At 44.8% G+C, this 204,696-nt stretch overlaps 1 protein-coding gene across 1 annotated transcript; it reads right to left on the bottom strand.

Annotated features, from left to right (window-relative positions):
• Nucleotides 1–24,533: 24,533 nt before the first annotated feature.
• TIPARP (TCDD inducible poly(ADP-ribose) polymerase) lies at nucleotides 24,534–118,225 on the bottom strand. The gene is made up of 6 exons (XM_033958188.1): nucleotides 117,979–118,225; nucleotides 114,867–115,662; nucleotides 53,154–53,322; nucleotides 48,327–48,508; nucleotides 32,563–32,829; nucleotides 24,534–25,242 (listed from the first exon to the last, which is right to left on the bottom strand). Exons 2-6 carry the CDS (start codon nucleotides 115,649–115,651, stop codon nucleotides 24,795–24,797), a joined length of 1,851 nt encoding a protein of 616 aa, XP_033814079.1. The 5' UTR covers nucleotides 115,652–115,662; nucleotides 117,979–118,225; the 3' UTR covers nucleotides 24,534–24,794.
• Nucleotides 118,226–204,696: the final 86,471 nt, after the last annotated feature.

Genomic DNA, 204,696 nt, shown 5'->3' with positions numbered 1-204,696 from the left:
CTCTTACCAGTTTCGTTGCTCTTCTTTGGACTCTCTCAAGTACTGCCATGTCCTTCTTGAGGTACGGCGACCAATATTGAACGCAGTATTCCAGATGTGGACGCACCATCGCTCGATACAATGGCATGATGACTTCCCGCGTCCTGGTTGTTATGCCCCTCTTTATGATGCCCAGCATCCTGTTGGCTTTTTTCGAGGCTGCTGCGCACTGCGCAGATGGCTTCATTGATGCATCCACCAGCACACCCAAGTCTCTCTCTAGACTGCTGTCTCCCAGCAATCTCCCCCCCAATTTGTAGTTGAACAACGGGTTCTTTTTCCCTATATGCATGACCTTGCATTTTTCCACGTTAAAGCGCATTTGCCATTTGTTTGCCCAGTCTTCCAGCTTGTCCAGGTCCCTTTGCAGGTCCTCACACTCCTCCCTGGATCTAACTCTGCCGCACAGTTTGGTATCGTCTGCAAATTTTATAACCTCGCACTTTGCCTCCTTTTCCAGGTCATTGATAAATATGTTGAAGAGTAACGGCCCCAGCACCGATCCCTGTGGCACACCGCTCGTGACTCCCCACCAGTCAGAGTATTGTCCCTTTACTCCGACCCTCTGCAGTCTACCCGACAACCAGTGCTCGATCCATCTGTGCACATCCCCTCCCACCCCGTGGTTCCACAGCTTCCTAAGCAGCCTTTCATGTGGCACCTTGTCGAAAGCCTTTTGAAAATCGAGGTAAATGATGTCTATGGGTTCCCCATTGTCCACCCGACTGCTTATTCCCTCAAAGAAGTACAAAAGGTTCGTTAAGCATGACCTTCCCTTACAGAATCCGTGCTGGCTTGTTCTCAGTAGGCCATTTCTCTCGATGTGCTCGCAAATACCATCCTTGATCATAGCTTCCACCATCTTCCCTATAATTGAAGTCAGGCTCACCGGCCTGTAGTTTCCGGGGTCACCCCTCAATCCCTTCTTGAAGATAGGTGTGACATTCGCCAGTTTCCAGTCCTCTGGTACCTCACCAGTTTTGAAGGATAAGTTGCAAACATGCTGGATTGTGCCCGCTATTTCTTGTTTTAGTTCCTTCAGAACCCTTGGGTGGATCCCGTCCGGGCCCGGCGATTTGCCGCATTTTAACCTGTCTATCTGTTTGAGGACATCCTCCTTACTTACCTTTATGTGTTTCAATTTTTCAGCCTGTTCCCCACTTATGAGCTCCTCTGAATCCGGTATGTTAGATGTGTCTTCTCTCGTGAAAACCGACGAGAAGAACGTGTTCAACCTCTCAGCTACCTCTTTATCCTCCTTAATCACTCCCTTCCTATCCCCATCGTCCAACGGCCCCACCTCCTCTCTCGCTGGTCGTTTCCCCTTTACTTAACTGAAGAATGCCTTGAAGTTCTTCGCCTGGTATTCAATGGTATTCAATGCTGATGAATCAGAGAAACTGAAATAAATCTCTGTAACACTGGAAGATGTAATGGGGCAATTTTTTTTTTTTTTTAATCTTTATTAATTTCAAAACTAATACAAGTGCCATAAATTCTACAAACATTAATAATCAACATAAGCACTTAAATTTCATCAATAATAATACAAATAAAAATATCCCATCCCACCCTTTCAACAGTACAGTCAAAATAAACCAACAAAATATCCCCCCACCCATCCACCCCACCTGGATATATATATAAATAGACAAAATGTAATGGGGCAATTTGACAAATTGAACAGTAGCAAATTGCCTGGACCTGATGGCATATATCCCAGAGTACTGATAGAATTTTAAAAAATGAACTTGCAAAGCTATTGTTAGTCATTTGCAATTTATCTTTAAAATCAAGTATTTTACCAGAAGACTTGATGGTGACCAACGTAATGCCAATTTTTTAAAAAGGGTTTGTGAAAATAGAAAGCAGAGAATTTATACAGTGAGCTCTTCACTGTAATTATGCAAAGCTCTACTGTTTGGAAAACATGCACTTTAAATTCTGTGAATGTTAGGTGAATGGCCTCCAAGTCCTTTTCTTCCCACAGAGAAAAATCATTTCTATTGCCAGAAATAATTTTTAAAAATACTCTTGCTAAATTGAACAGTGCTTTTATAAAGCTATTAATTTGCTACCCTTTCGTGAATAATTTCCCGTTAGCTGTTACAGTAAAATATACCATGTGCTTACCAGGTCCTATAGGTTTTCAGCTATATAAGTGATAAATAATAGTATATACCGTATATACTCAAGTATAAACCGGGATTTTTGGGCACAAAAATTGGCCCAGAAATGCGGGTTCCAGTTTATATTCAGGCCAGGGCCCACCTGCTCCCCTCCCAGACTTATTGCAGGCCTCCGCTGGGCCGCCAGGATCTTTACTCTGTCCCCCTCCCTGCCTTGTCCATCGTACCTCCTCTGCCTCTGGAATCCCTGGTGGTCCAAAGGTGGTGTGGGCAGGATTGAGCTTTCCACATTCCAGTCCCACTACTAACCCGATCGGTTGCTGCCGCAAGTTCTGGCTTCAGCCACTGAGCAGTACCAAGCAGGAGCACGCTTTGGCGCTCAGCGGCTTCCTGAATGGCTCCCGCAAATTCTCATGATCAGAAAATCTACATAAAGATAAACAAATCTTTGCACACTCCCTATCCTGCTGAATATTGTGTGTATTTATTATGGATACAGAATCTAACATTATTAATTTACTAAAGTGTGGTATTGCATTAGAGTGTGCTAAAACTGTTAACTTGTTTTTAGTAAATAGGTTCCATTGCATAAAATGGGGCTTGCATTAATGTTTGTTAGCCTGAATAACACAGTAGCACTTTCCCTTTTGGGAAAAGTGGAGAATAAATAAAATCAATTTTTAAAAAGTCACCTTGTAAAGGTTATAACAATTCTTTAAGAATTTTATTCACATAATTAATTTGGGAGGTTCAGATGCTTATGTAACGCATCCTTCCTTATATATCTTTAAGTTCAGTTCTTTATTTTAATCCAACCCGCAATTGAGAATTTACAATAAAATCTTTATGAGTCAGACTTGGAATAAGTACTATTAGTATAACTGTGAAGGTAAGTAATTATAGATCAATTTGTTGTGAGGAAAGCCATAGGAATTATTTTTAAAATCTGAAATGACAGCATTCTTGCAGCCTTGTGATTAAGGGTAACCCTAGCCACAGAAAAGGAGGAAAATGGCATCCACATGAAGGGAAAGATAGTTAAAAATAACCACCATGACTTCAGGAAAAAAGCCAATTTCATGCCTTGTTTACTGTGCTTGGAATTCTTTGAATACTATAATGGCAGTGTGGATAAAGGCATATACAACTGGAAGATTGTTTTTAGAAACTAGTCCATTTAATTCTGTACTGGAGGTTAAAGATTAAATTGCAGTACTAAAATTGCAAAGGCCATTTTTTTATTTTTTTTTTTTTACATGGCACTTAGGACTAGCCCAACGGTAACTGACAACCGTACATTACCGCAAGGATGTGCTGAGACTGGAATCGGTCCAGAGAATGGCCACCAGGATGGACTCGGGACTCAAGGAGCTCCCGTACGAGGAGCGGTTGGGGAAATTACAGCTCTACTCACTCGAGGAACGTCGAGAGAGGGGAGATATGATTGAGACATTCAAATATCTCACGGGCCGCATCAAGGTGGAAGAAGACTTCTTCTTCTTCAAGGTCCCGCGGCAACAAGGGGGCATTCGTGGAAAATCAGGGGCGGGAAACTGCACAGTGACACTAGGAAGTTCTTCTTCACTGAAAGGGTGGTTGATCGCTGGAATAGTCTTCCACTTCAGGTTATTGAGGCCAGCAGTGTGCCGGATTTTAAGGCCAGATGGGATAGACATGTGGGATCTATCTGCAAAGATAGATAGGGAGGGTCACTGGAGTGGGCAGACTTGATGGGCCGTGGCCCTTATCTGCCGTCTATTTCTATGTTTCTAACCTAGGCAAACCTTCAGCCATGTGCCTTTCTAAACACAGCTCAAGGCCCTTTGTCCCCCATGTCCAGCATCTTCCCCTTCCCTACTCTTCCCTATCAGTCCCCTCAGGAATTCAGCCCAGCATAGATTAGCGGCAGGCTCTTTCGGCACTGGCACTGGCACGTCCTGTCGGTTGATGCTGTTTGCTGGTGTCCGCTCGAGGTAAGGATTTTGGGGGTGGGCGAATCCGGTTCCTGGGGGTGGGCGAGGCAATGCTGGTTCCCGGGGGTGGGGTGAGGTGGAAACACACCAGTGGCCTCAGAGGGGGTGGGGGTTCTTTTTGAGATGTGGAATGAATCATCTGAGTTTCCCTTATTTTCTATGGGTAAACTCGCTTTGATATACGAGCACTTTGGTTTACGAGCATGCTTCTGGAACGAATTATGCTTACAAACCAAGGTTCCACTGTATTTAGACTTTATCACACTCTAAAACACTATGCCATAAAGCTTATTCTGCATACAGAGGTTTACGTTGGCCACCCACCCAGCAAGCCACTTAGTAACCATCTCAGCTTAGCAATCTCTCTTCTTTTCCCAGGGCTCTGATTCAGTACTTCTTACTACTAGGGAAGTCCTTCCATTCTAAAGCCCCTCTGCTTCACTCATCTTCAGGAAGCCCTTCTTCTGGGGGACCTCTCCCAGACTCTCAGGGACTCTCCTTCTCTAGCAAGGACCTCTGCACACTGTCCCCACATGGCTGCCGAGGGATTTAGTGCACCACCCAGTGCCTTGCAACCCAGAAACCAACTCCCACCCTCTGGGAACTTATCTGGGTTTCCTCCAAGGTATACAGGCCCAGGGTCTTCTCTTCATTAGGCTCCCTGGCCTTTCCATTCTCCAGTCCTTTCACCGCATGCAACTCAGCCCATACTTTGGGGTCCTCCTTGACCAGAGTTGGATAGCTCGTTTACTCCTGCTGGCTGATTCTCTCGCTAGGTGGGGTTCCTCTCTCCATCCTCCCCTCTCTCCTTGTTGTTTCCTTTCTGTCAGCAGGGAAGTCTTTTTTAACTTGCCTCCCTCTGACCTTTTGCAATGGTGATGATTAGCACCAGCTGGGGAGAACTGCTGTTTACTCAGCTCCTCCCCATGACTACCTGAGCCCTGAGCTGTAGGGCCCAGTGCCTGCTGATACATGTGGTTCAATACAACCAAACTTCAATTTCTTTTCTTTTAAACTGCCTGTTTTAATATGTCATAATATTTAATAATTTCTGCTGGAGCAACAAGCAACTTGTCACAAAATATATAAAATATTCACTATTTTGAGGATAGATATATCCTCAAAATAGTGAATGGTATGAGAGAAGGAGAAGGGGAAAGGAGTACAAAGGAAAGTAAAAGGTCTATGGATGAGTGAACCTTATCCTAGCTAGATCCCCACCTCTGGCACAACATAACATAACATTGTGCTTATTGTCCGCGTAACCAGAAGTTCAACGCGTTTTACAAAAAGTTATAAAAGTAAACATGTTACATGAAATAAGATGATTCGTTAAACAGTCAAATATTTAGAAAAAAGATAGGTCTTCAATTGTTTTCTAAAATGGCCATAGGAATGGGTAGTAAGCAACAATATTTGGAATTTGTTGTCATGAAGAGTTGCCTGAGATGCCAAAGTATGATTCAGAAATTTCTTACTCCTGCAACCCTGGACAGATGGAAAATTAAACAAAGGATGAGTTCTTCTACTCTGTCTGTATGATGCTAAAGAAAATCTATTGACTAAGTAAGAAGGAGCTGTACCATAAACAGCCTTGTAACAGAAACAGCCTAGTTTAAATAATTCCCGGGCCTCCATTGGCAGCCAATGCAATTTGTGATAAAAGGGTATAACATGATCAAATTTCAGGCCATAAATCATTCTGACCGCTGTATTCTGTATTATTGTAAGTCTTGCTAATTCTTTCTTGGTGACTGTCAGATAGATAATATTACAATAATCGAGAAGACTCAGTAGTTACGATTGAACCAGTAATCTAAAAGCAGTAAATTCAAAATAAGATCTAATTGTTCGCAATTTCCATAATGTGAAGTGGCATTTACTCACTACAACATCCATCTGAGCATGCATTGTAAGCTGCTGGTCTAAAATAACTCCCAAAATTTTAATCATTGGATGAATTATATACTGAGTTGAATTTATACTAATAGAAGGTTCAGAAGAAATATTACTAGCAGTCGCCATGAAAAACTTTGTTTTGCTAGAGTTTAGTTTGAGTTTAAATGTTTGCATCCAGGAATCCATCTGTTTCATTGCAATTTCAACTTTAGTGGTAATCTGGGATAGGGCTGAAGTAAAAGGTATGACAATAGTAATGTCATCAACGTAACTAAACAGTTCTACATTCAGGTTGCTCAAACATGAGCCCAATGATGAAAGATAAACATTGAATAGTGTAGGTGAAAGCACAACCCTTGACTCTTAAAACTCTTGGCCAGAAGCATGTGACCTGGAGGTCAGATGTTCACCCAGACAGATAATGAGTTCCACTCTTCCTGAAGTACCTCTTGCAGGAGACTTGGATGAAGGAGTATGAAAGACTCCTTGTTGCCCACGGCTCTTCTTTTATGCTGAGGCATTCTGCCTTTTAGGACACCATCTGACACTTCCAATAGCACTTACGCTGATTAAATTCTTGGCTGACACACTGCAGGAAGCAGCCTGTTGTTGCATGCTTCTCATATGTTGTCACATTTCCTGCATGCTTATGAAATGTTTATCACGTGCTTATGAAATGTTTATCCTCATGTCTGTCAAAAAGAGCTCACACATATGATGTGCGGATGCAGCAGTAAACTCATGGTTAGAACAGTTTTGGCAGCTAGAAAAGAAAGTAGCAGTGTGCCTGTTGGCTTGTTAAAATGGAAACATTTCTCACATTAAGAGCAGATGCCTCCACAGATCAATAGACACAAAAAAGAGCAGTGACAACTAGGAGAGAGACACTGGAACAGAAATTTCATAATAAGCACTTTATTTAAAAATGTCGGTGCAGAAATACAGCTGTGTCAGGTCAACGATCTCGGACACAGTATTATTTGGCACTGAATAAAGTGTTTATTGTGGAATTCCTGTATCAATATCACTCTCCTGGTTGTCTAATTAGTACACATCTCACATTTATTCACTGAAAAAAGGAAAAAAGCCTCAGATTGCTCAAGGAGCATGTCCAAGTGTACAGTGGAGTAAGCAAAATAGCAGCTCTACTCTAAACCATCCATCATCAGCACAAAAAAACCATTAGTAATATTCTTATAAATAGGTTACCGTATATACTTGAATATAAACCGAGGTAACCTTTTAAATCCCTGGTGGTCCAGCGGTGGGCTGGTACAGGAGGGATTCCTTCCATCTCCTGTCCCGGCCGACTTTAAACAACTTTTATCTCCCTCCTGCCCCATCTGCATTCCTCTTAAGTTCCTGGTGGTCCAGCGGTGAACTGTGGGTAGAGCGACCTTCCTTCACTCCTGCCCATGCAAAGCCACTAACTAATTGGCTGCTGTGAGTTCTCGTGGGACCACAAGAACTATCTGCAGCCAATCGGCTAGCGGCTCTGCACGGGCAGGAGTGACCTGCTGAGAGTTCTCCTGGTCCTCCTGGCAAGAACTCGCAGTAGCCAAATAGCTAGCAGCTCTGCATGGGCATGAGCGAAGGAAGGTTGCTCCTGCCGCGGTTCACTGCTGGACCACCAAGGATTTAAAAAGGTACGGGGGAGGGGAGGTAGCAGGAGGGAGATAAAAATGGTTAAAGTTGGCTGGGGCAGGAGGTGGGAGGGATCGCTCCTGTCCCGGCCTACTGCAGGACCACCAGGTCTTACTGCAGGCCTGCATCAGGTTTGGAAGGGGGACAGGTCAGAGCAGACCCGAATATAAACTGAGACTCCCATTTTTGTGCCATTTTTTGGCCCTAAAATCTTGGTTTATATTGGAGTATATAGTAATACTGTGTGCACAACACCAATATATGACTTATCTGAGCAATAAACCAATGGGGCAGTAAACCATCTTTTCTGTCCCCCGTTGCTTGTCTAAATAGATAAAAACAATGTAATGGAACAGTTTTAAGATCCCCCGACAGTGACCATTGTTTCGTGGCAAAACCGCCACTGCTTCAGTGCACAGGATCAGAAAACATGAAAACAGCTCTCAGCACAGCACAATGAGTGCCTCAACTGATTGTCAACATTTCTCATATCTCTAGTTGAGATTCTGTCCAAGCCATCTGTATTTATTCCGGTCTTCTCACAACATGGCAAATAACAAGCAGTATCTAAGAGCATTTAAATACTAAGGTTAAAATTAATGACCTCTCTGATTATAAACAGAGGGGCATAATCAAAAGAAATGTCTTAAATCCGATTTGGACGTATGGTGCTAGATGTCCAAAGTCAGCAGTGGTAAAACATCCACTCAAAATATACGTCTAGAATATTTTTTTTTCCAAAAATCGCTATCTGGAAGTCCAGGCCATTGATCGACCAGACCGCCAGTACGTCTGTCTTTATACCACATTTTCGACCAAAAATTCATAAGTCGCAAATGCCTAGACCAAGACCATTTGGACTGGCCACCCAGACATGGCAACAGAGCAGTGGGGCACCTTACAGGGCACTGCTGTAAACGTCACAAAAAGGATGCCACGTAAACATCTCACCAGAACTCCCTTATAGGATATAGTGATGCCTCCAAAACACCCCTAAAACCCATTATACCCACCTATCTACAACCCCAATAGCTCTTATGGCTGCAAGTGGCACCTATATGGCAGTACAATAGGGTTTGGGGGATTTTTGGTGGGCTCACATTTTCCACTAGTGTTTAAAGTAGCTTATGGGCCTAGGTCCTCCTCTCTATGGTTCACTAGCCCACCCCCCAGGCTACTTAAGACACTTGTATGCAGCTCTACTAGGCTTTCCTATACAGGAGCTGATGTTCTGGAGACAGGTATGTTATGTTTTTATTCTGATATTTGTGGCAGTGTGAGAAAGTCAGTGATCACTGGGGGAGTGTGTGGGGGATATTTACATTGTCTCTGCAGTGGTTATCTGGTCATTTTGGATATCTTTTTGGAACTTATACCTGCTTTTACATCGTCTAACTCGCAACATATAAGTTTTGTCCAGGAAGTCTCGTCTAACCTTCAATTATCCCTGTAGGACAACTAAGTCTAAGTCGGCCCACAACCTGCCCAAATACTACCTTAACCACTCCTCCAGATAGGCCCCTTTTAGCTCTGGGCGCACAGTGGCATTCAGAGGTCTAAAAAGTCTCTGGTTGTAAGTTGTACAGGAGATAAGGACTGTAGAGCAGATAAGAAGAATAGCCATTTCTTCATCAACCTCACTGATGCCTTTGATACCTTATTTATTTGTGTTGCACCTACATCGGGTTCATAGTCTTGTACATTAATGAGCTTTGGTGGACATACAAAATAGTGCACACAAGTCTCGTGCCCAGGGCAGGATTAATTCTTTGGTGGCCCCTAGGCATCCAAGTACAATGAGCCTTCTGGATCTACCCATCTATGGCCCTGCCCCCTCCCCACCATGTTCCCCCTCCTGCATGAGTGTACCTTCAGAAGTCTAAGTAGCACCTTCTCCTTCCTTCTTCATTATTCAGTGCAGCCAAATTCACAGTCTTCAAAAGGTCAAGGGCTGTGGTTCCTACATGCTTCCCATGGTTGACCCAGAAGCCTTCCCTCTGACTCAAAAACCCAGCGTCAAATATAAAATGATTGAATAGTCATAATATTTGTATTATAATGTTGTATTGTTACAATGTTTGAATCTACATTTGAAAACTAATAAAAAATAAATAAATATAAAATCCCAGCGTCAAGAGGAAAGGCTTCCAGGTCAGTCATGGCCAGTGAGTAGGAACCATTGTCCATGGCATTTTGAGGACTGAGTTTGGCTGCACTGAATAATGTAAGCAGGTGGAGGCAGTGGACATCTGGAGTTGGGCCTGGAGGCAGGTACACTGATGTCATTGGAGCAGGCAGCGTTCTGGGCCCCCCTGAATTCTCTGGGCCCAAGGCATGTGCCTACTTGGCCTACCCTTTAATCCTGCCCTGCTCATGCCCTCTGCTCAATTAGAAAATTAGCTTTAATCCAGTGTCATGTGTATTACTTACTTTGAATTTCTTGCTATTTGAAATACTTTCCTCCAGGATTGTAGCTACTTGGACAGTGATGAAGGACATGTTGTGCAGGAAGTGGAACAAAAAACAGAGTAGGGGTAGACCAAAGAATTTCTAGAATGCAGAGATGAAAACCTCTTTAGAATGATGAGGAATTAATTTAAATTGATGATGTACCAACTCAATTTATTAATAAAACATAAACCTTAAAAAGAGGTCAAGTTTTAATAGAGCAGGCAGACTGGATTATCCTGGCAGAATTAAGCTGCCGAGGATAAAACAGGAGAAGCAAAACCACAACCTCAAAAGCACAGGACAAAGGTGGAATTGTCCCAATCAGAATGGTGCTCAAAAAAGTGTCTTTCAACTCATCTGATAAATCCAAATGCCTTTATTCTTCCAAAATTCATAAAATGACTCTACGACTCGACATGCGCATGTTTCGGCACAAACGGCCTGCCTCAGGAGTCTTATGAGTCTTGAACTGTATGAAAAGTGCACAATTTCACTAAATGCTGCTTTGAAGAAACGTATCGCGTTACCAAACGCTGCGACGTAGCTGCAAAAGAAAGTAGGAAAGCAAAGAACGAGTCGTCGAAATTCAAAGTAGGTAGTACACATGACACTGGATTAAAGCTAATTTTCTAATTGAGCAGAGGGCACGAGCAGGGCCTTCAGTTTTTCGGTTCAATAATAGTGGAATGCAACATTAACAAAGACTGTCTTTCATCTGGAGTAGTGGATGCGGGAAGACCAGAAAGAAGAAAATTAAAGTTTAGATAGAGGTCTGTTTAGCATAAACAAAGATTGCTGTGCTAGAGAAAGGGAAAAATTACCATTAGGAATAGCAGTGCAAACGGGCATAAAAACGTGAAATATAAATCAATCTACAACTAGAAAGAAAAATATGCAAAGGGCATACCAGCCCCAAACAATCACACTCACAAGGGAAGATAAGTGGTTTTTCCATTCACAGATAAAAAGCCTCTGTCCAAACAGGAAAGGAAAGGGTCTTCTGGAGGGAGAATTTACTTGCCGGTAAAGCCTTGCAAAGCCAGGAGGAACAGCCAAAGGGAACTGATGGATTTAAACACTTAAACTCAGAAGAGGACTTTCACGTTTAAAAGGTTCAAGCAAGCTTCGCCTACATTTTATTTTGTCTTAATTTCAGTTCTTCCAGTCCAGGGAATTTATCAGAGAACAATAAAGCCCTTTCTTTTTTGAGACTGAACTTGTGCCATATTACCCTCAGTGCTACAAGATGTTGAAGGGGGACTGTCAACACATTATGGCATCCTAATTTATGGCAATCCTATATAATAAAACTCTAGCCGCGCATGCGCACTCCTACTTGCATGCTTCCATTTTCCCTGATCTGTGAGATGTAAGTCTGTGGCTGCAGGAGTGCGCATGCGCGCCTAGGGTTCTTTTCAGTTTGTCGTCGTCTTCGCCCCCCCCCACACACCTGAACTCCTGTTGACTCTCCCACCACGGTCTGACCCTCCCATCCAACTTTCCCTTCTCGCGGTCTGGCCTGCTCCCTTAGTCCCTTGCCGCCGCCGCCACCCCCTTCCCTTCCCGCGGTCGACAAACCTCCTGGCTCCAGCAGCGGCCGCAGCACTGTAAACATGCTGCTTTGCGGCCTCTACTGCCCTGATTTGCTCTTCTGTGTCCCTGATGACATCATCAGAGACGCGGCAGAGCAAATCAGGGCAGTAGAGGCCGCGAAGCAGCGTGTTTACAGTGCTGCGGCCGCTGCTGGAGTCAGGAGGTTTGTCGACCGCGGGAAGGGAAGGGGGTGGCGGTGGCGGCAAGGGTCTAAGGGAGCAGGCCAGACCGCGAGAAGGGAAAGTTGGATGGGAGGGTCAGACCGTGGTGGGAGAGTCAACGGGAGTTCAGGTGTGTGTGTGTGGGGGGGGCGAAGACGACGACAAACTGAAAAGAACCCTAGGCGCGCATGCGCACTCCTGCGGCCACAGACTTACATCTCACAGATCAGGGAAAATGGAAGCATGCAAGTAGGAGTGCGCATGCACGGCTAGAGTTTTATTATATAGGATAAAACAAAACATAAAGAAAATAAGGTAAAGGGGATGGGACTTGCTAGACGAGTAACTTGACTTCTACCTTACAATCAAAGTGGTTTCCATATTTTAGACAAGTACTTATTTTGTAACTGCGGCAATGAAGTAGTAAGTGACTTGCCCAGAGTCACAAGGTGCTGCAGTGGGAATGGCACTCAACCTCAAGGTGCTGAGGCTGCCATTCTAACCACTAGGCCACTCCTGCGCTCACCTTTTTTACGGCTGGGGGGGGAGGGGGACTAAATGCATTTTTTGATTAGCTATCAAAGGTGACCATTTTTATTCACGATTCTGCATAGGGTAGGAGAATAGGAAGATCACTCCTGCCCCGCTTCACCGCTAGACCACCAGGCTTTAACAGTAAGGTGTGGAGAGGTCCAGGAGGTGGGAGGGAGGTGGGTGGTTTAGAGACTCGCAAATAACCAAATTCACGAATCCTAAACCTGTGAATATGGAGGGAACAGTGTATATCTTTTTAAAACTGAGGTCTCCAGAACTGTACACAATATTCTAAATGAAGTCTCACCAGAGTCTTATACAGGGGCATCAGTACCTCCTTTTTCCTACTGGCCATTTCTCTCCCTATGCACCAAAGCATCCTTCTAGCTTTTGCTGTCACCTTCTCAACCTGTTTGACCATCTTAAGATCATCCCATACTATCACATCCAAGTTCCGCTCCTCTCTCGTGCACAAAATTTCTTCACCCCCCTAAATTGTACCGTTCCCTTGGATTTTTGCAGATGAAATGAATGACCTTGCATTTCATAGCATTAAATCTTAGCTGCCAAATTTCAGACCATTCCTCAACCTTCACTAGGTCCTTCCTTATGTTTTCCACACCATCTGGGCGGTCTACTCTAGTGCAGGTTTTGGTATCATAGCCAAAGAGGCAAATCTTACCAGTAGTCCAGATTGGGGCATATATTCTTCTTCCTACCCCTCTGACACAGCAAGGCTGGCCTTACTTCCTTACTGTGGCTCAGTTCAAAGCTGCAGAGCATACGGTAATCTGGGACATGTCGTTCCCTAATCTTTGGGCTAGTGCCCCCTTCTGCACAATGGTATAACTGTAACCTTTGTGAGGGAGAACTGGTGACAGGTCAAAAGCGCGCGCCGACAACCCATAGCAGACAATTGAGCGCAAGGTGGAAGCGCGCCAAAGAAAAACAGTATTTTAAGGGGCTCCGACGGGGGGTGTTGGTGGGGAACCCCCCGCCCACTTTATTTAATAGAGATCGCGCCGGCGTTGGGGGGGTTTGGGGGGTTGTTGTAACCTCCCTCATTTACTGGAAACGTAACTTTTTCCCTCTTTTTTAGGGAAAAAGTGAAGTTTTCAGTATAATGTGGGGGGTTACAAACCCCCCACAATGCCGGCGCGATCTCTATTAAGTAAAGTGGGGGGGTTCCCCACCAACACCCCCCATCGGAGCCCCTTAAAATACTGTTTTTCTTTGGCACGCTTCCGCCTTGCGCTCAGTTGTTTGTGCTGGGTTGTCGTCGCGCGCTTTTGTCTATGAACCGGGAGAACCCCTTACTCCTTCACAAATAAGTAAATCACTTATAACCACAGAAAGGCAGTATGTCAAATCAAATCCCCTTTCCCTAGGCCAGTGTATCGAAAAATGTGTGCTGCGGCATACCGGGGAGGAGGAGTGGTGCTGGCCGATCGCCTATAGGACGTGCCTCTCGCAGCGAGAGGCAATCAGTCAGCACCTCTCCGGCCGTCTTCCCTGCTGGCACCCTCCACTGGCATCTGGGTCCATCTGGAGGGCTTTCGCACATGCGTGGACATGATGATATCACATATGCACGTGACATCAAGGCGACATCTGTGCACTTCCAGCTGCCTCGAGCCACGGCCACTACATTGTGTGCCGCAGCTTGAGAAAGTTCGCAGGACACTGCCCTAGGCTAATAGCTGTAATAAGTGGGAAACAATTTACAAAAATAGGGGAAATCCCCTCCCCCCCACCCCTAGGGTTGCATATCAAGACTTATGGCGTTGTAGCCCAATATAAAGTAGAAACCAAAAGGAGCAGGAAAACTGTGCCAGCTGCTCTCCCTTCCCCATTCCCAATAACAGATTTTTCACATGATTACACTATACAGTGGAAGCTTTCAAGAGGAAAATTAAATTACATTTCTTAGCTAAGAATAGGCAATGTCTAAGTATGTAGGGAAGGTCACAGAACTTCCACAAAAACATGAATCACTCATTTTGTGCACTTGTGTCTGAGCTTGCAAATCCTTAAAATGATACTCGGTAAGGACATTGTGAATATGACTATACAGCTTTACATCTTATTCACTAATGACTTCTCTTTTATAAGACAAGAAGCATACGATTGAATGGAGCTGTGAAACGTAGGGATAAAGAAAATAGCATAGTCTTTGGCAAGGCAAGTGGAGTGCAGAAACCAGACTCTCATGTCTGAACAATAAGTGAGTTTGGGCATATGTAACCAATAATTAGTTGCAATTCAAGCAAGATTTACCCCCCTCTTCTACAAAACCGCGCTAGCATTTTTTAGCACAGAGAGCCATGCTGAATGGCCCGCGCAGCTCCCAATGCTCATTGAGTTCCTATGAGCAACGCGGGCCATTCAGCGCGGCTCTCTGCGCTAAAAACCGCTAGCGTGGTTTTGTAGAAGAGGGGGGTTAGAGACATAGGGGTGTTGAGTTTTTCTATATCGGTAACCATTCATCAGACTAGAGGTAACCGTCTATCTTACTGAGATGGTAGGTCAGCCAAACATCTTCAAAAGAACTTGGGGATTAAGATCATGCTGTTGACTAAAATATGCCATGTTTGGAATTAACCATGTCTACCACCTCTAACAAAGTTTCAAAATAATTTGCAATTGTTTAAATATTAAGTATGAAATTTGAAAATACATTAGCATAAATGCTTCTTTTTTTTTTATAGTTTATTCATAATTTGTGTTCAAAGTGTCCTCCTTCAACCTTGATACAAGTCTTTGACACCACTGAGCTGTTGGCTCAATTAATTCTGGGGTTTCATTAATTAAGCGCTTGACTGCTTTGCAACCTCGATATGCTGGAGCTCCATCCTTTTGGAAAATAAATTGCAGCTGAATATTTTTTTTTCTTGAATACTGACTTTTCTAAAAGGCAATTTTTAGCTGTTGTTTGTTAAGTTTTCAAACGCTTAAATTTTTTTGATATACCCGATGTGTTTAAATTAACAGAGAAACATAATGCTCAATATTCAAAACAATTTAATCAGGCAGGAGCAGCAATCTACCCAAGTATGCTTGATTTTATTTTTTAAACTATACACAGTAAAACCTTGGTTTGTGAGCATAATTCATTCCAAAAACATGCTTGTAATCCAAAACACTTGTATATCAAAGCGAATTTCCACATAAGACATAATGGAAACTCCACAACCCAAAAACTTTAATACAAAATACTGTATGTACTCTTGTATTGCAAGACCTTGCTTGTATATCAAGTTAAAATTTAATAAAACATTTTGCTTGTCTTGCAAAACACTTGCATATCAAGTTACTTGCAATCCAAGGTTTTACTGTATAAGCAACAAAAGAGACGGGTAAGTTGAGATTTTTAAAACCGGGCCTGCAGCTCCCAATATAGTTGAAAATATTTCTATATCTTTCTGCCACATTATCTTGGTCTTTGACTCCATTTTTTGGTATTTGAGGGCCTTCTTCCTTTCCACAGCATAATCACTTGGAGCCAACACTCCAGTGCCATTATTGTGGTTTTCTTCTATACAATGTCTGGTTTTCTTGCATCCAGCTTTTAATTGATTGTAATGTGAATATCTCAGGTTGATTGGAATGTGACTATGTCAGGTGATCATAACCTCTTCATTCTCCATAATTGTGCTAGGGTCATGATCAGTGCTTTTCTGGTACAGTGTTGTAATGTTTACAAAGTTTCCACTGGATGAGACATGCCACCTTGTGCCTTTCCATACAGTTTTCCACCATTAGTACTTTGCAGCCAGCTATGAGTAACCATTTCCAGTCTTTTCTTACAGAATCTACAGATGTCTGTTGTACCAGTTTTTTTTATGCTTGCTGTGAACCATCTCATCCATAATCTGCTGTCCTGGGCTGCAACTATCAATCTCTTATCCTTAGGTTTCAGTTCTCCACTCTAATCATCCATGTGTCCAGCACTTTATATTTCCCACTATTTCTGTGCATTTGTTGCTGCTTCTTGTTTGCTGATCTACTTATTTAAGTAAGTTTTTCTCCTACTTTGCATAGTGGCATACCAAGGGCAGGGTGGTCGGGGATGATCTGCCCTGGGTCAGATCATATGGGTTGCTCTGGTCCCTTCCCCATATGCAGCCTTAAATCTTCAGGCCACCAGCAGTGTCAGTGAGCTAATCTTTCCCTCTGAAGCATGGGGAAGGAACCAGAGCACCCCCTTAAGATCTGTATTGACTGATGCTGCTGGCAGCCAACAGATGGCAAGTGGCAATCTGCAGGGAGGACAGAGAGATAGAGGTACCATCGGTGTTGGGGGGGGGGGGGGATAGAAATTCCACACTTGTTCAGGAGGAAGGAGAGGTAAGGGAGAAAGCTGCCAAATTGGGGAGGCATGAGGGAGAAGACCACTGAAGAAAAGGAGAGGTAGAAGAGAAAATGATGCCAGGCCATGGGAGAAGGAGGGAGGGAGAGGATAGAGATGACAGAGCTTGGATGGGAAGAGGGAGGGATGGAAGGGAAGGAGACAAAAGAAGAGAGATGTCGGAGCATGGGGGGGGGGAAGGGAGGGAGACAGATACCAGATCTGGGAGGAGGAAAGGAGAGTAGAAAAATGCCAAATCACAAGGGGAGGGGATGAAGAAGGGAAGAATGGAAGGAAAGGAGATAAGAGATGCCAGACCTTGGGGGGAGGGGGAGAAAGGAGAGGAGAGAAATGCCAAACCACAAGGAGAGAGGAATGGGGAAGAAGGGAGGGAGAGATGGAAAGAAAGGAAACAGAGATGGCAGACCAAGGGGAGGGAAGGGAAAGAGGATTGTGGAGGGGTAGGAATGAAAGGGAGATGCCAGAGCATGGGGAAGTGAATAAAGACAGAAAGAAGAGTGATAAAAATGGAGAGGCGGCACAAGCTGGATGAAGGGGGGAGAGGGAAGACAGTTTATGTAAGGGGCATAGAAAGTGGGCAGATGGAAGGTATAAGGTGAAGGAAGAATGACAAGTGGAATCAAGCTCTCTCTCATTTCCAAGTCTTCTGACTCAATGTTTGTTAAAAAAAGTTAAGAGTACTGGGCTTTGGGCTCAGTGCAGTGTTCTACACTTTCTGGAAGCTGTCTGTACCTTTGCTTAGTTGCACTTTGATCCAGATCAAATAGATATTGGAATATATAAGCTGTACCAAAAAAACATTTTATGAACCAGGTGCAATGTGGCTGGCCTACCTTATTGCTATTGTAAAATGATTTAAAAAAAAACAAAACACATCATAAAGATTTCAGATCTCCCTAGTCTTTTACTGCTTCTGAGCGACAGCTGGTGCTGTGACAAGTACTGTTCCCCCTCCATTTGATCTCTCCCCACCATTCTGTTCCCCTCATCTCCCATCTGCAATTTCTACCTTCAGATCATTCTAACCCACCTTCCTTCCATCATTGGTCTGTTACATTTTTTCATCTCAAGTTCTTTCTATTTTGGGCAATAGGATTACACCACTGCAACAACAGGATCACCTTTATCCTGTTATCTTAACCCAACTGCTCTGCTCATGCATAGGATACTTTTTGCAAACACATGCATAAGCATTTATCCTGAGCTTTATGTTGAAAAGGATTAGGTCCCAATTCCTGCCCCATACTTTCTCTGTCTCTGTCATTTGGAAGTCAGGTGCACCTGGGGACATATCTTAAAGACCAGAAATCATCTTCCAAAACATGTCCAATTTATTTCATATGTTTTCTAAGCGACCAATTCAAATGGGCACTTAGGAGATAATTCTAGATCTGGGGACCTTTACACAAGCACCCAGAGAGCTGGCCGAAAGGGCCTGTTCTTTAAAGCAATACATGCTAGCATACTATACAAGAAATTAAAATACCTAAGACTTAACGGCAGTTTTGGAAAGCTCATATTCTGATATTAAAGGGAGAGCTACATCGATTGTTAGTTTTATATTTGAGCAGGATCTTAACTCTATAATGAGATTATTTTTCAAAAGCTCTGTTTCACAATTTTGTGATAAAAAAATTTGGTTATATCATGATGTAATAAAATTAACCCAAGAAAGGCGGAAGTTATTTCTTGCAACGAGAGATGAGGCAAAGAAATTGGGTGCTATCTTTTTGTTAACCTACCCCTGCAAGTGTATTATTAAATATATGGGTTTGAAATATATATTTCATGTGCTCGATCAGCTAAGATCCTTTTTGGATCTCAAGGGGTTTATCAGAGATGGAGTGTCTGGTTCAAATAATTTGTAACTGGGGGGGGGGGGGGGGGGTTTGATGTTCATAGGGATTAAGTGGGCTACGAGTAAGTTCAAAGCAGGTAACAATACCAAGAAACTGACTGCAACATCAGGAATTACAACTTCTACTTATTTAAAAGAAATTCAGTGAATAAATCAGGATTTTAAAGCTTTCTGAAAACAGATATAATAAAGTTCAATCAAACAATCTGCGGCAAAACGTTCCAACATTTTACAGAGTAATACTAGTGGGGAAAAATGGTCATGAACAGATTTAAGGTGTAATTCCTTTACAGATGGAAATACTAATAATATTAGGCGGTCCTTGTTCCGACTGCATTTAATCATACTAACCAACTGAGCAACGAGAAAAATTCTCAAGAGAATAACCAGACACGGTTTTATGAATTAAACAAACCTCAAAAACAACTTTGGCTCTTACAGGCAGCCACTTCAGCTGCATCAAAGGTGACACGTGATCAGATCTAAATTTTCCATGTTTCAACCTAGCCACTGTATTCTGAATTAACTGCAATTTGCTCATCAGTTTAGATGAAACTCATAGATACAAAGAGTTACAATAGTCCAGCTGTGAGAGTCGACAGCCAAAATGCTTGGTTAAAAAAAAAAAACAAAACCAAGAATGGACTAAGCGCAATTGTCTAAACTTAAAACAATTTTTTTTGGTTAAGCGAGTCCAGCAGCATCCCTAAAACATGCCTACCTATAAAATATGGAGCTTTGTAGGATACACAAACACAGAATAGCACTTAGTTTGAATTTTGTCATTGACATGTGTTTGTGTACACACACGGTTTATTGAGCTGGATATTCCACTTTTTTTGAGATAAAACAAAGTGGTTTATAAACAAATTGATAGAAATGAATGCACTAAAGAAAAGTACAGAGGGAGCGGGCAAGGAAGGAGGGACATGCCGAAAGCCTGAAGTCATAATGCCGTTGTACAGGTGAGACCTCATCTGGAGTACTATGTGCAGTTCTGGAGGCCACATTAGAGTAAAGATGTGTGCAGAATTGAATCGGTTCAGCGGACGGCCACCAGGATGATCTCGGGGCTCAAGGGTCTCTCGTACGAAGAGAGACTGAACAAATTGCAGCTCTACACTCTCGAGAACGTAGGGAGAGGGGAGACATGATCGAAACATTTAAGTACCTCACCGGACGTGTCGAAGTGGAAGATGATATTTTCTTTCTCAAGGGACCCTCGGCCACAAGAGGGCACCCGTTCAAACTCAGGGGCGGAAAATTTCATGGCGACACCAGAAAGTATTTCTTCACAGAGAGAGTGGCTGATCATTGGAACAAGCTTCCAGTGCAGGTGATCGAGGCAGACAGCGTGCCAGACTTTAAGAATAAATGGGATACCCATGTGGGATCCCTACGAGGGTCAAGATAAGGAAATTAGGGCATAGACAGGGAGTGGGTAAGCAGAGTGGGCAGACTTGATGGGCTGTAGCCCTTTTCTGCCATCATGTTTCTATAATCAGAAAGTTCTATGACATCACAATGCAGGTGTAAAGAGCCTTAGCCTATAGGAAGAGGAGATGCAAATGTTAAGAGCCTTAGCCAATAGGGAGAGGAGGAGAGAGTGGTTGCTGCAGACACCAGAAAGTATTTCTTCACAGAGAGAGTGGCTGATCATTGGAACAAGCTTCCAGTGCAGGTGATCGAGGCAGACAGCGTGCCAGACTTTAAGAATAAATGGGATACCCATGTGGGATCCCTACGAGGGTCAAGATAAAAAAATTTGGGTCATTAGGGCATAGACAGGGGGTGGGTAGGCAGAGTGGACAGACTTGATGGGCTGTAGCCCTTTTCTGCCGTCATCTTCTATGTTTCTTCATCTTCTTCTATGTCTATGCAGAGAGCATCCTATGTGTGCCCTTGCTCCCAGGCTAGGAAGGCCAAAGGTCAGGGTGAAAAAAAGATGAGTTTTCAAAGCTGCTTTGAATTTGATGTATGCCATTATTCTAGCTGCACACTACATGCAATCGGCAAGCAACAGTGCCCTTTATAGAATTACCATCTTGGCACACAAAGAACAGTGGAAATGATCAGAGTTTGCCAACTGATGGAACATTTGTTTTGCTCACATTCAAAAAGAAAGCCAAATGCTTTGAAGACTATCCCTGCCAGATAGCACCCTGCAATTATACTTCTTGATTTCCTTGTTGATTACAACATATAAAAGGCAGCTGAGAACCACAGGACTGCTAGTCACTGCTCACATTGCATATGTTGGTCTTGCAAAGGCAATCTATAATGTTATATAACAACCATAGCCCAATAGGAAGTTGTTAATTTGATCCCTGTTTGCACTGTCCTTACAAAATCACATTAAAAACACGATGTCAAACTAGAGCTGCAGGAACTTGATTGCACAGAGGAATTTGCACCGAACAGGACAAATTATACACAGGAAGTCTAACGTGCACAACAGGAAGGCGAGAGTGGATAACTTAACACGATTGCATTAAAAGATATATTTTTAAACAAAAGAACCACAATTTTATAAATCTGTTAAAAAATAAAGGGGTCTTTTTGCAAAGCCGTGGTAGAGGTTTCCATGAGCGTCAGAGCATTTACACCGCCGGCCCACGATAGAAACCTCTACCACAGCTTTATAAAAGCCAGCGAAAATGAAGTAAATATTGTAAGGACACCTAGGCTACTCAACCAGTGGAAGTGTCAGGGTCCAGTATAAATCAGAGGACATAATTTGAGGTTGAGGGGTGGTAGATTCAGGGGCAATGTTAGGAAATTCTACTTTACGGAGAGGGTGGTGGATGCCTGGAATGCGCTCCCGAGAGAGGTGGTGGAGAGTAAAACTGTGACTGAGTTCAAAGAAGCGTGGGATGAACACAGAAGATTTAGAATCAGAAAATAATATTAAATATTGAACTAGGCCAGTTACTGGGCAGACTTGCACGGTCTGTGTCTGTATATGGCCGTTTGGTGGAGGATGGGCTGGGGAGGGCTTCAATGGCTGGGAGGGTGTAGATGGGCTGGAGTAAGTCTTAACAGAGATTTTGGCAGTTGGAACTCAAGCACAGTACCGGGTAAAGCTTTGGATTCTCGCCCAGAAATAGCTAAGAAGAAAAAAAAAAAAAAAATTTAAATTGAATCAGGTTGGGCAGACTGGATGGACCATTCGGGTCTTTATCTGCCGTCATCTACTATGTTACTAGCTTGCTCTGGAAATGAACCGATTGCTTGGCATAGATTTGTGAAGCAATAGTTTGCAGTAACTGGCCCTCTCTGGATTCTTGCATAAAAGTACAGAGGTGCACACATGAGACTTTGTGGAAGCTGGTAGAACTGGATCTCTAATAATATGTGTCTAAGTAATGACTTGGTACATAATTACAGATAACTGATGCTGCGTTCATGGGAATGAAGGAAAGGGAAGCTTATGGTGTTGCAGGAATAGAACCAGATTTAGGGAAAGAAGTTGTCAATGTGGGCTACCACTGAGACATGTTAATTTACGATTAACCCCATTTATTAGTAACTAGGTTCTCATTGCATACAATGGGACCTGTGCTAAAACAGCATGAGTTATCATGAAAATAACCTCTTAAATGGTAGCCCACATTGGTAACTAAGATTCTTGGTCTGTATGTGTTCTTAGTAAATAAGTGGACAACAAATCAAAAAGATTGCCTAAAATAAATATTACTTGTCGCAGATCATCTAAAATGCAGTACAAAGTGTCCACAACCTGCATCCTTATAGGTGAATTAATAAGGGGCACTTGCAGGGGCGTGTTTGGGGCAGGAAAGTGACACCCTAGCCTAGTTGAACCTTCAGCTGCGTGTCCCTTCCTACAGAAGGATGGCCCACAACCCTTTCCAGCAAGCACCCTTGAATTTCCTAGTCCTCTCCCCTGGTGTCCAGCATTTCCCCCTCCCCATATTGTTCACCATCTCTTCTCTTCCCTTCCCTAACCCCATGTTAGTGTGTATTGTGAATTTATTATTCCGCCTACTCCAACAAGCGGTCTTGGTGGTTTGCAATTCTAAAAAGAAAATGTAAATCAGTATGAGAAAAGAAATCCATTTGAGAACAGGAATGGATGACAATTTTCATACAGAGATACAACTGCCATTCAAACAAGTCTACCCAAAAAAAAAAATCATACTAACCAACTGCCCCTGTCTCGCCCACCCTCCAAAGCCAGGTTAAAAATGCGAGCTTTAAGAATCCTTTTAAAGTTGGTAAAGGATTGTTCAAGGTGAATATATGGGGACAGCTTTGGAGCAAGAGAGTAGTCGTCTTTTTGTATTTAATTTTTGCCTTATTTCCATACACATCCAGGGTGGGATTACTTTTCTATTTTAAATAAGGGAAGGTTATTGAAAGAAATATGCATTTGTGTTTTTATTGATCAATCAATGGGAGGGTGGGTGGGATAAAAGGGTTGCTTATGTATATATGTAATATGATTGTGCTTTTCTTGATTTATTATGTTTATTGCACTGTTAATATATAGAAAATCAATAAAGATAAAAAAAGAGTAAAAGGTGGATTTCCTAGTGCATTCATAATGTGCAGATGTAGGTGATGAGCATCTAGTGACCTATTGGGGGTAGGAGGGATAACAAATAAACCAGATATGGAGGTGCTTTGAATGGTGAACTGTGTTTTAAACAGGGGATTTTAAATAAAATGTGATAGCGTACCAGCAACCAATGCATTTTAATGAATAAAGGAATAATATGCTCACATTTTTTGGCTTGGCAGAGTAACCATAAAGCAGCACTTAAATTTGAACAGTTTGCAATCGTTTTTCTTGGGCGATGGGAAGGCCTGCATATATCACATTGCAGTAGTCCAGGCAAGAAACTAAAATGCGTGGGTCAGTGTATGAAATGAAGAGAGGTTGTGTGCACTATGCAAACCATGAAGTTTGCAAAGGGCCGAGAATCCTTTTCTTTCTTTCTCTTTTATTTATTTATTTTACAACAGAAGAGATTTGAATTGGGACATTAAGATTAGTGTCCAGCATAATGCCAAGTTAACAGAAGGAAGAAACAGGGCTAAATTGGTAAACCAAAGAGAACTAGGTATTTCCCTGCCTCCTCCTCCCCCCCCCCCCCCCCCCGTGTCTCGCATCTCTTTCCTGCCTCCTCTCTCCTAGTATCTAGCATGCCTCTTCCTCCCCCCCCCCATATATTCACCAGCTTCCATTCCCCTCCTTTCCCTAACACAGGTGTTCCATCTCATGTTGCCTCCCCAGCACAGAGATGTTCAGTGGTTTCCTTTCCTCCCTTACCCTCCCCAGCACGCCTGTAGAAAACTAATTACAGAGAGCACAGGGTCTTGAGTATACACACATGCTAAAGGCCTGCTGGGTCATGCTCCCTCCATACTTCCTGCTTTGAAGGGTGTAGAAGCTGGGCAGGCCTTGACAGGATGCTCGAGGCCCTGTGTTAGGTACAGTGAGTCACTGGTAGACACTGCAATTGCTGCCCTCAAAATTGTGCCCCCTTAGGTAGATGCCTAGTCTGCTAGCTTCACGAGACCCATGAGTACAAAGCTACCCATGAGCTCAGTACTTCAGTGGACTGCTGAAAATTACTCCACCTTTACAAAGGTGTTCTAGGCCAGCGTTTCCCAAGTCAGTCCTGGAGTAACCCCTTGCCAGTCAGCTTTTCAGGATATCCACAATGAATATGTGAAGTTGATTTGCATATGTTGGAGGTACCGTAAGCAAATCAATGTCATGCATATTCATTGTGGTTATCCTGAAAACCTGACTGAACAAGGGTGAAACACTGTTCTAGGTGACCAATCTCAACATCCCATGCCATTAGCAAAACAAATAATCTGTACGTAATATAATTGCTTTATAAAACATGAATATTTACTAACATAAATAAACAGTGTTTTATTAACAAAAGGCACAAATTTTTAACTATAAACAATGGAAAAAATATATATACAATTTGCACATATTCAAACAAATACACTATTGATCTTTTTTTGTTCCAGAAAAAGATTTTGTTTTCATTTCTACCTAACTTCTAAGGTTCACCGACTTCTGTACTTTGAAAATAAAACCATGTTTTTTTGCAAAATGCAAAGACCAGTTCGTAGTGCAGAGCTCAGCAGCAGCAAAGGTTGTCAAATGGGAACCGTATTACTGACTTCTTCATACTGGACGACAAAATAAGGGTAGCTCTGGTCATCATTAAAAATAACAAAAATTTGAGGTTCAAAGTAATTGTCCACACAAGAGTCATAGAGGTCACTGGTCATGATTCCTGGATTTAAAGGGGGAGGTCTCCTCATGGTATGGTTCCCAACTGTGTATCTTCCTGTAAGTACTTTAGCCAGAAACATGTAATGGACCCCTTTGGATGACTGTTTGGAAAAGTTGTGGGAGTAACTTGCCTTCCTGGCAAAGTAACTGCCTTGTCCATACATAGTGGCATGTTTCCCACAGACCCGTGGATCAAAGTTGTGTTTGCAGATCCCATCTACTACATCCTGCGAGGTCCCGTGAAACAAATGCCTTTCATTCATGATCTTATCCAGTCCCATCATTTTTTTAGACATGAATTCTTTTTTTCTAAAAGAGAAAGTAAATATTAGTTTCCAGATCACAAGACGTTCCCAAAATGTGCCAGTTGGTTTATTGTGTTCTGTTTGTACTGGGCCTTTTGAGGAGATATGATACAGAGATAAACTCAACCATGAATTTAAACAAGAGTCACTTTTTAACATCATCATCATACCTATTCTCCTCAATATTCAGCCTGCATTGGTTGGTGCTTTGTAAACTGCCGACAGCCATGGGCTGAATTAGACATGTATAATTTAATGCTGGACCTAATCTAGGCACCTGCATTCAATATCCAAGTCACAGAGCATTGCGACCGATATTCAGACCAGACATCCTTTTACGAAGGGTGTTAAGCGATAATAATACATATTTTGTGGCAGTTTTCCTATCAGCCACACCTACTTTCTAATTAAGTGCAAGTCACATCCTTACAAGGTGCTAATTGTTAATTATCGGGCTGATAAAGCCTTTTGAGTAATTAAGTTAGGCAGCTAAGGGCTAGATTCACAAAGCAAACCGATCATGTACCATTCGGTATGCGAGCCCTTTGCGACCTGATTTCCCTCGGACCTGATTCACTAACCTGTGTAGCGATCCGATCCTGATCTGTGCATGCAAATGAGGGGAATCGGCATGCAAAGCAGGAAGGACGCGATTCACCACCCTTTTTCTCTGACACACCGACTGGCTGGCCGATCAAGAACAAGCAACTGGTGAGGACCAATCGCTTGTGTAAAAACCTCCACTCTGAGTACTGCCTGCCCCGACTCTCCTGCTCTCTGCTGCCCTTCCCCGCAGTGTGAGCCCGTGGTTTTAAAGCGGGGCTGCACTGCAGGGAAGGGCGGCAAAGAGCAGGAGAGTCAAAGATTGCCCACCCCCCGGCCCGGCCCACTCAGACACCCCCCTGTACCTAAAAGTTAGGAGCAGGAGGGGTGCTCAGTCCCTCCTCTCCGTAGGCCTCCAGCAGTGGGAACAGGAGGAACCGCAAAGTTCTCCTGCTCCTTCTCCTCCGCCCTGCCCAACACAATGACGGCCTTAGGCCCTGCCCCATTGCATCATGTGATGTACAGGGAGGTGCCCAAGACCCTGGTTGGCTCAGGCGCCTTGGGCTCCTCCTCCTTTTAGGTACAGGGGGTGTCGGGATGGGGGGGGTGCGGCACAGGGAAGGCTTTTTTTTGTTTGTTTGTTATAGGCCTGATATTTTTTGGCCTATTAAAACAAATGAAGAAAAAAAAAAAGACGGCAGAGCCCTGACAGCAGTGACAGGAGGCTGCTTCTCCTGTCAGGGCTCTCCCCAACTCAATCTGATCCGTGCAGTCGGTTGGGGGCGTGCCATTTGAAAGAAGATGGTTGGCGAATCGGCAGTCTGCCTCCAATCGTACACGGATCGGAAGATTAGTGAATCTAGCCCTAGGTGCTTAACTTTAGGCATCATTTATAGAATCTGGGCCTTAGTGCCTCCCAATTAGGAGGAGGTAAGAGTTCTTGTGTTAACTTTTTCCAAATAATATGCACTAAAGTGAAATTTAGTGCACGATCTGAAAAAAAAACAAAACAAAAAAAGGAACTCCACCCCCTATAATACTGCTGCATTAGAAATAGGCTTAGTGCATGAGAAAACCCCATATGCTAACACAGCTTAGTAAAATGGCCCATACATGAGTAAAGTAAGACCTGGCTGTTTGCTAAAGGTAACAGAGTGAAAATTGCCACCAACTAGTTAAGTCCTTGCTCTGCCCCCAGACTGCCCTGGCACTAACTGGATATGCCACAGCAGACATCCAGTGGCAGAGCAGATCAAAGTGATTTAACCAAGGAGGAGCCTCTCCTGCTCAGTTAAATTGTTTACAAAGTTTAAAGTATTACTGGACTGAATTTTTAAAGCAGGAACTGTACAGTTGTGCTCCTGGCCACAGAGCTTAAAATCTAAGTGGGGTACCCAAGTTAGAGATAAATGACTAGTCCAAGGTCATTAAAAAAAAAAAAAAAAAAATCTGCGACATAAGCAGAATTTGAACCCTGGCTTTCCTCTATTTCAGTCCATTATTCTAACCACGAGGCCACTTCTTAAAAGGATTTTTAGTGTTGGTTGAGAGAGATCACACAAAATTAGACTTTATTTTAATCTTTCAAACAAGATTATCAAAGGCGGAAGAGAATAGGCTCAGAAAATACTGAAAAGAACTGTAATCAAGCCACTGCAGGAAGCTGCAAGATAATCTAAGGGAATGTGGGTGAAAGTGTAATTGCTCTCTCAGGGCTGCAGGAGATAGCAGTAACCTTGGTAGAAATTGTGCCAGAAAGCTGGGCCAGCAGTGGCAACCTGCATGCGTGGGGAACAGCCTGAGAATGACTCTTCCCTTGCGACAGAAAAAGGAACTCTGAACTGGAGACCCACAGAGCGAGTTCTTTTCAGAGGCTGTCAGCCTTGTGTGCACTACAAACATAGCTTAAACAGATTTCAACAGCTTGCCCTGCTCTCAAGGGAATGAATGTAAGTTGGGAGGGTAAACTAACCTTGCTGTTCTCCCAAAGGCACACGTTTTATGGCATACAGGGCTGGATTCAACACCTAGGGCTCCTTTTACAAAGCCGCGCTAGGGCCTTAACACGCGGAATAGCGTGCGCTAATCCGGCGCGTGCGTTAAAAACGCTAGCGCATCTTCGTAAAAAGGAGCCCCTAGTATTCAAAATTCAGTGCTGTACAGTATTCTGCAACAGGTATTTCGGAACTGGTGCCCTTTTGAGATCCGTGCTCAACTTTGGGGCACCAGAGCTAAGCCAACTAAAACCGGATGCAAACCACGGAGTGCAAATTGAGTATAGATCCGCATTATTCTATAACACTGTATGCGTGGAGAAATGCAAAGTGACACAATAAAACAGGGGAAGCAATTCCACAAAAATCAAACAGGCAAGAGCAAAGTGGAAATGTCCAATCAGATTGGTGCACAAAAAAGTGTCTTTCAACTCATCTGATAAATCCAATGGTCTTTATTAATCCAAAATAGCTCATACATCCAAAGCAACTCAATGACTCAACATTATCATGTTTCGGCCACCCGGCCTGCATCAGGAGTCTTAGGAGTCTTTGGGTATCAAATAGTCTCAAATGGTCTAAAGCAAAACGAACAAACCGTTGCTCCGAATCTGTAACACCACACAATAACACAGCCTTGCAAGGCTGTGTTATTGTGTGGTGTTACAGATTTGTGATATTGTGTGGTGTTACAGATTTGCTTTAGACCATTTGAGACTATTTGATACCCAAAGACTCCTAAGACTCCTGATGCAGGCCAGGTGGCCGAAACATGATCATGTCAAGTCATTGAGTTGCTTTGGATGTATGAGCTATTTTGGATTAATAAAGACCATTGGATTTATCAGATGAGTTGAAAGACACTTTTTTGTGCACCAATCTGATTGGACATTTCCACTTTGCTCTTGCCGAAATGCAAAGTGATGCATTTAGGCAGTAAGAATAAGGAACACGAGTATAGAATGTCAGGTGCAACTCTAGGTAAGAGCGAACAAGAAAAGGACCTGGGTGTACCGATAGATAGGACCCTGAAACCATCAGCACGATGTGCGGCGGCGGCAAAGAAAGCAAATAGAATGTTAGGCATGATAAAGAAGGGAATCACGAGTAGATCGGAGAAGGTCATAATGCCGCTTTATAGATCAATGGTGAGACCCCACTTGGAATACTGTGTCCAACATTGGTCTCCCAACCTAAAGAAGGATATAAAACTGCTGGAGAGGGTGCAGAGACGAGCAACAAAACTAGTAAAAGGTATGGAGAAAATGGAATACGAGGACCGACTTAAGAGACTGGGATTGTTCTCCCTTGAGAAAAGGAGACTGCGAGGGGATATGATCGAGATCTTCAAAATACTGAAAGAAATTGACAAAATAGAGCAGAAAAAACTATTTACACTGTCCAATTTGACACGGACAAGAGGACACGAAATGAAGCTAAGGGGGGACAAGTTCAGGACTAATATCAAGAAGTTCTGCTTCACTCAGAGAGTGGTTGACACCTAGAATGCTCTCCCAGAGGAGATTATTGCGGAATCAACCGTCCTAGGATTCAAAAGCAAACTAGATGCACAACTCCTTACGAGAGGCATAGAAGGATATGGGTGACTATAAATTACTAGTATATATTATATTCCCATATATATGTAAGAAAAAGTGTATCACTTTTTACTGGAGAATATGTGTAAGAAGAGGCCTCAGTAACGGAGCCCACGCACAGTCATATTCACAGACTGAGGTATTCGGCGTGGTTGTGCTGCTCCTTAACTCCAATCATTGGCCATCTTCTAAGTTTTTCTTTTATGTACTCTACCAGTATTTAGTTAATAAATCTTAAATGAAAATTGAATATTCTAGTTAATATCATGTACAATAAATATTTCCTTAACACTATCTCATTTTATCTCATTAGCATTTTTCTAACATTAGTGTCTTGTTTTCGTGTATCTACACAGTGTCTTTTTTTCTATATATACACTCTTTCATAGAATTGAGACTAGACTGACAAAAACTTTTTTTAATTATAACCAATACGGTTTTACTCAATTAAGACTCAGCTAGCACCAAGTTCCTAGCAAGTCTGGATTAGCTGTCGCCAAATATTCTAGTAGTTGAAAAACCACTTAGCTTTTAACAGTGCTTGTGTATCGGAGAAACCAACGTGGCCAGCGTTTCGTGGACTTCAACTTTTGTCCACTGCTTCAGGGCCATTTATTACACGTACCAAGCCATTTTCTGCAACAAACTAACAGCAGTCTCTGCTATAAATTACGCCAGGTGTACACCTGACAGGGCCTCCGCCTGTGCGGATCACCGGACTTGATGGACCGAAGGTCTGATCCGGGTATGGCGCTTCTTATGTTCTTATGCATTTTACAGAACACCGCTGACTCCCCACCACCCGGTGGAAATACACGTCCATTTATAAAATAGCACTTAAGTAAATATATTTTTTCTTGGATCTGCCATTTTTGCTCCATTTCAGTGCCTTGCGTCTGTTAGAATGCTTTTCCATACCAAAGTGGAAGTAGTGCCTATATATAGAACTTTCCCCATACTATATGGGCTTTGAGCAATCTGGGGAAAAGGTTTGCTGGAATTCATTGTGTGATCTGTGAATTGTAGGCTTCCTAAAAGCCATTCCTTAGGCAGTGGTTATCAATCTAGTCCTTGGAGCATATCCAGTCAGCTTTTCAGGGTATCCCCAGTGAATATGTATGAAACACAGGAATGCATGCAGATCTGGATATCCTAAAAAGATGACTGGTTGGGTGTGTCCCAGAAACTGGGTTGAGTGCTCCCGCCTTAGGCTAATAAATTATGGAAAAAAAGTTTTTGGGTTCTCCCCCCCCCCCCCCAGCATAACCACAGTGCAATGAATTAAATGTTACATTTAAATATTCTCAGTAAACCTTTGGCTATAAATCAGGGGTGTCCAACCTGCGGCCCGAGGTCTGCATGCGGCCTGTGAAGTATTTTGTGCGGCCCCGGTCGAGGGCGATGCAGTGTTTTCCTCTGCTGCCCCTTGGGTGTTTGCGGTCTTGCCGGCTCCCTCCTCTGTCTTGCTGCAGCGTTTGTGCATTTGTGTGACCCCAGAAACATTTTTTTGGGCCAATGCGGCCCAGGGAAGCCATAAGGTTGGACACCCCTGCTATAAATGAACCCAATTACCCAATGCTAAAAATTAGTGTCTTGCAGCAATGTTGCACTTGCAAAACCTTTTTGGTTAGGAAAATGTTATGGAAACACCTTTGCCTACATCCCCTGTGCCCTGTACCTAAAAAGAAATATTGGATAAATTCCATATGCTCCGAATATGTCTTCAAAAAAAGAGTACTAAATCAAATAAGGAAATTAAATAGCAGATGTCTTAGCACTCTACATACGAAACAGCAGAGGGGTAATACAACCACAAGTATGAGTCTTCCTGGTGTCATCCTGAAACTGTGTAGTTTCTTCCATCCTTTTTTAGCACTCACATGGAGCGGAGGAGTAACCTAAGGGTTAGTGCAGTGGGCTGAGAACCTGGGTTCAATTCCCACTGTGGTTCCTTCTGATCTTGCAAGCCACCTACTGTACTGTATATACTCAAACATAAACCAAAATTTTGGGGCCAAAAAAAAAAAAAAAGCCCAAAAATGGGGGTCTTGATTTATATTCAGGGCAGTGCTGACCCCCCCCCCCACACCTGAACCTGTTTGCAGGCCTCTGCTGGGCCTGCCATGAGAGCTGGTGCTCTAGCAGTGGCTAGGACAGAAGGGATCCCTACCGCCTCCTGTCCCAGCAAGTTTCTAATTATTTTTATCTGCCTCCCCAGCATACCTTATATATCCCTGGTGATCCAGCAGTGAACTGTGGCAGGAGTGATATTCCTTCACTCCTGCCCGTGTAGAGCCACTAGCTAATTGGCTGCTGCTGGATCACCAGGGATACTTAAAAAGGTACACGAGGAAGGGGGGAGGGAGATAAAAATAATTAGAATTGGCTGGGACAGGAGTATGCTGAACTAACAGGTCTCACGGCAGGCCCAGTGGAGGCATTGGGAGGGAGGGAAGGAGGAAAGGGTACAAAACCTGGCAGGGAGGGAGGGGGAATAGGGTGCAGAGCCTGGCAAGGCTAGGCACAGCACTTTAATACTAACACACACACACCCCGGTTTATATTCAAGTCAACCTTTTTTCATTCTTTTTTTTTGGGGGGGAGGGTTACCTCGGTTTATATTCAGGTCAGTTTATATTCGAGTATACACGGTAACCCTCCATCGCCCCAGGTAGAAAATTTAGACTGTGAGCCTACTAGGGACAGAATGTACCTGCATATAATAGATAAACCGCTTTGGCTGTACCACAGAAAGGCAGTATATCAAATGAAAGACCATTTACCCTTGCTGCTTTAAATAAGACTTTCAAAATGTCTTATTTTATGCTTAAATTCATTTAATTTAGTTTTTTAAATTTTTTTTTAAGGAAAGGAACATTTTAAACCGTGATGGCGGTTATTAGTGCAGGGAACCGCGCTGAATGCTTTGCGCTGCTCCTGACGCTCATAGAGTTCTTATGAGCATTGGGAGCAGCGCGGAGCATTCAGCGCGTCTCCCTGCATTAATAACCACTATCGTGGTTTAATTTAAAAAAAGGGGGGGGTGTTAAATGTTTATAAGTAAATAATCAGACAGAAAATGGAAAAAAAGGGAAAGTCTGCTTCCATCTATAAAGCAGCTATAGAAGCCGAATAGTTCATGACCCTAGCCATGTACACTGACACATTTGCCTAAGCCCTGGGCCTTACCTTTTGTATTTCTCCCAGAGGAATAAGTTCTGCACCCGCAGTATTTTCAAGATTCTGAACTTGGTCTCGGGTACTGACTTGTGAAACAAGTTATAAACGGTCCTGTAACTTTTGTCGTCCTTGGGGACAGGCACTTGAATGAACTCCTGAGAGGGATCCATGGGAATCCACGTTTCCGGATAAAAGCCGAGAGAGGTAGTGGCAGTGGGAGATGACACTTGGGAAGAGGCAGCTTCAACTGCTGAGGCAGGAAAACCTCCAAGCGTCCTAGTTTGGTAAAGAGGAAAAGGGTTCATCGTCAGAACATCTGTACACACACCATTCCAAATCAATTATTCGGTGAAGCATAGGATAACTGAGAAACCAGTATCAGCAGCAGGCCAAGAATCCTTAGTAACATTTATAGCTATAGGACTTTCCGCTAAATAAGAGCACTCAGTGAATTCAAAGTTCATATTTTATATAACAGAAAGTGCACTGCAGCAATAAACCTTGTTCCAATGCACTTTAAGGGATTCTAGTTCCTTTTAATTCAGATAGTTTAGAAAGCAAAACACCCACTGCTCTGTAATCTTTTTTGGCTTGGCTTGGATATGAAATCTTGTTCTTTCTTGCTTCTAGTTCAATTAGAACTTACCCTTCCAGGGCTTTCCTCCCACATTTGGGACTCTTTTCTACCCAACCTTAATCACTGTAGTGCTCGCCTTTTTGGCCAGAAGCCCAATGACTGCAACTCTATCCAGAGCCCGGAATGTGTACATCCGAGTCCAATTGTTACTTGTCAGCACTATGCAATAGTCGGACTTCCTCCCTTGCCCTAGGGCTGTTACTGTTTTTTTTTTCCCATTTGGTAATGTGTGCAGGCAGAAGCTCTAGGACAGATTCATACTTGATCTAGGCTCTTCCCTTCATTGTACTTTTTGCTCAAAATACTGATATTATAATTTCTCGAGAAGCCTTATTGTGCATATATCAGGGCATTAACCTAGAAAATATTTCAGAATGTAAAAACTGCATAGTTTATTAGTAAGAATAATGTAAATCCAGTTTCATATATTATCTATGCGGAAAGCCTCTGACTAATTACCAATCTACGTGGTTAATGAGGCCGCAATAAGAAACAATATTATCATTTTGTAATTACTGCTATTATCTTACTGGTCCCTTTGCTTATAAAAGCGAAAAACAGAAAATGTGGCATTACAGAGAACGATTTCACACTTTGTGGGCAATTTTATAAATAATTTTTCACATTCACAATTTGGATATATATCCAGTCTTCCTAAAATCACAATTTAAACATGTTACATGATATACATTTTGAAATACCAGTTTACACATGTGCACATTGTGAATAGGGCTGCCAAGTAACTATCACTTCATCTTAACTCCATCCCTGAAATATCTGAATACTGCTGAGATGGTTAGAAGAATTTTCACTGGTACTATCCAGACAGTGCAACTGAAAATCCCAAGCACAGTAAGTAAATATTAGTCCATCTGACTATCAGATCCATGGTTGTTAACGGGCCATCACAATCTCCCTTAGGCTTCAGAGTAGAGAATGACACGGGGACAGATTTTGCCCTGTCCCAGTAGGAATTCATTTTCCCATTCCGGTGAGTTCTTTTCCTGTCCCTGCCCCATTCCTGCAAGCCTCAAACACTTTAAAATCATAAGTAGCAACATTCTAGAGCTCAGATTGTGATGCCATAATGCCTCATTCCACCAATGCCTAAGCTCCGTCCTCAGGGAGGGTGTGGCGCAGCATCCTGAGGTTGTGGGTTCAAACCCACGCTGCTCCTTGTGACCCTAGGCAAGTCACTTAATCCCCCCATTGCCCCAGGTACGTTAGACAGATTGTGAGCCCACCGGGACAGAGAGGGAAAACTGCTTTGAGTACCTGAATAAATGCATGTAAACTGTTCTGAGCTCCCCTGGAAGAATGGTATAAAAATAAAATAAAAAAAAAAAAAAAAAAATCTGCACAAGATTCAAACACTTTAAAATCATAAGTGTTCGAGGCTTGTGCAGTTAAGGCAGAGCTTACAGGAATGGGACAGGGACGGGACAGGGAAATTGAGTTCCTGTGGGTACAGGGACAAATTTGTCCCCCGTGTCATTCTCTACTTCAGAGCCAGCTCATAGATGATTCAATCTGTTACACAGCTAGAACGGAGCCTGATTAGGAAGCAGTTGTCCAGGCATAAACAAGATGCAATGCTGTGTTTCCCAAGTTACAGCTCTTGCTGTGACAATTCCCCAAGAGTTTTTGAGCCATTCCTTTTATGCCACTATTTCACTGTCTTTGAACTGGGCTGGGAAAATATATGTGTCAGCACTGAACAACACAATGCAACACGATTTTTGTTTCTGGGCAGTAAATATAATTTCCTAATTGCTTATGCCTAAAAAGTATAGAAAATGTCTGTTATTTCCTTAACACTTTGTTTTTGTGACCAGGATAGTCAAATTTTGCCTATTTAAAATGTGAAAATGTTAAGTTTTCATCTTTTCATTCTTATAAAAATCATAAGCAACATATGAATCACAATTAACATATATTTATATTGAAGTTATACAAAGATGACCACAGAAGGATTTAGAAACGAGTAGTTTTTCAAGATTTGCGATTATATTGTAAGTCACTTTCATGAATCAGCCCCCAGATGTTGTCTCCCATCGTGTTCTCATTATATTGTCCTTGGTAGTAGCTTTTCAAGTTCAGTATATCCTGGTGGAAGTGCTTACCTTACGCCTTTGAGTATGCTCCCATGTTCTCCTTGAATGTTTCAAGATGAGCATCAAGGAAATAGACTTTGAGAGATATCCTACAGCCCATTTTACTGTCATTTTCACCAGATTCTTAACCAATTCCATATGGTTTTCGGCCTCATGATTGCCCAGGAAGCACCAAACCACTGCGTCAAAGCTCTTCCAAGCCGCTTTCTCCTTCCTAGTTAACATCTTGGGAAATTCTTTGCACTCCAGGAACTTCTTATCTGTGGTCCGACAAAGACACCAGCTTTGTCCTTTGCCTTGGACAGATTAGGGAAGATTTCTTGAAGTTACTTGAAGGCTGCCGACTCCTTAGCTAGAGCTCTAAGAAATTGTTTCATCAGGCCCAATTTGATATGCAGTGGTGGCATCGGCACCTTCTGGGGGTCCACCAGTGGTTCCCATTTGATGTTGTTTCTTCCCACAGAGAACTTGGTCCGCTGTAGACTGTCCTGTCTTTGGTAGTATGCCTTTCTCCAAAAGGCAGATATAGTAGGGAAACAGTAAAATCACATTGGAGATCCATTAGGAATGCCACCAATCTGAAGTCTCCAATGACCTTCCAGCAATACTTATCATACTTTCAAGGTGTCTACAAAGGTTTTGATGCTGTTGTAATCCTCTTGTGAGGTGCACTGAGTGAGCCACAGGAAGAAATTGGTACTTGTTTCCGTTATGAAGCACCACAGCTTTGATGCTCCAGGAAGAGCTGCCAATGAAGAAATCCCACTCTTTCATGTTGCAGGTGATTGCAATTGCTTCAGACTAGTCATATTGTAGCAGAAGCAGAGCCCATCTTGATGGGGGAAGAAGGTAGTAAAAGCTTGTTGACGCTTCCTCTGATCTGTGACTTGCACACTTTCATCCAACAGTTCCACTGTTCGAGCCCAGGCGTCAAAACCTCAGCACTGGACTTGGTGAGACCAAGATCTGTGATCAAATCGTTGAAGTCTTTTTAGTTTGGATAGTATGGATTTCTCTTATCAGCTGCACCACTGATATTGTCCCTCACTCTGACTTGCTGCTCTCTTCTGAAGACATCTGCTTTCTCTGGGGGGAGTGGGCAAAAGGGCCCCTAAGTTTTCTTAGCTTGGAATCAATCTGGAATGTTCTGCAAAAAAGGTAAATTTCAAAATATCAATGTCCTGGTCACAAAAGCAAAGTTTGTGGGAAAAGATAGCAATTTTCTATAGTTTTGTGGCATAGGCAATTAAGAAAGAACACTTATTACCCAGGAACAAAAAAAAAATAAATAAAAATTGTTACATAGTGTAAGAGTCATTACTGGTCCACATACATAAGTAGCCTATGAAATGCTGTCGGAGCATCATCTCATTTGCATGTATGCTTTGGAAACTCTTGCTGTCAGTGTTTTCCAACAAATGAGCAGACTCATCTGTCAGAGGACTGGAACTCAAGCATGTGCTGAAACCAGGGGAAACAAGGAATGTCTATGTAAGGTCTTCCAAACCAGCACAGTGAGTCAGATTTCAAGACTTCCACAGTGAAAATGCATACGCTCAATTTGCACACACTGGAAATACTCTAAAAAACCGAATGGCTGAGGGATCCGAAAGATGGTTCCTACTCTGAATTCCTGTAATGTTTAGAAAGATATGAAAACAATAGAACTAGAAATGATTCTCTAGAACAGTGGTTCCCAACCCTGGAGGACCACCAGCCAATTGGGTTTTTGGAATAGCCCTAATGAATATGCATGAAAGAGATTTGTATGTAACAGAGGTGACAGGCATGCAAATCTACCCATGGATATCCATTAGGGCTATCCTAAAATCCTGACTGGATGGTAGTCCTTCAGGACCGGGAACCACTGCTCTAGAATGGAGTCCCTTTTAACCTGCTTTCCTTGCTGTACTCTTAAAATACCAAAGAGAGGTGTCATGATCGCTAGTTGTAAATGGCTCCCTCTGGTTATGTGGCTTAGGCTGCAAATGTTTTCTGAAAAAGAGTCTCGCCATGTAGGGATTACAAAAACCCCTCACACTCTGAGTTTCTATTTTACAAGCATCTATGTCAATCTGTATTACAAAGAAATACAAATCATAGTATCCAATGTTCTTTCTTAGGTCAAAATTAAATTATCTCTCAATCAGTAAGAGCCTAAATCCCTCTGGAGATCACTGTTAATGCAGAGTGCTTTATTGCATTATAAATCCCAGGCAAATCTATTTCTGATTATAACATAGCTTGGTATGTAAAGCACTTGTATTACTCAAGGGCAATATTTATTTGCTTTTCCGACCATCAAACCTTCTTGTTGCAAGAGATTTTTCGAGAATTGCTCGGTTTTCAGACAGGTAAAATGGACCAATGGCTAAAGTACTATTATTTCCCAGGCCCATCATAAATGTTCTTTAGGAAATTACTAAAAACTGATTTATTTGATAAATTTGTAAACTGATGTTCCAGAATATTGACAGGCAAATTTCAAATTTATCTTACTGCAAGAACATTCTTGAGGATTTTTATTGTATTTTAGTAAATCGTATTTTATTCTTTTACTGTATAATTTTAGTACTATTTAGAGCATTGTATTTTTATTGAGCGATTGTATAATTTTAGTAATGTATGTGAACCGCCTAGAACTATATGGTAGGGTGGTATATAAAAATAAAATTATTATTATATCTTCTCTCCACTTTGAGGGTAGATTTTAGGTCATGTTTCAAAGTATGCATAGGGGGTGGAGTTTGAGCACAGCCTGGGTGGAGCTCCAATGTAGATGCATATTTTAGAAAAAGCACCTGCAAACACTTAGCCTGTTTTTCAACAGGCAGAACTCCGTGCCCTGAAGGCAGCTACTGTTGCTGCTTAATATGTGCTTATATTTAATGTCTTTATAAAGTAGCACCAAAATACTACTTCTACTATTTGTAGAGCACTATGAGACACATGCAGCGCTGTACAGGTGCCTTCCTCCTCACTTCATCTAGACACTTTGTTGTATAGTGAATTTCTTTGTGCCTAGGGCAGGGGTAGGTAATTCTGGTCCTCAAGAGCCGGAGCCAGGTCAGGTTTTCAGGATATCCACAATAAATATGCATGAGATGGATTTGCATCTCAAGAAGGCAGTGCATGTAAATCCATCTTGTACATATTCACTGTGGATATCCTGAAAACCTGACCAGGCTCACAATTTTTTCTTCTTCTCCTCAGGAAACTCTTAATTAGAACAGATCTAAGATCAATCTCTGTAAACACATATTTGAACTGAATGATAAGCACCCCTTACAGTCTTAATGGAACTAGGACTAAAGCTGTCTCATCAACCAAGTTCTTGGGGAATATACCCAGTTGTTCAGGATATTCATGATGATTATCTATAATGTACCAGAACTGACAATTAAGTTTGTGAACTCATCCTAGAAAAAGTGCTGAATATCACTATGGTCACCTTCGAAGTACTCCCCTTGGGAAGCTATACGCCGACGCCAGCACCTACTCCACTCTTTTTCTGGCATGACCATCAGAACGGTTATCGTATTACCCTTGATGTCCTGAATGTCAACAAAATGTCTTCCTTTAGCAATGAGCTGTTGGCAAAACAAATAGGTCGTTTTCACCTAAATTTTTCACGCAGCCTTTCCAGTACAGGCTTCCAAATAGTAAACTTGGTTAACTGTCTGTCCAATTGGTACAAGTGCATAATGAACACTCTCCGATATCCAAAAAAGGTGAGCAACATCATTTTGACTTGATTTGGACTGGCGGAACTTTTTTGATCGTGGAGAATTGGCCTTCCATTGTGCACTTTGACGCTTTGTTTCAGAGTCGTATTGGTACACCCTTGTTTCATCACCACGGCCCAAAACATCGTTTTGCCTCTCCTAAAGATCTTGGCAAACTTTGATGACTCTCCTTTGCTTTTGTTCATTGGTGAGCTCTTTCAGGAGCTTTTTTGCACCTACCTTTCCAATGCCAAGATTGTCAGTTGAGATTTTCCCCGTTTCTCTATCGATGCTTACTTGGTATGCTATGCTTCTCGCAGCCGACAATTTTGAAGCACAATTTGATGAATTTTCGCAATGTTTTCATTAGTTCTGCTCGTTACTGGCCACCCTGACCTTTCATCTGCGACACTTTCTCTCCCCTCAGAAAAACGTTTAATCCATTTGTACATTGCCGTTTTCTTCAAACTTTGGACTAATATGTCCCCGATTTCACTTCCACTCTTGCCAAGTTCGCTGCTCTAATTCAAGCTTCAACATTCTTGCGACAGCTCAGAAAACCCCACAACAATAATGAATGCCACTCAGCAAGACTCAGCTGCCACATATCGACACGAACACAGCTGCGAGGCGCCGATATACCAAAGTGATGAAACCGTACCAAGTTGTTTGTACAGTGCTGCCAACATAAGCACACGGAGGCAAGTTTGCGAACTTCGTTGCTAGACCGCGTGTATCTGCATACTGAGAAAGCAGTGCACCCCTTAGCAGATGCTTATTTATGTATTCAGTTTTCAATACGGTTCTCCCCAAGGAGCTCAGAACGGTTTACATGAATTTATTCAGGTACTCAAGAATTTTTCTTGAAAAGGAATAAACTGCCCCCAGTTGGCAATTACAAAATGATTAGTAACGCTATGGTCTAGAAGCAGCTGCAGTGCTAATGGAAGCGAGTTTGTCTGTATCTGCTTCTTTTTTCTGGCTCCCTGTGGCATCATTCCTTCACTCTCATATCCAAAAACAATCTTATAGCAAGTTTTCTGAACATGTGACTTGATCCAGATGGCCAATTTTGCAGCACTGGAATACTTTAAACTTGAATCTTTGAGAATGTGCTCTGGGCCCTCCTCAGTTTATAATTGGGTTGTTCGTTTAGTATAGAGAATGACACGGGGAAAAAATCTGTCCTTGTCACTGCCCCATCCTCGGCTACCATCCCCTTCACCGCCCTGTCACCGCCATTCCCTTCACCGCCCTGTCACTGTCACTGCCATCCCATTCACCGCAGCATCCATATAAGCCTCAGTACTGCAATATTTAGCTTATTCCTTCCTTATAAATCAAAATTCTGGCTGCTGAACTAGAGAAAGAGATGTTCAGCTGGCGGGACTTTGTTTATAAATTTTTATCAACACAACTAATATACTACTTTATCCTAAAGCAGGGGTGTCCAATGTCGGTCCTCGAGGGCCGCAATCCAGTCGGGTTTTCAGGATTTCCCCAATGAATATGCATGAGATCTATTAGCATTCAATGAAAGCAGTGCATGCAAATAGACCTCATGTATATTCATTGGGGAAATCCTGAAAATCCGACTGAACTGCGGACCGACATTGGACACCCCTGTCCTAAAGCAAAAAAAAAAAAAAAAAAAAGAAAATAAAGAATTTTTTTTTTCTACCTTTGTTGTCTGGTTTCTGCTTTCCTCATCTTCTCATTCAATTCCTTCCATCCACTGTGTGTCTTCTTTCTGCGTCTTCCATTTGCTCTGTTACTGTGCCTCTCCCTTCACCCCCCCCCTCCAATTGGTCTGGCACCCATCTTCTTCCCTCCGCTCCCCCCCCCCCACTCTGTCTTCCACATTTCCCTTCAGGGTCTGTTCCTCTCCACCCTCCTTCAATGTCTGTTCTTTTCCTTTCCACCACCACCACCCTTCCCTCCCTCCTTCATCATCTGTTCCTTTCTACCACCCTTCAGCTCCTCTCGCACGGCCTGCTTGCCTACCTACATCCCTCCCTCTTACTTTCGTGGCACGTTACAATGTAATTTGTGCAAGCCGCTGGAGCCTGCGAGCTCGGTCCCCAAAACAATCTCACTTCTGTGTTCCTATTTTCCCCATTTCTAATATCTCCCCTATGTATCTGGCATTGCCCCCCCCCCCGTGTCCATATACCATCCCCATGTCTCTGTCCCTATGCCCCCATGCACATAATTTCCCCTTCGTTTCTGTTACCTTCCTGTGTCCAGATTTCCCCTCTCTTCCTCACCAATGTGTCTCTTCTCTTCAACCCCATCTAGCTTCTTTCCCTCTTTCTTCCCCCCCTGCTTCCAGCATCAGGCTCACCATCCTCCCCTTTCTTGCCTGCTGTGGGTTTCTTTCTCTCCCTCTTCATCCCCTTGGCCCAGAATCTCTTTCCCTTTCACTCCCTCCTTCCTAGTGTGAGCCGGGAACACGCGCGATCACGTGGTCCAGCAGCCCCCTTCCACCCGAATGCAGCATTCCATCAGCTCCCTCCCTCCTTCTCACCTTAGATGTCGAGTTTGCCGGCTTTTTTTTTCACCCAGCTGCACGCATGGCTGCTCAGTAGAAATATAGAAAAATGACGGCAGAAAAGGGCCTCGGCCCATCCAGTCTGCCCACACTAATAACCCACTCCCTAACTACCTCCATGAAGAGATCCTACATGCCAATCCCATCTTTTCTTAAAATCTGGTACGCTGCTCGCCTCAATTACCTGTTGTGGAAGATTATTCCAGCGATCAACCACCCTTTCGGTGAAGAAATATTTTCTGATGTCGCCATGAAATTTCCCACCCCTGATTTTCAACGGATGCCCTCTTGTTGCCGTGGGTCCTTTAAGAAAAAAAAGAGATCTTCTTCCACCTCGATACGGCAGTGACATATTTGAACGTCTCGATCATGTCTCACCTCTCTCTGCGTTCCTCGAGTGAGTATAGCTCCAACTTACCCAGTCGTTCCTCAATCTTCTCCTCCGACGCAACCGGAAACAGGAAGTTGCAGCAGAGGAGAACACTGAACAACTCGAGCAGCCACACGTGCGCGGCTTTTTGAAAGCGTGCAGCTGGGCAAAAAAGAAAGCCGGCAAACTCCGCATCTAAGGTGAGGTGGAGGGAAGGAGATAGCAGAACGCTGCGATCGGGCGGGAGGGGGCTGCTGGACCGTGCGATCCTCGATTGCCTCACTGCGGAGACAAGACCATTCACCGCTCCACGGGGCGATGAATGGCCTCGTCCTGTCCCCGCAGCGACCACTATTTTTTCTGTCCCCGTTTCGGCAGATTACCCGTGGCTACTCGTGAGTAACAACCACCGTGTCATTCTCTAGTTTAGTGTCTTTAATGGGTCTCTTTTTTGGTAGGGTCCATACTGCGTAGTGTGGAGTCTCGTATACAGGGTCGTTTGTACATTGCTACTTATGTTTGGGTATAAAGGATAGGTTTGCCAGGCATTCATGGAAATCTGTTTGACTGAGCTCAAGGGGCGGTTTAGTTTTGTCCTGCTTCTATTGATTTGGGTAGTAAATGGGATGGGGGAGGGGGTTATAGGCTCTGTTTTGAAAATGGGGTACCTGGACTTTGAAATTGTTTATATTTGTTGCGGTTCCGGCGTGTGAGACCTGGTTGTCTGTATTGTGTTTCACTTGTTCAGTTGATCCAATAAAAAATTGTTTAACCATAAACTTGGATCTTGGAATGCAATCTTTTGTACCCGACGGTGAACTTTCCTTTGAAGGTTATATTTCATAGAGACTAGCCATAGCGAGGGCGGACAGCTTGAACAGGATATGATGCTGATTTGGTTCTTTTGCTAAAGACATTCTAGTAAACCTTTTGTAGTTCTTTTCATTAGCTAAAATGTTTTACTGCTAACAAAGAGGTCTTCGTACTACGCTGCAGAAAAAGTGGCCTTAGTGCACCTATATAAACTAAATTCTATATATTATGTCTAATAAATTGGCGCAGAAAGACCTCACTTAGTGCAATTCTATAAACGGTTATAAGTTAGGAGTGTTTATACAATAATGCTTACACCCCATGAGCAAATTTAGGTGCGACTATTTACACCAACTAAAAACATGGTATAATTCCTTTACACCTAAATGAGGTGCAGATCACCCTTATTCTATAACTGCGCGTGTAAATTTGAATTTGAAAAACATCCCTGATTTGTCCTTGACTCTCCCCTGGCAGTGCTCCCTTTTTGGAGCTGTGCCTAGATTTCTGTGCATAAATTTCAACTAAATCCAATTAATGCTAGCAATTGTTCATTAAGATGCCAACTAACGATAATTGGTTAATTATGCAATTAAGTTGCATGCACCAATTGGACACATGTCCAAATTTGTGTGTGCAATGCAAAGCACCATATATAAAATCCAGGGGTATGCAGATTTTTCACCACCCACCAAGGCCATTTTTACTGCAGCCAGAAAAAACAGCCATTTTGTATTTCTTGTATTAATGATCATGCACTGAAGTTGCCGTTAGCATAAAGCCATTAATTTTTTTTTTTTCTTACCACCTATTTTGTAGGTATCCGTACATTAACCTGCTAGCATGTGGTAATGTAGTTGCACTGATTAGAACAGGAATGCCAATTAACCTCCCCTTGATCTACCCCTCAAAATTCTTTGGGTGCATTCTAATTTGGCAGTTACTACAGGACATTTGAGTGCAGCTCACGGTATGACATTTTTAAGCTGTGATAGGCAAAAGTTAATGTCTAATGCAGCTTAATGAAAGAGCCCTAAAATATGTAGTCTGTTAGTGAATACATGCAGCTAAGATTTAATGATAATAATAATAACTATGTTTCTATACCGCCAACACCCAAAAAGTTCTAGGTGGTTCACAAAATAAAAAGGACTGAACATTTCAGTGATGATACAAAGCACACAAAAAGGCAGTACAATATTTCAAAAATGAAAAATACACTATGAAACTATGATATAGTCATCAATCAAGTAACAAATTTTTTGAACAAATAGGTCTTAACCAGTTTTCTAAAGATGCAATAAGACGCAGATTGTTGAATCAGACCATCTAACCATACTTGAACTTTACCTACTTGATAAGCCAAAGATCGATAAAAATACTTTTTATAACGGCAATTTTTGGGATTAGGAAAAGTGGATAAACCAGTGCGTCAAGTAGACCTAGTCTAACAGTACAATTCAAAATAAGAGAAGAGATAACACGGAGCTACTCCAAATAACATCTTATAGCAAATGCAAGCAAATTTAAAAAGTACTCTTGCTTCCATTGGCAACCAGTGCAGCTGATGGTAGTAAGGGCTGACATAAGAACATAAGAATTGCTGCTGCTGGGTCAGACCAGTGGTCCATCATGCCCAGCAGTCTGCTCACGCAGCGGCCTTCTGGTCAAAGACCAGCACCCTGGCTGAGACTATCCCTATCAGGGTACGTCCTTGTTCAGCAGAATTTGTCTAACTTCGTCTTGAATCCCTGGAAGGTGTTTTCACCTAAGACAGACTCCGGAAGAGTGTTCCAGTTTTCCACCACTCTCTGGGTGAAGAACTTCCTTATGTTTACAGAATCTATCCCCTTTCAACTTTAGAGAGTGCCCTCTCATTCTCCCCACCTTGGAGAGAGTGAACAACCTGTTTTTATCTACTAAGTCTATCCCCTTCAGTACCTTGAATGTTTCAATTATATCCCCTCTCAAATCTCCTCTGTTCGAGGGAGAAGAGGCCCAATTTCTCTAATCTTTCGCTGTACAGCAGCTCCTCCAACCCCTTAGCCATCTTAGTCGCTCTTCTCTGGACCCTTTTGAGTAGTACCGTATCCTTCTTCATGTACGGCGATCAGTGCTGTATGCAGTACTCCAGGTGAGATCCCCTTCTTTATCATTCCTAGCATTCTGTTCACCCTTTTCGTCGCCGCCGCTGCACATTGCATGGACGGCTTCATCGACTTGTCGATCAGAACTCCCAAGTCCCTTTCATGGGAGGTCTCTCCAAGTACCGTCCCGGACATCCTGTATTCGTGCATGAGATTTTTGTTACTTTACACTTGTCCACATTGAACCTCATCTGCCATGTCGATGCCCATTCCTCGATCCTGATTATATCACGTTGCAGATCTTGACAATCCCCCTGCGTCTTCACTACTCTGAATAACTTTATATCGTCTGCAAATTTAATCACCTCGCTCGTCGTACCTATGTCCAGATCGTTTATAAAGATGTTGAAGAGCGCAGGTCCAAGCACCGAGCCCTGTAGCACCCCACTGGTGACACTTTTCCAGTCCGAGTATTGTCCATTTATTCCCACTCCGTTTCCTATGCTCCAGCCAGTTTTTAATCCACATGAGTATTTCACTCTCGATTCCATGGCTCGCAATTTTCCAAAGTAGTCGTTCATGCAGAACCTTGTCGAACGCCTTCTGAAAGTCCAGATATACAATGTCGACTGGGTTGCCCTTGTCTATCTGCCTGTTCACTCCCTCGAAGAAGTGCAACAAGTTTGTCAAACAAGATCTGAAAATAAAATGGACCGCTGTATTTTGGATTAGCCTTAATCTTCCTAAGATGGTTTGATAAGCTCCCAAATAGATTATATTGCGGTAGTCAAGAACAGATAAAATTAATGCTTGAACTAATAATCTAAAAGTATGGTCAAAGTATTTTTTAATGGAACGCAATTTCCATAATGCAAAGAAACATTTCTTAACAAGCATATCAGTATGTTCCCCCAGGGTTAAATGGCGATCAAATATAACTCCTAAAATTTTAAGAGACGAGACTGTTGGATATTCTTGTCCTCTTAAATAAAGAGTTTTATCCGTAATTTTATTGTTAGGACTAGCCAGGAAAAATCTGTTTTTTTTTCAGTGTTTAATTTCAACTTAAATTCAATAGTCCATTGTTCAATCTGATTTAGGATAAAAGTGATCTGGTTTTTTATTTCAGTAGTAAAAGAAATAACTGGTATCAGTATTGTGATGTCATCTGCACAAATGTAAAAAATTATGTTTAAGCTTTGTAAAAGATTGGCCAAGGAAGTAACATAAATGTTAAACAAAGTAGGTGATAATGGTGAACCTTGAGGTACCCCACAAGTGTTACTCCAAGAATTGGAATACTGACCATTGCTACCAGAAATTCCCATAGCATCCAAACAACCCAATAGAATCTCATGGTCCACCAAGTCAAAGGCGCTACCAAGATCAAATTGAAGTATTAGTGCGCTAGTGCCTTGGCTGAATAAGGAATGAATATGATCAATCAAGGAGGCTACAACCGTTTCTGTACTGAAACCTTATCTAAAACCAGATTGGTGAACATGAAGAATATGAAACTGTTCTAGATGTTTGACTAATTCTAAGTTGACCAGACCTTCCATTATTTTACAGAAGGGTATACTTGCGATAGGTCTATAATTTGTTTTGGTAGATATAGTTTTTTTATGATTCTTTATAATAGGAGTAACCAAAATATGACCCAACTCATTCGGAAATAGCCCATTTATCAAAGAATAACTAATCCATTTAAACAGATCTGCCTCAAAGGTAATTGGGGCCTTCTTCATAATTGTCAGAGAACCCGTATCTAATAAACAGCTTGACTTAGCATATTTGTTGTACAACTGAATAGATTGTTGCCAGTCTGGGATATCAAATTCATTCTAGAACATGTCAGCCCTTACACCTTCTCTCAGCTGCACTTGTTGAAAATGGGGAAGATCATGCATTTGGGCTGCAAAAACCTGAGGGAATGATAAAGTTTAGGGGGTAAAGAACTTTTGTGCAAGAAAGAGAAGCAGGACTTGGGTTTGAAGTAAAGTGATGATCTTAAGATGGCCAAACAAGTTGAAAAGATGATAGCAAAAGCTAGAAGGATGCTAGGGTGCATAGGAAGAGGAATGGCCCATAGGTAAAAGAAGAAATTGATGCCCCTGTATCTCCGGTGAGGCCTCATTTAGCATATTTGGTCTCCCAAACTAAAGAGGGATATAAAACTGCTGGAGAGGGTGCAGAGACGAGCAACGAAGCTAATAAGAGGTATGGAGAACTTGGAATATGAGGAACGACTCAAGAAACTAGGACTGTTCTCCCTTGAGAAGAGGAGGCTGCGAGGGGACATGATAGAGACGTTCAAAATACTGAAAGACATCGATAAAATAGAGCAGAAAAACAAATTATTTACACTGTCCAACGTGACACGGACAAGAGGACATGGTTTAAAGCTAAGGGGGGACAAGTCCAGGACAAATGTCAGGAGGTTCTGCTTTACGCAGCGAGTGGTGAACGCCTGGAATGCTCTTCCACAGGAGGTTATTAAGGAATCCACTGTGCTAGGATTCAAAGGCAAATTAGATGCACATCTCCTTATGAGAGGCATAGAGGGATATGGGTGGTAAAACTACATCAGGTGTATACCTGACTGGGCCTCCGCGTGTGCGGATCGCCGGACTCGATGGACCATGGGTCTGATCCGGAGATGGCAGTTCTTATGTTCTTATGTTATATTATGTACTATTCTGGAGACAGCACCTTCAAAAAGATATAAACAGGATGGAATCAATCTAGAGCAGGGGTCTCAAAGTCCCGCCTTGAATGCCGCAATCCAGTCGGGTTTTCAGGATTTCCCCAATGAATATGCATGAGATCTATGTGCATGCACTGCTTTCAATGCATATTCATTGGGGAAATCCTGAAAACCTGACTGGATTGCGGCCCTCAAAGAGGGACTTTGAGATCCCTGATCTAGAAGGCTACTAAAATGGTCAGTGGTTTACGTCATAAGGTGTACGTGGACAGACTCAAAGATTTCAATCTGTATACTTTGGAGGAGAGGTGGAATAGGGGAGATGTGATAAGACATTTAAATACCTAAGTGATGTAAATGTGCATGAGTAGAGTCTCTTCCATTTGAAAGGAAGCTCTGGAATGAGAGGGCATAGGATGAAGTTTAGAGGTGATAAGCTCAGGAGTAATCTTAAGGAAATACATTTTTACAGAAAGGGTGATAGATGCGTGGAACAGTCTCCCGGAAGAGGTGGTGGAGACAAAGACTGTGGCTAAATTCAATAAAGTATGAGATAGGCATGTGTGATCTCTTAGGAAGAGGAGGAGATAGTGGATGCTGCAGATGGACAGACTGGATAGGCCTTTTGGCCTTTATCTGCCATCATGTTTCTATTAATCCATAATACCAATTCTGCTTCCCACATCTCCTGCATCTGAAAGAAATGTGCAGAGGAAGAAAGAAACCTCAAATTTTGTGCCGTTTCCCTTCCTTCTGCCTTGATACTTACTGTAAGTGGGGTGCCAGCATCACCAAAGAGCGGAACAGAGGTCTCTTTTTGATTTCTCTTCTGAAACATGCATTCTGCTGGAAGCCATCTTTGATATTTAAGATGTACTGGTTGTGCCAGGTAACAAAACGAACCTCTTTCACACCTCGACAGTTGGCTTCTTCAATCAATCTGACAACAGGCTGTTAACACAGAAAAGAAATGAGAGGATCACTTTATAAACCAGAAAGTGATTCTATTTCAGCACAATTTCTCTTTCTTCTTTAGGTTCTTGTTGACTGTCTGAGAAGCATCTACTTATGTTGCTATCACCTCCATAACCATCTTTCCTTAGAAATGCATAAACTAAAGGCTCTATTGAAAAGCTTCTCATAATCATCAAATATATATTTATTCTCAAACTCAAATTTTTAAATGGTAGGATTATGCTCGGAGATCTAGAGGGACTCAAAGGGGAAAACCCCTAACCACCTCACCACCCAATCATTGCATGATCCTTCATATTTTTAATTATACATATTTTAAACTAAAAACAAAAAAAACAGAGAGATAGAAATCTTGACTTCTTAAATAAGCTTTGAAAAGAAAAAAAGCACTTATCTATTAGATGGTTTCGACGAGACACGTTTTGTTCACTGCTTCAGGAAACCATAAGCCATTTTCATTCAAAAAGGTTATCAATCAGCATGGAAGGATGAGATTTCTGGTAAGTGAAAACCTTTCATTTCTTTCAAGAGACTCAAAAGTGCTTTTGTTTAATTCGTTTCTTTAAATTCACTGTATTGCACTGTTAAATAATTGAAAACTAATAAAGATTTACAAAAAAAAAAAAAAAGACTCAAAAGCACTGCTTAACGGAGGGGTTTTCTCCCTTGAGCCCCTCCAGGTCTCTGAGCAAATCCTACCATTTAAAAATTTGAGTTTGAGAATAAATATATATTTGATGATTATGGGAAGCTTTTTTTTTTGATGTTATAAGATTTTTTTCAGCTTCCTTTATCGATACCTTTTGGTATTTTTCCCTGTGTGAGTTTTGACCAAGTCTGTTATATAATAAGCAGTTGTTGGCTGGCTTTTTACATTTGGATACATTTTGCTGAATCAGCCTTGTGAACCTTCTGTGCCCAGAGTGTAATTTTAGAAGGGCTTACTCAACAGAAGTCTAATTCCTGCAAGTATTTTGTTTTTCATCACTGTGAACATATTGCCAAATGAACAATGTCAGGAAAAAAAAAATGCAAAACATTTATGACGCAAGACATAAGAATTGCCGTACTGGGTCAGACCAACAGTGGCCAGTCCAGGTCATGACTATAAGCATATTTCATTGTATATGTGTGGTTGCTCTCCGCTCTGGACAAGGGCGGGTTACAAATAATAAACTATATATACCTGGCACGATCTCAAAAAGTAGCAAGATTCCATGTTGCTTCAAAGGACTATAAAGTAAACTGCCCTTAACACTGCATTTAGCAGAGTCAGAGATCCCACTGCTGGCAGCACATGCCAAAACCACCAACCACTTTTCCAATGCGTTAGAGATGTAGGAAAACTCTAAGGGGCCCTTTTACAAAGCCATGCTATCCACAGCTTAAAATGGCACACTGCAGGACACACTGAGGCATCCCACAGTAATTTTTTTTAAAATGTATATGTGTGCATCGTATACTAAAACTTAAAAAAAAAAAAAATTTTTGCCACAGAGAGATATCCGAGGGGTGGAGATTACATAGCAATTAGCACTGTTGCGAAATAAACCTGCGCTAGTGTCTCTGCCAACTACAAAATAGGTGGCGTTAGGGGCTTGCGCGGCTAATGGGAAAATTAGCACGGCCATTAACAGGAAAACAGGAAATTCGGCCATTTTACCTCTATGTAAAAAATTGTCTCAGCATGTGGAGGAAGAGTGTGGCGCAGTGGTTAAAGCTACAGCCTCAGCACCCCGAGGTTGTGGGTTCAAACCCATGCTGCTCCTTGTGACCCTGGGCAAATCACTTAATCCCTCTATTGCCCCAGGTACATTATATAAATTGTGAGTCTGCTAGGACAGGGAAAAATGCTTGACCTGAATAAATTTATGTAAACTGGGAAAACAGTATAGAAAATTTAATAAATAAATAATGGAAAAACTAGCATGTAGCCATTAATAGGAAATTTGGCCATGTTACCTCTATGGAAAAAAATGGTCTTAACGTATGGGAATGACCCCTGTAAACATGTGCTAACGCCACTTTTTACTGTGGTTTGGTAAAAGAACCCCTTTCAAAATTACTTTTGTTCAATGCTCCGTTTATAACTTGTGTGTTCTAATTCACAGCTAAGAGAGTTACGACAGCCATCATCATTTCACAGTTATATATCAAAACCAGCCTTTAATTCTCTCAAACCACAGTGCAATCAAAGCTGTCCAGTGCATCGTAGTGGCCCATTACAGCGGTGATTTTGACCTTTGATCATACACATCCAGAAGATACTTTTAATTTGAGTGCATTTGTTGGCTATGTAGAAAGGGGGGATTGATATATGTATGTGTCATAAATATAATTTGATAGAATTTAAGTGCTGTGCACTTATTTTTGGTTTTAAAATTACATTACATTAGTGATTTCTATTCCGCCATTACCTTGCGGTTCAAGGCGGATTACATCCAAACTAAAACAAGAATTACATTCAAAATTTGAAGGAATAGAATAAGCGATGACATAAAATTTTTAAGGTAATAAAAACGTTGGGTAAAGAGTTACTTTAGGAGATAAGAATAGGGTGAATTATGGGGTTTTAGATAACTTTTGGTAAATAGAAGAATATTAGAGAGTACTAAGGGTATAGAGAGTGCTGGATAGGTTTTATGTGTTTTTTGAAGAGTATGGTTTTAATATTTCTCTTGAAGGTTTTGTAGCTGAATAAAGATATTAAAAAAAAAAATCTTAGTACTGTTTTGTTTGTTCCCAGGGTTGTGCTGAACAGTAATTAAAAAAAAAACAACAAAAAACAACAACTTAAGAGCAATACAACTTTCCTGTGGTTTATCTTAGACCAAGTTTTGTTTTCCTACTTGCAACTACTTGGCAGGGAGTTCTCCGATTTTAGACACATACCAACTTGCTTTACTAATAAAACAGTGAGACTGCTGTGAAACTCAGCAGTCAATTTAATAGGAAGGGTGACCCTGATATCCATGGAGGTGAAGGATGTAGTTTAAAAAGGGGGACCTTTTGTGACAGCCACCCAAACAGCACTTATCACTCTTTTTATGGTTGTGATCCCATTTGCACAGCCACAGAAAGTGCGTGACCTCCCACCCCCCCTATGGGTCAATGACCTCTTATGTAGGTCTTGCCCAGGTCACAACCCCAAATGCAGGTCATGACACACAATTTGGGAAGTCCTGAATTAGAGGCTCAGTAACAGCCCAGGAAGCCAGCCCAAGTACACCTCATGTACTACACAGATAGACAGGGTAGATAAGTAAAACAGAAAACACAGAGGGCCACCACATGAAAAGAATAAGGCCATTAGAAAGATAATTAAATCTACTTCCTTCCAGTTGCAACTGTCGAATTGCTTAAAATAGATGTCGTTGATATGATTTCCGGATCATGGTACAGATGATAGTCCAGTTTTGATAAAACTATTTAGGGATTTAAACACTTCCCCCTCCGTATTCGCGGGGGTTCGGGGCAGAGCCGGCCCGTGAATATGAAAAAAACGTGAATAATATTCGGGCCGGTTCTGCCCCTAACCCCCGCCTATTTTAAGTCCTGAAAGCCCCCCCGCCATTAAGCCTTACCTGGTGGTCTAGCAGGTTTTCAGGCAGGAGCGATCTTCCCACACTCCTTCCCCGTGCAGATCGCTCACAGGAAATGGCTGCCTTGAGCTCCCGTAGTCTTTTGAGCCATTTCCTGTGAGCGATCTGCACCGGGCAGGAGCATGGGAAGATTGCTCCTGCCCCAAAAACCCGCTAGACCACCAGGTAAGGCTGGGGGGAGGGGGCTTACAGGGCTTAAAATAGCCCAAAAAATGAAAGTGATTTTTTTTGTTGTTGTTTAAAACCGCGAATAAGCGAATCCATAGATACGGAATTCGCAAATACGGAGGGAGAAGTGTACAGTGTAAAGCATTACAAATGATCCAAAAATGCTGCCACAAGGTTAATTTGTGGGGTTAGAAAATTTGAACACAACACCTTGGCTGAAGAAACTGCACTGGCTACCTATGCGATCACATTATTTTCAAGACATTAACTTTGGGTTTGTAAATCATTTTTATTGAAGTCAAACAGAGGAACAAAGGGCATACAAATAAAAATGATTTACAAAAAAAACAACAACTTTGGTTTACAGTCATTTACCATGAGATTCTCCTTGCTATCTATCACAAATTATGGCTATCTACCGACCACTCAGAGCTTTGTGATCCGAGGGCACAATACAATTGTCACTGATGGACTTCTCAAAAATACATTACGAGAATACAATACGAGAGCTTCTGCTATTTCCATCACAGGAGTAACGCTGTGGAACAAATTAGCTGAACTGCAAAGGGCTCTATCTGATATTCAGAAGTTTACAAAAATGCTTGAAACTACACTTTTTATAGAAGCATTCTAATAAAAGATGTTTTGCTCAATGCTGGTTTTAGGATGAGTATAATGTGAGGATTTGTGAACCCACTGTTTACATGGAATGATCTGTAATTTGAGATGTTTGTATAAGTCTTGTTTGTTCCGTTCTGTGAATGTTACTTTTGTAATGCCACCTAGGAATAGGCGGTCGATAAATGTTTTAATAAAAAATAAATAAATAAATAATGGAAACATTTAAATACCTCAGAATATTCCCTCCAGCCAAAGTGGTCCCTGCAGAAGTATTTCCAGACTGTGTGGTAGTTGGAGTTGGAGCTGGTACAGGAAACAGTAGACAACCTCCGAATTTGGTCAAACTCAGCACTTTCGTATATGCTCATAAAGTTCAAATCCACCAGAAACTCTCGCCCCCTGTGGAATAAAATTAAGATTTTTTTTTTTTTTTTTTTTAAATTAGGAGTTATGGTCCTTCCAAAACCGTGTGCAAAACAAAATCATAGTAGGTCTTATCTACCTCCAAACCCAAGCATCACAGAAGGGAGAAATCACTTTCCAGTTAAGAGGGCTAATTTCTCACACTTCTTGTAGTTTTGGGTAACAGCTATCAAAAGATAAAAAGGAAAAAGGGAGAGGAAATACTTTTTTTTTTTTTTAAAAGGACAGGCTCCATTTAATACCACCCTGCAAGAAAAAAAGTCCCAGCCAGCGATGTCTTTTTTTTTTTTTTTAAATAACCCAGGTTCCCACGAGTTGCTCTTATTAACAATGCCAAGATTAATTTACTCACGCAGTGCATGTGAGTTAGAAAACCCTTGAAAGCTCAGTTTGATCTCACAAAGCAAAAGGTCTACTGTCACGAAAGAGAAGATCTAGATATCTCCAGATGAGCGAACATCTGCTGCTAAGCTGTCTCTGAGCCGATGTACCTTTCAACACAGATGCTTGTGCAGCAAAAACAGTTTGGCATCATATGAAAGAACAGACTTCCCTTTTGTGACGTTCAATAACCACAGAAATATTGTTTTGTTCTGCAGGCTCTTGTTCTTTTATGGAATCAGCTCTTCAGTGTGCAACGTGTTTTTTAAACATGTGGAAGGATGGGAGGAAGTTTAACACTGTAGTGAAAAAAAAAAAAAAATAAGGGAGTTTGATATTTAACCAGCTGGAAATGTTCAGGGCCATCTGCTGATATTCACCGGCATTTAAGCAGTTAATTTCACGGAATATTATCACAGACTGCAAAACTCAAAGCTGGTTATTTCGTGAGTGGTCTGGGGTGGTGTCGACGCCTATGCTGTTAAGTGTCAATATTTATCACTTAATATATGCCCCCACCCTTTTTACAAAATTGTAGTATGGTTTTTAGCACTGGCTGAGGCGGTAACAGCTCCAATGCTCAGAGGAAGTCTATGAGCGTCACAGCTGTTACCGCTACAGTTTTGTGAAAAAAAGGGGGTGGGAGGGGGTTAACTACCTAAGTTTAGCAGTTACACTGGATCACATGAAACTCAGTCCTATCTTTTTGCAGTGTCTCTTATGTGGTTAAGTGAGGAATATTGTGGTTAACGGCATAAGACATAGAAACATAGAAAGATGACGGCAGATAAGGGCTATAGCCCATCAAGTCTGCCCACACTATTGACCCACCCTTTTAAGTCTACTGACCCCCTTAAGTATAATTGTAATTATACTGCCACTCTACTGACCCGCTCTTTCAAGTCTATACCCTAGTGACCCTATTCCTTGGCATGACCCTCGTAGGGATCCCACATAGGTATCCCATTTATTCTTGAAGTCTGGGATGCTGCGTGCCTCGATCACCTGCACTGGAAGCTTGTTCCAATGCTCAATCACTCTCTCCGTGAAGAAGTACTTCCTGGCGTCTCCACGAAACTTCCCTCCCCCGAGTTTGAGCGGATGTCCTCTTGTGGTCGAGGGTCCCTTGAGAAGAAAGATATCATCTTCCACCTCGACCCATCCCATGATGTACTTAAATGTCTCAATCATGTCTCCCCTCTCCCTACACTCTTCGAGAGTGTAGAGCTGCAATTTGTTCAGTCTTTCTTCGTACAAGAGACCCTTTTGCCGAGACCATCCTGGTGGCCATCCGCTGAACTGATTCAATTCTGAGCACATCTTTACGGTAATGTGGCCTCCAGAATTGCACAGTATTCCAGATGAGGTCTCACCATGGCTCTGTACAATGGCATCATGACTTCAGGCTTCCTGTTGACGAAGCTTCTCTTGATACAACCTATCATCTGCCATGCCATAAAAACCCAGATAGTATCGAGGCCCTAGACATGGCTTGGCATTAAATATCTAGGAATAACGCTGGCAGAGAGTAAAAACAAGACAACCTGCCGTGGCCGACTATCAACTCCAAAGAATTTTAAAGAGCTCTTGATTGACACTGAAGAACTTTCTTTGCATCCTAGCTATCAAGGTTCATAACCACTGGTGCCTGGGGGGTGGGATGGGGGAGAAGAGGTCAAATGGAGTGTGGAGTACTGCTGCCCAATTCAGGGAAAACTTTCAATTCGATTTGGCCTATTGAATGATTTTTTGATTCAATTCACTTTTCCCGCCCAATAGGCTGGGTTTGTTTTGGGTTTTTTTCCAAAATGTCCTGGAGAGTTTATTTTGTAGCCTCTTCACCCATCCCAGCCCCCTTTGCCCTCTCCAGCCCTATGCTGATGCCGTAGTGTAAACAAAATAAACTTTTCCTCTCTGTTAGGTCCTAGCTCACTCTCGCTGTCTAGCACCAGCTCTAGCAAGATACACATTTCAAATCCAGAAATAATTCTTTTTTGTACCTTTTATTGTCTGGTCATTTTATTATTCAAATTATGTTGGTCCCAGGCTCTGGTTTCTGTTTGTCTTCTGTCAACTTGCTCGCCAGGGTCTCCTGCCCATTTGACATTTTCTTCTTTCTCCTTGCTCACCATCTTTCGTCTCTGTACCTTCTCTTCCATTGCCATATTCAACATTTCTGTTTCTTTCCCACTGTCTACCATCTCTCTCACTCCCTGCCCTCTACCCTGGATCCAACCACTCTATTCCCCTCCATGCAGCATCTCTCCCTTCCTCTCCTCCATTATCATGTGCACCATTTCTTTCTCCCCTTGTACCATGTCTCTCTGCTCTCTACCCCATGTCCAACATTTCTCCCTCTTTCTTCAAGCATGTCTCCTTCTCCTCCATCATATGCAGGATATCTCCCTCTCACCCTTTTCTACTTCTGTTGCATCTCTCCTCCATCCCATCTCCACCAATGTTACTTCTCTTTTCTCCTCCCTCCCCCCACCATGTGCAGAAGCTTCCCATCCCTCCTAACCCCCTCTGCAGCAGCTTTTCATCCCTCCCATCCCACTGTAAAGCACTTCCCGACCGACCTTCCACTCTCCTTCGGGCCTCCTAAAGTAGCAGCAATGGTGGCGGTGACTGGCTTGGCTGAGGCAGCGTGGTGAACAGACTTCTCAAAGCCTGCCCACCAGGGCTGCCCTTTGCCGCCTCATCAGTAGCATCATCAGTGGCGCGGCAGAGGGAAGGCCCCGACAGGGCAGAGCAGAAGCTGTTCACCAGGCTGCCTCTGCCTCGCTGGTCACCGTCTCCGCTGCTGCTACTTTAAGACAGTGTTTCTCAGGGTCGGTCCTGGAGTAACCCCTTGCCAGGATATCCACAATGAATATGCATAAACTTAATTTGCATACACTGCCTCCATTATATGCAAACTTTCATGCATATTCATTGTGGATATCCTGAAAACCTGACTGGCAAGGGGGTACTCCAGGACCGACTTTAGAAATACTGCTTTAGGAGGCCCACAGGTATGTCAGGCGTCAGGACTTACTGAATCGGTAAGTTCGATTTTTTTTTTTTTTTTTAGAAATGAATCAAGTTTGGACAGAGTGAAGAGAGTTCTTGGTAGTATAACTGTGTACTACTTAGGGTGGATTTGATTTAAATTACAAATCACTAGTCAGAAAGACTTGATTTAAATCATACCCATGACATTATGGATAGATGAATTGAATTCACTAACCAAAAAATTTAAACATTGCATGAATATACAGCCTCACACTACATAAGTAAAAACTAATCCTTATTTCATGATGAATAAATTTTGGATTATAATGTATCTTAAACAGAACGCTAATTTTAGATAGATTTTTCCTTTAAAAAAAATCCAATTAAAATTTTTTTTAAATCACCGATTTTTATCCACCCTATTACTACTGCAGTTTTAGCATTTAGTGACCTATTAGCAACAAACAGTAACATATATAGCTGTCAGTAGTCACTAGTGAACACTTGGTTTAGGTAAGGGCTGCAAGCATTTCATTGACCAGTTATATTTGGTTCCCAAACCCTTTTAATTAAAAACTCCTGCTACATATAGTATCGTGAACACTATAAATCAAAAAGTCAACCCCCACTCTCTCCCAAACACATTTTTTTGATAGCAGTAATTGCTGGTCAGAAAGAAGCCTCTGGCTCTCACAGTTTGCCTACTGTGCCACTCGGTCTCTGGCCATCACCATTGCTCTCCAAATCCATCCCAAGCATGTTTGAGTTCCGTCACTACTGGTAAAATCACAACATGTAGTGGCGCAGTAAGGGGTGAGGGCGATCCGCCCTGGGCACCATCATGGTGAGGGCGCAGGCACCTGTGCTGCTCTCTGCCCCCTCCGCTTCCCTTCCCCCGTACCTCTGTAACATTCCTGGCTTGAGCAGCAACCCCCAACCTCCTGTCGCACCAGTGGGGCTCTTCCTCTGATGTCACTTCCTGAACCCATGCCTAGGAAGTGACGTCAAAGGAAGAGCCAATGCTGGCTTGGCAGCAACTTGGAGGGTTGCTGTTCACACCAGGAACTTTAGAGGTACAGGGGAAGGGAAGTGGCACATGCGGCAGGAGTGACGCCACCGCCCTGGGCACCTCTCACCATGCCACTGACAGCATGTATCCAGTGCTTTTTTGGGTGCCTCTGATCCTCCTGCCTCCCAATCTCATATCAAGACTCTTACCTCTGAGCTGCCTTTTATTGACCCTTCCCATTAGAGTCAATTATAATAATTAACAGGGGTAATAAGTAACAGGGCTTAGGAGCCTATGTTACCTTCCGCACATAGATCCTGGTTCTATAAAAGATGCCTACAGTTAGGTACTTAGATCGGCGTGCCTAACCGCTCTAGCTGCTTAATTTTTTAATTAGCTTAATTCAGTGTTGATAATTGAAAGCACCATTAAAAATCAATTAAAAATTATTTAATTTAATGGTAGGCATCTACCACCTCAATGTAGGCGTCTATACCAGTGGTTCCCAACACTGTCCTGGAGGACCACCAGGCCAATCGGGTTTTCAGGCCAGCCCTAATGAATTTGCATATAATGGAAGCGAGAGGCATGCAAATCTGCTCCATGCATCTTCATTAGGGCAATCCTGAAAACCCGATTGGCCTGGTGGTCCTCCAGGACAGGGTTGGGGACCACTGACAATATGTTTAAAGTAATGTAGGGCAGTGGTTCCCAACCCTGTCCTGGAGGACCACCAGGCCAATCGGGTTTTCAGGCTAGCCCTAATGAATTTGCATATAATGGATGCGAGAGGCATGCAAATCTGCTCCATGCATCCATGTATCCTGAAAACCCGATTGGCCTAGTGGTCCTTCAGGAAAGAGTTGGGAACCACTGGTCTATACCAAAGGCCCATTTTTTTTTGTACTTTTAGCTAAATTCTAGTTTGCTTTGGATTTGAGATTTAATTATATACCTTTCCAAATCCGAGCTTGATGAGCCGGCCCAGTGGCTAACATTGTGCTTAACATGTGTCAGGTCCTTAGTTCAATTCTTGGATCAGGTCTACTGAATCCTAGGTCAGCCAGGGTTAGGAATGCCCTAGAGGCAGCGTTCACAGTCCTTGGCAGGATGGGGGGGGAGGGGGGTGTTGTGATTTGCAATCTTTTGGAGCCCTGTGCCCGGACTCCCAGCATGGGAGCCTCTATGCAAATGACCAGTGGGAGGGTAAATCTATTACAGTAGTGGGAAAAAAATCCAGGTAGATGCGATTGAAGACTTTTGGTTAAGCTGGAATGAAAAGGAGAACTAGACGGCTGCTGGGTCAAACCTTCTCCCAACTCCACACAACTAGCTTGCTCTATCACATTTATTTATTGTATAGTTGTGAAAGAATACTTTGAAGGCCAGTGCTTTTTTTTTTTTTATCACATGTTTATGTGAAATCTTTTTTTTATTGAAAAGGCAATAAACAGTCAAGGAATCACCACATTGGCCCAGTTGCTTTTCTGTCTAAACATTAACTAGCGCTACTAACTTTTTTATATTTATGGCAGATCTTGGCATTGAAAAACCGAAGTAAACAACTGACAAACAGTACAAGTACTCCCTTTCTGAAGAACAAACCAAACCGATTCACCTCTCAGAGAAATGACCCATGTCTGATACAAAAACCCAGTGGGCTAGAAGATCTTGACAGTCAACCTACCAGGCTCTTATGACCCCCAAACCTCTCACTTTATCAAAGAATCTAATTGTTGCAATTCAAAGAAAAAAATAGTTCTACTAAATCTCAATCCTGATTAAGTACAAGGCAGCTGTGTGCTCTGCACTGCTTAGAATGGACCCTCTGTAATAGAGAATGACATGGTGACAAAATTCATCACTGTTCCCGTCCCCGCGGATAACCGCGGGAAACCATCTTCATGTCATTCTTTAAAGAGAGAGGGAAGAATCAGAGTATAATTGTGCACAACCAGTGACCCGCAAGCTTTGCTTTGAAGAATGCTGGTGTAGAAGGACTGAGGTTGAGAATGACAGTCTCTGGTATCCAGAGCAGATATTGTGATGTCATAATGCCTCATTCCACCAGTGCCTAAGAACCAATCACATCAGTGATATCACAATGGCTTCATTATCCTTGGTTCACATAAGAATCAGAGTATGAATGGCCACAACCACTGACCCACAAGCTTTGCTTTGAAGAATGCTGGTGTAGAAGGACTGAGGTTGAAATAGACACTAGAAAATGACATGGGATTATTTCCCGCGGTTATCTGCAGGGACGTGAATGGTGATGAATTTTGTCACCGTGTCATTCTCTATTCTGTAACAATGTCTCTCTCGATATCAGGCCTAGCACCCTGGGCCCCACATCTCAAACAGCATGGAGATAATTCTATAAGGAGCTGTCTGGATTTACAAAACAAGAATGCTCATAAATGCCGGTATTCTAGTCCTTTATAAGCATATGTGACTAGATATGTGGCTTTCGGCTGCGCTATTCTGTAAGTATGCACCAGGGGCAAAGTCAGCAGTCCATTTGGAGGGGGCATGCATTTCATTTCTGCCCCTCCCCATGCAGGTCCAGCATCTATCTCTGCTGCAACTTGCTGGTGCCCCCCCCCCTATGTGCGCCTGGCATCTCTCTGCTCATCCCCGATTGGTTCTCCAGCCTTGATATATGACTGGCAGAGGCAGTGAAACAGACTGCTGCTGGGACCTTTCTTCAGTCACGTCCTGCCTCCTGTGATGTAACTTCCTGTGGACAGATACAACAGAGGAAAGGCCTCAGCAGGACTGGCCACAGTTTGTTTCACTGCCTCTGCCAGTCATATGCTAGAACTGGAGGACCAACTGCTGGGGGGAGGGGGGGAGCAAACAGCTGCAGAGATCGATACTGGGCCTGCAAAGTAGGTAAGTGAAAGAGTTGCTATTTTGGAGGGGGTAGAGCCCCTAATAGAGGGCCCAGGTTCCCCACTCCTATGGCTACATCACTGAACCAATAAATTACTTGAACTTTGCAGGTGTGCATAGATTATAAAAATGCTATAACCCAGTGGTTCTTAAACCTGTTCTGGAGGACCCCTAGCCAATTGGGTTTTTAATATATCCTTAATGAATATGCATGAGACAAATTTGTATATAACCAAGGTAACAGGCATGCAGATCTGCCTCATGTATATTCAATAGGGATATCTTAAAAACCTGACTGACTGGGGGGTCTCCCAGGATAGCTTTAAGAACCACAGGCTTTCACGATCTAGACGTGAGTCTTCATGACAGGTGTACTGCTCATGCCTAAAATATAGGCACATATTTGGTTTATTGACACTAATATTCTATAAAGAAAGGTAGGTGCATACTTATGGCACAAGCTTCAAATAGGCGCATTCTTTGCACTTAGAAATAGGTGCCCCTTTATAGAATTACCCTGCATATGCTCGATTTATTGAATTTAAGCACAGAATAGGAGACAGCCCATAATAATTCTGGGTTATAGGAACACTAGCTCTTTAAGCCCGTTACATTAACGGGTGCTAGAGACGCTTCCTCCCTTTCCCCTTGCATTTCCCTTTGCACGGTCTCCCTCGTGATCAGGACGGGGTGGAGGGGGCTGCCGGCCGGGGCCGGCGGAGAGGAGCTAGGTGGCTGGAGGAGTAGCAGCAGTCACTGCCGATCGCAGCCTCCGTCCTACCTGGATTTGCTTTTTTTTCTGCATCGGGAAGGTGGAGAGCGGCCTGCGAGGTTCGCTACAGCGGCTGGCGAACCTCAGCAGGCCGCTTTGAAGAGCAGCGGGAGGGAGGAGTCTCTGGAACACGCCCCTCCAGCTAGCGCAGGCGCCGTGAGGTGTGACACAGAAGCACACCTCACGCCACCAGAAATCACGATCTTTGAAAAGCACATGCGTGCTTAGCCTTTTATTATTATGGATAATGCATGACAGAAAGAAATCCAATCTGCCTTGCAAGATGTTCAGGAAAGAATAATTACAACCCTACAGATTAACCCCTCAATCCCCATGCTTTCTGTTTAGGGTCCAAGAGCTTCTGGAAGGAAACGTCACAACCTATACGATTCTTTCGACATACAAGTTTGAAAATAGCTCATGAAAGAAGGTACTGAAAACTGTCACATTTGCTGGGATTTTGCTAACTGCCTTTTCATGAAGAAATTCATCCAACGTGGTGTACTAATACATTGAATAATGACCAGGTATGCTTAAGTATTTTCCCTACTTCTCAAGTTTTCGTTTTTTAAAAATTTGATTTAATCACCTATCAAATTTCTAGGCAATATCCAAACAATTAAAAATAGGTACAATTTAAAACGTACAAGCACATTGATTACAGCAATGGTCCCCAGCCTTGTCCTGGAGGACCACCAGCCAGTTGAGTTTTTAGGATAGCCCTAATGAATATGCATGAGAAAGATTTGCATATAATGGAGGTATCAGGCACGCAAATCTGTCCCAAGCACATTAAGGTTATCCCCAAAACCCGACTGGCTGGTGGTCCTCCAGGACAGGGTTGGGGACCACTGGATTACAAAAGACAGACTAGGCTAACACACTGACAGACAGGGAAGAAGGGAGAATTACCTTCATTGTTCTTCTATCATGTTACAACTAAATACAAAAGGTTAGGGAAAGATATGGAGGATGAAGTTTGCCTAAAGATCGAAGGCATCCTCAGATAAGAAGCTTTTGAGTTTGCTTTTGAACTGGTTTAGATATTTTTCCTCTCTAATATGGGACGGTGAGGCATTCCAAAGTTGTGGCACTGTGACAGAGAAAATGTCATTGCACTTTGTGTTAACTGAGTGAAGGGATACTTAATATGTGTTGGTCAACGGATCTTGGCAAGCAGGAAGGTGCATATGGAATAAGGAGTTTATTTATAAATAACGGTGCTTTGGACATTAATGTTTTGAATAGCACTATTATCTTACCATTCATTCTGAAAATCAATAAAAACCCACTTATTTGACAAATTTATCTGATCCTTCAATTCCGCTCATCTCTTACCTCTTCTAATATGCTCATTCTTCCTACCCTATCACTCCGTTCATTCAACTGTCTTCCACACCTTTCCAAATCTAACTGATGTAACCTCGTTATCCTTACAGCATCTCTTCTTGTTCTCGTTGTATACCGTCTTGAACTGAAAAGGTATGACGGGATATAAATAAAGCTATTATTATTTATATGTTATAATGTGTGCAATAGGGAGCCAATGAGCATTTTCTAAGCGTGGTGTCGTAGTCAATTTTTTTTGCCTTTGCGATTAATTTTATGGCTGTGTTCTCCTGGCGGGCTCACATCTAAGTGCGATACCTGGGGCGATGGAGGGTTTAAGAGACTTGCCCAGGGTTACAGAGAGTAGGCTGGGATTGAACTCATGACCTTGTGGTACTAAGACAGCAGCTCTAAGCACTGGACAAGAACATTTTGAAAGATGGTTGATTACTATAGATGACAAAGGCCATCTCTTGTCTATGGACCCAGTAGCCAATTCTAGCTGATCTTTACTTCTGCATTGCTGATGTAAGACCTGATTAATGGTCAGACAATGGATAGTTCTAGAAGAGAACTCAGCACAAATCAACTTTCAGAACCCTTTAGCTCCAACAGGAAGAATCCAGTTTTTTTTTAATGACATAGGCAATTACAAAAAAATTCCTCTATGGTAAAACATTCTATGATCCTATTAAAAAGGACAGATGGTGATATACAGACTCGAACTGTGATTGGTTATTTCCTATTACACGCCAAGATGCATTTTTATGAGATCATAAAACCATATAGTTTAGAGTATGTAAATGTTACATATGTGATTTTTCCTGCTGGCCTCGGTTTCTCACTCTCCTTATGTGCTGCAACAGAAGGCAATCACTGAAAGACCACACTAGCATAAAGTGAGAAAAATAGACAAATCATGGTATGACTACAAAATGTATCGAGTTGATTCTAAACCAAGGGCTCCAAAAACCAGCCTTGAAAAATCCTCACCAGGTCTTGATTCTCCGGCTAATGACAACCATGAAAGTTAATCTGGTTATTAGAGAACTATATGCCACACACCAACAGATCTCGGTGAACATTCACTGGGCATATTTCGAAACTCTACTGGAGGTTCTCAAGAACCTGATTTGAGAAGAGAAAGAGAAAAAGAGAGAGAGAAAAAGAGAGAGAGAGAGAGAGAGAAAGAGAGAGAGAGAAAAAGAGAGAGAGAAAAAGAGAGAGAGAAAAAGAGAGAGAGAAAGAAAGAGAGAGAGAGAAAGAGAGAGAGAGAAGAAAGAGAGAAAGAGAAAGAGAGAAAAAAGTGTGTGACTTCTAAGTTGGCTTTGTCAGTACATCAGCCAAAACAACCAGCAATTGAGGATAGGGGGAGAGTTGGTTCTGAAAGGGTCTTTTCAGCACATATCCAGTTTGTTTACTTCCTGTACTGCATTGTGATCTGAAATCAAACTTTCCACCTAGTGATTTCTAAGCTTCCCCTGCACCGCATATGTAATAGCTATGCGACTTGAAACTAGCCTCCTGGTTTAAAAAAACCCAAAACAAAACAAACCCCCCCCCCCACACACACACACACACATTTGCTATATTTGATGTTCCAAAATGAATCACCCGTGCAAGCTCCATTGTGCAACCAGCCTATCAATGCCTAGGTTACATTGCTTTTCAAGAAACGTAGCGACGCTCATTTTTATGGGAATTTTTGTTTCCAGTTTGAGTCAAAACATGTGGACTTTATTTTCAGAAAGGGCAGTGCTGGATGCTGCTCCTTTCAGTATAGCACAAAATAAGGAGGTATAATGTTTGTGTTCCATTTTTGTACAGGACATAGAACAGGGGGGAACTGCGATTAGTGGTTGGTACAACAGCTCCTGGAACTGCTGAATTCAAATTTTACTCTTCCGTGGTCTGCACAATCATGAACAGGCTATTTTTAGGTCAGTCTTCAGTAAGTGATATAATAGTATAAACTTGATTTTGCATACATTATCGAGGGAAGAAAACAGACAACCAGGTCAGAATGTTCAAAGTTTAAAGCAGTGTATCTCTAACTGTGTGCCTCCTTAGATTTCAGGTGTCACGGCACACTGGGGAGAAGGAGAGGCACCAGGACCGGCACTCATGGCGAGAGGCACATCCTGTAGGCAATCAGCCGGCACCTCTCTGGCCTTCTTCCCTGCTGGCACCCCCCCTGGCGTCTTGGGGCCCATCTGAAGGGCCTTCGCACATACGTGGGATGTCAACATGATGCCACACATACGTGAGACATCATCACGGCTATGCCCGCGCACTTCGGGTGCTTCGAGCTGCAGTCACTACCTTTAGAGTGCTGCAGCTTGAGAAAATTTGCGGGACACTGGTTTTAAAGTGTACTTTATCAAGGACTTTACAGAGTTTTTTTGTAAAATACCTACAAGGATGCAGGAAAAATGTATTGGACAGTACATAGAGTGTGAAGAGACATTTTATAAAAATACATGATGAAAAGAAGGATGGCATCACATGGGGCTTGGAACGTGTAAGTAGTGACAATTATACAAGTGTCTGGTTTTGTAACTTGTGTCGTCACTTAAACACGTGTGACAAATTTCACAAAATGTGGCCATTCAAAGGGAACCAGCGATTGGCAGCACACCCTTTGTAAATTGACCCATCAAGGCGATGCACATTTCTACTGATCGAATGTTATGCGCTCTAGAGGTGTATACTAACTTTTTTTTCTTTCATTTTGTAATATGCCAATAATTCAAATTGTGCTGGCCTCCAGTCAACTAGGGCCATTTTAAAACACCGAACTGGAGGGGTACAGGAGCAACTGGGCTTAACTCTTATCCTCAAAGACCTATAGATGAGCTAAGGGATGGGGTGGGGGTGGCCTAGAGGGATTTTTCTTTTTTCATTTAGGCAATAGGGGTTTTTTCTCCCCCTGTACATGGAATGGGGCTGGCTCCTATATTGGGCCAAATTCCTATAAACAACGCCTAACTCAGTAGACACCTCGAAAAACAGCACCTACTGCATATCCATCAAAGTTAGGCGCCATTTGTAGAATCATGCCTAGCAGCGCATTCACTTAAACACTGGTAGGCGCATATACCGGTATAGTAAAAGCCAGGGTTTTCTTGGCCTAAAAATACCGGCGTCTAACTCAATCCATACCCAAACTCTGTCCCAAATCCAACCCTAACCATACCTACTTCCTGGTGGGTGCCAATAGGCGCCTTGGTTTAAGATGCCTACATCAAAGTGGTAGGTGCCCAACTGGAAAATTAAAATTTTTAAAAATGTTTAATGGCACTTTCAATTATTGGTGCAAATTAAAAAATTTAACTTAGGCTCCCTGATCTAAGTGCTTAACTGTAGGAGTCTTTTATAGAAAATGCTACTTTCAACAGCATCCTAAGTCCCAACCAACCGAGGGTGCAGGCGACACTCATTAAATCACGAGCTTAAGAATACAAAATTTTACAACCCAGGAATAAAGTAGGAACCTTTATGCATGAAAGTACACAGGACTTTCACCCAGCTGGAAAGCACTCAGCTAATGTGTAAAAATAGCAAACGTTCACAGCTATGGAAAATAAAATACCCTCGTGTTCAGGTATTGGAAACATTTTCTTTAAAATTAACTCATCTGGATACCCCTGAAAGACAAAATTTCCAAAGATTTATTTGGCCAAATTCCAGAACAGCACAGTTGAGTTGTATTATTTCTGTACTCTTAAGCTTGTGATTATTGAGCATCCCTTAACAAAGTAGCATTTCTTTTACATGCTTTACTAATGCCAAGAATATTCCAGGAATCCTGGCAAAAATAACTGTGCACGTTAACAAGCACACCTATATTCTTCCAGGTGAGTTGTTTGATCATATGCCTGTTTCCACCCACTGGAAACTTGAGACACTAATTAAGTTGGACTTTATACTGCTTATTTCAATCAAAGCAACATTCACGAACACCCACACAGATTCCCAGGCATATCCCACAAATTGCTCTTATTCCACATCCATGCATGAAATGAACATGTCAAGGATGTAGGAACACATGGGAGTGGGGGAGGAAGCAAAATGGCAGGACAATTATACATAACACTGGTTGAAAGTTCCCGAGGGCACTGATCTAAATAACACTAGAACCCGAGTGAAACAATGACCTAGCTCTTGAGACACAAAAGAAAATCTTTTCACACGACTTGAATTTTCTAGATCTAGCTGGGGAACGATCTAGGGTATTCAGGTTTCTTTTGTAAAAAGAAGACAGGATGCCTGTCTAATGCATTACCTGTTCCCTTTTGTGATGTCTATTAGGGGCTTGAAGGAGAAAAAAAAAAAAAAAAAAATTCCAGTTTGTTTAGTTTTCTATTATGTACAGCAGTGGTTCCCAATCCTGTCCTGGAGGACCACCAGGCCAGTCGGGTTTTCAGGATAGCCCTAATGAATATGCATGATGCAGATTTGCATGCCTGTCACTTACATTATATGCAAATCTCTTTCATGCATATTCATTGGGGCTAGCCTGAAAACTCGATTGACCTGGTGGTCCTCCAGGACAAGGTTGGGAACCACTGCTGTACAGGACTTTTTATTCAGGGATTTTTAATTTTTGTTTTGTTGGTAATGTCATAAACCCCCCAAATTATAAGTCATCCAAATTTAGTGGCATGCAATTTTGGGTATGGAAAGCAAATATGAACATAAAACAACTGGCTAAATTGGTGGCAATTAGCCTTAACAAGCGCTAATTGGCACCAATTACTACTCACATGTGCATCTGCTCTGTGCCGCTATTCCATGACCTGTGCACCTAATTCATCTTGGGCACAACTCCAAAAAGGGCCATGAGAGGGTTGACGTTCTAAAAATATTTCCAAACCAGACAGTAGTTTGTGAGAGCATTTATACCAGCCTTTAGGGGGGGTTGGGGGGGAAGTGTGGAGCAGTGGTTGAAACTATAGCCTCAGCACCCTGAGGTTGTGGGTTCAAACCCACACTGCTCCTTGTGACCCTGGGCAAGTCACTTAATTCCCCCCCCCCCCCACCCATATTGCCCAAGGTAGATTGAGTTCACCAGGACAGGCAGCAAAAATACATGGTGCGCCCTCACCTGGAGTACTGCGTACAGCACTGGTCGCCGTACATGAAGGACACAGTACTACTCGAAAGGGTCTTGAGAAGAGCGACTTAAGATGGCTAAAGGGTCGGAGGAGCTGCTGTACAGCAAAAGATTAGAGAAACTGGGCCTCTTCTCCCTCGAACGGAGGAGATTGAGAGGGGACATGATCGAAACATTCAAGGTACTGAAAGGGATAGACTTAGTAGATAAGGGCAGGTTGTTCACCCTCTCCAAGATAGGGAGAATGAGGGGGCACTCTCTAAAATGGAAAGGGATAGATTCCGTATGAACGTAAGGAAGTTCTTCTTCATCCAGAGAGTGGTAGAAAACTGGAATGCTCTTCCGGAGTCTGTCGTAGGGGAAAACACCCTCCAGGGATTCAAGACAAAGTTAGACAAGTTCCTGCTGAACCAGAACGAACGCAGGTAGGGCTAGTCTCAGTTAGGGCGCTGATCTTTGACCAAACGGCTGCCGTGTGAGTGGACTGCTGGGCATGATGGTCCACTGGTCTGACCCAGCAGTGGCATTTCTTATGTTCTTAAATCCATGTAAACCATTCTCCCAGGGGAGCTCAGAATGGTATACAAAATTGAATAAATAGTGTGAAAAGCTTCAACCTCTGATAACCAGAGCTGGTATTGTGACATCATAATGCCTCATTCCACCAATGCCTAAGAGCCAACCTCTTCAGTGATGTCACAATGGCTTGATTGTCCTATACTTGGCTCACTTTTTTTACTACACTCTGATTTCTAGAGTGGCACAGTGGTTAAAAGTTCAAACCCCCGGCTGTTCCTTGTGACCCTGGACAAGTCACTTAATTCCCCCATTGCCCCAGGTAGATTGTTAGTCCACCAGGACAGACAGTAAAAAAAGGCTATTCTGAGTTCCCCTGGGAGACCACTGTAGAAAATTGAATAAATAAATAAATAAATGATGCTCATGTAAGTGGGGATAATAGCAAACAAGCACCTAAAACTGGAAAAAATACAGCGCATGAGAGCCTGTTAAAATTATTATACATACTCTACAAAGCACGATTTAGTCAATTCTGTGAAATTCTAGAAAGAATAATAATGTCTGAATACACACTGTAAATACTTCGGGTCAGTAAGGCACTCATTTGCCATACTGTAAAATAAATCACAACTACAGTATACACACACACTAATCAGAGAGATGTATTTTGTCCTGAGCCTCTTTAGTTCAGGTGAGCTGTACTTCACCTGTTGGCGGAGCATTATACCCCTATCTCAAATAGACTTTGCACTCAAAGCAGAAATAACATGGGCCAAGCAAAACTGGTTTTGTCAACGCCACACATAATAAAGTGGCCTGTACATGAAGAAGGCGAGTCCAGACGAAAACCAACTGCGATTGTGTTTATCTTCCGACGAAAGATCAGGCACTACATCCTGCTTCAGGTCCTGTCCTACTCTTCTGCCAAAGTTGAGAGAGAGAGAGAGAGAGACAGAGAAGTATTGATCTGGCCACATACCAGATGGGAAGGAAAGGATATAGCTAATAATGGTATTGCTGTTTCATGTCTCGCGAGACATGAAACTGTGAGACCAACCCAAACTTCCAACACTACATGGCTCAAGCTTGCAGAGAGCTGTATTGTGGTGGGGGGGGGGGGGAATCAGGAATCCTGCTGTAAATGCCACAAGACTTACCAAGCTTCTGAGGGCCAGGAAAAAGCTCTGGGTGGGCTGGAGTCTGGAAGAACGCTGGGGAAATACATGAGAGAAAGAGCGAGATAGGATGAGGGCTGGGGAAGGGACCCTTGTATTTTGTCACTATTTGACAAACCATGCGAGAAAATACGACAGCGTGGGTTTTGGTCCTCCGAACATTACAAAATGCAACGTGGGGCCCCCAAACGAAAAACAGCTAGACAACCCTGTCCTAGAGAAATTTGCTTACTGGCGAAGATTACACTGCGATAAAGAGCGGATGTGTGAAACATGAGAATCAGGTAAGTCCGTTTCTTTTCCGACCGGTTGGCTATTTTTTCTTGTTTTTTGTAAGCTGAATTCTCATGTGCTCAGCTCAAGGGTGGGGCAGCAATTCCTCTTTAATGCGGCCGTGCTTGATTATATAGTTCCTACTTCTTTTTTTTTCCCTTTTTGTTACAACTTGAATTATTGCTTCTTTGTTTATATAAAATCATTAGAATAAAATTTAAGAAAGAACCAGGTAAGTCGGGTAGAAAACCTGAGCCATTACCGTATTTTCACGCATATAACGTGCGCGTTATACACGATTTTACAAACCGTGCATGACCTTGGGCGTTATACGCACGAGCACGTTTTACAACTTTTTTTTTTACATAGTTCCCCCCACCCGACGTCCAATTCACCCCCCCCCCCCCCCCGCAGGACCACTCGCACGCACCTGCACCCTCACCCTGAAGGACCGCTCGCACCCCCACAGCCTCCCGACCCCCCCCCCCATCATGTAGAAGCTCCTACCGGTGTCCTGCTGCTTCCTCTTGGCGGTCCCGGCCCTTCTGTGAGTCCTGCGCCTGCGCTGCTTCCTCTTCCGGCGGTCCCGCCCTTTCTCTGTGCGTGTTTTCTACGTGAAAATATGGTAAGTTCCATTCCAAATGTAGAAAACTTTCTATTTTATTAGTCTTTCTGATGTGCAAATCAAAAGCCAATAGCGACACCACACTTCTAATATGATACTGAATGGGTTTCCTCCCATCCACAACATGCATAACTGAAATGCTTTCTCAAATAAATCTTGCATGAGCACAGCTGGAATAGTTCTACCAGAAAGTTTTGGACCCAGACGAGTGAAACATTTTCCTCAAACACGAAAGAAAGAAATCCTTTAGAAGGTGAGCTACTGTGTCTAATTCTGACTAAGCTGCTACAGCAGTCTTCATGCCAATAAACAAATTTTTACAGGCTGGAAATGCAAGTCTCATCAGGATCCAGAATAAAGGGAGGTCTCTGCGGTTGGTCTCCTTCCCTCCCTGGGGCACACCACCTCCATCAGTGCCTTCTTGAGACCAAAGAGAGTGACCCACACAAGCCGGGGCTTCTAATAAAATGCAGTTGCCTTTCCGATGGCCACAGGCTTTGCACATGCTTTGGAGAACTTGGTAAGTAAGGGTACTGTTAATGCCATCAAAGCAGTTTCACTTGGACACAAAACACAGCTGGCTCCTGGTGGGTTGCTTTGCTGTTTCATATTAAATGGCTTAGATGTGCTGAAATATCTGGGGCTCGACATACACAGCAAAGTATGGAACAAGGTGGTGAGAATGCAAGAGGTGGCATACAATATCGTAACATAGTAAATGATGGCAGATAAAGACCCGAATGGTCCATCCAGTCTGCCCAACCATACATGCTCCATAAATCAATCATTTAATTTAAATGGCCCTTTTTCTTAAGACATTTTCCGTAAAGAAAAATTTACTAACATTATTCTTGAGTCTGCCACCCAGCACCTGAAATTATGTCCTCTGGTTTTTTACCATTTTCCTTTATCTGGAAAATATTTTTTTCTACGTTAATACCTTTCAAGTATTTGAATGTCTGAATCATATCTCCCCTGTCCCTGTTTTCCTCTAGGGCAGGGGTGTCCAATGTCGGTCCTCGAGGGCCACAGTCCAGTCGGGTTTTCAGGATTTCCTCAATGAATATGCATGAGATCTATTTGCATGCACTGCTTTCAATGCATATTCATTGGGGAAATCCTGAAAACCCGACTGGACTGTGGCCCTCGAGGACCGACATTGGACACCCCTGCTCTAGGGTATACATATTCAGGGCTTCCAGTCTCCCCTCATACGTCTTCTGGCACAAACCTCCTACCATTTTCGTCGCCTTCCTCTGGACCACTTCCAGTCTTCTTATGTCCTTTGCCAGATACGGTCTCCAAAAGTGAACACAATAGTCCAAGTGGGGCCTCACAATCGACCTGTACAGGGGCATCAACACCTTCTTTCGTCTACTGATTATGCCTTTCTCTATACAGCCTAGCATCCTTCTGGCAACAGCCACTGCCACGTCACACTGTTTCTTTGTCTTTAGATCTTCAGACACTATCACCCTCTCCCCATCCGTGCATATCAGCCTCTCACCTCCCAGCACATATGGCTCCTTCCTATTTCTAATCCCCAAATGCATTGCTCTGAACTGAATTTTAGTTGCCAGATAGACCATTCCTCTAACTTTTGCAGATCCTTTTTCATGTTTTTCAATCCTTCCTCGGTGTCTACTCTGTTACAAATCTTGGTATCATCTGCAAAAAGGCAAGCTTTTCCTTCTAACCCTTCGGCAATGTCGCTCACAAACACATTGAACAAGATCAGCCTAGGGAAAAAAAAAAGAGAACAGATCGGCCTCAGCACCGATCCCTGAGGGACTCCACTACTTACCTTTCCCTCCCCCAAATGAATTCCATTAACTTCCACCCTCTGGCGTCTGTCCGTCAACCAGTTTCTAATCCAGTTCACCACTTTGGGTCTTAACTTCAGCCCTTCAAGTTTGTTCAACAGCCTTCTATGAGGACCCATGTCAAAGGCTTTACTGAAATCAAAGTAAATTACATCTAGCATATGCTCTTGATCCAATTCTCTGGTCACCCAATCAAAAAATTCAATCAGATTTGTTTGGCACGATTTACCTTTAGTAAAGCCATGTTGCCTCGGATCCTGTAACCCATTTGTTTCTAGGAATTTCACTATCCTTTCTTTCAGCAACGCTTCCGTTATTTTTCCAATAACCAAAGTGAGACTTACCGGCATGTAGTTTCCCACTTAATCTCTGCGACCACTTTTGTTAATAGGGACCACATCCGCTCTTCTCCAATCCCCTGGAACCACTCCCGTCTCCAAAGATTTGTTGAACAAATCTTTAATAGGACCTACCAGAACCTCTTTGAGCTCCCTCAATATCCTGGGATTGATCCCATCCGGACCCACTGCTTTGCCCATCTTCAATTTTTTTCAAGTTGTTCATACACACTTTCTTCTGTAAATGGCAAGGTATCTACTCCGTTCATGTAACTTTGCCAGACAATCTCGGTCCTTCTCCAGGATCTTCTTCCATAAACACAGAACAGAAGTATTTGTTTAACATGTTTGCTTTTTCCTCATCACTCTCTACATATCGATACATATCATCTTTTAGCAGGTGTAAACCTATCCTTGGGCTGATATATTAAATCTTTGTGCCCTGATTATAGCAAGCTCTCCTGGCTGCTTCTCAGCTTGTAACTCTCTAAAATCATTCACAGTTTAATTTTTCTCTTCTGCCTTAAAATGAGCATTTTCTCTAAAAGAAAAAAAAAAAAAAAAAGTTTGTGTTTGATGTTCTACATCAACTAAACCCCCCCCCCTCTTTTTTTTTTTTTTTTTTTTTTTTTTACTAAGCCTGACAGTGTAGGCTTGTGCACTAAGTGCTCCGATATCCATAGATATCAGAGCATCTGTCGTATGGCACCGGGCTACATGACTTAGCAAAAGGACCCGTAAATTCTGTTTGTTGTACGACATCTTTCAGCACTGTGAAAGAATATTAGCACCCTCCCACCCCTGCAAATCAAAGAAGTAAAAACTCAAATAGGTGTCAATTATAGGGAAAAAGAAAGGATACCAGAGTAGGCTGGCTGTGACCTGGAAATGAGGGTGGCAGTATATGCAGTATACAGAGCAGGCTGTACCTGGCAAGATTAAAGACCTCACAAATCACTTAAAGACATATTGACAGAGGAGTTTAAGCCAGAGCCCTTCCAAATGATGCTGCTGAGCAGGATTTGAAAGCAGAACTGTGTTTTCAAATGAGTTTTATAACCTATAAAAAGAACTGAAATTGGATCAAAACTGCTGGTATGGCGGAAGATTTTGCAAGAAAGGTCCATTCGATAAGACTGAGCCCGCCAGGACAGACAGGGAAAAATGCTCGAGTACCTGAATAAATTCATGTATATAACGCGCATCCATGTAAAACGCGCACACGGGTATAATGCGCGCGCGCGGGGGAAAACATTTATTTAAATAAATTGACATATAGCGCGCACATGCGTATACCGCGCATGCTGCTTGCCGCCCCGACTCTCTTCTCGCCGCCCTGTCCCCCCTTTGAAGGCCCGCCCCACCCTGAAAGCCTGATGCCCCACCCCAAAGGACTGCTGCCCCCCCCCACCCTGAAGGACCGCTCACACCCCCCCCCGACGTCCGATTCATCCCCCAGCCCCCCTGCACCATTTGCGGTGGAGAAGCAGCCTACTGTGGGTTCGCGATGCCAGTGAGCCCTGCGCTGCTTCCTCTGCCGCGGTCCCGCCCCTTCTCCGACGTCAGAGAAGGGGCGGGACCGCGGCAGAGGAAGCAGCGCAGAGAAGGGGCGGGACCGCAGCAGAGGAAGCAGCGCAGGGGGATGAATCGGACGTCGGGGGGGGAACCAGCAATGTAAAAAACAAATTGTAAAATGCGCTCACGCATGTAACGCGCATGGTTATGCTCAGTTTGTAAAATCGTGTATAGCGCGCGCGTTATATGCGTGAAAATACGGTACTCTTCAGTCTCTGACATCTTATTGAGGTTTTCAGAATTAGTTGATAACCTTTTCATGTAGCGAGAATTTTTGACTGATGTATGTATTTCAAACATGTGTGATCTTCCAATTATAATTATTGTATTTTATTTCTTGTTCCATCCTCTTATTTGTGCTTTGGACCCATGTAGGGAGTTGGAAGAATATATATGCACAGATTATGTTGTATTGTACATATTGACCTCTTTAGATTTTCTTTCCTTTCCAGGTACGTCTATTTGAGTAACTTAAGTTGCTTTACTGGCAGAGAGCTGGAGAGGAAAAATCCTCCAAGTATAAACACGGTCTGCCTACTTAGTCAGTGGGGCGCTTGCAGTCTTTTCTTCCCTCTCCCAAGAACCATCACATTCATCAAGGTCACCTTTAGATTAGAGCAGTGGTTCTGGAGGCAGGTTTTCAGGATACCCACAATGAATATTCTTGAAAGAGATTTTGTGACCCGTCAAATACGCGCACGACAATCGCGCCCCGTCAATCGCACTCCATACAGTAGATACTATTTTGCCTTTTTGAGGGTTATAAAGTAACCCTCTTTTTGAATGGGGTGGGGGAACCCCCTCCAAACACTTAGGATAGGGACACAAATAATCAAGGCCACCCACCCACACATACACCCACAGTCTGAAAAAAAGAAGACACAGAAAAAAAAAATGGAGAAAAAGCCTCAGTTAAGCTTCATATGGCTAAAAAAACTGCACTTATGTGTCTTCATTATATCAAAAACAGTGGTGAAAAAAACGAGGCACAGTAGCAGCCCCCCAAAAACACCTCACATCCAGCACGCCAAAATCTCACATACAAACATTGTGTGAAAAAAGATTGCAGTCCAGAGGCACAGTCAGAAATATTGCAACTTTAGCAAGGAAAAAAGAAAAAAAACTTAGCTGTCCACGAAGTCCCAGCTGTCTCCAATCAGGCTTATTTGCAAACCCTACTACCCAGGCCTCGGGGATAACCCCCCGCCCCCACCAACTACACTTAAAATATTCATTTGGTTATCTAGTGTTAATGTATGGTTTAGGGTTCCCATAATCCTCATCAAAACCTTACCCTAACACTAGCGCAATTGACGGGGCACCATTGTCCTGCACGCACTTGTCGGTGCCCGCATTTTGACGGGGCACAATTGTCCTGCACGCATTTGTCGGTGTACCAAGAGATTTACACGCAGTGGAGGTAGTGTATACAAATCTCTCATATGAATATTCTGAAAACCTAACTGGCTGGGGTGCCTCAAGGACCAGGTTTGGGAGCCACTTATTTAGAGCAAGGCTTTTTTTTCCATAGATTCCATAGTGACCAGCAGCCTGCTGCCACCATGAACAGTTCACAGTTGCACCCACAATTGGCCCCAGCAGCTTCCCCCTCTTTTGGGAATTTGCTGGTGCATGGAAGAATGTGGGTCTCTCCTCCTGCTGTCAGCCCATGCTAGAGGGGTCTTTAGACCATTACACACTAGCTGCAGGGGTTGGTGCACTCAGGGCTGGCCCAACTGTTAGGCAGTTGCCTAAGGTGGCAACTTGAGGGTGGCAGCAAAGAGCAGTCAAAGCAAAATAGGTTCTCACAACTACACAAAGTAAAGAAAACAATGGGAGACACTATTACCAGCAGGAAGGATGAGCAGTTTTCAACCTGTCCACTTACTCAAAATTACAGTGGAATCTTGGTTTACGAGCATAATTCGTTCCAGAAGCATGCTTGTAAACCAAATTGCTCGTACAGTATATCAAAGCAAGTTTCACCATAGGAAGTAAGGGAAACTGCTTTGATTGATTCCACCATCTCCCCCCCCCCCACGAGGCTACCGGCGCTGCTGCATTCTCCTCTCCCCTTGAGGAATCCGAGGCTGTTCCAAACCACCCCCCCGCAATCCGGCATCCCCCCCAGCGACCCCCCCCCCCCCGCTAGCGTTGCCCCCCTCCATCGCGATCCTACTTCCCCCCCCCCCCGAGCAGTCAATGACACCCTTTACCCGACTTGGCACCAGTGCTGGTGCCCGAAGATCCTCCCTCTTCTGGCGCGGCTGGGCGGTGCGTCAGAGATCCTCCTTCTGGGCTGGGCTGGACTGGCTTTGAGCATTTGCATATGCTCAAAGCCTTCTGGTCTCGCTCTCAATCTCGGAGAGAGTGAGACCAGAAGGCTTTGAGCATGCGTAAATGCTCAAAGCCAGTCCAGCCCAGCCCAGCCCAGAAGAAGGAGGATCTCTGACGCACTGCCCAGCCCAGGCTGCGCCAGAAGAGGGAGGATCTTCAGGCACCGGCACTGGTGCCAAGTCGGGTAAAGGGTGTCATTGACTGCTCGGGGGGGGGAAGTAGGATAGCGGTGGAGGGGGGCAACGCGAGCGGGGGGGGATGCCGGATCGCGGGGGGGGGGGGGGCGCTCGTACAGCGAGGCAAGCTCGGTTTACGAGGCACAAGTTTGCAAATGTTTTGCTCGTCTTGCAAAACACTCGCAAACTGGTGCACTCGTAAACCGAGGTACCACTGTATTTGGGAGGGGTGGTGCAAGGCTAAACTTTGGCACAGGGCATTTAATCACCTTGACTGGCCCTCGGTGGGGGGCATATGGCTGAAGGTTTGCTTAGGGTGTTGATTATCCTTGGGTCAGTCCTGGGTGCTGTTATACCTTTTATACCGACCTACAGATGTCCCCGACCTCCATGGTGTGCTCAAGCCTCACCAATATCCAGGGCTGGTTTGGCCATCAAGCAGACTAGGCAGTTGCTTAAGGTAGGGAGGTAGAGATCAGTTGCAGTAGAGGTAAAACAATAGCTCCCAACCTTTACGTAAACTCAAAGAACCATGAGCACTTACTTTTAGCTGCAAGGGGGGGGGGGGGGGGGGGGAAGGAGCAGTTTTTAAATAGGGTAAATCAGGGGCATCAAGTTACCAAGTTCTAGGCTGGAGATTTGAGGACATCCTGGATGTCTGACCTCCACATCCAGGTGTATTAGTAACATAGTAAATGACAGCAGACAAAGACCTGAACGGTCCATCCAGTCTGCCCATTAGTGATACTCACTTAAAACAATACATGCTTTGATTAACTTCTGGGTCGTAGACTGTAAAGTCTGGTATTGTCCTAGGTTCCAAATGCTGAAGTTGCCGTCCAAGCTCACTTCGGCCTATCCCGTTGTTTGCAGGATATCTACCGTAAAATCTGGCCAGCAACATTATGGGATTGGCTGCACTGATTTCAACGGCAGGATCAGTCACTACAAATCCCATACTGATTGGGATGTAAATTTAAACTCATGACGTGCCAAAAATCTCTAGTCTGGAACTGGATAACTTGGTATCTATGGGTAAATGCATTTTAGAAACTGGCTTTATGTATTTATCTAGAAAGCAAAGTTTAGGGAGATGTCCAATTATGTGTTTTGACAATATTGCTCCATAGAGGGTGCTGTTGGGTGGGGGTGATGGATCATGATAGACTCTCAGCTATCCGGCACCCAAGGGGATTGGTGGATGCCAGATAACTGCAGTTTCTGGTTGCTTGGGAGTTACTATAAAAATAGTTTTGTCTCCCTTCCCAGCTCACTCTATCAACTCCCACCCCCACTTGAAGGCTCAGCAGATATCTGTTCTTCCCTTCATTCTTGGCCATTTTCTCTCCCCCCTTCTCCCCTCCCTCCCCCAAAGCAGCAAAGGTAGCCCTGACAACACTCCCCCCTCCATTCCCGAAGCAACAGAGCCGGTCCTGATAACCCCCTTCCTCCTTTCCTCCCTGAAGCAGCAGAACCGGTCCTGACAACCCCCCCCCCTCTCCCTCCCCTGAAGCAGCAGCAGCTGGCAAGAAGAGGAAGTGCCGGTAAACAGGCAGCTTCTGGCCAGCCCCAGCACAGGGCCTTTCCTCTGCTGCTGATGCCTCTGGGGCTGGAGGGATGGAGGGGGGTGTTGGGTCAGGAGCTCGACTTTGGCTGTTGTCTGAAAAATGTGCGAGAGAATTTTTTTTATTATTATTATTATTTTGCCTACAATTTTTTTTTCTGGTTGGTTGCGAGTGCTGGTTAACCGAGAGTCTTCTGTCTTAAAATCTCAATGGGGAGACTTGCCCGATACTCTTCTACCTATCCTGCCATTGAACAGAGGGTCCCCAGTGCTGAAAAGTGCTACAGAGCAAGTCTCTGTGCTGGTCCCTGTTCGCCTTGATTTTTCATTTCAAGTAATGAACCCTATCCACTGCTGTCCCAAGTTTAATGTCAGTTTTGAATTCATATAATGAGACATTAAGGACTCCTTTTACTAAACGGCACTAGAGGTTTCTAGTGTAGGCCGGCGAGGTAAATGCTCCGATGCTCACAGAACTCCTACGAGCAACAGAGTACTAAAAACCTCTAGCGCCGTTTAGTAAAACTCAGCACAAATAATGCGCTAAAGTCATCTAAAGCAACTGAAGGGAATAAGAAAATTTCTTTCTATGCCCCCAGCAAATACAAGGGTCGCTCTCCAGATATTAAAATTAGCTTGTATATCCTTCCCCTCTCTCTTCCTATTTTTTATCTTTACGCTTTGTAAACCGTGTCGAGCTCCACTTCCGTGGAGATGATGCGGTATATAAACCTAAGGCTTAGTTTAGTTTAGGACTACACTTCATATTGGCATTCTGCTGAAAGCAAATTTGAAGGGAAAAAAAAGATTTTAGAAGATGGCGTTTTAAAAACCTTTTCTTTGTGTCTGAGCCAAAAAAAATAAAAGGAGTCGACTCCCAGATGAAATGACACGTAGTGAGCCAGAGGGAGCCGTGCTAATCAGCAGAGTGATGCACAGGAAATGAAACTCGGCTCTCTTCTGAACAGCTGCTAGATGAAGCAAGAATAAGTTTCACGTATGGCATGCATCACGCCAACCACCATCTGATCCCAGAGAACAAGTATGGAAAATGCCAGGCACTCCCTCTCGGATCTCTCCATGTGAATGAGAGCCCTGAAACGGCCTTTTCTGGAGCTGGCATCTGAACAGCAGGGAACGCCGCTAGCGTATGTTTTATCTCTTGCCCCGAATTGCAAACTCTCATCCTATAAAGTGCTAAGATTCCCCGCCTGCTCCGCTGGGAAGGAGAAGCAGGGTTGCTTAGTGGAATGTTTTGAAATAGGAATTTAAAAATTAAAAAAAATCAGCAATGTTTGAATATGCTGGAGTTTGGACAGGAGAGCAGGGAGAATTGGAGAGAGAATGGCAATGAAAAATGGAATGATGACTTTGAGTTTTGTTCAAATAAGAATCCTTCCTCCTACAGAAGAGGCTCTGGTGACTACAGGACAACTCTCTGAAGATGAAGACCTGCAATGTCTCTTCATAAATCCAACTGAATAAATAGAATACTGTGACTAAGATGGCTTTTGGGAGGTTCCAGGTGGAAGAAAGTGACTCCCTTTCCAATTAAGCTTCACTGACCTCTAATTCATGCCAGAACTCAGTTTTGGAGTTTGAACTGGTTAGATCTTGCATGATTTGATCCCTTCCTATGTGGGTAATATGCTGAAACTAAAAGTGGCAATGGGTAAAACAAACAAACAAAAAAAAAAAACACCCTCCCAAAAAACCATATCCTACAGATACCATACCTTCCATGTTAAAAAATGCTGGGGGATCTGTCTTCTAGAAATCGAGAAGATCCAGCTTTTCATTATTGGTTCCTCTGGGATACAGCTGAACTGCAGGTGGGGTGGGGGTGGTTACAGCACTTGCTCTTAAACCCAGAAGCAGATCCACAGAATGAAATCTCCAGATCCTTCACATCTGCTTTTACTTCAAGGAAGATGCTTAATAGAGAAGGATACGGAACAAATTTATCCCCTTTCCCGTCACAGCGAGTTTCGTCACTGTCCTAATCCTGTAAGCTCTGCCTTAACCACACAAGCCTTGAACACTTATGATTTTAAAGAGTTTGAAGCTTGTGCACATGAGGATAGAGCTTAGGCATTGGGGGAATGAGGCATTATGACATCACAATCTGAGCTCTAGAATGTTGCCACTTAGGATTTTAAAGTGCTTGAGGCTTGTGCAGATGAGGACAGAGCTTGCAGGAATGGGGCAGGAACAGGAAAATAACTCGCCGGGATGGGAAAATGAGTTCCCACGGGGTTGGGAAAAAAATTGTCCCCGTGTCACTCTCTAATGCTTCCAGATCTGCTTCTAGGTTTAAAAGGCAAGCATTGCAACCAGCCCATGGCTGAGAAAATCCATGGCAATGCATTCGAACTGCACCCCCCTCCCCCCTTAGGCTGCATCTGGACGAACAAATAAGTAAAAGCAAGATCCACCAGCATTTTTCAGGTGGAAAGCATGGGATCCGTTTTTTACTTATGTCAGCTAAATATTCCTACTCAGCTTCTTTGTGGAGTAATTATGATGAAACTTCCCTTGACTGAAGCCATTTTCTGCAATAGCCAGATGCTATTATACAGCTCCATCATTTTGCAATTGGCTGCTAACTAAGGGCTCTTTTTATAAAGCCGTAGTAGGATGTTTCCACTGCAGGCCAGCGAGATAAATGCTCTGACGCTCTCTCCATGTGCGTGCCGGCTTCCCTTCTCTTCCCTTCAAAACCGGAAGGGGGGGGGGGGGGAGAGAAGAGAAGGGAAGCTGGCACACACATGTTAGAGCCCTGGAGAGAAACTTACAACTTGCTGCTTTTACTTGCTTTAGGCCTTCCTCGCTTCCGAGTCCCGCCTACTTTCTGTTTCCGCGAAGGCAGGACCCAGCAACGAGGAAGGCCTGAAGCAAGCAAGAGCAGCAAGTTGTAAGCTTCCCTCTGTCGCTGACCTATGGAAGATAGGTCAGCAATGGAGGGAAGCTTACAACTTGCCTAGCGACTCTGCTGACGGGTGTGTGAGATGGGAAGGATGGGAAAAGATGCTGCTGCTGCACCCTATTGGAGGGAGGGGGAAGATAAATACTGCTGCAGCACCCAATTGGGGAGGGGAAGAAAATTGCTGCTGCACCCAATTGGGGAGAAGGAAGACCAGGAAGGGAGAGGAGAGGAAAGAGATGCCAAGACCATGGGAGGGAGGGAAAGGAAAGGAGCTACCAGACCATGGAGGTGGGGGAGATGGATGAAGAGAGATGCAAGGGCATGATGCCAGGGCATGGGGGATAGAGAAGGGAAAGAGATAGAGATGCCAGACCATGGGGTGGAGTGGGAAGGAAGGAAAGAATAGAGATGCCAGAGCATAGGGAAGGAGGTAGAGACAAAAAAAATGGAGAGGGGGGTGAAGCTGAAATGAATCATGTACCAAAGGAGAGAAAGGGCACAGGCTATAGAGTTTATTGAAGGGACATAGAAAGAGGGAAGATGCCATATGGAACAGAGAGAGGGCGGACAGTAGATGCGAGAGAGAGAAAGAGAAGAGGCTGGGTGGAAGGGGCAAAGAGAGAGGACAAACGCTGACTAGAAAGAAGAGAGTGAAGAGATGATTAAGGCAAAAACGGCAAAAGGTAGAAAAACTTTTGTTGCTTTACGTAGAATTAAATAGTATTGCAACTGTACTGATTAAAGTTTATAAATAGGAAAGGGAAATAAGGCAATTTTTGAGGGGGGGGGGAAATAAACCCCTTTCCTCAGGTCAGGACAGGTTACCATAACAGCAGTATACTGTACTGTCTTGAAGAAAGATTTGACCTCTGAAAGCTAATTGAAAAATGGATTTTCTTATTTCTCATTATTTGTTTTATTTCTATTTGTTAATTTGTAAAGTGGTGATTGTTATGCAGCAGTTTTTTTCAAATTTACATCTACTGTCTTTATATTTTGCACAGTATTAGGGGACGTGTCACTGTTTCTGTGGTGTTGCATTGTATGCAGAGTCTGGTTTCTTGGTTCAGTTTAACTTTTGTCTACATATTTCTATTTTTAGTTTGCGATTATTCCATATTGAGCGAGGGTGTATCTGTGTTCTGTGTGTATGAAAAGGACATGGCTTTCTGTTAGCATCGACTGAACAGGATCGACTGTGCAGAATCTGACTTGTTTAGTTTTACAATGTGTATGTTGGTGTTCTAGTGCTTACTGCAGTATTTAAGATGCTGCCTTTTCCTAGGTGCACCCTTGTTGTGTTACTCATGGATTATTACTAAAAGCATCTTTTTCTATATAGAGGAAGGGAATGTTAAAAAATGATAAGCACTGGCTGTCATATATACTAGGTATGCCACTGGATTTAATGACCCTATTTTAACTTTACTGTTGACGTAAGTGTTGTCCCCCACACATACACTATCAAGAATTAAATTAAAGTTGTATTAACATCAAGCAACTTACAAATGACATTAAGCACAGTTACTTACCGTAACAGGTGTTATCCAGGGACAGCAGGCATATATTCTCACATGTGGGTGACGTCATCTACGGAGCCCCGGCGCGGACAGCTTTTCAAGCAAACTTGAATGAAGTTTCAAGTTTGCACACTGCACCACGCATGTGCGTGCCTTCTCGCCCACTAGAGGGCGCATCCCACCTCGTGGTCCTCAGTTCCATAACTAGCAAGGAAGCCATCCCCGGGGAGGCGGGCGGGTTGTGAGAATATATGCCTGCTGTCCCTGGATAACACCTGTTACGGTAAGTAACTGTGCTTTATCCCAGGACAAGCAGGCATGATATTCTCACATGTGGGTGACCTCCAAGCTAACCAAAACAGGGCAGGTGGGAGGATGGCAATTTAGGAAAACAGATTTTGCAAAACTGACTGGCCAAACCGGCCGTCACTCCTGGATAGAGTGTCCAGACAGTAATGAGAGGTGAATGTATGAACCGAAGACCAAGTGGCAGCCTTACATATGTCCTCCATCGGAGTGGATCGGAGAAAGGCTATCGAAGCTGCCATTGCTCGGACCTTGTGCCCCGTGACTCGACCCGGGGGAGGAAGGCCAGCCTGAGCGTAGCAAAAAGAAATGCAAGCGGCCAACCAGTTAGACAGAGTGCGCTTGGAAACTGGGTGCCCTAATCGATTGGGATCGAAGGACAAAAACAATTGAGGAGCCTTCCGATGAGACCTGGTGCGTTGAAGATAATATGCCAACGCCCTCTTACAGTCAAGCGTGTGAAGCGCCGTCTCGCCAGGATGGGAGTGGGGCTTCGGGAAGAACACAGGAAGGACAATGGACTGATTGAGGTGGAAGTCAGAAACAACTTTAGGTAAAAACTTAGGATGGGTGCGGAGAACCACCTTGTCGTGATGAAAGACAGTGAAAGGAGGGTCCGCAACCAAGGCTTGCAACTCCCCGATCCGCCTGGCGGAGGTGAGGGCGATCAGAAACACCACCTTCCAAGTCAGAAATTTCAAGAGGGACTTGTTGAGTGGCTCAAAAGGGGGTTTCATCAGTTGAGCCAGGACCACATTCAAATTCCACACGACAGACGGAGGCTTCAGAGGGGGACAAACCCTGAGTAACCCTTTCATGAAGCGTGTCACCAAGGGATGGAGTGACAGAGGGCGTCCATCCAGAGGTTGGTGGAAAGCAGAAATCGCACTGAGATGAACCCGCACCGAAGTAGTTTTCAAGCCAGAGCGCGACAAATGAAATAAATAGTCCAAAACCGAGGATACCGGAACTGATACCGGATCCAGGTGAAAAGACGAACACCAGGTGGAAAACCTGGTCCATTTCTGCGCATAGCAAAGCCTCGTCGAGATCTTGCGGGAGGCTTCCAACACTTCCCTCACCGATTGAGACAGGTCCGGAGGAGTCAGGGAACAAGAAACCAAGCTGTCAGGTGCAATGACTGCAGATTGGGATGTAACATGGATCCTTGACTCTGAGACAGCAGAGAAGGAGAGACAGGCAGGGGAAGAGGCTCCCTGGCACTGAGCTGGAGCAGCAGGGAGAACCAGTGCTGACGCGGCCACCGAGGTGCTATGAGAATCATCGTGGCCGTGGACGATTTTAGGTGTACCAACGTTCGCATGATCAGAGGGAACGGAGGGAATGCATACAGGAACCTCCCTTCCCAGTCGAGTAGGAAGGCATCCGCTTCCAGACGGTCCCGCGAGTACATCCGAGAACAATATAGTGGTAGTTTGTGTGTCTCCGGAGAGGCAAACAGATCCACCTGTGGCGTTCCCCAGCGAGCGAAAACCTCGCGCAGAACTGCTGAGTGTAGGCTCCACTCGTGCGGTTGCAGAAGTCGACTGAGTTTGTCCGCCAGGCAATTCCGTTCTCCTTGGATGTAGACCGCCCGGAGGAAGATGTTCCGGGAGGCCGCCCACTCCCAAAGGCGAAGAGCCTCGGAACAGAGGGGCCAAGACCCCGTTCCCCCCTGCTTGTTCACATAGTACATTGCCACCTGATTGTCCGTGCGGACGAGGACCACCTGGTCCTGCAATATGTGAACGAAGGCTCGAAGTGCTAGGAAGATGGCCCGCAGCTCCAGCACGTTGATATGACACCGACGGTCTTCTGCCGACCACAGGCCCTGCGTGCGAAGACCGTCGAGATGGGCTCCCCACGCGTACTCCGAGGAGTCCGTGGTCAGGACCTTGCGAAAAGGCGGAGTGCGGAACAGTAGCCCCATGGACAGATTTGAAGAGTCTGTCCACCAACGCAGCGATTTCCGCAAAAGCGGAGTCACCGAAATGAGGCGAGACACCGGGTCGCACTCCTGACGCCACTGGGACGCGAGGGTCCACTGAGGGATCCTCAGATGTAGCCTCGCAAACGGCGTGACATGTACCGTCGAGGCCATATGGCCCAGCAGCATCATCATGTGCTTGGCCGACACCCTCGATAGTTGAGAGACCTGGCGGCTCATCCGTACCAAGGCTTCCAACCGCTGGGTCGGCAGGTAGGAGCGCAGGCGCACCGTGTCCAGCACCGCACCTATGAATTGAAGAGACTGAGACGGCCTCAACTGAGACTTTGGAAAGTTTATCTCGAACCCGAGAGTTTGCAGGAAGGCAATAGACTGTCGGGTCGCTGAGATAACCCCCTCCCTGGTCGGGGCTTTGATGAGCCAATCGTCCAGGTAAGGGAACACATGGAGTCCACGTGACCTCAGGGCTGCCGCAACCACCACCATGCACTTCGTGAATACTCGTGGGGACGCGGCCAGGCCGAAGGGCAGTACCCTGTACTGGAGGTGGAGGTCCCCCACCTGGAATCGTAAGAATCTTCGGCAGGCGGGGTGCACCGGAACATGGGTGTATGCTTCCTTCAGGTCGAGGGAGCACATCCAGTCCCCTTCCTCCAAGAGAGGATACAAAACCGGGAGAGATAGCATTCGAAACTTCTCCCGGGCCAGGAATTTGTTGAGCTTCCTGAGGTCCAGTATGGGGCGCAGGTCCCCGGTCTTTTTTGGAACCAAAAAGTAGCGGGAGTAAAACCCCGTACCCCACTGGTCCTTGGGGACCGGCTCGACCGCCCGAAGCTTCAAGAGGGCTTTGGCTTCGGTTATAAGGGTCGGTAGCTGCGAACGGTTGCAGGGGACTAAACTTGGGGGACTGTCCGGTGGCGAGGACACAAAGTTGAGCGAGTAGCCCTCGGAGACGATCCGGAGCACCCAAGCGTCTGAGGTAATCCCGGTCCATGCCTCCCGGAAGGACCGAAGACGGCCCCCGATAGGAAGGGGTTCCTGTGAAAGTGCGGAGGGGAACCCGCCCCGTCCGCTCAGCCCGTCAAAAGGAAGGCGCGGGCTTAGAAGGGCCCTGCGCCGGGGCTTGGGTTTGTCCCCCTCTGCCTCGCTGAGACGGACGTCTCGGAGGCGGTCTCGAGAAAGCCGGGGTCGATTTCTGAGGGTATCGGCACGGCGGAGGTCGAAAGGGTTTCTGCGGCGGGGGCCTAGGTTTGGGGCGGACCAGGGATGCTAGAGAGCGCTCCTGCTCCGACAAGCGCTTGGTCGCCGCATCCAATGACTCGTCAAATAACTCGGACCCCACACAAGGCAAGTCCGCAAGGCGTTCCTGCAGGTTTGGGTCCATGTCGAGGGTGCGAAGCCAGGCCAAGCGGCGCATGGCCACTGCGAGGGCCGACACCCTCGAAACCAGCTCAAAGGCGTCGTACACTGCATGGAATAGGTACAACCGCAATTGGGACAGGTTGGACATAAACTTATCGAATCCTGCTCTTTGGGAGTCCGGTAACGAGTTTCGATATTGAGGAAGGTCCTTCACCATACCACGCAAATAGGAGGAAAAGGTGAAGGCGTAATTTAGAACCCTGGTGGCCATCAGGGAATTTGAATAGAGGCGACGGCCAAACTTGTCCAGGGTCCGCCCCTCCCTGCCTGGTGGAACCGCCGCAGAAACCCGTGAGGGCTGTGATTTTTTAAGAGCAGACTCCACCAGAAGAGACTGGTGTGAGAGCTGCGCCTTATCGAACCCTTTAGGAGGAATCGTCCTATACTTCGATTCCATTTTTGAAGGTACAGACGTGACTGTAAGAGGGTTTGACAAGTTCTTCAGCCAGGTCTGCAGAAGGACACTGTTGAGAGGGAGTCTAGGTACCTCTCTAGGAGGAGTGGGGAGGTCCTGTTCCTCCAAAAATTCTTTGGAATACCGAGAACTTACCATCAGGTCAATCCCCAGGGCTTGGGCCATGTCCTGAACGAAGGATGAAAACGAGGACGGCCTAGCCTGGGGAGACGGGGTTCTCGACCGCCCCACCGAGGAGAGGGGGGAGGCCTCATGGGAATAATGAGGATCCCTAACAGATCCCGAATCCCAGGATCCCCTCTCGAGGGCCCTCGAGGGGGAAGGGGAAGTAGTCCTCCTCGCAGAACCCTTGGGTGAGGACCCCGGGGTTCGTGGGACACTCTCCCGTTTCCTCGGCGAGGCGGCCCGGGAAGACTTCCCACGAGGTGAGCGGAGGAGCCTCGGGTTGTCGAGGCGCAACTCCGACACCTGCAGCGCCTCGCCACCAGAACGACGAGGAACGGTCGCGCCGAGGCGAGCCTCGGGGCCGCTTAGACTTCCTCGATCGACGCCCCGTCCGAGGTCGCGTCGAGGGCGAGGCGTGCCTGGAAGACCCGGAGGAAGAGGAGGAAAGACGGCGCACTCTGCGCAACTTTTCTTTGGGCCTTACACTCCGCTCAGGGGGTTCCCCCGAGGTCGAGGTCCGGGGCGGGGCCGAGACCGAGGTGAACGGGGCCACAGTACCCGAGACCGAGGTCGCCGAGGCCGGGGCTCCCGTGGTCGAGGGAGCCGAGGCCGGGGCCTCCGAGACCGAAGGCGCCCCGGCCGAGGTCGAGGCCGCCGGAACCGCAACACGTTGCAACACTTCCAGGGCTCCCGACAGCTCCGATGAGATCAGAGCTCGGAGGAGATCCTGGAAGGCCGGAATCCCCACGAAGGTGGGGAGTTCCGAGTCCGGGGCACACTCCCTGGAGGGCGACCTCGGTCTCGAGTATTCCCTCGGGGTGTGCGGAGTCGAGGTCCGATGCGGGGCCGGGGTCGACCCACCCGCCTTGGCCTGACTCGAGGATGGCTTCTTTGCTGAAGGGGATGGAACAGAGGACTTACCCGAAGCTTGCTTCACGGACGACGCCTTCGAGGAGGAGGGCCGAGGCGAGGCCGAGGCCCCCGAGGACGCCGAGGCCGAGGTCAAGGCCGGGGCCGAAGCCGAGGCCGACGTCGAGGCCTTAGGTGGCGCGTCGACGGCGAACAATTCCGCCATTCTGGCCTTGCGGCGACGGAGGGCCCTGTTTTGGAAGGTAGCACAGCGATCACACGACTCTGTCGGATGTTCGGGCCCAAGACAGACAATGCACCACCGGTGAGGGTCAGTGATGGAAAGCAACCTCTCACACCGGCTGCACTTTTTGAATCCCGTAACAGGACGGGACATCCACGAAGAAAAAGAAGAAGGCCGGGAACGTACCGACGTCCCGCGGCCACGGCTTCCGGGAGCCCCCGGAGCCAGACGAAAAACGAAATACTTTTTTTTTTTTTTTTTTTGAAAAGAACCGAAAAGAAAAACAGCACCGCGAACTAATTCGATGGGAAAATAAACTAAACGCGGCAGCTAGAAGGCAAAAACACTGGAGCTCAGATCCACAGGGCTTTCTTGCTCCGCGGAAAAAATTGAACTGAGGACCACGAGGTGGGATGCGCCCTCTAGTGGGCGAGAAGGCACGCACATGCGTGGTGCAGTGTGCAAACTTGAAACTTCATTCAAGTTTGCTTGAAAAGCTGTCCGCGCCGGGGCTCCGTAGATGACGTCACCCACATGTGAGAATATCATGCCTGCTTGTCCTGGGATAATAAGCAAATAAAAATAAACTATTTTTAATACATTGCTAATTATTACCTGCATCTTTACCTAAAGTGTTTTGCCCTAGCTCTCACTTTGATCTTTATTTGCTACTTTTTTATTTTGCTGTAGTGCAATTACACAGGTCTCCTTCAAGGCTCAGTAACACCTCTCCATAAATTATGTAGAAAAGGTCTGGAAGGGGATCGCAGCTATTTCATATCCTCAGTGAGACCTCAGGAAGGAACCTAGTGATCAAAACATTATTAGAGGTGCTGTAGAGCCATTTCTTATATGACTGGATGAGCTATATTTATCTTTTTTTTTTAGTTTTTTTAATTAATGCAGAAATAAATGGCTAGATTGAACCTAATGAATTCATTAATGCATTTCCCTTTTTTAAAACCTCTATACCATTTGAAAGAGGGTGCATATCTAATTATTCACTTCTAGAATTGGCTATTTATTAAATTTAGTAAAAATATTCTGGCACAAGTGTCAAACCTTAAAAAGGAAGTCATATTGACCATTGGAAAATAATAATAATTAACTAATAAAAATAGTACACATTTAATTTTCCCCACCACCAAATTTCCCCGTCCCGCCCCACCTGGCTACTTTTTCATGCCACCCGGCTAGAAAAAATTTCTGGGGAGAACACTGACATTATTTAGTTATTCAATTTTGTATACTGTTCTCCCAGGGAAGCTCAGAACAGTTTACATGAATTTATTCAGGTACTGAAGCATTTTCCCCTATCTATCCTGGTGGGCTCACAATCTATGTAATATACCTTGGGCAATGGGAGGGATTAAGTGACTTGACCAGGGCCACAAGGACTTTAGGGGGAGAGTGTGATGCAGTGGTTAAAGCTACAGCCTCAGCACACTGAGGTTGTGGGTTCAAACCCAGGCTAGTCCTTGTGGCCCTGGTCAAGTCACTTTATTTATATTTATATTTTCTTCACTATACAGTATTATATTGTGTCTGCTGGTAGGTGGAGCTGGTCCAGGATAATCTACGAGCATCACTCCATTCTTACTGCCAGGACACATTTTACATGTACTAATCCCACTCAGTTCTCATGCATTTTCTTACCCTGTCCATTTTATTAAGACGGTTCTGGTTTTTTTTTCCTTTTCACATAGTGTACTGTACTCTCATTAAGGTGTTAAAGTGTAGTGCAATTAGACAGGACAGGGTGTGCCATGCTGTGCTCTTCTTACCAGAACACTGGATACTTTGTGGACATAAGAAAGAAGGCCTAGTACCTTCCTTCAGTCACCTTCATATTTGCTAAAGAAGAGATACAGGTTCAGAGTGCTCTAATTATTTTTAATCTTCATAATAGCTTTATATTGGTCAGGCACCGATACTTTCCGAGTTAGATTATTGCAGTTGTATATACTTTAGATCTTTGATTAGAAAACTGCAGGTTAATCAGAATACTGCAGTCAACCTCACCCCCTCTTTTACGAATGCATATTGCAGGTTTTAGCAGTGGCAGTAAGGCTCTGACGTTCATAGAATTCCTATGAGCAGTACCGCCACTGCAGACACTGAAACCCGTGCTATGAGTTCGTAAAAGAGGAATCTTTTTTTTTTCTTATGGAAAATATTGTGCAACACCATGCTACCAGTGAAGGGCCAAGTTAGATCTTAAACATTAAAACTCACAGTTTAAATCCAGCATAGTTGGGCTCCTCAGTACATTAGAAAATTTGGTTTTGCCTTTTTTTACAGCAAGGGTGCCCAATAGGTCGATCGCGATCGACCGGTAGATCGCCGAGACAAAGTGAGTCAATCGCGGAGCCCATCCCGGGCTCCATGATAGACTCACTTTGCCTCAGCGATCTACCGGGCCGATCAGCCTTCCTCTCCCCGATGTCAATTCTGCCGTCGGAGAGTAAGATCGGGCCAGCCAATCGCTGCCTGGCTGGGCCAGAACTTCCTCTCTGACAGCAGAATTAACATCGGGGAGAGGAATGCTGGTCAGCCCGACGCAGGGAGAGCTTGGGGCAGTGGCGGCTTTGAAGCCTGTTTCCCGATGGCAGCGGCAGTGGCTTGGGGGAAGGGCAGGGAGAAAGAAAGAAAGGGGGCATGAAGAGAGAAGAAAGAAAGGGCAGGGAGAGAGTGGAAAAAAAAGTTGGAGGAGGGAATAAGGTCTGGAGGAGAGGAAGCATACAGGCTGAAAGAAGGGAAGAAAGATTGGATGCACAGTCAGAAGAAGAAAGTGCAACCAGAGACACATGAAATCACCAGACAACAAGATAGGAAATGATTTTATTTTAAATTTAGTGATCAAAATGTGTCTGAATTTATATCTGCTGTCTATATTTTGCACTATGGCCTCTTTTTACTAAACTGCAATAGCGGTTTTTAGCGCAGGAAGCCTATGAGTGTCGAGAGCAGCGCTGGGTATTCAACGCAGCTCCCTGCGCTAAAAACTGCTATCGTGGTTTAGTAAAAAGGGAGGGGGGGTTTGTCTATTTTTGTATGGCAATGCATAGTCATCTGCTTTGACCTCTTTGAAAAAAACCCCGGAATAGGAATAATTAACATTTTCTTTGTGTACATTGTGCTTTGTGGTTTTTAAAAAATTTTATTGTTGGTAGATCATTTTGACTTGGTCATTTTAAAAGTAGCTCGCAAGCCCAAAAAGTGTGAGCACCCCTGTTTTACAGCATTAGGTTATAATTTTAGGAGTTATGACGTTGAACTATCCACTGTGAAATATATATATATATATATAAAATTTTTAGGAATTATGGGCTCCTTTTACGAAGCTACGTTAGCGGCTTCAGCGTGCGACTTTTCATCACGCGCTAACCCCCACGCTAGCTGAAAAGCTACCGCCTGCTCAAGAGGAGGCGGTAGCAGCTAGTGCGGCTGGCTGTTTAGCGTGCGCTATTACACGTGTTAAACCGCTATCACGGCTTCGTAAAAGGAGCCCTATATGACATTGAACTATCCACTGTTTAAAGGCGTGAAATATATATAAATAAAAAGTTGGCTTCTTTTTTCCTATATCAAATCAGTTGCAGCTTGGAACAATCTTCAACTAGAGGCGAGGCAGATTTCTAATTACTTTGGGCTCCTTTTACTAAACGGCGCTAAAGGATTTTAGCGAAGGCTGGAGAGGTAAATGCTCAGACGCTCATAGAAGTCCTCTAGCGCCGTTTAGTAAAACCCAGCGTTTTATCTTCAGAAAGATGACTAAATCTGTTCTTTTTGAAAAATATTTTATGTTAAGGATTTTGATAGAAGGATACGATTGGTTTCTGAATTGGGCCAATTGTAATTGCTAGGTAATAATCCTGTTTTTTTTCCAGTCTCTTAAAATTTGTGATCCGTATTGAAGAGCCCAAGAGTGGGTCTCAGTGGGCAGCCATAACAATGGGCTTGGTGGCCCGAGTTGATCACTCGTGGAGTCCTTCTCGTAGGCTTTTTGGGAGAGGTAGCCCAGGTAAGGGGGCAGCAGGCAAGGTGAAACTCAGCTTACCACTGGCAGGTTTTGAATTGATTGGGCTGCGAGAGAGAAGCAAGGAATAATAGGAAGGGGAGTATAAAAGACCTCGCTACCGAGGCATTGGGTTATTCCCTGTGCCTTGGAGGTGACTTCCCTCCCACCTGCCCTTTGTACTACTCGAAAGGGTCCAGAGAAGAGCGACTAAGATGGTTAAGGGGCTGGAGGAGTTGCCGTACAGTGAGAGATTAGCCTCTTCTCCCTTGAAAAGAGGAGATTGAGAGGGGAATAGACTTAATAAAGTCAGGTTGTTCACCCTTTCCAAGGTAGAGAGAACGAGAGGGCACTCTCTAAAGTTAAAAGGGGATAGAGTCCGTACAAACGTAAGGAAGTTCTTCTTCACCCAGAGAGTGGTAGAAATCTGGAACGCTCTTCCAGAGGCTATTATAGGGGAAAACACCCTCCAGGGATTCAAGACAAAGTTAGACAAGTTCCTCCTGAACCAGAACATACGCAGGTAAGGCTAGACTCAATTAGGGCACTGGTCTTTGACCTAAGGGCCGCCGCAGGAGCGGACTGCTAGGCACGATGGACCACTGGTCTGACCCAGCAACGTCAATTCTTATGTTAATTACTACTACTATTTATCATTTCTATAGCGCTGAAAGGCATATGCAGCGCTGTGCATTTAACACAGTCCCTGTTCAGAAGAGCTTATCATCTAATTTGGACAGACAGGGCATAAAGGTGATGGGGAATTTCTAGCAGAGAAAACGATAGGATGGGTATATGTATTTTACAGTGAGTGAGAATTAGGAGTTTAAAGCAGCCTCAAAAAAAAAAAAAAAGTGGGCTTTTAGCATGGATTTGAATACTGCTAGAGACAGAGCCTGACGTACTGATTCAGGCAGTCTGTTCCAGGCATACGGCGCAGTGAGATAGAAGGGACGGAGTCTGGAGTTGGCAGTGGAGGAGAATGGAATGGATAAGAAGAACTTACCCGATGACTGGAGCTCACAGGGAGGAGCACAGGAGGAGATAAGTGAGGAGAGAGGCTGCAAAGTGAATGCACTTGTAAGTCAGTAAGAGGAATTTGAATTGTATTCAGAAATGGATGGGGGAGCCAATGAATCAACTTTAGGGGAGGGGCAAGTATGGTGTCTCTCGTGAAATACGAGTCGTGCAGCAGAATTGTGAACAGGCTGAAGGACAGGGACAGTTGAGTGAAGACCCGAGAGAAGGAAATTGTAGTATTCCAAATGAGAGGTAATGAGAGCGTGGATAAGGGTTTTGGTGTTGTGCTCGGAAAGGAGAGGTCAGATTTTGGTAATATTAAGGAAGAGGAGACAGGCTTTAGCGGTTTGTTGGTTCTGAGCAGAGGAGAGAGAGAGGAGCTGAAGATGACCCAGAGGTTGTGAGCTTGCTTAACACTTTCTTTTAGTTATGGGAAATGTCTATTGTATTTCAAACTATGACCTCTCGTTTATATGGGAAAGCACATCATTTCCCTGTAGTGCCCTGGTGCTGGTACAAAAAGCCTAGTGCTGTAGCTGAAATATAAAGGGTGGTGTGTCAGGAACTGGAAAGTGGATTTAAAAAAAAAAAAGCCTTAGTCAAGCGTTCTGCCACTGGGTCAGGTGAATATGACTTTTCTAGTCTTCGGCAGGCCCATTCATTACACGAGAATGCTATAGTCATTCCTTCCTGCAACTGAATAAAAAGCAGAGGAGGGCACCTTGCCCTCAGCCTGTTCGATCTCATATGCTGCATCGCTCAGCACAGTGACTCTGCATGAGGTCATCGGCACTGGGAAGCTAAATTGTTACCAGCAACCAAAGAGAACAAAGCAATCTGAGACTGGGAAGGCAGAATCCTGCCTAGCTGCTGTTAGGGAGGAAGCAAACAGAGTCCTTAGTGAACTCCCCGGTAGGGATGAGTTTTTATACCCTAGCAACAGTAACTATATACTTTGCCCAAATAAGCAAGAGTTTTGCTATGGTAAGATCAGTAAAGGTTACACCAGCCTTATGCACTTACCTCTCCTCATCCTGGGCCTCTATTGACCCTTTTATGCCTTTTCAAGTATCCCATCAGACTGCAAAAGTACATATTTAAGAAGGCTTCCTCACCACCCCACTCAAAAGCAAATATTCTATTTAGCACGCTAACCCTCAAATTCTGTATATCATGCCTAAAGCACATAGCCGATGTACATGCACAACTTAATTAATTGGTCCAATAGATACAGATAATTAGCACTTAACCTCATAATGCTAATTGCAAAGCACGATTCTGTAAAAAGTATGTGCCCGTTGCAGTGTGTAAATTTTAAAAAAGGGGCATGGCCAGGGGGTGGATCGAGGGCATTCCTAAATGTTAGGTGCATTGTTCTAGAATATGCATGCACAAACTTAGGCGCAGGCATTTAGGCCTGGTTTTAGCTTTCCCGATTCTGCATAGGATGCCCAGTCTCAGTAGCCATCTAAGCCAAAGCCAAAACATGAACCGAGCTTCTAAAAACAAGCACAATAGTGTTCTATAAGTTGTGCACATATACTGATGACACACCCATGCCCCTCCCATACGCCACCCACATGGACATCCCTTTGCAGTTATGTGCCATGGCACTTCATGTTATCTTATAGAATAGTATGCAATACACATGCATATGTGATGTTTTTCTGCACATTTGGCACATTACATTAAAATACATTTCTAGACCGCAATACCTTCCAGATCGATGCGGTTTACATCATCAAGAGACACATCACAGTGAAATACATTAGAACATAAGAAGTAAGAACATAAGAAGTTGCCCCCGCTGAGTCAGACCAGAGGTCCATCTTGCCCAGCGGTCCGCTCCCGCAGCGGCCCATCAGGCCTAGTGCCTGAACAGTGGTCCCTGATTAATTTTGTAAATTTACCTCTAATCCCATCCCTATAATCTACCTCTACTCTTATCTGTCCCCCTCAATCCCTTTGTCTTCCAAGTACCTATCCAAAGCTTCTTTGAAATATCATCTTCCTTACTTTCCTAAGAATTTTACGTCTTTAATAGTTTTCGGAAATGCATATATGGAATCGAAGAAGCAAAACAAAATATGCAGCTCCGAATCTCAACTAGCAGCCTGATATACAATTTTTCGATGCAAAAAAATTTCTTGTAAAGACATCTTCGTACTAGAGCAGGGGTCTCAAAGTCTCTCCTTGAGGGCCGTAATCCAGTCGGGTTTTCAGGATTTCCCCAATGAATATGCATGAGATCTATGTGCATGCACTGCTTTCAATACATATTCATTGAGGAAATCCTGAAAAGCCGACTGGATTATGGCCCTCGAGGAGGGACTTTTGAGATCCCTGTACTAGAGGGAACACAAGCAACTGCACACATCCAGGTTTAGAATTGCCCTTAAGTTTGCTTTCATTCCCCCCCCCCCAGTATAAGGAGAGAAGGGTAGAGAAAACACCTCTAGGGGCACCTGGATGACTCATTCCTCCCCCCCAGTATAAGGAGAGAAGGGTAGAGAAAACACCTCTAGGGGCACCTGGATGACTCATTCTCCCCCCCCCCAGTATAAGGAGAGAAGGGTAGAGAAAACACCTCTAGGGGCACCTGGATGACTCATTCTCCCCCCCCCCCCCAGTATAAGGAGAGAAGGGTAGAGAAAACACCTCTAGGGGCACCTGGATGACTCATTCCCCCCCCCCGTATAAGGAGAGAAGGGTAGAGAAAACACCTCTAGGGGCACCCTGATGACTCATTCCTCCTCCCCAGTATAAGGAGAGAAGGGTAGAGAAAACACCTCTAGGGGCACCTGGATGACTCAGCCTTACAAATGCTGAATGTTCATGATTGCTTTAACAAAGTATGGAAGATTGGGCTTTAAACTTGCTGTGAAGCTAGTGAAAGTCAAACTTCACTTAACAAGGCCAAAGAGAAATTAAGTTTATACAAAACTGTGAATTGGGCATTGTACATCTTTACAAAAAAAAAAAAAAAAAAAAGATGATGGTCTAGAAAGCTTATAGAACGTAACATCAGTTGTTTTGTCCACAGCGTTATCCTCGGGCATCAAAGAGAAAGAAGTGGCAGGAGTAGTGGTGATAAAAGGAACGCTGATGGGGCTCATTGCCTATATTCATCAACTAAGAATCATCTCTAACAATTCTTTGTTTCAAGACGGGGCTGTTTGATTTTGAAGCAATAATGGTTTTACCACTGCAAAGGAAAGAATGTGGTCAAAAAACCTGAAGCCAGGTGCCAGCTGTTCCGAAAACACTAATCTGCTAATTCACAGGAAACCAAAAAAAAAAAAAAGAGAGAGAATAAATGAGCGACTGCTGAATCCCCACAACGGCTCTGAAAAGGCCTTATAACTTCTTTGGATTTGTATTGAAGAAACCAATTAGTTTTATTTCATATGTAAATAGCAGCAGCGAGATGTACAAATAAGAATTCAGGGCAGATCTTTCTCTTAAAAACTCCTGGCACAAGCTCTAAAAGTCACTTCACATACTTGTTTTGCTCACCGTGTGCATCTCCTTCATCCCCCCAGTAAACCCTGGGATTTGTTTTTAATAATTCAAATACAGCTGTGTATATTTAAGAAATACCAGGCAAACTGAGGTACAGCTGTTCTTTTTATTTCCGTTGGTACGAATCACAAACCAGTTGCTTCATCTGTATAACCCAACTGCGGAGATGATTTGTTTAATCTGAGTATTTAAAACAAACACAGCTACTGAGGCAACTCCTTAAAAAATTGCTTTCATCGCGCTACACATAGCAGAGAATTATTTGGTATCCATCGCGGCACTAGATGTTTACCTATAAAACAGTATTACTAGTAGGAAAAGATAAGCGATGACCTTAACGTATGCAATTTTATCGTGGGAAAGCAAAAAACCTTCTTTGCGTGGTCTCCACAAGTTTCACAACTTTCTGCAATGATCCGGGCCCAGCCTCCACCACTGATGAATTCTGAAACCAAATGGTATTCCCTAGCACAGAGAACAAGCCCTGGAAAGGGTTTACAATTAGGGAGGTGAAAAACCAAACCAGGGATTCCAAAAGCATGCAATTTGTATTCCCATGTCCCCTGCTGGCTGGTTATGCTTTCCAAGAAAAGTGGAAAAGATCAAAGCTTTTGATCCTATGACTTCAGAAGCACAAGACTGGCTTACAATTTAAGAGGCATTTGTTTTATTAAAAAAATAAATAAAATATGGAAGTAAATCTGAAAGGCGTAGCCTAGTGGTTAGAACAGCAGACCGTCTCAATAATCACCCCTCCCCCTTCTCTCGCCGTTGCAAACTCAAAGTAATCGTTTCAGTTCAAAACACAGAAAATCCTTTCCCCTCTAAACAGCCACCATTTAGCGGGAAATTTCAATATAAAGGATGCACCAAGGGCCAAAACCCTTGATCTATAAGAAAGGAAATTTTTCTCTCTTTGTGTCTCTTTGGAAATGTCTGGAAACATTCTTATTGTTGAATCCAAGAAACTGTCTTTCATATGCCTAAAATAAATTCGCTAGCGCACCTTCGTAAAAGGAGCCCAATATTTTTTAAAATTTATATGGTTTTTTTTTTCTCTCTCAAGTATTTCTTTACAATCTTTCAATATAGTCTCCCTGCTTTGCAATGACTGAGTCCCAACAACTGGGAAGCTTCATTATTCCAGCCAAGACACCTTTTTTGTTCAGTTGCCGAATGGCTCGGGTACCGGCGGAAAAAAGCTTTTCCAGAGATGCAAAATAATGTCCACGCATAGGTTGTTTCAACTTTGGAAACAGGTCAAAATCTGGTGGGCTCATGTCTGGACTGTAGGGAGCAGCTCCCAGCCGTATTCGCGTAGTTTTTCCAATGACATTCCTTATGTACAGTCGAGCGTCGTCACGAAGAAAGAGTGGCCCAGCCAAGAGCAACTGAGGATGGGTTTTGTGCACTTTTCTGCGCATTTTTTTTGCAAAACAAATCACGATAATACACCGCTGTGACACTTCTTCCACATGGAACTTTGTAATGATGATCATAAGCAAAAATCATCATTTGTTTGACTTTTGATTGAGCTCGTAGAAATTTTTTTTGGCCATGGGGAAGCTGGAGCTCTCCACTTGTCATTGAAAAACTACACAAATACGGCTGGGAGGCGTTACCTCCTACTCCCTACAGTCTAGACACGAGTCCACCAGACTTCAACCTTTTTCCAAAGTTGACACAACCTATATGCGTGGACATTGTTTTGTATCTCTGAAAGATATTTTTTCCACCGGTACCAGAGCCATTCGGCAAATGAACAAAAAAGGTGTCTCGGATGGAATAATGAAGCTTCCCGGACGTTGGGACTCAGTCATTGCAAAGCAGGGAGACTATATTGAAGGATTGTAAAGAAATACTTGAAAAAATAATAGAAATAATAAATAAAACATGTAAATTAAAAAAAATATATATAGTGTGCATTATTTATGAAATGACCTTCGTATTATATATTTTTCTTCTTGCAATAAAGCCCCTGTGTGCTTAGCTTTCATATCTTGTACTTCTCTACATCTGAGATTTCAATGTGCTGGGTGCAGTCTACCCGAGGTTTTGCACACAGTAAGCTCATGCACAAAACTCCTTTCTATATAGAGGACGTACAAAATTGTAAGCAAAAGCTGGGTTAACTTCTGTGCAAAAGCATGGAGATACTTGAGAGAGTCCAAAGGAGAGCAACGAAACTGGTAAGAGGGCTGGAACACTACCCATATGCCGAGAGGTTGGATAGGCTGGGGCTCTTCTCTCTGGAAAAAAGGAGGCTCAGGGGTGATATGATAGAGACCTTCAAAATCATGAGGGGCATAGAGAGGGTGGATAGGGACAGATTCTTCAGGCTGAAGGGGACAACAGGCACGAGGGGGCATTCGGAGAAACTGAAGGGAGATAGGTTCAAAACGAATGCAAGGAAGTTTTTTTTCACCCAGAGGGTCGTGGACACTTGGAATGCGCTGCCGGAGGAGGTGATCAGGCAGAGTACGGTACAGGGATTCAAACAGAGACTGGATGGATTCCTGAGGGATAAAGGGATCGTGGGATACTGAAAAAGCTAACCAGAAAATAAATGTAGAAACCCAACCAGGTCGTGCAGATGCAAGACCGGAGGGCTAGGACTTTGATAGGAAGATAGGACTCAATTAGGAAACCAAGGAGGCATGGGGGCCCCTTCTGGTTATTCAGACAGGTCGTGACCTGTTTGGGCCGCCGCAAGAGCGGACTGCTGGGCAGGATGGACCTATGGTCTGACCCGGCGGAGGCACTGCTTATGTTCTTATGTTCTTAAAGCCCAGCACACTTCATCACTACATTGGCCCCTTAGACTGCAAAGCACTTTCGGAGCAGGGAAATATTTACTTCAACCTGAGTGTAAGTTGTACTGGCCTACGGCCGAAAAAGGTGCGAGTTAAAACAAAGAGTGCATTCAGAGACTTGGGTCCTCTTCTATCAAACAGCGACAGCAGTTTTTAGCACGGGGAGCCGCGCTGAATGGCCTGCGCTGCTCCCGACGCTCACTGAGTTACTAAGAGCATCGGAAGCAGCGCGGGCTATCCAGCGCGGCTCCCCGTGCTAAAAACTACTATCGCAGTTTGATAGAAGAGGGCCCAAGTCTTCTTCCTTTACAGAGACTTTTAAAAGGGCTCCTCTCACCTTGTTTCCAGAAAAGGGAACGGGATTAGGACTTGTATACCACCTTTTTGTAGTTTTGCAACCACACTCAAAGTGAATTACATACTGGTACTTCAAGCATTGTCCCTGTCTATCCCGTTGGACTCACAATCTATCTAATGTACCCGTGGCAGTGGAAGATTAGGTAACTTGCCCAGGGTCATAGAGAACAGCACGGAGTTTGAACCCACAACCTCACACTCCAAAAAGCTGCTGAGTTCCCTGGTTCCAAGAGGAATACTTTTGACACTTATATCTTCATTCCTGGTCCCATAATGCATCAGGACAGAGTTATCAGAAAGCCAGGACTGGCCTCCAAGTCTCCCTCCTGGAAATGGGTAACTTATCAGCTCTGTGGAAGGAATGCTTTATCTAAAAAAGCAACATATTCAAACAGAGAGAGGCTCAGATAAAGAATTTTCTAAATAATCTACCTAGAAAAGATAATGCTGGAATTCAAAATGCCAATTCCTGAGTGGGTCAGTGACCTAGAACTTTGAACTCCTATGCTCTTGAAAAAAAACAAACAAACGAAACACTCTGCCTACTGAAGATACCAGAGTGTTTAAGAATGAGCGACTGTGCCATGTCAAAAGAAGGGGTAAAAACAAACAAATGTCACCCGCTGGTTACTATGAATGCAGATTCTTGCTTAGCCTTTCCTGATCAAGCAAAATGCTGAGCAGGCAATTTCCTTGTAAGTAATCTGCACAGATAGGCCTGTAGAGCCAGTCTGACCACAAGAGATTAATAGCTTTAGCCAAATAATGCGGTAACCATGAGAACCATGTGCAGCTCCAGTTTGTTTTCGAGCCTCTCAGCAAGGCTTGACATGCCGTTATCTGCACCGTGTTGCTGGGAAACACAACATCGCTTTGGAATACAAGGAAGCCGGGGTTGCAGTGACCACGAGGAAACTTCGATGAAGACTCAACGTTGACGCCCAACAAGCGAACTCCAAAGTTTGAGAACTTCCCCACCTTGAAGAACCATTGCCACAGATAGCATTTAGCTTCTTTTCAAGAAAAGCTTCCAAAGCGCCTAAAGTGGACCTAGGCGCAAATATACGAGACTTATCTGTATTTGAGGGATCTCAAAAAAGATCTGGTCTGAACTGAGATTAATGCGATTTATTTTTTTTTACACTGACCCTCCTATGTTATGTGTAGGGAGCGAACATATACATTTTTGAAATTTATAAACTGAAAAGAGTGCTCAGATCTGAAAATGGAATGAAATTAAGTTTGGAGGGAAGAATGTCAATTATGCATGTCAAGATCGGAGCATCAATGATATCCATGGCTGGTGTAGAATTATGGAATGCCCTGCCTGGTATTTTGCGATTCTGTATTGAGAGGATGAACTTTAAGAAAATGCAATTATTTGCCAATGCCTTCTTATGCTAATACTTATTCCTCTGACAATGTCCTTTTTAGACTTCCCTATCAGTAATGTATGACATAAAGCATGTTTGTATTTCTGAATTGATGGTATTAGACTTGCTTTGCATGCTAACGTGAATAGGTGTGGCTATCTACTTTAGAGTTGATCATTTGATTTGATGTGAATGTGGTTTTGCCTTGATTTTTTGATAATTTTATATTGGTGGGGGGTGTCTATGATATTGTTCAGATATGTCTACGTTATATGTGGAAATCATAGGGAAACAAGATTTTATGTATGTTTCAAGTTTTATTTATATTTGATTAATCGCTTAATTAAAATTGTTTCAAAGCGAATTACAATATATAAAAGTAACATATAATTAAACATAATATTAAAATAAGAAATAACATATAAGATATTATAAAACTAGCAATTTATACAATGAATACAATTAAAAAAAGAAAGAAAGAGGATTTACATAATGGGCTAATAAATTTATACAATGATGAAAAAGATATAAACATAAAAAAAGGAAGAATTAGGAAAAAAGCGTGGAAAAGAAGAAGGAAGGGAAAGAGTAAGTTTAACGGCAGTATTTTGTATAATTTGTAAGCGTTTCTTTTCTTATGTGACTTGGAAACCGCATAGTTATATGCGGTATATAAATTTTTAAATAAATAAAAATTTTATTAGACCTATTACTAGGATTTAACTTGCAATCTCATTTTTCTATTGTTATGCTGTTAACAAAATTTTAAGTTTTCTGTCAAGCTATATCTGCTGTAAACCGCCTTGGGTGAGTTTTTATAAAATGCGGATAAACTGTAAAATAACACATTTCGATAGACTACAGTGGATTTCTGGCACATGTGAATCCATGTATCCACACTTCCTGAGACATATGAAGTTGCAAATAGCAAAGTATTCAGTGATACAGACTGGCCAAAACCGGGATTTTTGGTTTTGGCTGAAACTGAACCGGCCACAATTGGCCACTTTGTGCGAGACTGCCGTTCTAGGTCCTGGAAGCCATTGTGATGCAGGAGCCAGCATGGGCAGGAATGAGTGGGGATCGCTGCTGCCTCCAATAGCCACTAACAACAGGGTAGGACCTGAAGTGGGGAAAGAGGGGGGGGGGTGCTACACAGTTTCAACCGGAAATACACTTGCATTATCATCTCAAACCCACCAGTTTCGGCACCAAAGCTGAAATTCGGTCAGCTTCTATTCAGTGGACGAGTCTCAAAAGGGGGTGTGACCAGGGGAGGAGCATGAGCGGATCGTGGGCACGCCTAAAGGTTAGGCGCACTTATGGAATACACATGACCTGTGCACAACATAGGCACAGATATTTGGGCCTGATTTTCATTGGCCTAAATAGAAACGTGTACGTGCGTTAATCATGATTCTATAAACGGCACATAACTTTGGAGGCATTTTTTAAAAATAAAATTGCGCTGTGCTATCCTTTTTGGCATCTTATAAAGAATATGGCCCTTGGCACGCCAGAAGTTTGATATTCTACAAATATCTAAACTTACATAACACGTATTTGCAAGGAGCTGAGGGGGCTGGACATAAGCGTAGCAAGGATATGCGTAACTCACAGTATTCCGTTACACGTGTAAGTGAGAGCTCTATGACTGCCATACACGCTCAAGCCCACCAAGTTACACCAATATTCTATCCTGGAAAGAACATGCCTATGTTTCCTTACTACTACTTTCTATAGCACTACTAGACTTACACAGCACTGTACATATTATATGCAGGCACCTGTCCCTGGTGGGCTCACAATCTTACGTTTTGTACCTGGGGCAATGGAGGGTTAGGTGACTTGCCCAAGGTCACAAGGAGCTGCAGTGGGAATCAAACCCAGCTTGCCAGGATCAAAGTCAGTTGCACTCAGTGGTGTGGTAAGGGGGGCGGGGGGGGGGGGGTGGACCGTTCCAGGTGCCATCTTGGTGGGGGCACCAGCACCTCTCCACAACCCTTACCTCTAACTTATCACCGACATGAGCGGCCATCTCCAAACCTGTTGCTCTCTCTCCAAAGCTGTTGCTCTCTCTCTCTCTGAAGTCACTTCCTGGAAGTCACTTCCTGATAGGAAAGTCAAGGATGGTACAGGCAGAAGGTTGGAGATGCTGCTCACGCCAGCAAAAAGTTAAGATAAGGGGGAAGGGAAGGTGCATGCATGGCAAGAAGGGCAGGGGGGGGCAGAGGTGAGGGCGCCTCCTACCCTCAGTACGCCACTAGGCTACTCCTCCACTTCACGCTATCCTTTTGAGCGGTGGTTCCCAACCCTGTCCTGGAGGAGGACCACCAGCCAGTCGGGTTTTCAGGATAGCCCTAATGAATTTGCATGGGACAGGTTTGCACCTCCATTATATGCAAATATCTCTCATGCATATTCATAAGGCCTATCTTGAAAACCCAATTGGCTGGTGGTCCTCCAGGACAGGGTTGGGAACCACCGTTTTAGAGAACAGGATCCTTCTACGTGCCTTCCAGACGTCGTTTCTCTACCTTGCTACAGAACTGCCCACATAACGACAGCCCACCAGTAATTCAATCGGTTCTATCATGTCAGTATAATTTGTGCCCCGATATCACAGTGCCACATTCATCATCTTCCTTGTACCAAATTTGTCTTTGTGTTAGTATCGTATCGTACAATCTAAATCTCCAGGCATACGTTTTTAAACTTCTGGCATTCGCCCTCAGCCAACCTGGGGATGCCAGTTTATGGCATAACACCAGCCACCTTACGCGCAGTACAGGAATTCTAGCTGTGCTCTTGCAGAAGCGTTGCGAAAATGACGGGAGCAACCGTATTCTGTTTCAGAATTACAGGATGAGTTTTTGAGCAGAGGACCTTTCCAGACAGCAGCGGCTCATTCTCTGCATGACTTACGATTAGGTATTTCTGATTAACATAACAAAACAAATCATTTATATACCGCATCATCCTCGCAGTTCTGGGCGGTTCACAATTCCAAGATACTGCACATTTGCAGCGAAATACAATTTAGCCTATTTAGGTACTTTTCCGAATAAGCAGGTTTTTAATGATTTCCTAAAACTTAAAGAGTGAGATCGTAGAATCAATGTGCCAAAATTACGATCCCAAATGGCTGCCTGATAAGCCAGAATTTGATTAAAAAATCTTTTATATTGGCAACCCTTTACTGATGGAAGTTCAAATAATCTAGAATCTCGTACAGAACGCAAGTTACCTGCAAACTTAAAAAAAAGATCAGGGAGATATCGGATCCAGACCATTTACTATCTTGTAACACGTGCAGCCAAACTTCCCTTCCTCTCTCCTTAAAGAATAACATGGGGATGGTTTCCCACGGTTAACCGCAGGGACGGTGACAAATTCTGTCACCGTGTCATTCTCTAGGACTCATGTTGAAATAAACCTTAAAAGCAAACATGAAAATGGATGCTAGGCTTTATTTCTTGGCTGGGGATGATTACGAAGGCTCTATTTTCGATGTTCTTTGGTTTTTAGCACAATCAACTCTTAAGAACTAAGCTAAAAACTGAATCTGACAGAATTCGCTTAGATTTAATAGGCGAACCATCAAATTTTATTAAACTTGAAACTTGAAACTTGAATTTGTCACCGTCCCTGTGGTTAACCGCAGGAAACCATTCCCATGTCATTCTTTAAGGAGAGAGGGAAGAATCAGAGTATGAATGGGCATAGCCACTGACCCTCAAGCCTTGCATTGAAGAATGCTGGTGTAGAAGGGCTGAGATTCAGATAGACACTAAAGAATGACATAAGATGGTTAGAACATAAGACCATAAGCATTGCTATACTGGGACAGACTGAAGGTCATTCAAGCCCAGGATCCTGTTTCCAACAGAGGCCAACCCAGGTCCCATGTACTAGGCAGAAACCCAAAGTAGCAACATTCCAGAGCTGAGATTGTGATGTCATAATGCATCATTCCACCAGTGCCTATGAGCCAGCCTCATCAGTGATGTCACAATGGCTTTATTATCCTATACTTGGTTCAAATAAGCATCAGAGTATGAATGGGCAAAGTCACTGACCCACAAGCCTTCCATTGAAGAATACTGGTGTCGAAGGGCCAAGGTTCAGATAGACACTAAAGAATGATATAGGATGGTTTCCCGCAGTTATCTGCGGGGACGGTGACAAATTCTGAGTTTCAGACACTAGCCAGGTGAAGAAATGCCAAAATCTACCTCAATTTCAAAAGATACCTACCCATCAGAAAGTCCTACAATAGTTCCTGCATGTCAGATTCATTTCAAAACAAATTGACCAACCCTCTCTATCACATGCCTCCGAAATCTTTTTTTTTTTCCCTGCTTAGAGCACCAAAGCACCCAGCATGTGTCTTCACACATGGAATGAAATGGATTTGCCTGCGGTGAAGGCTGCTTTACTGTTAACAATGCTCTGAAATATGATTGAAGTAGGCTTAGAACACGGTAACCCAGTCAGAGAGGGCTGCACTGGGGTCCAGATGTACTAAAGGGAAAAATATATAGTGTATTTGATCCCTTATTCTAAGTCAAACAGAAATGTATCCCATACATTAAAATTCTCCAGTTTTCTGCTGTCTCGGGAAAAAAGTTAATAATTTCTCCTTAACACTATATTTCAAACTTTTTTTCTCAAGTTCAAATTCAATAAATTGAGATGGTTTTCTAACTCACACACAACAATATAGGGTCATTCATCTAACCTGTAACTCAGGGGTAGGGAACTCCGGTCCGCGAGAGCCGTATTCCAGTCGGGTTTTCAGGATTTCCCCAATGAATATGCATTGAAAGCAGTGCATGCAAATAGATCTCATGCATATTCATTGGGAAAATCCTGAAAACCCAACTGGAATACGGCTCTCGCGGACTGGAGTTCCCTACCCCTGCTGTAACTTATGATGCTATAATTAAGCCAATATGCTATAGTACATTTCAATACCTCACATCTACAATACCATTGACTAATTTGCCCCCTCCCCTTTTACTAAACTCCTATCGCAGTTATTAGAGCAAGGAGCTGCGCTGAATGCTCTGCGCTGCTCATAGGAACTCTATGAGCGTCGGGAGCAGAGCATTTAGCGCGGCTCCATGCGCTAATAACTGCTATCATGGTTTAGTAGAAAGGGAGAGGGGGGGTTAGTTCTTATAATGATAAACGTTGCAATGTTATTTCTAAAACCTAACAGTATATGAAAAGCACAAGCAAAAAGCTGCAACTACCCCCTTCCACTCTGCGTTTACCTTTTTCATCTTACTTTACTCTAACTGATGTAGTCCCCCCCATTCCCATTATTCCAGTATGTCTTGTCATATTTGTTAATCTCAACACGCGTATATGAATATTTATGTTAATAGCCATTTTTAAAACTTATGTACTCCACTTTGAAGCTTGAATAAGTGGCGTAACAAATTTGAAACAAAAAATAAGCCTTTAGTAAGGTGCGCTAATCGATTTAGTGCACACTAACCCCCTCTTTTACCAAGGTGCGCTAATCGATTTAGTGCACGCTAAATGCGAACGCGTCCATAGACTCACATGCACGCGTTGGCATTTAGCGCGTGCCGATCGGTTAGCATACCTTAATAAAAGAGGGCCCAAGGGCGGATTCTACAAACGGCGCCAGTATTGGCTGCCTAAAAAACGGTCAGCGACTGCATGACAAATCGTGCGCCGGCTTAGTGAAAGGTAGGCGCTGGAAATGTAGTCCAGGGTTTTCAAGGCCTACATTTCCGGTGTCTACCTTTCATGCAATTTGCGGCTATGGAGGCGCTTTATGATGCCTAACGCCACTTCTGGTGTTAGCGATGCCTAGAGTAATATTAGGTGCCATAAAGTGCCTCCATAATTATGATCAGGGCTGTGGAGTCGGTAGATAAATGTTCCGACTCCTCAGTTTTTTGTACTTCAGACTCCGACTCCAACTCCAGGTACCCGAAATTTCCTCCGACTCCGACTCCTCGACTCCGCCTCCACAGCACTGGTTAATTTTCAGATCGTTAAAATGGAATGTCAAGTTGAGAGAAATGAGCATTTTCGACACCACCTTCTTTTTACTTTTAATAAGAACATAAGCAATGCCTCTGCTGGGTCAGACCTGAGGTCCATTGTGCCCAGCAGTCCGCTCTCGCGGCGGCCCAACAGGTCCAGGACCTGTGCAGTAATCCTCTATCTATACCCCTCTATCCCCTAATCAAGGTTCTAAGGCCGCAGAAGTTGCTCGCAACATTTGTGCTGTGTATATAGTGGGTGCTATAGCTGAAAGAATCGCTCGTGATTGGTATGCCAAGTTCAAAAATGGAGTCGGTAGATAAATGCTCAGACTCTGACTCCTCAGTTTTTTGTACTTCTGACTCCGACTCCAGTTACCCGAAATTTCCTCCGACTCCTTGACTCCACAGCCCTGGTTATGATGCAGGTACCTTTTCTTTTAGGCAGCTACTTTTTTTTTTTTTTTTAACGGTGTTTTGCAATTTGCACTTAAGTTAGACGCTGATAGAGCACCTACCGGAGCCTAACCAAGGTGCTGTTTATAAAATATGGGCCTAATTGCTAAAAATCCATATGTATAAAATGGGTTTCTTGTGTTCTAATTAGTAGTGTATACTAAATTGGTTAGTACACCTTAGTAAAAGAACCCCTAAGTGGCATCAGTTCCCTGGAAAATCAGTTTAGAACAGTTTCCTTTCGTGTGTTAAACTATTTGTTTACAGTATTGAAATACTCTATTAAAGTATTTGAGGCCCTTTTACTAAAGCTTGATGTAGCATTTGCTGATAAAATTAACATGTGCTAAATGCTAAGAAGCCCATTTCAGGGAAGGGGGTAAAACGCAGACCTCACGGATCTAAAATCGCACGTCCTTAAAAATCCGAGGTCCGTGCCACTATGACAATTTAGCTCCGACGTATCCTAATGCTTTTCCCTCCCTATGCCGAGACTAAAAGCGGCAAAACTTTTGCCCTGAGGTCCGTGCCACTTTTAGTCTCAGCATAGGGAGGGAAAAGCATTAGGATCCGTCAGCGCTAAAATGTCATATAGAGGGTCTGTCGGAGCCATAACCTATGCCGAGACTAAAAGTGGCACGGACCTCAGATTTTTACGGATGTGCAGTTCAGATCCGTGAGGTCTGGGAGGTCAGATGCACTGCAGACCTTGGCACACATTTTTTACCCCCCCCTCCCCAAACCCAGCTATTTGCCATCCAGTGTCATATCGCGGGAGCTCTCGGAATCAGCGCAGAGGGAGAGATCTGGAGGAAGGGTCGGTCGGGCTAATCAGCAAATGCCACGGTACGCATCCTCCCCTCCTTAGCCATTAGGGAAGGCAGAGCCGGGGGCCCAGAGTTGAGTGCGCAGGGAAAGCGGTGGAATAAGCTAAAAGGCGGACTTGTCAATAAACGCCGGAAGATTTTTTTTAAGGACATGCGATTTTAGATCCTCGAGGTCCGTGTTTTACCCCTTCCCCCCCCCCTCCATACTTATGAGCTTCTTAGCATATAGGGTCTGATTTGAAAAAAAGGTGCATAACTCGATAGGCACCTAGGAAAATGGCACCTACCATGTCATTCAAAGTTAAGCGCCATTTGTAGAATCACGCCTAGCGGCGCCTGAATCAAGTTAGGCATCTACAACTAATTCCGTTAGCACATGCTAAGCTTTAGCAAAAGGGTCTCCTTTATTATTAGTCAGAATTTTTAAAATTGTATTTTCCATTTTACGATACAAAGCACACAACATAACTTGTAAGCTTTCTTTTAGATCAGTGGTTCCCAAACCCTGTCCTGGGGGCAGTGGCGTACCTAGGGGGGGGGCGGGGGGGGGCGGGCCGCCCCGGGTACCAGCCCTAAGGGGGTGTTCCCGGCCTTGCCGTTCAGTCCCCCGCCACCCCCGAAGGACCGCTCGCCCCCCTGGCCTCCCCGCACCACCTATGAACAGCCGCAGCAGGATCGCGAAGTCAGCGTCAGCATCCCTGCGCTGCTTCCTACGACGCGAACCCGCCCCTCCTCTGACGTCAGAGGAGGGGCGGGACCGTGGCGCAGGAAGCAGCAGGGATCGCTGACGCTGACTTCGCGATCCTGCTGCGGCTGTTCATAGGTGGTGCGGGGAGGCCAGGGGGGCGAGCGGTCCTTCGGGGGTGGCGGGGGACTGAACGGCAAGGCCGGGAACACCCCCTTAGGGCTGGTACCCGACGCTGACTTCGCGATCCTGCTGCGGCTGTTCATAGGTGGTGCGGGGAGGCCAGGGGGGCGAGCGGTCCTTCGGGGTGGGTCGGGGCATCAGGCCTTCAGGGTGGGGCGGGCGGGCAGGCAAGCAGGCTTTCAAGGGGGAGGGGGTGACAGGCAGGCAGGCAGGCCTTCAAGGGGGGACAGGCCTTCGGGGGGGGGGTGCAGACATTCAAGGGGTGCAGGCCTTCAAGGGGGGCAGGCAGGCCTTCAGGGGGGTGCAGACCTTCGGGGGGGGGTGTAGGCCTTTGGGGGGGTGCAGACCTTCAAGGGGGTGCAGGCCTTCAAGGGGGGAAAGGCAGGCAGGCCTTCAAGGGGGGGACAGGCCTACAAGGGGGGGGGACAGGCCTACAAGGGGGGGGGACAGGCCTACAAGGGGGGGGGACAGGCCGTCAAGGGGGGGTGCAGGCCTTCAAGGGGGGAGACAGGCCTTCAAGGGGGGGAAAGGCAGGCAGGCAGGCCTTAAAGGGGGGACAGGCCTACAAGGGGGTGGGACAGGCCTTCAAGGGGGGGGACAGGCCTTCGGGGGGGTGCAGACCTTCAAGGGGGGAAAGGCAGGCAGGCCTTCAAGGGGGGGACAGGCCTACAAGGGGGGGGGGGACAGGCCTACAAGGGGGGGGGACAGGCCTTCAAGGGGGGGTGCAGGCCTTCAAGGGGGGTGCAGGCCTTCAAGGGGGAGACAGGCCTTCAAGGGGGGGAAAGGCAGGCAGGCAGGCCTTAAAGGGGGGACAGGCCTACAAGGGGGTGGGACAGGCCTTCAAGGGGGGGACAGGCCTTCGGGGGGGTGCAGACCTTCAAGGGAGTGCAGGCCTTCGGGGGGGGGGGTGCAGTCCTTCAGGGGTGGGGTTTAGGCCTTCAGAGGGGGACAGACCTTCGGGTGGGAGGTAAAGTCCTTCGGGGGGTGCAGGTCTTCAGGGGTGGGGTGTAGCCCTTCGGAGGGGGGACAGACCTTCGGGGGAGGGGGGTCCTGGTGTAAAAGTACACAGAGGGAGAGAGGGAAGGGGGGGTTCAAAGATACATGCATATGCCAGACTTTGGGGGTTAGAAATAATGGGTCTAAAAACAGAGGAGTGGGAGAGAGATGGTGCATAATGGGATTTAGGGAGGGAAGGAACAGAAAGGGAGAGAACTTGGAAACAGGGGATGGTGTGGAGGGGGGATAGAGATACTGGATAGGAGGATAGTTGGGAACAGAAAGGGAGAGATGGTGGATCCTGGGGTGGTGGGGAGTTGAGAAAAGGTGAATCTGTGGATGGAGACAAAAAAAAGGAAAGATGCCAGATCTCCGGGAGAGGGAAGGGAAACGGAAGGGGAGAACAGAGATGGCAGACGGATGGTTAGCACGGAGAAAGGAGACCCTGGCAAGCAAGACAACAAGAGCCTGGGACCAACAAGATTTGAATATTGATCAGAGAACAAAAGGTAGAAAAAATAATTTTATTTTCTGTTTTGTGATTACAATATGTTAGATTTGAAAAGTGTACATGAGACAGCTTGAAATGGGAACTTTTCTATTTTTGTGAATGGCAAGGCTGAGTTCAGTTAAAATATATGCTTTATAAGAAAATATAATAATGTGTTTTATAAAGTTTATAAGCATTGCTGGCATACTCGGTGAGGTGTTCCTAGTGTTGGTGGTGGTGGTAGCATGTCAGTGTGTTGAGAGGAAGAGGTAGTCTGGGAAATTCTGCTGAGCAAACTCTGGGCCCATTTCCACCCCCAGTTAGTCCACTCCACTCAACTGGTTCACACACTGAGTGGGTCTTTGGGTGTTATTTCTGGGTAGTTGTTTTAGAATCTCTTCCAGTGGTTTGTCAGTATCTCCTTCTGGTCCAAGGAAGGAAACTTTGTCAACCTTAGCATTGACCTTCAGAATATGTTTGTAACAGCGCTGCTTGTGTGGCATTAGGCTATGTAGTGATCGAAAGAAAAAAACAGACCTTTACACATTTTTGCACTATATGGTGGGTGTATGAGGAGATTCATTTCCTGCACAGTTAAGTCCATTTTTTCTACTGAATAATAGTATAGGTACAATGAAAGTAAATAGCAAAAATGTTTGAGTAGATAATTAAGGAAATCTTTTTCATATTGCTTGCTTATGGACTGGGAAAAAAGACTGTTCAAGCAAATGTCTCCAGAACTGCTTTAATGGAAAAATGTGATTTTTTTTTTTTTAAGTACTTTGTGAAATTTATTGTTGTTGTGAAATTTATTGTTATACTTTGTTTAAACTTAAAAAGCGGTGTCATTAACAGTGAATCTAATCGAAAAATCGATTCAACAGGGTGAATCGGATCGAATGAAATATTTTTCTCTGAATCGGGCAGCACTATTGGCTACCATGAGAATGGACTACTGGGCATGATGGACCATTGGTGTGACCCAGTTAGGCTATTCTTATGTTATGTTCTCATCTGTAGGGGCCTTTGTTTTCACTTCTTATTTTAATGTATTTTTTTCCTGGGAACTTATCAGTGTTTTTTTTATAATGGGAACAAAAATGGAAGAGAATTAATGTGTGTGGAATGGGGGGGGGTAACTAATTTCTTCAGCTAAATAATTCAATCCACTTCAAACAGACATAGGAGAACTCACGCACCATTCACACACCCTCCAACCAAAAACGTCAAAAGAAAAAAACTGTTCGACAACCTCCTAGCCATTCGAGCTGCAACACTTGACCCCCAACTCTACAACCTATTGACCTCGACCACAAACTACAAAACCTTAAAAAAAGAAATAAAAACCCTTCTATTAAAAAAACACATAAAACCAAACTAACATAATCAGAACTGTCCCAAGCATCACCTGCAACTACTCCATATGTACTTCTGATGTCATGACAATTCAGACATAATTTATGTTATGTTATGTTTGGAATAATGGTTACATAAATGAGGTTCAATAAAAGAAAATTTTCTGTGGGAGCATTTGTTGGAACTTCTGTTATCCTGATTTCTTCTATCTGTGGGCTTTCTTTAGCTAACCTACTTATCTGGGGCTTTCCACTTCTGCAGCTGCCCTTTTCACGGTCCACTTTGCGCTTGCACTCTCTGGGGAGGGGGGGTTGGGTCTGGGCTTGGTGGGGTAGGTGTGTCTGGTAGTTTTGTCTGGGTGGTGGCTGGGTGTTTCTTGGGTGCTTGTTGTGCGGATTGGTGTGTCTGGTGAGCGGTCTGGGTGTTGTTGCTTGTGGGGGTTTTTTTCATTATAAAATATGGCTGAGGGTCTAGTCCGGCTTATTATTCTTGTGGGTTCTGGGGTGGGATTTGTTTGCTTGCCCCAAGTTTTGGCCTTTTGTTGTGTATTGCTATGCCTCTCATTGGCAATTTTCTCTTGGGAGAGGCTTGTTCATGCTTGTTGTTGCTGTTACTCTCATTCTGTGTTCTTTTTGATAATGTATAAGTTTCTGTACAGACCATGGTTGCTTGTCTGGACCTTTTGCCATTCTCAATAAAAATACTTTGGAAAAAAAAAAAAAAAAAAAAAGAAAATTTTCACTGCCTGTTTCTATTCTGACCATTTATTCCATTTCATGGTTATTGCAAAAAAAAAAAAAAAAAAAAAAATTTTACATGGGGGGGGGGGGTGTCAAAAAATGATGGGCCCCGGGTGCCACATACCCTAGGTACGCCACTGCCTGGGGGACCCCCAGCCAGTCGGGTTTTCAAGATATCCCTAATGAATATGCACGAGAGAGATTTGCATATAATGGAAGTGACAGGTATGCAAATCTCTCTCATGCATATTCATTAGGGATATCTTGAAAACCTGACTGGCTGGGGGTCCCCCAAGACAGGTTTGGGAACCACTGCTTTAGATAAATAAGTGCAACCTCCCCCCCCCCCCCCTTCAGCCTGTGAGAAAGGGAGACGCGACATGCTGGATTTCAAACTCAAGACTTTTTTTTTTTCTACTGCCACTATTTATAGAGAGAGTGCAATAAAAGTTACACAAAATAGCATTTTATCTGTGTATCTGGCCCGAGATCAAATAGGTGCTTTCATTCCATTCATCCCATGAATAACAAAGAAATATTATTTCACCATGGGAAAGCAGACAAAGAGAGACTGTGAAATAGAGCCAGGACTGCCGTTGTAGAGATCCTTTTATTAAAGGGCGTTAGAATCCGGGCTTAGCTTGATTCAATGTGGCACAATTTAAGACATTTTGGAATTTTTTTTTTTCCAGGTCATGTGCTATAAATGCTCCCTTTTAGCACCTATTAATTCAGTGTTCACGAGTCAGCAAGCGCTATTGTGAACGCGCTGTCTGGTTAATGCTTCCACGCCCATTCTTTACCCCCTATCGACCCCCTCTCCCAAAAATAAATTTCAACAAAATTGCTAATGCATAAATTAGCACAGGCCAACTGGCAAACACTGCATAACACTTTAATGCATTTTGAAGTAGTCGGTTTTTCACACGTTAAAGCTCGACGCCCTTTCGTAAAAAGCCCCCCAGAATACTACAGTGCCAAAAGTAACACTGTTATAGGGCGTATCTTTGTACTATTATTTTACAAAATGTTAGCATGAGACCATCAGGAGATTGGAACAAGTTTGCATGGTATTTAAAACACCTATATGAATTTCTTTTAATACTTGAGTGCATTTTTATATGGGGAAACCTGCTCTTCACAGTAACACAGGGGTGTCAAAGTCCCTCCTGGTGGGCCGCAATCCAGAAGGGTTTTCAGGATTTCCTCAATGAATATGCATGAGATTTGTTTGCATGCACTGCTTTCATTGTATGCTAATAGATCTCATGCATTTTTATATGGGGAAACCTGCTCTTCACAGTAACACAGGAGTGTCAAAGTCCCTCCTCTAGGGCCGCAAACCAGATGGGTTTTCAGGATTTCCCCCATGAATATGCATGAGATCTATTAGCATACAATGAAAGCAGTGCTCTTCACAGTAACACAGGGGTTTTCAGGATTTCCCCCATGAATATGCATGAGATCCATTTGCATGCACTGCTTTCATTGTATGCTGATAGATCTCATGCATATTCATGGGGGAAATCCTGAAAACCCCTGTGTTGCTATGAAGAGCACTGCTTTCATTGTATGCTAATAGATCTCATGCATATTCATGGGGGAAATCCTGAAAACCCCTGTGTTGCTGTGAAGAGCACTGCTTTCATTGTATGCTAATAGATCTCATGCATATTCATGGGGGAAATCCTGAAAACCTCTGTGTTGCTATGAAGAGCACTGCTTTCATTGTATGCTAATAGATCTCATGCATATTCATGGAGGAAATCCTGAAAACCTCTGTGTTGCTATGAAGAGCACTGCTTTCATTGTATGCTAATAGATCTCATGCATATTCATGGGGGAAATCCTGAAAACCCCTGTGTTGCTGTGAAGAGCAGGTTTCCCCATATAAAAATGTGATTTTCATTATCTTACCCCCCCCCCCCCCGGTTTAAGGCTAAGCCTAACTTTAATACTCACTGGTACTTCAGGCGGATCCTGTCGCTGTCCGGGTTGCAGTATAGCCTCTCCAGGTGCTCCTGCGACTCGTCGGCCACGCTCTGCCACGTGCCGCTGGCCCGCCGGCGCACCTGCCAGTGGTAGGGCAGCACGGTGTGATGCCGCGGGCAGTCGCCGCCGTCACCGCAGGCCCCCCGCAGGAAATCCACGCAGACGTCGACCCCGTCGCCCTGGCGCACGTGATACTGCAGCTGATTGAGAAGGTCAAAGACCAGCAGCAGGGACGCCTCGTCGCTCTGGTCCCGGAACATGGCGGCGTCCGAGTCGAGGGCTCGGCTCGGCCAGTCGCAGGACGGGAAGAAGTCCGGCGCGTCCCGCAACGAGCCGGCGGCCGAACGAGCCGCGTTGTCCTCGGAGCTCTCCGGCCGAAAAGTTGGGTCGCCGGCTTCCAGGCCGCCCCGCTCGGGGGGCGAAGGATCGGGCAGGGCGGCGAGGCTCTTGGCGGCCGGCGTTTGGGCGGCCGCTTCGCATAAGGGGGCCGGATTGGAACTCGGAGCCCTGGGCAGGAAGACGCCGGCTCCCAGCAAGCTGCTAAATATGGGCCCCAGCGCCCGCAGGGTTTCCGGGTCCAGTCTCTTCGGGGCCGGCTTCTTCTTGAAGGTCGGTTTCACCGGGGGGATCTTGTCGCCGGGGCGCCGGGGCGGGGCGAAGTGGTCATCGGAGGCTCCCGGGCATGTCACGCCGGGACACTGGGCTTCCATGAGCTGCAAACTTCTCTCCACCGTGCTGAAAAACGCTTCGGCCATGGCGACTGCACCTGGGGAGGGCGAAACGAGATGGGGAGAGGTTAAGCTCGCAAGCTGTTCATGGGGCCTATGCAAACGAGAAAAGATAGCTCCCCGTTTTACGCAGCCGGGAGCCCCCTCCCCAGCCCACAACGCATGCAACTACTGCCAAGTGAATCCCACACGCTCACCCTATTCTGACTGCCAGATATTCCCACAGGAGACTGCAGCCAGATCTTTCACGACTTCCCCCCCGAAACGCACGAGACACTCCTTTACAAGGCGCTCAGACTTACAGGACATTAAAAAAAGCGCTTTTCACAGTCACCCTCAAATTATCCGCAGCCAGATCTTTCACGACTTCCCCCCAAACACACAAGACGCTCCTTTCCAAGGCTCAGACTTACAGGACATTAAAAAAGGTGCCTTTCACAATCACCCTCAAATTGTCCATAGCCAGATCTTTCACGACTTCCCCCAAAACACAGGAGACGATCAGACTTACAGGACATTAAAAAAAGCGCCTTTCACAGTCACCCTCAAATTATCCGCAGCCAGATCTTTCACGACTTCCCCCAAACACACAAGACGCTCCTTTCCAAGGCTCAGACTTACAGGACATTAAAAAAAGTGCCTTTCACAATCACCCTCAAATTGTCCATAGCCAGATCTTTCACGACTTCCCCCAAAACACAGGAGACGATCAGACTTACAGGACATTAAAAAAAAGCGCCTTTCACAATCACCCTCAAATTATCCATAGCCAGATCTTTCACGACTTCCCCCCAAACACACAAGACTCCTTTCCAAGGCTCAGACTTACAGGACATTAAAAAAAGTGCCTTTCACAGTCAACCCTCAAAATATCCGCAGCCAGATCTTTCACGACTTCCCCCAAAACACACGAGACGCTCAGACTAACAAGACATTAAAAAAAAAAGTGCCTTTCACAATCACCCTCAAATTATCCGCAGCCACAAATCATGTGCGAAAACGCACCGACTGCCGCACAGGGGTTGCTTTGGTTAAGGTCACATTACTGGCATTTGCACGGCCAGCCTCGCCGATTGTCTCGACCTCTGTCACACGCCCAATGTGACACATCCCCATGCCCCGGTCTCTCCTCCTCAGCACCTATTCACGCACAGACACAGACAGCCCTCGGGCCACGGAAGAGAAAGATTCCCATTAGCAGCTCCGTCTCACGCTTCGCACACATGGATTCGACTCACATTCATAAATAGTCACACGCTTTTTTTTCTTTTTTTTTCTTGGCAAAAGAATGTTGACCTCGCTATAGAGAACAACCCGGCGGGATAAAAGAGGCTTTGTCAGGGAGATCAGGCACGCAATAGACAAGATATAAATATTCTGGGACATATAGATGCCAACTTGTCCACAACCATTAAGCATCCTAAACTCGACACAAACTCTCTTTTTTTTGGGCAGAGACAGTCCAACCATTACGTAGCACTAGGCAAACGCCTAGGACAGCAGCTTCTTGGGGGCAGCAGGGCGCAGCTGCAGCCAAAGCAAACCAGTAATCCTGATGGCCACCCAAACAAATAAACAACAACAACAAAAATCAGCCGCACATTTTATGATCATGATTGACTTTGTCAAAGTGTGTGTGTGTGTGTGTGTGTGTGGGGGGGGGGGGGGGTTAGGGGGTCTGAATGTTAATTGAATTGGGGGAGGGGGTGTAAGACTACTTCTCAAACCTACTTCTGTGGATACACGCAGCCAGTCAGGTTTTCAGGATATCCATAAGGAATATGCATAAGAAATTTGGTATGCAAATCTACACCAGTTCCCAGGCCAGTGCCCTAACCATTAAGCTACTCCTCCCCAGTTTCCAAACACAGTATAACCTACATTTTAAAATTGTCACACCTGACAAAATCCTACACACTCACAACAAGCTACCAAAAGTCCTGCAATATGAACACCCTCAAATTAAGTTAGGACGATTAGCCACACCGCTGGAAGGACTTGCGATGTTCCAACAAATACTAAACTTTCCCATGAAATGCAAAACCCACCATATTTGAAACAAAGAGCAATAGAATTTGCATTTGATTATTCAAATAAGCATCTTGAACACGGCTCCTGGAGACCGAATCACTCCATCCATCCGCAGACGGTTCACTTAGTTAAAGCTAAAGTCTGGGCTATTATGGAAAAGAGCCGCTAGCATTATCCGGCTACTCAGCCTGGACATCCATTGCAAAAAAAAGATCTTCAATGAACTGCTTAGCACCAAGGAGTTTGAATCAGCAAGCAACTAGAAGTCATTTAAAAAAAAAAAATTCTGGAAGTGCCCTGAAAGCACTTATCCTCTGCTTTACCTGGCACAGCAAAAGTCTGGCTCTGCTTGCAACGATCCAGAATAAATGAGGCGGCCGGCGAAAGCTGCAACAGAACAAAGCAACCTCCCCGGCTCCTGTCTCCCCCGCGGTACGCCTAGAGGGATAATGCACCGAGAGGGTCTCTCTGCCTCTCTTCCGCGGTCCTCTGCTGCGCAATACGTGCCAAGCCACCCATCCTAGCCTACTCGGCTTCACGTTCACATGCTCCAGCGGCTTGTTTTAAATATCATTTCCTGTAACCAGTGGCAGAGTAGCCGCACGACTCTGGGCGGAGCCAGCGGCGGGGTAGTAGCAGGAAGGACGCTCGCCGGGGCTGAGTGTGCGTGCGCGTGCGCGGCAACATAGAGCGAGCCCATTCAGTCTTTACCCTGCTCCCTGGCTGCGCTCGGCTTCCTCGCCTAGCGAGCGCCATCTACTGGAGGAGAGACGAGGGCTCGAGGCGGACCGGGAGAATCGGCACCCACCCGGCAACGTGAGGATCAAGAGCACAAAAGGACCTTCGGCCTTTAAATCTTAACCACTCGTCTTCTCTGTACAAAAAGTCACGTCTCATTTGTAGTGTTGGAAAACGATTAAATTGCGCCGGGGAGCCTGCAAGAGAAAGCAAGGGAGAATAAGGGATTACAGCTTGCTGAAACCAGTGCAGAATGAGGAAACTGTTTTAGGGTGTCTTTCGTTTGAAATGAACGAGAGTCTCAAAGGGTTAAACGGGCCTCCTGCTGAAAGTTTGGGTGAGGGAGCCCCTTGACTCAAGTGCCAAGGAAGGTGGCAGTAACCAGATAAGGGCCCCTCCAAGGAGGGGGGGGGGGGGCTTTCTCCTTGTCTTCTTCCCAGTAGGGTTAGGGTGACAGCAACCGGCTACTGGATCATCAAGCAGGACGGAAGACCATACTGGCCTGGAGGTGGGCTAAAGGTGTAGGGTCATGAAATGGTTAACTGTTATTTAAAATATTGCTCTGGCCTACATAGCTGAAAACAGTGTACAATCTACTGACCTCATCTGCCTAAAATGTATGTCCCTACCTTACCACATTGTAAGCTAAATAGATAAGAGTTTGAGCCATGATGTACCCTGCCCTTCTGTACATGTAACATTTAGAACTGAAAGATTTAGATAAGCAGAGAAGTGAGCTAGTTTCCTATAGGACTATAAGTTGTAGCCCTGAACCTATCATAAGTGCTGGCTTAGGACCAATAATCATTGTAGAAAAGTTATAGAAGTAACAAATGAAAATTGTAGTTTTTGCATATATTAGTTAGTGAAAAGGGCATAAAAGTCCATGCATTTCCTGATTCTAACACTCTAGTAGGCAGGCTGTTAACTGCACTAGAGTCCGGTATGCTGTAATAAATCTCTTGTACTTTCTTCATGCCTCTGACTTTGTGTGTCCAAGTGACCTTTCAAAGGTACAGTATAAAAGGGAGCAAAGCTAGGGGGCTGGGGCTCAGTCTCTAGTTCTCTTTCCAGTGCTGCTTTTCCCCAAGAGTTCCTCAGGGAGACCTTTGTGGGTTTTTCAGGGCCTCCCGGGGAGCAGCTGCCCTTCATCTCCGTGCAGTTCTTCCATCTTTGCCACCTATTTTGGCAGCTGCGGGTGAGCGATCTCACCAGTGCTGGCTATTGACCAGCCCATGCGTTGGTGCTGTGACCCTGCCTGATGCCAGCGACCCCCAGCTCAACCTCCTCGGAATGAGACATTGTCAGTGCAGTCCACACTGCTGTCCACAAGTTGCTCAAGCCAACCTGACTCCTAATGTCGGTGTCAGCCCATCCAATTCTGGGTGTCAGGTAGCTCTGCCCCCAGCACATCTAGGCATTTTTGGGGAGTGGTGGGTTGCAGGGGAGGAGGGGGCTAGTTGATCTGCAACTATAGTGTTACAGCTGGAGTTTCCCCGCAGCTGTGGACAGAGGTGGTAGGAGAGTAGTGGAGGTAGCAGGCAGGGGCTGAGCCTATCCTGTGAGTGGGGGCAGTGCTGCATGCATCCCCTCCTGTCAGAACAGCTAACCAGGCTGGTGCTGGCCCAATTAGGAAGTCCACCTTGTCCCCAGACATCCCAGTCCATAAAGGAGGCACCTGAAGCCTCGACCCTAGCACTGGGGGAGGGGGAAGGTAAGGGGCACTATGGTTCACACAGGAAGACCTGTGTGATATTCTTCTTTGCTTTTAGTGTGATGGGCAAGTGCACAGTAGAAGTGAACACGAGATCTCAAGCAGAGGAGGTGGGGGGGGGGGGCAACGGATGCTTATTTTGTTCCCAAAGTTGCTGTAGGATGGCGGTGGAAGGTCAGCAAGGGACCATACTGCAGGGAAACATTCTTCTGCTCCTTGTGACCCTGGGCAAGTCACTTAATCCCTCCATTGCCCCAGGTATATTAGATAGATTGTGAGCCCACTGGGACAGAAAGGGAAAAAATGCTTAAGTACCTGGATAAATTCATGTAAACCATTCTGAGTTCCCTTGGGAGAACAGTATAGAAAATTGAATGAATAAATAGATAAAAAAAGAAGTGTCTGCTTCCAGCAAAGAGATTTAAGTGCACACAGTCATCAATGACTACCTCCTATCATAATTCTATCAAATGAGCCTCTTTTGATAGTGCTGTGGTCTCGATGTAGGGCTGTGAGGCAGGGGCTCTTATGGCAAAGGCAGACAGAGAGTCAGCCTTCAGGTTGCTGCCGATACATCTTGACCAAGGATGGGCAAACATTTTGGCTCATGGGCCACCATGGGTTCTTAAATTTGACAGAGGGTCTGGACCAAGAGCATCTTTCTATCCCTCCATCTCCCTGTGCTGCAGAACCCTTGCCCAGCTTCCATCCCTCCCTCCCATTCCTTGTACAGCAGAACCCTTGAGCACCCACCCCCACCGCGCAGCCAAATCGCCACTGACCCTCCATCCTTCCCTCTCATCTGAACCCTGCCAACCGCGAGCCCTACACACCTCACTCCAGAGCAGCATCGGGCCAGTAGCACACTAAATAGACTGCATCAAGACCTTCTCTCATCGGGGCCTTCCGTGTGCCACGTTACTGATGACATCATCAGTGATGCAGCAGAGGGAAGGCCGCGAGGCAGCCTGTTTAGAGTGTTGCCAGCCTGATGCTGCTCTGGAAGGAGGTATGTAGGGCTCGCAGTCGGCGAGGTTCAGATGGTCGGCTGGCTGGATTAAAAACAGGCCGGATATGGCCCACGGGCCGTTGTTTGCCCATGACTGATCTAGGCAGTTATTGTTTGTTGGTTTTCAAGTTCCAGGGAAACTTTTGTTTTAATAAGTGCATACCCATGGGATGCTCCGTCTCCTGTGCATATTTTGAAACTAGTTTTTTTGTGCATTGGGTAATTTGCAGGTGTAACTTCATTCTTGCTATACCTTGAATACTGATTGTTGAGAGAGTCAATATTTAGTGTTATCTGTTTGGCTGTCTTTCCATTGTTCTTTGTTTAGATGACTTTGAATGACCACTGATGCAAGTGGATATGCTGAAACACGGACCGTGTCAAGTCCTTCAATAATTGGAAGTTTGACTGTTAGGCCGCTTGTGCTTCTTTTTTGTGCTTTTTGGCATACCTTTGGCAGGGACTAGACCAAGGGGCCAACCATGGTGTCAAAGTTCCTAGGCATCGAACTAGACTCCATGGAAATGGTTTTGTACTCGGCAAAGGCCAAGTTAGCAATAGCTTGGGTCCTGATAAGGAGTGTGAGATCAGCAAGAAACTTGACCTAAAGCAAATGCATAAGGGACACTTGCCTGTCATGGGGTGGGTATCCTTTGGCTTAAGGCCAGGGTGATGACAGGCATCAGATACCGTCACTATTAGATATGCATCACGAGAGGCAGGTCTGGGAGTCCTTCCTAAGCTTGTGTAATGAATTGTCCATTTAGCAGGCAGCACTGGTGTCCAGTACGGACTTTGACATTTACTCAGGTATCTCTGAGGGAAGTGTCAGGGTTCACTGCCAAAGTGTCTTGGTGTGTGGCTAAGTGGTCGTACAGCTGGAGAGAAAAATGTCTGACCAGGAACCCAATTTTTCTAGAATTGTTTCTGATTCTGGTAATACTGACTATCTGGGGTGGGAGGTTAGAGAACATAGAACGTGCTGTTCTGGTGTGACAACATGAGGGTGGTGGAAGTGAATAACAGGCAAATCCCAAAATGTGACAGCGTTGCTAATCTGTCTGCAAGCTCTCCATATTTCCTACGATACAAATTCCTTCAGCAAGTCCCACAAGCTGATACAGGTACTCTGGCATCAACGTGTCCTCTTTCTCTACTTACAAACTACAAAGCTGGCTCCCTAAAACGAGTCAGCAGTTGCATTATTAACTCCCAGCAAATGCTGCACCCATATTGTCATGCTCAAATCCAGGCAATCTCAAAATGGTTGCACAACCCCCAGCAGCTGTCTTGTGAGACTGCCATGAGAATAGCCATTTTGAATGCAGAGCTAGCATGGGCAGGAGCTCCTATCCCAACTAGACTGTAAGTGGTACGTAGGAAGGTGGTGCTTTTGGTTGGGGGGCACTGGCTTTCTGTCAGGGGGGGAAGGGGCCCACTTTCAGAGGCCAGGGGGTATGCAGCCTGCTTTTAGTCCGGGGAGGGCATGCAACCTCAGTTTCAGTTTTTGACAAAACTGTGCAGCGAATTTCAGCTACAGATCGGTTCCGGCTGAAATGACAACAAAAAGGTTTTGGTTGCCCTCTAGTTCAGACCATTAGTCAGAATCTAAGCACCTTTGGCACACATTCCTTTTGCATAGGTGTGGCATCTGAAGTCGTGCCAGGCAGGCTGCTGTATATGGTCATCTAAAAGATTGGGAGATGTCAGTTGGTTCATTGCCATCTCAAACTTGAGGCCTATGAGCCGCATGTAGCTTGCCAGGTACTATTTTGAGGCCCTCGGTATGTTACCATTGTTCAGGAACGTTGTAGCCTCATGCAAGCGCTTTCCTGTGTCTGTATGCGATTGTGAGGTGGAGTGGAGAGGACAATCGCGTACAGACACAGGAAAGTGCTTGTGTGAAGTTGCAGCAGTGAGGCGGGCAATGTTCCAGAACGTAAGGTAACCATTGGAGGCAGTGTAGCTTGTGCGGGTGTATGTAATCTCTTGAATTCTCGTGAAATTCAGCAACTCTCCTGGCGGTGACTGCTTGATGTAAGATGGCGGTTGTGTCCGGTGCTGGAGGAGGTGAGAGATGAAGGCAGTTGCGGACACGTCCACCGGACACTTAAGGCACACGTTTTCCAGGCACAAGTCGGATATTGATTCTTCCCTCTACAAAAAAAGCCTAGAGGACTACACCAAAATGTTGCTTCTGATCATTTCAGCTATACACAGCTGAAAGCAGTGCAACATTCAGAAAGTGAAAAACTATCTAAAACTTTCTGCATGTTGCACTGCTTTCAGCTGTGTATAGCTGAAATGATCAGAAGCAATTAAGGAAAGATTTATAAACTATAACGAGTTTTACCTCAGGCAAAGTTGTCATTTCTCTAATAAGACCCTCCAGGGATTCAAGACAAGGTTGGACAAGTTCTTGCTAAACCAGAACATAACGCAGGTAGGGTTGATCTCAGTTAGGGCTCTGTTCTTTGACCTGGGGGCCGCCATGTAAGCGGACTGCTGGACGCGATGGACCACTGGTCTGACCCAGCAGTGGCAATTCTTAAGACATTAACTAAGACTGCTGCACTATAGGAGGAAGGAGTGGTTAGAGCTACAGCCTCAGCACCCTGAGGTTGTGGGTTCAAATCCCGTGCTGCTCCTTGTGACCCTGGGCAAGTCACTCAATCCTCCATTGCCCCAGGTACATTAGATAGATTGTGAGCCCACTGGGACAGATAGGGACAAATGCTTGAGTGCCTGATTGTAAAACCACTTAGATTACCTTGATAGGCGGTATATAAATACCTAAATAATATAACATCAATCATCTAACTCCCATGCAGGCCCAACGATGGGAAGCAAGTGCGATGGCAAGTCATTCCTACATGCCATGAGAAGGGTGGTGAGCATGCACTCAGAGGAGGAAGAGTGGTGTGGCTTGGCTAAAGCAGTGTGTGATGTTACTTCTTGCGTTGACAGCGCCAATGGAGATTCCAGCCTGGCAAGAGCTAGTGATCTCCAACTGGGTGTGAGCGAGTTCAGCAAAGTGCCAGCAACAGTGGTTATAGAGGACATAAAGAGGGACTTGGCTTGGCCAGGTGTGGGCTACCTCAAGAAGAGTGGGAAGCCTCATTCAGCTCCAGCTGATGACTATGGACACCGAGGGGGCTGCATTGTCAGTCTGCACACTTGTCGGACATTGTCCGCAATAGATTTAAAATGACATTGTAGTGTGAAACTGAGATGGAGGACAGAGTTTATGTAAACAAGGTCACAGTTCATTGTAGGGGGGGTGGGGCGCCTAGGGAGGGGAACCACTTCCCCTGGGCTGTAGTAGGGATCTGTACCAACAACCACCATGCCAAAGGATGCTACAGCAAGGGGTAACTGGAGATTTGATTTGATTTGATTTCTTATATACCGCTATACCGTGAGGTTCAAAGCGGTTTACAATGAAGATAGATTAAAGATACATTAAAATAAAATAAATAAAAATGGTACTTTGGATTTCCCTAGCTGTCCCGAAGGCTCACAATCTAGCTAATCAGCACTGCCCGAGGAGGTCAGGAGGAGGCTAAAGGATCAGGGTGTGGGTTGGTTCTGGAGGGCAGCTTGAGGGCAAGGAACTGAATATCCTGCCAATGACAACTGGCTCATATTCCAATAAAGCTACAACTGTACTCCAAATAGTTTGTGTTTACACTGGGTGAAAGGGGGGGGGGGGGAGAAGGAGCAGATATTTATCTTGGTTACTTTATTTCCAATCTGTACAGTTAAAATTTGTGCCATTGGCTAGCATAACTGCTTTTGAATAGTGTTTGTGGGCCATACACCAAATGTCTATGAAACAATATTTTTATTTCTCCAACTTTAAATTAGGAAAACCAGACTTCATAGCTGCTCCTATATGTCATGCCATTGGGTTAAGAACTGGTCTGTCTCTTATCAAAAAAAAAGGACAGAAACATTCAGTGCAAATGAAGTCACCAGCCTACTGGAAATTCCCCCCCCCCTCCTCCCCAATTAATTACTAATTCAGATTTACATTGATTCAGTATTACTAACTGCATAATAAAACGTCTGATGTATAATCATGCAATAATACGACGACAATGACCATAGGTCGGCAAAGGGGTAACAGAACACCTTTCTGGTTGGAAGGGCCAATCTCTGGCCACACCACCAAGCTCTCTAGTTCCTGATACTGTGTTGGGCAAAAGAGAAACTCAATAATGTTACTTCTTGTTTTCTTCTATTACTTAATTTGATATAAATATTATTTTCAAGAGTTTTGTCAAAACTTGCAAAATCGGGAAACCAGGTTAAAGGATCTAATGCTTGAAACCTTTTTCCCCGTAGTCACAAAATGGGAATAGGACATAGGCTCCAAGGATACTAAATTATAAATAGGTAATCATATTGTAAACCCACAATACATATGGAAATTGGCATGATGAAGGGCTATGCTGGAAGCTTTTGAGAGGTGATAGGCTGAGGTGATTGGCAACCAATATTATCATAGGGCTGTGTTCCCTGACCTTCCCTCTCCTCCTTTCTCTTATCACGGCTCCCAGATACCATGGGAGCCATGATGGATTGGGTTCCCACTGTGACTGGACTCCTGTGGCGCAAGAAGGGTGGAGTCCTGGGTCAGGTGATGGTGGGACCAGGATGTGATGTCAGAACGGAGGCAAGGTCAGCGCGAGCAGCAGGTGGAAGATGCAGCTTGCACCAGTGAACATTTCAAGAAATACATGTGCAGGGAGCGTTCAAGTGACGGAGAAGAGTGGGAGGTGCATGACTCAGCAATGCCAGGTGCCACCATCCTGGGGTTCTGAATTTTGTAGTTTTGGGAGCTTCTGTGGCCAAATATAGGGTTGCCCTTTCCCAGAAAACAGTTTTAAAATTTTTAAAAAACTTTTAGTTTGACTTCCCTGTGCCATTTATGGCGCCAAAGATCGCCGCTGTGGTGGCCATCTTGGATTTCCTGGGTTTTTGTTTTTTAAAAAAAATTTTATCTGCCTTAAAACCCCTCGATTTTGCTTAAAATCGATAGGGATGGACTTTTCAAGCCTTTCTGCCCCTATATCATGCCAGCTGTGCACTAGATGGTTGGCTGTGGAGTGTCCGTGTTCCACGTGCTACAGGGCATGTGGGGGGAGGGGGGGCAGAAGCCATGTGTTCAGCCACCTCCGAGTCCTCTAGGGCTGGGGATCCGCAGGGGGCTTGTTTTCCAGGGAAGAGATCCATGCCGGAGCCTTCAGACAATGAGTTGATGAAGCATATTTGTGTAGTTGTTGCGGAGCTAAAGAGGAGACGGACCGAGTCCCTACAGGAGTCCTTTGGGCCATCAAGGCAGGTTTGTACTCTGCATTTGATAAGTCTGATGTGCAGTGCCTATTTAAATTGAGGTCTTCCTGTGCCTTCTGGAGGTGCTTCAAGGGTGGAGCATTCGGTGATTTTCTCTCACAATGCCCTCCTGCCGGAGTCAGACCCAGCCCAGAACCAAGTGATCCAGTTGTAGAAGGACTGGGATGTTTGGGGGTCTGAATCCATACCTTTTTGGGTCCCAGGGAACTGCTTCTCTCCTGGAAGATATTGGTTCTCAGTCTGAGACCGATGGTCAAGAGGCAGTGGTGGCCCTAGCCGAAGGGAAGGACCCTACAGTGTGTCACCTTTCAAGATAGCATTGCTCCCAGACATCATTATGGATTTGATGTGGGAATTCAATTTGGAATCCCTACAAGCCTCAACTTCACAGTATACAGTTATGAGTGGTGTCACCACATCCTTTTCCTCACATCCGGACATTACTAAGCTTATTATGGAATATTGGGAGACCCTGGAGGGCTCTGTGTGGGTAGATAAGACCATATCTAAACTCTACCCTGTGGCTCCTGATTTTCAGCAGATGTTCAGCTTAAGGTGGATTCTCTGGTGGCACACGTCACCAAGTGGACTTCCTTACCCAGCAAAGGAGGTGTGATGTTAAAAGATGCACAGGATCACAAAGTGGATGTGATCCTTTAAAGACAATTTGAAGCCTCAGATCTGGGGATTAAGGTTGTTGTGGTGGCCTCATTTGTGCCATGCTGCCACACTTGGCTCAGTTGGCTTCCAGCATCAGATGACGAGGCCAGCTCATAAATGATACATTCAGTAGTAAATTATGCAGCAGACGGTCTTTAGGACATTATTAGAGTCATGAGCAAGGTTTCATAAGAACATAAGAATAGCCTTACTGGGTCAGACCTGAATTTTAGACATAAAGATGGGTAGTGTAAAACTGCCTAAAAAAATGATCAGTCCAAGGGGGTTTTCCCCCCCATTCTTATTTTGGAGATCGAGGATCTTGGGTATTTTTGATCAGTATAGCTAATAAGATCTAAAGCATGGCCATGATCATGGGTACTTTCTAGAGGGGAAAGAGTCAATCCCAAAGAGCTCATGAATGATTTAAAACTGGCCACATCATAGCTGTTGTCCTCATCTAAATGTATATTGATGTCTCTTAACATCAATAATCTAGGATATTTCAGAGCACTACATGATATAATATCTGTAAGCAGTTCCGCTGACTTACGCCAAGGAACTGGGGGGGCGATAGAGTAACAAAATTCCCAGTGGATGGTGGATTAATTCATCTTTGACAGAAACTATATATTCAAGAGTTGGAACACTAGCTTTCTCACAAAGATGGATATCAAAAAAAGATCTATAGAATATAGCTAGCCCTCCACCCTTTTTCCACGATCTAGATGAAAAAAATGGCTGTCAAAATCTTTATATTCTGTTGCTGTTGGCATTCTGCCTGTGTATTGTTCTCAATTTTGTTGAATAAAGATTTCAAAAATAAAAAATCTTTATATTCTGCACAGATTACAAAAGAAAAACAGTGGGTGAAACAATATAATCAGGAGCTACAGAATTTACAGGTATAAGATGACATATTTAAATTCAGAGGTTGTGAGATAAAATCCCAGTTCTGCTCCTTGTGACCCTGGGCAAGTCACTTAATCCTCCAGTGCCCACTGCTTTGAAACGCCAAAGTGACAAAAAGGCAGTATACAAGTCCCCTTTCCCTTTACAGAACAATTGTTAGGTGTTTGGTTTTTTTTTTTTTTTTTGCTATCTTATAACTATAGGTAAGAAATTCAAAGATAAATCAGCTTGATAAGAAATAGAATTCTAATAGTTTTCTTTTTTTTATAGTTGGAAAACATAATGGCAATTGATTACTGTGTGTTGTGTTGAAGAGGTGTGGTTGCTGGCTGCCTGTGCTATTTATCTATAGTAAAGAGAGAGGGGTTTCTGTATCCTGTGTGTACAGAACAGTACGTGACAAGCTGCCCTGTCCTGCTACTGCGGGAAGCTCTGATCTCACAGGTTACAAGGGCTTCTTTTAGGTATTTCCTGTAACCGCTGGTGGAGCAGCTGCACGAGTCGGGAGGAGCCAGCAGTCAGGGCTAGAGCAGGAAGTGACTGATGGTCTTTCTGTTTCTCTATGTACTGGAAGTGTGAGCCGGGAGGGAATGGGGACTTCTTTGTTTAGTACTGCCTGGCTTCTGATTAAGCTCTGAAGAGGGAACTGGAAGGGCCACTTTGTTCTCGAGAGCGAAGCATGTGTGGGAAAGACACTGTTAACGATACTTTGAACGTTCTGTATCAATTTAGTGCAAGACCCTTAGATTTTACTGTCACTGGTATCACGAAAGACAGTAACAAAAGGGCCTGATTTATGACAGGCTTTTCGTAATTTGTGTTCACGGAGAAAAATTGTACTGTATTTGTTTATTTTAGCCTTGATTCCATCCTTCTTGAGCCACAATAAAATATAGGCAACCGGATAAGCATAGCGGGTAATGGGTACACACTATGCCAACAAATACATAAAGGGCGCATAGAAATTTGATCATGTTACTCCTTTGCTTCAAAAAGCCCACTGGTTGCCTGTCCCACACAGGGTAACTTATAAAATCGCCCTTCTGACATTTAAAACTTTGCAGACCAATACACCAACATTTATAGACAGACTTTTGATCCCATATGAGCCTCCGAGAGCTTTAAGATCTATTTCTCAATACAATCTTAACATTCCATCTTTAAAAATAATTGGTACACGTCGTACCTCAATCTTTTCTGTGACAGCCCCCATGATCTGGAATACTCTTCCTTTACACTTAAAAATGGAAAAAAATGTAAAAAATTTTAAAAGCAATTTAAAGTGCTTTCTTTTTAAAGATGCTTTTAATTGATCAATTATATTTTAGTAATTCACCTATTCTTGTTTTTTACATTTATTTTCCCAATCCCCTTTTGTGTTTACCTTAAATGTTTCTCACATTTTCTATATCGATTATATTTCTCCCCCTCTTCCTATTCGTGTTTAGGGGCCTTTCGGTCCGTTTTTACCTAGTTTGTAATTGTTGTCAGTCTTGTAGTTTTTATTATAGAAATGTATGTTTTACATGTTAAATTTTGTTTAAATGTTAATTTTAAATCTTGTTCAACGCTTTGTAGTTTCGAAAGAGCGTTTAATCAAAAATTTGAATAAACAATAAACAATACTGAAGCAGATTTCAAACAAGAACAACAGCACAGAACTGCCCCCTCCCCAGTGCTGTACCAAAGGTGTGTTGGGGGGGGCAGTCTGCTTTGGGCGCAGCAGGGAGCTCAGGGATGCTGGAGTGGTCACAGGTCTGCCTGCGTGCAGCCGTTGACTCCTGCCGGCCCCACCCCCATCTGATGTCAGCTTCCGGTTCCGGGGTGGGGGACCAGCAGAGCTGACGGCCGTGCGCAGGTGGATCGCAACCCTGTAGTCACACCTTCCCAGTGCCTGGAGGAAGGGGGTGCTCCAACCATAAGAGGGAGTGCTCCCCCCAGGGTTCCTGCCTCCGCCAGGTAGGCCACTGCCCCCTCTCCACTGCCTAATGGAAAATAAATCAGTTTTCAATGAAAGGCGCATGTACTGCTGTTATGGCAGGAGAAAATGGGCGTTTACAACCCATTGCACTAAGCTGTGTTAGGCACTAATGCACATGGGAGCAGTGGCGTATTAAGGGGGGAGAAGATCGCCTCAGATGCCGTATTGGTGGGGGGTGCCAGCATCGCCCCCTCATGCAAACAATCTTGCTCCCCCCTTCCTCTCCCCCTCCCCACATACCTCTTTAAATCTTCATCAACGTTAGCAACTCCTCTGGCCTACTGCTCATGCTGGCCTGGTTCCCTCTGAAATCACTGCTGGGTCGTGTGGCCAGGAAGTGACATCGGAGGGAAAGCCAACACCGGCGCAAGCTGGCGAAGATTTAAAAGAGGTACAGGGGTGGGAAGGGAGGATAAGAGTGTGGCCTGGGAGACGCAGAAGGAGCACGACGGGGCTAGGACGGAGTGGGGAGAGTGGAAAGGAGGCTACGGGGGAGGCACCACCCCCCTGGGTACCTCCTACCCTTGCTATGCCACTGCCAGGGGCAGTAGTTGAAGAAATACCTTGACTGTGTTCATCAGCACCCCTAATCATTTTGAAAAGTTGGCTCCTATGCTAACTTTTGTGCCAAAAATGGCCTAATGTGCCAAAAATGGCCTAATGCAGAACATGCTAAATAAAGCATCTTATGAGAGGTGCATGCTGTAAGTAATAAGTACATTTACACACTGTTTGCTAATTGGTTAGCGCATGGATAATGTGGCAGCCCTTAGTGCATACAAAATAGGTGGCTGTGGTAACTTTTTGAAATGGCCACACGTTAATGGCAACATAAGCACAGGGCCATCGATGTAAAAAAAAAAAAAAAAGCAAACGGGAGTCACACTTCAAGTTAAAAGTAAACACTGAAAAAAACTAAGATTTTTCTAGCCACCTCTACCAACTGCACCTTGGACACCCTAACTCTGAGAGGAAATGCCTTTCCCATCACTCCCGATTAGAATCCTGGGAGTTCATCTTGATAGACAGCTATCGAAATTGAATACAGTGGTGCCTCGCATAAAGAACGCCTCGCACAACGAACGCTGCACACAACGAACTTCATGTCTTGATTCACACAACGAACTTCGTTTCACACAACGAACTTCGTTTCACACAACGAACTTCGTTTCACACAACGAAGTCGCCCGAGCTGCCGATGTATTGCATCCTTCCGCGCAGGCACTGCAGGCAGTCGTTAGTCACTGCGCTTAACTGCCCTCTCTCACTGTATACAGTCGTTCTTTTAAGATAAACTCAATATTTTTTATAGATCATGGCTTCTAAAAAAAGCAGGAAGGTGATTTCTGTTGAAATGAAACGGGAAATAATTAGAAGGAGTGAATGTGGGGTAAAACAGTGTGACCTCGTCAAAGAGTTTGGCCTCAGCAAGACCACCATTTTCACCATTTTGACAAATTTATATTTTTTTATGTCATCTTAGCATATTTTATGCTGCAGAACGAATTATTTTTTTTAACATGTATTGTTATGGGAAAACGCGTTTCACATAACGAACTTTTCGCATAACAAACTTGCTCCTGGAACGAATTAAGTTCGTTGTGTGAGGCACCACTGTATTGGTAAAACTGAAATTCTATGTGGAGGTTGTGAAAAACATTTAGACATATTTCCATCTGAAATAGTGCTTGACAATATAGGGCTCCTTTTACGAAGCCTCGTTAGCGGCTTTATCGCTTGCACCATTTTAGTGCGCGCTAACCCTTGCGCTAGCTGAAAAACTACCCCCTGCTCAAGAGGAGGCAATAATGGCTAGCGCGGCCGGCAAATTAGCGTGTGCGCTATTACGCACGTTAAACTGCTAACACAGCTTCGTAAAAGGAGCCCGTGGTGATTCCAGTGTTTAGTCAGCATACATATCTGGGTATTATATTGGATTCAACCCTATCATTTAAGCCACAGATTAAGACAGTTGTTTCTAGAGCTTTTTTTTAAAGCTTCAATTACTTCAGAAGTTTAGGGATTTTCATACACTAAATGATTTTTCGTACTATTATAAGTGCGGTGTTGACCCCTATTTTTGATTACTGTAATTCACTTTATTTAGGTTTGCCAAATAATAATAATAATAATAACTTTATTTTTCTATACCGCCATAGTCATTCGACTTCTAGGCGGTTCACATCAAGAGAAGGCTGGACATTCAGCGAATTACAAATGCATGAGGGGAAAGTTACAGGAGAAAAGGGTTGTAGGGGAGGGAAAATAAAGGGGGGGGGGTGTAGGAATTGCCTGAAGAATTGCTTAGGGGTTTGAAGGGGGAAAAAGCGTAGAGAGCGCGGAATGGTCTGTTTAGGTGATGAATTTGTCAAACAGAGCGGTTTTGATAGATTTTCGGAATGCGTGGTAGGTTTGTCTGGTTTTATTTATGTAGTTTCCCAGCCAGGATTGTTGTCGGTTAGCTTGGAACATGAAGGTTCTGTCAAGGTAGGATTTGTATTTGCAGCCAGTAATATTAGGATAGGCGAAGATGTTTTTGTTTCCGGTTGTTCGTGTGGGGTTGTGTAGAGTGAAGTGTGTTTGCAGGTAGGAAGGTGCTAGGCCCCAGATATGCTTGAAGCAGATGCATGCAAATTTGAACTGAATTCGCGCTTCCATTGGTAGCCAGTGCAGTTTTTTTTGTAATATGGGCTAATGTGGAATTGTTTTCGCAGTCCGAAAATTAAGCGAGCTGCAGTGTTTTGTACTAATCTCAGGTTTTTTTTAAATTGTTTTTTTGTGGGATACCCAGGTAGATGTTGTTAGAGTACCGTATTTTCTCGCATATAACGCGCGCGTTATACGTGGTTTTTACAAACCGCGCATACCCTTGCGCGTTATACGCGTGAGCGCGTTGTACAAAAATTTTTTTACATAGTTTCCCCCCCCGACGCCCGATTCATCACCTGGAAGGAGCGCTCGCACTCCCACCCCGAAGGACCGCTCGCACCCCCACCCGAAGGACCGCTCGCACCCCAACACCTCCCAATTTGCGGATAAGCTCTCCAATAGCTCAGAGAGATTTTTTTTTTTTTTTTTCTCTGAGCACGTGCAGAGCCCGGGCCCCACTGGGCATGCCCGAGCCCTACCCATTTCCCCCTGCTTCCCCCTAATCCCCAGGATGTTCCTAGCTGTGGCCGGGTCGGCCGTATGGGGAGGCGGGTGGGTTGTGTGGCTGACTATCCTGCTGTCCACGGAGAACCTACGTTACAGGTAAGTAACTACACTTTCTCCTAGGACAAGCAGGATGAGTCAGCCACATATGGGTGACTCCCTAGCCGAGGGATGTACCGACTGGACCTGCGCCTTAGCGCTTTGTGCATCCCTCGCCTGGCTGTGGAGGCCGAGCCGGGCAGGGTAATCAGGCAAAGCAGGTAAAGTTGTGGAAACAAGGTTTTAGATAAAGTGCTGTGTTAACTGAGCAATAATACTCACAGAACAGTGAACTGGTCAATGACAATCAATGAACAGTGAGAAACCAACTGGTCAACAGTGACAATTCGTACTTGCATGTGAGAATTCATACTTGCCTATTCCACGTTCAGTCTAGACAGGAGTGCTGGGAGACCTACTTAACTCGCAGAACAGCGAAACTGGTCAATGACAATCAATGAACAGTGAGAAAAACCAACTGGTCAACAGTGACAATTCGTAACTGGTCAACAGTGACGATTCGTGCTTGCATATGAGAATTCATACTTGCCTATTCCAAAACAATTTGTTTCTAAATCTTTCCTTTTGGCTAAGTCTTAATAATAATATTGTCATTTATAGCTAAAGAGACATATGATCAAGAAACGGTTTTATTTTACTTTTGCGATTATGATAAACATACCGAGGGCCTCAAAATAGGACCTGGCGGGCCGCGGGTTTGAGACCACTGAGTTAAGGGGAACAGCTAATCTGCTGGCTGGGTTGGAGGGCCATTGTGACATCACTGATGAGGTTGGCTCTTATTGGTGGAATGAGGCATTATGACATCACAATCTCAGCTCTGCTTCCCAAAGACAAACGGGATGTCATAGCTACAGTTAAGCCAGTGGTCTCCAACTCCAACCCTTTGCAGGGCCACATTTTGGGATTTGTAGGTACTTGGAGGGCCTTGGAAAAAATAGTTAATGTCTTATTAAAGAAATGACAATTTTCCACGAGGTAAAACTCTGTATAGTTTATAAATCTTTCCTTTTGGCTAAGTCTTAATAATAATATTGTCATTTATAGCTAAAGAGACGTATGATCAAGAAATTGTTTTATTTTACTTTTGCGGTTATGATAAACATACTGAGGGCCTCAAAATAGTACCTGGCGGGCCGCACGTGGCCCCCGGGCTGCGTGTTTGAGACCACTGGTATAATAGGAGACCTAGGTTCTAACAACATTTTAACCTCATTAGATTAAATCATTAACCTCTCCTAAGATAAGGAAGGGAGCGTGTTAAGTGAATGGAGTTTAACAAACAGTATAAGAAGCCTTACCCTCTCCTTTAAAAAAAGCCGCGCTAGTGTTTTTAACGCCGGTCGCCGCAGTAACACCTCCGACGAGCGTTGCGGTGCAGGGGTTAGAGCTACAGTCTCGGCACCCTGAGGTTGTGGGTTGGAATCCCGCCCTGCTCCTTGTGACCCTGGGCAAGTCCCTTTGGGGGCTCCTTTTACGAAGGCGCGTGAGGGCCTTAACGCGCGGAATAGCGGGCGCTAAAATGCCCCGCGCGCTAGCCGCCATCGCCTCCTCTTGAGCGGGCGGTAGTTTTTCGGCTAGCGCGCACTCATCCGGTGCGCGCGCTAAAAAAACCCGCTGGCGCAACCTTCGTAAAAGGAGCCCTTAATCCCCCCAGGTACATTAGATAGACCGGGAGCCCGCCGGGACAGTTGAGGGAAAATGCTTGAGTACCTGAATAATTTGTGATCCGCACAGAATTGTTAGGATATGCGGAATATAAATTATTAAATAAAATAACAATATATCAGTGGTGCCTCACACAACGAACTTAATTCGTTCCAGGAGCAAGTTTGTTATGCGAAAAGTTCGTTATGTGAAACGCGTTAAGCGCAGTGACTAACGACTGCCTGCAGCGCCTGCGCGGAAGGATTCAATACATCGGCAGCGATCGTGGAAGCTCGGGCGACTTCGTTGTGTGAAACGAAGTTCGTTGTACGAATCAAGACATGAAGTTCGTTGTGTGCAGCGTTCGCTGTGCGAGGCGTTCGTTATGCGAGGCACCACTGTAAATTCTTAAATAAATTATTATTAAGTAAGATGCTCGTGGAATTCCTCTGAGCGTCCAAGCCGTTACCGCTGTGGACGGTGACTTTTCTTGAATGTACTTCCATGTTAATTGTATTTTTTCCACTGATTGCACAGTTCTCTTTGATGTGGGTATATAAGAATAAAGTTATTATTATTAAAAACACTAGCGTGGCTTTGCAAAGTGAAGTAAAAGGCTGCTAACTTTTCTTCACTGGGAGTGTCCGATGTGATGGAGGAAAACCCCCCCCCCAAATATAAAAATAAAAACCCAAAAATATTACATTGTATATTCCAAAGCAAATAACTTTTTAGTCTAGTAATTAGTATTATAGCAGCATTTGTCAAATCAGAAATAAATCAGTTCGGACATATACAATGGAGAGAAAAAAAACCTCATACCAACAGTGCCGGCATCTTTGTGTAAGCGTGGCGCAGTTTCTCTAAAGAGACTGGCTCCTGTCATCCATCTCAGTATAAAAAAAGAAAAGCAAAAAATTGCAAGAGTCTGTCCATGTGATTGAGGATGTATAACCCAAAAAGGCAAGGAGGGGCATTTTCGATAGGACATCTAAGTCTGACATTTCCCGCGAGATGTCCAAAGTTGGGAACGAACAAACGCCCAGTCTCGAAACCAGCCAAACCTTACCCTGCCCCGCCACTGTGACAAAATAACTTTAAACCGTGCAAAACACAGCCCTCAGACTGATCTACTCACTGAAGAAGTTCGACCACATTCACCGCCACACGCTGGCTACCTGTGCAAGCACGAATACTTTTTAAATTCTACTGCATGCTCTTCAAAACCCTACATGGCAATGGACCATCTTACCTGAACACTCGCCTAACAAGGAACAGCTCTTCCAGACCAAGTGGAACTCAGACACCCTTCACCCACCCCCCAATCAAAGGCATTCAGCGTAAAAAAATACACGACAGACTACTCGCCATGCAAGCAGCGAAACTAGACAGCCACATCTCCAATCTACTGATTTCAGCACCGAACTACAGAACCTTCAGGAGGGAAATAAAAACCAGGTTGTTCAAGAAATATGTCAAGCCAAACTCCTGATACAACCAATTATCCTCACTCCATTGCCAGACTCCAAATGTTCCAACCAATAGCTTCCCTGTAATCTTCTGGAAATGACCAGAATCTCTTCCTTTTGTAATCCGCCTACAACCGCAAGGTATTGGCAGAATAAAAGAAACTAATGTAATGCAATATAAAACTGCTAGACATCCCCCCCCCAAAAAAATTTTAATTGCCTATTTAGATGTCTTGGCCAACAGGATGTCCAACCTTAGGACATTTTAACTTTTTTGGGGCTTTTTTCGACCACAAAAACATCCTAGTTCAGAACCATCTAAATTTAGACCATTTGGACATGGGAGGAGCCAGCCTTGTGATGGACTGGCCATGGGGCACTTTAGAGGGCACTGCTGTGAACTTCACATAGAGTGCCAGGAGTACATTTTACCAAATACCCCTTATAATTTATGCTGAGCCCTCCAAACCTACTATACCTACCTGTCTACACCCCTATAGCCCTTATGGCTAGTAAAGGAGGGTTTGGTGTCCTCACTCTTTCCAGTATAAATGTAGTTGGTTAGAGTGGCTCGTGAGCCTGGGTCCTCTTCTCTATGACTCACTAGCCCCCCCCCCACCCCCACTGGGCTACTTAAGACATCTGTGTGATATACTATGCTTTCCCATATCAGGTGCTGCTGTTCTAAAGACAGGTATGTACTCTTTCATTCATATCTTTGTGGGGTGGGAAGGAGTCAGTGACCAGTGGGCGGGGGTCAGTTTGTGAACCTTTTTGGCACTTAAACACTTTTAAAACAGGTCTAGCTCAGAATGTCTAAGTTCTGTCCAGGACACCCTGGGAAAGGTTCAATTATTACCGCAGGACATCCCAGTCTAAGTCTGCCCAGAACATGCCTTCAGCAAGCTCCTCCCCCTTTCTGGACTCACAGGGAGTAGGACGCCTTGCAAGACGTCCAAAAAGACGGTTTCAAAAATCAGCACTTGGATGTCTTGGTGATTAGGACTTCCAAGAGCCAATATGTGGTAGTGGTGGGGGGGGGGGGGGTTTGGTAGTAAAATCCAGACGTCTTGATCTGTCCTCCTTACTTCCATTGCTTTCAGTGACAATAAAACCCATGTGTCTCCATCCATCCTCCTTTTTCTGGAGCCATAGGGTAACCCTAGCTCAGGGATCTCAAAGTCCCTCCTTGAGGGCCGCAATCCAGTCGGGTTTTCAGGATTTCTCCAATGAATATGCATTGAAAGCAGTGCATGCACATAGATCTCATGCATATTTATTGGGGAAATCCTGAAAACCCGACTGGATTGCAGCCCTCGAGGAGGGACTTTGAGATCCCTGTAAGTCTTTCAAGTCTTCTGTTTAGGAGTCACCAGTGTGTGTCTGACTCATGCAGAAAGTGAGTTACTTACCTGGACTAGGGGAGCTCAGTTGACAGCAGAATAAGTTAACCACTCAAACCCTCCTACCTCCTCTTTAGGGATGAACCTGCTTAGTGCCGGAGAAGAAACAGGTGGCCCGCACATGTTCAGAAAGGCCTTTTAGGCTTTTCTGAGCTCTAGAAAAGCTAATCTGTCTCTGACATCATTGGGAGATATTACTAGTTTATGGCTGACATCCTGCTGTCTTTGGAGAATCCCCATTACAGACAAGAACCTCACTCTGTTTGTATTAACTCCTGAAATAGCACTGGGACTTTGCCTGGCAATGGAGGCCTTTGCCCAGTGGGTGGCGCTTTGGTTTTATGTAAGGATGCTTGGCTGGCGCTGGGCTGTGTCTGCAAGCTTCTCTTGCTTAGGCAGTGCTAGAAGCACCCAAAGATAAGGCACTTAACCTTTTTGCAAGTAGGAACTAGCTTCGCTTAGAATCATTAGCAGTCAGTGCTGTCACAGGCCTTGAGGTCTTGGTGCGATTTGAAGCTTAATATGGAACATGTATATCTATACTACTTTTTGCAAGGCAGGAATGAGGTGAATTGGCAGAGCTGTGTTGTGTGTGTGTGTGTGGGGGGGGGAGAGAGTGAGGAGTTCTCAGTACTGGGGTAACAGAAGGTTGGCAGAACTGGAGGGGGGGGTGTGTGTTTGTGAGTACCAGAAGGCACTGCGAGGAAGGAACGGGGTATATTAGTAGATCTGTGTGTGATGGAGGGCACTAGGGCCAGCAGGAGTGAGGTACATAGTTAGAGCTGTAGAGGGGGGGAGAAGGAGGGTGTCCCTATTGCAAGGGAGGAGTGAGGTTTTCCCTCGCCTTTTCTTCAGTCCTAAAGTTCACATTTTCTGGCTTTGGCTGCCTTCAGCAGTCATGCGACCGGGTAACAAAGCCCCCTGACCCTGCACGCTGTCTGATTCGGCTGCTGTTGAACAGTTTGCGTGCCGGAACCCTTCTCAGGCTGAGTGGAATTTGGGTTATGAGCTGCAGGGAGTGGTTGTGAATTTCTCCGTGAGAACCAGCTTGAGTTCCGATCCTCCCCGAGGCTGACGTATTTCCTGTTGCCTCAGCTTTCAACAGCAATCTGACCTGGAGGAGGGGAGAACAAGGCCTGGGAATGCATTTATCTGAGTTTGGGGTTTAGGTTTCTGCCACTTGGTGCTGAATGTAAGACGCGCGCACGAGGACGCCCGCACTAGACGTCCCCACGTAGACGTCCGCACTAGACGCCCGCACTAGACGTCCACACGTAGACGTCCGCACTAGACGCCCGCACTAGACGTCCGCACTAGACGTCTTAAGAAATCCCAAGATGTACCACTGGGAGTCATTAAACAGCTGGCAGCTTTGCTCACTGTCGAGATTCCTCCGCCGAGGAGACAGCAATCTCAATGTTATTGCTGGAAAAAGGGTGGTACCAGGATGTGCATCCCAGAAGTGGCCCCATGCCCAATTCTAACCTCTTGGAGCATTAAAGCTTGCTAAAATTATGTTGGGACAAAACTGCCATAGAACTAAGGTGCTCTAGATGTTACTATAAGAGAATGAACTTTTAATTACAGTATATTCTCCCATATAAACAGAGAAAGGTTTCCTATAAATTACATCCCAAATCAGGTCAACTTTCCCTGATGTCCTCTCTTCCTTCCCCCTGGTACCCAGCATTTTTCTTCTTCCCTACCTCTTAACTCCCCCCCAGAGTATCCAGCATTTCTCTCCTCCTCCTCCTCCTCCCTACCCCCACCCTCCAGTATCTTTCACCCTCCTCCCCATGAGGTTTTTCCTTCCTTATATCCATCGCCCAGGTCAGCGATACTTTGATCTACATAACACCAGAAGCGTTCCGGTCAGCCAGCACAGAACCTGAAGCGCGTGAGCATGCCAGCTCCCGCCCCTTCCAAAACAGGACGTTTCAGAGGATGGAAGCCAGAAACATTACTTAAGGTTGAGAAGAACTTAAAGCAGATCACAGAAAACCAGAAAAAAAAAAATGCAATAGATCAAATGAACAAACTAAAGAATAACAAATCACCAGGACCAAATGGCAGACACCCCAGAATAATAAAAGAACTCAAGAGTTAAATTCCAGACTAGCAATCTGTAACTTCTCTTTCAAATCAATTGCAGTATTTCAGGAATAGGACTGCATGGGTGATCCATTAAACTAGAGACCGATAAGCTTGACATTCATGCCAAGCAAAATAGTCTGAAGAACAAAATAATTTACCATTTGGATAGACAGAGGAGAAAGTCTTGCCTTACCAATTTGTTAGATTTTTTTTTTTTTAAACATATATATATATTTTTTTTAATAGACATACGGACAACGGTGAGTCAATGGATAGAGCTCCTCTGGATTTTCAGAAAACATCTGCAAAGAAGCTCATAGGAGACTTGTCAGAAAATAAAAGTTATGCTACAGGAGGAAATTTTTTATTTGTGTATTAATATATAAGCACATAAGCATGGCCTCTGCCGAGTCAGACCATAGGTCCATCATGCCCAGCAGTCCGCTCCCGCGGCGGCCCCCCAGGTCAATGACCTGTAGTGAACTATTACTCAAGAGCATTTTGTCTTGTATAGTAACCCTCTAATTGTACCCCTGGATTCCCTTACCCTTCAGGAATTCGTCCAATCCCTCTTTGAACCCCAAAACTGTACTCTGCTCAACCACCCCCTCTGGAAGCGCATTCCAGGTGTCCACCACCCTCTGGATGAAGAAGAACTTCCTAGCATTTGTTCTAAACCTATCTCCCTTCAATTTTTTTGAGTGTCCTCTAGTTCTTGTTGCCCCCGCCAGTCTGAAGAATCTGTCTCTCTCTACCTTCACTATACCCTTCATGATCTTATAAGTTTCTATCATATCCCCTCTAAGTCTCCTCTTTTCCAGGGAAAAGAGCCCCAACTTCTCCAGCCTCTCAGCATACGAGAGGTTTTCCATGCCCTTTATCATTTTTGTCGCTCTTCTCTGGACCCTCTCGAGTATCGACATATCTTTCTTTAGGTACGGCGACCAGTACTGGACGCAGTACTCCAGATGCGGTCGCACCATTGCCCTGTACAGCGGGAGGATAACTTCCTTGGTTCTGGTAGTGATACCTTTTTTGATAATGCCCAACATTCTGTTCGCCTTTTTTGAGGCCGCTGCGCATTGTGCTGCCGGTTTCATTGTTTTATCCACCAAAACCCCCAAGTCCTTTTCTAGGTTGCCTTTTCCCAATGTCATCCCCCCCATCATGTAGTTGTACATCAGGTTCTCTTTCCCTATGTGCATAACTTTACATTTCTCCACATTAAAACTCATCTGCCATTTATCTGCCCACTCACTCAGTTTGTCCAGATCCCTTTGGAGTTTTTTACATTCCTCTACAGATCTAACCTTACCGGAGAGTTTTGTGTCATCCGCAAATTTTATAACTTCACACTTTGTCCCTGTTTCCAAGTCATTAATAAATATATTGAATAGCAGCGGTCCCAGCACTGACCCTTGTGGGACGCCACTTGTGACCCCTTTCCAGTCAGAATAGTGTCCCTTTACTCCTACCCTCTGTTTCCTGTTTGCCAACCAGTTTTTGATCCATCTGTGTATGTCCCCTTCCACCCCGTGGTTCCACAGTTTCCTTAGAAGGCGCTCATGAGGTACCTTGTCGAAGGCTTTCTGGAAGTCTAGGTATACTATATCTATGGGGTCACCTTTGTCCAAATGTCCGCTTATCCCCTCGAAGTGCAGTAGGTTTGTTTGGCAGGATCTTCCAGTACAGAAACCATGCTGGCTTGTTCTCATCAGCTTATTTTTTTCTATGTGCTCACTGATACTGTTCTTGATCAATGATTCGGCCATCTTCCCCGGAACTGAGGTCAAGCTGACCGGTCTATAATTCCCCGGGTTGCCTCTGGTTCCTTTCTTGAAGATAGGTGTAACATTTGCTATCCTCCAGTCTTCCGGTATTACCCCTGTTTTCAGGGATAGGTTACAAATCTGTTGCAGTAACTCCGCTATTTCGTTTCTAAGTTCTCTTAGTATTCTTGGGTGAATTCCGTCCGGGCCTGGCGATTTGTCAGTTTTTAGCCTATCTATCTGTTTGAGTACGTCTTCGAGGCTTACCTCCATGCACGATAATTTTTCCTCTTGGTCCCCCTTGAAGAATTTTTCCGGTTCCGGAACATTGGATGTGTCCTCTTTTGTGAAGACCGACGAGAAGAACGTGTTTAATCTGTCCGCCACTTCCTTTTCCTCCTTTACCACTCCTTTCCTATCCCCCTCATCCAGGGGTCCCACTTCCTCCCTCGCCGGCTGTTTCCCTTTCACATATCGAAAGAAAGGTTTAAAGTTCCGTGCCTCCTTTGCAAGTTTCTCTTCATATTCTCTCTTTGCTGTTCTGACTACGCGGTGGCATTCTTTTTGGTGCTTCCTGTGCTTTTTCCAATTTTCCTCAGTTTTATCCTTTTTCCATGTCCTGAAGGATTTTTTCTTATCTCCTACCACCTTCTTAACTTCTTTTGTTAACTAGCTAAAAAACAGGAAACTACGCTGGGTGTCCAGTTATGGCATGAATTTCATTTCAAGTTTCAAGTTGAATACAATTTTGATTAAAACGCATTATCGTATCGTCAATGTGATGCACAAAATTTAAAATAAGGTACGACAAACATAGCATAACATACAAGAAAAAGATTCCCCCTACCGTTGTTGTCTCTCTCCCTCCATGCTGTGCCGTGCGTTGCCTTCTGGCCTGCCACCCAGTGTTATCTTCGGGCCGGTCCACTGTGAGATCAATGCAGCGTCTTCGGGCCGGCTCCCTGAGTGCAGCGTTGCACAAAGTTGTGGGCAGCGCGCGTCCCGCCCCCTCATCTGGAAGCCTTCCCTCTGACGTTGCGACGTCAGACAGAAGGCTTCAAGGTCAGGCACAGGACACGCGTAGGAGCCTTTTCCCACTGTGGCACTCAAGAGAGCCGGCCCCAAAACGCCGTGTTGATCGCACTGTGGACTGGAGTCTGAAGAACACCGTCTTTTGCCCGATGGACGTGCCAGCCCTGTGGACTGGCAGAAAATTTCTACGGGCCAGCACCGGTCCACGGACCGGCGGTTGAAGAACACTGGCATAGACCATCCACCCTACTCACCAGATCTTGCTCCATCTGACTATTTTCTGTTTCCAAACCTTAAAAAGAGTTTGAAAGGTCAACAATTTTCGAGTGATTCAGAGGCGATTGAAGTGGCGGAGTAGTTCCATCTTAATATCTAACAAAAATTGGTCCACAGTCAACGTTTATTCAAAACAGGAAAAAAGATTGAAAAGGACAGATGACTAATAAATAAATAAGTAAAAAAATAGTTGTATAACTATGATCCCCAACCCTTAAACAAGATAATGCTGTCGAATTTGTTGTGGATTTGTATATATTTTTGTTTTTTAACTATAATTTTTTATATTTATATATATATTATTTATTTTATATTATTTATTTTTTACTTTTTATTTGTTTAATGGACATCAGTATGAGCCATGTGAAAGGTGCCCAGTATAAGGCTCAGGCAGTAACTTTGCGATGACTAGCATCATCCAGATAGTATCTGGATAAAGATTGCTGCCTCATACATCATGTTTGTCCATGGCCAAAAAAAAAAACAAATCCACAGAAGTGAAAAAATGAATCACCAAACTGTCCCTTGCAATCTTAAATCCCCGAGATATGGCATATAACCTCCTAAGGGTGAGTTAAATAAGGTATCTGTGGCAAAAAATGCTAAAGCTAAAATAAAATGTTATATGGTATAAATAACTGAAAAAAGTGCTGATGAAAAAATTGAAATGTTCAAGACTAAATAATGAAAAAAAGTGAACACGCCCACCAAGAAAAAAAGAAGAAAAAATGAAAAAAGTGACAAGAAGTCCAAATATACAAAATCACATGCTTAAAAGAAGGGACTAAAGATTCATGCAGTAAGATAAAAAATGACTGGCAGTCAATCCATTAGGTCTGAGTGAAAAGCGCTGAACAAATCCAAATCAATATATTTCAAAGTCCAGCAGTTCATATGAAAAATTCTATAGGTCATCACTTGAATGCACATATGTCCCCGATTTGAGAAAATGATGAATACTTAGCTTCCATTCACTCAATGTAGAAAAGCGAGTGTTTCTGAAATCAATCTCCACTCGCAAGAAATCTCCACTCCATGACATCAGAGTATTCTGGGGGGGTTACAGAAACTTCAGACATGTAAGTTTCATGGCTCCACATCATTCCATTCTTGGTAGGGCTGAGAACTTTTCAGCACCCCTTCATACCCCTTTTGGGGTTTTTGCATGATCTGGAAAAGGGAGCAATGAATGAAGAAATCAAATTTGCTGATGACAAAAAATGATTCTAAAGTAGTTGAATCATGAGCTGATTGTGAGAAGCTGCAGGAGGACCTTCGAAGAGCGAGAGTCAAAACTGGCAGCTGGATAAAATGCAAAGCGCATACGGGGGGGGGGGAGGAATAATCCAAATTGCAGGATCAAATCCTAAAATCACCGTGCAACAGCGGTTCGAAAAGCAAAGAAAATGTTTAGGGAGTTACTTGGAAAGAAATCAGAGGATGTGGATTCATTAAAAGGCGGAGAGTAGAAGCTGATCTGGGGGAGGTGGGGGAGAGGGCAAAGGCAGGAAACTGCTGAAAGGCAAATTCTAAGTTAGGAAAAAGGACGTTGATTTCCCGGCTTCCAGCGGGGGAGCACCGTCCTCGTGCGCGTCTACGTGGGGACGTCTAGTGCGGGCGTCTACGTGGGGACTAGGGCACTAGGGCCAGCAGGAGTGAGGTACATAGTTAGAGCTGTCCCTATTGCAAGGGAGGAGTGAGGTTTTCCCTCGCCTTTTCTTCAGTCCTAAAGTTCACATTTTCTGGCTTTGGCTGCCTTCAGCAGTCATGCGACCGGGTAACAAAGCCCCCTGACCCTGCACGCTGTCTGATTCGGCTGCTGTTGAACAGTTTGCGTGCCGGAACCCTTCTCAGGCTGAGTGGAATTTGGGTTATGAGCTGCAGGGAGTGGTTGTGAATTTCTCCGTGAGAACCTTGTGCATCCTCCTCCAGCTTGAGTTCCGATCCTCCCCGAGGCTGACGTATTTCCTGTTGCCTCAGCTTTCAACAGCAATCTGACCTGGAGGAGGGGAGAACAAGGCCTGGGAATGCATTTATCTGAGTTTGGGGTTTAGGTTTCTGCCACTTGGTGCTGAATGTAAGACGCGCGCACGAGGACGCGCACGCGTAGACGTCCGCACGTAGACGCCCGCACTAGACGTCCCCACGTAGACGGCCGCACTAGACGTCCCCACGTAGACGTCCGCACTAGACGTCCCCACGTAGACGTCCGCACTAGACGTCCCCACGTAGACGTCCGCACTAGACGTCTAGTGCGGGCGTCTAGTGCGGACGTCTACGTGGGGACGTCTATTGCGGACGTCTATTGCGGACGTCTAGTGGGGACGTCTATTGCGGACGTCTAGTGGGGACGTCTATTGCGGACGTCTATTGCGGACGTCTATTGCGGACGTCTAGTGGGGACGTCTATTGCGGACGTCTAGTGCGGACGTCTATTGCGGACGTCTATTGCGGACGTCTAGTGGGGACGTCTATTGCGGACGTCTAGTGCGGACGTCTATTGCGGACGTCTATTGCGGACGTCTAGTGGGGACGTCTATTGCGGGCGTCTAGTGGGGACGTCTATTGCGGACGTCTAGTGGGGACGTCTATTGCGGACGTCTAGTGGGGACGTCTAGTGCGGGCGTCTAGTGCGGACGTCTACGTGTGGACGTCTAGTGGGGACGTCTAGTGCGGACGTCTAGTGCGGACGTCTACGTGGGGACGTCTAGTGCGGGCGTCTAGTGCGGACGTCTACGTGGGGACGTCTAGTGCGGGCGTCCTCGTGTGCGCGTCTCAAGCTGGAGGAGGATGCACAAGGTTCTCACGGAGAAATTCACAACCACTCCCTGCAGCTCATAACCCAAATTCCACTCAGCCTGAGAAGGGTTCCGGCACGCAAACTGTTCAACAGCAGCCGAATCAGACAGCGTGCAGGGTCAGGGGGCTTTGTTACCCGGTCGCATGACTGCTGAAGGCAGCCAAAGCCAGAAAATGTGAACTTTAGGACTGAAGAAAAGGCGAGGGAAAACCTCACTCCTCCCTTGCAATAGGGACAGCTCTAACTATGTACCTCACTCCTGCTGGCCCTAGTGCCCTAGTCCCCACGTAGACGCCCGCACTAGACGTCCCCACGTAGACGCGCACGAGGACGGTGCTCCCCCGCTGGAAGCCGGGAAATCAACGTCCTTTTTCCTAACTTAGAATTTGCCTTTCAGCAGTTTCCTGCCTTTGCCCTCTCCCCCACCTCCCCCAGATCAGCTTCTACTCTCCGCCTTTTAATGAATCCACATCCTCTGATTTCTTTCCAAGTAACTCCCTAAACATTTTCTTTGCTTTTCGAACCGCTGTTGCACGGTGATTTTAGGATTTGATCCTGCAATTTGGATTATTCCTCCCCCCCCCGTATGCGCTTTGCATTTTATCCAGCTGCCAGTTTTGACTCTCGCTCTTCGAAGGTCCTCCTGCAGCTTCTCACAATCAGCTCATGATTCAACTACTTTAGAATCATTTTTTGTCATCAGCAAATTTGATTTCTTCATTCATTGCTCCCTTTTCCAGATCATGCAAAAACCCCAAAAGGGGTATGAAGGGGTGCTGAAAAGTTCTCAGCCCTACCAAGAATGGAATGATGTGGAGCCATGAAACTTACATGTCTGAAGTTTCTGTAACCCCCCCAGAATACTCTGATGTCATGGAGTGGAGATTTCTTGCGAGTGGAGATTGATTTCAGAAACACTCGCTTTTCTACATTGAGTGAATGGAAGCTAAGTATTCATCATTTTCTCAAATCGGGGACATATGTGCATTCAAGTGATGACCTATAGAATTTTTCATATGAACTGCTGGACTTTGAAATATATTGATTTGGATTTGTTCAGCGCTTTTCACTCAGACCTAATGGATTGACTGCCAGTCATTTTTTATCTTACTGCATGAATCTTTAGTCCCTTCTTTTAAGCATGTGATTTTGTATATTTGGACTTCTTGTCACTTTTTTCATTTTTTCTTCTTTTTTTCTTGGTGGGCGTGTTCACTTTTTTTCATTATTTAGTCTTGAACATTTCAATTTTTTCATCAGCACTTTTTTCAGTTATTTATACCATATAACATTTTATTTTAGCTTTAGCATTTTTTGCCACAGATACCTTATTTAACTCACCCTTAGGAGGTTATATGCCATATCTCGGGGATTTAAGATTGCAAGGGACAGTTTGGTGATTCATTTTTTCACTTCTGTGGATTTGTTTTTTTTTTGGCCATGGACAAACATGATGTATGAGGCAGCAATCTTTATCCAGATACTATCTGGATGATGCTAGTCATCGCAAAGTTACTGCCTGAGCCTTATACTGGGCACCTTTCACATGGCTCATACTGATGTCCATTAAACAAATAAAAAGTAAAAAATAAATAATATAAAATAAATAATATATATATAAATATAAAAAATTATAGTTAAAAAACAAAAATATATACAAATCCACAACAAATTCGACAGCATTATCTTGTTTAAGGGTTGGGGATCATAGTTATACAACTATTTTTTTACTTATTTATTTATTAGTCATCTGTCCTTTTCAATCTTTTTTCCTGTTTTGAATAAACGTTGACTGTGGACCAATTTTTGTTAGATATTAAGATGGAACTACTCCGCCACTTCAATCGCCTCTGAATCACTCGAAAATTGTTGACCTTTCAAACTCTTTTTAAGGTTTGGAAACAGAAAATAGTCAGATGGAGCAAGATCTGGTGAGTAGGGTGGATGGTCTATGCCAGTGTTCTTCAACCGCCGGTCCGTGGACCGGTGCTGGCCCGTAGAAATTTTCTGCCAGTCCACAGGGCTGGCACGTCCATCGGGCAAAAGACGGTGTTCTTCAGACTCCAGTCCACAGTGCGATCAACACGGCGTTTTGGGGCCGGCTCTCTTGAGTGCCACAGTGGGAAAAGGCTCCTACGCGTGTCCTGTGCCTGACCTTGAAGCCTTCTGTCTGACGTCGCAACGTCAGAGGGAAGGCTTCCAGATGAGGGGGCGGGACGCGCGCTGCCCACAACTTTGTGCAACGCTGCACTCAGGGAGCCGGCCCGAAGACGCTGCATTGATCTCACAGTGGACCGGCCCGAAGATAACACTGGGTGGCAGGCCAGAAGGCAACGCACGGCACAGCATGGAGGGAGAGAGACAACAACGGTAGGGGGAATCTTTTTCTTGTATGTTATGCTATGTTTGTCGTACCTTATTTTAAATTTTGTGCATCACATTGACGATACGATAATGCGTTTTAATCAAAATTGTATTCAACTTGAAACTTGAAATGAAATTCATGCCATAACTGGACACCCAGCGTAGTTTCCTGTTTTTTAGCTAGTTAACAAAAGAAGTTAAGAAGGTGGTAGGAGATAAGAAAAAATCCTTCAGGACATGGAAAAAGGATAAAACTGAGGAAAATTGGAAAAAGCACAGGAAGCACCAAAAAGAATGCCACCGCGTAGTCAGAACAGCAAAGAGAGAATATGAAGAGAAACTTGCAAAGGAGGCACGGAACTTTAAACCTTTCTTTCGATATGTGAAAGGGAAACAGCCGGCGAGGGAGGAAGTGGGACCCCTGGATGAGGGGGATAGGAAAGGAGTGGTAAAGGAGGAAAAGGAAGTGGCGGACAGATTAAACACGTTCTTCTCGTCGGTCTTCACAAAAGAGGACACATCCAATGTTCCGGAACCGGAAAAATTCTTCAAGGGGGACCAAGAGGAAAAATTATCGTGCATGGAGGTAAGCCTCGAAGACGTACTCAAACAGATAGATAGGCTAAAAACTGACAAATCGCCAGGCCCGGACGGAATTCACCCAAGAATACTAAGAGAACTTAGAAACGAAATAGCGGAGTTACTGCAACAGATTTGTAACCTATCCCTGAAAACAGGGGTAATACCGGAAGACTGGAGGATAGCAAATGTTACACCTATCTTCAAGAAAGGAACCAGAGGCAACCCGGGGAATTATAGACCGGTCAGCTTGACCTCAGTTCCGGGGAAGATGGCCGAATCATTGATCAAGAACAGTATCAGTGAGCACATAGAAAAAAATAAGCTGATGAGAACAAGCCAGCATGGTTTCTGTACTGGAAGATCCTGCCAAACAAACCTACTGCACTTCTTCGAGGGGATAAGCGGACATTTGGACAAAGGTGACCCCATAGATATAGTATACCTAGACTTCCAGAAAGCCTTCGACAAGGTACCTCATGAGCGCCTTCTAAGGAAACTGTGGAACCACGGGGTGGAAGGGGACATACACAGATGGATCAAAAACTGGTTGGCAAACAGGAAACAGAGGGTAGGAGTAAAGGGACACTATTCTGACTGGAAAGGGGTCACAAGTGGCGTCCCACAAGGGTCAGTGCTGGGACCGCTGCTATTCAATATATTTATTAATGACTTGGAAACAGGGACAAAGTGTGAAGTTATAAAATTTGCGGATGACACAAAACTCTCCGGTAAGGTTAGATCTGTAGAGGAATGTAAAAAACTCCAAAGGGATCTGGACAAACTGAGTGAGTGGGCAGATAAATGGCAGATGAGTTTTAATGTGGAGAAATGTAAAGTTATGCACATAGGGAAAGAGAACCTGATGTACAACTACATGATGGGGGGGATGACATTGGGAAAAGGCAACCTAGAAAAGGACTTGGGGGTTTTGGTGGATAAAACAATGAAACCGGCAGCACAATGCGCAGCGGCCTCAAAAAAGGCGAACAGAATGTTGGGCATTATCAAAAAAGGTATCACTACCAGAACCAAGGAAGTTATCCTCCCGCTGTACAGGGCAATGGTGCGACCGCATCTGGAGTACTGCGTCCAGTACTGGTCGCCGTACCTAAAGAAAGATATGTCGATACTCGAGAGGGTCCAGAGAAGAGCGACAAAAATGATAAAGGGCATGGAAAACCTCTCGTATGCTGAGAGGCTGGAGAAGTTGGGGCTCTTTTCCCTGGAAAAGAGGAGACTTAGAGGGGATATGATAGAAACTTATAAGATCATGAAGGGTATAGTGAAGGTAGAGAGAGACAGATTCTTCAGACTGGCGGGGGCAACAAGAACTAGAGGACACTCAAAAAAATTGAAGGGAGATAGGTTTAGAACAAATGCTAGGAAGTTCTTCTTCATCCAGAGGGTGGTGGACACCTGGAATGCGCTTCCAGAGGGGGTGGTTGAGCAGAGTACAGTTTTGGGGTTCAAAGAGGGATTGGACGAATTCCTGAAGGGTAAGGGAATCCAGGGGTACAATTAGAGGGTTACTATACAAGACAAAATGCTCTTGAGTAATAGTTCACTACAGGTCATTGACCTGGGGGGCCGCCACGGGAGCGGACTGCTGGGCATGATGGACCTATGGTCTGACTCGGCAGAGGCCATGCTTATGTGCTTATATATTAATACACAAATAAAAAATTTCCTCCTGTAGCATAACTTTTATTTTCTGACAAGTCTCCTATGAGCTTCTTTGCAGATGTTTTCTGAAAATCCAGAGGAGCTCTATCCATTGACTCACCGTTGTCCGTATGTCTATTAAAAAAAAAATATATATATATGTTTAAAAAAAAAAAAATCTAACAAATTGGTAAGGCAAGACTTTCTCCTCTGTCTATCCAAATGGTAAATTATTTTGTTCTTCAGACTATTTTGCTTGGCATGAATGTCAAGCTTATCGGTCTCTAGTTTAATGGATCACCCATGCAGTCCTATTCCTGAAATACTGCAATTGATTTGAAAGAGAAGTTACAGATTGCTAGTCTGGAATTTAACTCTTGAGTTCTTTTATTATTCTGGGGTGTCTGCCATTTGGTCCTGGTGATTTGTTATTCTTTAGTTTGTTCATTTGATCTATTGCATTTTTTTTTTCTGGTTTTCTGTGATCTGCTTTAAGTTCTTCTCAACCTTAAGTAATGTTTCTGGCTTCCATCCTCTGAAACGTCCTGTTTTGGAAGGGGCGGGAGCTGGCATGCTCACGCGCTTCAGGTTCTGTGCTGGCTGACCGGAACGCTTCTGGTGTTATGTAGATCAAAGTATCGCTGACCTGGGCGATGGATATAAGGAAGGAAAAACCTCATGGGGAGGAGGGTGAAAGATACTGGAGGGTGGGGGTAGGGAGGAGGAGGAGGAGGAGAGAAATGCTGGATACTCTGGGGGGGAGTTAAGAGGTAGGGAAGAAGAAAAATGCTGGGTACCAGGGGGAAGGAAGAGAGGACATCAGGGAAAGTTGACCTGATTTGGGATGTAATTTATAGGAAACCTTTCTCTGTTTATATGGGAGAATATACTGTAATTAAAAGTTCATTCTCTTATATTAACATCTAGAGCACCTTAGTTCTATGGCAGTTTTGTCCCAACATAATTTTAGCAAGCTTTAATGCTCCAAGAGGTTAGAATTGGGCATGGGGCCACTTCTGGGATGCACATCCTGGTACCACCCTTTTTCCAGCAATAACATTGAGATTGCTGTCTCCTCGGCGGAGGAATCTCGACAGTGAGCAAAGCTGCCAGCTTTTTAATGACTCCCAGTGGTACATCTTGGGATTTCTTAAGACAGGGCCTGACACACAGGGGCTTGGATTAGTGTTAAAAAATCCAACAAGGACCTGATGAACTGGAATTGGTTTGTAAGACACATCCACCCTCTGGATTGGGAGTTTGAGCTTAAAATCAGGTTAATAGGCGTACCTTGGTTAGGGTTACCAGGCATTCAGGAAAATCTGGACTTGTCCTCTATTTAGAGGACTGTCCGGGCTCCCGGACGGACTTTCCAAAACCCGGCATTTGTCTGGGTTTTGGAAAGCCCCGACGAGCTCCAGCCGCATCTGTAGGGCCTCTGAGCATGGATGATGTCACACACATCCGCGCATCCAGATGCAGCTGGAGCTTGTCAGAAAGAAGAGAGGAGGCTTTGTGGGGGCAGGGCTGAAGGAAGAACGGGGCGGGGCATGCAAAACGGGGGGGGGGGGGGGGGGGGGGGTCCTGTGCCTGGGCTTTACATGGAAACATGATGACAGATAAAGGCCAAATGGCCCATCTAATCTGCCCATCCGCAGTAACTATTATCCCTTCCTCTCCCTATTGGCTAAGGCTCTTAACATTTGCATCTCCTCTTCCTATAGGCTAAGGCTCTTTACACCTGCATTGTGAGGTCAAAGAGCAGATAAAGGCCAAATGACCCATCCAGAGCAGCCACTATCTCCTCCTCTCCCTATTGGCTAGGTTCTTAACATTTGCATCTCCTCTTCCTATTGGCTAAGACTCTTTACACCTGCATTGTGATGTCATAGAGGTTTATGGTTATAGAAACATGATGGCAGATAAAGGCCAAATGACCCATCCAGAGCAGCCACTATCTCCTCCTCTACGTATTGGCTAGGTTCTTAACATTTGCATCTCCTCTTCCTATTGGCTAAGGCTCTTTACACCTGCACTGTGATGTCATAGAGCTTTATGGTTATAGAAACATGATGGCAGATAAAGGCCAAATGGCCCATCTAGTTGGCCCATCCACAGTAACCATAATCTCTTCCTCGCTCTAAGAGATCCCACACCTTCTTGAATTCGCACACAGTCTCTGTCTCCACCACCTCTACCGGGAGACTGTTCCACGCATCTACCACCTTTTCTGTAAAAAAGTATTTCCTTAGATTACTCCTGAGCCTATCACCTCTTACTATGCACATGCACGGACTTCCTCTCTGCCTAACAAGAGCAGGGGGGAAGGGGGGGGGGAATTAAGGCATTACAGGGCGGGTCTATGGGGTCTGGATTTTCCAATTGGAAAATCTGGCAACCCTACATACAATCAACATCTGTGAGTGGCTCTATTGCAAGCCTTTCTGCATCGTCCACTCGGCCTTCTGATGTGCACCAACTCCAGGCCTAGTCCCAACCACAAATACATTTAATTTATGTACTGGGTACGTACCACTCATGGCATGCACTAGGCAACTGCCTAGGTGACACACACACTCGAGATTACGCATATTTAGGGGATCTAATTATGAATCCTTAGTAGAGCCGCTGTGATTGTAACCACACAGAAAAGGTGGTATATCAAGACCCACCCCTTTTACTCTTTATAGCAGCTGGGGCTTCCTTCTGTTTCAAAGCCCAGCTTTGCATCATAGAGCCTGAAGTAAGATAAACATCTACAGTGCGTGATATTAAAACACCCGTGTTAGCCAGCAGCTGCAGAAAGAAAATGCTGATTATGGCTGGCTGGAAACTAGGCCTCGCTGTTAGACCCGGTGCTAATCCTGTCTGGCACTTTTCATGTTGTTGGACAGATGGAAAGAAAAAGTGTAGTTACTTACCTGTAACGTAGGTTCTCCGTGGACAGCAGGATAGTCAGCCACATATGGGTGTTGTCCCAACACCTCCCAATTTGCGGATAAGCTCTCCAATAGCTCAGAGAGATTTTTTTTTTTTTTTTTCTCTGAGCACGTGCAGTGCCCGGGCCCCACTGGGCATGCCCGAGCCCTACCCATTTCCCCCTGCTTCCCCCTAATCCCCAGTCTTTAGTTTCCGCCCGTTCCCATCGGTCGGATTTTTCTACAGCTCTCCATTACAACTTTTCTACTCATCAACTTGAAGATGCCTGAATCATCTAAAGAAACAACTGGGATGCAGGAGGAGGATGAACACACTGGATCCTCATGAATTGTGCGCCCACTGATTGGATCCGGCGCTCGAGGTTTCCGTGTGGCTTGCATTGTGCGCACATGTCCCCACGTGCACGCAAGCTAAGGAAGAGGGCACTGAGAGACTTCATGAAGAGAAGTGAGGCCCGAGAATCTTCCTCCAGCAGCCATCCTCATCGGAGCGTAGCAGCGGGGGATCCACAGACGAATCCGGTGAGGAGCCTCCGGGACATCCTGGCTCAGTCAACCCCCCCGACTGCAACTTGGCCCGGTAGAGAAATATCTCCCGGAGTCCCTGCATGTTGCCGCTTTGAACCAACCTCTGCAGGGCAGCCCATAGGAGTCTCGCCAGACCGAGAGATCTCTCCAGGAGTTCATGCATGTCGCTGCTTACAGCCAGCCTCCGCAGGGCATAAAGAGAAGTGAGGCCCGAGAATCTTCCTCCAGCAGCCATCCTCATCAGAATACAGCAGCGGGGGATCCACATGCTACAGTGGCAAGGAGCCTCCAGGATGCCCTGGCTCAGCTAATCCCCCCGCCTGCACTTGGCCCGGTAGAGAAATATCTCCCGGAGTCCCTGCATGTTGCCGCTTTGAACCAACCTCTGCAGGGCAGCCCATAGGAGTCTCGCCAGACCGAGAGATCTCTCCAGGAATCCCTGCACGTGCCATTTTCAGCCATCCTCTGCAGGGCAGCCAATAGGAGTCTTGCATGCTGCTGCGTAAATCCACGGCCTCTGCAAGCAACAGATCGGGGCTTTCACCCTCCAGACGGCATGCTGCCGCTTACAGCTAGCCTCTGCAGGGAGCCGATTGGGGTTCAAAGGTAAGTCCTATCTGCTTGTTTTTGGGAAAACCTGATATCTTTAGAGATGCAGCATGTCAGACCATGCCTCTCCAAGGGTGGGGGCTTGAAACTCCTCAGTCTAAAAAGCTGTTTGCTCTTCATAAAACCTAGGCAGAGTGCTTTTCTAGCTAGCATGAGGGGCTCTGTACTATTCATGATTTCTATAGCACTGAAAGGCATATGCAGCGTTGTACAATTTAATATACAATAGGCAGTACAGCAGCAGAAGCCCACTCAAGAGGCATTATCACTCCTCTTTCTCTGCCTCCAGGCACAGTGGGAAACGCAGCCAGGTGCACTGGCACAGATGAAGGGGTGCATCCTGCCCCTTCTCTGCAGGCTCTCCCCCCCCTCAAGAAGGACAGAGAAGGGCGGTGGGGTACATGGAGCCACCCAACCAGTCAAGTGGAACAGCACATGAACCTGCAAACCACCAGGGGTGGACCAGCAGCCACAGTTAATCCTCCTGCTGACCCACTCCTCTCTCAGCGGGCTACACTCTCCACTATGTCCCCCTTTAGAGGGAGCCACGCACATGGACATACATGGCGCGGTTCAGCGGCATGCCACGCACCCAAGCAACGGAGGAACAAGCTACACACCAGCCTCCAGCCACGCCCCGAGTCACCACCCACAAAAAAATAAATACATATTTACTAAAAAAAAACAAACAAACCCCACAAACGAGGACTCACCCCAAGTCCCTCCAGAAACTCACAGCCTTTCTCAAGATCCACGTGGGTGGACAACAAGTACCCAAGACAGAGTACTACAAGGCCTGAACTACCAGTACCAGTACTTCACGCAGGCAGTGGCGATTCCAGTCCACAAGAACCTCCTGGACTGCAGAGACGAGATTTGGCTGACTCCCTCCTCAGGGCAACCAACATCAAGGAGACTGGGATTGAAGTACCAGATCTTTCCAGCCCAGGGATTCGACAACCCGCAGCAGCCATACATGGACATTGCGGTAGCTTAAGAGAAACAGGGCAGCACGACCCCCCCCCCTCCAACCCCCGTCAGGGAAGGACCTGAAAAACCCTGGTGTCCACGGGGGAAAAGACCTTCGAGGGCGCAATGCTGAGCGCACGAATTGCTGCGCTCCAGTTCCAGATGCGGCTTTATCAGGAGGCCAGTGAGAGGAAATAAATAAATAAAATAAAATAAAATAGAGACTCCAGCTCACAACTGAGCCAGTCCACACTGGCAGCAGTCTGTGCCCCAGCGCTCGCAACAGTAACATAACTGCTACGCAAACAAGCACCGCCCGAGGGGCAGGGGCATCCAAGGGCAGCCCTCTCCCCAAGACAAAAACAGAACCTTGACCACCCTCCGGCCCAGCAAGATCAGATTGTCTGCGAAGGCTTGGCCCAGGATCACTATCGACCAGTGGGCCCTCAGCATCATCAAGCAGGGATTCCGAATTCGTCTCCACTCCCGCCCCCCCCCCCGAGTGGGCGGGGCACCCTCCATCTGACGACCCAACTTTCCTGCAGCAAGGAGAGGACCTGCTTTGGCAGAATCAATAGAGGCGGAGACGAACAGAGGAGATCACCAAGGGGTTTCTACTCCAGGAACCCCCGCGTCACCATGGACAAGGACAACGCTCGTCCCTGGATCTCGGTAAGCTCAACAGATGCATACACAAGGTCCAGATGCACTCTCTGGGTACAGTCTTGGCCCTGTTAAAGCCCGAGTATTGGCTAGTATCCCATGCACCCAGCCCACAGGAGGCATCGTCGCTTCTAAAGCCAAGACAGACGCCTCCAGTACAAGGTCCTGCCCCTTGGACTCTCAACGGCTCCAAGAGCGTTCACAAAGTGCGTGGCAGTGGCACATCCTCGCCTTCAAGGGGTGCGCATCCTATCTTATCTCGACAGCTGGCAGCTCCGTCAACCACCATAACCCTCCTCCAAGAACTGGGGTTCCTCATCAACTACATGAAATCCCACCTGATACCCACCCAGGGGATATCGTTCATCTGGGCAGTCATCGACACCACGCAGACCAAGGACGTCCTACGGGACTACCAGATCGACGCCATGACATCCCTGGCCCAGTGTATCCCTGCCAGCAGCTCATCGTCAGCACGCTCCGTTCTTTGTTGTGCAGCACACCAGACTACTCATGTGATCCCTGAAAGGGCACCTCAGACGTCACTGGGACCAGTGTACCCAACCTCTGACCACCCACCCACTGGAGCTCAGGGCCTTAGGGAATGCCCTCGAAACCTTCAAACAGGCAGGGCAGTCCTCACCCAAACAGAAAACCAGGTGGCCTCGCACTATATCAGCAAACAGGGAGGGACAGGGTCAACCTCGCTATGCAAGGAAGCTTGCCACATGTGGGAGTTCTCCGACTCCATTCAATGCGCCATCCAGGCAACTTACCTCCTGTGGGAGCAGAACGACCTGGCAGAAAGACCCAGCCACCAGCTGGATCCTGATGAGTGGTGTCTCAACCCAGCGGCGATGAAGAAGATCTTCAGCACCTGAGGCACACCGAGCATCAACCTGTTTGCAACCGAACCGAACTCAAAATACTCGACCTTCTGCGCAAAGAGATCAACCCATCGCCGTCTCAGCCCCGATGGTCTGTCTGTGAGTTGGAACACCCTAAGTCCTGCAGAAGATTCTTCAGGACAGAGCAACGGTGATCATGATTGCCCTGTTCGGGCTCCTGCAACCATGGTTCCCGTTCCGGCAAGGGATAGCGGTTCACCCACCTCTCCCTGCTCCCGATCAGTGCAGTTCTCATTACCCCCTCCACCACGACCTGCGTTCCTTAGCCCTGACCGCATGGATGATGAGAGGATGAACCTACCACAAGACGTGGAGCACACTCTTATGGCAGCCAGAAGACCTTCATCCAGAAAACGCTATGGGTTGAAAGAGAGAAGGTTCCGCTACCAGTGCACAGACACGCAGCGAGACCCCTACAACTGCCCCATACCGGGCATTCTGCAGTACATACTGAGCTTATCTCAGGGGGACCTAAAACCCACTTTCATCAAGGTCCACCTAAGTGCAATCACGCTGGCCTAGACAGCAAACCAGTGTCGAGGCATCCAGTAATCACAAAATTTCATGAAGGGACTGTCCAATCTGCACCCTCCGGTCAGACCACCACCGCCCGGATGGGACCTCAACTTGGTGCCGCATCATCTCACCTCGACCCCTTCAAACCTTTGGGGGAGGCAGATCCCGTATTCCTGGCTGGGAAAACCCTGACCATCGTGTCTACCTTCACACTCCCTCATGAGAACAGGGTGGTACCCAGAACCCACCCCCGATTCTTGCCGAAGGTAGCTTCAGCGCGCCTCCCGGCACTCTACATCTCCCCACAGGGAGGCACACTGCCTCCTCAGCAACACCTCTTGGACTGTGTGCGGGCCCTGACTATGCAGCAGATTAGACAAGCCTCAATTGTTCGTCCCCTACGACCAAAACAGACCAGGTCTTCTGGCCACCAAACGCAGGCGCGCGCGCTGGATATAAGAGTGCATCCCCTTCACCTATAGAAAAGCGCAGCATCAACCGCAGGTGGGAGCCAACGCCCACCAGCGCAGAACCATAGCCAACACAACGGCACATCTGCACCACACACCAATAGGGGACATCTGCGATGCAACCACTTGGTCCTCCATGCACACCTTCACCAAGCACAGGTTCCCTCCCGGGAGGGACAGCAACCACTAGCACAGCTTTGACAAACACTGTTCAAGTAGGGTGTTATAGATATTGATTAAGTAGGTCTTCCAGCACTCCTTCCTAGACTGAATGTGGAATAGGCAAGTATGAATTCTCACATGCAAGTACGATTTGTCACTGTTGACCAGTTGGTTTCTCACTGTTCATTGATTGTCATTGACCAATTTCACTGTTCTGTGAGTTAAGTAGGTCTTCCAGCAATCCTGTCTAGTCTGAAGGTGGAATAGGCAAGTATGAATTCTCATATGCAAGTACGAATTGTCACTAATGACCAGTTATAAATTGTCACCGTTGACCAGTTGGTTTTCTCACTGTTCATGGATTGTCATTGACCAGTTTTCGCTGTTCTGTGAGTTAAGTAGGTCTTCCAGCACTCCTGTCTAGTCTGAATGTGGAATAGGCAAGTATGAATTCTCATATGCAAGTACGAATTGTCACTGTTGACCAGTTACGAATTATCACTGTTGACTAGTTGGTTTTCTCACTGTTCATTGATTGTCATTGACCAGTTTCGCTGTTCTGTGAGTTAAGTAGGTCTTCCAGCACTCCTGTCTAGACTGAATGTGGAATAGGCAAGTATGAATTCTCACAGGCAAGTACGAATTGTCACTTTTGACCAGTTGGTTTCTCACTGTCCATTGATTGTCATTGACCAGTTCACTGTTCTGTGAGTATTATTGCTCAGTTAACACAGCACTTTATCTAAAACCTTGTTTCCACAACTTTACCTGCTTTGCCTGATTACCCTGCCCGGCTCGGCCTCCACAGCCAGGCGAGGGATGCACAAAGCGCTAAGGCGCAGGTCCAGTCGGTACATCCCTCGGCTAGGGAGTCACCCATATGTGGCTGACTCATCCTGCTTGTCCTAGGAGAAAGTGTAGTTACTTACCTGTAACGTAGGTTCTCCGTGGACAGCAGGATAGTCAGCCACACAACCCACCCGCCTCCCCATACGGCCGACCCGGCCACAGCTAGGAACATCCTGGGGATTAGGGGGAAGCAGGGGGAAATGGGTAGGGCTCGGGCATGCCCAGTGGGGCCCGGGCACTGCACGTGCTCAGAGAGAAAAAAAAAAAAAAAATCTCTCTGAGCTATTGGAGAGCTTATCCGCAAATTGGGAGGTGTTGGGGTGCGAGCGGTCCTTCGGGTGGGGGTGCGAGCGGTCCTTCGGGGTGGGAGTGCGATTTGCGGATAAGCTCTCCAATAGCTCAGAGAGATTTTTTTTTTTTTTTTCTCTGAGCATGTGCAGTGCCCGGGCCCCACTGGGCATGCCCGAGCCCTACCCATTTCCCCCTGCTTCCCCCTAATCCCCAGGATGTTCCTAGCTGTGGCCGGGTCGGCCGTATGGGGAGGCGGGTGGGTTGTGTGGCTGACTATCCTGCTGTCCACGGAGAACCTACGTTACAGGTAAGTAACTACACTTTCTCCTAGGACAAGCAGGATGAGTCAGCCACATATGGGTGACTCCCTAGCCGAGGGATGTACCGACTGGACCTGCGCCTTAGCGCTTTGTGCATCCCTCGCCTGGCTGTGGAGGCCGAGCCGGGCAGGGTAATCAGGCAAAGCAGGTAAGGTTGTGGAAACAAGGTTTTAGATAAAGTGCTGTGTTAACTGAGCAATAATACTCACAGAACAGTGAACTGGTCAATGACAATCAATGAACAGTGAGAGACCAACTGGTCCAAAGTGACAATTCGTACTTGCATGTGAGAATTCATACTTGCCTATTCCACATTCAGTCTAGACAGGAGTGCTGGAAGACCTACTTAACTCACAGAACAGCAAAACTGGTCAATGACAATCAATGAACAATGAGAAAACCAACTGGTCAACAGTGACAATTCTTAACTGGTCAACAGTGACAATTCGTACTTGCATATGAGAATTCATACTTGCCTATTCCACATTCCGACTAGACAGGAGTGCTGGAAGACCTACTTAACTCACAGAACAGCGAAAACTGGTCAATGACAATCAATGAACAGTGAGAAAACCAACTGGTCAACGGTGACAATTTATAACTGGTCAGTAGTGACAATTCGTACTTGCATATGAGAATTCATACTTGCCTATTCCACCTTCAGACTAGACAGGATTGCTGGAAGACCTACTTAACTCACAGAACAGTGAAATTGGTCAATGACAATCAATGAACAGTGAGAAACCAACTGGTCAACAGTGACAAATCGTACTTGCATGTGAGAATTCATACTTGCCTATTCCACATTCAGTCTAGGAAGTGCTGGAAGACCTACTTAATCAATATTTATAACACCCTACTTGAACAGTGTTTGTCGAAGCTGTGCTAGTGGTTGCTGTCCCTCCCGGGAGGGAACCTGTGCTTGGTGAAGGTGTGCATGGAGGACCAAGTGGCTGCATCGCAGATGTCCCCTATTGGTGTGTGGTGCAGATGTGCCGTTGTGTTGGCTATGGTTCTGCGCTGGTGGGCGTTGGCTCCCACCTGCGGTTGATGCTGCGCTTTTCTATAGGTGAAGGGGATGCACTCTTATATCCAGCGCGCGCGCCTGCGTTTGGTGGCCAGAAGACCTGGTCTGTTTTGGTCGTAGGAGACGAACAATTGAGGCTTGTCTAATCTGCTGCATAGTCAGGGCCCGCACACAGTCCAAGAGGTGTTGCTGAGGAGGCAGTGTGCCTCCCTGTGGGGAGATGTAGAGTGCCGGGAGGCGCGCTGAAGCCACCTTCGGCAAGAGTCGGGGGTGGGTTCTGGGTACCACCCTGTTCTCATGAGGGAGTGTGAAGGTAGACACGATGGTCAGGGTTTTCCCAGCCAGGAATACGGGATCTGCCTCCCCCAAAGGTTTGAAGGGGTCGAGGTGAGAAGATGCGGCACCAAGTTGAGGTCACATCCGGGCGGTGGTGTCCCTTCATGAAATTTTGTGATTACTGGATGCCTTGACACTGGTTTGCTGTCTAGGCCAGTGTGGTATGCTGTGATTGCACTTAGGTGGACCTTGATGAAAGTGGGTTTTAGGTCCCCCTGAGATAAGCTCAGTATGTACTGCAGGATGCCCGGTATGGGGCAGTTGTAGGGGTCTCGCTGCGTGTCTGTGCACTGGTAGCGGAACCTTCTCTCTTTCAACCCATAGCGTTTTCTGGTTGAAGGTCTTCTGGCTGCCATAAGAGTGTGCTCCACGTCTTGTGGTAGGTTCATCCTCTCATCATCCATGCGGTCAGGGCTAAGGAACGCAGGTCGTGGTGGAGGGGGTAATGAGAACTGCACTGATCGGGAGCGGGGAGAGGTGGGTGAACCGCTATCCCTTGCCGGAACGGGAACCATGGTTGCAGGAGCCCGAACAGGGCAATCATGATCACCGTTGCTCTGTCCTGAAGAATCTTCTGCAGGACTTAGGGTGTTCCAACTCACAGACAGACCGTCGGGGCTGAGACGGCGATGGGTTGATCTCTTTGCGCAGAAGGTCGAGTATTTTGAGTTCGGTTCGGTTGCAAACAGGTTGATGCTCGGTGTGCCTCAGGTGCTGAAGATCTTCTTCATCGCCGCTGGGTTGAGACACCACTCATCAGAATCCAGCAGGTGGCTGAGTCTTTCTGCCAGGTCGTTCTGCTCCCACAGGAGGTAAGTTGCCTGGATGGCGCATTGAATGGAGTCGGAGAACTCCCACATGTGGCAAGCTTCCTTGCATAGCGGGGTTGACCCTGTCCCTCCCTGTTTGCTGATATAGTGCGAGGCCACCTGGTTTTCTGTTTGGGTGAGGACTGCCCTGCCTGTTTGAAGGTTTCGAGGGCATTCCCTAAGGCCCTGAGCTCCAGTGGGTGGGTGGTCAGAGGTTGGGTACACTGGTCCCAGTGACGTCTGAGGTGCCCTTTCAGGGATCACATGAGTAGTCTGGTGTGCTGCACAACAAAGAACGGAGCGTGCTGACGATGAGCTGCTGGCAGGGATGCACTGGGCCAGGGATGTCATGGCGTCGATCTGGTAGTCCCGTAGGACGTCCTTGGTCTGCGTGGTGTCGATGACTGCCCAGATGAACGATATCCCCTGGGTGGGTATCAGGTGGGATTTCATGTAGTTGATGAGGAACCCCAGTTCTTGGAGGAGGGTTATGGTGGTTGACGGGGCTGCCAGCTGTCGAGATAAGATAGGATGCGCACCCCTTGAAGGCGAGGATGTGCCACTGCCACGCACTTTGTGAACGCTCTTGGAGCCGTTGAGAGTCCAAGGGGCAGGACCTTGTACTGGAGGCGTCTGTCTTGGCTTTAGAAGCGACGATGCCTCCTGTGGGCTGGGTGCATGGGATACTAGCCAATACTCGGGCTTTAACAGGGCCAAGACTGTACCCAGAGAGTGCATCTGGACCTTGTGTATGCATCTGTTGAGCTTACCGAGATCCAGGGACGAGCGTTGTCCTTGTCCATGGTGACGCGGGGGTTCCTGGAGTAGAAACCCCTTGGTGATCTCCTCTGTTCGTCACCGCCTCTATTGATTCTGCCGAAGCAGGTCCTCTCCTTGCTGCAGGAAAGTTGGGTCGTCAGATGGAGGGTGCCCCGCCCACTCGGGGGGGGGGGGGGCGGGAGTGGAGACGAATTCGGAATCCCTGCTTGATGATGCTGAGGGCCCACTGGTCGATAGTGATCCTGGGCCAAGCCTTCGCAAACAATCTGATCTTGCTGGGCCGGAGGGTGGTCAAGGTTCTGTTTTTGTCTTGGGGAGAGGGCTGCCCTTGGATGCCCCTGCCCCTCGGGCGGTGCTTGTTTGCGTAGCAGTTATGTTACTGTTGCGAGCGCTGGGGCACAGACTGCTGCCAGTGTGGACTGGCTCAGTTGTGAGCTGGAGTCTCTATTTTATTTTATTTATTTATTTCCTCTCACTGGCCTCCTGATAAAGCCGCATCTGGAACTGGAGCGCAGCAATTCGTGCGCTCAGCATTGCGCCCTCGAAGGTCTTTTTCCCCGTGGAAACCAGGGTTTTTCAGGTCCTTCCCTGATGGGGGTTGGAGGGGGGGGTCGTGCTGCCCTGTTTCTCTTAAGCTACCGCAATGTCCATGTATGGCTGCTGCGGGTTGTCGAATCCCTGGGCTGGAAAGATCTGGTACTTCAATCCCAGTCTCCTTGATGTTGGTTGCCCTGAGGAGGGTGTCAGCTAAATCTCGTCTCTGCAGTCCAGGAGGTTCTTGTGGACTGGAATCGCCACTGCCTGCGTGAAGTACTGGTACTGGTAGTTCAGGCCTTGTAGTACTCTGTCTTGGGTACTTGTTGTCCACCCACGTGGATCTTGAGAAAGGCTGTGAGTTTCTGGAGGGACTTGGGGTGAGTCCTCGTTTGTGGGGTTTTTTTTTATTTTTTTTTTTTAAGTAAATATGTATTTATTTTTTGTGGGTGGTGACTCGGGGCGTGGCTGGAAGCTGGTGTGTAGCTTGTTCCTCCGTTGCTTGGGTGCGTGGCATGCCGCTGAACCGCGCCATGTTGTTGTGCGTGGCTCCCTCTAAAGGGGGACATAGTGGAGAGTGTAGCCCGCTGAGAGAGGAGTGGGTCAGCAGGAGGATTAACTGTGGCTGCTGGTCCCACCCCTGGTGGTTCGCAGGTTCATGTGCTGCTCCACTTGACTGGTTGGGTGGCTCCATGTACCCCACCGCCCTTCTCTGTCCTTCTTGAGAGGGGGGGAGAGCCTGCAGAGAGGGGGCAGGATGCACCCCTTCATCTGTGCCAGTGCTCCTGGCTGCGTTTCCCACTGTGCCTGGAGGCAGAGAAAGAGGAGTGATAATGCCTCTTGAGTGGGCTTCTCCTGCTGTACTGCCTATTGTATATTAAACTGTACAGCGCTGCATATGCCTTTCAGTGCTATAGAAATCATGAATAGTACAGAGTCCCTCATGCTAGCTGGAAAAGCACTCTGCCTAGGTTTTATGAAGAGCAAACAGCTTTTTAGACTGAGGAGTTTCAAACCCCCACCTTTGGAGAGGCATGGTCTGACATGCTGCATCTCTAAAGATATCAGCACCCTGCTGAGAAAGGCAGACTCCTCGTTCCCAACCTGAGAGGGGGAGGGGGAAAGGTGTGAATTGTAGACTCTGCAGGACCCAAAGAGGGAAAGAAACATCGAGTTGGTTTTTTTTTTTTTTTTTTTCCAGCATGTCCTTTATAAGCTGAACTCTGGGGCAGCATGTCTCCTACTGGGGGGAGAGGTCTGCAGGTCCCCTCCAAGGGAAAGAAGCATGGGAGATTCTTTCTCCTTAAATTCAGATTGGGAGGAGGGTGGGGCAGAGCCCTCGGGGCTGCAACAGGTTATCAGAGGTTTTCCCAAAAACAAGCAGATAGGACTTACCTTTGAACCCCAATCGGCTCCCTGCAGAGGCTAGCTGTAAGCGGCAGCATGCCGTCTGGAGGGTGAAAGCCCCGATCTGTTGCTTGCAGAGGCCGTGGATTTACGCAGCAGCATGCAAGACTCCTATCGGCTGCCCTGCAGAGGATGGCTGAAAATGGCACGTGCAGGGATTCCTGGAGAGATCTCTCGGTCTGGCGAGACTCCTATGGGCTGCCCTGCAGAGGTTGGTTCAAAGCGGCAACATGCAGGGACTCCGGGAGATATTTCTCTACCGGGCCAAGTGCAGGCGGGGGGATTAGCTGAGCCAGGGCATCCTGGAGGCTCCTTGCCACTGTAGCATGTGGATCCCCCGCTGCTGTATTCTGATGAGGATGGCTGCTGGAGGAAGATTCTCGGGCCTCACTTCTCTTTATGCCCTGCGGAGGCTGGCTGTAAGCAGCGACATGCATGAACTCCTGGAGAGATCTCTCGGTCTGGTGAGACTCCTATCGGCTTCCTGCAATGGCCGACGGCTAGCGACAGCATGCAGGACCTCCGGGAGAGATTTCTCGACCGGGCAAGTTGCAGTCGGGGGGGTTGACTGAGCCAGGATGTCCCAGAGGCTCCTCACCGGATTCGTCTGTGGATCCCCCGCTGCTACGCTCCGATGAGGATGGCTGCTGGAGGAAGATTCTCGGGCCTCACTTCTCTTCATGAAGTCTCTCAGTGCCCTCTTCCTTAGCTTGCGTGCACGTGGGGACATGTGCGCACAATGCAAGCCACACGGAAACCTCGAGCGCCGGATCCAATCAGTGGGCGCACAATTCATGAGGATCCAGTGTGTTCATCCTCCTCCTGCATCCCAGTTGTTTCTTTAGATGATTCTGGCATCTTCAACTTGATGAGTAGAAAAGTTGTAATGGAGAGCTGTAGAAAAATCCGACCGATGGGAACGGGCGGAAACTAAAGACTGGGGATTAGGGGGAAGCAGGGGGAAATGGGTAGGGCTCGGGCATGCCCAGTGGGGCCCGGGCACTGCACGTGCTCAGAGAAAAAAAAAAAAAAAAAAAAAATCTCTCTGAGCTATTGGAGAGCTTATCCGCAAATTGGGAGGTGTTGGGACAACACCCATATGTGGCTGACTCATCCTGCTTGTCCTAGGAGAAAGTGTAGTTACTTACCTGTAACGTAGGTTCTCCGTGGACAGCAGGATAGTCAGCCACATATGGGTGTTGTCCCAACACCTCCCAATTTGCGGATAAGCTCTCCAATAGCTCAGAGAGATTTTTTTTTTTTTTTTTTTTCTCTGAGCACGTGCAGTGCCCGGGCCCCACTGGGCATGCCCGAGCCCTACCCATTTCCCCCTGCTTCCCCCTAATCCCCAGGATGTTCCTAGCTGTGGCCGGGTCGGCCGTATGGGGAGGCGGGTGGGTTGTGTGGCTGACTATCCTGCTGTCCACGGAGAACCTACGTTACAGGTAAGTAACTACACTTTCTCCTAGGACAAGCAGGATGAGTCAGCCACATATGGGTGTTGTCCCAACACCTCCCAATTTGCGGAGGACATGGCGGTACTTGAGGGAGTCCAGAGAAGAGCGACTAAACTGATAAAGGGTATGGAAAACTTCTCATATGCTGACAGGCTGAAAAAGCTGGGGCTATTCTCCCTGGAAAAGCGGAGACTTAGAGGAGACATGATAGAAACCTTCAAAATCCTGAAGGGTATAGAAAAGGTAGACAGGGACAGATTCTTCACACTGTGGGGAACCACAAGTACAAGGGAGCACTTGGAGAAATTAAAAGGGGGCAAGTTTAGAACAAACGCTAGGAAGTTCTTTTTCACCCAGAGGGTGGTGGACACATGGAACGTGCTTCCGGAGGCCGTGATAGGCCAGAGCATGTTACCGGGCTTCAAACAGGGTTTGGATAGGTTCCTAGAGGATAAGGGAATTGAGGGGTACAGATAGGAGTTGAGGTAGGTTATAGGAATAGTCAAGGCCCATTGCACAGGTGATAGGCCTGGAGGGCTGCCGCGGGAGCGGACCGCTGGGCGGGATGGACCTCTGGTCTGACCCAGCGGAGGCAAATTCTTATGTTCTAAGCTCTGTCCTCATCTGCACAAGCCTCAAACACTTTAAAATGATAAGTGTTTGAGGCTTGTGCAGTTAAGGCAGAGCTTATAGGAATGGGGACAGTGACAAAACTTATGGGGACAGGACAGGATGGGGAAATTGAATTTCTGCTTTGTCCCCGTGTCATTCTCTAAACTGCATATTCCATATGTGGGAGGCTAATGGTTAGAGCAGTAGGTTGGAAATCAGAGGGTCCAGGTTCAAATCCAAAAACAGTTCCTTGTACAAAAGACCTAACTCTCTATTGTCTTGAGATGGCCAGGGGTGGCACTGGATATCTCTACCCATGCGGGGCCTGTCATCGAAACCTTCACACTTATGGCAACCACATAAGACATTCATAGCTCACTGTTTGTGGTCATCAGGGATGAGAGAGGAGAGCTGAGTGATCAGAAAACTCCCTGGACACAATCAGAGTTGGAGATTTTCAGTTCCATGGTCAAAGCATTTCAAGTCTTCGTGTCTCTGAGAGAGCTACTGAGCAAATCACAGGATGTTTAGGGAATAGGAGTGAAGTAATACAATGAATCCTCTTGCAGGATGAACTGCAATTAGGGACGGATGAGTCAGAAATTATGTTCCTGCTGAGCCACAGGTTCTGGCCTGGCTCAACCAGCCAAACAAGGCCACCTGAGCTACAGAACATTTGAAAACACCTCCCAGCACAAATTGGTTTTCTGCTCTTAGCAGAGCTGCTTCCTACCAGGGAATTTGTGTGGCAGGGAGGGAGGGATCTATTAGATCACCTGGGAATCTTTCTTTTAATAGTGTGGGTGAGGGGGAGTAAATGTGTGCTGGTGCTGGGCCTGGTCAGAAGACAGGGTTGGGGGGTGGGTGCTGCAGGACCACAGGGTTATTTGGGGAAATGGTGGGAAGAGGTGGTGGGTTGGGGATTAGCCTGCTGCAGTACGTTTGCACTCAAGACGCTGAAAGGAAAATTAATATTTAGAAGGAATAGTTAAGCTCTGGAATTTTCAAAAGATGTGGTAACAGCAGTTAGTGTGGCTGGGTTTAAAAATGGTTTGGACAAATTCCTGGAGGAAAGTACATAGAATGCTATTGAGACAGACAAGGGGGAAGCCCCTGCTTGCCCTGGGATCGGTAGCATGGAATGTTGCTACTATTTGGGGTTTTGCCAGGTACTTGTGACCTGGATCGGCCACTGTTTGAAACAGGATACTGGGCTAGATGAACCATTGGTCTGACCCAGTATGGCTATTCATAGGTTCTTATGTGTTGAGCCACAAATTACTGTTGCAATTTTAATGCAGCAGTAATTTGCATGTTCATTAGTTTGAGCATGCCATGGCTATTTTTTGCACCAACTTTGTGGTATTGTGAGGGACTCTGCCATGAATCATGGAGCACTGACCTCTCAATTGCCTCCCAAATCTAATCACTGTGCTGTTTCTTCTCCCCTTGTTCTGCATGCCACACCCTCTCCCGCCTTACTCCACGTCTCCACTTCCTTTTTGAGTAAAGAAAATTAAGCTCTGATCACAGAACACAATTTTCAAATCTGCACAAAGCCCATCCTGAAAGAGGCAACTGGGCCTGTAGGTTGATACAGGTGTACACTGACTGCAGCAGCCGCCTGCAGGTTAGGGTGACCCTTCGATGGTGTACTGTTAAGGTGACCCGTCAAAGGCGCTCAGGACATTGGCACGCCAACAATCCCGCCCCGACATTTGCGTGTAGGACAAATGTGCGCCACCACTTCCACTGCTTTCAGGCCTTCCCCTTTGTGCTCTGAGGGTGTGTGTGTGTGGGGGGGGGAATCCCCCCTACTACACTGAAAACTCCAGAAGAGCAAAAACGGGCAGGAGAATGGGATTTCCCCCAAACATCCCCCCAATGGGAGCACGAGAACTTGTAAGTGTACTGGGGGGCTCCCCCACCCCCCAAACGCAAACGAAAAGGCCTCAAACCGGTGGAAGCGGCGGCATGCATTTATCCTGCGTGCAAATATTGGGGCGGGATTGTCGACACGCCAATGTCCTGCGTGCTTTCGACGGTGTACCGCAGGCTATAGCTGTGATCTAGCGGTAGGAGCAATGGATGTTTCCAGGGACGGAGACGGAGAGCATCTTCAGTTATTGTGACTATTCTCTGGTCACAGCTCAGAGTTTGAGAACTACTCTTTTCAGCTTTTTTTAATTTTTTTTAATTTTTTTTATTCATTTATCCAAATATTACAAGTACAACTACTTGTTCAAGAAATACAGAAATCATAACACCATAAAGCAAAAATGACTTTGACATGCAGCTCCTGGTTGGTGCAGCCCAACTTTATTACAGGAAGAGGCGGTTGGAGCAGACTGCGAATGAATGAGTTTGTGATTCGCGGACCGCCAAGTTGTGTCAAACTATATTAGCCATGCTTTGTAATACTATGTATTGCCAAACTATGCTTGCCATGCTATGTCTCACCATACCATGTTTTATCATATTATGTTTTTTCCCCCCATGCTTTATTAGCTATATTTTGCCATCTCTGTCAGACAATGTTTACCATGCTATCTTTTATCATACTATGTCTGAGTGTGGCACAGTAGTTAGAACTGAAGCCTCGGTACCCTGAGGCTGCGGGTTGAAGCCTACACTGCTCCTTGTGACTCTGGATGGGTCACCTGATCCCCCATTGCCTCAGGTACATTAGATAGATTGTGATCCTGCCAGGGCAAACAGAGCTACTTGCAGGAGAAATATTAAATCGCTATTCAATAGGCAAGGTTAAGAGTGACACCTTGTGGTCAGATTTAACAATCCCAGGTGCATGGCTCCAGGCTTCAGGATTACTTCACCAACAATCAGATATAGATCTACTAAAAGAGAGAGAGAAAAAATTTCGAGGTTCACGGCACCAGAATCCTAGCACAGATTCCAAATCAGCTGGAAGAAGAGGAACCACAAGTCACCTCCCCCATTTCCTAACCTCTGCAAAGAACAAATAAAATAATGATGAAGGTCTTGAGATTTATGTTTATATTATATGAGATTTATGTTTATATTATTACACAAATAGGCAATATAACCAGGTGTATATCTGTTTTTCTGTATTGCGATCTGCAGATTCATAATTAAGGACTGGAACCAGACAACTGAAGAAGCAATTACCTGATCTCCCAGGAGCAGGAAAGAAGGGAAGTGGAGGCCTCATCTCCTAGGAGCAGGAAATCAATACCGTTAAGATTGAAATAGACATTGCGCTGCTGTCTGTGTGAGTCTTTGCACACAGGTTTCTTGTATGCTAAACTGCTTTCTGTATAGGGTGTCATAACAGCACAGAACCTGTGCAAAGTGTCACGCGTTTTTATTCCATCGGCCTCTGGGAGGTGGGTGGAAAATGGCCTGCGCTGCTCCCGACGCTCATAGAGTTCGTATGAGCCTCGGGAGCAGCGCAGGCCATTCAGCGCGGCTCTCTGTGCTAAAAACTGTTAGCGCAGTTTAATAGAAGAGGAGGCAGGAGACTAAACCAGTCGTCAAGTTTGTTGCATAAATCTACAGTAACAAGCAACTATTGTATTCGGCCTAGGATGCAGGCAGAAAAGAAAATAATAATAATAAAAAAATAAACACAGTGCCAAAAATCCAACATGGCACTGTGTTTTGGCATAAGATTCACCTGCCTCAGGGTCAATACACTTCTCTGTACAAAAAAACAAACAAACTCTATGAGCGTTGTAGCAGTTACCGCCACTGCCTGCGTTAAAACCTGCGCTACGTGTTGGTAAAGGAGGAGGCACGGTTTGGAAGCCAAATTCTATCACGAATGGAAAAAATGGAGATAAATGCACTTGAGCTCTACTTTGCTTCTGGGAGGTGGGTAGACCATTTGTATACGACATCAGAAGCACTTGAAATTTTCTGGGGGAGAATTGGGTAGAGTTAAGGGGAAGGGGGGATTCTCTTTATCAAGGGAGGCGGCAGTTAGGAGAAGTGTGTTTCTAAATAATGCTGGCTTTTATAAAGCCACGGTAGAGGTTTTTACCGCGAGCTGGCGAGGTAAATGCTCCGACGCTCATAGAATTTCTTTGAGCATCGGTGCATTTACCTCGCTGGCCCACAGTAGAAACCTCTACCTTGGCTTTGTAAAAGGAGCCCTAAGTTACTCACAGGACTTGGCTATAAGAACGGAGGCCCTCTGTGCTAGACTAATTTTCAGAAGGCAGGCGGGAAGGTGTAAGGGCGTGAGTGAGTCCACAGAGAGAGGGAGGGGGAGGTTTTATTTCATGCAAATTGTATTGTAAGATAGGAATAATTGTTCGACTGGAACTAGGTTGGCAATTTGTGTTGGAAGAAGCTTATTTGTTGCAAATCATTTAATAAAGAAATTAGATTATATTGAATAGTATATTTTACTATTTGGCCAAATATGAATAATGAAAAATATTATTCAACCAAATACAAATGATGATAGTGAACTTTAAGATAACAAACAATCAATGAAGCAATGTGAAATCAGAGATCAGGTATTTATTTCAGTAGGATTTAGCATGGTAGAACACCAGATTATTTATACTTTAATTTAAATCACTATTCTGCTGAATATAAAAAATGTATTCTGGGCACAATTCAAGGCCAAATCTAATACGAATAATCCATACAGACCTAAAAGTAGGGTTAAGATTTTCCATCTGTAAAATATGGACCCCTAGACCCACCCCCAGGCCCGCCTCACCATGCCCCCATCACGCCCCAGCCCTGCCCCCTGCTGCTGTCAGGACTCCAGGACATGTCCTCCTTTTGAGGACATATCTGTGGAAATTTGGACATCTGGTAACCCTACCTAAAAGAAATTATAGTATACATTGGCCCTGGAGTGCCGTGCCTGCAGAGAGACGACACAGAGTGGCAGAAGCAAACAGGCTCCTGCCACCTTCTCTAATCTCATTGCAAATACAGCAGAACCAGCTTCCCACTGCATTGGGAAGGGGCTTAAAGATGCACAGTGGGGGAGCAGTGGGACTCACATCGGGAGTTTTCTGTTCATAATGGAGAGATTTGGCAGATCTGCCTGTCCACATACACATAGAGCAGTGGCTCTCCTAGGACGAGCAGGATGAGTCAGCCATATATCGTGGCCGACTCATCCTGTCCACGGAGAACCTACGATACAGGTAAGTAACTGCAGTTTCTCAACCCAGTCCTCAGAATACATCCAGCCAGGTTTTCAGGATATCCTCAATAGATCAGCGTGCTCTGCCTCCATTGCATGCAAATTTATCTCATGCTGATTCACTGTTGTGGCAGTGAAAACCCGACTGACTGGGGGGTGTCCCAAGGACTGGGTTGAAAACCTCTGAGGTAGAGCAATGCATAGGGCTCCAGAAAAAGGAGGATGGATTGAGATATCTGGGTTTTACTTCCATTGCTTTCAATGGAAGTAAAGCCCAGGTGTCTCTTATCAGTCCTCCTTAATTCCATTGCTTTCAGTGGAAAGAAAACCCGGATGGCCCAATCCATCCTCCTTTTTCTGGAGCCATATGGTAACCCTAGCAATACACTCTTCAAAGCAGAAAATAACTTGGTATAAAAAGTTATTTTAGCCAGAATTCTAGGTTTTGCACTATATATTTTAAAGGTTATCAAAAACCAGAGGCAACAGTAGTTACGTTCTGGAGCGTGTATGTTAACAAAACCCACTCACCCTTACTACTGTTTATACTGTTTTATGTATAATTTTTTTTTTTTTTTGGCCCCCAGAAATCAAAAACACTTCAGGTTTGCTCAGTAATATTCTTTTTTATTGGTCCCAATTATTAATGTTTACTTTCTCTGTATCATAAAAGTCACTCAAAAGACCAGCATGGCCCATCCGGTCTGCCTAGTAAGGTCATTAGGGGGTCCTTTTACTAAGGCAAGCTAGCCGTTTTAGCATGCACTAAACGTTAACCTGTCCATTATAGTCAATGGACGCATTAGCGTTTAGCGTGCGCTAATATTTAGCATGCATTAAAACGGTTAGCGTGCCTTAGTAAAAAAAGGGGGAAGGCTTGCAACTGTTGCTCCATGCACTTACTCCCTCTCTGTTTTTTTCCTACTGTGAAAGTCATTTAAGGTTTTCTTTTAGCGCAGATCCTTTGCGTTTGCCTCACGCCTTTGTGAATTTTATTACCACCATTTTTGACCCAGAGAGCACGAGAAGCATTTACATTCACATTTTATTAAAACTTGCTGTCTCTCTCTCGCTTAATCAGACCTCAGGAGTTTACAGTAGATGCTATAATGAAAAATGTGATGAAGAGAACTCCATTTAAAAGACAGAAAGACCTAACATAATCATAAGATAGCCACACAAACATATCTCCTTTTGTATCCCCCCACCTAGATAACCTGTCATAAAATTATCTTCCATAGCCGTATTGATCACCCAGTCTCTGCAGGTTCTAGATATTTTTATCTGATATACCGCCTTTCCTCCAGGAACTTGAAAGCAGTTTACAATACCTTGAATAGCAATCAGGTACTCTAAGCATTTTTCTGGCGGGCTCACAATCAAACTATGGTTCCTGGGGCAATTGAGGGTTAACTGACTTGCTCAGGGTCACAAGGAGCAGAGCTGGAATCTAACCTGCAACCTCAGGGTGCCGAGGCAGCAGCTGGAATCACTAGGTGTATTCTAGCACATGCACAACCCCGATGCTGAAATTCTCCATAGATCAGGGATCTCAAAGTCCCTCCTTGAGGGCCACAATTTAGTCGGGTTTTCAGGATTTCCCCAATGAATATGCATTGAAAGCAGTGCATGCACATAGATCTCATGCATATTTATTGGGGAAATCCTAAAAACCCGACTGGATTGTGGCCCTCAAGGAGGGACTTTGAGACCTCTGCCATAGATACATGTTGCTGTGGTACAGTGGTAGGCAATTTCAGTCCTCAAGAGCCGGAGCCAGGTCGGGTTTTCAGGATATCCACAATAAATATGCATGAGATAGATTTGCATGTTAAGGAGGCAGTGCATGCAAATCCATCTCATACATATTCATTGTGGATATCCTGAAAACCTGACCTGGCTCCGGCTCTTGAGGACCGGACTTGCGTACCCCTGCTGTGGTACAACACTGCACATCCTTTGGATGAAAAATACTGAACCTTTTGTCTGGATGGGTGGCATCTCTTTCCTTTAAATATTGTTTTTTTTTTTCTTTTATGTTTTACTAGCTGATCACCCGGCATTGTCCGGATATTTATTTATACCAATCTTCCGGTATCGGATCGATTTTTACATGTCACCCCCTTCCCACCCCCACAGTATTTTCCCCCAGATACTAAGTCAAATGTGTACCAAGTGTGGTTGAAATCTCTCCAAGCTTTTATGGATTAGACAGTAATATCTGTCATTTTCGATAATTTATACGTCACCCCCTTCCCACCCCACAGTATTTTTCCCCAGATAGTAAGTCATATATGTACCAAGTTTGGTTGAAATCTCTCCATGCGTTTCAGAGTTATGCTGGAACATACATATATACACAGATACATCCGATTTTAGATAGATAGATAGATTACTTTCATATAAACTGCTTACAGCAGATCCTTGATTGGCACAGGCCGTATAACAAGTCAAAAAATAATAATAATTTACTAGGGTTGCTTTTGAGCGATGCACGATTAGTTGTTCTCAGAACCCAGCCCATAGTTGTCTCATGGAGCATAGTTGGCGCTATAAATCTTGGCGCGTGTAAACAGAAAACATTTATACAGAATCCTTTAAATCAGGGGTCTCAAAGTCCCTCCTTGAGGGCCCCAATCCAGTCGGGTTTTCAAGATTTGCCCAATGAACATGCACGAGATCTATGTGCATGCACTGCTTTCAATAAATTAGACTCATAAACACCAAACTCATATAACTTCTTAGAGAAAATGGCAATAATAAATCAAACTTATTTATGAAATATTTAAGTTAAAAAGTATAAAACTATAAAAGAACAAGAGTATAAGAAAATATAAGGATCCGATGACGAGAGGAGGTGTAAAGCCATCTACTATGAAGATTTATTGAGTGGGGAGGTGGCCTCGCTGAGGATCATATGACTTGAGAGATTTAGTAAATGAAAAAGGTTATGTATATAGGGTTTGTAATTCCTTCTATATTGGGGCTATGCACTGCTTTCAATGCATATTCATTGGGGAAATCCTGAAAACCCGACTGGATTCCGGCCCTCGAGGAGGGACTTTGAGATCCCTGCTTTCAAGCATTGTTTTTCTTAAAGGGTTCTGGCACTCGCTGTTTCTGTTAACTTCTTTGAACTGCTAGGAAGAAACAGTGTATCGCTGGGGCTCATAGTTCATCTGATTCATGTGGTCACAATGCCCGTCTCTCAAAGCGCTTACAATCTACTGCCTAAGTACAGGGTGGTTCAATGATCTGCTCAAGGTTACACCCAGATACGAGGCATTGAAGTAGGCCCCTCCCCCACACCTCTTCGTGTTCCAAGTGCGGCGGCACACTGGCAGCAAATGGTCTGTTCAAACCCGAAAGCACACCAAGGTCTTAGTACAGCATGGTGCAGCAGTACATGTCTGCCTCTTGTGTCTCCATTATGTATCTGAACAGAAGCTTTCATAAAAGAGAGAAGGTCACCCGGAAGAATGAATGAATGAAGCGTCTGTCACTGCTAAAATCACTAGCTACTGCCTCGGTGTTTCTTGATTGCATCAGGCAAATTTCAGAGCGTCCCGAAGCTAACCATGCTCTGCCTCTTTCTTCTTTAGGAACGTGTCACACGTTGTTATGAGTGCTTGAATGTTTTAATGCAGGGATCTCAAAGTCCTTCCTTGAGGGCCACAATCCAGTCGGGTTTTCAGGATTTCCCCAATGAATCTGCATTGAAAGCAGTGCATGCACATAGATATGCATATTCACTGGGGAAATCCTGAAAACCCGACTAGATTGCGGCCTTCAAGGAGGGACTTTGAGACCCCTGTTTTAATGTTTGGCAATTTCAAATGCATATAAATCAGGGATCTCAAAGTCCCTCCTTGAGGGCCGCGATCCAGTCGGGTTTTCAGGATTTCCCCAATGAATATGCATTGAAAGCAGTGCATGCACATAGATCTCATGCATACTCACTGGGGAAATCCTGAAAACCTGACTGGATTGTGGCCCTCAAGGAGGTACTTTGAGACCCCTGTTTTAATGTTTGGCAATTTCAAATGCATATAAATCAGGGATCTCAAAGTCCCTCCTTGAGGGCCGCAATCCAGTCGGGTTTTCAGAATTTCCCCAATGAATCTGCATTGAAAGCAGTGCATGCACATAGATCTCATGCATATTCACTGGGGAAATCCTGAAAACCCGACTGGATTGTGGCCCTCAAGGAGGGACTTTGAGACCCCTGATATAAATCATAGGCCATGTATGCTCACAGAACAGAAACTAAGAAGGCCCGCTAAACACCCAGGATAGAATCAACATTCAAACCGCTCCAATTATTTCATCAGATTTATTCGCGAGCGCTTATCTGCCCACAGCAATAGCTAGTGTTTCAAGCCTGTGCTTAAAGACAAATGATGAGAGCACGCTCACCGCTTATACAGCACCCTAACCCAGGGGTTGGCAACCTATGGCACCCATGCCAAGAGGTTTTGTGTGGCACACATTGTTGCTAGAGCAGTGGGGAAGTGAGTAGTATGAACTGAGCATGTGTAGAGAGTGCTGGCATCAGCAGCTGGACGTGCCGCTGGCTTCCCTGATGCAAAGACAACACGGGGATATAATCTTCAACCGGCAGGGCTTGGGCAACACCCACGAGCCGTGGTATTAATTTTAGTGGGGTTGCAAAGGCGAGGGAGGGGGCATAGAGAGGAAACGCAGGGTGGCATGCGATTGTTCATTGCAATTCCGATCTGCAAAAAAGTGCCACACACTGTACAATAGGCTGCTGACCCCACCCTATGTTGAAATTGTGGATTATGTCTGCTAGTCTCTGTTTTATGCTATTTATGTGTAAACTGCTTCACATCTGAATATTAGTGCTGCCCGATTCAGTGGAAAAATTTTTTCGATTCGATTCAATTTGGTCTATTGAATTGATTTATCAATTCGATTCAATTCACTTTTCCTGCCCAATAGGGCATTTTTTTTTTTTTTTTTCCGAACGTCCTGGCAGGTTTATTTTGTAGCCTCTTCACCCACCCCACCCCCTTTTGCCTTCTCCAACCCAAAGCCGGTGCTGTAGTATAAACAAAATAAACAATAAGTACTTTTTTTTCTCTCTGTTAGGTCCTAGCTCACTGTCTAACACCAGCTCTGGCAGGATACACATTTCAAATCTGACATATTGTAATCACAAAATAGAAAATAAAATTATTTTTCTACCTTTTGTTGTCTGGCCATTTTATTATTCAAATCATGTTGGTCCCAGGCTCTGTTTTCTGTTTGTCTTCTGTTAACTAGCTCACCAGGGTCTCCTACCCATTTGACGTTTTTGTCTTTCTCCATGCTCACCATCCACCTTCCCTTCCACTGCCATATCCAACATTTCTGTTTCTTTCCCACCGTCTACCATCTCTCTGTCTATATTCTCCTCCATGCAGCATCTCTCTCTTCCCCTCCTCCATTATAATGTGCAATATTTCTTTCTCTCTCCATGCACCATCTCTTCCTGCCCTCCATCCTATGTCCAACATTTCTTCCTCTCTCTTCTCCATGCACATCTCCCTCCCCTCCAACATATACAGGATTTCTCCCTCACCCCTTTCTAACCTTCTGTTCCATCTCTCCCTTCATCTCCTCCAGCTCATGTCCAACAATTATTCCTCTCTCCTTTCTCCCCCCCCCCAATGTACAGCATCTTTCTATCCCTCCTACCCCCTGTGCAGAAGCTTTCCATCCCCTACCTCCCTCTCATCCCCGTGTAGCAGCTTTCCATCCCTCCTTCCCATCTCCCTATAGAGACATCTGGGTTTGATTTTTATTGAAAACAATGGAAGTAAAACCCGGACATCTGAGTCCTTCCCCCTTTTTCTGGAGCCATATGGTAATCTTAAGTATATATATATATTTGATATCAGCTTTGGGAATCTGAATAAGCATCTTTCATACCTTTGTATTTTGCATAGTACCAGAGCTGCTAAGTTGCCCAGTTCCAGGAGGGAGACTTTTTGCCAGTCCTGATAGTAAACCTCTATCAGTGTAGAATTTATAGTCCCTGAGTCTACCCATTGAAATAAGTGGTGCAGGTCCCATAATGCATCAGGATGAGGTTAGCATAAATCCAGAACTGGCTTTAAATCTCTAGCGAAGAGGGTACCTTGGAAGTTCTGTGGTGCAGGAAGAAATGCATTTCTATTTGTACAGAAAAGTCCAGTGTCTTGAGGTTCCAGTTTGGCCTTTATCCGCTGTCATGTTTCTATGGTCTTTTACTCTGCATTTGGTGAGGGTTTATCCATATTTTGCATTTGCGACCAAAGTGAGGTCTTTGTGAACATGTTGTTTCTATGTAGGGGTTTATAACAGTCTGGCTTCTTTTCTTTTTTCAGACAAGGGCTGGTGTAACATTTGTCATGCTGCTTTTCATGGCCTCATTAATCAGTTGCTGTGAGCCTAGCTGAGGGGTGTCCAACCTGCAGCCCCGTGAAGTATTTTGTGCGGCCCTGGTCGAGGGCGATGCAGTGTTTTCCTCTGCTGCCCTCGGGTATTTACCATTTTGCCGGTTCCCTCCTGTGTCTTGCTGCAGCATTTGAAAGTTTGTGCGGCCCCAGAAACTTTTTTTTCGGCCAATGTGGCCCAGTGAAGCCAAAAGGTTGGACACCCCTGGCCTAGCTGTTTGGGGTGTGTCCCTCAAAGATCACCTCACCCTTTAAGTACTGCCTTGCATCTGAGTAATGGCACCTTTTTTGCTAAAAGAAAATGCTGTGGTTATCACTGCGTTCTCTCGGAACAAAAATCTTAGGGACCTTTTATGCCTACCAGATGTGTGGTCAAGGTCTGAGGATGGGAGGGGGAGCTTATTTTGCAGCAGTCGATGCACAGCTTGTACCTTGTACTTTAAGCATTGGTATCTTCTCAGGGAAAAAATTTAAGTTTGAACAAATTGATTTGATTTTTAGCTGCAAGCTGAAAGGTTTATTCTCAGGGCCAAAGAGCCTCAGGTTAGCTGGCACTATGCTGAATTTTTCTTCTGACAGGGCAGGAGAATTTGAGCATAAGAACATAAGAAGTTGCCTCCACTGGGTCAGACCAGAGGTCCATCTCGCCCAGCGGTCCGCTCCCACGGCGGCCCATCAGGTCTGTGACCTGTGAAGTGGTTTCTGACCACTTCTATAACCTACCTCTAGTTCTATCTGTACCCCTCAATCCCCTTATCCTCCAGGAACCTATCCAAACCTTCCTTGAACCCCTGTAAAGTGCTCTGGCCTATCACTTCCTCCGGAAGCGCGTTCCATGTGTCCACAACCCTCTGGGTAAAAAAGAACTTCCTAGCATTTGTTCTAAACCTGTCCCCTTTCAATTTCTCCGAGTGACCCCTAGTGCTTGTGGGTCCCCACAGTTTGAAGAATCTGTCCTTATTCACTTTCTCTATGCCCTTTATGGCTCCCTTCTGAAAGACCTTTGGGAGGAGAAAGACAAGAGGGTTCCTCTTTGGGATATCTTACTTGAGCTGGAGTAGGGAGGAGGAAGCTTCACTTGAGACTAGAGCCCCTTTCAAAAATCATAGCCCCATGCTCAATTTCTAAATTTAAAATTTTTCCCCGTGGAGATACTAATGCTCAAAGTTATGGAGGAAAATAGATCTGGCCTGGTAATTTCTTCCTGGTTTTCTTTTGGGGGGTGGGGGGTGTAATTCAGATCAATTGGAACAACTTTCTGCTGGGGCTACTTGCCAAGCATCTACATTCATTGTTCTCCGTGTGTGTCTAGACCAGCTTTTACAGCATAAAACCTTGGCTAACAGGAACTGAATGGGATTTGCCCTTGAGCCAACTCTTATGTGTATAGTTGTTGTATTTATTTATTTTAAAAAATGTATGAATCGCTTACATCTAAGTGATATACAAAAACATTTACATCCACAATTTCAAACACAAACATTGTAAAATGCAGTAAACAAATAAGTCAGTCCCCCCCCCCCAAAAAATGTCCTTAATACAGAATTATTCGAATGTAAAACAATTAATAACATACACACTCAATCAAAATAGTAGTAACCGTACTCCTACACTGTACTGGGCCAACAATAAAACTAAGAAGTCACCCTGGCTCGTTTCAAGAGACAAAGACTCAAATTCTCAAGAGCCCACAGTCAAACACCCGAACTAATCAAGGTTGTTAGACCGTTACATGAGCTATCATCGATTATAGTCTTATTTTCTCTGTGAGCCAATTTTTGAAATTTATAAGAATAATACTTTAATTTAATTTAATTAAATGCTAGATTCTGTATAATGTTCTGTTATCATTTTACTAAGTATGCTGTAAACGTGTGGTACTTAGCTCAAGTTCAAGAGCGAGCAAACGCCCACACCCGATACGACGGAAGATCTCCGTTTCGCCCTTATAGATTTACTAAGGGCTTCTTCAGAGTAACAAATGGTTTAACAGCATTTCTACAAAGAAAGCAGATAATAACTTTCTTAATCACAAACAATCCTAGTTGTAATGACTTAAAACTTCTTGGTAAGTTTGTCCTAAGAAAATACTCCTGAAACATCACCTATCTGGGAGTTGATACAGCCATTATGTGTTGAAATAAAATCTAAAATAAAAATAGGAAATAAGAACTTTACTTACTAATCCAAGGCTATGCTGAGTTTTATATGACAAACCCCGGACAAAGCCGGTTCCCCCTGCTGTCTTGATGAGAGGGGAATAGCTAGAAGACCGACAGCGAACTGAACATTTAAAGATCGCTGGCAGTGTCTGACGTCATATCCGGATCGGCAGCCATGCAAACAGCTAAAATGGAGCGGCACAAAAAAACCATTTTTGTTGCGTTAAGACTAACATTTTTATGCCCACAGAAAGTTAAGGCTCGCCTACTTACTAAAGTATAGTACCTCCATTAAGCCTGAAAGACGTAATTTTGTTAATGGGTCTGAAATTGAGATGAATTCTAGTCACCTAGCAACGAACTAATAAACAAACAGTTGCTAACGGCAACCGACGTCATTGCCGAACCAGGATCCTATTTGAAGAACACGTTCGGAACAAGACAAAATCATTAAAATAAAATGAAAGTGAGAATTGTGTTCTATATTACCTACCAATGAAACCTATTAAATCACCATCTAAACAACAGGAGAATAATCAACCAATTAATGTTTCAGCAATTTTGGAACTTTCGGATAGAGAGCTTGCATCTCCGGCAACATTGCTTCTTACTGTGGCTCTTGCCCCAGATAAAAACTGGTTGCTTAGATTGTTCTTTAGAAACAAAATGAAAGAATTTCTTGGACAAAAAATATTAATGTTTCCAGACTTGGCAAGGGAAACCCAGAGAAGAAGGCGAGAGTTTCTTTTGTTGAAACCAGGAGTTATATCTCTTGGTGGGACTTTTTTTCTTCGACACCCTTGTAAATGTGTAATACAATACCATATGAAGAAATATGTATTCTTTGAACCATTCCAGTTGACAGCCTTTTTGGTAGGAACTCGGCTGGATGAAGGAAAATCAAAATCAAAGTGAAGTGCATTTGAATAATGATATCCTTCCTCAGCCAAGGGATCTTGTTTTCCTAATATTTGAATTGATAGTTGTTAGTATTTGTTACTAAGTCCACCTTATCCTTCTTGGATCTAATTTTGAGGACTTGAGCTGAATTTAAGCTAAAAAATTTTTATTTTATTTTACTTGATTACCATGTATTTTACTTTTGAGTATTATTTTCCTGCTTTTCTTCAACTTTCTGTACAAGTGGATACTTGATTTATAACATGTAAAAATTTGATAAATAAATAATAATAATAATAAAAAAAAGAATTGTGTTCTTATTTACTTTGGGTTATTGAATATCTGAGTTTTTGAGTTTTAAGTTATAGGTTTTGATTGAAATTTTAAGTTTTAGATTTTAATTGAAAAAGACTTGCCAATTGATAGATATATTCAGCCCTTTTGGTTGAACAGTTTGAAACGAGCCAGGGTGACTTCTTCGTTTTATTGTTGGCCCAGTACGGTGTAGAAACAAATAATAACCACAGAGGTAGAGTAAGGCGTCCACAAACAATTGTGTTTTTAACAATTTCTTGAAAGACGTACGATCTTTGCATAATCTCATTCTACCTGGAATTGAATTCCAGAGATTCTTATAGCAATTGAGAAAATAGATATTCTAGATTTTACATTGCCTTTTAAACAAATGAGCAACATCCCCCCCCCCCCCTCAGATCTCAAACATCTTGCGGGTTGATAGACTTAAGAACATAAGATCATAAGAATTATTGCTGCTGGGTCAGACCAGTGGTCCATCGTGCCCAGTAGTCCGCTCATGCTTCGGCCTTCTGGTCAAAGACCAGCGCCCTAACTGAGACTAGCCCTATCAGCGTACGTTCTTGTTCAGCAGGAACTTGTCTAACTTTGTCTTGAATCCCCGGAGGGTGTTTTCCCCTATGATAGACTCGGGAAGAGCGTTCCAGTTTTCTACCACTCTCTGGATGAAGAAGAACTTCCTTACGTTTGTACGGAATCTATCCCCTTTCAACTTTAGAGAGTGCCCTCTCGTTCTCCCTACCTTGGAGAGGGTAAACAACCTGTCTTTATCTACTAAGTCTATCCCCTTCAGTACCTTGAATGTTTTGATCATGTCCCCTCTCAATGTCCTCTGTTCGAGGGCGAAGAGGCCCAGTTGCTCTAATCTTTCGCTGTACGGCAGCTCCTCCAACCCCTTAACGATCTTAGTCGCTCTTCTCTAGACCCTTTCGAGTAGTTTTTTGCTAAAAGAAAATGCTGTTTTGAAAGTTTTGAAAGCAAGTGGAAGAGGAGTACAATATTTGATGAACAATTGACAGAGCTTTATAGCAAATTCTCTGCTGAACAGGTAACCAGGGTAGAGCTTTTAAGATCGGAGTAATATGGGCAACTCTAGGAATACCCATTATCAATCTAGCTGCTGAATTCATTAGAAGTTGCACAGGTTTACATGTATGTATGATAGATAGGATGCCCTCTCCTCGTGAATCTGAATGCTGCATGCCTTCAAATGTCTTCTTTACCAGTGTTCTAGCAATTTCCTCCTGTGCATCCAATGTCACCGTTTTAAATCTCATTAAAGCATGGCACTGCTGGGCTTATCCTCATCGGAATTCCATGCAAGAAGAATCTATAAGAAATATATGAAATTGAACAAAAAATATAACAAGAGTGGATATGATTTCTAAAAATACAATTCTTGTTTTGTTCCAGAAAAGTACAAATCTCTAATAAAAAGAGTGCGTTAGGAATGAAAAAAGACAGAGTTAATTTTAAGACGCAAACATGAGTCACTGGACCCCCTGAAAAAGAGAACCTGCGAGTTTTGAGAAAGCTAACAGGGGTTTCTGCAATGTCCTACCTCAGCTGAAGATCTTTGGCTTAAGCTTGAGCTCTCACTGCTTACATTAATGGCTCCTTTTACTAAGCTGATCGCGGTTTTAGTGCACGCTTAGCAGGCGCAGAATTGCCGCAAGTGCTACATGTTAACGCCAGCATTGGGCTGGCATTAGTTCTAGCCCAGGGGTCTCAAAGTCCCTCAGGATTTCCCCAATGAATTTGCATGAGATCTATGCGCCTGCACTGCTTTCAATGCACATTCATTGGGGAAATCCTGAAAACCCGACTGGATTGCGGCCCTCAAGGAGGGACTTTGAGATCCCTGTTCTAGCCGCATAGCGTGGGTTTAGCGTGTGCGGCAATTCTGCACGCGCTAAAAACGCTAACGCAGCTTAGTAAAAGGAGCCCTAAGTGACAGTAGATGCACTGGGGTTCTTGCCTAAATAATGTGTGTGACCAAAATAAGGTATTTTAATTTGTCTCTTTTGATAACATTATTGGAAAGGAGCCCAGGACAATGTTAACGTTATAAATAAGTGAGCATGCCTTCTGATGCCAAGTGTGCAATAGATTGGGTGGATGAAGCCAAAGAAATCCATGTTCACAATCAAGAATAGCAATTTCCAGGACAAAGTGTGCACATTTCTTAAGTAGACTAAGCCCATATCTCAACTAATAACCTTCTACAATTTTCTTTAATGCATGGCTCTACACAGCTTAGCACAAAGTTCTCAGAAGGGGCTGTTCTTAACGGTGTGTGACTGGGCACAATAAAAGGAGAGAGTACTGGATGACTTGGAACTTCGATAAGCATTTCATGGGACCAATGTGTCAGTCATTGGGGCGTGTTCTTTCAATTAAAATTTAGTGCTGTAATGTCTAACCTCGTTGAGGGATAGTCTTCTTATTTAGATTTACCTTGCACCTTTCTATTCAAATACTTCCCTGTCCCAGACAGTTTATAATCTAAAGAGTTTATTTACCAAGCTATATTATGGCAATAGCATGGATTATTTGACAGTGATGAATTGTAATGCATAAAACATGCCCAATGCACATTAAAATAATGAGCTGCATCACATAGAAAAGCATACAAAGCATCTTAATATGATGCAAAATCAAGAATGCAGCTTACCTTAACATTTGCACGCTGCACTATTCATAAAAAGATAATACCTTGCGATGGGTTAACTTTTACCTGGGAGCCGAACTGATGCTCCTGAGGATGAAATAAAAATGGGTCAAATAATTGTTCAAAAATGGTTCCCCCCCCACCCGATGCCTTTTCCAAGTTTTATTTAGAATTTGATTAAATGGCTTATAAATATTTCTAAGCGATATACATCGATTAAAATGGGGGACGTGTAAAAAAAAAAGTACATGTCTGGACATTCACTAAAACTAGGCTAACTAGAGACAAGTTGGGAAAGAGGGATGAATTACAATTTTATAGGAGAGGAGACATTTAAGGGATGAACAAAAGGAGGGTTCAGTAAAAACGAGGAAAATAAAAGTTAAGAAACTCTGAAGGTTAGGAAAGTAAGCTGAGTGTTACTAATGCCCTAATCAAAGCTTTCAAATGCATAAGAACATAAGCAATGCCTCTGCCGAGTCAGACCATAGGTCCATCACGCCCAGCAGTCCGCTCCCGCGGTGGCCCTCCAGGTCAATGACCTGTAGTGATCTATTACTCATTATACCCCTGGATCCCCTTTCCCTTCAAGAACTCGTCCAATCCCTTTTTGAAACCCAAAATCGTACTCTGCTCAACCACCTCCTCTGGAAGCACATTCCAAGTGTCCACCACCCTCTGGGTGAAGAAGAACTTCCTAGCATTTGTTCTAAATCTATCTCCCCTCAATTTTTTTCGAGTGCCCTCTAGTTTTTTGTTGCCCCCGCCAGTCTGAAGAATCTGTCTCTCTCTACCTTCACCATACCCTTCATGATCTTATAAGTTTCTATCATATCCCCTCTAAGTCTCCGCTTTTCCAGGGAAAAGAGCCCCAGCCTCTCCAGCCTCTCAGCATATGAGAGGTTTTCCATGCCCTTTATCATTTTTGTTGCTCTTCTCTGGACCCTCTCGAGTATCGCCATGTCTTTCTTTAGGTACGGCGACCAGTACTGGACGCAGTATTCCAGATGCGGTCGCACCATTGCCCTGTACAGCGGGAGGATAACTTCCTTGGTTCTGGTAGTGATACCTTTTTTGATAATGCCCAACATTCTGTTCGCCTTTTTTGAGGCCGCTGCGCATTGCGCTGCCGGTTTCATTGTTTTATCCACCAAAATCCCCAAGTCCTTTTCCTTGAAGAGAAAACATTTGAGAGAGCCTTTAACTCTATTTAGTACGGACTCCTCTCTGATGTAAAAAGGTAGGGAGCTCCAGAGTTGAGGTGGGGGGTGGGGCTGTGCCTGAGAAAACCGTAGTGCATCTCGTGTTGATCGCCTTCAACGATGGAATGGAGAGAAGGTGTTGCTCGTTTGATCTAAGAGCCCTCAATGAGCAGTACGGTATAAGCAGTTTATTGAGAAAACCGGGTAATTTTGATGATCTAATTGTGAGGTTTAAGAGAGCAAGTTTATATGTTATTCTGTACGATATTGGGAGCCAATGAGCATTTTTAAGAGGGGAGTGACGTGATCAAACTTCTTGGAGTTTGTAATTATTTTTATAGCCGTATTCTGGATGATTTCTCAGACCCACTTCCACTCTGACCCATTATAAAAAAATAAATAGGGACTCCCTTTGACCTCCCCAATTGCTTCACACCTTGCCACCCTCCCCTCCAAGGTGTCTCCTAGAATATTCCTTATTTGGCAGCCTCACCCCACAGTGGTTGCACTATGAGTACAACCAGGTCTCCGGCAGTGCAATTTTTGAAAATGGATCTGGTGGGGCAGGAATAGCCTAGTAGACTATGTCTGAATTCAAAAGGGCCTGGGATAGGCATGTGGGATCTCTCGGAGAGAGAAAGAGATAATGGTTACTGCGGATGGACATAGATGGGCCATTTGGCCTTTATCTACCATCATGTTACTATGTTTCTATAACCATAAAGTTCTATGACATCACAATGCAGCTGTAAAGAGCCTTAGCCTATAGGAAGAGGAGATGCAAATGTTAAGAGCCTTAGCCAATAGGAAGAGGAGGAGATAATGGTTACTGCAGATGGGCAGACTGGATGGGCCATTTGGCCTTTATCTGCCATCATGTTTCTATGTTTCAAGGGCGATGTAGGGGGGGTTCCATATTATTTTCAATAAAACCTGGAGAGGAGGTGGGTTTGGGGGTCACTATTGTAACAGTGGATTGGGGACTATTTTTGGACCTCCAGTGGTCCTTTTGAAAGACAGCAGGGTCTGCAGAATACAAGGCAGGCCTTCTATCATAGCACTTCTAAAGTCAGTAATGCCCAACATTTATGGTCACGTCGACGCAAAAATAATTTTTCATGCGATTCACTGACTTACGGTCCTGAGGTAAAATAATGCATCCGTGGTAAATTTTCCTGTGATAAAACAAATTATTAAAAAAAAAAAAAAAAAAAAAAGGGGGGTCTATATTCAAAGTGATTTAACCAGCCAGAAATAACTCCCGTTAATTTTAAATTTAACCAGCCAGGCTAACTGCTAATTTTCAGCGGCACGTAACTGCTTATTACTGCTGAAAATTAGCAGCTAGCACCCAAGTGAAAACCAATTTTTTTTTTTTAGGGGGGAGGGGTGGGGGGTTCTCAGGCAGAGTCAGCACTTGGCTGGTTAACTGCTGATATTCTGAACTTAACCGGCCAGATTAAGCACATAAATGGGACAGCAAAAAAGTCAGTCCTATCTTTCTGTAGTGCCCCATAGTTGGTGAACTGCTGAAAATTGCAATAACTGGCTATGCGTTAGCTGGCTCCCCAAACCTGGACATTCAGGGCCAGATTCTGTTAATTGGCGCCTAAAGTGTGTCAACCACAGAATCGTGCCTACCTTAAAACTTAGGCACCTGTAAATTAGGCCAGGGTTTAAAGCCCTAAGTCCTTTAGAGAACCATGCCTAAGCAAGCCTACTTTTGGAGTCAGGCATGACGAGGTGCCATGTGATAGACGCCCATCTCCCAATTAAAGCTCATTATTGAAACTATTTATTTATTTAATTCTTTTTCTATCTCATGTTCTCCAAAGAGCTCAGAACGGGTTACAATATAATCTCGTTATAACGGACTCACTTATAACGGAATATCGTTTATAGCGGACGAAGTCCGCTGGTCCCGGCCGTGCGCCTTTGTGAACATGCAGGAAATCACTGCATATAGCGGACTCGCATATAACGGACTTTTGCATATAACGGACAAACAATTTGGTCCCCAGAGTCGCTTTTAGCTGTAGTTTTGTTCGGCATTAAGGGACATGCAGGCTCCGCCTACAAGGCGCATGATGTGCCGGTGATACAGTATCAAAATGCAGCCCAGAAGAAAATGACAGATTATTTTTCTTTCCAGCACAGTACAATATAATGCTTTAGAACAGGGGTGTCTAACCTGCGGCCTGAGGGCCACATGTGGCCCCGTGAAGTATTTTGTGCGGCCCCGGTCGAGGGCGATGCAGTGTTTTCCTCTGCTGCCCCCGGGTGTTTACCGTCTTGCCGGCTCCCTACTCTGTCTTGCTGCAGCATTTGTGTGGCCCCAGAAAATTTTTTTTCCGGCCAATGCGGCCCAGGGAAGCCAAAAGGTTGGACACCCCTGCTTTAGAACATCTTTTAGTGTTCTGGTTTTGCAATTATTTCGTGCCATACCAATGTTTTGCTGAGTTTTGTTATTGATGTTGTGCTTGTGCAGTGACTGTTGTTCATTGATTGTACGTTGAGCTAAATAAAGTTTAAAAAAAAATGCAGCTCTGGATATAATGGAATGTTTTTCCAGGTCCCTTGAAGTTCATTATAACGAGATTATACTGTATAGGTTAACATACATAATATACAATTTACAGGTTGAATTTGCCATAGTTACAGTTCAAGATATTCCAATACAAGTTGAGCTAAATAAAGTTTAAAAAAAAATGCAGCTCTGGATATAATGGAATGTTTTTCCAGGTCCCTTGAAGTTCATTATAACGAGATTATACTGTATAGGTTAACATACATAATATACAATTTACAGGTTGAATTTGCCATAGTTACAGTTCAAGATATTCCAATACAAGTTTTATCTTCACGTGGCATATGTCGAGGATCTAGTACCAGTAGACTTTTTTTTATGATTCATCAGTCATGGCGGGAGAGTTAGGTGAAGAGGTCTGTTTTTATTGCTTTCCTAAAGTTGAGGAGTCTTTCAAGGGATCTGATCTGGGGGGGCAGTCAATTCCAGTGACTCAGTATGAAGTGGAAGTAAGAACGTTGCTAGCATCAGGCCCTTGAAGACACAGCATTCAGCTATGGGCAGCCAGTGAGCCGATGATAAAGCCTGGGAGACAAGGTTGCAGGCATGGAGGTTTTTAATTTACTAATTAACCCCTCTTTATATATACTATATATATACTATATATATACTAGTCTTTAAGCCCATTACATTAACGGGTGCTAGAATAGATGTGTCTGTCTGTCTTTCTTTCTGACTCTCTGTCTCCTTAGCCGCTGTCTGTCTTTCTTTCTTTCTGTCTCTCTCTCTCTCCTTGGCCGCTGTCTGTCTGTCTTTTTTTCTTTGTCTCTCTTTCTCTCTTTGTCCGCCATCTGTCTGTCTCTCTGGCCCCCGTCTGTCTGTAATTCTTTCTGTCTGTGCCTCTCCCTGGCCCCTTGTCTGTCTGTCTGTCTTTCTTTCTGTTTCTCTCCCTGGACCCCTGCCTATCTCTCTCTGGCCCCCCAGCACACCCCTCCCCCCTTTTCTCTCTTTCCCTCGCAGCACCCACACCCTGTCGGCTTCGTCCAGGCCGAAGGACACCCTCCTGCCGTTGCTCTCGCCGCCGCTCAAACCGCCACACGTGCCACAAGCCGCCGCATGCCCCGCAAGCCGATGCACGCAACGAAAATCGAACATGGCCACGGAATCACACATCACGCTGTCAGGGATCACGGCATTGTAAGTGCGCATACGCCCTTAGGGTTTTATTATAGAGGATATGTATGCAATTCACATTTCTTTGATGGATTTTTTTTTTTTTTGCCACTAGAACTTTTACCCCGAAACAAGACTACAGATCACTGTAATGGAGGAACCAAGGACTTGTGTTATTAGAGGTCCTTCTTAAACTATTTATACTAAAATGGCAATGCACTTATGCTTGAGAAGAACCAGACAGCACATCCTGTTTCCAAAAGTTTAGTCATGGGCACAGAATGGAGCATGTCCTATTAAAAATGAGGCCCTGTGTGTTTTGTGCACTGAACTGGGAAAGTGCGTGTGATGAGAAATGTGACTTCTGCAGAGTTTGACTGGGTCTGCAGTTATGAAGACTGGATCTGAAGGGTCAAATGCATATTTAGTGCCTCCTGGTGGCTCAAAAATGTTGGTACCTCTGGTCTGACTTCTCTTGATTGAAGATTGATTGTGAATTTAAATTCTGATGTTTTGTCTTTTTAAGTACTGTTTTTTTTAAGTATTATGTACGTGGATATATTGTAAACCGCCTAGAATTCAGATGGTATAGAAATTTTTAAAATAAATAAATAACAAATATGAGTGGTAGACTATTGTCACTGCCAGGGTAAACCCAAGGATAGGGTTACCAGATTTTCCATTTGGAAAATCTGGACCCCCCCTAGACCTGCCCCCAGGCCCGCCCACTTCTACCCATCCTCACCCCACCCCCGCTGCCTGCTCTCGTCGGGCAGAACATCCGCGCATGCGCAGATGCCCTCCTGCCCGACGCAATGTGGAGGAAAGCTTTTCAAAACCTGGACAAAGTTCCAAGTTCTGAAAAGCCGTCCGACTGATGCCCTTATTGAACCTTGAATTATGCACCCCCCTTCCTTTTCCTAACCTCACCCCTGAGTTATTCAGCATCTGCCTTTATTTCCCTAGATCTCCCCCCAGAGGTTTTCAACATCTGTTCTCTTTCCTTTGCCCTCACCTAGCATACTTCCAACATCTCCTATCTCCCCTGTTTAGTTCCTTCTATGGGATTACCTCACTCTTACTCCCACGTGTTGTCTGCTGCAGCTGCACCGCTGATGCCAAGTCCACCCGAGCCTATGACATTAAACAACATCATGTTCTGCCCCTCCAAACTTCCTGTTTCAGAGGAAGGTAGCAGGCCTTGAGCATAAATGGAGGTCAAGGCCTTGACCTAGGGCAGGAGTGTCCAACCTTTTGGCTTCCCTGGGCTGCATTGGCCGAAAAAAATGTTTCTGGGGGCCGCACAAATGCGCAAACGCTGCAGCAAGAGAGAGGGAGGGAGCCGGCAAGATGGTTAACACCCGGGGGCAGCAGAGGAAAACACTGCATCCCCCTCGACCGGAGCCACACAAAATACTTCACTGGGCTGCATGCGGCCCTCGGGCCGCAGGTTGGACATCCCTGACCTAGGGTTACCAGACGTCCGGATTTCACCGGGCATGTCCTTCTTTTGAGACCATGTCTGGGGGTTCCGGACGGCTTTTCAAAACCCGTGCACGTGACATCATCGCATGGCATCCATTCCTGTGCGGATTTCCTTCCTGCATGACAAGAGCAGGCAGTGGGGGGCGGGGCTAGGGCAGGAATAGGCGTTACAGGGCAGAGATGGGCGGACCTGGGGGGTCTGGATTTTCCGATTGGAATTTCTAGGGGTGTAGATTTTCCGATTGACCTAAGTGCATCAACTTTGTTTAATGGGATGACTTCTATACTAGTGCCACCCTCCCAAACTACCGTATGCTGCCTCAGACAGGCACTTAGCCTAGTGTTTGAGCCAGTTCTGGCCATTGTACACACTTTCATAATTTCATGGCCTCTTCTCCAGTGCCTTCATAGGGTTACCAGACGTCTGGATTTCCCTGGCCATGTTCTCCTTTTGATTGCAAGTAACTTGGTTTGCAAGTGTTTTGCAAGACAAGCAAAACATTTTATTAAATTTTAACTTGATATACACTTCTCCCTCCGGATTCACGGGGGATAGGGGCCGAGTCGGACCGCGAATGGCGAAAAACTGTGAATATCCGGCTCTGACCCACCCCCGCCTCCTTCCCGCCTTCCCGGCCTTACTTTGTGGTCTAGCGGGCTTTCGGGGCAGGAGCGATCTTCCTACGCTCTTGCCCCATGCAGATCGCCATTAGGAAATGGCTGCTGTCAGTTCCCGTAGTCTCTCGAGACTACGACGGGAACTCCCTACAGCTATTTCCTAACGGGATGCTGGGGGGAAGACTTAACGATGTTTTTTTTTTTTTTTTCCCCCTCCCCAAAAAATCACGAATATGTGAAATCGCGATTGCCGAAACCGCGAATGGGGAGGGGGAAGTATACATGCAATGTCTTCCAATACAAGTACATACAGTATACACACATCACAACTGAGCCGATGGTTCTTCTCTCTCTGACGCAGCGGGAGTGTAGTGACTGTTCTAAATGAGCAAAGTCTTGTAATACGAGTACATACAGTATTTTGTATTAAAGTTTTTGGGTTATGGAACGAATCGCCTGAGTTTCCATTATTTCCTATGGGGAAATTCGCTTTGATATACGAGTGTTTTGGATTACAAGCAATGCTTCTGGAACGAATTATGCTTGGAAACCAAGGTTTTACTGTACATTCATCATTAAACTAATAAAAAGCTTTAACGAATAAATACGTTTTCAACTGCTTTCTACATAACACTTTCTCTCTGCACAGTCTCAAAGACCCTGGCAATGTGTTCCAGAAATGTGGACCCACAACAGAAATTGCTGTTTGCATTTTTTTAATAACGAGTCTTACCTAGCGCTTCAATCAGTCACCTCATAGTGGATTGTGACCTCAAGTTTCTGGGAGCTATATACTGTTTCAACATCTGTTTTGGGTACCCCATAAACGTCGATGCACACTCGCAGTGAATGAACTGTGGCCTTTGAGCAATCGTGCTGTCTGCTCTAGCAAATGGGACATAAAGCTACACAGTCCCGCTGCCCGGCCCTGTATATGCTCAGCTGCAAGGTGGCCTGGGGTCTGGGTTCACAACACTAGAGTTAAAGTCAGCATAGGTTGCAACCAGCTTTGGCACTAAGGGGTCCTTTTACTAAGGTACGCTAACCGATTTAGTGCCCGCTAATTGATTTAGCGCATGCTAAATGCTAAGGCGCCCATAGAATATAATGGGTGCCTTAGTATTTAGCACGTGCTAAATCGGTTAGCACGCTTTAGTGAAAGGACCCCTGTTAGTATTGAGGAAAGAAAATTGTTTTTATTCCCTCAGCTATAGAGCTTTCTCAATTTATTTGCTTTTAATGTATACTAATCTCCATCCAGGTTCCAAATCTACTATTTCTATTTATTATTTATGTTAGTATTTATATCCACTTATAGTCTAAGTGGTTTTACATTCAGGTACTCAAGCATATTTCCCTATCTGTCCTGGTGGGCTCACACTCTTCCTAATGTACCTGAGGTAATGGGGGGATTAAGTGACTTGCCCAGGGTCACAAGGAGCAGCATGGGATTTGAACCCACAACCTCAGGGTGCTGAGGCTGTGCCACTCCCTATTTGAACATAAGAACATAAGTAGTGCCTCTGCTGGGTCAGACCTGAGGTCCATCGTGCCCAGCAGTCCGCTCACACGCCGGCCCAACAGGTCCAGGACCTGTGCAGTAATCCTCTATCTATACCCCTCTATCCCCTTTCCCAGCAGGAATTTGTCCAATCCTTTCTTGAACCCCAGTATTGTACTCTGCCCTATTACACCCTCTGGAAGCGCATTCCAGGTGTCCACCACACGTTGGGTAAAGAAGAACTTCCTAGCATTCGTTTTGAATCTGTCCCCTTTCAACTTTTCCGAATGCCCTCTTGTTCTTTTATTATTCAAAAGTTTTAAGAATCTGTCCCTCTCCACTCTCTCTATGCCCTTCATGATCTTGTAAGTCTCTATCATATCCCCTCTAAGTCTCCTCTTCTCCAGGGAAAAAAGCCCCAGTTTCTCCAATCTCTCAGTGTATGAAAGGTTTTCCATACCTTTTATCAGACATGTCGCTCTCCTCTGAACCCTCTCGAGTATTGCCATATCCTTCTTAAGGTACGGCGACCAATATTGGACGCAGTACTCCAGATGCGGACACACCATCGCCCGATACAATGGCAGGATAACTTCTTTCATTCTGGTTGTAATACCCTTCTTGATTATACCTAGCATTCTATTCACTCTCTTAGCTGCCGCTGCGCACTGTGCCGTCGGCTTCATTATCATGTCCACCATTGTATATAAGGGAGAGAGTGGGGGAAAGAGAGGGTCTGTGCACCTACTGCTCTTAGTAATGCTAGTTGCTATTTGATGTACAAGTTACCCAAAACTCAAGGGAATACTGACATTATCCATGTTTCTCCTGGAATTTGCCAGGAAATGGCTGCTTTGAGCTCCCGTCGTCTCTCGAGCCATTTTCTGTGAGCGACCTGCACGGGGCAGGAGCGTGGGAAGATTGCTCCTGCCCCGAAAACCCGCTAGACCACCAGGTAAGGCTTAAGGGCTTAAAATAGCCTGAAAAATGAAAATGCAATTTTTGATTTAAAACTGCGAATAAGCGAATCTGTAGATATGGAATTCACAAATACGGAGGGGGAAGTGTACCGATTTAGTTGACAGGGCACTTTAGAAACATCTGCTCATGCAGCTTAGAATGAATGGGGGGATGGGGGAGGGAGGAAGAGCGATGAAAATAATAGGCAAAAATACACGAAAAACAGGCCAGCGGTGTCCTAGACAAGCTTTTTTGTGAAGTTTTTAAAACGCTGACCTAGGCTATGGGTAGTCTGGCTGTACGTGACAAGCACTCATATCAGGCTGATCTGGCAAATAACATCAATATTTTCACTAGGAGGAACTGTTCCTGAACAGCTGTTTCAACGTATTCAGCCAAGCACAAACATACCTCCCATCTCCACCAGGCACGATGGGCTCTTTTCCCCCCTGAGGTTTAGCAAACATTTATCGAGGCCGCCATAAAGTGGTTTCCATCTTCTCAAGCCCAAATCCCTGAAGCATTTAAACTGGATCTTATTCAAAACTAATGTCCTTTTGTCTGTTTGCTTGCATCCGTGCTCAGGACTCTACTACCACGGAGAAGCTGCTATTGTTAGTGACCTTTTGCACCTTCTGCTTTTGGATGATGGAAATAAATAATTCTCATCTCAGTATGTGACATTCCTCAGAATGCCCTCTGCCCCACTGCCTATGTGTGCAAAGGTTCCAGTTACTCAACACAGGGAACACAGAAATACTTTGCTAACTTTATGGCTCATGCATAGCCCTGTACCCAGTTGTTTGTCTACCAGGATACCATATGCAGGACTTAGACATACACTCTTCCTAGATAAATTACTTCTCTGTCCCTTCTGATGGTACGGCATGGTCATAATGTTCTGTGCTTGGATGGCATCTCTGGAAATGTTTTGTTGCTCTTACGCAAGTTTGTTTAGCAGCTTTTTGCCTTCTCACTAACATTATACAAGGGGTCACTGAAAAGTTCGCAGCCCAGCCAAGAAGAGAATGACGTGGAGTCATGAAACGTACAAGTTATTCCACACTTTTCTTGACCCTTTTCGTTTCAGTGAGGCAAACGCATCTAGTACATGGGTACAAGTATAGGGAAATCAAGTCATTGTGACATCACCGATGAGGTTGGCTCTTAGGCATTGGTGAAATGAGGCATTATGACATCACAATACGAAGGGCTGCTGAGAAGTTCTCAGCCCAGCCAAGAAGAGAATGATATGCAGCCATGAAACATGCGAGTTATTCCACACTTTTCATTTCAGTGAGGCAAATGCATCTAGTACATGGGTACAAGTATAGGGAAACCAAGTCATTGTGACATCACCAATGAGGTTGGGTCTTAGGCACTGGTGGAATGAGGCATTATGACATCACAATAGGAGGAGCCACTGAAAAGTTCTCAGCTCAACCATAACTTACAAAGTTATTCCACACCTTTCTTGACACTTTTCGTTTCAATGATATGAAATGAAACAAAAAGTATGGAATAATGTAAGTTTCATGGCTTTGCATCCTTTTCTTCTTGGCTGGGTTGAGAACTTTTCAGTGGCCCTTTGTACTGGTGTTATAAATTTTCTTGCAATTTTTCTTAAAGCATGTTTGCACAGAGAAGGCTGAGTTCATTTCTTGTGCGTTTCTAGCTTTCACAAACTTAAATGCCTGTTATCTTCTCCCCTTGCCTATGTTCTAGCCTTATGCATTTGATTTTTCAAGTATCATTTTATATGTCTTCGGGCACAGACTCCATTCCAATCTGGGCAGCTGCCTCCTACCCCCTTGCAACCTTCTTCAAATATGGTCTCCAAATTCACAGTACCCTGGGTGAGATTTCACTACTAACCTGTCCAGGAGCATTATCATCACCCTTTCTGCTGGCTATGACTCCCCTACGCAGCCTATCATCCCTCTTTCTTTGGCTGGCGTTACATTACACTGTTTCACCATCTTGAATCAGCAGACACATTCATCCCAAGCAGGTCTCTTTCCTGGTCTATGCTCATAAGCCTCTCTCTCTCTCCCCCACCCTCCCTTATCACATAAAACACCTTTGTGATTTTTGCATCACTCTGCATTTCCTCACACTAAAGCTTAACTTTGCTCAGTATTTGAGCTAATTTCTTCAGACTACTTCTCATTCTGTCCACACTCTCTGGGTTCCCATTCTGTTGCAGTTTTGTATCATTTGCAAAAAGGCTCACTTTTCCTTCCACTGTTTTCACAATATCGCTCACAAAAGTATTGTGCAGAACCAGTCCTAGAACCAATGTCTGGGCATTTCACCCCCCTGAATGAATGCCTTGGGAGTGTGTGGCGCAGGGGTTAGAGCTACAGCCTCAGCACCCTGAGGCTGTGGGTTCAAATCCTGCGCTGTTCCTTGTGACCCTGGGCAAGTCACTTAATCTCTTCATTGCCCAGGTACACTCGATAGAGTTTGAGCCCACCGGGACAGATAGGGAAATATGATAAAGTAGCTGAATGTAAACCACTTAGGATATAAGTGGTATATAAATAATAATATTTTCTGTTGGTCAACCTTGGAACTCAGTTCATCCCCTTGGAACCCACCCCAAGGCTGCTCAGTTGATGGCTGGATTATTGTAACCCCGCCTACTCGGGCCCAAGCGCTGCAGCTCCTTTTATCAATAAATCTTTAGTCGTGGTATACGAATGGTCAGCTAAACACTCAGACAGAGGAGGCGGGAGGTCAGATCAATAACACTAGCCACTCCTAAATGAATAAACTATTTAGGAGAACCTGGCTAGGACTAAAGATAGATTGAGAATCAGGTCAGATGTTACAGGCTCAGTGAGTTGAATTAATAAATAACTCTTTTTTTAAATGCATATATATGTTTATTGCACTTATCCAACAAATAGTGTTTAAAACATGAAAAACTTTTTTCCTCAGGTTTAAAAATGTTCAATAAGTTATAAAGTGCAATTATCCAATTAAAATCCTACTCTAAACAGTTTAAAACTGGATCCAGTTACTAATCTACTGAAAAATTTTACAAGAGCTTCTTACGAACTTCAAAATTCCAAAATTACATTCCACAGGTTACATTATCAAGCAATATGGACAAATGCTGGGTTGAAAGGAAACCGAAGACAGGATATTGGTTCTCTCCATTAGACTCTGAGAGCTTGTACCCTTTCAGACTGTGCTGAGAATCAATCTGCTGAATAGCAAACTTTTGTCCAGGCACACAAAGGACTAGAACAACATGCTTTCTTACCTAAATAATTGATATATGACCTATCCATCTCTGCTAGCCAATGACAGACAGCAGACTGAATACTAATAGAGTTCATTAACCAATTGTGGACTCATTGTTGGTGGAGTGGTATAACTACCTCCAGAAATACGTTGGTGCAAGTGTCACGGTCCCTAGCAGGGTTCCCAAATAACTCCATGCAACCAAGGGATCCAACAAGAAAAGAAGTCTAAAATTTATTGAGCAAAATTTTGTGAAGAGCACGAGCTAGGTAAGCTCTTCAGGATAGGTATCAATTTGCAAGGCTGGATGGCATTCAGCGATTGATAGGCTTTTAAAGATAAACAGGATGTTGTATTTACCTTTTAAAGTTCATAGAAACTTAGGTTAAATGCTCCAAGACACAAACTATATTACACAGCTACCCCTAAACCCATATGACTACTGAAACCCAGTGTTTCAACTGACCACATTCGGGGTTTCTATCCTCAGATAAGTTAAAGTCATATGGCCCTTCTCATATGGTGGTTACTCCCACACGCTAGGACAATGGTCCCCTGTCCACAAATACCCTCAGCCCCCTCTTTACAGGTGTCAGCAACTTCACATTCCGCAAGTATCCCTTAGGACAGATAACATTACAATGCATATTATTGTTAACGTAAATACACAGATATGAAGTATGTCTTGCTAGGTCGAATGTGGCCTAGTACAGTACATTGTGTGCGCACACTGTGTTATCGGTCTAGTAGAGTCTCTGTAAACATTGCAGCTGTCTTGCGTTGGGTACTATGATCCTCGGTGTCTGCGTCTCTATTGGCTGTTTAAGTCAAATCGTTGACTCAAGAATTCTGGAGCACCTATTATGCTGACTATAAACAAATCAAGAAAGGAAAACCTTGATCTAAAAACAAACAAACAGGGGACTTAGCAGATAGATGAAAGACTAACTAAATGCCAAAAAATTAAGAGAAAATGGGGGTTCCTAACTAGCCCACCCAACAGCGGTATCTGCTATGTCCCTTTCAGTTGGCTGTTCCCACCCTTCCTGTACTTACAACCACTGGCTAACTAGCACTAAACCCAGAGGCAGACTCTAGAACAGCAGAGTTCATGGGGGTGGGGGTGGGGGCAGGCTCAAAGCAAAGTTCTCAGAGGAGAGGGGTGCGGCTGCTTGAGGCTCACCTGGGCTTCTTCTCCTTTCTCCTCAGGGGTCTCACACCCAGCTCTCCTCCCTGCTTCCAGCTGGACTCTCTCTCCCCTGTAGTGCAGTGTCTCAGCAGCTGAGCCCCCTCCTCTCCCTCTCTCTCTCTCTCTCTAAAAGACCCTCTCACTTCAGCCCCTCTGCCCCTTCAGCTTCTCTAAAGGCTCACCTCTTCCAATAGCAGCTCCTTTTTTTTTTTTTTAGCCTGCAGCTTATTTTCATTCCAGCCGGTGGCTCTTCTTCTGTTTCCAACTTGACTGCTTCCTTGACTACTTCTCTCTCACTTGCCTGGGCTAGTCCTTCTCATTCCACGCTGCTTGCTGCTCTCTCGGGGCCTGTGTGCTTCTCTCTCCAGCCACATGGCTCCTCACTGCCCTGCTTCCTGGTCCTTTCTTCTTCCCACTCTCCCTTGGGGTTCTTCTCCTCCCTGGCGTCTGATTGGTGCAGCCTTTTGTTGCTAGACTCTCCTTCTTTCTTCAATTTGCTCAAATTTCACACTAATTTGAGTGATTGGCTATCTGCTGTCTCTTCTCCCACTGGCCCCTTCTTCTGGCAGGCCTGCCTTGTCCCCGATCGGCCAGCTCCTCCTCCCTGATTGGCCCAGCACTCTCAGCCCTCCTCTGGGCTCCTGTGTTCCCTTATTTATACAATCACAGCTGTTTATTTGAAGTTTGAAGTAAAAAGCCAGGTCATTCATTGTTTTGTGAGACTAGATGTGTGTGTTTGTTGAGGTTGGGGAGAGAGGAATGACAGATGTGGGATGAGACAGAAATCAAGTGAGATGAACAGGTGACAAGAAGGTATTTGGCTGATGAAACAAACCTTAGGTAAACTGTAGGAAGCAGAGGGATTCTAAATTGAGGTGTTGAAACTAAATATATCCAAGACTGAGCTGCTCCTCTTTCCTCCTAAACCCTCTGCTCCTTCTCCTCCTTTTTCCATCTCTGTAAATAATACTGTCATTGTTCCAGTCTCCTCTGCTCGCAACCTTGGAGTGGTCTTCGATTCTGATCTCTCATTTTGTACGTATATATCCAACAAGCTGCTAAGACCTGTCGCTATTGTAGGTAGATTTTTGGGCATAACAAATGATTGCTAAACAAACAAATCACATGCGCATATCTCATAGCTAGGACACCATAAATACCTTTCCACTGATTCTGTAATTTTGCCAGTTTATACTAAGATTAGAGACCAGAGCTATATGAAATATTTTACTATAGAAATAGAAAAATATAATTCACAAGCCAGCAGTAAATAATAACTAATTATTGTTCACAATATCTCTGTATACATACATATATCTCATTACATAATTATTATACAAGAATCCCTAAGTAAATAAGCAAATACTAATTCTTACACACTAAGTAATTCCTTACAATAATAATTCCTGAATAGCAGCAATCTAAAAATAGCTTATCACCATGTGACCCAACTAACCTTATCCCAAAGACAATAGAACTTTATCTGACCCAGCTGATAAGATAGATAATTCCTTATTCTCACCACTTAAAGGTTATACCTCCTCAAAACAGGGAGAGGGAATTCATCCTTTCCTCCACTTGGCAGATGTGAAAATTCTTCTGATTAGGAACAGTCCGTAAGTCACTGGAAAAGCTGTAAATTAGGTTTGCCACAATTTCCTTATGTGAGGTAAAACCAGATCTGTTTCAAAAGCAGTTCTTTTTTTCTTTCTTCACTCTCAGTCAGAGAGCTAAGTCACAAGAGGTAACTTATCAGATTTTATTATTATAGAAGGTATGCAGAGAAATCTATGTTAAGATGCAAGCTCCCTTACACCTCAGCACAGAATAATAATAATTAGGCACCTTCTCCTTAGTTCTCATCAGATGACCTCCTTTTGACCAATCCAGAAACAATCCCAATTAGTAGTCTTTCACCAATTAGTAGCCATTCTGTATCTTTGTGTACCAGCCTTCCAGAGAGGTGCCTCAGTAGATAACAGAGAGACACATACCGATCATGGAAGCTAATTCCTCCTACAACTTTCTCAGGAGCTGAGCCGGGCAGATGTCCTTGACTGAAGAAACACAGAGTTCTTGTAAACAAGTCCAGAATGCACCTGGCAGGCAACAGGCAGCAAAGATGATTTCTTCTTTTCTCTTCTTGCAAAAGATGGTTCAGGCTTTGTGACATCATAGAGAGGCCTACCTTCAGGTGTGAACAAGGAATCACCCCTACACTATCTCTTCAATATCACCAAAATTCACCCCTTCCTCTCTGAGCACATTACCCGGATCCTTGTCCAAGCTCTCGTAACCTCATGCTTAGATTACACTGCACAACAATTTTTTGGTTAAGTCTTGATTCCTGAAAAGTTTTTGGTGATTATGACAGGTACCAACTTGGTATGCTCAAATATGGTTTTGGTTTTACTGCATCACGTAAGAACTATGAGAAATAGACATTTTTATGTTTACTGACAATAAAATATATAGTCAAGTTTACGTTTCGCACAAGCGACTAAATGAAACAGAATTAAAAGTGTTTTGCTCCCGAGTTTCTTTTATATTCAGTGTCTGGTGCATCACGTTGTAGCATCCAACAATAGTCGGCAAGCATTGACGGATTCCAATTGCCCTGGTATCGTTTCTCCATCGTAGCTATGTCTTGATGAAACCTTTCACCGTGCTCGTCACTCACAGCACCGAGATTTGCGGGGAAGAAGTCCAAGTGTGAATGGAGGAAATGAATCTTGAGTGACATATTGCATTTCATTCTCTTGTATGCTTTGAGAAGTTTGTCTACCAGCTGAATGTAGTTTGGGGCTCTGTAATTGCCCAGAAAATTGTCAACAACGTCTTTCAAGGCTTTCCAGCCAATTTTTTCCGGCCCAACTAACAGATCTTCAAATCGCTTGTCACTCATAACATGTCTGATCTGGGGGCCAACAAAAATACCCTCTTTGATCTTAGCATCAGTTATTCTTGGGAACATCTGTCTTAAATAACGAAAACCTTCCCCTTCCTTGTTCATTGCTTTCACAAAATTCTTCATGAGTCCCAGTTTAATGTGAAGAGGAGGCAAAAATATCTTTGTCGGGTCAACAAGCGATTCATGTGCTACATTTTTCTGTCCTGGAACTAACTTTTTACGGAGTGGCCAGTTCTTTCTAGAATAGTGCGACTCTCTGTCTCGGCTGTCCCATTCGCAGATGAAACAGCAGTACTTTGTATAGCCAAGCTGCAGTCCTAGTAACAGAGCAACGACTTTGAGGTCTCCACAGATATTCCAGTTATACCTGGTATACTGGACATACTTTAGTAACATTTCCATATTCTCATATGTTTCTTTCATATGTGCTGCATAGCCAACAGGTACTGAAGGATAAACGTTGCCATTGTGCAACAGAACAGCTTTCAGGCTTAACATTGACGAATCAATGAAAAGACGCCACTCTTCCGGGTTGTGATCACAACCAAAGACCGAGAACAATCCTTCAATGTCACAACAGAAACAGAGACTGTCGACTTGTGCAAAAAATTTGGTTATATCATGATGCCGGTCTCGAAACACAGAAATTTTCGTACCTGGTGATAGCAAACACCATTCCTGCAGTCTCGAACCTAGCAGCTCAGCTTTTGCTTTTGACAGACCCAAATCTCTGACCAAATCGTTCAATTCGGACTGTGTTATCAGATGTGGATCGCCTGATGAGGATGGTTCAAAATCCGGGTCAATGTCACTGTTAGAACCCTGCACTGCAGTTTCTTCATCTGGTTCGTCTAAGGTCCAATCCTCTGGTGGTTTCGGAACTGGAAGACTGTCATCATGTGGCATGGGTCTCATTGCTGAAGGCAGATTAGGATATTCAATTGACTTCTTGTTTTTGGCAGCGAAACCAGACACATTAGTCAAACAGAAATAACAGTCCGTCACATGGTCTTTCTGTTCTCGCCATATCATCGGAACAGCAAATGGCATCGTCTTTCGAGTACCTCTGAGCCAGGCTCTCAGACTAACAGCACATGTCGCACAGCAAATGTGAGGCGCCCATTGCTTGTCTTGATCACCTATTTTGCAGCCAAAATACAGATGATAGGCTTTCTTTACAAGGGCAGTCATCGAACGTCTCTGAGGCGTAAGTGTATATTCCCCACAGATATAGCAGAATGTGTCGCGGCTGTTACGACACCGACGAGACATATTGCCCGACACCAAAACGTCTATAGCATCAAGCTTACTTACTGTTATATTGCTACAGCTACTATACTACTATACTTTACTATACTGATACTATATACACACACGGACTATCTATATTAACCAAATGAGCAGGATCGGTGTATGGAAGCCACCATTATAGCATGGTGAGACAGCGCAAGCTCGTTCAGACCTGCCCAGACATGCCCAGGATGTCATCTTCCATAAAACAGCTTCCAACCTGGCTAGATTTTATGCATGGACATACCCAGGCGGCACAAACCGTTGTTGATAAGACACTTATGGGAGAAAAAATTGTTTGCATCCAAATATAAGAAAAAATCACGACAAAATTGAAGATTTCTCTGAAATGGTACGTGATGGGTAATTTTTGATGTAATATTCATGATCAGCACCCAAAATTCTATAAGAAACACCCAGCAGTGTTCAGGAAGCAAAAACTTTGTTGTGCAGTGTTACTGCAATCTACTCCTAACTGGTATCCCTCAGTGCCGCCTCTCCTCCTTGCAATCTGTGAAAAACTCTGCTGAGTGACTCATCTTCTACCAACCTCGCTACACTCATGCTACCCCTCTCCTTAAGTCACTTCACTGGCTCCCTATCTGCCATCGCATACAGTTCATGATCGTATTGCTGACCTAGAAGTGTTTTCATTCTGCTGCCCCTCAATATCTCTCCTCACTTCTCTCTCCTTATATATCTTCCAGAGAACTCTGTTCCTCAGATAAGCCACTCTTAGCTGTACCCTTCTCCTCCACTGCCAATTCCAGACTTTGTTCCTTTCATCTAGCTGCCCCCATGTCTGGAATAAATTACCCGAGTTTGTCCGTCAAGCCCCTTCCCTTGTTTAAAAGCAGACTGAAAACCCACCTTTTTGATATAGCTTTCAATCCTTACCCCTCTGCCCTCCAACCCAGCCCACTGATTAACCGTTCCCCTTAACTGTATCCATGACATCCTGTTTGTCTGTCTTGTCTGTTTGGATTGTAAGCTCTTTAGAGCAGGGACTGTTTTCTTACTCTTTGTGACTCTGCAGTGCTGCGTATGTCTGGTAGCACTATAGTAATAATTAATAGTAGTAGTTAGTGAATACAACCTGAACTCAATATATGTTTTGTATAGAGGGTGAGTATCTTTAGTTAAGAATTAATTCATTTTATTTTTTTAATTTAACCTAGTAAAACTGTTGAAGGGATAGTTTGCACTGCACAACTCCTTAACCAAACTATGGAACAGAGAGGCACTGTAAATGTTTTTATGGTGAAAGTATCGGTGAGCTGTTTCACCTCGGAAGATAAGGGAGCGGCTGTAAGTAGGCCACCCTTCTTCCCCAGGCCTCCTTGAACTGCAGGGGCTGTTTGGGTGGAATTTAGGCAACTGCTTCAAGGGAAAACCTTCTCTGTTACTTACAGAATGGAATGTTAATTGCTTTAGGGCATGTGGAGGTGTCCTGGATAGTCCTTTTGGTTTGTGCCAAGAACACTACGAAAGAGTACCCATAACAAACCTTGCTAAACCAAAAAGCATCAGGGTTGCCAACCAGAAACAATCAAAAAGACTTATTCAGTCCTTGTTTTAGGGCTGGCTCTACCATTGAATGACTATTTTTTTACACGTGATCCCTACTTTTCAATCCTACTGACTTATTTCTTTTTTATTGCAGTTATTGGAATTTTAAACTGCCTATTATTACACATCTAAGCAATGTACAATCAGAGCATATATACCAGGTTAAACAAAGAGAAACAGGAACAATACATAACAGTAACATTTCATCTTTTTTTTTAAGTTCAAATTTTTTATTGAAAGATTTTTAGTTTAACAAAAGACAAACAAAATAAATCTGCAATGTGCACAGACAATAATATGTGACAATCAGATCAAATATATAATATGCGATCTTTCAAAATGTATAATACCAAATAGCAAATAGAGAAAATATAAGCATAAGAGTAGGAGAAGGAAAAATCAAGAGAAGAAAAATGATAAAAGGAAAAGGATCTCTGCTATGATATGGTATCAGAGGCAGCTGAATGGAACCTGTTGAGGAATTTCCAAGGTGAATTAGACATTTTAGAAGAAATGGTAGATATCTGACGTTTTTCATATATATATTGTTCATGTTTATTGTACAGACATAGGGAGTTCCACCAAAAGGTGTAATCCAAATGAGAGGCTGATTTCCAATTTCTAAGATTGTGCATAAGGGCAATAACAAACATGGCATCAATCAATTTTGGAGGACAATCTGTAGTATCAAAACAAGGATGTTGAGAGCGAAGCATAATAATATCAAAGGAGATGTCGGATTGACATGAGGTGATATGTTTAATCGTCTTCCACACGCTAGACCAGAAGGGGCGTATGCTAGTGCAATGGAATAACATGTGGTCCAAGGAGCCATCCGATCTCTGACAGTGCCAGCAG

This window comes from Geotrypetes seraphini, chromosome 9, assembly GCF_902459505.1.
Source record: "Geotrypetes seraphini chromosome 9, aGeoSer1.1, whole genome shotgun sequence".
Classification (NCBI taxonomy): domain Eukaryota; kingdom Metazoa; phylum Chordata; class Amphibia; order Gymnophiona; family Dermophiidae; genus Geotrypetes; species Geotrypetes seraphini.
Note: the sequence above shows the minus strand (reverse complement) of the source record. Positions and strands in the feature narration are given on the sequence as shown.

Coding starts and splice junctions, on each gene's coding strand:
- TIPARP (XM_033958188.1), bottom strand. CDS start 115,651: ATGGCCGAAGCGTTTTTCAGCACGGTGGAGAGAAGTTTGCAGCTCATG. Junction 48,509..53,153: donor GCTGGAGGGAATATTCTGAG/GTATTTAAATGT, acceptor CTGTGTTAACAG/CCTGTTGTCAGATTGATTGA. Junction 25,243..32,562: donor CTCTGGGAGAAATACAAAAG/GTAAGGCCCAGG, acceptor TTTCTCTTTTAG/AAAAAAAGAATTCATGTCTA.